Raw genomic sequence first — 254709 nt, 5'->3', positions numbered from 1 at the left:
ATGTCTCAAGAGTCTGAATAAGAGGCAAGAGGCACTCTTCTAATTATCTAAATAACCTAAATTCTCTACTTTATGTCTAATAAAGTAAATACAAAAGCACTTTGAGAAATTAAAAAGTTATATACCACCTTTCATTCCCTACCAAAAAATAAATAAAAGAAAGCCTAGGGCAGAAGCTCTGAGGGTTTGAATCTCAATTCCATCATTTAATACTTAATGACTTTTGACTATGCTTCAGTTTCCTCATTATTAATAATAGTACCTATTTTGTAAGGTTATAAGGATGATTAAATTGTAGTATTTAATAAATGTTACCTATTATTATCCATATAATTTTTAAAATATCTGACCCTTTCAGAAACTGTAAGTACTTTGGTAAGTAATTGTTTGTGGGCCCATGTGAATATAACTACCACAGTTGGAAGGCGTTGACATATTATTGTCAAAGGATAATAATTGTTTCTTTTTTCATATGTGAGGAATACTAGAAATATATTTTTCTTAGCAATTTCATCAGAGATACAAAAGATAGCTTTCTCATAGACCATATCATTAAAACTTTTAAAACAATTTAATGTACCAGCCAGTGTGCCTCACTGGTTGAGCATCAACCTATAAACCAGGAGTTCACGATTCAATTCCTGGTTAGGACACATGCTCAGGTTGGGGACTTGATCCCCAGTAGGGGGCGTGCAGGAGGCAGTCGATCAATGATTCATCATTGTTTCTATCTCTCCCTCTTCCTTCCTCTCTGAATAAATAAAAATATATTTTCAAAAAACAATTTAATATTTTAAAAAATGAAGAGTGTTAATGAAAGTAAACTATTAAAGACCAAAAACTGAGTATGAAGTGTAAGTTACTCTGGCAAGCAGAAAACCCAGTCCAGAGAAGAGGTTTGAAAGAGGAGAAATGGGCTAAATCTTTTAAACAAAAAGACCATCTTTATGTCTATCCCACATTTAAAAAGCAAAGTCTAGCCTGGCCAGTGTTGAGCATCGCACTTATGAACTGGATGTCACGATTCAATTCCTGGTCAGGGCATATACCTGGGTTGCAAACTCAATCCCCAGTTAGGAGGTGTGCAGAAAGCAGCAGATCAATGATTCTCTCTCATCACTGATGTTTCTATTTCTCTCTCCCTCTCCCTTCCTCTCTAAAATCAATTATATAGCAGGGACCGGTTTGGCTCAGTGGATAGAGCGTCGGACTGCGGACTGAAAGGTCCTCGGTTCAATTCCGGGCAAGGGCATGTACCTTGGTTGCAGGCACATCTCCAGTAGGGGGTGTGTATGAGGCAGCTGATCTATGATTCTCTCTCATCGATGTTTCTAACTCTCTATTCCTCTCTCTTCCTCTCTGTGAAAAATCAATAAAATATATTTTTAAATAAATAAATAAATAAATAAATAAATAAATAAATAAATAAAATCAATTATATATATCAAAGTCTATGAGTCTTATTGATTGGCTGGGGTTATTGCTTAAGTACCGTAAGCTCTGGACTGACTGTGTACTTGAGGACTTCATCTCAAGGTTATGACATATACTTGCCCCTCCCTTCCTTATCTATGGCAGTTGGGCTCGTATCACCCAGTCAGGTCTGCATCAACACTAGCAATCAAGGTGGCCAGGCCAGGGATTATGAATTAGGATCTGGTTCAGCTACAAATAACAGAAAAATAAACTAAAACAACAAGATAGAAAGTTTGTCTTTCCTAAGTCCACGGTTGGTATGGTGCTCCATGGTGTTAGGAATCCAGTCTCCTGTCTTCTTGCTTTACCATATCAGCATTCCATTCTCAAGATTACCTCATTGTCCAAGATAACTCCTAGAGCTCCAACTACATTCCAGTCAGCAGGCAGGAGGACAGAAAAAAGGGTACAGCCCCACATTTTAAGAACATTTCCTAAATGTTTCGTACAGCAATTCTGCTTACATCCAGAGTGTCATCCTATGACCACACACAGCTGCAAAAGAAGTTGGGAGCTTAGTCTTTATTCTTGGTGGTCATGGTCCAGTAAAAATTCAGGGTTTGTAAAGGGATGAAAAGATGTTGAGGGTGCCTAGACCGGTTTGGCTCAGTGGTGGAGCGTCGGTCTGCGGACTGAAGGGTCCCAGGTTTGATTCCGGTCAGGGGCATGTATGTTGGTTGCGGGCACATCCCAGGTAGGGGTGTGCAGGAGGCAGCTGGTCGATGTTTCTCTCTCATCGACGTTTCTAGCTCTCTATCTCTCTCCCTTCATCTCTGTAAAAAATCGATAAAGTATATTAAAAAAAAATGTTGAGGGACAACTAATAGATTGCTACATATAACAAAAATAAAAACTAATATTAATTTTGAAAACCTACAATTTTGAAGGGTTTCCAAAAATAAATATTAAGAATGTGAATAGCCCCCAGCTGGTGTGGCTCAGTGGTTGAGTGTCAACCCATGAGCCAAGTGGTCATCACTTCAATTCCTGATCAGCCCATGCCTGAGTTTCAGGCTCAATCCCAAGTAAGGAGTGTACAGGAGGAAGCTGATTGATGATGTTTCTCTCTCATTGATGTTTCTATCTCTCTTCTTCCTTCCTCTCTCTCTAAAAACCAATAAAAACCTATATTAAAAATTTTATTTTAAAAAAATGTGAATAGATAGTACTTTCACAGTAATGCATAAGAGCAATTTTCAGCACAAGAAGATATAATATCACTGTACATTGTATCATGCCTTTTGGAACCTTTCCTACAATATATATCCTACAATATCAGCTCTACTAAGATTGAAAGTCTGACCATAATCAAATCATTTTATTGCTCTGTTTTCTTCTTTATAATACAACTAGAGACGTGGTGCATGGATTCGTGCACTGGTGGGGTCCCTCGACCTGGCCTGCAGGGATGGGGCCAAAACTGGCTCTCTGACATCCCCCAGGGGTCCTGGATTGTGAGAGGGTGGTTCCCAGGTGACACACCCCAGAATTGGGCTCCCTCCTCTCTGGTTCCAGGTGTGTCACCCAAGAACCGCAGCTGCCAAGTCATTTGGCAGTCCCTACATTGAACATCTGCCCCCGGGTGGTCACTGTGTGTCATAGCTACCGGTCAGATGGTTGGCCAGTGGACCAGTTGCTTAGGCTTTTATATGTAAAGATAAGTGTGGATTAGATTATCCCAAAAGTACTGTTTTAATGGAAGATACTGAAAGGTAATAATTAATAGGCATTAAGTGTTATGTGTTTTATTTATTTATTTATTTATTTATTTATTTAAATATATCTTATTGATTTTTCACAGAGAGGAAGAGAGAGAGATAGATAGCTAGAAACATTGATGAGAGAGAATCATAGACCAGCTGCCTCCTGCACACCCCCCACTGGGGATGTGCCCACAACCAATGTACATGCCCTTAACCAGAATCGAACCTGGGACCTTTCAGTCCACAGACTGACGCTCTATCCACTGAGCCAAATTGGCTTCAGCAAGTGTATGTGTTTTAGTTAGTAAACCAAATTGGTAAGATAAGATAACCTTTGACTACCATTTCTATGTTTGAGGATTCTCATCATATTATGAGTTTATCCTTAAGGAAGAAGTGAAAAACTCAGCTTCTTAGGTTCCATATAGCTAGGTATATACTGGTACTCCAGTTCCACAACTGAATGAGATTTCAATCTATTCGGGGTGGGTGGGGGGGGGGGACATTACAAAAATAAGCCCTAGTCAGTTTGGTTCAGTGGATAGAGCATTGGCCTGCAAACTGAAGGGTCCTGGGTTCAATTCCAGTCAAGGATACATGCCTGAGTTGTGGGCTTGATCCCTAGTGTGGGGACATGCAGGAGGCAGCTAATCAATGATTCTTTCTCATCATTAATGTTTTTTTCTCTTTCTCCCTTCCTGCCTGAAATCAATAAAAGTATATTTTTACAAAATAAATTAATTAAAACAACAACAACAATAACAACCACCAACAAAGCACCAGCTTCCAAAGGCAGTGGGACTAGAGGTACTAGTGATCATGTTCTTGTTTGGTGTCCAATGTCAGTAGTGAGAGTGCAAGTTCACTTTTCCACAGTGGAGTTAACAGTAGGATCTCCACTACAGCAGCAGAACAGAATAATTGGGCTGTTTCCAGATCTTAGCTATTATAAATTGTGCTGCTATGAATATAAGGGTGCATACATTCTTTCTGATTGGTGTTTCAGATGTCTTGGGATATATTCCTTGAAGTAGGATCACTGGGTCAAATGGCAGTTCCATAGTTTGTTTTTTTTTTAGGAGACTCCATACTGTTTTCTACGGTGGTTGCACCAGTCTGCATTCCCACCAGTAGTGTACTAGGGTTCCCTCCACATCCTCACCAGCACACTTATCATTTGTTGATTTGTTGATGATAACCATTCTGACCTGTGTGAGGTGATACCTCACTGTCATTTTAATTTGCATCTCCTAATGATCAGTGACATTGAGCATTTTTTTCATGTCTCTTGGCCATCTGTATATCTGCTTTAGAGAAGCATCTATTTAGGTGCTTTGCCTATTTCTTAATCGGATTGTTTGTCTTTCTTTTGTTAAGTTACATGAGTTCCTTACCTATTTTGGAGATCATTCCTTTATTGGATATTAACTCCCATGTAGGGGGATTCTCTTGTTATTTTGTTGATGGTTTCTTTTGCTGTGCAGCAGCTTTTTATTTTTATGTTATCCCATTTGCTTATTTTCTCCTTAGTTTCCTTTGCCCTAGGACCGTAGTCTGCAAATATGCGGCTCTTTGGCCCCTTGAGTGTGACTCTTGCACAAAATACTACGGCCTGGGTGAGTCTATTTTGAAGAAGTGGCATTAGAATAAGTTTAAGTTTTATTTATTTTATTTTAAATATTTTTTTAATATCCTCGCTTTTTGAGTGAGGATTTTTAAAAAAATATATTTTATTGATTTTCCACAGAGAGGAAAGGAGAGGGATAGAGAGCTAGAAACATTGATGAGAGAGAAACATTGACCAGCTGCCTCTTGCACACCCCTTACTGAGGATGTGCCTGCAACCAATATACATGCCCTTGACCGGAATCGGACCTGGGACCTTTCAGTCCGCAGACTGACGCTCTATCCACTGAGCCAAACCGGTTTCGGCAGAAGTTTAAGTTTTAAAAATTTGGCTCTCAAAAGAAATTTCAATCATTGTACTGTTGATATTTGGCTCTGTTGACTAATGAATTTGCTGATCACTGCCCTATGAGATGTATCTGTAAAATATTGCCACAAGAAATGTCTAAGATGTTGCTTTCTACCGTTCCTTCTAGGATTTTTATGGTTTCCCAACTTACATTTAAGTATTTTATCCATTTTGAGTTTATTCTTGTGTACAATGTAAGTTGGTGGTCTAGTTTCCTTTTTTTTTTTTTTTTTTTTTTTTTCTTTTTTCGCATGTATCTGTCCAGTATTCGCAACAGCATTTATTGACTCCATTGTATGTTCTTGCCTCATTTGTCATATATTAATTGAGTGTAATGGCTTGGGTAGATTTCTGGGGCCCCTGTTCTGTTCCATTGATCTATATATGCCTGTTCTTGTGCCAGTACCAGGCTGTGTTGATTAAGGTGACTGGGTAGTATAACTTGTTATTTGGTATTGTAATTCCTACAATATTGTTCTTCTTTCTCAAGATTCCTGCAGCTATTTGGGGTCTTTTTGGATTCTATATAAATTTTTGAAGTATTTGTTTTAGATCTATGAAATATGCTGTGGTATTTTAATAGGGATTATTTGTTTTTTTCTCTCCCCATTTTGGCTGGCTGTTTGGGTTTGTGTCTATGTAGTGCAGAACAATGTCAGGCGCTGCTTTTGACTAGCCCTGAGTAAGCTGTTTGGAGCTAACAACAATCCACAGCTTGTGGCTCTCTATGCCTTTGGAAAGAACCAAGATATGCACCAGGGTCTGGTTTGCCTAGCCCCAGGCTCAGAAGTAGATCAGGCAAAGACTCAAAGCCTCCAGAAATCCACCTCTGCTTGCAGTCCAATTAACACTCAGTATTGATTTGCCTCAGGGTATCAACCACAAAGTGGGGTAATAGGTCTTCTGACAGGGTGGGACAACTGCCTTCCTGGGCAACAATTGCCTAAATAGCAAAGGTTTGAGAAGAAAGATGTCCTCTGCAGCATGAGGGAATGACTCAGCACAGGAAACTGGGATGGCTGCCCTCTAAGCTCTAATCCTGGAACCCCAAACCCTTGCATTCTCCTCACACAGCTCTAGTGCACTCTGCCAGAGTCCAAAGTGAGTGGCTGCACATGAAATTTTGTGTGTTGACCCTTTAAGAGGGTGCCTGTGTTTCCAGCTCTCTGTTCCTGTCAGACAGCCACCCCGATGCTTTTCACAGCCAGATGTTATGTTGGTACCTTTCTCTGTTCTGATGTTCTGAGCTGGGGAGCCCAGCTTGGGGTTTAGACTCTAGAGTTCTCAGGCCCCCCCCCCAAAAGCTGCGATATCCCTCTGGATTTTAAAATATATATCTTTATTGATTTCAGAGAAGAAGGGAGAGGGAAAGAGAGATAGAAACATCAATGATGAGAGAGAATAATTGATTGGCTGCCTCCTGTCCCCTACTGGGGATCAAGCCTGCAACCTGGTACCCTTCAGTCTGCAGGCTGACACTCTATCCATTGAGCCAAACCAGCTAGGGCTCCCTCTGGATCTTAAACTGTTATCTGTGGAAACCCATGCAAGCATTTTGCATATCCACGCTTCCTAACAGTCTCTGTGTTTTCCACTTTTCCATCCTTGGCTATCTGGGTTCTCTTCAACTTATCTTCATTGCTATGGTCATCAATGAGGAATGCATGAGGCCAAAGGGGTAAGGAATTATAAATTTATTAGTTCATCTGTATACGAGATGGAATGAGCCCCCAAATGGCGCCAGCCTCTAGAGATGGGAGTCAGATATTTTAAAAGGCTTCTAGGCTTTTTCTGGGTAGAGAATTCTTTGGGCAGGTCTGGATCCTGGGAAAGTCCTGAGGGGAGAGATAATGGTCTTAGCAAGTGGAATGAGGTCTTAGCAAATGGAATGTGGTCTAAATTAAAAGGAATGTCCCTTGTGAAGTGGCCTAACGTCAGATAATTCAATTATCTGATCAAACCTAACCTTCAGTTGATTGTTCAGGATGGTTTTTCTGTGTTTTAGTTGTAATTCCAGTTTGGTCCTGGGAGAGTGTCAGTGTAGCTTCCACTTACTAGTACTCCACTGTCCTTTTGGAATGCTAATAAATTAATTTTAGATCTAAAGAAGTACTTATTCAATTTTCATGAGCCACTTCTTGTTACTTGTACTAGACATAGCCTAAGAAGTCTAAGGTTTTTTCCCAGTGATTAACTTCTTTCATATAGCATTAGTTATGCATTTTTAACTGACAATATATTAGAATTAGATAATTTTTCTTTCCTAATTGGAATCAAATTGGAGTTTCTATATTACTCTTTTCAACCCTCTGCTAGTCTTATTCTCTAAACATGGTGACCTTGCTGTTTTTCAACCCTGGTTGTACTTGATAATCTATATATATAAAAGCCTAAGTGACCAAAAAACAGAAAGACCGAATGACCGGTTGACTGGTCACTATGACACGCACTGATCACCAGAGGGCAGATGCTCAATGCAGAAGCTGCCTCCTGGTGGTCAGTGCACTCCCATAGCCAAACCCTGAGGCCAGTCAATCTCCCGTGGTCTCTCCTCCTGGCCAGCCAGCCGCTATGGCCCCGATTGGGATTGGTTGGGATGGCCCCGATGGTCCCGATCGCTGGCCAGGCTGAAGGACCCCCACCCATGCACAAATTCGTGCCTCAGGCCTCTAATCTTCTATAAAAATATAGGTGCCTCCCCAGCTGGTGTGGCTTAATGGTTGAGCATTGACCCTTGCACCAATAGGTCACTAGTTCGATTCCCAGTCAGGTCACATGCCTGGGTTGCAGGCTTGATCTCCAACAAGGGGTGTGCAGGAGGCAGCCCATTAATGTTGATGCATTGATGTCTCTATCACTCCCTCTCTTTTCCTCTCTCAAATCAATGAAAACTTATTACACACACACACACACACACACACACACACACACACATATGTATGTATGGAACCCACTGTTTTCTCTACTAGACCAAAATCTCCAGAGTTCTAAACTGGGAAATAATTAGTCATCCAGAAGATCCATAGCTTTAGATGAATATTTTTCTTGGGGAAAGAGGGCTGGATTGAAAAAGAAGCTTGTAGCATACATTTAAGATAGGAAAGAAATTACTTTGGGAGATCAGTTTTATGATCAAATGCCAATGCTAACAATAAGGAGCAATAACTAGTCTATTTACAACATTTCATCAGTAAAATATATAAAATCAAAATGAGATAAACTTTATTTATTTTGGCCTGAAAATATTCATCAGTTTAGTGGGGTTTTTTTTAAAAAAAATCTAATTTAATTTAATTTTAACTTTGAAAAAAGAAAGAGGATCCAAGCTGGTTTGACTCAGTGGATAGAGCATCAGCCTGCAGACTGAAGGGCCCCAGGTTTGATTCCAGTCCAGGGCACATACCCAGGTGTGGGCTCAATCCCCAATAGGGAAGGTGCAGGAGGCAGCTGATCAATGATTCTCTCTCATCATTGATTTTTCTCTCTCTCTCTCTTCCTCTCTGAAATCAATAAAAAAATATTTTTTCAAAAAAAGAAAAGGGGCCAAGACCGGTTTGGCTCAATGGATAGAGCATCGGCTTGGAGACTGAAAGGTCCCAGGTTCGATTCCGGTCAAGGGCATGCACCTTGGTTGCGGGCATATCCCCAGTGGGGGGTGTGCAAGAGGCAGCTGATCGATGACTCTCTCTCATCCTCATCGATGTTTCTAACTCTCTATCTCTCTCCCTTCCTCTCTGTACAAAATCAATAAAATATATTAAAAAAAAAAAAAAAAAGGGAAAGATTTAAAAAAAAAAAAAAAGAAAGAAAAAAAAGAAAAGGGTTTTTATTCAACTGCTGATTACTTGCTGAGATGGAGGACTCTTTATCACAAAGTCCATATCAGCACCTCAGTATAGACAGAGGATTCTATAAGGAGGGAGAAGCAAAGCAGAACAAAGAGAGCAAGGGGAGTTCTCTACGTGCAGTCCAGCACAGTCCATTCCGATAAGGATCTTAAAATTGGTCTAGTGTTTGTCATCATAGTCCTTTGTTAACCTGGTTTCAGGGTTGAAGGTAAGCAATTCCCCTAGAGCTATGGTGACTGAAGGTCAGAGTCTGTATTTTCTCAAGTTACTTTCTAGGATTCTTATACAAACATGCTGTTATCTACAAGCTACATATTAGTCAGAGTCTGCATTTTACAGAAATAACATCAAAAAAGAATGGTGGGGTCGGGTACAATTTTCCATTGGTACACAGACGTCGGTGAATTCCTGAATTCTTGAGGTTCCCAAAAAACCTTGAGTTCCTTCCTTGCCATCTCTCAGCAACCTTCGTTCCTTACCTGAAAACATAGCCATATAAAGTCTTGTACACAGATGCTCATAGTAGCTTTATTAGAAATAGCAAAAAACAAAACAAAACAAAAACAAAAACAAAAACAAACAAAAAACAACTGGAAGTGACACAAATATTCATCAAAAGGCAATAAATAAACAAATTGTGGTATAACCATAAAATGACATACTATTCAGCAATCCATAGACTAGAAATACACAACAACGTGGGTGAACCTCAGTAATTATGCTGAGTGAAAGAAGCCTGGCTAAAAAAAAAGGGCACATTAAAGAGTACATACCATGCAATCCAGTTATTTAAAATCCTAGAAAATGCAAACCATAGTGCGGGCAAGGGCCAGATGAGAGAGGAATTCTAAAGGGGTCTCGGGAAACAGCTGGGGGATGATAGGTGTGTTCATTATCTTGATTGTGGTGATGGTTTGTCCACTTATGTCCAAACTGTTCAAATTTTACAGTTTCAATGTGTCCCATCCATCATATGTAATTCTACATCAAGAAAGCTGTAAAAAAAAAAAAAGATTCAAAGTATAAGAAAAAAATTTTTTAAATAGAGAAGATTCCCTAAGTAGTATTTATGTTAATTGGATTATATTTATTGAGTTCCCAGTTATTGAGGGCATATAGCACAGAATTTAGTATCTGTTACTTTATAGGAATTTAAGGAATGATCACTTTCTGTGTTATTTTTTTTTTGTATTAGAAAGCAAATAAAACAAGAAAAGTACTGTACTAGTTATTGTAAAGGGAGGAATAAAAAGGGCCATGTGAATTAGCTGGTTATTTCATTTTACAATTGTTCTCTCCAGCAGTCTTAACCCTTCAAGGTGAAAATGTTTCTTTTTATATTTGCTTGCAAACTGGCTAAATGGCTTAAAACAAAACAAAATAATTTAATGCAAAAAGGAACCATATATGTATTTTTAAATCACCAATGAGGGTGAAAAACTATTACAAAAAGTTTTAAGTAAAAGCCTTGGAATATTTATTTTTTTATAACTGGAGATTATAGCGCATCATAGATAAAGTTTTGTTGTTGTTTTTTTCAGAAACTTGCTAAGATTTTTCCTTCTCTAAAATGATACAATTCTATATTTTTATGAAGAGAAAGGTGGAATTCTTTGCTGTTAGTGAGCTCTCAGGTAGGTTGCTATGGAAAGAGACTGGGGCTGGTGAGGCTCAAGACCTAGATCCTGTCAAACCTTTGCTACTAACTTATAGTGTAAACCCAACCGTTGGTGGCAACCAACATCTTCTATAAAACAGAGATCACACTGGATCATATTACTTAATTAACGTGCCTCGAGATATTGTTTATAGGATCTGGTCAGAAGGAGAAGAAAGAGATTTACTCACTTGACAAATATTTATTGTCTATATGTGGTTCTCAGAGCCAGTGATGAAATGGGGAGCAAGATAGATGAGATCCCTCTCTTCCAACAGGGGATCAGAGAATAAATAAGTAAATAAATAAATAAGATAATGAAAGAAGAAAATAAAATAGCAACGTGACAGAGTGATTAGAGGAACAATGTAGAAAGGGTGAGTAAGTGACTTTGGGGCAGAGTCCTAATGACAAGCGGCAGGCAGGCAAAGGGTTAAGCAAAGGGTTGAGTAAACAGGAAATCCAAGGGATCTGAGGTGAGAACAAGCTAGAGTGTTGAGAAGGAGGAAAAAAGGTCAGAGGCCAGCATCTGGTGAGGAGGGAAAAGCAGGATGAGGTGAGGGATGGAGGAGGCACAGCTGGAAAGTTTTGAAACTTTTGATAAGGGTTTTGAAGATGGATTCACTGGGGAATTCACTGTGGAAACACAGTACATTAATGTTTGTTTGAAGTTTTTTTTTTTTTTTTTTAAAGAAATCAGATTTTTAAATGTGTTTTTATTGATTTCAGAGAAGAAAGGAGAGGGAGAGAGAGAAACATCAGTGATGAAAGAGAATCACTGATCGGCTGCCTCCTGCACACCCCACACTGGGGATGGAGCCCAAAATCTGGGCATATGCCCTGATCAGGAATCAAACTGTGACCTCATGGTTCGAAGGTTAATGCTCAACCACTGAGCAACACTAGCCAGGCCTAATGTTTGTTTTTTTTAAGACCCTCTAACTGCTGTATGGAGAATGGGTTATCAAGAGGGCAGCAGGAAAGTGGAGGGCTGATTAGGATTATATAATTGGGAAATAGAACTTAAAGCCAAGCCCAACTCTTATGGTTGCAGGGTCTAAGGCAAGAGAACAAATGGAATCCCAAATTCAAATGCATATATATATATATATATATATATATATATATATAATATATAAAATAAATTAAGTTGGAGACCATTAAATACAATATGTTCTATCCTCCTACCTTGAAAAATATACTTTCATAAGAATGTGGAAGTACAGATTGAAATGTAGATTTCTCAGCTTCCTTAGAATGCTATAATGGAACTAGGGGAGAGCTCTATCTGTTCCTTCCTCTGTCTGTTCCCCTTCTCTTCCCACTCTGCAAGCACCTTCACCCACAGGTGTGTGGAAATCCAGCTCACCAGGCAAGCCTTGTCCACACACTCTTCAAATAGGTGCTTGGTCACTTCTCTGGGCTAACGGAGTCTATGCCTAAGCGCAGTCTGTCACTTTGTCCTCAGGAGGATGGGCTGGGGAAATGGCCCCTGCAGGCCCTGGGAGCCAGTTCTGGAGTCTCAGGTGACCAGAGAATGGTCTAGAAGGAAGAGCACAGGCTCTGTGCAGACATGACCTCTTGCTCCTGTGGGCTTATCACAATGTGGGGAAGGGTGTGGCCAGACAAGGACCAGAATAGAATCTCAGAAACCACACCCCAGAACAGGGCCTCAGGTTGGATGTGGATGGCGCTGGATAGAGAGGAATCAAGGTGGTGACAGTGGGTAAAGGAGTGAAATCAATTGCTCCGGTTTGAATGTTTTGAGTTTGAGATGCCCATTGATATAACCAAGTAGCAATTCCAAGGAGGCAGTTGGCTTTGTGTGTCTGAAACTTAGGAGTAGAGGTCTAGCCAGAAGTAATAAATTGGGAGCTCATTGACATAGAGATGGTACAGTCACCTAAGCAGAGAGTGTAGACAAAAAAGGGACCCAGTCTCACAACTAATAAATATTCACCAACAATATCTAGAAAATACTAAAAACACAAAATAAACTAGCCTTATTTGCACTTTCACCTTCTAGGAATACTGTAAACATTTGAGATATTACCTTTGTCTTCTCTCTCTCAATCCATTTTATATATATACTAGAGGCCTGAAGCACGAAATTCGTGCCAGAGTAGGCCTTCCTTCCCAGCACCGGCTTCCAGAGGGACCGAGACCAGGGCTTCTCTCACAGCTCCAGCTTTATCTGGAAGGTCATTTGGAAATAAGTCAGTCTAATTAGGGATCGGGCCTAAACCGGCAGTCGGACATCCCTCTCACAATCTGGGACCACTAGCTCCTAACTGCTCACCTGCCTGCCTGCCTGCCTGATTGCCCCAACTGCCCCCCCCCCGTCAGCCTAGTTACCCCTTACTGCCCTCCATGCTGGCCTGGTTGTCCCCAACTGCCCCCCCACCGGCCTAGTCACCTCTCACTGCCCCACTCTGCTAGCCTGGTCATCCCCAAATGCCCCCCCTGCGGGCCTGGTCGCCCCACGCAGCCTGCTGTTTGGTTGCCCCTCACTAACCCCCCTGCAGGCCTGGTTGCCCCACGCAGCCTGTTCAGTCGTCTGTGTCCATTGGCCATGCTACTGTCTGTGTCCATTGGCCATGCTCATATGGTTGATCTCTTACCTCCCGCCACTTCCTTCTTAGGTTGGACAGTCTGTTTGATGCTTCTATGTCTCTGGTTCTTTTTTTTTTTTTTTTTTTTTAAATCAGTTTATGTTGTTCATTATATTTCAAAAATGAGTGAGATCATGTGATATTTATCTTTCTCTGACTGGCTTATTTCGCTTAGCATAAGGCTTTCCAGTTCCATCCATGCTGTTGCAAATGGTAAGAATTCCTTCTTTTATTATAGCAACATAGTATTCCATTGTATAAATGTACCACAGTTCCCTAATCTACTCACCTGCTGATGGGCACTTAGGCTATTTCCAAATCTTAGCTATTGTCATTGTGCTGCTGTGAACATAGGGGTGCATATATCCTTCTGATTGGTATTTCTGTTTTCTTGGGATATATTCCTAGAAGTGGGATTACTGGGTCAAATGGAAGTTCCATTTTTAATTTTTTTGAGGAAACTCCGTACTGTTTTCCACGGTGGCTGCACCAGTCTGCATTCCCACCATCAGTGCAAGAGGCCTCCTTTTACCCTGCATCCTCGCCAACACTTGTCATTTGTTGATGATACAAACTTTTTATAAAGAAGTATAGATAATATCTTAAAGTATAATACCCAGAACTATGTGTCATTTGCAGTTCATTGTTGGAGCTGAAACTCTTTCAGGCAAATTCTCAGCTCTCTATAAGTTGACCTGGCCTCTGAGCAAGAGTGAGAATGATAAAAAAATAAATAAATAAAATAAATAAATAAAGAAAGAAAGAAAGAAAGAATCAACAGATTTAAGATGGCTCTGCATGTATATGTCCCATATTCTCTTATCACAGCTCCCAAACCACTATAGTTCAAATGGTCATTCTCATTTTGAATTTCCTGCTTGTAATCTTTGCAGAGCACTTGGCAGGATAAGTACAGGGGTTTTCCATTGATTAGAAAAAAAATTTAAAAAGACCAATGATGCCAAGCATTCAAGGAAACTTCTGGAAAAGAGATTTGTTTAATCTCACACTAGTTATGAGAATAAGGATATCCGGGATCCTGGACTGTGATTCAAAAGGAAGTCAAGACTTCCTTCTCCACAGCTGCTGTCTAGGAAGCTGGTATGTCCAAGTACATATCTCTTCTTTCAAGGGTCAAATCGAAGTACCACATCTCCTCTCTGGAATGCTGAGCCAGGGCACGGTCCCTATCCTTACCCCCCTCCAAAAAAGGTGCCCTGTTTGACATCCTGTTGGTTGAAGCCACATCCTTAGAGAGCCACTGAAATGGCAACATTCTCTCCTTGTTGAGGCATCTTTTACTGTAAATGAAGGGCAAGTGAACATTAAAAGTGGCTCCCAAAATAGCCCAGTGGTGTCACTGCATTCGGAATGTCTGACATCCAGAACCAAGGAAGCGGATGCACCTCCCTGAAGGAGGAAAGGGGTAGTGTTACCCTTCACACAGTTACTCAATAGAGACAGCTGCCAAACTCACAGGAGCTTAAAAATCTAGATAAGGGATTCCTTTGTTATTTATTTAAGTATTTAAAAAATTGGCCCTACCCTGAACAGAATGAATTACAGGCAAAGGGAGTTAATGCACCTCCTAGTATAAAACATTTAATTTTAAAAAAATCAGAGTTCTTTCATTACTAGAGATTTGGAAAATATGGTATTAGAATGAGAAAAATGTAAGTGGAATTTCTTCATGTGAAATTACTTCTATTTACAATGACTAGACACTTTTTATTTCCAATATTCCAACTGAATTTTTCATAATAAGAAAACAAAATGCCTTAATTTGTAAGGGACAGATATAAATTTGCCTATACAATAAAGTTCATAAATTGATAATATCATAAAATCAACTGATCCTGTACTATCAACAGTGTGTATGCCTTATATTAATATCAGACTCCATAAGGTAAACAGAAGTTATCACTGAGTAGTGTATCAAGAATGGTTTTTATGATCTTTTTTCTACTTTTTCCCCACATAATAAGTTGATATTTACATATATAAAAGCCTAAATGACTGTCCGACCATTCGACTGTCTGACTGGAAGTTATGACATGCACTGACCACTAGGTGACTTGGTAGCTGTAGTTCTCGGGTGCTGTACCCAGAACCGGAGCGGAGGAAACCCGACTCTGGAGTGTGTTACTGAAGAACCACCCTCAGGTAATCCAGGACCCCTTGGGGAATGTCAGAGAGTTGGTTTTGGCCTGATCCCTGCAGGCCAGGCCAAGGGACCCCACCAGTGCACAAATCCGTGCACCTGGCCTCTTGTTAGTTATATATATGTTTAAAAACCCACAAAATTCTAAACAAAAACATAATGCTCAGAAAATGCAAATGTTTTAATGTAAGAAATACCTATATTATTCTTTCACTTTAAAAAGAAAAGCAGGCCGAAACTGGTTTGGCTCAGTGGATAGAGCGTTGGCCTGTGGACTGAAGGGTCCCGGGTTCCATTTCGGTCAAGGGCATGTGCCTTGGTTGCGGGCACATCCCCTGTGGAGGGTGTGCAGGAGGCAGCTGATTGATGATTCTCTCTCATCAATGTTTCTGGCTCTCTAGCCCTCTCTCTTCCTCTCTGTAAAAAATCAATAAAATATATTTAAAAATAAAAATAAAAATAAAATAAAATAAAATAAGAAAAAGAAAAGCAGAACAAATAAAAATACATTTTGGTCATTCTGTCCTGTTTTCTGAGGGGAAAAAAATCTTAGCATAAATTTCTTCTTCTTTTCTATAATAATTATTTTATTGAAAGGATAATACATATCCAGAAAATTTCATAAATCATAAATGGAAAATACACCTGTATTTTTAAAAATCCTCACCTGAGGATATACTTTCATTGATTTTAGAGAGAGAGGAAGGGAGAAAAAGAGAAAGAGAGAGAGAGAGAGAGAGAGAAACATCTATCAGTTGTCTCCTGTATGTGTCCCAACTGGGGATTGAACCTGCAACCTTGGTATGTACCCTGACCAGGAATCAAACCTGCAAGGCAACCTTTCGGTGTATGGGACAATGCTCCAGCCAACTGAACTACCTGGCCAGGGCAACACACCTGTATTTTATTGTATATAGAATTATAAGTTGTTTTACTTTCTCGCTTGTAGTTTCTTCTACTCAAGAGTACACTTGGCTCAGTGGATAGAGCGTCAGCCTGTGGACTGAAAGGTCCCAGGTTCGATTCCCGTCAAGGGCATGTACCTTGGTTGCAGGCACATCCCCAGTAGGGGGTGTGCAAGAGGCAGCTGATCAATGATTCTCTCTCATCGATGTTTCTAACTCTCTCTCTCTCTCTCTTCCTCTCTGTAAAAAAATCAATAAAATATATTTAAAAAAAAAGAGTACATTTGTGAGATTTAATCATATTATTGGAAGTAGTTACTAAGTATTTTGCCATTTTATGAATTCACAAAAATTTATGTATCTATTTACTATTGATGGACATTTGTTTTTTAGTGGCAGTAAGTACTCACATTGTAGTTCTAATTTGCATTTCCCTGATAAGAAGTTCAGCATCTTTTTAAGATTATTGACTCTTTGGATATCTTCTTTTATGAAATGCCTGTTCAAGCCTTTTGCCCATTTTCCTATTGGATTGTCTGTGTTGTTGTTTTTTCTTGTTAATATGTAGTAGTTCTTTATACATTTTATTTGTGATTTCCCCTTCAATATATACATTGCAAATGTCTTTTCTCTTTTTACCTTTTTTTTTTTTTTTATAATTTTTTTTAAATTAAATTATTATCTGTGTGCCGGGACCGGTTTGGCTCGATGGATAGAGCATCAGCTTGGGGACTTAGGGGTCCCGGGTTCGATTCCGGTCAAGGGCATGTACCTTGGTTGCTGGCATATCCCCAGTGGGGGGTGTGCAAGAGGCAGCTGATCGATGACTCTCTCTCTCATTGATGTTTCTAACTCTCTATCTCTCTCTTCCTCTCTGTACAAAATCAATAAAATATATATATAAAAAATTATTATCTGTGTACATATTTTAACATTGCCCCCCCCCCCATATCTTTTTACCTTTTTTTAAGGTCAGAAGTAATTAACCTTAATGTACTCCAATTTATAACTTTTTTCTTTTATTATTTGTTTGCTTTGTGTCTTTTAAAGAAATCTTTGCCTACCTTAATGCCATGAAGATATTCAATATTTTCTTCTAAAAGTTTTACTTAGTTCCATAACCCATCTATTGTTGATTTGTTTTGTATGGTAAGAGGTAGGGTACAATAATGATTTTCTTCCTTATGGATATTTAATTGACCCAGCACCATTTATATAAAAGACCTTTCTTCCACTGTACTGTATTTTCATCTTTGTCATAAATTGGGTGATAAAATACATATGGGTTTGTTTCCAGACTCTCGATTCTATTCCATTGCTCTGTTTGTGCTTGTGGGACTGCCATATCACCTTAAGTACTCAATCTTTAGATGGATTTTAATATCTGGTAATGTAAGTACTTCAGCTTTGTTCTTCAACTCTGTCATGGCTATTCTATTTTCCCCCTTAATTCCCTTGTTCATGTGTTGTTGTTTTAATAACAGCTTAATTAACAGACAATTCACATACCATACAATTCACCCATTTAAAGTGTAAAATTCAATAGTTTTTGTTGAAAAAAAGTGGCTCTTTTTATTTTTAAAAAAGATTTTAATTGATTTTTTTTTTTTTTTTTTTTTTTTTGAGAGAGAGAGAGAGAGGACGGGAGAGGGAGAAAGAGAAACATTAATATGAGAGTGGAACATTGATCGATCGCCTCCTACATGGGATCAAGCTCACAACCTGGGCCTGTGCCCTGACTGGGAACTGAACTGTGAGCTCCTGGATTGTGAGTTGGTACTCAACCACTGAACCACACCAGCCGGTTTTTAATAGTTTTAATGAATTCACAGAGCTGTCCAGTTATCACCACAGTCATTTTCATCACATCAAAGGAACTTCATACCCTTTAGCTATCAACCTTCTATCCCTCCTTCACCTGCCCCAAGCCCTAAGCAACCATTAAGCTGCTTTTGGTCTCTATAGGTTTGCCCATTTTGAACATTTCATGTAAATATAATCATATACTGTAGTCTTTTGTGACAAGCTTCTTTCACTTAGTAAAACATTTTCAAGGTTCATCCATGCTGTAGCATGGGTCAGCACTTTATTTCTTTTCATGGCCTAGTAATATTCCATTGTATAGATATGCCACATTTTGTGTATCCATTCATCAGCTGATGGACATCTGGGTTATTTCCACTTTTTGGCTCTTCTGAGTATGATGCTATATACATTTACGTACAGATATTTGTATGGATGTACATTTTCATTTCTCAAGTATATTGTTAGGAGTGGAATTGCCAGGATATATGTTAACTGTATATTTAACAGTTTGAGAACTGCCAGAGTGTTTTCAAAGTGTCAGCACTATTTTACATTCCCATGTTATTGTTTTGTTATTAAAATTTTTTTTTTTTTTATTGTTTTCAGAGAGGAAGGGAGAGGCAGAGAGAGATAGAAACAGCAATGATGAGAGAAAATCATTGATTGGCTGCCTCATGCATACCCCCAACTGGGGATTGAACACGTAACCCGGGTATGTAACCTGACCGGGAATTGAACTGTGACCTCCTGGTTTATAGACTGATGCTCAATCATTGAGCCACGCTGGCTGGACTTAATATTTTCTTTAAAATTTTTATTTTTATAAAAATTCTCACCTGAGAATATTTTTCCATTGATTTTCAGAGAGAATGGAAGATAGAGGGAAGACAGAGAGACATATTGATATGAAAGAAACATATTGATTGGCTGCCTTGTGTATGCATCTTGCCCAGGGCCCACACCAGGGAGGAGACTGCTATGGAGGCATGAGGTACGTGCCCTTGACTACGATCAAACCTGGGACTCTTCAGTCTGCAGGTCGATGCTCTAGCCACTGAACCAAACCAGCTAGGGCGAAAATTTTAATGTTTTTAATTGAATAGGTTATATGTATAATAAAGAATTCTAACAATACTAAAGGCTACAAAATGAAAACTTACTCTATCTCCAGACTTCTCAGGGCTCCTCCCAAAAGGCAAGCATTTTTTAACAGTTTCTCTGTCTTTCCAAAAACTTTCTATTACATATAAGCATATATGTAGCTATATCAATTTTCCTATAACAAATAAGACCATTTTACACTGTTCTGCTCTGGTGTGTGTGTGTTTAACATAATATATTTTAGAACTCTTTCTGTAACAGCATGGATAAGTTTACCTAATTCTTTTAAAAGACTGTATAATACTTCTTTGTATTTCCTTTTGATAGATCGTTGCCTTGATAACAATTTTTAAAATTATTTTAAATACTAGAGGCCCAGTGCACAAAATTCATGCAAGGGGCTCAGCCCTCACAGCACTGGCTGCCTTGTAGCCTCAAGGCCCTACCCACTGGTCATTCTGGAAAGTTGTTCCAATGTCCAGTCTAATTAGCTTATTATCTCTTTATTATATAGGATTGCTGGAGTGAACATTCCTTTAAAGATTTTTTTTGTATAAGTGTCTAAATAAATTTGTAGGAAAAATTCCTAACAATGGCATTTCTGGGTCAGAGAAGGATGGATCTATATATATATATATATATATATATATATATATATATATATATATATATATATTTCTTGTTCTACTTATTTATATACTAGAGGCCCAGTTCATGAAATTTATGCATGGCGGGGGGGGGGGGGGGCGGGTTCCCTCAGCCCAGCCTGCACCCTTTCCAATCTGGGACCCCTTGGGGGATGTCCGACTGCCGGTTTAGGCCCCATCTGCAGGGATGCAAGATATCCCTCTTACAATCCAGGACTGCTGGCTCCTAACCACTTAGGCAAGTGGTTGCCATTTAACCTACCAGCTTGATTGCCATTTAACCACTCCCCTGCCAGTCTGATGGCCCCCAACTGCCCTTCCCTGCTGGCCTGATGGCCCCTAACTGCCTCTGCCTCAGCCCCCACCACAGTGGCTTTGTCTGAAAGGAAGTTGGAAGGTAGGAGGATGTCCAGTCTCCCAGTTTAATTAGCATATTACCCTTTTATTAGAATGAATTCCTTGGTTGATTCTTGTATGTACCTTGATAGAGGACCAAAGCCACAACCTTAGTGTGTCTAAGGCATTCTAACCAACTGAGCTATCCAGCCAGGGCCTGAATTAATTTTCTTTTCAGTTCTCACCCAAAGATATGTTTTGGTTTTTTTAAATTAACTTTAGAGAGATAGGAAGAGAGAGAGAGAGAGAGAGAGAGAGAGAGAGAGAGAGAGAGAGAGAGAGAGAGAGAGAAACAGGGATGTGAGTGAAACATGCCAGAAGCCAATTCCAGCATGTCAGCAGGGTTGAATCATCTGGGAATGGCTAAAGTCATTTCTCCAAACCTGACAAAGATGCATAAATTGATTGCTTGCTGCCAGACAGCTCAGGGCATCTCAATCTACATGTTATTGTCTCCAACTTACCAAACACTTGAACAGCTGTAGGCAAATTTTTCCAATCTGATAATGGATTTGTGTACTAAACCCTGACCTTTGAAGTGTATATCTACCTCACCTTAGGACAATTTGTGTTAATAAAAAGCAAGGGGTCCTGAGATGAGGAGAACTTAGTTCCTTTAGCTAAGTCTTCTATGACTTCCCAATATGTCTTTCAAAATTATGTTTCATCTCTGGACTCTTATTTAATTTATGTACAGTGCCTTCTCCAGGTCCCTGAATCCTTCTAGATGCTGGATCAAGACTACCGGTGTTAGAAACATCCATCAGTTGTTTTTCGTACACACCCCAATAGGGATTGTAACTGAAACTTAGGTATGTGCCTTGACTAAAATCAAACCTGTAACCTTTTGGTGTATGGGATGATGTTGCAACCAACTGAGCCACCCGGCCAGGGCCTCAATTTTTAATGTTTATTATTGTATACTGATATGAAGAGTTTGCATGTCTTACCTGCATAAATGCAGGATCACACCTACCCACACACATTCACACATCCTTTCCTATATTTTGAAAACAATGAGTTTGCATCAATAACTCCAATTCCCGCCGAGACTGGTTTGGCTCAATGGATAGAGCGTCGGCTTGGGGACCGAAAGGTCCCGAGTTCAATTCCGGTCAAGGGCATGTGCCTTGGTTGCGGGCATATCCCCAGTGGGGGGTGTGCAAGAGGCAGCTGATCGATGACTCTCTCTCATCGATGTTTCTAGCTCTCTATCTCTCTCCCTTCCTCTCTGTACAAAATCAATAAAATGTATTTAAAAAAAAAAAAAATAACTCCAATTCCAATATAATGTCACAGGATTTTCTTCATTTCCCTTTCCTTCCTTTCTTGATTTGAAACTTCTTTTTACCACAGTGAGAAACATGGCTCTTATTGTCCTTAATTATACATAGGCTCCCATCTAAGCTGCCATGCTTCTCTCTCTGAGATGCTTTGCCCTTTCCATTTGGCTCTAGGGCTACAAGATCCAGTGTAGGGCTGTTCCTGGGTGGGCAAGCCCTCTTCACCCTCTGGGGTTTCTACAGCCTTCTTCCCTGCCCCTGACACTCTGCTCTGCATTGCCAGGTGCAGATGCTTACCTTGCCTTTCTGACAGAATAGTTGAAGAAGGGCAAAGGGGGTGAGGAAAACTGAAATCAATACATATATATTGATTTGAAAGAGGAAGGGAGAGAAAGAGAGAGAGAGAGAAACATCAATGATGAGAGAGAATCATTGATTGGCTGCTTCCTGAACACCCCACACTGGGGATGAAACCTGCAACCTGCACATATGCCCTCACCAGAATCGAACCATTATCTCCTGGTTCATAGGTCGAAGCTCAGCCACTGAGCCATGCTGGTCAGGCTGAATGTGCATTTTGAACAGGCATTGTGCCTCTTTTATTTTACTAAACTCCTTATTTACTAATACTTCCAAGTTTCATAAGAGCTGGAATTATTGGATGAAATTTTTTTAAGGCTTTAAAAATATTACTAATCTACTCTCAAAAAAAGTTTACCTCAATTTACAATCTCATCGTGAGCACTATCATTCTCTCTGTCCCCTCCTCAGTCAATAGATCAGTAGTATTACCATTATAGGCAAGGAGTCTCTAAACAAGTTTTCTACTCCCCTACGCTGTTCTTCCTTTGGACAAGAGAAGGGGCCCTCTTCCTTATTTATTTTGTTATTTCATCTCCGGAGGCACTCCCGTCACCACAGAGTGGGAGGCATCATGGTACCAGACCTAGACAAACTCTGAGCGCGCTGTGGCAACTAGGATGTACCACCTCCTCTCTCCCGGTCCACCTCGGTGCCTCCGGCCAGTAGAGGGCGCTGTGGAGCCCTCGCCGCCGGACTCCGCCCCCAAGGCAGCGCGCCGCCCCGCCCCCGTGACGTGTTTCCGCGTCATCTGCCGCGGAGGCTTGCTCGCATTGGCTGTCGGCGAGGCAAGTGGGCGGAGCCGAGTGGGCGTGTGGAGAAGGCAGCGGCCCCGGGGAGGGAGCGCGACACCCCCCCCCTCCCCCGCCCCTCCCCCGCCCTGCAGTCCCGCCCGGGGACCGCTGCGCGGAGCGACTGGGAGCGAGCGCGGCGACCGAGGCGGCTGCACTTTCTCGGGCGGCGGCGGCGGGAGCGCGGTTCTATTTCGCGCGCTGCGGAGCCTCCAGCCCGAGGCACCGGCTGGCCGAGGGAGAGGGCGGGGGTCCCGGGCTGCCGATTTGCGTCTGCCGGGGAACTCTTGGGCTCCCTGCGCGCGGAGCCCACCCAGCCCCGGGCGAGTAGGGCGGGGGGTCCCACGAGACCTCCACCGCCCCGAGGCGCTAACGGGACCTCGCGGGGCGCGTCGTCCTCCTCGGAAGGCGGTCCCCGGCCCGCGGCCCCCCAGCCGGCCCCGCGCGGCGGGCTCGGGACGCAGCGGAGGGAGGAAGCAGAGGGGCCGCTTTCCCCTCGGAGTTGGGAGCGCCTCTCCCAGGTTCAAAATGCCCAAGAAGAAGCCGACGCCCATCCAGCTGAACCCGGCCCCGGACGGCTCCGCGGTTAACGGGACCAGCGCGGCGGAGTAAGTATAGTGGGCGGCGGGCGCGGGCCGGGGCGGGGAGGCCCCCGCGGGGGCGCCGGAGCCGAGTCGGGCGTGCGCCGCGCGCCGGGCTCCGCCGAGTTCGTCACGTACGTGTCTCGGGCGGGCGGGCGGGCGGGCGGGCGGGAGCGGAGAACTCCCGGCCGCCGAGATATCGGTGACTAAGCACTGATTGTGCTCCTGACTCAGACCCGTCCGTGGACCCAGCGAGTCTGGGTTTTTACCCCCTTCCCGACCCTTTCGGTCATTCCAGGCCACAAGGAAAAAAAAAAAAAGCCGCAAAAAAACTGGTTCTTCCACCGCCCCTCCCCAGGGATGCTGGCCTGAAGGGACACATGTCATGGAAAAAATTAAGATCGCATCTACTTGAGACCGCCTCGACAGATAGCGTGGAGTTGGCATCCACCAGCAGCATCCTCACCTTGTGCCTGACACCTGTGGGCCAGGAGTGCCTGGCTGCGGCTCGCTGCCTGGCCCGCGGGGGCGTGTGTACACTGGCTCTTCCATTGCCGACTTTGGGGGCTCCTTGTCCTCGCCCTTCTTCCTGGAAACTGTCGAGTCTTATAGGAGGGGCTTTCCTCTTCATCTGACTCCATCCATCCATCCATCCACCCACCCACCCACCCATCCACCCATCCATCTACCCACCCACACATCCATCCATCCATCCATCCATCCAATCTGATGAAATTGTTTCATGGGGGTTTCTGAGTTCTCACAATTCTTTCGGGTTTTGGGTAGGGGGCAAAAGGAGGGAGAGAGACCCTCCGAAGAAATAACCGGAAAAGATTTGACTTTTTTTAAAAAATATATATATATATTATTGATTTTATTTTACAGAGAGGAAGGGAGAGGGAAAGAGAGTTAGAAACATCGATCAGCTGCCTCCTGCACCCCCCTCACCCCCCACTGGGGATGTGCTTGCAACCAAGGTACATGCTCTTGACTGGAATCGAACCTGGAACCCTTCAGTCTGCAGGCCGACGCTCTATCCACTGAGCCAAACCGGCCAGGGCAAAGATTTGACTTAATCTTTTACCTGAACACTGAAGACTTTAGGATAGTAACTAGCTGATGACATGAATAGAATAGGCCTGGACCTCCTGTGCTTTGGTGATTTCTATAACCTTCTTCTCTCCGGATTTTAATATTTCAGGGACCTGTTGGCTTGGTGACTGCTCCCCTCTGTAATGATCATAAGGCCATTGCTGGACCTGTAGTGTGAGCTCAGACAGGTTCCTCACACCTGTTCCCAACAAACCCTCTTCACTATTGACTTGTATTGTACATTCCTTCAGTTTTAGTTGACAGAATTTTGTCCCCTTAAAATAGACTGAAAACCCCCAGAGGAGGAGATTCCATGGTAACAACACTGTTTTCAGGGCACATTTTTGACCTTTTGACCACAGTGGATTCTGGCTGAATGTTGTGGCCTGGTCATCCTGCTCCTGTTTGATTTGGAGGAAGGTACTAAGTGGAATTACCTGTGGAATTAATTACCTGTGTAACACCACAGCTGTATTCTTGTAAAGGGAGGACATTTCATTAACAGCCAACAGTACAGGAGGGAAAAGAAGAAAGTACTCGAGTTGATGGCAGAAAAATTTGGGTGGGACTGGGAGATTCTAAATACTGGTTAAGAGGTTGGACTCTGAAGTCAGGCTAAGTTTGAAGCTTGGTTCTGTTACTTGTGGTTTTTGTGACTTGGGACAAATCTTTTAATCTCTCTAGGGCTTAGACTTAGTTGTGCCTTTTTTTTTTTTTTTCCATCTGCAAAAATGGGGCTAATGATAGAACTGACTTAGGATAGTTATGAAGATTAAGATAAGTTAATACAGGGGTCCTCAAACTTTTTAAAGTGGGGGCCAGATCACAGTCCCTCAGAGAGCTGGAGGGCCAGACTATATGAACTACTAATTCCTACTGTAACACCTCGGCTGCGCTCACTGCCCAAAAAACCTGGCGGGCAGGATCAGACTCCTGCGGGCCGCATGTGGCCCGCAGGCCGTAGTTTGAAGACCCCTGAGTTAATACATAGTAAGTCTCCCAAAGATGTTAGCTCTTGGTGCCTTTGTTACTGGGTAAATGTTGAAAAGGCTGAAGGAAACTGGAAGGTAATTTTCATTCCTGGTGGATAGGTATTAAGGGACCTTTGCTTCTAGGTAAATGAATCTCCCTTGCTTGGTAATTTTTTGTGTGCCATATGCATCTTCCTCCGTACCACATTGCTGTGTTACAATAGGAGGCATCTTTATGTAGGCTGCCTGAGACAAACAGGGATGCAAACAGGAGGAAAGCTGTATGCATCTTCATCTTTCACCTTTGAGAGTGTTTCTCAAGCAAAGCTACAGTTCTCACCCGGCTGGCGTGGTTCAGTGGTTGAGCATCAACCTGTGAACCAGGAGGTCAGGTTTGATTTCTGGTCAGGGCACATGCTGGGGTTGTGGGCCTGATCCCCAGGGGTGGGAGGCATGCAGGAGGCAGCTGGTCAGTGATTTTCTCTCATCATTGATGTTTCTACCCTCTCCCTTCTCTGAAATCAATAAAGATATATTAAAAAAACCAAAAAGCTACTGTTCTTTTTTTTTTTTTTTTTTTTAAATATATATTTTTATTGATTTTGTACAGAGAGGAAGGGAGAGAGATAGTTAGAAACATCGATGAGAGAGAGTCATCGATCAGCTGCCTCTTGCACACTCCCTACTGGGGATGTGCCCGCAACCAAGGTACATGCCCTTGACCGGAATCGAACCCGGGACCTTTCAGTCCCCAAGCCGACTCTCCATCCATTGAGCCAAACCGGTTTCGGCCAAAAAGCTACTGTTCTTCTGATTTCTGTGATTAGACCAGGTTTAGTTCTGAACATTATCCTACAACAAGCATGTCAAACTTGAGGCCTGCAAGCCACATGTGGCCCACAATGAATATTTTTGCAGCCCAGCCAATATAATGGTATGTAAGAAACATTTTGATAAAAATTTTATTCTATTATATATAATTATTAACAAATTACAACGTTCGCTATTGACTGGTTACTATAATCATGTTGCATTCATTTCTCTTACGTGCCTTACTCGCAGGCGCACCATTTCTCTCCACTAATACTAGCAGCGAATATTTTAGCAGCCGATGGCCATGTCATTAGTCTTGTACTGACTTGTTTGGTGTGTGCAACAGGAAATATTTCGCTTTCGGAGAACAAGAAAAATAGGTTTATTTGCATTACACTTATTAACTTGTGCAATTATTTAGTGTCTGGTAAGTTAATGCTCAAGAAAAAAATATTAATTTTTATTAAAATGTTCTATTTTATGCTAACAGTTACTCATTTATTTCAGCTCTTTGTATTCAGCATGTCTCTATCGAAATAAACCTACATTTCTATGAAAATTGAAGCTTTTTTTGTGTGTGTGTGTTGCCCACATAAACTTAAACCTTGTTTATTTGGCCTGTGTTAGCCTTTGAGTTTGACATGCTTGTCATACAATGTAAATAAGAAGAAAAAGCCACATTGAGAGCAAAGAACTTTTGGTACTAAATTGGCAAGGTTGATTCTCCTCTGTGGCTCCCTGGCACCTTGAGATTTACCTCTAATGTAGCACTTAAGCTCATTCAGATGGAGCTGGGTTATATGGGACCTGATGTTATGCAAGTTCTGGGATGTCCTTGAAGAAAATAAGTGCAAAAACACTCTGCAAGTTTTGCAGAAACATGGTCATATTGCAAGGATGCTAAGTGTTAGAATGAAATACATTGGAAATAAGGTCATATTCCCTTGGTTTAAAATGCTTTTCTTTTCATGGTCCTATTGCAGTTAGAATAAAATACAAACTTCTTATATTGGGCTATGAGATTAGGAGTGATCCATCTACTGTGCCCCCACCCCCATCTCTTTAATCACATTTCCTGCCGCTTCCCCCCCTTCATACTAGCTCTCTTTCACTTCCTCCACAGGATGGTCTGTACTCCCTGCAGGCCCTTGCACATGCTGTTCCTTTTCCTGGACTGAATCACCCCTTCCTCTTCCCAAGCTAGGAAGGAAGCAACCTTCACCTCTCTTAAATCTTTCCATAGAGATGCTCACCGACCATATAATTTAAAGTAGATTCATCTTTCTTGTGATACTTTTTTAAAAAAATCCTCACCCAAGGTTATTTTAAAAATCCTCCCCCAAGGTTATTGATTTTGAGAGAGAGTGGAAGAGAGGAAAGACAGAGAGAAATACTGATGTGGGAGAAATACATCGATTGGTTGCCTTCTGCATATGCAATGGAGGTTTGTGCCCTTGATCCGAATTGAACCCGGGACCCTTCAGTCCTCAGGCCGATGCTCTATCCACTGAGGCAAACTGGCTAGGGCTTACCTCATTTTTAGATGATACTCATTCACTTTCTATAATTTTTTACTAGGTATTTAAAATATCTCTCCTGTACACCATAAACTATAAGCATAGCACTGCCATTTTTTTATTTACTGCTCTGTAAGTAGTACCTAGAATACAGTATCTGGCAATAATAACTGCACCAGTGTTTATTGAGTGAATCAGTGAGTGAATGAAGTTCCTAATATTTGTAAAATGTGTTTAACAAACCTCTTCATTATTTTCCCTTTTACTCTCATTTACTCATCCCCATCTTCTTTCACAAGCACCATTCACCCATTCTAGGGTATTTAATATATGGTCTTATAATTCCACCCATTATGTATATACTAGAGGCCTGGTGCATGAAACTCATGCATGGGTGGGGTCCTAGGCCTGGCTGGAGACCAGGGCTGATCAGGTTCCCCGTCTCCTCCTTCCCTCACCACACACATCCGCTGCCTCCCACCCCCAGTTCCCTATCTAAGCCCAGGCCCTGATTGAGGATTGGTACCTGCTGACCAGGTGGGGGGAGAGGGGCGGGGGGGGGGGGGCAACCACCACTATGGTGGGCAAATGGCAGGCTGATTGGGGCCTGTTGGCCAGGGGGAAGATAGGGGGGAGGTACCCAAGAAGTTGGCTGCTGGCCCCAAGGAGGGGGCTAGTCCTTGGCCCCCCTGGGAAAGGGACTGCATCCCTGGTTCCTTGTCCCAGCCTAAAGATTTGGCCCTGATCAGGCTATTGGGGCCTGCTGGCCGGAGGGCTGGGGGGGGAGGGGGGTGCGTGGGCTGGGAGATTGTCTGGCAGGCCCCATTGGCAATCAGGGCCTGCAGGCTGGGGGCAGTTCCTGCATTGAGTGTCTGCCTCCTGTTGGTTAGTGCATGTCATAGTGACCAGTTCTACCTTGTTTCCCCGAAAATGAGACATTCTCCGAAAATAAGACCTACGTACAAGTTTCCTTCTGAGTGAAATATAAGGCATCCCCCCGAAAATAAGGCCCCCCCCCCAGGCTAAATATGAGAGATTTGGTCCACTGATTCTGAAAGAAATGGAGTCACAAGAAATTCACCAGGAAATTTCAGGAATTGGATTGTTATGATGATGTTCCAGAAGATGATGACATGATTGTCATTGAATAAATGAGTAAATTCTTGATACTGTAGGATTCACAGTTTGTCTGGTTTGTGTTGACAACTACCGTACTACCGTACCGTATACAGGTAATAAATTTCCTTTATTTTCATTTAACAGTAAATGTGTACCGTATTCTTCTTCATGGAAAAATAAGACATCCCCTGAAAATAAGACCTAGTGCATCTTTGGGAGCAAAAATTAATATAAGACACTGTCTTATTTTCTGGGAAACAATAGTTCTGTTGTAACTCGCTTAGGCTTTTATATATATATAGATGTACTGTTGGGAGGTAGATATGTGTTTTTATGCTTAGAGTATAGCTGAATGCTATTGTGCTACTATTGTACTATTCAGTCTTAAAAAGAAGAAAGTCCTGTTATTTGCAACAATGTGGATAACCTGGAGGATATTATGCTAGCGAAATAAGCCAGACATAGAAAGAAAAATACTGCATGTTATCACTTACATATGGAATCTAAACAAGTGGAATGCACAGATGTAGAGAGTAGAAAAGTGGTTATCAGGGTTGGAGAGGTGGGGGAAATGGAGAGATGTTGGTCAAAGGGTACACAGTTGCAGTTATGTGAAATAAATAAGTCTAGAGATCTAATGTACAGCATGATGACTATAGTTATTGCCTGACTGGTGGGTCTCAGTGGTTGAGTGTTGACCATGAACCAGGAGGTCATGGTTCGATTCTGGGTCAGGGTACATGCCTGGGTTGCCGACTCCATCTCCAGTATGGGGTGTGCAGGAGACAGCTGATCCATGATTCTCTTTCATCATTGATGTTTCTCCCTCTCCCTTCCTTTCTCTGAAATCAATAAAACCCTTTTTTTAAAAAAATGTAACTGTGAGGAGATGGATATGTTAATTAACTTGATTGTGGTAATTATTTCACTTTATGTGCATATATCAAATCATATATGTTGTACACTTTAAATATTCATTTTTTAATATAATGCTTTTATTTTTTAAAATATATTTTTATTGATTTCAGAGAGGAAAGAAGAGGGAGAGAGAGAAACACCAATGATGAGAGAGAGTCATGGATCAGCTGCCTCTTGCAAGTCCTCCATTGGGGATTGAGCCTACAACCCAGGCATGTGCCCTTGACTGGAATCGAACCTGGGACCTTTCAGTTTGCAGGCTAAATATATTCATTTTTATTGTACTGTAACTATGCATTAGATGGGATAGACTAGGTTATATTGAAGTAACACCACAAAAGTCTTAACTAATTTAACACACTTGCAGTTCAATGGGAAGCTCTGTTGATCAGATTTCTTCAGGGTCTAGACTGATATGCTTATGTGAGAAGGGAATTTTGTGAACCACATTTTGGCTCTTAAGTTTCTGCCCACAAGTGATACATGTCACTTTTGCCACCATTTCATTGGTCAAAGCATATCACATGGCCACACTGATCTTCAGGTGGGGGCCTTGGAAGAGAACAAGAATATGTGAGCAGACCAGATTTTTGAGTGCCTTATTATTATTATTATTATTATTATTATTATTATTTTATATATATATTTTAACCTTTATTGTTCAGATTATTACAATTGTTTCTCTTTTTTCCCCATAGCTCCCCTCCACCCGGTTCCCACCCCACCCTCTGTTCTTACCCTCAACCTCACTGTCCTCATCCATAGGTGTACGATTTTTGTCCAGTCTCTTCCTGCACCCCCCACATCCCTTTCCCCCTGGGGAATTGTCAGTCTACTCCCTTTCTATGCCCCTGATTCTATTATATTAACTAGTTTATTCTGTTCATCAGATTTTTGATTCACTTGTTGATATGTATTTGTTGTTCACAATTTTTATCTTTATCTTTTTCTTCTACCTCCTCTTCTTAAAGAAATACCTTTCAGCATTTCATATAATACTGGTTTGGCTTTTTCTTATCTGTGAAGCTCTTTATCTGACCTTCAATTCTGGATTCTCTTGTCTTCTTGCTTCTGCAGAGGAGTGTCTTCTGGCTCTTTATGTTCCAAATCTTTGACTTGATTCTTGCGATCTTCCATTCTGTTTTTAGGACTCTGTATAATATTTTTTATTTCAGACAATGTATTCTTTATTTCTAGTTGATCCCTTTTCATATCCTCATAGGTCTCGTTTATTTTATCGGCCTTTTCTAGGAAATTCTTGAAAAACTTTATAAGCATGGTTTTGAACTCTATATCCAGTTGCTTTTTGTCCTCCATTTTTTTCATTTGTGATGTTTCCTTTTCTCGGCATTTTCGCAGATTCCCTGAGTTGGTAGCCTTAAAAGTCTTGTGTTCAGTTTGGATGGGGTGGAGTTTCAGGGTGGAGCCTACAGCCTTGGCTTCCGTCACCCCTGCCCTATGAGGTTCCTGAGTCTCAGTGTTCCTCAGTGTCCTTCGGTACTCACTGCAAGAACCTCTGAGAGAAAGGTGCCCTCGAGTTTCATCCGCTACCAAACAATATAAGCTCTCCCCCAATGAGCCCGGAACTGGGGTTCAGTTCAATTGGAAGTGGGGTTCAGAGCAGTCTGGAGCTTTTGTCTCCTTCCTGCTAGGGCAATCCAGCAGCACAGTCAACCGTCCGTTCTCTGCGCGTAACCTGGGTGCTCTGCCTTTTGCCGTTCCCCTGAGTTTCCGCCTTATAACCCAGGCTCCCTCCATATGAGCCTGGGTCCCCAGGGTCTGGGGTAGAATTGGGGTTCAGTGCAGTCGGAACTGGGGCTCAGCTCAGTCCGGAGATTTTGTCTCCTTCCCGCTAGGGCAATCGAGCAGCAGAGTCAACAGTCCATCCTCTGGGTGTAATGTGTGCGCCTCCGGAACTGCCTTTCGCCGCTCCCCTGATTTTCCACCTTACAGCCCAGACTCCCTCCTTATGTGTCTGGGTCCCCAGGGTCTCGCCCAGAACTGGGGTTCAGCACAGTCCGGAGCTTTTATCTCCTTCCCGCTAGGGAATGCCAGCCAGGCACTCAGCCTCCCCCTCCTCTCCGGCTCCTTCCTCTCTGCGCGCGCACCATGTCTACGTACCTTAGGCTTTTACAGCTCCTCTGATTTTCCTTCTGGTTTTCTCTTTCCTTCTAGTTGTAGAATTTCCAGTTAGTCGGCTTTCCTGTAGTTCTGGGTAATGTCCATTTTGTATTTTAGTTGTATTTTATTGAAGTTGTTGTGTGACGCTGCAGTTAGGTGTTTACCTATGCCGCCATCTTGGTTTCTCCCTGACCTTCAATTCTGAATGATAGCTTTGCTGGGTAATCTTGGCTGTAGGTTCTTGCTATTCATCACTTTGAATATTTCTTGCCACTCCCGTCTGGCCTGCATAGTTTCTGTTGAAAAATCAGCTGACAGTTGTATGGGTGCTCCCTTGTAGGTAACTAACTGTGTTTCTCTTGCTGCTTTTAATATTCTCTCTTTGTCTTTTGCCCTTAGCATTTTAATTATGATGTGTCTTGGTGTAATCCTCTTTGGATTCCCTTTGTTTGGGGTTCTCTGCACTTCCTGGACTTGTAAGTCTATTTCTTTCACCAGGTGGGGGAAGTTTTCCGTCATTATTTCTTCAAATAGGTTTTCAGTGTCTTATTCTCTCTCTTCTTCATAATTCAGATGTTGGTATGTTTGAAGTTGTCCCAGAGGCTCCTTACACTAGGGGTGTCGAACTCAATCAGAGAAGGGGCCAAAATCTAAAATCCAGCCTAAATCGCGGGCCGAATGGTTTACTGAACAGTCATAAACTGACAATGTCATAAACTGACAGCGGAGTGCAGTGATGACAGCGCGGTGCGGGCCACATTGCAAGGCCTGGCGGGCTGGATTTGGCCCGCGGGCCTTGTGTTTGACACATGTGCCTTACACTGTCTTCATATTTTGGATTCTTTTTTCTTTTTGCTCCTCTGGTTGTGTGTTTCTTGCTTCCTCATATTTCAAATCTTTGACTTGATTCTTGGGATCCTCTAGTCTACTGTTGAATCTCTGTATATTATTCTTTATTTCAGTCAGTGTATGGTTAATTTCTGAGTGGTCCTTTTCCATTTTGTTGGCATTCTCACTAAAATCCTTGAAGGTCTCACTAAGTTCCTTGGAGATTTCTAGAAGATTCTTGAGTAACCTTAGAGCTGTGGTTTTGAACTCTATATTTAGTAACTTGCTTTCTTCCATTTCTCTCATTTGTGACACGTTTCTTTGTCTCCGCATTTTTGCTGCTTCCCAGTGTTTGTTTCTATGTATTGAGTAGCTGCTAAGTCTCCTTGAGTTGAAAGTGGCCTTGTGTAGTAGGTGTCCTATAGGGCCCAGTGGCTCAGCCTCCCCAATCACCTGCGGTGGACACTCTAGGTGCACCCATGTGTGGTCTGTGTGCAGTTGTAGTTGAGCCTTGATTGCTGTTGGTATCACTGGGAGGAATTGACCTCCAGGCCAATTGGCTGTGAGGACCAACTGTGTCTACAATGGAAGAGCTGCTGTGCAGGAGACACCCCTATGGGGCAGGACTTGCTTCATTGGGGCTTTGGTGCTCACTGAGCCTGCCCCCTTGAGTGTGTCACATATGAATGTGATAGTTATAATCTGGTATGGTCTCACACTGACCCCTGGGTACATCTGGCTCTTGGATCTCCAAGGAGGTGCAAAGTCAGCCACTGCTTGGGGCCACCCACCAGGAGCTACAGAGAGATCTGCAGATTCCTCTTTATATATGGTTTGAAAGTGCCCAGATGAGGCCCAGGTGTGAGGCAAGGCAGGCTGGTGCTGGTGAAGCCTTGGGCCTTCTTTTGATAGGTTTGGGGCTCCCTGACCCATCTGTAGTTTTTTTTGGACAGGTTTTAGGCTGAGAAAGAATAGGCCATTCATATGCAAAAGCCTCTGTGCACAGCTTGGGTGGGGTTGTAAATTTGGTGGGACGGGGTCTCAGGGAATCTCCAGGGCAGAGCAAACAGCAATGGCTGCCATTCAGCCCTGCACTGGGAATGTCCCAGCACAGGAACAATGACAGTTGTGAGCACCTCCTTCTGGAAGAAAGCTGCCCCTGTGTTCCTGCCCCGATGCCAAATAGTCCAGTTTCTCCCCGTATGTGTCTGGGTCCCCCAGAGTCTTGCCCGGCACTGGAGCTCAGAGCAAGAGGGAGCTTGTATCTCCCTTCCGATTAAACAAGTGACACACCCGGGGGCCAGCCTGTTCCACCACTCCACACCTACTACCGGTCTCAGTGTGCTTTCTTCTTTACTTCTATAGTTGTAGAACTTCCACTCAGCCAGCTTTCCCGCAGTTCTGGTTCTGTATTTCTGTAGTTGTAATTTTGATAATGGTTGTGGAAGGCAGCAAGTACAGGTATTTATCTGTGCTACCTACTTGGATCTCTTTATTATATTTTTAATCCTCTCCTGAGGACATGCTTAGAGGAAAAGAGAGAGAGAAACATTGATGTAAGAAACATTGATTGGTTGCTTTCTGTATGTTCCCTGAGTGGGAACTGAACCTGCAACCAGGTATGTGCCCTGCTTGGGAATCAAATCAGCAACCTTTCCATGCACAGGATGGTACTCAACCAACTGAGCCACTCTGGCCAAAGCATCCTTTGTTCTTAATACCAAATTGCAAATGTTGATAAATCATGCAGATTTTGACATTTAACATGTTATCCATCCTTTAAAATCTAACCCAGTCCTGCATCTAAACAAGCATTGAGACCTGACTTCCTATTTTCAGCAAATACAGGAATAGAGGAACAAGTTAAATGACACCAAGAGGAAACAATCAGACAAATCCACGATGTAGAACATTCTCCAAGACAACTGATCAGTCTATTTAAAAAGTCAATTTCATAGGAAAAAAGGGGTAGGTGCGGGATGGCTAGAGGTGCTGTTCTGGAATAAGAGACTAAGGAACATGCCAACTAAATGGAATGCATGAATCTCAGTTGGGTACTGAATCAAAAAAATGAAACAGCTATAAAATGCATTCTTAGGTCAATTGAGGAAATGTGAATAGTTATTGTGTTGGTTTTTTTTTTAGACATAATTGTAGTAGTATGATTATGTAGCAGAGTGTTGTGACTCATAGATGATGCATGAAACTCATTTTGAAATGGTTCAGCAAAAAATACACATACACATGTAGTGGAAAAAGCAAATGGGGCAAATGTTCACAATTGTTTAGTTGGTTAATTTATGAGTTTTGGTGTTTTTGCCTTTCTATTTTTATGTATGTTTGGAAAAATTCATAATACTTATTTTTAAAGTACCCAAAGAACAAAATTCACCCTAAGTCTTATGCTCTTTGTATTTTTATTAACAACAACAACAAAAATTTTTTTTAAATTGATTTCAGAGAAGAAAGGAGAGAGAGAAAGAGAGAGAGAGAGAAACATGTCCCCTTCTGGTGATCATGCCCACAACCTGGGCATTTGCCCTGATGGAGCCGCGACCTTCCAGTCTATAGGTTGATACTCAAACCACTTGAGCCACTGTGGCTTGGACTTTATGCCCCTTTTAATGTTAATTCGCATTTTTCTCCTTTTGAACTATTTGTGAATATCACATTAAATATCATTTAATCATAACGCTTTTTTGATTAATAGGGACCATACCATTTTGGACCCCTGAATCTTATAACACTGTTGATACCAATGAAAATCTTGGTTGAGTGGACAAAATCAAAATAATGTTTAAGCAAACAAACACAAACCTTCTTCCTAGCTTTAGTCTATAGGAATTGATAGTTATTTCCAGCATATCCACAGGTAGCACAGGTCAAGCAATAGTGAATCTTTCTGACACGTTGAGAAAACAAATGCAGAGAACCAACAGGCTGAGAAGAGGTGAGCCTAACAAGAAAACTTAGGGTTTTGTTTCTGTTGTTTCCTTGCAGAAGCTGCCAATTTTGAAAAATCGTCCTTGATTCTGACTGACACTTGATTGTGGTTTTACTTTATGTCCTGTGTCCTGGTTTAGTTGCCTGAAAGCCCAGGAGTCTGTTTGGAGGCTAACAATCCTGTTTGCAAAGTTAACACCTCCCACAGTGAATGGCGTTTTGTTTTCAAGTAGCAGGTATTTTCTAAATTCTGGTGCAAGGCCGACTGCTAAAAATGCTGGTTCTGCCTCCAATTTCTTTGGTGTAGATCCCAGGGGCATCGTGCTTTGATGTCAGCAAGGGAGTCAGTTTAAGAAGAGATTACATGGGAGTTGAACAAAAAAGTGTATAAGGATAGAGTGACCTCTTTCCCCCTTACTCCTTCTTTGAACGTTTGGCTGCTTAAGAACAACTTTCAAAAAACTTGAATGTATAAATACCTTTTAAAGAAAGAACCTACAGACATTAAGTTTTCCGGTTTACTCAGCTTAACTTGGTTTTTCCATTATATACATATTTATTTTATTAAAAAATACATTTTTTATTGATTTTTTTACAGAGTATGGGAGAGGGATAGAGAGTTAGAAACATTGATGAGAGAGAAACATCGATCAGCTGCCTCCTGAACACCTGCAACTGGGAATGTGCCTGCAACCAAGGTACATGCCCTTGACCAGAATCGAACCTGGGACCTTCCAGTCCGCAGGCGATGCTCTATCCACTGAGCCAAACTGGTTAGGGCCATTATATACATATTTAGATAGTTGTGATCAGTTGATACAGGAACATAATCCTCATACTTGTTTAATTTTGGCTGAAGAATAGTATTCAATAGGGTCTGGCTTCGCAAATAACATTTTGTTAATTATTAGGTGGCTTTCAGATTTTATTAATATCAATATTGTTTATTGATATTCTTCTAAATGTTCTGAACCAATTTCTTTTGTTCTGCTTTAGTTTACTTCATACACAGAATCAGAGGTAATGAACCAAGTTACCGCTGTTGTTACACATTAATAGAATATGTTCCAAAAAAAGATAGAACCAAAATTGACAATGTAATTTCAACTGTTTCCTCAGATTCAGGAAGTGTTTTGTGTGTGTTTTTTTTTTAAGTTTAGTGGTTTTTGATAGTTTAATAGGCAGTCCAAGGACTCCTTTAAAGGTCAGTCTGCTTTACATTCTTTGCTAGCCAGACTATTTTTAAATGGGATTATTTTTCTGTATTTTATCAATTCATTTTCATATGTTTTGACAGGTTACTGAATGTAATTCACTAAGCTGGAAACTGTAGGTAGGTGAGTAAGGCTGTCTTTGCCTCCAAAGATCTTAAAATCTCATCTAGGAGGAAGAGGTTGCCAGGGGCACAAGAAGGAAACAAGTGGCTGCAGAGGAAGAAAAGTGCCCTCAGAGAAGAGGCACAAAGAAAGCACTGTAGGAGCTTACTGAGAGGAGGAAGATCACATCCAGTGGAAGAGATTAGGAGAGCCTTGGAGGAGATGACATTTGAGCGGGGTCTTGAAGGATGGGTAGGATTTCCATGGGGATGGGGGTGGGGGAAGCAGGAAGAGAGAGGAGGATGAGCCACTTCACACAAGTGGGGAAGCTTGGGATGGGTGGAGGAGCCGGCAAGGAGTTCAGTGTGACTGGTGCATCAGTGCAGGTCACAGGAGATGAAGCTGGAGAGGTAGGTGGGACAGATTTTTGGTGTTAGCTGGACATTTTCAAAAGTCATGTGCAAACTTTTCTTCCCCTCTGCTTTTTAAAATGTGTCTGAATAGTTTTTATATGCTTTGTATTTTATTTATTTTTTTCTTAGTTCATATCTTTTATTAACCCATACACAATTGCTTATCTTCTGACTTTGAAGCAATAGGTCAGTGTGCTTTGTATTTTAAAGTTTTATAAATTATGTGGTTACTACAGTGCCCTGTTATAATATTTTCTTTTTATGTTGTATTGCTTCAGAAAAAAAAAATTTTTTTCTCTTCAAAAGCATTCCTTTTTTATGGTATAGCTTCCTTTTATTTATTTAGGCATCTGTTATATCTTCATAACTAGCAGGAGTATGTGGCTTCATTTTCTTCCAGCTTTTTCTTTCCCTTAAATGGTTAACTTTTTGTCCCATGTGGAATTAATGAATTAATGTATTTGACGTGAGGTATGGGGTCTAAGTTAATTTTTCTCCACAGTGAGTTCTAGTATCATACTGGAGTTGATGAAATATGATTTATTTATCCATCTGTTACATTTTCAGTTTACCTTTATTTGTTTTTTGTGGTAATTTGTTCTATTTGTAAAATTTCCTCTTAACTCACTCTTACAGTTTTGAGAGTGTTTTTTATACTTTTTTAATTTGGTAAGGTTAAAGAAAACTTTAAGTTTTCATGGTATACTTTTCATTTAATAATGTTTCCTGTGATGGTGTTATAATTTATTCTGAAATATTCTCTTGTGTCCTGTGTTAATATATTTCAGATACTTAACATTTTGATAATGTTGTGATTGAACCTTTTAAAATTTGTATTTCCATCTTAACTATGGTTTGATTTGTATGAATTATCTTGTGGCTTTGTTAAATGTACTTATTATATCTAGTAATATTTTGATTGAATATATGTGCATTTCTAGATTTACTAGTGTCTTCTGCAAAACATAAATTTTCCCTCTCAACACCTTTTATATTTTATAGCCATCTCATCTTTCATTGCTCTCACTAGCAGTTCTTATGTAACACTAGTACTAAGTATGATGAAGCTTCCCAAGAACCTTCTGGCCCGGGGACTTTTCTACTCTTTCCAAGGAGCCATGACAATAGGAGGCCGCGGCCCAGCTTCAGAGAGGTAGAGCCCGTTAGGACTGGGTGGGACCTTATAGGCTCTCTAGCCCAGCGTCTACGTTTGTGAGACTAGGAATCCCTTCTCACAGCCGGGAGGAACTTCCAGGCAGGTCACACAGCTGGAGTGGAAAGAGGTGGCTGAGTTTTCATTCCCACTCATTTTCTTATGGTGTATATATTATTGCATGTTTTCATTTGGTTTAAAAATTTTTCAAGTTTTTCCTTAACCCTGAATTTTGATAACTTTATCCAATATTCTAAAAAGTTTTTAAAAACCTCTTTTCAAATAATAATCTGAAGCTTTGGAGAAGATACCTCTCTATATTTTCACTCCCCTAGGTGTTTGAGGGAAAAGGGGAAATAAGGAAATGGGGGAAGGAAAGGGTATTTTAGCCCAAGATCTTTAGTAAGAGGCCCTATTTTTAAGCTTCATAATGTCAGTTTTAAAAGCAGTGGTTTTCAAAATAACCACAGACAAAAGTCCCTTAAAATGAATGCCTTTCTGGAATTGACCTATTTTGAGTTTAACTGTTACCAGGAAAGATTCAGGATCTTTTGAATGCTCTTAAGTGCATTAACTTTTAGACAAAGTGGAACAATTGAGTTGAGTGAATGAGCACTTGGGTTCTAGATTCAGGTTAAATCTTAAAATTTTGGATGATGTAAGAAGGCATGACTAGCCAGTCATATTGCTGTACTCACAGGTTTGTCTGGATCCAGGTTATGGTTCCTTAAAACAGGTTAGTTTTAAATAATTAAATGAGACCTTCATTATATTTGAGAGTCCAGAGTCAAAATTATTTGTCTTATTTGATTTCATATCATACCTTCACTAACTGATCCTTCAAGAATGGCTTTATTGGTGGAGGCCTTAGAAGTTAGCATGAATCCAAGCTAACTGTAAACCTCTGTCTACTGGCTTACTCAAATGGAATCCAATTAAAATGCCAGCCTGTGTTTCAGCGCACCTCTCCCCTGCCCCTTCTTCTCCAGCCCCTCTCCTCCAGTCTGAGGAATAGGGGGAAACAAGAGAGCAGCTTAACATTCTAACAGTTATTAATAGTAGACAATGATCCTGCTTACCTTAGTCATTTGTGTTCATTTGTGTAAATTTGGTCATTTAAATCATGTGAAAGTTCCATTTACTAAAGGATGGACCAGTGGGATATTTGGAACTGGCCCTTTACACATTATATTAATTTAGCTGGGGATTTGCAACACTTTTATTATTTTACTGGAACACTCTTTCTAAAACAGTTTCCTTTACCTTGTTTTATTTTGGTAACTAAATTAATGCTGGATTAGACATAAATGTAGTTTGCAGCATTTCTATTTTTGAGTATACTGAACAATTGCAAAAAAAAAAAGATAGTCATAAGCTTTTGTAAATTCTAAAAAGGCCATAAAATATTTATTAGGGGAAGTCAAGGAGAGAGTTGGTGAGGAAAGTACCGGAAACCAGCAACAGGTGCTTTAGTTACAATGAACAAAGTTTCAGCTTGATATGCAATCACAGGGAGGAGTTCTGTGAATTCCTGTATGCTGGTGTGAGCTGGAGGGGGCACAGGATGAGCGGAAATCAGCAGTTCCGGAGGCGCAGAGGATTTGAGTTACAGAGAGCTGGCCCATAGCTGAGGACCTGGAATAATTCCTGAGCAAGCTGCATTCTTGAAAGACAATGGCTGCATCTGTAGGACCACAGCCTTTAATATGTAGGTTAGGCCTGGCCAGTGTGGCTCAGTGGTTGAGCATTGACCCATGAACCAGAAGTCACGGTTCGATTCCTTGGGTTGTAAGCTCAGTCCCCAATGGTGGGGAGGAGGGGGGCGTGCAGGAGGTAGCCAGATCCATGATTTTCATCATTGATGTTTCCCTCTCTCTCTCCTTCTCCTTTCCTCTCTGAAATCAATAAAACATGTAAAAAAATATGTAGGGTAATAATTAAGTATGGGTCCTAGCTCAGGAAGGAACAGTAGTATGAAGTCAGAAGACACGAAACTTTTATCCTTGAAGGATATCGTAACTGGAAAAATAACTATACTCTTTAGGGTTTACCTGGTCTGTTTACATCTATTATCTTGAATTCGCTCTAAAATTCTGCAAGAAAGGTCATACTATCTATTGTACAAAGAAGGAAAATGAAGTTAAGTATCTGTACAAGGTTATACAAGTAGTAAGTGGTGGAACTAAGTTTAGAACCCGGGTCTGTCCTACTCTAACACCCACGCTTTCCCCACACACCCTCCAAAGATTGCACAAAATGCTAGAGGTGTTCTTAGAGCTTCACTCTCCCAAACTGGAGCCACTAGCCATATGTAGCTATTTAAGTTTAAATTAATTAAAATTAAAGTTTAAAAATCAGTTCCTAAATTGCACTAGGTAATCCCATGTGACTAGTAGCTACTGTATTGAAGAGCACAGATTAGAATATTTCCATCATTGCAGAAAATTCTGTTAGTGCTTAGAGGTTATACAATTTTACCCTTTTATTAATTTATTTGATTTTTGTTTCTTTATTTTGTGAATAAATGGCAAATGATGGACAAAGAAAATGATGGACAAAGGCAGGAAGTAACTTGTTCATTGTCATATATTGAATTAATCCGGGCCTTTGCACTGGTGGCTTTTCCATTGCTCCATACTCTCCCTTAAAGAAAAAATTACAAAATGGAGATAATGCAAAAGGAGTGACTCCCTGCTCTCACAGCTTTGCCTGGCCTTCAAACTAGGTTCTTCCCGAAGAACAGCTCTGTGTTTTTCTAAGTTCAAAGGGCATGCCTAGATTGGGCTTCCCTGCGGAAATGAAAGATGTTTGTTGGAAAGAAATTCCATGCTTAATATGTGAAACAACACATTGATTGCTCTGGTTCTTTTTCTGCCTTCCTACCAAGCACTTGGTAATTGAACTTGCAGCTGCTAACCATTTGTCTTCCAAACAAGAAGACAACTTCAAAACAGGTCAAATGACAGAGGTATGTATACTTTGAATGCAAGCAGCTGCTTGTTATTGGCATTTGTGTTGAGGTCAGATAGATTAAGAATATGACTAAAATTACAATAGATGTCTAACGTGTGTTAAGAGGATAAAGATGTATTAACCTTGATTTAACTGATATTTAGTATATACCTTATATATTCCAGGCACTGGGCTGAGAGATGGGAAAAAAGGACTTCTGCTGAAAATTGAAAAAGATGCCAATGTTAATGGGTGAATTGAATGCATTTTAAAATCTTGTCTGAATTTTGTTAGCATTTGCCATCCACATATTTTCCTATTTAGTAAAAGCTGCAGTTTTCATCCTAGCTTTGAAGTAAAGTGAAGAACCATGTGCAAATGTCCTTTGAGTGGATGCTATTAAAGACATTTAAATTATACACTCCAGTGTCTAAATGACAGCCTAAAGTATATGTGTGCGCATTTGGGTGATGGGCATGTGGGAACAAAAAGACATTATGCCGGGGTAATATTTTTAGGAAGACTAAATGTAATGTTTGATTTCATTATAATAGACTCATGGTTTAGAAAGTTGTCTTTCAGAAACTGAGTAATTAAAGTTTCGGTCCCCCCCCCCCCCCCAAAGAAATGTTAAAGTCACATGCATGAATATGCCCAGAGAGATTAAAAACAGGGAAATTAGAAAGATGGCAGGGTGTCCAGAAAAGTGCTCCTGCTCCCTGCGAGCACAAAGGCAGGGGTGGAGAGGACTTCAAAGATGGTGGGGACAGCTGGAAGGGATCTGGAAGGGATCTGACCTCTATCTGGTCTTTCTGACTGAGATTCTGTAGTGGTGGGGTGGGGCTGAGCACCCAGATGAATCCATGTGCTGTTTTGTAGAGTAGGGTCTAATTTCTAGGAAGTTGGATATAGGCTATGAGAGTTTGGGGATAAACAGGCCAAAGGCAGGATTATCGGAGGACGTACTGTTCACGTCTCAGAGTGGTACTTGTTTCGGGTACTAACAGTGTGGTGAAGAGCCCAGCTTCCTGATCAGATTTTGAATGAATGTTTTTGCCTCCCCAAGTGTTTCATTTGAATCCAAAGACTATCCTCTCTTCCAGAGGGATCTGAGAGTCTGCAGGCTTCAGAATTTTCGAGCTGCAGAGCGTTTGAATAACAGTGCTTTGTGTAGAGGAAAAGTGAGCGATCTGAGCTGCTTCCCTGGTGCAACTGTTCACTCACCACATGGCTACTCTGTGCCTGCTGCTTCTCTGCAAAGCGGTGGTAACAGCAATACCTTGCTACCATCTGAGTTTATACAGTGAACTCCACATGATCATATAGGTCACACTGGGCACACATTCAAGCTCCAAGATATTAAGTAAATTAAATTTTGTTGTTGAAAGGGATCTTGGAGATCTTTGTTGCTGTCCTATCTTTTGGCAGAGAAAAGAACCCAGGGCTACAAAGAAGGGTTAGTTAGGGGAAGTTGGCCTCATTACACAGCAGGCTCTATTTGGAATCGTGAGTGTGACTTTTGAGAAAACAGCCCAGACAGTGTGGCATAGCGGAAAGGCTGTGGAGTCAGCAGACTTGGGTTTTTTCTCCACCCTTCCTCTCACGGTCTGAGTTATCAGTGCAGATTCTTTCAGATCCTTGGGTCTATTTCCACATTTATAAAATGGGCATAATAACACCTGCCCCGTAGAAAGGGTTCATAGACCCTGTGTAAACTGCTTTTTTAAGATTAAAAGGACTAATAGTAAGGGCCAGGACCAGATTCCCAGCCCAGAGTGGCTTATTCTCTATCAGGTAAGAAGAAGAGAAAATTCTCACTTCCCAAAGAACTTCCAATGATGGGGCTTTTCACCTGTTCTTTATCTGCACAGACTTCGAATGAAGACAATGCCAGTCATACTTGCAATTTTGGGGGATGTGCAGGAAGCAAAAGAATTATTTTCTGTGAACAGGAGGCTGCAAATTCAGATTTCTCCGAGTTTAAAGAGGATTTCCTGGGTGGTGTGTGTGTGTGTGTGTGTGTGTGTGTGTGTGTGTTTGTAGGAAGGAATAGGGAGGGGTGGTCACTGACATAAAAGGAAGATAACAACATACTCTATTCTTGTGGCTCTAGCCAGATGTTGGAAGTCAGGTCTAGGTAGATCTTGGATTCAACTTCTCCATGGTTCATCCACACCTCTTTCCCAATGGGCTCTGGCCTCTGCTGAGACTGTTTTGTCCTGGGATTCCCTCCTCCATTCTCAGTGCATGTTGAAAACTTACATCAGAACTCAACTTGTAAGTCACCACTTCTGTAAATCATCACATACCTCTCCTCCCCATTCCAGGCAGTGATCATCCATTCCGCCTTTAAGAGCTCTCTGTACATATCCTACTTAAGTTGTTTGTGCGACTCTGTCTAGTTGGGCTGGACTTGGAAAAGTCTGGGGCTGAGTCTTATGCATCATTATCTCCAGTGCATAGCATGTTCCTTGGTATCTAGTTAGGTAAAATTTTGTTGAACGACTAACCAAGCCTTGAGATGGCAGTAAAGGCAGAGGGCAGAAGATGCTCGGCTCCCAAGATCAAGACTCTGCTAATCCCTGCAAAGGCTTTGACTTTATTGATGGTTGATTATTTTCAGTTTATAGTATCTTGGCACAAGAGGGTCACAGTGTTGGCGGTAATCATAGTATTTGTTTTGCAAGGCCCTGTACACTGTTCATTTGTTTTTGCATCCATTTTCTCCTAATTCAGCAACATGAGGCATGCGGGATATGTGTTATTTCTACTCCATAGATAGGAAACTGATTATGGTTAAGGGCCTTATGCTAAGAGTGCCTGTAGACCTCTATACTGCCCTTCCAGCCAACAGCTCCTACTAGTGCGGAGGAGAAACCGGCAGTGGCATTCTGTGGTGTTCCCTCAGCCCCATGCCTGGCACGAAGAAGGCTCAGGGAATGTTTGGAGCCGGAAGGATTGATGAGCCTTTTTTGCATGCCGAGCTGAATACTTATCCTCAACAAATGCTGGGCTCCTTGATAGATATGTGACATCGTGGCTGAATATACATGGCACCTGTGGCTTTTCACACTTTCCCCCCACGCCTCTCCAGGGACTTGATAGGACAGATGGCCAGAGACATAGGATTCTCAGCTCTGCATCCTTTCTGCAAATCACATTTGGGGAAAAGTTAAGTTTGTGCAGTAACACAATTTCAGTAACATGGTTTCATAGTGCTGGTAGTTGTTTAACACTCTGGATAAATCACACTTCAGCAGAACTCATTTGGGAACAGTTTAATTTTACTGTAGGTGGCTGTGATTCTCACCCACCAGTCCTCCTATAACCCTCCCTCTTCCCAATAAATCTAGGCTGATAAGGTGAATGTAGCACTAAGCCAGGCTATTGGACCCAGGATAGCATTACAATATGTTAATCATTTTCACCACCAACATCTTTCATTATTTCTGCCCTGAGTATCCTTCAATGCTAGGGATAGATCTTGATAGTTCAATCTGCTGAAGTAGGAGGAGATTAAGACCCAGAGAGGCTAGGCATTTTACTCAGTGTTAAATGGCTGCTGAAGGCCTGGATTGAGGTCCAGGGCTCTGGCTTTCTAGCGAGGCTCCTGTTTTCTGCCCTGCCCTACTGCCTGCTTTTTGATCTGTCTTACCAAAAAGGTAGAATTTAATGTGTGCAGTTTAAAATGAATAAAGGTGACCAGTTCTTTGTTTTATTCAGTTGTTCATTGTCAGAGGCCACCAGCAGCTTTTATGTTAACCCTCCCTCACAGCCTCTTTTTGATATATCAATAATAATAAAAGCATGGATGGGGGCTTCGGCAGAAGTGGCAGAGCCTCTCCTCCCCCCGCCCCCCCCCCACCTCATCCCCGGCGGGCAGGGGGCCGGTGCCAAGGCCCTTGCACAAATTTCATGCATCAGGCCTCTAGTCTTGAATAAGGGCCATTAAAGTCTTGACATGCTTCTATTCAGTCAGCTGCAGCCTAGGGGTAACCTGGTGTGAATTTGATAAGATTAACTCCTAGGTAAAAAAGAAATGGAAGTATAATAAGTATATGTACAGGGAGAGAACAGTATTGTTAAGTTTTTTCTTAACAGTATACCTTTGGATATAAAAATCATCAGATTTTGATGTTTCAAATAAGGCAGGTGTCCAGACTGCTATGGATTATTAAAATGTAACAATAGGTCCAAGTTTGAAGTTTGAAAAAAACAATACTTCTCATTTGTCTTAGAAATTTCAGTGTTCTATGTTCTCTAGCTAATGGACTTGGGGAGGCTTGGGAACTAAGCAACTGGGTGCCACTAGTGGCCTCTGGCTCTCTCCTGTTGGGGGTGGGCGTACTCTTCAGTTCAGGTGTGAGCTTTTGGGAGGGACACACATCAGCCAGCCAGAAGGGGCATGATTAACTCTGTAACAAGAAGTCTAGTTGTAACACAGCAGATGATAATTCTTTGCACAGGATCTCACAGATAATAGGTGGTCAGTGTTTACTGACTTCGTGAATTAAAAAAAAACCCAAAAACCTTCCTTTCTTGACTACAAAGATTTCAAGTCTCTTTAATTAAGGGGGAAAAAAGAAGCTAATTATGCCCTGCTCCTCTTCTAGTACCATGACTAATTCCCCCACAGATACAAACTCTGTTCTGGATCTTAGTGTTACAGGAATGGTCTTTCGAGGCAAACAAACTGTGTCAATAGGGCTGGTTATTTAACTTCTCTCACACCTAGCTTCCTCATTAGTAAATTAGAGGGTGATAATACCTAACTTGTAGGGTGTTTTGAGAATTAAAGGTCTTTCAAATAACACCTAAATCACTCACGCAAGTTCCCACCTGACCGAAGAATACGCCCACCCCCAATGGGAGAGAGCCGGAGATCACTCATGGCACCCCAGTAAGCATTCAATAGAATGTTACCTACGACTATTTATGTTGCATTTGGGGTTTCTCCTTCAAGTTTGTTGACAATATTTGGGAGTGTAGTTCTTCTTCTTCTTTTTTTTTTACTGATTAAGCAAAAGCTGGACTCCTTGCAGCCCCAGATGGCACTAAGAGATGTGGCTTCAATCTGACTCTGTTGTAGGTAAATTGCTTAATTCAGTGCGTGGCATGAAGGCTGTTGGGAGTATTATCTGGTCAAGTAGAAAGAGTCTAGTTGCTAGAATGAGTAAGTATGGTGGGTAGGGTGTCATAAATATACTAATGGTCCAGGGTAGTGCTTTTCAACTTTTTTCTTTTTAATCTCATGGCACACATAAACGAATTACTAAAATTCTGTGGCACGCCAAAATATATATATTTTTGCTAATCTGACCCAAAATAAAAAAGTGTGTGTGGGGGGTATGCTCCAAAGTGACTTTTAAAAAAAAATCAGGTTCTGCCCTGCCTGGCATAGCTCAGTGGTTAGAGTGTTGGCCTGCAAATCCAAGCGTCACGGGTTTGATTCCCAGTCAAAGGCACGCACCTGAGTTATCCCTAGTCCCAGTTGGGACTGGTGCAAGAGGCAACCAATCGATGTCTCTCTCACTTTGCTGTTTCTCTCTCTTTCTCCCCCTCCCTTCCACTCTCTCTAAAAATCAGTGGGAAAAATATCCTTATGTGAGGATTAACAAAACAAGAAAATCTGATGCCTATACTTGTATATAAGGATTTTTGGTACCAAAAATTAACAAATCAGATGTAACCTTATTTAACATGATCAGTAAGATACAACTCTAAAAATATGGCCTATATATTTATGGTTCACAACAGGGCATTCACATTAGATGGCTATTGTGTTGGCTGTTTGTTTGTTGTTATTGTTTTTTGACAAAAGGGAAAGGAAGTTAGTGGCCTTAAGTAGTCAGATATTGAATGTTTTAAAAATTCTTGCAACACACCAGCTGAAAATCGCTGGTCCAGGGGCATGAAGGTGTTAAAGCTTCTCAGAATAGCCTAAGCAGCTCCTAGGAAATAGCTTCAGAGGCAGGATGTGGCAAACCAGTGTGAAAATGAGAGCCCTTCTCTTTTGGAAGAAGAGGAAGTGGGTGGGGAGAAATGAAGAGGAAGAGCTTGGTGGACAGATCTTTTTATCTGCTGCTGTAAGAACATGCATTCCTTTTGAATGCCAGGCAGAGCATGTAGAATTTTGACCCAAAGTGACCAAGGTCCAATGGATGCGTAATAATGCTGGTTTTGCAGGTTTCTTGTTTTTTTCTCTAAAGCTCAAGTTTAATAAACTCATTTAATATGCAGTGGAATAGTGTTTGTAATCTTGATCATTAGTATATTCTTTAAGGCTGTTTGAGGACTCACAGTTAATGTGGTTGTCATCCACAATCACACCCTTTTGTAACCAAGAATAGGTTAGAAGAAAGGCTTTTTTTTTTTTTAAGAAAAGTGTCTCCTCTTCAGTGTGTGTATCTGTTTTATCTGTTTTCCTGTTTTAGAACATATTCTCACCCATTCTCTGACCAGGTGTTCATAACAGCCCTTTGTGATACAGGACAAGACTCTGCTTCTGTTTATTTATTTTCCCAGTATTTCAAAGAGAGTTTTTGCTTTATTTATTCCTCTTCCCCTGCTTTTGTGAGATGATCTCAACAAATTTCAGAAGAATCAAGAAGACAAATTTCTACATCATCTGGAGTAATTAATTCCAGTGGTTAGAGTTAATCATGATGAGGTAATTTATGAAATACACAGAAGAAAAAAAACCAATTGATGAGACTTCATCTGCAGTGGGATTCTTTTAGAGGCATTCTTCTGGTAATGCCTTTCAAAGTTAAATGTGGGCTTTAATAGTGGGAAAAATTGTTTGGGAGGTTACCAGGTATGGTTTCAATAATGTGCAAGTGGCCTCATATATATTTTTGCAGATAGGAGAAAGGCTTAATAGGTGTATAACATGGGAGACTTAATGACTGTATCAGACCTCAACTCCATCTTTTTTTTAATGCATAAACTATCATCTATTTACAAAAATCCATTAGTAAAATAGCATAATATTATGGAAAATTAATAACATTATAAAAAATTAACAGGAACTTATTGAATATAAAAATGAAAATTGGGGAAGAAATGCACTTCTGTTTAATGCACTTCTTGATTTAACTGATGAGGGATGTTCAAGGTAAGATGGTCAGTTATCAGCAGAATTTCTGACTTCAGGTTCAGGGCTATTTCTTTGCACCAGGTAATAAGAGATTAATTATCTAAAAGATTCCTGGACTTCCAAAGATCTGGAAAGCTGAGCTCAGCAGTTTTTATACTTTAGATTTCTATACACTCTTTGTCTCAAGGAAGGCAGTATTTCCTGAGTTGTACACCTCTTAACTCCATCCCTATGAAGGTTCCACGTTGAAATTTGTTCACTTATCCCAATGTCTGCATTGCATAAGCACATTTTAGGTGATTTGACCCCAACAGTGCATGCTTACATTGCAGCCCAGTCAAATGGTGATGTCTTGCATGTATTTTAGATGTTTAAATATAGGGGTGGGGAAAAGTAGCTTTGTAGTTGTGAGCATGTGAAATGAGTTTATTCTTGTATTATTTATTATTGTATTATTTTCCATATGAACAATTATAAACCTATTTTTGGCCACCCGTATATTAAAACAAGTATTTAAAAAAATATATATTTTATTGATTTTTTACAGAGAGGAGGAGAGAGGGATAGAGAGCTAGAAACGTCGATAAGAGAGAAACATCGACCAGCTGCCTCTTGCACACCCCCTACCGGGGATGTGCCCGCAACCAATGTATATGCCCTTGACCGGAATCGAACCTGGGACCTTTCAGTCCGCAGACCGATGCTCTACCACTGAGCCAAACCGGTTTCGGCAAAACAAGTATTTTTATGGCATTTTTTAAGAAGCTAAGATGACAGGCTGCTTTTCACTGAGCCTTAATCCTCCTGAACACCACTGGCCTGAGCTGATTTGACACATTTATGTATTGCACTAGTATTCTACCATAGCATTAGCTAACACATCTATCATGTTGCATAATTATCCTTTTTCTTTTGTGGCGAGAACATTTAAGACTTAGTCGCTTAGCAACTTCAAAGTATATAATTCGGTATCGTTGACTATAATCGCTATGCTGTGCATTAGATCTCCAGAGCCTATCAATATTCTAACTGCAAGTTTGTACCTAGGCTGGTGTGCTGTGGCCATCTTTTGTTTGTTTGTTTATTTGTTTTACTTAAGATTTTAATTTATTTTTTATTAAGATATAATTGACATATAACACTATGTGAGTTCAAGGGGTACAATGTGTTGATTTGACACTTTTTTCTGTTAATCCTCACATGAGGATATTTTTTCCCATTGCTTTTCAGAGAGAGTAGAAAGGAGGGAAGGGGAGAGAAGAAAGAGAAACATCAATGTGAGAGAAGCACATCAACTGGTTGCCTTCTGCATGCACCTTGACATGGGGGCAGGGAGCAAACTCAAAATCCAAGTACATGCCCTTGACTGGGAATCGAATCCTTGACCCTTCGGTGTACCCACTGATGCTCTGACCACTGAACACCACTGGCCTGAGCTGATTTGACACATTTATGTATTGCACTAGTATTCTACCATAGCATTAGCTAACACATCTATCATGTTGCATAATTATCCTTTTTCTTTTGTGGCGAGAACATTTAAGACTTAGTCGCTTAGCAACTTCAAAGTATATAATTCGGTATCGTTGACTATAATCGCTATGCTGTGCATTAGATCTCCAGAGCCTATCAATATTCTAACTGCAAGTTTGTACCCTTTGATCAACATCTCATCAAAACCTAATTTCTTGGCATGGTGTACTGTGTCCTTCATAGTGTACACCAGCTTACCCACCAGCCTCAACTGGACTCTTTTTTTGGATGCATCTACTCTCTGGCCACTTCGAACAGCTTGCAACTTTCAGTACCTTTTTGTTTATGGTGAGGCCCAGGCCGGGGTGCTTTTTTCTCTGCTGCAAAAACTGATATCCTTCAGGTCTAAACTTGGGCATTACATATTCTGACTTTTACATTCCCTTCCTCATCTTAGATGGAATTGGAGTCTTTTTTTCTGTTCTCATAGCTCACTGTGCCAACGTCTCTTTCAGCGTTATGATCTATCTTACTCTGCAGTTGTGGCTGTATTTGATAGTATCCTTCCCAGTTTTTCTCTTTCTCATCTGTCTGTCTCCCTATCTATTATACACACATAAACCGAGATTGCCTGGTGAGGGCAGGGACCTCATCTTTCTCATCTGCACCCTCCTAGTCTCTAGCATAGATAGTGCCCCTCACACAGTGGATGCTCCATCATAAATCTGCATTGCATTTCCACAGCTTAGGCATAAATGGGTGTAAGCCAGATGTCTGCTCAAGTTCCCTATCTCTTGTCCTCTTCTAGTTTGGAGCAGTTTTAGAAGTTTACATTCTCATGGTTACTTCTGCTTCTGTGGGACTCACATTTCCCTTTCTGGGTTTTTTTCTTCTTTTTTGCTCTGTGTTGAACCAGCTTGGGATTTGGCCCCCTTTTCCTGGTTTCCACAAAACAACAGTAAGAACAAAATATACACAAAGCTATATGTGTGCATGGCAGATTGGATTTAAATTCTGGGGTGGTGAGAATTATTATAGTAATAAAGACAACTTAAAGTCTAGTGCTAGATATTTTGGTCTTAAATGACCTTTGCCACTCTGCCATGCTTCAGCCTTTTCTTCCTCTCTTGCTACCTCATAGCTACTTCTAAAACAAGCTTCTCCCATTTTATTCTGCAGCTCTAACTCTACGTGCTGCTGCTCAGGCCAAGATCGGGGGCAAGCTCTTCTTAACTATGGACAAGAGTTCTGGTCCTTCTGTAGCCTCTGCTATGAGGTGGTTGGTTAGAACAGACATTCTCTACCTGTACCTTCTTTCAGAAGACAGAAGTAAGCACTATCAGTTTTGGTTTTAATTAAATTTTGTTTTTCTCTGGTTTATGATATTACTTCTGTTAGGTAGGTTTTGACTCTACCCAGCCAACTGCTGTTAATTTGAGGGCCTGACCAGTAGTTTTCCACGCACTAGATTAAGGAGGTCAGTTGCCTAGGTGAGCACTTGCATGGATTTCTAGCCCTGATCCTGAGAACAGGACTTCCTGACGATTGCTCAAGAGTGATCTAGGGAGTAGGATTCCCCCTAGAGATGACGTTTGTTCACCTGTGAGTACTTTGGGCAAGGGGAAGGGCCAAACATCTTGTTTTTGTATTTAATGGAGGAAACAGTCCTGGGGAATTAAGATTCCTCAATACAGACTGGAATCGGATAGGTTTTGAGTGTTGCGATTCTTCTGACTATCTTCCTGCCCTTAGCTGTGCTTCTGGGTATTGATCTTTTTGCCCTAGGGACTTGACTTTTCTCCTGGTTTTGGATTATGAGGTCTAAGATTACGGTCACATTGGGTCCTCTACCTCCTCCATCTTCATCTTTGATTCACAGAGCAGATTGGGCCATAATTACATAAGTCTTTCTAAAAGCTCGGGTTCTCAAGAACCGGGAGTGGGTGGGATCAGGTACATCTTATTCCTCAGGCCACAGTCAACCTGCTTGTTCTTCCAGGAGTGGCCAGCCATGCTCATTCTGCGGCTCCCACCAGACTCAAGGCTCCCTTTGTTTTTCTGATGGTGGCACATATTTATTTTATTTTATATCTAGGTTTTCATTGGTGCTTTCTTCCTTTCAACACTCCCTGCCCTTCCTCTCTATCATTCCCTCCCTCAGTAGTGTCCTGTTTTTTATGGCCACCAGAATTTTCATTGCTTTTACAAGTGCTTTTACCTGGGCAATGTCCTGTCTCTTCCCTTTCTACCCCAATCAAAATATGTCAGCCTTGGATGTTCCTCTAAAGGGAGTTCTTCTTTGAGTAGATTTAATTTGCTATCCTTACAGGAACTTTGACCTTTTAGTAGAACACAGTCCTTGACCTCAAAGTCTATAATGGGTAATACCTGGGTTTAGGAATGAGCTGGCTGCTGATTTGAAGGACATGAACTCCTCAGCAAGGTATAGAGAAAGGATCAAAATTTGGAGTTCCAGCCTTCACCTTGGGTAAATTACTTAATTGCTTCTGGCCTTCATTGCCATATTTATAAAATGGAAACAACATACCTATTTTTTTAAAATATATTTTTATTTTTTACAGAGAGGAAGGGAGAGAGATAGAGAGCTAGAAACATCGATGAGAGAGAATCATTGATCAGTTGCCTCCTGCACACCCCCTACCGGGGATGTGCCACAACCAACGTACATACCCTTGACCGGAATCGAACCTGGGACCTTTCAGTCCGCAGACAAACACTCTATCCACTGAGCCAAACCGGTTTCGACCATACCTATTTATTTATTTATTTTAAATCAATCTTTATTGTTCATATTATTATTACAAAGGTTCCTCATTTCTTCCCCCCTCCACCAGGTTCCCACCCCACCCTCTGCCCCCTCCCTACCCCCCCATTGTCCTCATCCATAGGTGCACAGTTTATGTTCAATCTCTTCCTCACTCCACCACTCCCCGTTTCCCCGAGAACAGTCAGTCCACTCCCCTCCCATATCGCTGACTCTACTACAATGAACAGCTATTATTGTTCATCAGGTTTTTCAATTTCCTTTTTTTTTTTTTAAATTAATAAACTTTTACACTTCTAAGAATAAATTTTAAAATCTAATAATTTTAAACCTTGTTTTTTTTCTGCCTTGGGAATTGAGAAGCAAACTTGTTTACATGTAAACTTGCCCTTAGGCTATCAAAAGGTGTAGCCATTCAAGTGTAAATGGACACATTGTTTAAAGATTGCTGCTGGTTGGAATTGGATTACCTGTTCTGGGTGGGAAGGGCTTGTCTTCCCCTTTCTCCATTAAAATTAAGGTGTTAGCTTTAAAACCTCTTTTTGGCAAGAGACCTTAAACTTTCAGAACTTTAAATTTTTCAGATAGTAAATCAGTTACTTAGCATTTTCTCAAATCAATAATATCTCCACATGCCCAAGGATACACTTCACACAAAAGACATTTCCAAATAGATCAACCAACCTCATCCAGGCCCCACACAAGGCACTCACAGATCAACACCCCAGCGCTATACTAACTCAACACATCCAGATCTAAGCCTTCATCACTTGATTCAGCAGACACTCAAGTTCCCCCAAAAGTTTCCAGCCATGTCTGAGAGGCAGCCTTGGGGCGGAGGCAGGCAAGGAGCGAGCTATTACGGGCCTGGATGCTCCGGGCCTGGCCTCTGTTGCTCTGGTCCATTCCACAACCAGCTGCTCCAGGTCTGGCCACTGCTGCTCCCGGCCTGGCTGCTGCTGCTCCGGGCCTGGCCGCTTCCGACCTGGCTGCTCCAGGCTTGGTTGCTGCTGCTCTGGGCCTGGCTGCTCCCGACCCGGCTGCTCTGGACCCGACTGCTCCAGGCCCGGCCGCTCCCGGCCTGGCTGCTGCTGCTCCGGGCCTGGCCGCACCCGACCCGGCTGCTCCAGGCCTGGCCGCTCCCGACCTGGCTGCTCCAAGCATGGTTGCTGCTGCTCTGGGCCTGGCTGCTCCCGACCCGGCTGCTCTGGGCCCGGCCACTCCGGGCCTGGGTGCTCCTGGACTGGCCACCCTGGGCTTGGCCACCTCCGCCTCAAGCCTGGCTGCCACTGCCCCAGGTCTGGCTGCTCCAGGCATACCTATTTAAAAAAATATATATTTTAAATTGATTTTTAGAGCAGGAGGAAAGAGGGAGGGACAATGGGAAGGGGGAAAGGTAAAGAAAAAGAGATAAAAGGAGAAAGAGAAAGAAATGTTGATGTGAGAGTGACATATCAATCGACTGTCTCCTGCACAACCCCTAGCTGGGATAGAGCCCACAACCCGGACATGTGCCCTGACCAGGAATCAAACCGACAACCTTTCAGTGCACAGGACAACAAACAGCCACACTGGCCAACGTACAACATACCTATTTTTTAATGTTGTGAGGTTTAAACAAGTTAAGTTCACCTCTTAACTATATCTCAATTTCATTACCAGACTGTTATGTCTCTCCTTATCCCTGTTAGGTCTGATCAAATAATTGAGTGGACACTTCCTCCCCTGGGAACTGACCTTTAGACCACTTCACAACTGACATTCCCTTTTGCTTAGACCACATTTCACTTGCTAAGACCACATTCCATTTGCTAAGACTATTATCTTTCCCTTCAGGTCCTCCCCAGAGAATTCTCCGCCCAGAAAAAGCCCACCTAGAGAGTCCTTTAAAATATGATTCCTTCTCTCTGGGTGCTGGTGCCATTTGGGGCTCAGCCTATCTGGTTTTCCAGATGACCTAATAAATTCATAATTCTTTACCCCTTTTGGCCTCAGGTGTTCCTCCAGCAACCATAACAGTCCCTAGCAAGTATATGAGACATTCCATTTTATCCTCTAGCTTATTATCTTTAACTCCCTCTCCCTCCAAACTTCATTACTTTTCCTTGTTTTATTTCTAGGAAGACTGATCCTTTAGGAATTAATTCATAGGTGGCTAATGAGAAACAAATTATGACCACTGGGAAAAGAAACCATAGGCTGTTGGTTCTTTGAAGTTACAATACAACACCCCCTCTCTGATTCAGGTTGTTATTCAATATTTAAGAGAAGTCTATGTGAGTGGGTAGTCCTGTCATTCCAGAAGTTCCCTTGTGTGTGTGTGTATGGGTGCATTTTTCAGTGAGTCTTTCTGTGGAAACCTGCTGTGGGAAGGTAATTTATTTGATTTCAGAAGCCTGTTTGATACCCAGGGGTAAGTTGATTTTTATTTTTAAGGCTATTTTATTAGTCTCTTTTTAAATAAACTGATTTTCTTGACTTTTGACTTGTTTATTGTTTGGAAGCCACTTGATCTAAAGTGAAATTAAAGATAATCATCTCTCTTAAATTCTCATTTTTTTACTTTATTTTTGTTTTATTTCTCTAACACTTACTCTTTGCTTATAATATTTTTAATCCCAGTTGTATACCATTGTCTACAGAGTGGACCTTACTAGAATGCCCTTTTTCCTTTCTGTATTGAAAAATTTTTATTTTTTAAAAATATATTTTATTGATTTTATACAGAGAGGAAGAGAGAGGGATAGAGAGTTAGAAACATCGATGAGAGAGAATCATCAATCAGCTGCCTCCCGCACACCCCCTACTGGGGATGTGCCCGCAACCAAGGTACATGCCCTTGACCGGAATCGAACCCAGGACCCTTCAGTCCCCAAGCCAAAGTTCTATCCACTGAGCCAAACCGGTCTCGGCTGTATTGAAAAATTTTGAAATTTTAAATTAAACTTACTGGGGTAACTGGTTAATAACATTATATAATTTTCAGCTGTACAAGATTATAACTCAACATCTATCTAAATTTTATGTATTGTCCTACACTAATTCAGGTTTAATTTCCAAACAAAACTTACCCTGATTACTTTAACACAGTGCTTCCCAAACTTCTCTCATGATGAGAATCACCTGGTGGAGTTGTTAAAACACAGATTTCTGAATCCCAACTAAGAAGTGCTAAACTAGAATTTTTGGGAACATATAGGTAAAATTGTATACTTAACTAGTGCTCTAAGACAGATTTTATATACAGAGCACTAAGTTAGGTATGCAATTTTACCTATATGTTCTCAAAAATTCTAGTTTAGCACTTCTAAGTTGGGATTCAGGAATCTGTGTTTTAACAACTCCACCAGGTGATTCTCATCATGAGAGAAGGTTGGGAAACACTGCTCTAACATATCCTGAATTACAGAGCCATCTGTGTCCCAGGCACTTTGTGAGAATTAGTGGACCTCTGGGACAATCTTTGTTCCATAGTCTTTTTGGGTGGTGGTGGTGAACCCAATTAAAGGCAATAAAAGGAGTATTTAACAAAATAGTACATTTTTTCAAATACTTATTTATTGAATGAAAATGAAAATGTAGGAATTTCATCAGTAAAATGGGGCTAATGGTGGTACTCACATCATGTGAGTTCCTGGTTTGATTCCTGGTCAGGGCACATGTCTGGTTCGTGGTTTTAAAAGATTAAAGGAGCTCATCCACCTTTAACAGAATACCTGGCACAGAGCAGGTATTTTATTAACATTTGATTTAACTGTCAAATGTTATTCTTAACTAATAATTAGGTGACAATAGAATAACTATTAAATATTTGTTTAGCACTTTAAATTATTCTTTTTTTTTTTACATTATAATCTCAATGTCCACTTTTTATTGATCATCACATCATTGTCTTAACCTGTATTCCTTTCCCTTCACTGAGGGCCATCTAGTGTCAAAATGCATGCATTCTCAGAGAAGATCTGGGAAGATGAAACAATCGATTTGGTCTCAAAGAAAAAGGTAATGAAGATGAGATAATGGTCACTGGGGTTTACGTATGGTCAAGAAGTAATGACCAGGCCTCCAACCGTACAACATGAGAAGCTGACTATTGGATTTGCAGAAATGTATGGTGCTTAGCTGCAGATTTCTAGCTTTGAAATATTACAGGAGGAATCTGATATTAGGACTAGAGAATTTTAGCCCTGAAGAGGACTATAAAGACCACTTGGTTGTTTTTTTTTGTTTTGTTTTGTTTTTAAATATATTTTATTGATTTTTTACAGAGAGGAAAACAGAGAGATAGAGAGTTAGAAACATCGATGAGAGAGAATCATCGATCAGCAGCCTCTTGCACCCCCCCCACTGGGGATGTGCCCGCAACCAAGGCACACGCCCTTGACCGGAATCGAACCTGGGACCCTTCAGTCCACAGTCCGACGCTCTATCCATTGAGCCAAACCGGTTTTGGCAAGACCACTTGGTTTAATTCCTCAGTTTTACCTATGAGAAAAATTGAGGGGAAGTGACTTCTACAAGTTAAGAGAGCAAGTAATTATCAAAGTTAATCCAGGTCTTCTGACTCCCCACTCCTTCACACCTATTTCCCAAGTACAGAGTATCTGGCAGCCTCGTGCATGTTTTTCTACTTTCTAGTAGTTTCATGCACCATTGTGAAACACCAGCTCGGTGCTGACCCAGAAGCAGCTGATTTCCTGTATGTCTCTGGCCCTGGAAGTGGGTCTGGGGGCTGCTTTCAAGAACAATGGCTATGAGCCTTTTCTCACCTACACATCTGTCGGGGCAGGGAAGAGTAGGCGGCCAACATGTGAGCAACCTGCATCAAGGAAAAGGAAAAAAATATGTCTGCTAAATTCAGTGAAGTACATTATGAACCATGCAAGAGAATGGCTGCACTGCAGCATGGCTTCCCACAGCTGCTTAAGAATCTAAGACCAGCCGAAGCCGGTTTGGCTCAGTGGTAGAGCGTCGGTCTGCGGACTGAAAGGTCCCGGGTTCGATTCCGGTCAAGGGCATGTACCTTGGTTGCTGGCACATCTCCGGTGGGGGATGTGCAGGAGACAGCTGGTCGATGTTTCTCTCTCATCGACGTTTCTAGCTCTCTATCTCTCTCCCTTCCTCTCTGTAAAATATCAATAAATTAAAAAAAAAAAGAATCTAAGACCAAAGGTGGGCTCAGCACCAATAAGCAGAGGCCTACAAAGGTCTACTATTGTTGGAAGAGGTATAGGAAACTTTCTCCTGCCTAAGAATTGTCACAGATACAAGTTAGAGTTTGGCTGCTGTGGAGAGAAAGGAAGTCCATGCTCACAGGGCCTGCTTAAGACTAAGTCTGGATCAGCACAAGAGAGACCCTACTTCCCTCTACCTATTCCTACCACAAGACTAGCACCAAATAAAAGTAATTTCAGTTTACACCTGGAGGAGGGGCAAGAGCAAGGAGAAAGACCCCACTCTGACAAGGCATTAAGGAATAGTTTAAAGCTGAGGTAATAGTAGGAACACTGAGAAAAAAAACCGGTGTGCTAAGGCTTCACTTCATTGTTGGAGAAATTTACAGCCTGTGGTATGTCAACATTAACCAGAAAACTCAAACCCAGCTCAGCTCCTGACTAATACTTACTAATAGCATGACAGAAGATTGTGCCCATTACCAAGCATAAAGATTATTTACTTCAGTCTCTGTTCTAATAATATCAAGCATTCAGTCAAAAATTGCAAGGCACAAAAAACAAGCGGAAGGAAAAAAGCTAGCTTATTATCAAGAGATAAGGCAATCAACAGAGCAGAGCCAGACCCAGGAATTACTCAGATGCTGGAATTACCAGATAGGGGTTTAAAATAACCATGATTAATATGTTAAAGGTGGATAACATTCATGAACAAATGAGGAATTTTAGAAGAGATGCAAACTAAACATAGATTCAAGTGGAAATTCTAGAAATTAAAAACAAAACACACACACATAACATCAAAGGTCAACAGGTTCATCATCAGTCTGAAGAGAACTGAGAAAAGAATCAGTGACCCAGAATGTAGGCCAACAGAAATTATCCAAACTGAAATACATAAAGGGTGGGGGGAATAAAAAGATATCAGAACATCATGTCTAAAATCTATCTCCATCCACCCATTCATAGAGAGAGAGAGAGAGAGAGAGAGAGAGAGAGAGAGAGAGAGAGAGAGATTGAAAGAGATACTAAGTCCAAAATCTCCAGGGTAGGCTGTACTAGAATCCGGGACCCTTCAGTCTGCAGGTCGACGCTCTGTCCACTGAGTCAATCCAACTAGGGTCCCCAAGTACATTTAAAGAATATATATATTTTATTGGTTTTTTACAGAGAGGAAGAGAGAGGGTTAGAGAGCTAGAAACATTGATGAGAAACATCGATCCGCTGCCTCTTGCACACCCCCCAGTGGGGATGTGCCCGCAACCAAGGTACATGCCCTTGACTGGAATCGAACCTAGGACCTTTCAGTCCGCAGGCCGACGCTCTATCCACTGAGCCAAACTGGTTTCGGCCCCAAGTACGTTTTTAATGGGTGTGGAAATAGGACCAGAAAGGGAGGTAACTTGCCCAAGATCTCTCAAATGGGGAGTGGTATAAGGTGTAGATCAAGAGGTTGCAGCCTTAGTCTCTGAGTGCTGTCACCTCTTAATCTTCTGGTCTTCCCTCTGTGCTTTGTCCTGGCAGAGAAGGGGTCTGCCAGGCTAGAGCAAGGTTGGTGACAGGTGGCTTGTGTTTGGCATGCAATTATGGCCCATTCCTGTTTAGAGTTTGGCAGTTTGAGGACCCCATTTCTTTGTCTGACACCACCTCTCTGCCCCTTCAGTCATTTCTTTGACTGTCAGTGACTGTCAGGGTTGGAGGTGGCAGTGTGGGGCCTTGAAAGGAGTCTGTTCTAGGAGTTGGAAGACCTATCACCATTAAGCTGTGTGACCTTGTCCTCGCTGGGCCTCAGTTTTCTTTCCTGTAAAATGTGTTAAATCAGGTTGTCTTTAATAAAGGTCCCTGCTGATGCTACTGAGTTTTTATTTAAACCACTGAACCACAAATAAAGGATTCCAGCTGTGGTAGAGTAATTAGGCTTAGCAGATGGGCAAGATGAGAGGGAAGGAGATACTCTTGCCCATAGGATTATCTTTTCCCCACCCACTTCCTTGTGCTTCCCTGGTGTTTTCAGAACATAAATGACAACCCTTGTTTTTTTGCATGTGCTTTCTTTTATTCTGTGTTCCCATTTTAGACCTATAATCTCCTTGTATCTCGATGAACTTGTGTAAGACAGCCATGGTGCAGATTTCACGTTTCAGTGTGTGGTTTTCTCTCTGCTGTGGTGAACTTGATGGGGCAGCTGGTCCCTGGGAAGGGCTGTGTGTGTGTGTGTGTCAGAGATTTATTGTGCTGGGCTCCAGTTTCCTTTCTCAATCCCTAGTTCTGATTTTGCTGTTTTTCACTTAAAACCAAAAATTATGAAGGAGGCTGGTTCTTGCCCTCTGAGTTTTGGAGATTTGTGGTGTAGTTGAGGGGATAGGGGCCCCTCTCTTTCTGTGTCCTTTGCTTGAGACATTCACCCTGGAACAGCAGAAATAAGCCGTGTTGAACATCATCAACTCCCTGTGCCAGAGGAAGCAATACTGAATATTGTTGAATTGTTGAGTGATTTCTTTATAATAAGTACTGAAAGCCATTTTGATTTCAGAATTTTCCTTTCACCTTCAGAAAACTTGTCTTTCACTCTATGAAACAGTTTTTGAAGACTTCTAGAGGGTTTTAAGAATTATTAAGGAAAGCAGTATTTCTGGATCCTGCTATTGCTTCCTTGGTTCCTGCTCCTTATCCTCCAACCTACCCCCACCTATCCTAACATTGGTGTAGAAATGTGTTAAAACTCCAGTGTTTCTTCCCATTAGTTTTCTGTTTGATGCTCTGCTGCTGATGTCAGCATAGAGTTGTTCCTCTATTTTATAGGATTCCAGATTACTAATGACTTGTTTATCTGGCAGCACTATCCCACCCCTGGCCATTACAATACAGTCTTTGCGTGTCTCTCCCGTGCTTCACCTTCTGAAAGCACAAAGCAGGAGTCAGCTCCTTATTGGAAGGATAGGTGGTTAGACAGTTCAGCATAGGAGGTAGGAGAGGGAGGAAGGTGGCACAATGCCCAGATTTAGTTTTCTTTTCCTGAAGGTGCGAGAATTACTTATTTCTACAGAGAATTGGATAAATGAACCGTCAGCCTTCTCCCCCCTCCCCCCTCACACACCTTCTTTTAAAACTGCATGGGTGATGTTCCACAGTGGGACAAAGGTATAATGACCACTGTAATGAGAAGGTATCTTAAGATTGACAAAACAAGCAGGCAACTCCATAGAATGTGACAGAATTTATGATAGGGTAATTTACTTACAGGAAGCTTGGGTCAGAGTGCAGATTATTCTCCCCTAACAGACCCTAGTTACAATACTTTTTTTTTTGGGGGGGGGCAGTTTTATAACTTCATTGGATAATCGGCAGTTAGTTCTCATCCACATTAACTGTCTGTAGGTTTTTGAAAGTAATGACAGGCACGTAGGTGACCAATGTATAGAGCGTGTTTGGTGAATCTTCATCTTCATTACAATTTCTCGATAAACGTACCCAGATACGATATGGGACATTCCTTATTCCTTTGGCCCAGACAGCTTTGTTCAGTGCAGTATCAATCCTCATGTCTGGAGTTCCCATCTCTTCGTGGCAAATTTCAGGGTCTCCTTGAGTGCCTGAAGGGCATACTTCTTCAAGCCCACGCAGTGGATGCACTTGTGGGTGTTGATGGTATGCTCCCTGGTCACCACCTCGTTGATGGTGGAGCAGCCCTTCTTCTAGCCACCCTTCTTTGCAGGAGCCATCGTGCCGAGCAAGGTGGAAAGAAAGAGCTACAATAGTTTTTTGATAGCATAACTCTGATGATTGACAAGACAAAGGGACAAAGAATGTGGTAATACCAGGGGCCATCCCTCCTGGTGGGGTTATGATAGATGATTGTTTATAATTGACTGGAGGCCTGATGCGCAAAAATTTGTGCAAGAGTAGTCCTTTCTTCCTCTGGCAGGCACCCGGGACCTGGGCTGGCTTCCCTTTGGCCCCGGCTTGCTCAGGAAGGACTTCCAGAATGACACCCAGAAGACATCTGGTCTAATTAGCATCATATTACCCTTTTATTAGAAGATACTATTGTCAGTTTTGATATTTATCCCAGGTGTCATGCTGTAACTGGGCAAACAATGAGTCTGTGCTGCCAATTAAGCAGAGAGAGGGTTGAATAATATCTGAGCGTTTATTCCAATATTCCCGGCAGCATGGGAAAGCAGCAGGTTATCCACAAAAATCTGCTCTGCAGCCCACCATAAGTCAGCTGCTTATATAGGCATAAGTACAAAGGAAAATGCACAAAAGGACAGTTTACAGATATGCAAAAGGTTAGAGGTCTTCAAAGGGCTTAGTGATATGCAAGGGCTGGAGTTACAAGGGTAAAGAGCCAAAAGGAGTGCCACATAGGCAATTAACAGGTGAGCAGGCTGGAGATTTGCAAAGGCCTGCAGGTATGTAAAAAGGGCTGGGGATCTTCAAAGGGCTGGCAATTCTGGTTCTGTAATAAATCTTTGCTAATTTTTATTTTTATAATAGGCAGCTTCAAATGGGGAGAAAGGATTGCATCTCCAGGTCAGGTCCAGCCAGGGTGGAATGTGCCTTCTTTAATCAGAATAAAGCAATCATTAACAGCATGATTAATATTTCTTACAATACTAGCTGGTTCCCCAACATTCTATTTTTGCCCCATTTCAATGCCACTCTGGCTCTTACTAATGAAAATATTTATGGCTACATCTTAAGGAATACAGATAATCAATCTTTGACATGCTTTACTAAGGACAGTGAGGTTGGTCAAAGGTCACATGAAACAAAAATATGAAATTGAATCCAGGACACAGAGATGGAGTTAGTTTTGTTCACAACTACATCCATACAGGTGGAAATTCCTGTGGCCAGCGTTACTTGCAAGGCAGTGTTCGGATTGATGTGCAGGGGAAACAGGATTGCATCTGGAGCAATGGGTTCTTCATGTAGGGAAACCATCTTCATATCTAATTGAGCCTGTGTCACATGCCTACACTAGGAACTTACCTATGTTTGAAGTTGCCTCACTTGAAAGTATATTGACTATTTTGAAGACGTTATACAGCATCATGGTTAAGGTTAGAGATTCTTTCTGCCCAGGTTTGAATCCTGGCTCTGCCCCTTACTCTCTTTGTGATTTTGGACAAGTTACTTCACCTGCCTGTGCTTGAGTGTGCTATATGTTGTAATGTTAGGGCTGTGGATTAAATGCATGGATGCATATAAAACAGAAGAATACACAGCCCTCCTCCCCTCTCTCCCCCATATCCATTCAGTGGATGTGTGTTTGACAATACCTTTTGGAATTGCATTTCTTTTGGTTGAGGCCTCTGGGAAACTGTAACTGCAACTAAGTTTTAGGTGTGGTGTCAGCATTTGACACGTGTTTCTAGATGTTGTCATCAATGGGCTCCTTTGTGGAGAGACCTGAAAGAAAGGAAAGCAGAGGGTGTGCACAGTGCAGTCCAGTCACATTGTCCCAAATCCTACCTGAGGGCCTGGGGGCAACTGAGACTTGGTTGAGCCTTTTAGTAGGATGAGAATATTGATCAGCTGTCCTTGCCTGCTTGGGCTTCATAATAAAATACTATAGACTGGGTGGCTTAAACAACAAATTTATTTCCTTACAGTTCTGGAGGCTTGAATTCTAAGATAAGAGTGCCAATGTGTGCAAGAGTGTAAGGCCACCAATTCTGTCTGATTATGACTCCACTTAATAGCATATAACCTTATTTAATCTTAATTACCTCCTAAAAGTCCCATCTCTAAACATAGTTATATTCAGCGATTAGGGTTTCAACATATGAATTGGAGGAGGGACATAATTCAGTCATTAGCTTTCCTCTCCCCAGAGTTTCCCAATGAGGAAAATTGGTAAATTCAGCCTGTGTCCTCTTTGGCTCCATGTGCTGTTATTTGTAAGGCCGTGTTGGATCTTCCCGTACACTGGGGAGGCAGTAGGTCTCCATCTTCCTCCCTTCTTGAGGATTGGAATAGAGTGTGAATAAAGAAAGGAAATGATGCTTGCTTCTATCCTCCAAGCTCAGAAGTGGTGTGTCTCTGAGTGTGAGTGTGTGTGTGTGTGTGTGTGTGTGGGGGGGGGTGGGCACACAAACATTCTGGTGTGTGATGATGGCCTGTCTTGTCACCTATGATGTTTGTTTAGACTAGGACTGAAATAAAATGAAACAGTGGAAGCTCTCTTTACCACCCTCCTCACCACCCTTTTATCGAACTCCCAGGAGTAATGAACATTTTTCAGTTCTCTCTGTAAAACAGTGATGCCCACAGCATGCTGATTGCACAGCTAGCAGGCTGCTCTCTGCCTTGCCCACTCATTTCAGCACCCACTGGTTGAATTATATGCTTACCAAAAGTCAGTTTGTTCCCAAAGCCATTTGTACAGTGTTAGCTGATATTTATAATTAAGTAATATATTTAAATATTGGAAAAACTGATGAAATGTGGCTGCAAAGGAGATGGTTTTCTTTCTTTTTCTCCCTCCTGTGAACACTAGTTAAAAGCTATGGAAAGACTTAAGTTCAAGTCACTAAAAATATTACTACTCTCCAATTAGATGAGCATTAAGATTGGGAAAATCATAAAACTTGGAATTTTATTCTGATATTACTCTGGGTCTGCATTTTTATTCCATTTTAAAGAACCAGGAATTGGAAATGATAGACATTGTTCTGCTTCAGTGAGTAAGATGAGGTCAGACTTTTACTCAAAGAGAGGGCCTTGTCCTATGTTAAAAGATATGTGAATGGCCAGTACTGGTTTGGCTCAGTGGATAGAGCATCAGCCTGTGGACTGAAGGATCCCAGGTTTGATTCCCATCAAGAGCATGTACCTTGGTTGCAGGCACATCCCCAGTAGGTGGTGTGCAGGATGTAGCTGATCAATGTTTCTAACTCTCTATCCCTCTCCCTTCCTCTCTGTAAAAAATTAATAAAAAATATTTTTAAAAAAGATGTGTGAATAAATGTATATTTATATATATTATGCAAAAATAACAAATTTTAGGTATATCTTTTTATGATTTCTTGCTTTATTTTGATTAATCTGGTTTCTGACTTGATCCCATTGGAAAAGAGAATGTCTACTGTTTTGGTTAAGTTTAGAGCCTCTTTTTGATGATTTGGTTTGATTTCAGTTTAGTGATTTTAGGAAATAGATTTTACTTTGTACATGGTGTCAATTTAATACAACCAACACTAGTAGGGCTTTTGAAATTGGGCTTATGAAGCAAATTAAGATGGCTCATTCTGGAGTCACCTTCAGTTTAATAGTTTCCTTGGTTCCTCTTGCAGACTCACAGCATATTGAAAGAGACCTAATTCTCTTGTTTACAAATGAGGAAACTGAGGCCTTGTCAGTGGTAAATTGTGTAGGGTGGCAGAGTGAAGAGGGCAGAGGCACAGTGATGGAACCTTCCCCCCAACCTCTTCCATTGGGTGGACTTACTTCTCTGGTGACAGTATTGACCTGTGCTCTTCCCTTTGTGACAGGACCAACCTGGAGGCTTTGCAGAAGAAGCTGGAGGAGCTGGAGCTCGATGAGCAGCAGCGGAAGCGCCTTGAGGCTTTTCTTACCCAGAAGCAGAAGGTGGGGGAACTGAAGGATGATGACTTTGAGAAGATCAGTGAGCTGGGTGCTGGCAATGGTGGTGTGGTGTTCAAGGTCTCCCACCAGCCGTCCGGTCTGGTTATGGCCAGAAAGGTGAGGCTGCCTTTAAAAAAAGAAATGACTGAGTCAAGTTTGCTAGGTAAACATGTAATTGATTTTTCTCTTAGAAGACCTGAGGACCTGAAGACCTGGGCCCTGGGCCCTGAGGCAAGGGTAGAAGGAAGACTGACCTTTCACTCAGTACTTTTTGTGCTATTTGAATTATAGGTAAACCATGAATGATGTGTTAGTGTATCCCATCCCAAACTGGGAAATAATAGCAAGGGGTCCTTTGTGTTTGCTATTTATCAAGTGCAGGAGAAGCTGCTTTCACTTACCCAGTCCCAGTGATGTACAAAGCACTCACTTTAAGTTGTTTCTCCTTTCTTCAGCTCATTTCCTTTCAGTGTAGCATCTCTGCTCCCCACCATATGGCATGCAGCCTTCCCTTCCTGTCTACCTTGGGTCCTTCTCTTTCTGAACACAGCCCCTTGCTCCAGTGCAGTTGGCCCCTTTATGTTTTTAGCACGTGGTCCTTCCTGTCCATATATGTTTGCTTGTGCTATTCATCATTTCAAAAAGTCTGCATCTTCAAGGTCCACCTCTTGTTTAGCTTACACTAGCTGCTGCACCTCACTGATAACCACTGCTTCCATGTCCTCTGGCACTCCTTGTCTGTGGCTCTTTTTAGAAGTTCAGCCTTATTCGGAAACCATTTCATGTTTCTGTCTCCCTGGCTGAAACGGGACAAATTAGGGGGATGTAAGGTGGCACCTGAGGACTTGATTAAAGCTCACCCACATTGGGCTCCTGAGGTCAAAGAGGAATCTCTTGGGCAGCTTAGGTCACATACCCAGTTTCTCATTTCTTTCTACTTCTACAACCCGTGAGAATCAACCAAGTTCTCAAGGCCATTTTCCTTTCATCTCTTAGCTTCACAGGTCATTTTTGGGGAAACCTGTCCTTCAACTTTGTTCTTGGGAGGGTGAGTCCTTCTTTCTCAGTTTTGGCTCCTAGGAGCAGAGGCACAGCTGGCCCTCCCCTGGTTACAGGTCCTCAAGTGCTAACATCTGCCTTGATAGGTTGGTACTCTGCTTTGGTTGGGAGGAAACTTTTTTGTTAAAACTTGCCTGTTTCCTCTTATCCTACCTTGAAGAGCTTAAGCATTAAAGAAAGTTGCATCCACCCATTCATTCATTTGTATATTTTTAAACCCTCTCTTCCGCTCACCTTTCTTTCCCTAGCTAATTCACCTGGAGATCAAACCTGCAATCCGGAACCAGATAATAAGGGAGCTGCAGGTTCTACATGAGTGTAACTCCCCATACATTGTGGGCTTCTATGGTGCATTCTACAGCGATGGAGAGATCAGCATCTGCATGGAGCACATGGTATGTGACCACCCGTTGGCCTCTGAAGCCTGGGAGTTGGGTAGCTTTGGTCTAATATTTAGTCTGAGAGGTTCTGGGGTTATGAAGATGAGTGAAATAGTCCCTGCTCTCAGAGAGATTATAATCTGCTTTAATGGCAGCCTGAAGGGGTCTTTGGACATGTAGAGAGGTAATCCCACCTGATACACGACAGAGCATGTGAGAAGGCGTTTATGAGCTAATCAGATGTTTGTGTACTGCCAGTTTTTCTTACCACTAGCAGCCTGGACCTTTTTCTCTTCCCACTGACTAACAAAAACAATAATAGTGTTAGCAACACTAATGATAAACTAATTTTTATTGGGTATGCTATATCAAGCAGTACCCTAAGAAAATTAATATTTTATTACATTTTCACAACAATCTTATTGTGTGCATGTTACAAACGAGGAAACAAGCTCAGAGAAATGGAATAATTTACCTAAGGTCATGCAGCTAGTAAGTGCTACTGGTAGAATTTAAACCGATACAGTCTGACCTCAGGGCCTGTGCGTTGAGGAATCTACTGGAAAGTGATTGGAGCTCTGTTTCCTTCTTGCTGCTTAGAACTTCAAAGAGAGGCGGGTTTCATGGTTGCTATTTTCTTCTGTCCCCAGTAGTCAGGATGGCACAAGAGACTTCAACACAATAATCCAAATAGACAGTTTGTTTTGTTTTCCACTGTGTCTCTAAAGCCCAGAGTAGTCCTGGCACACAGCAGGGGCTCAGCAATTATTTGTTTACTGGTTGTCACTGTCTCATCATGACCCTTGGCCAAATTTCTTTATCTTTTTGATTCTCAGTTTTTTCATCTGTAAAATGGCCATTATTACCCCATACTAACATTCTGTGTTTCTATGGTTTTTGGCACTTACAGCCTGTAAAGGATTTACATTAGTTAATTAACATAGGTTCAGCCTCACAATTATTATCATGCCAGTTATGAGCAAGGTGCCACATGAGCTGAGAGGTAGAGACATTGAGAGTAGCATCTCTGCCTCTGGAGCTGCCCCACACTGATACTCCTCGCTGATGCTCACGTGAGGCGTGTCAGTGTGGACATGGGGCTTTTTGAGCACCAGGTATGTGTCATTTTATGCCTGCTGTTTTCTGATCCATCAGAAATTCTTTCCTCCAAATCTTCCACCCAGAATTCTCCCTTTAATAGGGACAACAGGAGGCTATTTGTGGAGTGAGCATGGTTGAACTTCAGGGTGCTTGCTTTAGAGGTTAGGATTAGGTTCAAGTATTGATAGGCAGTGGCCTATCCATTTATTCAGACCTTGCTGGAACTTCTTGTAATAGCTTTACATGGTCTCTCGCCATGTAGAGGACAATCTGTTCAATTTACCTTAAATTGACCTGCTTTGAGGCTTCCTCATTCTGGAATCTTTCATTTTAAAGCCCTTGGCCAGGGTCTGCCTTTCCTAGAGATAAGCTGTGTGGGCACTGCCCCGTCTGAATTCTGATACCCCAGGGGTAAATGAGTGCTCCTTTATCAAAATGGGAATGCTCTTGTCTTTGGGGAAGTAGATTTCTGCTCTGCAGGTAGCTGGGCAACCAGAGGACTGGGGACTCAGGGTTGATGGTTCTCATGCAATAGCAAAGCTTTTGTGCCCCTCCCCTCCAATAAATCATTTATCTCTTCTATAGAAAAGCTTCACAAAAGCACCATTGGCTTGGTTAATAATCAGCTTCTAAAAATAAGCACAGTTTCCGCAGCTTTAGTCAGTGAAGGCAAGTCCTTGGCAACAGTGAAGCAGAATTAAAAGGTTGTGAGGTGAGTTGCAGGCAATTCTGGGTAATCCTGACTGTGGTTAAATCTTGCTAATTCCATTGTTCACACTATAACTCTGCTTATAGCTCAGACGGAGGTGAAAGGCAGTATTTCCTTTTTATTAGAAATATTTACCACAACTCCCAGGGAAAGTGTAAAGCAAGACAGTTAGCTACCCTCTATGCTAGGTTGTAGAACCTGAGCACCACAGGGTTAGCTTTTTTACTTTGTTGTTTTTTCTTTCTTTTTTTTTTTTTTTTTTATTTCAGAAGGGAAGAGAGAGAGAGAGAGAGAGAGAGAGAGAGAGAGAGAGAGAGAGAGAGGGAAACATCAATGATGAGAGGGAATCATTGATTGGCTGCCTCCCGCAAGTCCCCTACTAGGGATTGAATCCGTAACCCAGGCATGTACCCTGACCGGAATTGAACCTGGGACCTTTCGGTCCACAGGCCGACACTCTATTCACTGAGCCAAACTGGCCAGGGCTAGCTTTTCTCCTTTTTTCAAGTCAGATTTTGACAGAGCTGTCTTGTGACTTTCTTTTAAGTCTTCCCTGAGAATTAGGCAGAGCCATTCAAACAGAGGATCTGAAACCACATTCAGTGGAAACAAAATAGAAATGGCTGGGAAACTTTCTGCACTGAAATTCCTCTTCCCATCAGTAAAGGAAATCTGTGGTGCCTGCTGACTTGGGAGTGGTTACTTGGGCTATTTGTGTTGTCTTGATTTGGACACCAGGAGCCTGTGGCATTACGAAGGCAGCCAGGCTCACAGAATGACTCCCACCTCGCCCTGAGTAGGGCTCTTCTAAGCATGTTTACCAGGGAGTTCTGTTTGGTCCTAGATTCGTAATTCCATTCTTGTATCTGTGTGGAGATTATGGCATGTTTGATGTTTTAGGTTGAATTTCACAATCTTCTATCATGCTCTTTGGTGGACTGACCCGATCCACTATTAGGTAGTTGTGCTAGGGAGTTCATTATGACTAGAAGTGAAATATATTCAGAGTGGTTAGTGTGCTTTTGAGAATCTACACCTGTACTATTTTCTTCCTTTTTTATCCTCACCCAAGGAGTGAAGATATTTTCCCCATGGATTTTTAGAGAGAGTGGAAGGGAGTGGGGAAAGAGATGCAGTTCTTTCCATCTTAAAATACTTTGGTGGGATTCCCATCCTTCTGCCTCCATAAAGCCAACTCTTGGTTCCTTGGTGGGGCTCTGTGATCTGGCCACAGCTGGCCATTTCCATCCTGATCCATCACTACATTTCTTTATGGATCCACAGTGAAATGAACCATTTGTCATTCTATGTAATTTAATACTTTTGTGCTTTTGGTTTTAATGAAATACATTGTTCTTTTCTCCCCTTGCTCCTCTCCTGTCCAGGTGTGAAAATCATATTCATTCTTTGAGTAAGATTTCAGCTCAAATACCATTTTTAAGTCAGAATTAAAAAATATATATATTATTGATATTTTACAGAGAGGAGGAAGGGAGAGAGATAGAGAGCTAGAAACGTCGATGAGAGAGAAACATCGACCAGCTGCCTCTTGCACACGCCCTACCGGGGATGTGCCCGCAACCAATGTGCATGCCCTTGACCGGAATCGAACCTGGGACCTTTCAGTCCACAGACCGACGCTCTACCACTGAGCCAAACCGGTTTCAGCAGAATTACTTTTCCCTTCTTCTGCACATCCACAATACTTTTCTATACATTTATTTTTTTTATATTTTATTAAGAGATGTATATTTTCCATGTTAGTTTGTAAAGTTATTGAGGGCAGAAACTAGGTTCTGCCATAGAACCTGACATAGCCCATAGCACTTGATAGGATTTGTGGAATGAATGTATTGATTTCTGACATTTTAAACATTTTTTTTTTTTAAATCAATCTTTATTATTCATATTATTACAAAGGTTCCTCATTTCTTCCCCCCTCCACCAGGTTCCCACCCCACCCTCTGCCCCCTCCCCATCCCCCATTGTCCTCATCCATAGGTGCACAGTTTATGTTCAGTCTCTTCCTCCTTCCCTTTCCCCGATAGTAAATCCCTTTTCAGATAGTAAATCTGTTACTTAGCATTTTCTCATATCAATAATACCTCCACATGCCCAATGATACACTTCACACAAAAGACATTTTCAAATAGGTCAACCAGCCTCATCCAGGCCCCACCCAAGGCACTCACAGATCAACACCCCAGCGCTATACTAACTCAACACATCCAGATCTAAGCCTTCATCACTTGATTCAGCAGACCCTCAAGTTCCCGCAAAAGTTTCCAGCCATGTCTGAGAGGCAGCCGTGGGCAGGTACAAGCGAGGAGCGAGCTGTTTCGGGCCTGGCTGCTCCGGGCCTGGCCTCTGTTGCTCTGGTTCGTTCCACAACCAGCTGCTCCGGGTCTGGTCACTGCCGCTCCCGACCTAGTTGCTCTGGACTTGGCTGTTGCTGCTACAGGCCTGGCCGCACCCGACCCGGCTGCTCTGGGCCCGGTTGCTCCGGTCCCGGCCACTCCGGGCCTGGCCGCTCCCAGCCTGTCAGCCGCTGCTCCGGGCCTGGCCACACCAGACCCGGCTGCTCCGGGCCTGGCCGCTCCCAGCCTGGCAGCTGCTGCTCCGGGCCTGGCCGCTCCTAGCATGGCAGCCGCTGCTCCGGGCCTGGCTGCACCCAACCCGGCTGCTCCGGGTCTGGCCGCTCCCAGCCTGGCAGCCGCTGCTCCAGGCCTGGCCGCACCAGACCCGGCTGCTCCGGGCCTGGCCGCTCCCAGCCTGGCAGTCGCTGCTCCTGGCCTGGCCGCACCAGACCCGGCTGCTCCGGGCCTGGCCGCTCCCAGCCTGGCAGCCGCTGCTCCGGGCCTGGCCGCACCAGACCCGGCTGCTCCGGGCCTGGCCGCTCCCAGCCTGGCAGCCGCTTCTCCAGGCCTGGCCACTCCCAGCCTGGCAGCCACTGCTCCGGGCCTGGCCGTACCAGACCCGGCTGCTCCGGGCCTGGCCGCTCCCAGCCTGGCAGCCGCTGCTCCGGGCCTGGCCGCTCCCAGCCTGGCAGCCACTGCTCCTGGCCTGGCCGCACCAGACCCGGCTGCTCCGGGCCTGGCCGCTCCCAGCCTGGCAGCTGCTGCTCCGGGCCTGGTCTCTCCCAGCCTGGCAGCCACTGCTCCGGGCCTGGCCGCACCAGACCCGGCTGCTCCGGGCCTGGCCGCTCCCAGCCTGGCAGCCGCTGCTCCGGGCCTGGCCGCTCCCAGCCTGGCAGCTGTTGCTCTGGGCCTGGCCGCACCAGACCCGGCTGCTCTGGGCCTGGCCGCTCCCAGCCTACCAGCCGCTGCTCCGGGCCTGGCCGCACCAGACCCGGCTGCTCCGGGCCTGGCCGCTCCCAGCCTGGCAGCCGCTGCTCCGGGCCTGGCCGCACCAGACCCGGCTGCTCCGGGCCTGGCCGCTCCCAGCCTGGCAGCCGCTGCTCCGGGCCTGGCCGCACCAGACCCGGCTGCTCCGGGCCTGGCCGCTCCCAGCCTGGCAGCCGCTGCTCCGGGCCTGGCCGCACCAGACCCGGCTGCTCCGGGCCTGGCCGCTCCCAGCCTGGCAGCCGCTGCTCCGGGCCTGGCCGCACCAGACCCGGCTGCTCCGGGCCTGGCCGCTCCAAGCCTGGCAGCCGCTTCTCCAGGCCTGGCCACTCCCAGCCTAGCAGCCACTGCTCCGGGCCTGGCCACACCCAGCCTGGCAGCCGCTGCTCCTGGCCTGGCCGCTCCCAGCCTGGCAGCCACTGCTCCTGGCCTGGCCGCACCAGACCCGGCTGCTCCGGGCCTGGCCGCTCCCAGCCTGGCAGCTGCTGCTCCGGGCCTGGTCTCTCCCAGCCTGGCAGCCGCTGCTCCTGGCCTGGCCGCTCCCAGCCTGGCAGCCGCTGCTCCGGGCCTGGCCGCTCCCAGCCTGGCAGCCACTGCTCCTGGCCTGGCCGCACCAGACCCGGCTGCTCCGGGCCTGGCCGCTCCCAGCCTGGCAGCTGCTGCTCCGGGCCTGGTCTCTCCCAGCCTGGCAGCCGCTGCTCCTGGCCTGGCCGCACCAGACCCGGCTGCTCCGGGCCTGGCCGCTCCCAGCCTGGCAGCCACTGCTCCGGGCCTGGCCGCACCAGACCCGGCTGCTCCGGGCCTGGCCGCTCCCAGCCTGGCAGCTGTTGCTCTGGGCCTGGCCGCACCAGACCCGGCTGCTCTGGGCCTGGCCGCTCCCAGCCTGGCAGCCGCTGCTCCGGGCCTGGCCGCACCAGACCCGGCTGCTCCGGGCCTGGCTGCTCCCAGCCTGGCAGCTGCTGCTCCGGGCCTGGCCACACCAGACCCAGCTGCTCCGGGCCTGGCCGCTCCCAGCCTGGCAGCCGCTGCTCCGGGCCTGGCCGCTCCCAGCCTGGATGCTCCGTGCTTGGCTACTGCTGTTCTGGGCCTGGCTGCTCCCAACCCGGCTGCTCTGGGCCCGGCTTCTCCGGGCCCAGCCACTCCGTGTCTGGGTGTTCCTGGACTGGCCACCCTGGGCTTGGCCGCCTCTGCCTCAGGCCTGGCTGCCACTGCCCCAGGTCTGGCTGCTCCAGTGCTGGCCGTTGATGCTCTTGTTCTGGCTGCTGCTGTTCTGGGGCCTGGCCACTGCTGCTCCGGGCCCAGCTGCCACTGCCTTGTGCCTGGCCACTCTAGGCCTGGTCGCCGCTGTTCCAACATTCTGTCCCTTTTATCTCTTTTTTTTTTTCTCTTTTTTTTTTTAAAAAAAACAAACACATTTATGTTGCAATGTTGGCTGGTGCGTTGAGTTCTGACTTAGTCTTTGATTTTTCAAGATCCTCTTTGTATTCTTTCTTAAGTAATTTTACTATCATTTGCTCTCACTTGATTTCTTCACATTGAGAACTTCTTTGGTTTCTTCCTCCTTGTCCTGGGAGCTCAGCAGGTTGGCCTGTGGCACCCCTTTGTTCTCCGCGGGCTCCCGCGCTGCTCCATCCTGTTGCCGGGGTCGGCGCCGCCCAGGAAGCAGCCCCCGTCCTTGGCTCCGTTGCCCGCGCTCAGCAGTCGAAGGCTCAGGGGCACCCCCCCAACTCCCCACTGGGGGCCCCGTCGCCCGGCTCCTTGCTGGCGCGCGGCTGGCCGGTGTCCGGCAGGGGCTCCTGCTCCTCGTCGCGTTCCTCCAGTCTGGAGCTTTCTTTCTCCCTCCCACTAGGGGAGTCCAGGATCAGAGTCAACAGACTGTCCTCTGTGCGCAGTGTGCGCGACTCCGGGGGCTCGGCCTTTCGCCGTGTTCCCAGGACTCCACCTCACAGCTCCGTCTCCCCCTGCCCGAGCCTGGGTCCCCAGGGACTGGCCCAGACCTGGAGTTCGGGGAGGTCTGGACTGAGGCTCAGAGCTGCCGCCGGAGGCTTTGTTTCTTCCGGCTAGGGTAATCCAGCATCAGAGTCAACATTCAGTCCTCTGCGCGCCATGTGCGCGCGACTCCGGGGGCCCCGCCTTTCGCCGTCCCCCGGGATTGTCTCCCCCTGCCGGAGCCTGGGTCCCCAGGGTCTGGCCCATAACTTGGGGCTCAGCGCTGCCGGTTCGGGGGTTCAACCCAGGCTGGGGGGTTCTATTTCCTTCCTGCTAGGGAACGCCAGGCAGCACCCAGCCCTCTCCTCCTCTCCGGCTGTGACCTCTCCGCGCGCGTACGTGCGAGCGCGCAGCATGTCTCCGTACCTTAGGCTTTTTTTCAGCTCCTCTGATTTTCCTTCTGGTTTTCTCCCTCCTTCCTATTGTAGAGTTTTCAGTCAGTCGACCACCTATAGCTCTGGGCAATGTCCACTCTACATTTTAGTTGTATTCCCTTGAAATTGTTGTGAGCTGCTGCGGCTAGGTGTATACCCGAGCAGCCATCTTGGGTCCTCCCATTTTAAACATTTTCATTAATTATGATTTGTTAGGATAACACCAAATACAAGTTGTAACTTATATGATGGTGATAAAATGACTAACATTGAGCACTTACTGTGTGCTAGACATTTTTGTTCATGCTTTCTATGATTAGCTTCTTTAATACTTATAATAGCTCTATGATTATTATAATAGCCTTATAATTATGATTACCCCATTTGATAAATTGCTTAACTTGGTGGTCAAAGTCTCCTAGATAGTAAGCAGCAGAGTTGGGATTCAGATTTAGACAATTTGCCTTTAGAGATTGCACTATAGTGTCAGTACAGTGCAAACCAAGTCATTTTTTTTTTTTTGACTACTGAATTAGTAATTTAACAATTACTCACAGATCTGAGTAGCTTTATTTGATAACCCCAATGTTTTGCATTCATATAATATTTGATATCTGGAACAAACCAAAGGGTATCTTTCTAGGAAGATTTGCCATGTATATGATTCATTTTCCTGATGAAGTTTAACACTTGAATGAATAGTCAGAAATATTACCACTAAATGTGTTGGTATTCTTTTTCTTAGGATGGGGGTTCCTTGGATCAAGTCCTGAAGAAAGCTGGAAGAATTCCTGAACAAATTTTAGGAAAAGTTAGCATTGCTGTGAGTATATTGTGAACTATTTCTTCCAAGTCCCCTCATTGATAAATTAATGACTTGGTAGGAAATAGACAAGGGAGGAAGCTAGGAAGTCAACAAGGTAAAGTTTGTAAGAAAATGGGGTTTACTCATTGGAATATTCCCTATGCAGTTCTCTCTTTCAAATTAAATTAGAAAAGTGACTCTTGTGATAAAAATCTGTATCTTGGAAAATACGATAAGGTATCCAAAAGAATTCTCATTTGTGGCATCAGAAAGCCTCTTTTTCATTGTCGATTTAGAAAGAAATGAATTTAAATAAAGTGATTTTTAAAAATAAATATATTTTTGCCAAAACCGGTTTGGCTCAGTGGATAGAGCATCGGTCTGGGGACTGAAAGGTCCCAGGTTTGATTCGGTCAAGGGCATGTACATTGATTGCGGGCACATCCCTGGTAGGGGGTGTGCAGGAGGCAGCTGGTCGATGTTTCTCTCTTATCTTCGTTTCTAGCTCTCTATCCCTCTCCCTTCCTCTCTGTGGAAAATCAATAAAATATATTTTAAAAATAAAAATAAAAATATATATTTTTTATTGATTTTAGAGAGGAAGGGAGAGGGAGGGAGAGACAGAAACATCAGTGATGAGAGAGAATCATTGATCAACTGCTTTCTGCATGTCCCCCACTGGGGATTGAACCCACAACTTAGTTGTGTGCCCTGACCAGAATGGAACTGTGACCTTCTGGTTCATAGGTGGATGCTTAACCACTGAACAACACTGGCTGGGCCAAGTAAAGTGGTTTTTAATGTTTAAACTTGCAATAATCAATTTTACTTAAAAATAATACTCTATATGCCATGTAAAAAGATAGTTTCTTGATAAGGCAGGTTGAAAAAAATGAAAGAATAAAAAATAAGAGGAGGCAAGTTTGAGATGTTAGATAAAATATTTTCTCGGTCATTTTAAAATCGAGATATTGAGTATTTTCTAAACACCACAATTTCCTATTTTTTCACATTCTCTTTTCTCTAGGTAATAAAAGGCCTGACATACCTGAGGGAGAAACACAAGATTATGCATAGAGGTAAGAACTTACTTGCTAGTTGTTATTTTTAAAATTTTAGCTGAAATCTAAAAGTTGTTGCATCCTCTTTTGTGTTTTGATGTGGTAAAGGCCATTTAATAATATTTTTAATTTTTATTACAAGTCTTTGGCTCTTTAGCTTGATTGCTGGGACAGCCAGTTTCACACTCTCCTTGGTCTGTTGTACATCTGTTACCTGAAGCTGTAACGGCATACAGGGCAGCATGCTCATCACAGAGACTCTGCTAGAATTTAGTTACCCAGCCCCCAGTGTCATTGACTGCCTGCTGGATTAGATTGTGTATAGGCCCAAAGCCACGACTAGGTCTGAGTTTGACTGCAATGAGATTGTGGTTTTAATTACATTTCAAAACACTTAGATTCTAAAGACACTGATGACTATATGTTATTGAGGATGTGGAGTAGTTGGAAATCTCAGATACTGCTGGGTAGGAATGTAAAATGGTACAGTTATGTTGGAAAACAGCTTATCAGTTTCATAAATGTTAAGCATGTACCTACTATACATTCGGCTATCTCATTCCCAGGATTTACCCTAAAGAAGTGAAAGTAGTTTAGCTGGTGTGGCTCAGTGGTTGAGCATTGACCTATGATCCAAGAGGTCACGGTTTGATTCCCAGTCAGGGCACATGCCTCGATTTCAGGCTTGTGCCCTGGGAGGTGTGCAGGAGGCAGGTGATCAATGATTCTCTCTCATCATTTCTATCTCTTCTTCTCCCTTCCTCCCTCTGAAATCAATAAAAATTTATTTTAAAACAAACAAACAAAAGTGTATGTTCAATCAAGGACTTGTACATGAATATTCATATTAGTTTTATTTGTAAAAGCCAAAAACTAGAAACAACCCAAATGTTTATCAGTGGTTGAATAGATAAATGAATTGTGTTATATCCATAAAGAGGATACTACTTAGCAATAAAAAGAATAAACCATTGGTACATGAAACAATATGGATGAATCTTAAAAGAATGATGCCTAGTGAAAGAGACAAAAAACATATACTATGTGACATCCCTTGAGGGGTCCCAGATTGGAGAGTTTCCCAGATTGAAAGCTGGGCTGATTGATACCCTCCCATCTACCCCACCGACCGCCACACAAATTTTGTGCACTGGGCTTCTAGTTTGAAATAATGCCTACAAAGTACTTCAAGTAGTGCTTGACACATAGTAGACACTTAATAAACATTAGCTGCTGTTTAACAGATGAATTGGTATAGCTTTTTATGATTACCAGCAACAGAAACCAGCCTATCTTGGTTTAAGCTTCTCAAAACTTATTCATTGGAACGATCTTGGGAAAGCTCAGAGAAACCTTTGAAAAGCTGAACCGTAGACTTTGGTAGGACAGGGACCAGGGCTACAGGTTGGGAAGGTGGGTCACTCAAACAGAACAGCAGCTGCCCCCAGTCCACACCTACTGCTGGGCCTCCTAGGTGTGTGTGTGGGGGGGGGGGGGGGGAGGGGAATGTGGGCTCAGGCACCTCCCAGAGGGGTCAGGGGTCAGCGCCTGTGAAGCATGCACTCCCAACAATCACACAGATATCAAGGGAACCACCCCTCCTGTTGAGTGTTGGAGGCAGTTTGCACCCTATTACCTAATCTAGCATGCAGAGACAACACTCAGGATTTTAAATTATTAGGTTGAAAGTGATTTCTTTAGTGTGCCCTGCTCTAAGTAAAACTAATGTACAAAAATAACTTACAGCATAAGTTGCTCCAGGGGCAATTCTTTACTTTTTTTAAAAAAACATTCAGTACAGCCAAAACCGGTTTGGCTCAGTGGATAGAGCGTCGGCCTGCGGACTGAAACGTCCCGGGTTCGATTCCGGTCAAGGGCACGTACCTTGGTTGCGGGCACATTCCCCAGTGGGGGGTGAGCAAGAGGCAGCTGATCAATGTATCACTCTCATTGACGTTTCTAACTCTCTATCCCTCTCAATTCCTCTCTGTAAAAATTAATAAAATATATTTTTTAAAAAATAAAGCATTCAGTACAGGATCTTTCAACTGTAAATTTTCAAAGAATCTTCACAAAGGCAAGCAAATCACAATTTGACTAGAACATTTATTTTTAGGAATGTGTTAGTGATACAAAAGTAGGCATGCCTTTACTTACAGATTACTTTTTAAGTGAGAAGAGGTAAATAATGTTATTTGGGGGGAAGACCAACTGTTTTAGGTACTATATATTGTATATATTTATATAGTGTTTTATATATTTTTTCAATTAGGTGAGTGTGTCTTAGGCCTAATGAGGATTACCACCTTGGGTGTGCTCATGCTAATTTTCCTACCTTTCAAATGTCTTTATGCTTGGATGAGAATTTGAAAAAAGAGCCCTCGCCCTCCCATCATACAGATGAGTGCTTGACCACTGATTGGCTCTGACTGGAGTGCCTGCCACTCATGGGCCAATCATTGTGTCAGGGGACTAGAGTAGTTTGGCTGGCTGTCCTAGGTTATAAACCCACCTCATTGGCCGAATAGATGGAGCCTAGTTGACATTCTAACTGAAACACTTGCTGTTGGGGAGGGGCATAACTCAAATGAAAAAGAGGACTTCTCCTACTAGAAGATGGGGAGGAGGAATGGATGCTGAAAACAGGCAAATTTGAAAAAAAGTTTTCCACTATAAATACTATTAAGCATTGGGTCAGGAAGACAGAAAACTACTTAACATAAATCAAAACAATATTGAGCCTTTTAGGCAAGAGTGGACAAACTGTCAGCCTGCAGGCCAAATGTGGCCCGCTGCCTATTTTTATATGGTTGCAAGCTAAGAATTGTTTTTCAGAATTTTGTGACTTGATGATTGTGTGAAATTCACATTTCGATGTTAGTAAATTAAGTTTTATTGGGACACAGGCATGTTTATTTGTATAAGTGTTGTCTATGGCTGCTTTTGTGCTAATGAGAAAGTTTGTGAAAGAAACCATGTGGCCCTCAAAGCCTAAAATATTTGCTCTCTGATTGTTTACAGAAAAAGCTTCCTGACCACTAAGTTAAGGGGAAGAAGAATCCTCTGACTGAGGAAACTGGGATTGAATCACAAATTTAGATTTAAGTTTATCAGCTTTAAGTTCTTAATGAGCCCTAGCTCGTTTTGCTCAGATAGAGTGTCAACCTTCGGACTAAAGGATCCCAGGTTCGATTCCGGACAAGGGCACATGCCTGAGTTGCGGGCTCCATCCCCAGTGGGGAGCATGCAGGAGGCAGCCAGTGATTCTCTCTTATCATGGATGTTTCTATCTCTCTCTCTTTCTTCCTTCCTTCCTGAAATTAGTAAAAATGTTTTAAAAAAAGAAAAAATAAGTTCTTAATGAAAACATGATGGATGACATAGGTAGGAAAGGGTTTTCCCCCCCTGACCCTGGAGCTCTGAAATGAATTAGCTACAAAGGTTTCTGTGCAGACTTTTCTCTTACTATGGCAGGAGGTCGAAGGTCCACTTTATCCAAAGCTGACCCCCAGGTGGCTAGGTTAAACTGTGTGTGTGGGGGAAGAGACTAGGACACGGCTCTGTTTCCTACCATTTATTTTTTTTTTTTTTTTTTTTTTTTTTTTTTGTCTTCCAATAAACTTTATTTGCAAACACGGGGTCCAGTTTAACCTGTTGAACACAGGTTGCTGATCTTGCACTACACTGTGGTAAGTTCAAGGTCTATAACATTTTTTTTTTATTTTTTTTAATTTTTTATTTTTTTTTTTTATTTATTTTTTTAAATCAATCTTTATTGTTCATATTATTACAAAGGTTCCTCATTTCTTCCCCCCTCCACCAGGTTCCCACCCCACCCTCCGCCCCCTCCCCATCCCCCATTGTCCTCATCCATAGGTGCACAGTTTATGTTCAGTCTCTTCCTCCCTCCCTTTCCCCGATAGTAAATCCCTTTTCAGATAGTAAATCTGTTACTTAGCATTATCTCATATCAATAATACCTCCACATGCCCAATGATACACTTCACACAAAAGACATTTCCAAATAGGTCAACCAGCCTCATCCAGGCCCCACCCAAGGCACTTACAGATCAACACCCCAGCGCTATACTAACTCAACACATCCAGATCTAAGCCTTCATCACTTGATTCAGCAGACCCTCAAGTTCCCGCAAAAGTTTCCAGCCATGTCTGAGAGGCAGCCGTGGGCAGGTACAGGCGAGGAGCGAGCTGTTTCGGGCCTGGCTGCTCCGGGCCTGGCCTCTGTTGCTCTGGTTCGTTCCACAACCAGCTGCTCCGGGTCTGGTCACTGCCGCTCCCGACCTAGTTGCTCTGGACTTGGCTGTTGCTGCTACAGGCCTGGCCGCACCCGACCCGGCTGCTCTGGGACCGGTTGCTCCGGTCCCGGCCGCTCCGGGCCTGGCCGCTCCCAGCCTGACAGCCGCTGCTCCGGGCCTGGCTGCTCCCAGCCTGGCAGCCGCTGCTCCTGGCCTGGCCGCACCAGACCCGGCTGCTCCGGGCCTGGCCGCTCCCAGCCTGGCAGCCGCTGCTCCTGGCCTGGCCGCACCAGACCCGGCTGCTCCGGGCCTGGCCGCTCCCATCCTGGCAGCCGCTGCTCCTGGCCTGGCCGCACCAGACCCGGCTGCTCCGGGCCTGGCCGCTCCCAGCCTGGCAGCCGCTGCTCCGGGCCTGGCCGCACAAGACCTGGCTGCTCCGGGCCTGGCCGCTCCCAGCCTGGCAGTCGCTGCTCCTGGCCTGGCCGCACCAGACCCGGCTGCTCCGGGCCTGGCCGCTCCCAGCCTGGCAGCCGCTTCTCCAGGCCTGGCCACTCCCAGCCTGGCAGCCACTGCTCCGGGCCTGGCCGCACCAGACCCGGCTGCTCCAGGCCTGGCCGCTCCCAGCCTGGCAGCCGCTGCTCCGGGCCTGGCCGCACCAGACCCGGCTGCTCCGGGCCTGGCCGCTCCCAGCCTGGCAGCCACTGCTCCTGGCCTGGCCGCACCAGACCCGGCTGCTCCGGGCCTGGCCGCTCCCAGCCTGGCAGCCACTGCTCCTGGCCTGGCCGCACCAGACCCGGCTGCTCCGGGCCTGGCCGCTCCCAGCCTGGCAGCTGCTGCTCCGGGCCTGGCCGCTCCCAGCCTGGCAGCCGCTGCTCCGGGCCTGGCCGCACCAGACCCGGCTGCTCCGGGCCTGGCCGCTCCCAGCCTGGCAGCCGCTGCTCCGGGCCTGGCCGCACCAGACCCGGCTGCTCCGGGCCTGGCCGCTCCCAGCCTGGCAGCCGCTGCTCCGGGCCTGGCCGCACCAGACCCGGCTGCTCCGGGCCTGGCCGCTCCCAGCCTGGCAGCCGCTGCTCCGGGCCTGGCCGCACCAGACCCGGCTGCTCCGGGCCTGGCCGCTCCCAGCCTGGCAGCCGCTGCTCCGGGCCTGGCCGCACCAGACCCGGCTGCTCCGGGCCTGGCCGCTCCCAGCCTGGCAGCCGCTGCTCCGGGCCTGGCCGCACCAGACCCGGCTGCTCCGGGCCTGGCCGCTCCCAGCCTGGCAGCTGCTGCTCCGGGCCTGGCCGCTCCCAGCCTGGCAGCCGCTGCTCCGGGCCTGGCCACACCAGACCCGGCTGCTCCGGACCTGGCTGCTCCCAGCCTGGCAGCTGCTGCTCCGGGCCTGGCCGCTCCTAGCCTGGCAGCCGCTGCTCCAGGCCTGGCCACACCAGACCCAGCTGCTCCGGGCCTGGCCGCTCCCAGCCTGGCCGCCGCTGCTCCGGGCCTGGCCGCACCCGACCCGGCTGCTCCGAGCCTGGCCGCTCCCAGCCTGGATTCTTCGTGGTTGTCTACTGCTGTTCTGGGCCTGGCTGCTCCCAACCCGGCTGCTCTGGGCCGGGCTTCTCCGGGCCCAGCCACTCCGTGTCTGGGTGTTCCTGGATTGGCCACCCTGGGCTTGGCCGCCTCTGCCTCAGGCCTGGCTGCCACTGCCCCAGGTCTGGCTGCTCCAGTGCTGGCCGTTGATGCTCTTGTTCTGGCTGCTGCTGTTCTGGGGCCTGGCCACTGCTGCTCCGGGCCCAGCTGCCACTGCCTTGTGCCTGGCCACTCTAGGCCTGGTCGCCGCTGTTCCAACATTCTGTCCCTTTTTTCTCTTCTTTTCTTTTTCTTTTTTTAAAAAAAACAACAAAACGCATTTATGTTGCAATGTTGGCTGGTGCGTTGAGTTCTGACTTAGTCTTTGATTTTTCAAGATCCTCTTTGTATTCTTTCTTAAGTAATTTTACTATCATTTGCTCTCACTTGATTTCTTCACATTGAGAACTTCTTTGGTTTCTTCCTCCTTGTCCTGGGAGCTCAGCAGGTTGGCCTGTGGCACCCCTTTGTTCTCCGCGGGCTCCCGCGCTGCTCCATCCTGTTGCCGGGGTCGGCGCCGCCCAGGAAGCAGCCCCCGTCCTTGGCTCCGTTGCCCGCGCTCAGCAGTCGAAGGCTCAGGGGCACCCCCCCAACTCCCCACTGGGGGCCCCGTCGCCCGGCTCCTTGCTGGCGCGCGGCTGGCCGGTGTCCGGCAGGGGCTCCTGCTCCTCGTCGCGTTCCTCCAGTCTGGAGCTTTCTTTCTCCCTCCCACTAGGGGAGTCCAGGATCAGAGTCAACAGACTGTCCTCTGTGCGCAGTGTGCGCGACTCCGGGGGCTCGGCCTTTCGCCGTGTTCCCAGGACTCCACCTCACAGCTCCGTCTCCCCCTGCCCGAGCCTGGGTCCCCAGGGACTGGCCCAGACCTGGAGTTCGGGGAGGTCTGGACTGAGGCTCAGAGCTGCCGCCGGAGGCTTTGTTTCTTCCGGCTAGGGTAATCCAGCATCAGAGTCAACATTCAGTCCTCTGCGCGCCATGTGCGCGCGACTCCGGGGGCCCCGCCTTTCGCCGTCCCCCGGGATTGTCTCCCCCTGCCGGAGCCTGGGTCCCCAGGGTCTGGCCCATAACTTGGGGCTCAGCGCTGCCGGTTCGGGGGTTCAACCCAGGCTGGGGGGTTCTATTTCCTTCCTGCTAGGGAACGCCAGGCAGCACCCAGCCCTCTCCTCCTCTCCGGCTGTGACCTCTCCGCGCGCGTACGTGCGAGCGCGCAGCATGTCTCCGTACCTTAGGCTTTTTTTCAGCTCCTCTGATTTTCCTTCTGGTTTTCTCCCTCCTTCCTATTGTAGAGTTTTCAGTCAGTCGACCACCTATAGCTCTGGGCAATGTCCACTCTACATTTTAGTTGTATTCCTTTGAAATTGTTGTGAGCTGCTGCGGCTAGGTGTATACCCGAGCAGCCATCTTGGATCCTCCTCTATCTCTGTTTCCTACCATTTAAAGTAGTGATTTGCATTGTGGCCTGCCATTCTTCTGAGCCCACTCTCATTACCAAGGTCTTATTTTGTTCAAGACCCTGAAGAACCATTACATGATTTAATCAATACGGAGTTCATACAACTTAGCTCATAAATTATTTCTGCCTTGGAGTTGCTGGCTGATGATCAATAAATGGTCAAGAACAGTGTTAAATTATGCCTCAACTTGTTTTTCTTTCCCTTCTATCAGATGAAACAATGTGTAACCTGTCTGATCTTTATGCCCAGTATTGGATTAGTGGCCCGAGCCTGCCACATACTGGAAAGCCAGCCTAGATTTTTGAGCCAGACTGTAATTGGAACAAACCAGATGACTCTTTAGAACTAGAGTGGTTTTTACTTTGAGCCATCCTGCTTGCAGTCCATTCCAAAAGAGTTCCTCATTGGTCAGGGTAAAGTTTTATAAAAACAGAAATGTCTTAAGTCAGAATGAAATTTAAAGTTTCTTTGGAGACTATTAAGAGTTTTTTGGGACAGATGGGTATCCAAAGCACCTCATGGGTATCCCAGCTGCAGCTTCCAGATGAACTGGGTCCTCAGCCTCAGCCAGGATTTCAGCTTCTGAATCTTCCTCTCACTTCAGTTAGACTTGCTGTTAGCAGTGATAGGCAAGATCTGTAGGGGCCTGAGATTTTCTATGTTTTGTTATTGTTTTGTTTTTGGTTATCAGATTCACATGTAATAAATTTCTATGACCTTTGCAAGTTATTCCCCTGCCTGCCAGGCTTTTTCTGAATGTTGCCAGGCTTAACTGAGCAGAAACTCAGGGTTGCCCCTGAGGCTGCACATAGGATTCTGTCCTGAGTACAATCCTTGTGTGTGAGTGTGCATGTGTGTGTATGTTTGCCTGTGCTCACGCGTGTAGATATTGTCTGTGTCTTGATTCATAAGTTGGTCCATGTGTCCAGGAGGCGGTCCTGGCTGCACCTCTTCTTCCTTTCCCCAGCTGTTTCACCCCCCGGCCATGTGGTGACAGCCTTAAGGTGGCAGTGAATCTATAGGGATACCAATTTCTCTGGACCCTGTCTACACTACCCCACCTTACACATGGAGAGAAACAGTGGCTAATTTGAAGCTGGCATCCAGTATGCTGGTCCCTTACTTAGAAATGAGAGTCACATTCTCTCTAGAATTATCTCAGATGCTAGACCCACAGCGATGATTATGGCTCCAGATGAGTTTGTCTTTCTCGTTCCTCAGGTGAGGCGATGGGAAGCTGGAGGAGGGAGAGTGCTTCCTCAGGCCTTTTAGGAGAGCGTCATGGAGGAGGTGGTCAGTTTCCACCTGAAGCATTGGCTAGAGTGAGGAGGGAGCACCTCTTCCAAAGAAATGTGGTGGGGGGAGAGGATTTTCTCAGTAGACTAGACCGGGACCAGTTACTTTTTTGCTTACATTTGTCCTTAAATAGGCAAACACACTCTTCCAGTGCTTTTCTTTAGGGGCTTGTCCCAAGGTAGACATTTCTGTGTCCGCTCCAGAGCTGTGAATGACTGTTGAGTAGCCTCTTGACCTCCTTTCCAGACTTCTTTGTTGAATCATGTTAGCTGTGACCCAGGCACAAAGGGGGCAATGCCTTTTTTGGTGGAGCTTGGGTTTTCATAAATGCAGTGATGTTACTAGGAATTTTCTTCTGCTCCATTTAAAAATGAACAAATCTTCAGCCTGCCTCTACCTTTTCTATTCCATTGTCTTTATTTTCCTTCTCCTCCTGCTGAGCAAAGTAAGTAGGTCTTTAGCAGGTCAAACAGGTTTTTAGCTAATTTTTCTTTTTTGAATGGCAGATGAGTATTCAAGATAGCCAACACTGTATTCCTGTCCACTGAGGTTGATTGGCTTTCTGATAGATTCGTGATTTGTGTGTGTGTGTGCGCGCGTGTGCGCGCGTGTGTATACACTGAGTGGCCAGATTATTATGATATCTGAATGCATAATAATCTGGCCACTCAGATTATTATGCATTCAGTGTATATCCTATATAATAAAAGGTTAATGTGCAAATGTCCCCTCAACCAGGAGTTCGACCAGCAGGCAGGCAGGCCAACCACCCACGTTCCCTCCCCCCTGGCCAGGCTGGCCGGACCCCACCCATACACGAATTCATGCACCAGGCCTCTAATATATATATATACTGAGTGGCTAGGTTATTATGCGCTCAGAGATCATAATAATCTGGCCACTAAGTATATATATGTATATAATTGATTTCAGAGAAGAAGGGAGAGGGAGAGAGAAATAGAAACATCAATGATGAGAGAGAATAATTGATCAGCTGCCTCCTGTATGCCCCACCCTGGGGATCGAGCCCACAACCCAGGCATGTGCTTTGTCCAGGAACCAAACTGTGACCCCCTGGTTCATACATAGGTTGGCACTCAACCATTGAACCACATCAACTGGGTGGAAATACACTACTTTAAGGCATGTTCTTTTAATGGAGAGGTTGTTTTATGATCTTTGGCAAGAAACTTCATTTGACCCTTAATTTCCATATCTGTAAAATGGGGATGCTCTGCAAAATATTATTATGGGGTATTAGAAATGAGAGGTCAGGGAATCTAGGACCCATAAACATTTTTCTTCACTGTCCCTCTTTCTTTCCTTTTCTTCCCCCTTTTCCTTTTCTTCTCCTCTTTCTGTTTCTCTCTTTAGTGTAACCCCTATTTGTTTTGGTCTGGTTTTTATTACATCCTACTTTAAAAATGTGCACAGTTTCTTAGAATGGTGTGTTAGTGAAAGCAAAGTTCTGACTCTTGCAGTATCCTCTCTTGTTTGTCAGAGTTTGTGTGCTTTTGGGTCGGAAATGAGTAGTGAATTTGCAGAGGGGGATGCACAAAGTCGAGAATAAAAAAAAGCATTTCAAAATTAATGCATCTTGGGAGGGAAGAAAGAAATTTTAACACAGATACTGGACTTGGTTGCAAAACTCTTGAAAGTGATGAGAGAGAAAAACAGCTGCTGGTTAGGACCTGGAATGCATGCTTCGAAGGCTCCCTGTTGAACTCAGTTGTTAATCAGAAGGAGGTGGGAAGCATCCTCGAGTTCCTGCTGTTTCTTGCAGTTAGGCTTGTCAAGGCGGATAAGGAGCTGGAGCTCAGAAGGAAGCATGCACTTGCTAAGCCAGAGCAGAGAATTATTTTCTCTCACAGCTAGATTTCAACCTACCCCAGGTCAGATCCTATTCTCAGATAAAGCTTGTTATGTGAGTGACCCTTTCCCAAACCACAACTTTTAAAAATTGAGATTTTTTTGGTGTACAACATAATGATTTGTTTATATATTGTGGAATGATTACCACAATAAGTTTAGTTATTATCTATCACCATATGTAGTTGTTTTTTTTGTGTGTGTTTGTGTGTTTTTTCTTTTTGTGTGTGTGTGTGATGAGAACTTTTAAGATCTATTCTCTTAGCAACTCTCAAGTAGACAATACAGTATTTGTTAACTATAGCACTGTTAGATCTCTAGGACTTACATATCTGATACCTGGAAATTTCTACCTTTTGACCACCTTCACGCATAACTTAGTCATGGCTTTTCTGAAACTTGGGAGTACAACTCACTAGGATTTGCCATGTGATCTGTTGTCTAGAACCAGATTACCTAGGCTCTGGACAATCAATCAAGAGTCTAGCCTCTGCCATTAGTTCACTGTGTAATTGTCAGGTAACTCCTGGACTCTGGACCTCAGTGTTTCTCATCTCCACAAAGGGTTTTTAATGCTTACTTCACAGCATTGTTGTGAGAATTAAAGGAGACTCTATATTTAAAAGGCCTAGGCAAGGGGGTGGGGGGAGCAGGAGGTGGCGGGAAGGGGGCTTGGGGGGGAGGGGGGAAGGCCTGGCATTGTAGGTGCTCTTTGACCCAGAGCTGTTGTGGAATTTTCCCGTGTCTGCTAGGCTTGCTGGCCTCCCATCCTCTCACCCTAGTCTTTAAGCTCTATTCATTTTCCTTAGCCTCGGGGGAGGCAGTGAGGGGGAGAAGGCTGGAGCTAATTTTTAATGCTCTTGGGGGAGGGTTAAGTGGGAAAAAGAGGTTATAGGTCATGGCTAATTGAAGGGTTTAGAATTTTCTCTGAATTTTAATTAACTTTGCTGCTTAATTAGCTCCCTGAGGCCATGGATAACTGGAGGTGGCTCAGTGGAGACTGTTACTTGACTTATCAGGGTCAGCTACCTTTCCCTTCTCTTTCTTCATCTTTAGAGAAGGGTTATTAAGGGTCTGCCAGGGTTGCTAAGAAGAGGTCATTTTAAGCCATGAGTCATTATTTTAAAATCTCATTTGCCTTTTTTCTTTAACCTTTAACTCTCACTTACCCAAGATTATCTTACTTTTGGATTCAGCCATCGTCACAGATGAGCCAGAGTCTAGAGTCCAACTGTCTTCAGATTGCTTCTCTGGAGCCCCCATTCTTCCCTCCATGTCTTCTCTTTTGTTTCTCTTCCACTCCCCCTTGCCTGCCCTGTTCCTCTGCCCTTCCGTTCCTCCATGTTCTGCCTTCTTCCATCTTGCCCCCCCCCCCGCCCCGCCCCCAATGGGTATTGCATCTTGTGATATCAGCCTAAAGCAAACATAATGAGGTTACTCAAACATAGCACCCTATGGGGGCTGACACTCACCTGCTTTACCTGCCTGAGGGGGCTTTGCTACCTTGGCATCGGCCCTGGCTGGTTAGAAGGATTTAGATAGCTGAGTCCATAGTGCCCTGGCCATTGCTCTTACTGTCACACACGTGTGCATGCATTCTGGATGTTTGTTTGATTCTGCTTCTAGTGGCAGTGGCCTTAAGACAGGGACAGGGACTGTGTCCTTTTTACAGCTCAGTGCAAGTATTCTATAGGTAGGTGTTTCCCAAAGTGTGGTACGCATACCCCCAGGGGTATGGGAAGAGTTTGGTGGGGGTATGCACTACACCGTGCTTAGTTGTGCCTAATTCTACGTTCTCATGAGTATGAGGGGTACTCAGCGTTACGAAAATTATAGAAGGGGTACACATATGTCAAAAGTTTGGGAAACACTGCATAGGTGTTTATAGAATTAAAAAATGAACTGCAAACTTACTTAATTCAAATCTCTTGTTGTAAAGGGGTAGAAAATGCTTAGAAATTCATATTTTCTTCCTCTTGGTTTTCCTCCTTGTTTGTTTTTGGAAAACGGATGATTACCCATCCTCATTGTTGCAGAATCTGAACAGGTCGAGAATATCAAACTTTAGCATCTTGTGGGTTTCTGAGGAAGGCTTTTCAGCCTGGGAGCCTAGTGGGGTGGTGGATGCTTCCTTCAGAATGCAAACTAGCCCACCAGGTGCTGAGGCTTCTCTTAGCCTCACTCCCTTTTTAAAAATCACTATTATTTTATTGAGGAAGGAAGAGGGAGAGAGAGATAGAAACATCAATGATGAGAGAGAATCATTGATTGGCTGCCTCCTTCTGGGGATCGAGCCTGCAACCCGAGAATGTTCTATTGACTGGAATAGAACCTGGGACCCTTTAGTATGCAGGCCAATGCTCTATCCACTGAGCCAAACCAGCTAGGGCCCTAACCTCACTCTCTTGAAGGGTCAAAAAGAGAACCCAAGGCCAAGTAGGGAGGGACTGGACCTATGATTTGAACAATATTTAAGTTGCTGCTAGGAAAGACATGGGAGGAAGCCAATTAAACCCTGTGCTCCAGGAGCAGGGAAGTATTCCACATTGGGAAGGGACTCAGAAGAACTAGGCATCTAGAAGTAGAAGTGAGAAGGGTGGGTGGTAGAGGAAGATGCTTTAGATGTGTTATATTGTAAATCAGCGAGCTGACTTGAGATGCCTTAATAAGCCAAATTTTGGAGTCCTTTATTACACCAGTGGGCTTAGAGGACTATTGTATTCAAAGTCTAAGCAAAACACGGAGGAAACTCTATTTATACTTTCTTTAGTCCTTTGCCTTCCAAATTTGGAATGAGACTTCTGGACCTTCTGAGAAAGAAGCACTGCATGCTGGGAAGGAGCCATGAGACCATATGGTCTGGTGCCAGCACCAATAACTCCGTCTGGGACATAGTTCATTGCCTCTCTGGAATGGGAGTAGTATTATTTTCCCTATTATTTAAGCAAGCCAGTGTTTACAGAAGCCAAAATAGCAGGGTTAAAATTTCAAATAGCAGTTTTTATACAAGATGGAGGTTACTATGCTTCAGATACAGGTGCCAGTAAAAAACAGCACAGTTAGAGAGGCAGGCAAGCCTGAGCCCAGAGGAGATGGACATGAGATGTGGAGAAGTAAGAGGGATAATGGAAGGCTTGAAAGGGCAGGCCAAAGGGCTTGGACTGTACTCTAAGGCAGACAGGAGAATCTGCAGGGCTGTCCTGCTGGAGGGGGAGGATACGAGGAGCAAATGTGGATGGTGACAGTTGGAGGGAACTCTCTCTCTGTGATCTTGTCTGATATGTACCTCTTTTGTGCCTTCAGAGAAGAGCCCCATTTGGCTGGGGCTGCCAGGGAGTAGTTTGCTCCAGCTTGGATGCTCCAGCCACATGCTCTGGAGTTGAGGGATTTAGTGTGCCCAGGTCTCCATGCACCTTCTTGTCAGGCTTCCGGGTCACCAGGAGGGGCCAGATGTGCAGCTGGCTCCTAGGACAGATGTGGTCCAAGCAGGAAAACGCCCCTCAGGACTTCCCTCTGCTCCTTTCTGACTCTACCCTCATCAGGGTTCTTTGCAGCCTCCCAAGCAGTGCTGTTCCCTGGGGCAGGTGGGGGAAAGTGTTGTTGACAGCCAGGGATAGAGGAAAATGTGTTACATAAGTTTGAAAAAAAAAAGGAGGCTTGCTTGCCATGTGAATAGAAATCAGACAGAAGGCCAGCTTCAGCTACAGTGGCAGTGCAGTCACTCCTAAGCAGCAGCGACAGCCTGGAGGGAAGTGTCTGAGCCAGCAGAGGAAGGAGTCCTGGGTCCTGGGGGATGGGAGCAGTCTGGGGCTGTCTTGTCTCGGAGGGCAACCTGTGAAAGAATCATTCTTTGTGTTCCTGTAGCATTTTAAATGCCCACACCTCGTTAGGTTGGTCCTGGTCTCCATCTGGTGAGGTGGCAAGAGCTGCGATTGCACTTTATTGATGGGCAAATCACAGACTAGAGAAGTGAATGAAGTGACTTGCTCAAGTTCGCATGTATGCTAGGTGGCAGGGACAGGCTTTGCATACAGGTGTCTTGTCTCCTTAGCCACTGCTGCTCTTATGCTTTAAAACAAGGCCTAATAGGCCATGGAGTATTTGGAAGGTGAGGGAGCTGAGGGTGGGTCCAGATCAAGGGCTGTGGCACTCAGTGGGAGTGGAGAGAGAGGCCCGTATTGGCATGCTTCCCACGTGCTCTCCCCGCAGGGCCTCAGCAAGTATCTCACATGCCTTGCTCCTCCAGCTCTGTCTAGATACCCAGCGCCACTCTCCACACACTGAACACTGACTTCTAGGAGTCAGTCATCATCCTCTGTGTTAACATAAAAACATTCAAACCTGTAAAGAATTTTTGTGAGTTTATTTGAGCCAAACTGTCAACATATGCTGGGAAGCAGAACCTCAACGAATTGAGATAATGCTCTGGAGATTGGCGGATTACATCTATATCTATACACTAAAGGCCTGGTGCATGAAATTTGTGCACCCGGAGTCGGGGGTTCCTCAGTCCGGCCTGCGCCCTCTCACAGTTTGGGAGCCCCCTGGGGAGCAGGCCTAACCCGTCAGTCAGACATCCTTAGCGCTGCCACAGAGGCGAGAGAGGCTCCACCACCACCACTGCGCTCACCAGCCGTGAGCCCGGCTTCTGGCTGAGCAGCTCTTCCCCCGTGACCACCAGGGGGCAGCTTCTTGTTGAGCAGCTTCCCCCTTGGTGATCAGTGGGTGTCATAGTGACCGGTAGTTCCGCTGTTCAGTCGATTTGCATATCAGCCTTGTATTATATAGGATTGCAATCAAAGGAAGGGACGTAGGTGGGTTACATGAAATCCATTTGTGATAGACCAGAGAGGTGAGATAAAGCAAAGTGGGGAAGCCCCTGGGATTGGATAACAGTAAAATGATAGACACATACTTAGGGGGTGCAAGAACAATTAATATAACAATGAAAGGATTTGTGGTATCTGTCCTGGTGTGCCCAGGCATGTTGGGTTGTACCCCAAGAGGTCCAGAAAAAGGGAAGTAACAAGTTACCCAGACATTTTAAGGGTATGTTATTATAGATACAAAAAGACAGATAGGCTCAGTTAAGGTAAAGGTTGACCTTGTCAGTGAAGATACCATCCTAGGATGTAATTATCCATCATAACTGCTTTTAGTTAAAGTTTAATTTCAGGCCATCCTTTGTGGTCACTTTAGGTCTCTGAGTTTGTAAGACCAGACCGCCATGCAGGCCTTCCCTGAGCTTGTTAGGTTAGCATGTGGCCCCTTTCGTCCATATCTGTTTGAGAAGGGCGACAGTACTATGGAGGGGAGGACCTCCTCGGTTGTAAGCATTTGTCTGGGCTTGTCCTAAAGTTAGACCTGGGGGAAAAAACACACAAAAGAAAAGTTATTCCCTGACCTCCTAAAGTTTATAACCTCCCCTTGTGCTTGAAGTAATTCCCCAGGAGGTCACACAAGCCCCTCACTTCATCCAGGTTGTTGTCCAGGATTATCTCCACAGCGAGACTTGCCCTCATTGCCCTGCACAATAGCACCCCACTTCCGTTGTCTGCTTCTTCATGTTTTTGTTATTTTTCTTTTCTTCAATGTACCTGGCGTTACATTGGTTTGTCAGTTTGTTTCTTCAAGTTTACGCTGTAATGTATACTTCATTTTACACTAGACGTGATCAGTTTGCTTGCTATTGACTTCCTGATACATGCATGGCGTCTGGCGTGTAGTGGGTGCTCAGTGAATGTAGGTGAATAAGTGGAACAGTTGAGTAATGTGGCTGCAAGGTAGGTGGGAAGAGGACAGGTCTGGGTATCAGGTTTGGGTTATGATTCCAAATTCATTCAGTTTTTAACTGTGTGGCCTCAGCCAAGCCCCTGGACTCCTTTGGGCCTTGGACATTTCATCGCCACCATGAAGGGGAGGAGCCAGGTGCTCTCTAAGGCCACTCTGATGCTTACATTCTGAAAGTGTATATGGAGGAGCCACAGGGTTGCAGAGGAGTTTGGAAAGGTCTTGTGTCCTGTGACATTATAAAGGCTGGGTCTTAGAAAATCTGCTCAGATGGCTTGGAGTGTGTGCGTTGGTACACTGAGATTTTAGATATTCCATTCACTGTGTTTTGGAGCACCTGGTGTGAGTCAGGGTCTTGTCCTGACTCTGGGGTTACAGTGGTGAGGCAGACGGCCAGTATTCCTCTCTCTCGGAGCTGATGATGATAGGTGGAGAGGGGCTAGTGTTGGCTAGGTGCAGGTTATGACCCCACCTGAGCTGAAGATGATGGGGGTGGGGTTGAGGAAGGATTTACTGGGATATGAAAGGGTGATCTTTTCCCCCCCAATTTATTCTTTGAAAAATACTTAAATAGAGCTGTTAGAATCTGTTTAAAAATAAATACAGTCATATGAGAGTGTTAAAGGGAAAAATAAAGTATTAATAGCAGTTCGGGTAGGTTGGAATTACGGGGATTTGGTTTTTAACCTGATTTCTCTGATGTTCTATATAGTGTCTGTATTACTTCAGACAAAGATTCCCTGTCATGGTTTATGACTTTGTCCCTGGGTGTGGCCTGCTTGATGTTTGCTGACGTCTGCCCGTAAAGTCCTAGCCGAGGGACATTTACGAACCTCCAGCCTCAGTTTTCCTACCTGTAAATGAGGGTAATACTTGGCCCTGGCCTGCCCGCTTTACAGGCCAGCTGTTTGAATTGGAGGAGATGGTGGAGGAAACATTTGGAAGTTCACTCTCTGCAAAGGGAAGGGCCCGTGCACTAGCAGTGGGGCCCGGGGCAGTGAGGGCAGAAGTGGGAAGGTCTGTGTGCAGAGAAGAGGGATGGGGTTGGTCCCGGGGGCACTGCCTTGACCACAGTGAGGAGCAGTTTTCCAGGCCATTGTAGTTCCCCAGCTCTCCTTAACTAGCAGGTAGACACCACTGTGTAAGCTGTTAGGGTAGGGGTGTCGAACTCAATCAGAGAAGGGGCCAAAATCTAAAATCCAGCCTAAATCGCGGGCCGAATGGTTTACTGAACAGTCATAAACTGACAATGTCATAAACTGACAGCGGAGTGCAGTGATGACAGCGCGGTGCGGGCCACATTGCAAGGCCTGGCGGGCTGGATTTGGCCCGCGGGCCTTGTGTTTGACACATGTGTGTTAGGGAAATGACTTTAGCGAAAGAATCATGACAGCTCCTAACCACTGCTGCACATATTCCTAAAACCCACATGCTCTGCTAAAAGGGACATTTGAAGCAACAGACTTTGAAATCTTGATTATTCATGGTGACTGACTTCTTTCTTGTGGGTCATCTGGTCAAGTTTGGATTCTCAAAGAGTTGAAATTTATTGGCTTTCTGTCCTGCTTCTATAGCAGCTTGTCCTCTCCTGACAGTCTTTCCTCGAGTCCTGAACAAAGGGGAATAGAAGGTCTTGGTATCAGGTGTTTGTAGTCTGAAGGCTGACTCAGGGATGGGGGCAGGGGTATGTTCTGAGACTCACCATCAGGGCTGGTCCGTCTATGGAATGCTGCCTCTTCTCCTCCCCATCTAGCTGTATCAATTCCCTACTTTTCTACTTTAAAAAATATATATGTTTTTTATTTTAGAGAAGAGAAGAAGGGAGAGAGAGAGAGAATCATCAATGTGAGAAATATTGATGGGTTGTCTCCTGTGTGCACCCGGACAGGGGACTGAACCTGCATCTTGAGCATGTGCCCTGACTGGGAATTGAACTGGTGATCTTTTGGTGTACAGGATGACACTCAACCTACTGAACCACACTGGTCAGGGCAGTTGCCTACTTTTCCATTTTCTCTTCCCTGCAGATGTCAAGCCTTCTAACATCCTGGTGAACTCCCGTGGGGAGATCAAGCTCTGTGACTTTGGAGTCAGCGGGCAGCTCATCGACTCCATGGCCAACTCCTTTGTAGGCACAAGGTCCTACATGTCGGTATGAGCAATGGGTTCCATTTCTTGAGCTTCTGGTCTGGTCAGGGATAGGAACTAAGTGGGTGCCTTCCTGTGGAGCCAGAACCTGGTGATGGAGGTTTTGGGGGGAAATGAGTGGTGAAGCAGTGTGGTCCCTTCCTGAGGAGATTTCAGTCTGACAGGGAGATAGATGGTCTTAGGCTTTCATACGCCTTGAGCATAATTGGGGTAGTGGGCCTGGTCATGAAGGTCTTCCCTTCTGTTTCCAACTCCACAGTCCCCACTGCCACCGGAGCTCTGGGTCAGGCTGTGCCCACGACCATGGCAGCACCAGCTGTTCTCCTCCCTCCTCCATACAGCAAGCTCTTGGGCAGGGATAAGACTGTAGGTGTCTGTGTTGTCCCCAGGCTCTGGCTCAGGGTGGGTGCTGAGGGGATGGTTGGTGAGTGGGTGAATGTTTGGTTGACTGAATGGGTGGGAAGTGGCTAACACGCTCCTTAGGATGATTCAGAGAGGGGGAAGCTTGCCTGGATGAGTGCTGAGTGGAGCAGAGTAGAGGAGCATTAGAGTGAGTGGTAGGTGAACATGAGTGCAGGGCTGGGTTGGAGGGGCCAGGCACAGATTCAGGCATCTTTGAACAGAGAGTGTTCAATGAGTTATCTTTCAAGCACTTTCACAACTTTGAGTGATCTCATTTGATCCATGTGATTCTTCCCATTTTAGAGATGAGGAAATATAGACTGAGGGAGGTTAAGTGACCTGCCTGCTTTACCTTGCCGACCCAGGATTGAAAGCTAGATCTCTTTCTTGCCAGACAGTCTCCCTTTGCACCCATTCCCTCACTTGCATCTTAGGTAGGATTTTTAAGCTGCTCCTGGCCTCCCTGTGTGGAAGTTCATGTTCACATCTTCATTTCTTCTCGCCTGCCCCCTTCCCCACCACAACTCCAGTCATTGCCGACATCACTCAACCAGTGCTGGCCCACACCTCCACCCTCCGCTCCAGTGACCCACAGTCTTAAACAGGAAACCCAAGGGCCCTTCAGAACTGTCTTTCCCTGCCATCCCCTCATTGCTTAGTCCTTACATGTCTGAAAACTGGGCCACTCAACTGCCAGCTCTCAAGTTCAAAATTAATTAGCAGGTCCTGGGACTTGCTGATCCAGGGGTTTGTTTAGTGGTTTGGGTTTTTGTGGCTATGTGGTCAGTTCCAAAATAGTCCAGTGTTAGAGTTAGAGAAAAATTCTACGGGAGAAGTTAATTTATTGTCTAAATAAATGTATGATGGCTTTGGCTGGTGTGGCTCAGTTGGTTGGGCGTCGTCCAGTGCACTGAAAGGTTGCCTGTCAAATTCCCAGTCAGGGCACCGACTTGATCCCCGAAAGGGGGCATGCAGGAGGAAGCCGATCGATGCTCCACTCTCACATCAATGTTTTTTTTCCTCTCTGTTTCTCTAAAAATCAATTTTAAAAATCTTTAAAAAAAAAGTATGATGGTCAGAATAAGGATTTTTATATAGTTTTTGAAATACCTGTGCTATTTCAAATAATGCTTTTATATAGCACTATATTCTTTTTCTTTGCTTCTTCCCACTAGTAACAACTCATACAACATTTTGCAACATACATGTATTTTCGTTTGCCTTTGAACTCCCTGATCACCCTAGTAAGTTGAGCGCATATTTTATATTACTGTTGTTACCATCATCGCCAGCCCCCATTTTATAGATGTGGAAATGGAGGCTCAGGATCATGTAGCTTAGAAGTCCCAGAGTGGGATTTGAACCCACGTCTTCTGAACAGAGATCGTTTTGCTTTTCTGCCATTCCAAAAGCAATGAGTCATTAGTAGAGCTGGGCTTCGAACTTCTTTCTACTCAATGCACCATCTCATTCATGACCCAGGTTCCAGAAGCTTCATGTTTCAGACTCAGGTAGCAAGGTGAGCCTCTCATGCTGGACAGAGTGCCCACCCATGCAAGACAGCGGCCAGGCTGGGCGGCGCTGGAACCACAGCTGGGCTGGATGCGGTTCTGGGCAGGTTACAGGGGAGACAGAGAATTGAGGAGGGGTCAGAGCCATGAGAGCTGGCTAGGACTTGGTGAGCACGGTATTTGGGGACAGGCAGAAGGCCAAAGTGAGTAGGTCAGTGGAGGTATTAACATGGCATGTGACCTCTGGAGACGAAAGGGCAAAAGAAAATGAAATGTATCAGCAGCCCCAGGGGGAAGCCCACTCTCCTGCAGTGCAGGCAGGTCTCACAGGGGCAGGAAGTCCTGAGGCTTCGGTTGAGGGACCCACCTCTCTTCTGCGTGGGCCCAGGCTGGCTCACTGGTGTTTGTAACGGTTTCTGTCTCCCCTGCAGCCGGAGAGACTCCAGGGGACTCATTACTCGGTGCAGTCGGACATCTGGAGCATGGGGCTCTCTCTGGTGGAGATGGCGGTTGGGCGGTATCCCATCCCTCCTCCAGATGCCAAGGAGCTGGAGCTGATGTTCGGGTGCCAGGTGGAGGGCGATGCGGCTGAGACCCCACCCCGGCCACGGACCCCGGGGAGGCCCCTTAGCTGTGAGTGTCACAGTGTGCTCCAGCTTGGAGTGTGGGGTTCCTTACTGTTGGGCATTTCTGGAGGGCCAAGTCCCTGTCTCAGGATGCCAGGCTGGGGCGTGGGAAGCAGGGCAGTAGTCTCCAGGTTAGTGTAGGAAATGACTGTTATAACCAGCAACTTCTTACCATTTATTGAGTTCTGCTATGTTCCCAGCACTGCACTTTTAATTTTTAAAAATCCTGACATGATTATTTTGCTGAGATAAAATTCATATAACATAAAACACACATTTTACAGTGTTCAGTTCAGTGGTATTTAGTATATTCCTCTATGTAGTGCCATTATTTCCACTGTGTAATTCTAGGACATTTCTGTCACTACAAAAAGAAATCTCATCTCCATTAGCATTCACTCCCAACTCCCCCCACCTCATCCCCAGCAATCTATTTTCTGTCTCCATGGATTTACCTACCATTGTCTAACTTTAATAACAGTTGTGTGTGAGCACTAAATAATCTCTATTTTAGATATAAGGAAACTGAGGCACAGAGCGCTTGACTTGCAAAGGCCACACACACTTGGGATTGGCCAGTTCTGACTCCGAGGTGGTGAGCTCTGTGCAGCACTGCCTGCCTCTTTGAACCGGAATAGTGTGAAGTAAAGCTGGCCCACCCATCTTCCAATATAGGTCCTGCTAGGACTTCCTGTCTGACCAGGGAGACCTGGTCTTTATCCTCATAAGGTCCACATGGGAGAGGGCATGCATGAAGAAGGGAGAAGCATTGAGAGGCTGGTAGCTGCCGCCACTTAGGCTGGTCTTTGACTCAGGAATATAAAAGAAAAAAAAATTTTTCAGGGAGAATTAAAACTAAGTTTTTTAGTTGTTTAGTATTATCTCATTTGCTCCTCTCTCAATATGAGGAAGGGCAGACATAAATATTATTCAAAATTCAAAACAAAGCTTAGTGACAATTGATTTGCCCAAAGTAAAAAACCTTTGATGTGGCAGAGCCCAGACTCATACCATGTCTGGCCTGGCTCTGTGACCTTTGCTGGTCCCTGTGTGTTCAGGCCTGAGCTGTGGCTGTTGTCTCTTTACCATCCACTACCCTGTTCTGGTCCCCGGGTTCCAAGACCAACACCTATCCTCTTACTGGCATATAACCTCCCTTCTGTTTCTGAGAAGCGTTTTCTTCTTTCTTTTATAAAATCTGTAGCTTATGGAATGGACAGCCGACCGCCCATGGCAATTTTTGAGTTATTGGATTACATAGTCAATGAGGTAAGTACTGCATAGTTTCCGTGACCCTGGAATCTACTTGGTCCTCTTAAGAAAAACTCACAGTTGAATTGACTGGGAAACCCGTGAGTCATTCCCACAATATGGGCTGCTTGGGACCCAGGATTCCTGGGTTCTGCTTTGTGCATCATGCTTTTGGAATCGAGTTGCTGGTTTAGAGGCTGCAGGAATCCCTTCCCCAGGGAACATCTTCAGGTAAGTTTGAGTCCATCCTCTTTTCTCAGATTCAGGAGCCTCCACCTTACCCATTTACGTTCTCACTTCTTCATTTCTTGTGCACTTTCTGTGTGCTAAGGACTGTGGGGTGGCAGGGATGTGGCGTAGATCTGAAGATGGGAAAACCCAAAGTCCCTCGTCTTAAAGACTGTTATTAGATTGTCTAGGGCCGTGGTCGGCAAACTCATTAGTCATTGGAGCCAAATATCAACAGTACAACAATTGAAATTTCTTTTGAGAGCTAAATTTTTTAAACTTCTTCTAACGCCACTTCTTCAAAATAGACTCACCCAGGCCATGGTATTTTGTGGAAGAGCCATATTCAAGGGGCCAAAGAGTCACATGTGGCTCGTGAGCCGCAGTTTGCCAACCACGGGTCTAGGGGAAGCAAACAATGCATTTATAATTGCAATATTAGGTTTTGTCTTGTACCATTTAACGGCAATGAACAGTCTGCGAGAGTGGCTCAGTTGGTTGAGCCTGTCCCATGCACTAAAAGGTTGTCTGTTCGATTCCCAATCAGACACAGACCTGAATTGCTGGTTCTATCCCTAGTCCAGGAGCATATGGGAGACAACTGATCAATGTTTCTATTTTTTTCTTTCAATGTTTCTTTCTAACATGGCTATTACTCTCTCCCCCAACTTCCCTCCTTTCTCCCCTCTCTCTCTTTCTTTGCCTTCCTTCCTCTCAATCTCCGTCCCTTTTCCTCTCCCCTCTTCCTCTCTCTAAGCATGTTCTGAATGAGATTAAAACAATAAAATAAAATAAATTAAGAAATGAACATAAAAAATTATAGCGTTGAAATATGGAAAATATTTACTATAAATTGTTGCATTCAAAAAAGCAGATTATAAAATAGTATGTATATTATATATAATCACTCTCTCCTTTCCTCTCTCTAAAAATCAAATTTAAAAAAAGTATATATGGCCGGGACCGGTTTGGCTCAGTTGATAGAGCGTCGGCCTGCGGATTGAAAGGTCCTGGGTTCGATTCCGGTCAGGGCATGTACCTTGGTTTCGGGCACGTCTCCAGTAGGGGATGTACAAGAGGCAGCTGATCGATAATTCTCTCTCATCGATGTTCCTAACTCTCTATCCCTCTCTCTTCCTCTCTGAAAAATCAATAAAATATATTTTAAAAAAATAGTATATATGCATATATGTGCATATAAAGTCTGGAAAAGCAATACAATACAGATAGAATTACAGATGATTAAAGGTTGTGTTTTTCTTTGCTTATCACTGTTAGCTGACTTTAATATAAGGAATACATATTATTTGTAAATATGTATACCAGTATGTTTAAATGAAAAAAAATGATAGCTCTGGCTATGTACCTCAGTTGGTTAGAATTTTGTCCCAAAACGCCAGGTTGTGGGTTTGATCCCCAGTCAGGACACATACAATAATCAGCCAGTGAATGCATAAATATGTGGAACAAATCGATGTTTCTCTCTTCCTTTAAAAATCAATAATTTTTTTAAATGGTTAAAAAAGAAAAGAAAGGATCAAGGAAGGAAGAGATTGATAAGCATTCATCAAATTTGGGTGGGCTTGGATGGGAAGCTATGGACTAGCACCATGGTTGCTTAAGGGGGTGGGCAGGGCTGGAGGACTGGGCTGCGGCTCAGGACAGGATTTCTGAGGATAGGCCAGCACTCTTGGCCTCAGGAGCAGCATGGATAGTGGACAACATGGATAAGCTCTGGTGTGTTTGGAAGGTAGTTGAAGGCCCCCATTCAGCTGGGGGTGTAGGAAAGGGTATCATCCTGTTTTCTTCTTCCTCAAGAGACCAGTGGAATAACTTTTCTTACTTTCTTACTGCTCTCTGAAACCAGATCCCAAAAGGCTCATAAATGTCCCCTTATCTATTACAAATTCAACAGCGAAGATCCTGGCACACCCCAGCAGTTAAGAAATCACTGTCTCAGGTTAACTGACCCCTCTTTCCTGACTGCCCAGTGTTAAGCTCAGCACCATGGGACATAGAAAAGAAGTCCAGGATCTGATCTTGGCTGCTTAAGGACGCAGAAAAGGCCGTGTGCTGTGCATTTGTGGTAGTCAGGAAAGCCATCCTCTGCTGCTGCTGGGACCGTAGCTAAGAGTGGTGCTTGGTGGGAGCCACAGTAAGGGAAGAGAGCGCCTGAGGTTATAATGAGCTGCCAGTTGCCTAGTATGCACCGCTTTCTTCCATATTTCCACATTTTCCTAATCATTCTCCGAGCACTGCTTGGGTGGGTCCAATAGGTTTTGTTGTCTTTTCATATAGATGAGGCTCCAGGATGAAAGTGGTTCAGATTCTTCCCACCTAGTGCTATTCCTCCCTTAACACCTTCTTTTCCCAACCCTCAGACCTCAGAACTTTCCCGGAGGCTGGGCTGCATGGTGACAGGTGCATGCACCTGCTCTGGTGCACATTCCCTCCCTTACCTGGCCCCTCCTACTCAGCACAGCCTGGCCTCTGGAGGCCAAGCTCTGGTTTCACCCATGAATGCTCCCTTCATATTTCCCTCAGCAGCAGAGACAGTCTGCAGGGTGGGCCTAAGAGCTGGGTTTTAGTCCTAGACCTCAGATTAGGCTTTTTCACCGGATGTTCTTATAAGGCATTCAGGGGAAGAGGGATAGGCTAGAATTTTTTGGTAGTGTTATTATTTAACTTTTAGCCTTGAGCCACCTGTTTATTTGGGCAACCCAACAGAACAATGGCATCCTGGGTTGGGTCTGGGTGTCAGCTCACGAGGAAGGTCGCATGGGGGGTGGGGGGAGGGTCATGTTTTCTGAGCTGTGGTGCATAGGAGCCGGGCGCTGCAGGGCCTCGTCCTGTGTAGCCCTGAGTGATGTCCACCATGCACCCTTGGAAAATGAGCTGTGGCCATGTTCTTGCTCTGGTGACTGCAAACAGCTTCATTCCAGAAGTGAGCCTGCAGCTAACATTCTCCCAGCCCCAGCCCTCTGCCAGTTAATGTTTTATTAACCTTTCTCTGTTGCTCCAGGCTTAGAAGGGGGATACACATTTTGTTGAGCTCGTTAGCCTTCCCTGACTTTCACAGGTGCTGCCAGAGCTGGAGTGTATCTAGTGGTTGCATATACCCCTAGCTGCTGCTGTTAATTCCTGCTATTTCCATGCCACATTCCAAGGCTTACTGTCATAGTGTGAGGTGGAAAGGGTCATGAGGCCCTCCTCATTTTATAGAAGGGTAAACTGAAACTCAAGAGGAACAGTGATTTGTCAGTAACTAAAAAAGTGAGTGGTTCTAACCGGTTTGAGACCAGTGGTTCCACCACAGTGACCCAGCAGCCAGCCATTGGCCCCGACCCTTGACCTTTCCTTGACTGGATAAGGGCAGCACTGCCCAGAGACAGGGTTGGGGAGGAAAGATGCCTGGCGCAGGAAGCCAAACATTTGCTTTCTTAAAAATTTGTCTTGATTTATTTATTCCTCACCTGAGGATATGCTATTCGTTTTGAGAGAGGAAGGGAGAAAGAAACATTGATTGGTTGCCTCCTATATGCACTCCTACCAGGGATTGAACCCAAAACCCGGGTATATGCCCTGACTGGGAATTGAACCCGCCTCCTTTCGGTGTATGGGATGACACTCCAAGCAACTAAGCCACACTGGCCAGGGCAGGAGGCCTGACATTTCTTATGTGTTGACATGTATTTGCAGCCCCCTCCAAAACTGCCCAGTGGAGTATTCAGTCTGGAATTTCAAGATTTTGTGAATAAATGGTAAGTTGGCTCCCTGTTATCTGGAAGAGTACCCCATTTTTGTAAGACTCCCCACCCCATCTGACAATGGCAGTCGGTAAAATAGCCACTACTTTTGGCACCTGCTTTACATGGATTGGCATACTGCCTTTTGACCTTAGTTCAGCCAGCATTTATCCGTGCACTGTGGGCATGGCATTGTGCTATGAACAGGAAGGTGAACAAGGCTCAGGCACTCCTCAGAGCCTCTGGGGTGTGGGGACAGGCAAACTTAAGTAATTGGAGTTAGAAGCAGCTCCAGGCAGCAGCTCTCATGTTATCTTTCTTCTTTTAAGCTTAATAAAAAACCCTGCAGAGAGAGCAGATTTGAAGCAACTCATGGTAAGTCCATTTATTTCAGATTCTTACACTACCTGTTTATTCATGTTCTCCTCTGTCAGCCATCCACCCAGTACTTCCTGAGTCCACTCTCTGCTCTGCCTTGCTCACGGCAGTGCACTGGCCCTGCTGCAGGACACCAGAGATCAGTCCCCTCCGTCCTCCCTCCCATCGGTTTGAAGGGGAAACTGGGCTGGCCCTGCAGACCCGGGAGCCCAGGAGTCACGGGGACAGGGCCGTTTTCTTCCACTGCCGGTCTCATCTCCTACCGTATTCAGCACTGCCCCGTGCTGCTCTCCATCTCCTTGCCGCCTCCTGTTTGGTGGTGGTGGGAGCCGGAGGAGTTGGGAAGTACTAATACGAATATGAGCTTACATGGCTTGTAGAGCCCGTACAGTGTAATACCCACTTTCAAGTCCATCAGTTCCTTCTGACAATGGAATGAGACACTGAAGGCAGAGCTACTGTCCCTATTTCAGAGCCCGAGAGAGCAGGCTCAGGAAGTGAGCACATTGCCCCAGGCCTCACAGCTGGTGTGATGCGCAGAACCAGGCAGAGCTGGACTTTTGTTCTTCAGCTGGTCCTGCTTTTCTGGCCCCCACTGTTACTCAAGGGCAGGCTCCAGGAGCTCCTTCCAGATGGCACAAGCTCTAGACCTACTAAGACTCTTGAATTTTCCTTGTTGGTGTTTTTTTAACATCACTTCCTCTTTCCTCACATGCAGGTTCATGCTTTTATCAAGAGGTCTGATGCTGAGGAAGTGGATTTTGCAGGTTGGCTCTGCTCCACCATCGGCCTTAACCAGCCCAGCACACCCACTCATGCGGCTGGTGTCTAAGCATTTGGGAAACAGCAAAGAGCGAGTCCCTGCCAGTGGCATGTCATGTTGCTCTCGGGCCTTTCCCGTGCCTCTGTTCAGATTGCATTTCACATATGACAAAGGATGAAGAACTCAGCATGTGCCAAAATTCTGTGTGTGTCATTTTTAATATTACCATCCTTATTCTTACTATTGTTATTCCCTAAGTGGATTGGCTTTGTGCTTGGGGCTATTTTGTGTGTGTCGATGATCAAAACGTGCAACATTGAATTACAGTGAAACCTTGGCAACTGTGAGTAGTCTTTCTTACTGAATATTGCACTGCTCTCCCCTCACCATGATTGGCTGGCCACCTGTATTTTGGGGGATTCTTTTGACACTTGGTGGTACTTCATTCTTGCTGGGCATACCTTCTTTCTACTTGAGGAAGGAGCCTTGTGAGAGCCTTCACAGGCAGTGCATGTGAAGCATGCTTTGCTGCTATGAAAATAAGCATCAGAACGTGTATGTCATGATATTTTATTGTTTTTTGCTTTTGGTATAGAATTAAACAATTTCCATCAAAATCTAGTCAGAGCCCTTCACTGCCATGATAATTGGGGCTTCACCAGTCTGTCTACTCTGATGATTTATAGACTTCTGGTTGTATTTCTATATTTATTTTTAAATATACTATGTGGATACTTAGTAGTATACGTCTCTCTAAGTTTGGATTAGTGTTTCTAAAATGGTGGAGTTACTTTGAATATTACAAGTGTATCAAGGCATTAAAATGTATGCGATTCACCTTTCCCCAAATCCAAGTAATGATGCTATTGTAAACAACAGTGTGTATAGTGCCTAAAAATTGTACGAAAATCCTTTTAACCATTTTAATGCAAATGTTTAACAAATCTAATCTCTTATTCTAATAAATATACTATCAAGTTAAAAGGCTGAAAGATTTATTTCTACTTTTGTGTCAGAATATTCAGCGTCTCTAATACGTAAGAAATCAGGTGATTTAGCCAAGCGTTATTTGTGAGGGGAAAGATAAAAGATAGGAGGAAGGGGGTCTGAAAGGCGAAAATGCCACCCTGAGGACATCACTGCTTTGGACTACTAATGGGGCTTCCTGAAATTCCAATCTTTGGATTTTGTCCAACTCTTCTCAGCAAACACCCTAACCTGTGAATCTTCCAACCACCTTTCCTGTGGACCTGTGAATAGATCCCATCTGCTCCTTCTGTCTCTCTCTCTAAGGGAAAAGCAGTGGGGGGTGGGCTGGTAGGGTTGCCAGCATGCTCGAAGAAGCGCCTTGCTGGTGGTGAACAGGGCCTGACGGGCATTGGAGCCTCCACTGGGATGGTCTGTCCATGCTGCTTGCTCCATCGAGCAATGGTTTCCCTCTTTCACTGGTTATCCTCTACACCAGTGTTTCCCAAACTTTTGACATATGTGTACTCCTTCTATAATTTTCGTAACGCTGAGTACCCCTCGTACTCATGAGAACGTGAATTAGGCGCAGCTAAGCACGGTGCAGTGCATATCCCCACCAAACCCCGGTGCAACGCGTACCCCCACCAAACTCTTCCCGTGCCCCTGGGGGTACACATACCACACTTTGGGAAACACTGCTCTACACCTTTCTGGAGAGGAGGAACATCTGGCTTTGGTTTTGCTATGTCTGTGAGGTGGCAGTGAGGTCACAAATAAAGCTTATATTTGAGCTGGCCACTGGTCCCCGTTCCTTCTTTGAAAAGTGACTTTTGAATCTTGAGGTCCAGGTGAGGCTGCCTGGTCAGCACCTCTTCAGACCTCATTTTCTTTTTGTCAGGGCAGGTTATAGAAAGCCAAAGAAAATACACAGATGGGCAAAAGAAGGGTCACAGTTGTGAATACGCCAAAGTTTATTCTGATGTTATTTATTCATTGTTTTTACATACAAATGACTGTAAACCTACTTTTGCCACACCCTGTATATTTAAAAACAAAAAGCCTATTTTCAAATTAAAAACAGAATTTGGATAAATCTCCTGAGCAGATAGATAGTGCCACTCGGATCTATCAGAGCTTTGGAATTCAGCCAGGATTTAAAAAACTGGTGAGGGTTGTACACTGCTGCCTCAGCTAGTCAATATTTTTTTTCTTGCTATGAGGCTAATATCTTTTGTAAGCAGGCTAACTTATACATTTTTGGCATATAAATATTCAGGCTGAGGTTTAAGATTCACACCTTCATACTGCCTTTTGCTAATAGGTAAAATGCAACCGCTACTGAGAATGTCTCATTAAAACGGGAAAATTCTATCTGAGACGGAAAGAGTGATGTAATCTGTATCTTTTGAGGAATGTTTTTAAATTCTCTATTCACATCCAAAGGTATTATTACATTTTGAGAGGCAAAAGATTTTTTTCCAGTAATTATTAAGATCTCATTCTCAAGAATGATGCTCCTTGCATCAGTCTTGCTGTGTTTTGAGTTCTACATGCCAAATTCCTTCCTCAAACTTCTTACTGAAACACCAACAATAGTTGGGTTTTTCAGTATCTTATTAGCATCTCACAGGAACCTGTAAAAATCATGAGAACAGGTACAGATATCCTCATTTAACAGATGGGAAAATGAGAGTTGCAAAGATGTGAGAGGGCAAGCGATCAGATTTTCTAGCTCTTAAAAACGGATGCTCATATTTTAAGTTAGATGCCCAAAATGTATGCCTTGAGGCTTTTCATTGAAAAACCATCTTCACATTGTTTTCTAAGAAGCATCATTTAAACTTCCTGCTACCTTCTATAAGAGTAGCTCAAAATAACTAATGAAATGTTGACTAACAAACATATCCATGCTCTGAGTTCTTCTGGAACAGTTACATAAGATGTTCTGCTTGAGGTTCTTTCTGTTTTGTTTGGCTTTTCTGTTGCATGGACAGGGCAAATCCTATATAATAAAGGAGTAATATGCAAATGGACCATCATTCCAACATACAAGATGGCCACCACCAGATGGCTGGCAGAGGAGGGCAATTGTGGGCGATCAAGCCAGTAGGGGAGGGCAGTTAGGGGTGACTGGGCCAGAAGAGGGCAGTTGGAGGTGACCAGGCCTACAGGGGAGGGCAGTTAGGGGTGACTGGGCAGGCAGAAGAGGGCAGTTGGGGTCCACCAGGCCTGCAGGGGAAGACAGTTGCGGGGGAGACCAGGCTTTCAGGGGAAGACAGTTGCGGGGGAGACCAGGCTTTCCGGGGAGGGCAGTTGGGAGGACCAGGCCAGCAGGGGAGGGCAGTTGGGAGGGACAAGACCTGCAGGGGAGGTCAGTTGGGGGGACCAGGCCAGCAGGGGAGGACAGTTAGGAACAATTGGGCCAGCAGGGGGTGGGGGGGGAAGGGAGGGTAGTTGGGGGTGACCAGGCCTGCAGGGGAGGGCTGTTAGGGTCAATCAGGCTGGAAGGGGAGCAGTTAGACGTTGATCAGGCTGGCAGGGGAGAGGTTAGGGGGTGATCAGGTTGGCAGGCAGAAGCAGTTAGGGGCAATCAGGCAGGCAGGCGAGTGGTTAGGAGCTAGCAGTCCTGGATTGTGAGAGGGATCCCAGATTGGAAAGGGTGCAGGCTGGGCTGAGGGACACTCCCCACCCCCAGTGCACGAATTTCGTGCACCAGGTCTCTAGAAACTTTCATAAAGTAACTACTTAACTGTACTTTCAATGGGAAAAGGACAGTATGCAGAAATAAATCTCAACTTCAAACACTAAGTTTTAACACTTATTCTGTATCATCTCTTTATTATAAAAAATCCAATCTCCCAAGCATAGTGATTCCTTCTTTAATGGCACATTTTTTTGTAAGTTCAGAAATGGGCTGTACTGTTTTCCCCAGAGGGACTGAAATGCTTCTCTTGTTGCTATCTGGAAACCAGCTAGCTGCATGTTGGCTACTCATCTACAATTTATTTCTATGCACATTTTATCACTGTGATGTCTCAACCTAGAAGTGATTACAGCCACACAAAACAGTCCGAAGTGGGCAGTGTGTTGCGATGTCACTGAGAGGTGGCAGCAGCTGGTGCTCTCAAGTGGTGTTTTGTCCTCATCTTTCTCTCCTAGACTTTGGCTATGTTTACAGGGTTCAATGGTATGCAAACAGCCTTTAATTGGTTTGCTTAAAAGAGGCATTGTTGATTGAAAAGGCTGCCTTGTACTTACACTCTGCCCTTTTGGCAAATGCCAGACTTGCTCAATAGCATTTCAGAGGAAATCTTCTGTTTTGAACACAACTACTGGATCTGACCAGAATACAGACACAGCACCACCCATATTGCTCAATGCTAAGACACTGCATCTTTGCCTTTCTATATGTCACTAATTTTTGTTAAATATTCTGAAATTTGAATTATTGTCAACATCCTCCTAAAGTTCTTCCTTTTAAAGCAGGCCATTGGGCCTAAGGCAAGAATACTTTAGAGAGAAAGTTTCTGCGACTTAGAAATTTAATTTGTGTAACTAACCCTGGCTCTTTCCCCACTTCACGAATCTGATTCCTCTTCCTCCTCCTCCTCCTCCTCCTCTTCTGGTGCACGGCTCCTTGTGCTCAACTCCAGTGCAGTTTGGTTGATTGAAGCTTCATTGTCTACATGCACCACCATCTGCTTTTAGCCAAGGACATTATGAATTAGTAGGAGAACACTAGTCTCAAAACAGCAAATTCTTAAAAATGGTTTAAAACCAAATCTCAATTGTATATTCATTCCCAGTATTTACCATTAAGAGGTATGGCCACTTTCTTGCTTCTCCAAAGCCGTAGGTGTGACAGAATGTTACCTGATTTACAACAATGGTTCTTACATAAGAATTATGCTGCTTTCGAATGGGTTTAAGTGGCTTCACACACAACTGAGAGAGCTGTTAAACTATGGTATATTTAGAAAGTTGATTTTACTGATTAAATGAGGGCATTTGGTAAGAGGAGGATACAATGAAGATCAGAACTCACTTTTTAGCACTATGCTTTGTAGTTGAAGCTACACTATTTTTGAACACAAACTTATTTGTGGAGCAGCAAGAGGTGTGACATATCCTGCAAAGATCTCTACTCTCCCTGTGTTCATTAGAGTAATGAGAGGATGGATGACTAGGATGTGGAGGCAATAGAAGTACCTAATAAATAAGTCAATATTAAATCAATTAAGGTGTAACCAGCAAGGCTGTTCCTTGACTAAAACAGTAATATTGAATAGCCAGCTTATCAAACTAGAATATTCTTATCAGTGCTTCCCAGTCCTTTTGGCTTGATAATGTAATTTACAACAATGACAGCAGAATGGACTTGGCATTTGCCCCCTAGGCCCACACTTGATTAAGCTTACATCATGTGACTGTTCCTGTGCAGCTGGAGAAGACGGCATCTTATCCTCTCTTCCAGAACTAATCATTGATTGAAGGGCCAATTCTTCAACCTAGAAAAGAAGAATTAGAACATTTTCCTTACTATTCCACTGATGTGGGAAAATTTACTGTCCATGCTGTAAAAGGTTGGCATCACAAGTGAAAACAGTGTAATCTCCCTGCAGCTCCCAGGAGAAGGGTGGGGCTCTTAAGCTTTCCCTGCCTTTTAAGAAAATGAGCAAAGAAAGCCTCCGGCCCCGTTCCTCTGAGGTGCACAGGTGTTCTGACCGAGCCAAGATCCACTAGCCCAGACCAAGCGGTTCGGGGAAGAAAACACAAGTGAGCCCTTTAAAAAGCCAAATGTCAAATTCTGATTCCACTGAGGGCAGATTCCTTAGGCTTGAGCTTCTCTAACTAGTACTGAGAAACTGAAGGCAGGAAAAATGGAAGTGTTTCCAGGAGCATAAAGAAACTTAGGCTTCGGAGGTAATTATCAACACACACACACACATTAGGTGCCTTTGCGGCCCTGTGGTGCTTTGAGAACGTAAGTAACTGTAGGCTACCACAACTGTCCTGAGGAAAAGTGCATATTATTTTGATACATATCACAGTTGTGTGCAATCCTTTTCAATTTACAAAGGGCTTTCATTTGGAGTAGGAGTTATCAGGACCATTGTACTGGGGGTGAATTACGCAAAGATCTGGGGAGAGGTACTGATGGGCCTAAATTTCTACTCGCAGTCAAAGCCGTGTATTCAGTCATCACTCCAGGAAGAAAAGCTATTGGGAACTCGGAGACAAGTCTTTTCTCTCGGGCCTCGTTGTCTTTTTTCGCACAATGGGAGAATGTGACAGTCTCTTTAGCTTTGCAGTACTAGAGCTGTTTCAAGCGGCAATACAAGCGGGGAAATAGCGGCTAGTAAATGCCACGCGAGCTCCGGAGGAAGAGGCCGGTGGGCGGGGAGCATCCACACGAGCCTCCGGGAGGTGGCGCTTCCCGAAGCTCCCGCATTTCAGGAATGTCGGGTGTGGGGATGAACTCGCCAAATGTGCAGACTGCTGAGCCTCAACCTACACCTACATGATCAAGGGCCTTAATTTTAAAAACAAGCTTATCAGGGGCTGGTAAGCCACCAGATCAGCGCCCCAACCGCCTGGTGAGAGCGGGATCGCCAGCAACACGGGGCCGCTTCCGGCACCAGGGGCTCGCGCAGAGCCGGGCTGGCGTGGCGGCAGGGGGCCGCGGGTCACCTTAAGCCGGTTCAATTGGTCGTGCAGTGCCGTCTGCAACCGGAGCAGCGTCTCCTCTTCCTTGCGCAGCTCCTGGAGCCGGCTCAGCATCGCGTCTCCACACGCCCCGGTGGCTGGGCGCTCAGTGATGACGTCACAGCGCCCGCGTCACCGGAAACGGAACAGCTGGCCGGCTGCACGTGGGCTGGAGCGCTTCCTGCCCGCTCCACCCAGCAATGAAGGGGCTTTTAAGGTTATAAAACCTGACCTGGAGTAATGACCAGGATTCCGAAAGCACAGGCCGTTGGAACCGTAAAGAATATGAAGGTAAAAATGCTCAAGAATCGCCTAGCCAGTTTGGTTCAGTGGATAGGGTGCCGCCTGCAGACCAAAGGGTCCCGGGTCTGAATCTTGGTTGCAGGTTCCTCCCTGATCTCACCTGTGTCTTCCCTCCCTAAAAATCAATGGAAAAATATCCTCCGTGAGGATTAAAACTCAAGTACCGTGTTTCCCCAAAAATAATACATCCTCTGAAAATAAGACCTACTTACAGGTTTCCGAGTGAAATATAAGGCATCCCCCCAAAATAAGGCGCCCCTAGGCTGAACATGAGATATTTGGTCCACTGATTCTGAAAGAAATGGAGTCACAAGAAATTCACCAGGAAATTCAGGAATTGGATTGTTATGATGTTCCAGAAGATATGATTGTCATTGAATAAATGAATAAATTCTTGATACTGTAGGATTCAGTTTGTATGGTTTGTGTTGACAACTACCTGTACTACCGTACTACCGTACCATATACAGGTAATAAATTTCCTTTATTTTCATTTAACAATAAATGTGTACTGTATTCTTCTTCATGGAAAAACAAGACATCCCCTGAAAAGAAGATCTAGCGCATCTTTGGGAGCAAAAATTACTATAAGACAGTCTTATTTTCAGGGAAACAGGGTAGCATTCTTGACCTAGTGGTTTCTGTCGGTTGAAGCGTTGACCAATACACCAAAAGGCCTTGGGTTCCACTCAGGTCAGGACATACCTAGGTTGTGTTTGATTGCCCATTGGGTGCTTATGGGAGGCAACCCATCCGTTTCTCAAATTGATAAACATCGTCAGGTAATAATAAAGCTCACATGTCCAGTTGCAAATGCTTCAAGGGCACAGTACTCCCACTCCCAATGTGATGTTACAATTTAGTGGTTAATGAAAATGCAAATCCTACAATGCATCTTTTAAGGGACTAACATTAGCAGTTTTTAGTACAGGCACAGGTGCCCTAGAGCTTTTGTAGATTCCTGGTTAAATGTTTCCCAGTGTGTCAGTACAAGTTAGACCATGAACATAAAGCAGCTAACAATTTGGGGGGGCAGTATCTTGAAATACTAGGGAACTACCTCTTTAATATGCAATTTGTAGTATTATACATCAACCTTACTATGGATCTTAACACTCCAATGGGAGAAAAGATCCAGATGTGAGTAAACTCTAGAGAGTCAAGACATTCAGTGAGTTTAGAAAAAAACAGGCTTGTGCATAATTTTCCTGCACCATGCTTACGAATGTATTCATTCCTTAGTAAAACTGAATACACAAGTGGTTCTGAAAGATACTCCTGTCACTCTCCCAAGAGCCAAATACTGAGTGGCAAACACCCTCTAACAGTGCTATATTGTAATAAGAACACTTGCTGCACCTCAAAACATGTTCTGATTGTGCCCTCTTGTGGTTACTGAAAACATTCTATTTAATTTTCCCAAGTGGAAAAGGTTTTTTTTGGTAGCATGTGTGGAGGGGTGGCTAAATTTTAAAAGTCTATATATTTAAGACAAGTCTTTCAGCCATTGCTTTCTCAAGACATTGCTTACGAAATGGACTCTACATTTTAATTTATGGAGCATCCCTTTTCATTAAACAGCGTGGACTCTGTATAAATCCAATGCTTTGTTTTAGACCGGACTAACAAATGTAAGGTTGAAATTATGGAGAACAAAATGGCAATTAAAAAACATTGTAACCAAGAATCACAAAACAAATGCAAAAAGTTATGTTTCTCATTGCCTTTGATCATATTTTTATTCAAAATTAGCTGTCCGAAGTAAAGTGACTTGACCGTTGTGGAATAAACAATCTAAGTTTATGCCACGGGCTTCTTCTCTTCTGTGGTGGGTTTCTTTTCTGCGGGCTTCTTCTCAGCTGCTGGCTTCTTGGCAGCTGCAGCCTTTTTCCCCACCACAGGCTTCTTCTGCTTCTTAGGGCCCACGGCCTTCTTTGCTTTCTTACCCACCACAGGCTTCTTGCCTGGAACCCCCTTCTCATCTGACTTGGCTTCCAGTGCTGCTGCTGCTTTATCCAGCCGAAGCTTGTGCTGCAACAAATTAAGGAAAATCTAAGAATCAAATTATCTCAAATGCTATCCTATATGCAAAAGCCAAATCATCGCTTACGTTCTTGGCCTGACGAAGAATGGTGTTCCGGCGCATGGTCTTTGCGTATGGGTTTAGCTTCAACATGATTCTCAGATTTTTCAGTGGATTCTTCTTCAGGACTCTGCGGTGAATCTTCTTGCTATAAAAAGGTAGACACTATATTAACATTTTATTTACATTAAAAATAACCAAGTATAATGAGACTGAGGCAAGAGTTACATAAATATCACAACGTTACCGTGGTGCACGCAGGGCTCTTTGAATCTCTGGGCTTTTCAAGATTCTGCTCAGGTCTGTATTGAGCATCTTGTGCATGGGAAGGCTGAAAGAAAAACCAAGAAAATGCTGAAAATAGATGTCCAACCTTATTTCTCATATGATTAACATGAACCTCAACAGAAGATGAAGTTTTAACCACTTAAAAGCTCTCCAAGATTCAAGTGAAATTTCCAACTACACTACCACTTCACAAGAGTATCTTATTACCATTTCAGCATATTACATCTGTATAAGGGGAAATAACAACAAAGCAATCCACTATTTAGGATACCAATTCTGAATGTAAATACCTATAATATAAAAATCTATGTTCAGTTTATGAACATAAGTACACTCACTTGTAGTTACTCTTGAGGGAGGCAGATCTACGCCAGGTGCCATAAAGCTCATCTAACTTGCGGAAAGCACCTTCAGTCCAAATGCAGAAGCGGCCCACATGCCCTCCAGGTGCAAGTTTCAAAATGTTCAGTTTGCTTACATTAAGCAGAGTAATTCCTTTTAGAGGGAAAGAAGAATTAGGGAACATATATTTAAAAAGAAACATAAATCATCCTGATGGCTTATGTGATAGATAAGATACCTTAGAACTATCATCAACTATGAAGTTTCAACCATTAATTGTATACATTCACTCATTCAGCCAAGAATCAGACACTCCACAAAATCATGTGTTTCAGAAACACGGACCATTGAGTGGAATCTCATCATAATAAAAGCTGAGTAAGCATGCATAGCATGGGCAATCAAAACATGTAGGCAATACAATTACCAGGGATGTTCCTGAAGGCTTTGATGATACCGTTGTCCTCATTATAGATGATACAAGGTCCCCTGCGCTGGATACGACGGCGGTTTCTCATTTTGCCCTTGCCAGCCCTCATTCGCTGAGAGGCATAGACCTACAAAGTAAGAAGCTTTAGTATTCTGGTTAAGATGATCTCAGTAAGATTTTGTTACAAAACACCATTTTATAAATAAAACTGAGATAAAAATGACTTCTGTAACACTAAAACACAGCTACAAATGGCAGAATCCAAACCCAAGGACTGTTTACCCATTGCCTAACCACATTTCCGTCAATGATAGACCCATACAGGCAATTGTACACTACATTGCCTAAGTGTGTAATAAGCAGGCTACATACCATATAATAGCCACATAAGATCACCTAACAATGCATTTCTCAAACTGTATTCTTGCTAAGAGTACACAATATGGTTCCAGAGTTCTTGTTCTCACATCTAAAATTTGTTGTTAATACCATCCTTCAGCAATCTTTTCAAAAAAATTCTGACAAGTTTATGAGGACTACCAGCACCTGTAAATGTGTTCATTAAACCTACCTTTTTTATATCATTCCAGGCCTTAAGTTTCTTAAGAAGCAAAACAGCCTCCTTGGTTTTCTTGTAGCCTTCAACTTTATCTTCAACCACCAAAGGAAGTTCAGGAACTTCCTCAATACGGTGACCTGACAAAGCCAATTAACAATGACCTGGTTACCCTGAACCTTTTGAAAAGTTGAGCATTTTATATAACCCACAAGAGCAAAACAGTATACAAATTGCCAAATCAGAACTTCCACAAATATCATGTGTTTCAGAAACACGGACCAATGAAGTGGAATATCATCATTTTGACAGTTAAGTAGAATAGGCCAGTGTTTCCCAACCTTCTCTCATGATGAGAATCACCTGGTGGAGTTGTTAAAACACAGATTCCTGAATCCCAACTAAGAAGTGCTAAACTAGAATTTTTGAGAACATATAGGTAAAATTGTATATTTAACTAGTGCTCTAAGACAGATTTTATATACAGAGCACTAAGTTAGGTATGCAATTTTACCTATATGTTCTCAAAAATTCTAGTTTAGCACTTCTTAGTTGGGATTCAGGAATTGTGTTTTAACAACTCCACCAGGTGATTCTCATCATGAGATAAGGTTGGGAAACACTGGAATAGGCAACATGATGACGTTTCAATGGCAAGTTTCTACCGTGTTTCCCCAAAAATAAGACATCCTCCGAAAATAAGACCTAGCACATGGAAAGATAAGACATCCCCTGAAAAGAAGACCTAGCGCAGCTTTGGGAGAAAAAATTAATATAAGAAACTGTCTTATTTTCGGGGAAACAGAGTAATATGCTAAATCATTGTATTTAAAGCACTTTGCCAATGACTGATTTGTTAGATTGAAATGGTCAGAATTAACATGTAATAAGAAGGAATTTAGGCACTCTGGGATGAAGTTTACATATTAACATAATAGGTACAGGCAAAGGAAGGAAAAAACACTTCTACAATAAAAAATATCACAAACCTTTAGACATGACCAGCGCTGGTAAGGCTGAGGCGGCGAGGGCGGAGCAGATGGCATATCGTTTCTGCGTTGTGTTTACTCTGCGGTGCCAACGGCGCCACGTTTTGGTTGGTGCAAACATGCGGCCCCCACGACACATCTATTTTTCCCAGTTAAGAATCACATTTCTCAAATATTAGAGGGAAAAGACTGTCATGCTCAGTAAGAATTTTCGTCACCCTTCTGAACCAGCTGACTGACAGCAGGCAACTGTCGCTGAGAACAGAGTAGGACGCAAATTACGACATCATTGCAAGCAAAAATTTCTAATGTCCAGCACTTATACTGTGTTTAGTATTTATCAGAAAATCTTCCAGATTCCAAATCTGTCTAGAGTTATCTGGATGCTATTAGTATTTTGGACAAAAATATCTTCAAACTAACATGAATAAACCAGGTCTAGCTAGCCTGCTGAATGGCTGACCAGCCAGACTCTGTAGTGACAACAAAAGATACATTTCCAAAAGCACCCTGGCCAGAACGATGAGTTCCACCACCTCGGACTCTGGGAATTCGAGCCACAGCTCTGCCAGTACCCCAGGACTCGGCACTGGTTTGATGACCTGAAATTGGGAAAGAAATAGAAGTTTTAGCTACCCAACCATACCACTGAGACTATTACGCATAGCAGCAAACAGCATCAGAACATCCAGGAAAATCATCTGATTCAGAAACACGGACCAATGGAGTGGAATTTCATCACTACTGTTCAAGCAGCTCTTAAAGTATCAACTGATAAAAGATCTAAATTCATACCTGCCAATTCACTGACAGCATAGGGTTGTCTATTGTTTTTGCGCAAGTTGGTGTGAACGAAGTTCACAATATCTGGTCGAATGGGAGCCTTGAACACAGCAGGCAAAGTGACATTTTTGCCAGATGTTTCCCCCTTTTCAGAGTACACGGATATCAGTGGACGAGCACACGCCTGGGAAAAAGGAAAATATATTTATTCCAACAAGCAGTGTCAGAAGCACTCCTCTTATGTGCCAATAATTCCATTAATTGCTCAGTTACAAAAAACTAGTTTGGTGGGGTAGGCACCGATTACAGCTAAAACAAAGTCTATTAACTCAGATTGTCTTGCTCAGGAAGAATTTTCGTCACCCTTCTGAACCAGCCGACTGACAGCAGGCAACTGTCGCTGGGAACAGAGTAGGACGCAAATTACGACATCATTGCAAGTAAAACTCTTTAAGCTGAAAGGAAACTCAGAATCAAGTTCTGCCAAGTGTAAGAGAATAGTTTATCATTAAACTTTCCAAGCAAGGTCTACAAAGAAAAACGTCCAAAAGCGTATTTTAAGGTTTGGAAATGTGAAAGCCACTAAACTCTTTTACCCCAGATGTTAACAAGTCTTGTCTACCGCAAGTCTACTCTCCCCACTGTTTCATCCTTGTCCCCTCCATCCCATTCTAAACACATCTTCCAAAATTTCCTAGAGTGAAAACTCTGGTTGTTACTTTTTACTCCACCTTCTCCAAAGATTTATCACCTGAAAATAAAACTTTAAGGTAGACCTAGACAATATGCTCAGCCTCATCTCCCATCTTCTCTTCAGAGTAATTATCACTCTCCTATCCGAGTCTTCTCCCTAAAGATGCCCTTAGCATGCTTTCTCACCTCTAAAGGTGGCCCCACCTTCCTCGGATCACTGATTAAGGCCCAACTCCTGCCTCCTTCCCAATTCCTCATGTGTCCACAGCACTCACGACCACCAATCGTTACTGTGTATTTTACACCTAATTCAATCACGATGCAAACATCATACAGATAGGTTTTCGTTGTGTTTTGCTTTTGCCTATTTTGTTAACTGAACTCCCCAATGGCCCAGAACACTACATAGTATAAAAACTCAACTCTCTTAAAAATCTCATAAGACGGAATGTTCCTTACTCATCAGCACCTGGAGATATAGGGCCTAACGCTGACTCTCTCACCACCATCAGTCTTAGCAACCAACAACTTCCGAGTCTTCCGCAGAGCCCGTGCTACCTAAGGACAAGGAAAGCCAGAACGCCTAAAGTCCTCTGCGTCCGAGAACCCCGCGCCGGAGGCCCACGTTGCCTCTAAGATGGCTGCCCTGGAGCCACACTACCCAGCTGCCCGCCACACACGGACGCATTTGGTCCTCAACCTCCTTTCCCTTGCATTCCCTCCTGAAACCTTATGCTCAGAACCCCAACCCATTCCTGCCAGGCCCGACAGCACGGAAAAACCCGACGGAGAGAAGTCCCACTCACCATGGCGGAGAGAGGAGAGGGCCACGCTCCTCTCTACCCGGCGGCTCCCACAGGAAAAGGAAGTGCCTAGCACTCCCTCGTTCTATATGTCACCGTCAACGCATTCCCCACCCGGCCCCGCCTCAGGGCCAACCCAAACACATAAATACCTCTCTGCCACTCCGAAAAAAATAAAAATAGCATGCTATTTGTTAATCTTAGTCAAACGACGATATCTATTGGCTTCTAGAGTCAACAATTGCATTTAGAAAGGAGGGACTCCTTTCGGCGGAGTAATCCGAAGCAGGCGTGGCCAAATCTCGCGAGATGAGGTTTCTTCCTTTCAACTACTTGTAACGTATTTTAACTTTTTCTTAGGGAAATGAAAAGTTATTGAGGAAACTAAATATAAAAAAGCTATTGGGAAGGAGAAAACCGCTGTGAGCTTGACAGCAAGACTTTAACTTGTGAACCAACGGGACCGGCGGGGGAAGTAGTCCCGGCGGGGGCGGGGCCGGGCGCCGGGCTCCGGCCTCCCGCGCGAAGTTTGTTTGGAGGCCTTGGATCTGCCGCTGGGCTGAGGCGGGATGTGGTCCCGAATAAACCGGGCTGCCGAGGAGTTTTACACGCGTCTCCTGCAGTGAGTTGTAGCTCCTGCTCTTGGCTGGGTTGCGAGGACAGCTTTACTCCCTCGGGGTCTCTCTGTATCCCCCCACCAACCTCTTGCCGCAGCCATGGGGATTGGCGCCTATGTTTTCCTGGGCTCCGGGGGTTGTCTGCCCCGGTGTGGCCCTGAAGTGTGGTTTAGGAGAAAATACCTGAACGTTATGGATGGCGGTGGGAAGGGACACATTTTCCAAGAGGCACCTTGTTCACCCTGAGAGTGCACACACCTCGCAGCATGGGGGAGGCACTTTCCCGTGGATGGAAAACTGGAGGTTGGCATCCTTCCCCTGTGTGCAGCCTCGCTGGTGTGAACCTTACTCCTATGTAGCCTATTCAAGATAGTTATACGAGCCACAGTTATGATAACGTATTGGTGTGTTGGCTTTCTAAAGTACCTTTATTTCACTGTGCTCTAAGATTGCATTTTATCCTTTTTAAAAAATACGTTTTCATTTATTTTAGAGAGGATCATTGATCGGTTGCCTCCTCCACACCCCCTACTGGGGACTGAGCCTGTAACCTGGGCTTGTACCCTGACAGGGGAATTGAACTCTGACCTCCTGGTTTATAGGTCAGCGCTCAACCACTGAGCCACACTGGCCGGGGGCATTTTATCCTAATAAAGTAACAGAACCAAAGGGGATTCCGTCTAGTCCTGCATCCGACCTAGAAACAGTGCATCAGAATCACCTGGAGGGTTGTCAAAGCAGATTGCTGGGCCCCACCTCCAGGGTTTCTTATTTTGTAGGTCTGGGTGGGGCCAAAGAATTTGCCTTTCTAACAAAATAAAGCAGATGCTGCTGGCTGGCACACTTTGAGAACCACTGGTATAATCTCACCCCTTGTTTTCTAAATTCTATAAATTTTCATTGTTTATTGCTTTCTTCTGCTTACAAAAGTGGTTATTCTTGTCAACTTTTTTAAAAATATATTTTTATTGATTTTTTTTTTTTTTATATAGAGAGGAAGAGAGAGGGATAGAGAGTTAGAAACATCGATGAGAGAGAGAGTCATCGATCAGCTGCCTTTTGCACACCCCCTACTGGGGATATGCTCGCAACCAAGGTACATGCCCTTGACCGGAATTGAACCCAGGACCTTTCAGTCCACAGGCCAATGCTGTATCCACTGAACCAAACCGGTTTCAGCATTCTTGTCAACTTTTAAAATATATATATATTTTATTGATTTTTTATGGAGAGGAAGGGAGAGGGATAGAGAGTTAGAAACATCGACGAGAGAGAAACATCGATAGCTGCCTCCTGCACACCTCCTACTGGGGATGTGCCTGCATCCAAGATACATGCCCTTGACCGGAATGGAACCCGAGACCTTTCAGTCCACAGGCCCGACGCCCTATCCACTGAGCCAAACTGGTTTCGGCTCTTGTCAATTTTTTTTTTTTATCATTATAGAAAGAACACTAGCTTTTTAAAATAACAATGTCTTGGATAGCTTCCAGTATGAGCACCTGTAGATCTCTTTGTTTTTATTAATGGCTATATAATATTTCATTCTGTGTTGAGAAATGTACACATGCTTGAGAAATTATTGCTGAATGAGTGATTGTCATTTCTGAGTTGTACATTAAAGACAAACATCTTTAAGTCACAGTCTTGTCCAAATGGCAAAAGTGAATCAGTCTCAAGCTTATATTTTCTGTTTTGTTTCAGTAAATCATAGGGTAGATCAAATAATACATGGTATGCTGAAACAATTCCATTGGATTCCTTTAGGATACACAATTCTTTCCTCACTCTGGCCAGTATGACTCGGTTGGTTGAGTGAGTGTCCTGTGCACTCTATTGTTGCCAGTTTGATTCCTGGTCTGGCTGGGCACATACATGCCCAGGTTTAGGGCTCGTTTGCCGCTGGGGGGATACAGGAGGCAGCCGAGGATCCATGTCTTGCTCTCAAATTGATGTTTCTCTCTCTTCCCCCCCCCCCCCCCCTTTTCTCAGTTTGATTCCCCAGCCCTGGTTGGGGTGCATGAGGGAGGCAACCAATCGATGTATCTCTCACATCAATGTCTGTGGGTCTGCCTGTCTCTTTTCCCCCTTCCTCTCTCCAAATATCAGGGGACAAAATATCCTCTGGTGAAGAATAACAAAACAAAAAAAGTTAAATTCTCTTGACTGGAATGATTGGGCCTACATTATTTTATTATTATTATTTTGTTAATCCAAAAATTCCCATTGATTTTTAGAGAAAGGGAGAGGGAGAGAGAAACATTAATGTGAGAGAGACACAGTGATTGGTTGCCTCCCATATGTGATCAGACCTGGCGGGGGATCTAGCCTGCAATTGAGCTATATACCCTAGACTAGAATTGAACCTGAGACCCTTCAGTCTGCAGGCCGATGCTCTAATCATTGAGCAACCAGCTAGAGCTAATGTGATCAAATTTACTAAATTTTTTTGTAACAGCTCATAAAATTAGAGGGAGGATTAGATATTTCCATTTTAGCTGTAGAAATCTAAGGCTTGGGTCCCTTAAAATAACTTTTCTATGTTCGCCCACTGATTCATTTGCAGATCAAAATCCAGTCATTTTTACTTCCCAAAAGTCGTGGTAAAATTACATTTTAATAGTAATTAGTTATGTATTTTCAAAAAAGAGTAGAGCTGCCTCTTAAAAGCAGTTGTGCCCAATTATGGGCAGCAGTCTATTAATCTCTACTATATCTCTTTTTTCTTTTTCTTCTTAACCTAATACTCTTCTGCTTTTCCCCCTCTTCCCAACTGTGCCTTAAGGCTGCCATGACTACTTTGCATTTTGCTGTTCTCACTGTTGTCGTACACGATGACTAACTCTTGAGTTGAAATGACAGAATTCTGTAACTCTATTTTTCACATGTGGTTCTGCCTCACAGGGAATTTGATGAAGAAAAGAAAGGAATCTGTAAAGACCCATTTATCTATGAGGTATGAAAAATTTATTTGGTTTTTAAACACAACTCAATAATCCTAAAATTGTGTTTTAAAAGTTTATTGTGGTTAATTTAAATGGAGTAAATTTCATCCTTGTACAGTTCTAGGAGTTTTTAAAATGCATTCAGTCATATAACCACCCCATCAAGATATAGAGCATTTCTGTCACCTCCAAAAATTTCCTCACGTCCCTTTACAGTCAACCCTCTCTCCTGTTCCCAGTGCCTGGCAACCACTAATCTGTTTTCTATCTCATTTTCTGTCTTCTCTTTTGCCTTTTCCGTAATTTCATGTAAATAAAATCACACAATATGTAGCCTTTTGGGTTTGACTTCTACCAATGAGTATAATGCATTTTGGATTCATCTTTGTAATTGTGTGTATTAGTCCATTCCTTTATATTGGTTATATAAATCCATTGTGTGGATGCGCTACAGTTTGGTTATCCATTTACCACTTGGATTGTGTCTAGTTTTTGATAGGTATGAGTGAAGCTGATATAAACATGTATTGATTTATTAAGCATCTAATATATGTAAACTCCCCATAGTAACGAGTAAACTAAGGTAATTACGTACTAAAAGACAAATTAGCTGGGGAGAGATAGAAGTGATAAGGGTTAATATCCATATATAAAAAATATATTTAAACCTCTCTAAAATCAATTAAGAAAAGAGACAACTATAATAGAAGGACACAAATAAGTAATGACAGGGGGAAAAAATGCCAATATAGGTATCTTACACTATCTGAATCCTCACTAACCAAACTCAGAAATTCAATATATCCAGGTAAATGTATTAATCCATCCCTGAATTCTTGCCACTTGATACTTATATTAGTTTCCTAGGGCTGCTGTAACAAATTACCACAGATTGATTTGCTTAAAACATCAGGAATGTATTCTCTTACAGTTCTGGCGACTAGGAGTGTGAAATCAAAGTGCCTACAGGGCCATGTTTCCACTGAAGGCTCTGGGGAAGGCTCTTTCCTTGCCTTCTCCTATTTTTTGATTTCCAACAAATCCTTGGCTCTCTGAACTTGGTATCTAAATGCTTCAATAGCTAAAATAAGAAATTAAGCAGATTTAAATAATGAGAGATACTTGTTAATTATAAGCATATTAGAGACTGTTCATCTTCATTAGTGATGAAATAAATGAAAATTAGGACAATAACAAGATACTATTTTCTTTTTTAAATTTATCTTTATTGATTTCACAGAGGAAAGGAGTGGGAGAGAGAGATAGAAACATCAGTGATGAGAGAGAATCATTAATCACCTGCTTCCTACATGCCTCCCACTGGGGATGGAGCTTGTAAACCGGGCATGACCAGGAATTGAACTGGGACCTCTTGATTCATAGGTCAGCGCTCAACCACTGAGCCATGCCAGCTGGACAGGATACTATATTCGTGCTATGAGACAGTAAAAATAATGAAATGCTCAGAAAATACTGTGTTGAAATAAGTGACAGGAATACAAATGTGTGGGTATGGTATATTTGAATGGCAATTTGACAATATTGATATGATTTTATATATTCATCTTAAAGTAATTAAACTGTTCTTTTAATAGGGAATAACTTGAAACTATCTAAATGTCAAACAATGTGAAATTATTTATATAATGGTAGAGCCATGATGCTAGACAAAGAACATATAATGGCATGGAATTTCATGGTATAAAAACTATTAGAATATCTTATTTTTATTAAGCAAAATTTTATCTATATCTAAATAATAGATACATTTTAATTTAAATATATTTATTTATATGCCTGGAAAAAGAGCTGTCAAAATACGTACCAATAAGGCTAATAACAGTAATGATTACCCTGGCTAGGAGAATTATAGCTGAGTTTTTTAAAATCTCTTCCAGTTATCTTATTTTTAAACTTTTCTACAATAAACATGTATTGTGACAAGAATGAAAGACTATGCATTTCCTATAAACTAATAAAGTTCTAAATTCCATAATTCTATCAAAAGAAAGGATAGCATTTTGTAAAGGGTTAATTTTATGGTACTTAATGAATAGAATGTGAGTAGAGAGAAAGGTTGTCAGCGTGATCCTAATTAAAAGGCAGGGTGTATTTTAGGTGGGCCTTGAAGTATGTGTAGATATAGATGTGAACTACATTTTCTAAACAGGAAAAGTAACATGGGCAAAGAGTAAATGAAATCTTTTAAAACATTAGTCTGTTCAAATTCTCCTTTCTAGTCACTTGCAGGGAACTGGTCTTTATGTGATTAAATATTGTACAAATAATCACATAAAACATTGCTTGACATTATCTGTTTTTAATAGGCTGATGTCCAAGTGCAGTTGATTGGCAAAGGCCAACTAAATCCTTTGAAAAATATTCTAAATGAAAATGATGATGTATTCATCTTGGAAAAAGTGGTAAGTAGTGCTTGGGCTTTGTGGTGGTCTATTCTTGATAGCCAAATTTGGTTTAATGGGAATAATCTCAAGTGTATTCATTTTTTTTTATCAGCATTTTTTTGTTAATCCTCACCTGAGGATATTTTTTCCACTGACCTCTAGAGAGTGTAGAAGAGACTGAGTAGGGGTGGGGAGAGACAGAGAGAGAAACATTGACTTGACATCAATTGGTTGCCTCTCACATATGCCCCTAGTGAGGCTTGGGAACCTGCAACTGAGGCATATGCTCTTGACTGGGAATCGAACCTGCAACCCTTTGGTCAGTGGGTCGGCACTCTAACCAGTTAGCCAAACCAGCCAGGGCAACATATTTTAAAAAGTGGATTCTAATTCTTTTAGGAATAAGTAAGTACAGTGTTGTCCAATAAAAATATAATGTGAACCACATATATAATTTAAATTTTCTGGTAACCTCATTAAAATATAAATGAGTAAAATTATCATACAGTAAAATTTACTTTTAAGAATGTTATTAATAGAAAAAAAAAGAATGTTATGAATAGAATCATACAGTATGTCTTCTTTCACTCAGTTCAATGCTTTTGAAATTCTTCCAAATTGTGTGTGTATCAATGATTAATTTCTCTTAATTGTTGAGTGGTGTTTCCTGGTATGGATATATCACAGCTTATTTACCCATTCACCCGTTGAAGTAAATTTTTGTGTGCACATAACTTCTTTTGTTATGTTTTCAATAATCATGAAAAGAGCTACTATTATCATTTTTGTACAAATTTTTGTGTGTACATAACTTTTTAAAAAATTATTAATATATTTTTATTACTTTCAGAGAGGAAAAGAGAGGGAGAGAGATAGAAACATCAGTGATGAGAGGGAATCATTGATTGGCTCCCTCCTTCACATCAACCCCAGCCTGTGCCCTGACCAAGAATTGAACTGTGACCTCCTGGTTCATAGGTCATCGCTGAACGACTGAGCCACGCCAGCTGTGCTGCACATAACTTTTCTTTATAGTAAATACCCAGGAGTGGGATTGCTGGGTCTGAAATTAGGTGTAGTAATTTTAAAAAATTTAATCTAATATATCTGAAATTATAATTTCAAAACCTAGTTAATATAGAAATCATTAATCAGATATCTTAAGTTCTTTTTTCCATACTGCGTCTTTAAAATGTGGTGTGTATTTTACACTTACATCACAATTTGGTTTGGCCACATTTCAAGTGCTCAATAGTCACATGTGGCTAATGGCATAACTAGCTATGACACATGGAAGTTTTAATTTTGTTAGCTGTAACAAGAGGGAACTTCTTATTTTTTTGTATCACTTTATAATTACAACCTTAATCCTTTTTGTTTTATTATGGTCACTGTTTTGGCAGTTGAGGTTTTTATTGAGTGCTGTTAATGGTTGCTTGGAGCAACCATTCCTTTGCTTACATCGTTTCCTGAAGCAGATGGGAACAGGCTCTGAAAGGGAAAGTGGACGTTTCTTTAGAAGGAACGCCTCTGTCTGCTTTAGGCCCCTCATGCTGATTGGATAGACATTGTGGTGAATGAAGTAGGAGCTCTTTATTTTAAATGCACACACAAGAAAACTCCCTTCTGAGGAGGGGAACTTCTTTGTCTTTTAAGTTAACTAGCAAATGGGTGTTATTAGTGCTTATCTATAATGGACAAATGCTTGGAAAACAATTATAGATGAATTATGTGGTTGAATTTAGACTTTTATGGGGTGAATGGGAAATGTATGTATGTAGGAGCAAAGCTGAAAAAGTTACAATAAATTATCTTGGAAATGGTAAAGATGAACAGAGGGCATTTGTGGAAATCTGGGTTAGGATTCTAGGGAGAATGCAGCTTTGAGTTATAAAGAGTTATCTGTAATTCAGTGAGGCTCAGGCATTTTTGGACGAAGAACAATTAAAATGGCCTTTGTTTCTGCAAAGATCAGTAGAGCTTAATACATGACTGTTGAAAAGTAGAGTAGAGGAAAAAATGGTATTTCTTGGTACCTCTAGTTTAAGGAACTTTTTGGAAAGCCTGCAAGGGAATGAAATCGGAAATCTTGCAAAAGAAATTCAAAGTTGAGGAAACATCTAGGTCTGATACCTATTAACTCTGCAGAGGATTTACTGCTAGAAGAGGCTGCCTAGATTCAAATGTTGGCTTTGCATCAGCAGCTGTGTTATTATCCTAGGCAAGTTATTTCTCAATTCTTCCATCTTTAAAACAGAGTTAACAATAGTATCAGTCTCAAGGTTTTTATGAAGAATAAAAGAAAACTTAGAACAGTAACAGGGACCTAGTAATGCTCAGAAAATGTTATCTCATAATTATTGTTATTATTGGCAATTCTGAGCTAGTTAAGTTGTTAAACACATAGATATTAGGATCCTGTAACCCAAAGAGAGTTGGTAGCCCTAAGAGGAATAACTTTAAGGAATCTTCACATTTGGGAAATGAAGAATCTGCCAAAATCAGGAAGTCTCCGATGTTTTTCCCCCCCTTGGCATCTTGTCTTTAGCATTTTGTGCATGTTGGAACACTTTTTTTCTCTAATGACATCAGATACTTCCTTTATTAGTAGGAACTTAGAGCAATATATTTTGATAGGACAGTGGAAATGCTTCTGATGGCAAAATGAGTTGGTACCAAACTGGTTTGTAGCTATGATTCTTACCATAGCCGTTATTTATGCTCAAAGTTTAGGAATCAGTGCAGTATGTTTTAGCATAGTGAACAGTTGACTGTTATCTTTCATTTTTTTTACCTGGTTAAATAATGTAAAAAATTTTAAAGCCTTTGGAAAAGGAAGAAACAAATCATGTTGAAGAGCTACAATCTGAAGAAACTGCTATTTCTGATTTCTCGACTGGTGAGAATGTTGGACCACTTGCTTTACCAGTTGAGAGGGCAAGGTAAGTTTTTCTTAGTATTGGGATAGGAAAGGGGGTGGAGGGGAGGAATTTAAAGTATTCTTATAAACATTGGAAAACAGGTACCTGTATGTATTTAGCGCAGCTCTCCCTCGTTTCCTCCTGTCCCTACATTTGTATAGCCAACTCTCTACTGAACGTCCCACTGATACCTCAGATGTGACCAAGAAGGTTGTTGTGATTGTCCTTTTCTCCAGTCTCCTATACTGTTTGTTGTTGCTTCTTAAATGTTTTCCTTGTGTCAAATCTGGTTCCCCTCCAATCTTTCCTCCTCACAGCTGCCAAGAAAGTCTGATCGAGTTTCTTCCCTGCTTATAAATCCCTCGGCAGTTCTCATTGCCTCATGATAACATCCAAATTCCTTTTGAGTGATACATAGGAGCCTTCCTTGTCTGGTCCAGTGGTCTTCTACCCAGGGTACCATGCCCAGTGGGCATTTGGAAATTGCAGGGGTACTTCTTGCCATCATTGAGACTTCGGGGAGCTATGGACCTTATGGGCCTGGTCCATGGATTGTAAACGTCTTGTAATGCATAGGGCTCTTCAGCCCAATGAGGAATGATCCCACCCTATTAGAAACCCTACTGCCTCTCTCTGCCTTGCCAGTTTCACTGCCTGCTTCATCCCTATGTACCCTGTTTCCCCGAAAATAAGACAGTGTCTTATATTAATTTTTTCTCCCAAAGTTGCGCTAGGTCTTATTTTCAGGGGATGTCTTATCTTTCCATGCACTAGGTCTTATTTTCAGAGGATGTCTTATTTTCGGGGAAACACGGTAGCTACATGTAGTTCCCTCTGCCTGGCCTCCCCCACCTCCCCAGGATTAAATGTTATTGTTTATATTGTGTTCTCCAGCCAGTGTTTGTTGGGATTTACCCATATGCTTATCATTTCTTTGCTCTCCATTTCTTCTTGCATTTCAGACCTTCCTTCTGGGATTATTGTATTTCCTTTTTGAAGTACAGTCCCTTAGAAATTCCTTTCCTGAACATCTGTTGGTAATAAATTCAGTTTTCATCTCTTTAAAAAAAACTTAAGCCACATTTTTGGTAACTTAATTTTGATATGCTTTCAAATTTCAGAACAGTTACAAGAATAATAGAGGAACTTCTGTGTGTCCTTAACCCAGATTCAACTATTGTTTACATTTTGTTCTATCTGCTTTGTCATTCTTTCTTTTAATCCTTCTCTTCCTTTTCTTCCTCCTCCTCTCCCACTGCCACCATCTATATAATGTACACATATCACACACACAAATTTTTTTAATGTTGGAGACATTGTACTCCTTTACCACTAAGTACTTTACTATATATTTCCTGAGAACAAGTACATTATCTTGTATAACCCAGAACAATGATCAGAATCTGGAAATTTAACATTGTTAAAATACTGTTATCTAGTTCACACTCCATATTCTAATTTATTTTAAGTGGCCCATTGACTATTAACTTCAAGCATCTTTTCATGTGGTTGTTGGCTCCTACTTTCTTCCTTCCACGCCCAGCTTTATTGAGATATAGTTGATATTTCCTTAGCCTGAATTCACACCCTATTTCCATTCTCACTGAACCTTTACCCTCACTGTATTGCATTCCCTGCTTGTAGTAGCTCTCGAACCTGTCATTGTCATTTTCTGGAGTCTTGATCTGCCTTGTGTGGTCTCTCTCACTTCTACATTGGGTGAAATATTTATGTGCATTTTTCAGAATTTTGTTTCTGGGAGACACTTTATGATATCTTTGGAAAAGAAAATTCTTAACTATATGGCAATGTCTAACCATAATTTATTCTTTCTATTTTTATTTTCAAGACAGTTAATTGGACTTTACACCATGGCTCACAATCCTAATATGACCCATATGAAGATTAATCGGCCTGTTACTCCCCTCCCTCCCCTTTGGGTAAGATGTGACAGTTCAGATCCTGAAGGGACTTGTTGGCTAGGAGCCGAGCTTATCACAACAAATAACAGCATTACAGGAATTGTCTTATATGCGGTCACTTGTAAAGGTGAGAGCTGGCTCTTACTATTTTTATGGGTGTGTGTATATATGTTTATTTATTTGATAGTTACTGTTTTGTGGTTTTACTGAAAGTTGATACTGTTAAGAGGGAAGTGCACACAATGGAATTCATGTTAGCCACCAGGAATCTAGTCTAGTGATTAACTTGCAGCATGTAGGTGATATTCCAGAAGCACCAGAAACAGATCTCCAAAAGTCTGGACTGGAGCTTATAGCTGTTTTGTTTGGGTTTCATTTTATTTGTATGGGTATATTTTTTGGAATTTTCATTAGAGGATCAAAAATTGAATATAGCCAAGCTAGTTTGGCTCAGTGGTAGAGCGTCGGTCTGCGGACTGAAAGGTCCCAGGTTCGATTCCGGTCAAGGGCATGTACATTGGTTGTGGGCACATCCCCGGTAGGGGTTGTGCAAGAGGCAGCTGGCCGATGTTTCTCTCTCATCGACGTTTCTAGCTCTCTATCTTTCTCCCTTCCTCTCTGTTAAAAATCAATAAAATATATATTTTTTAAAATCTCATAAAACTAATTTTAAAAAATTGAATATAATGTCAATATAATTCCAGTTTCATAGTAGGCATACAGTTATATTTTTGATGGTAGTATTGAGCTTTGTTTCACTTCCATTCTTTTATAAACATTCCATTCAACTGTGATTTAAAACTTGATTTCAACTATTATTAGTGTTAAACTATGGTACTCAGAATTTGAATTTTCTAGCATTAAGATGTAATTTTGAATTGTATATTTAAATGTTTTTCTTTCATGTCCCATAGCTGATAAAAATTATTCTATAAATCTTGAAGACTTAAAAAATTTACATAAGAAAAGACATCAATTGTCTGCTGTAAGTATTTCTCTTCTCATATTTTCTTCAAAGTATATTGACCTGCCTTTCACTCCTAATATGACTACAACCTATTTTTCTGTAGTATCAAAATGTTTGTATTTATTTTCCTCTCAGCTAATGACTAACATTAAAATATATGCCTTCTTGTCAGTCTGCGGACTGAAAGGTCCCAGGTTTGATTCCGGTCAAGGGCATGTACATTGGTTGCGGGCACATCCCCGTTAGGGGGTGTGCAAGAGGCAGCTGGTCAATGTTTCTCTCTCATCGACGTTTCTAGCTCTCTGTCTCCCTTCCTCTCTGTAAAAAATCAATAAAAATATATTAAAATAAAATAAAAAATAAAATATATGCCTTCTTGCCTTTTAGCTAATCTTTGTGATTAAGAATATCTTATTTTTCCACTTGGGATAAAGTATACTACTTTTTTTTCTTTTGGGGAAAGAATCGAAGTAGTTTTGAAAATGGCCTTTGGTCATGTGACAGCTGGTGTGCTGGATGCTCTCTTTTCAGGTGACAGCCAGGGGCTTTGCCCAGTATGAGCTCCTGAAGTCCACTGCCTTGGATGATACAGTCCCCGCATCACAGACTGCGATCACTTTGGATATTTCCTGGAGTCCTGTGGATGAGATTCTTCAAACCCCTCCACTCTCTTCAACTGCAACTCTGGTAGGAGTGAGCCCTGTTTTCTGTTGCGTTTACTCAGTGTGGGTTTACTTTTAACTTGCTTGTTGCTGGGCCTGCATGCCTCCTGTCCCAGTCTCTGCCCCAGCCTTTCCTAAGCTCGGACAGCTTCCCCCGGAAGTAGCCAGAGAAGCCAGTGGAGGTTTTGCAGGTGAATTGCCATAGCACTGGAAGTAAATAACTTAAGAATTTTCCAGTGATTAATAGTCTCTTGAGTTAGGACTTAAGTGAAATTATCAAAGTGACATCATCTCTGCTGTTCTTTTTATAGTTGTTTTTTTTTTTTTTAAAATTATAGCTGCCATTTAAATTACATTAATTTCAGGTGTACAGTATAGTGGTTAGCCATTTATATAACTTACGAAGTGATCCCCTGGTAAGTCTAATACTCACTTGGCACTATACACAATTATTGCAATATTATTGACTGTGTTCCCTAAGCTGTCATCTGTGCTATTCTTAAAATAGAGAGTGCATGTATTGGCGATAGATCAAGAATTATTATACTACTAAGCCTTTCACCCTTAAACATTTCTATGAATCTGTCTTAAGACGTTAATTAGAATTGCTAACAAAATATATGTACAAAGCTATTTGCAGTAATATAGCTATGTTTCCAAACTATTCAAAACAAATAGGATAATCACTAAAATAGATTTCCATGATGAAATATTGCACATTCTTTAAAAATCTTTAGTGTCTTTAATAATAATAGGAAATGCTTATTACTAAGCAGGCAAAAGCAGAAAGTACAAAATTGAACATTTAGTAGAATCTTAACCATGTTTTTAAAAAAATGTGTACGCAGAAGCCTGGGTAGGGTTAATAGTGGTTACGTACGGTGGTGGGATTATGGATAATCATATTCTTAATGCTTTTCCTTCAATAGGAATTTACATACAACAGAATTTTTTTACTCCCCCCCCCACCCAACCTTAAAATAATATCTTGGAGTTGTAAAACTTTACCTCCAGGTAGGACAGCATACTGTTGGTTTAGTTAAAATGTGTCTAAGGGGCATATTTATTGGGGAGGCTGGGTTATCTTTGGTGTGTGGTAATGCTAAGTTTATCATTGAGTTTTGAGCTGTACTTATATTTCTCCTACTTGTCCTTTGGAAATTCAGTAAGCAAGAACAAGAGAACGTTTAAGAACAGTTAGTTGTTCCATGTAGGTACATTTGTAGGTGTAGAAATGAAGTTTGATGGCCTGAATTTAAGTTACTATATCAGGACTAGAGGACCAGTGCATGAAATTTGTGCATAGAGTGGGGAAGGGGGGGGAAGCTCCTCAGCCTGGCCTGCACCCTCTCCAATCTGGGACCCCTCGGGGGATGTCTGACTGCCGGTTTAGGCCCAATCCCTGTGGACATCCCTCTCATGATCCAGGACGACTGGCTCCTAACCACTCGCCTGCCTGCCTGCCTGCCTGCCTGCCTGCCTGCCTGCTTGATCTCCCCTAATCACTCTGCCTGCCGGCCTAATTGCCCCTACCTTGCCCCCCTACCTGCCTGATCACCCCTAACCTCTCTGCTTGTCTGCCTGATCACCCCTAACTGCCCTCCCCTGATCTCGCCCCCCAACTGCCCTCCCCTGCCAGTCTGATCACCCCTAACTGCCTCTGCCCTCACCACCATGACTTTGTCCAGAAGGAAGTAGGATATCTGAAAGATGGCTGGTCGACCCAGTCTAATTAGCATATTACCCTTTTATTAGTATAGATAGGCAGGATCTGTGGTATCTCTGAGATGTTCTAAATGAAGTTTTGCCTTTTTCAATATATCAGTGCTTTATAAAATATATTTTTTAATGTGTGGGTAGTTTGAAATGCAAGTAACTCTGACCCTTATGTCAAGAAGATGGGATTACCAGTGAAACTGACTTTGAGAACTTTTTAGAATATTAAAGTGGAATCAGGAGATCCCAGAAGTCCTTTGAATCATCTTCACAGAGAACTGAAATTTCTCCTTGTAAGTATCCTTCTGGAATTTGTTACTTGCATTAAGTCTCATGTTTTCATAAAAATATTTGTTAATATCATTGTTATTTAGTAGTTTTGTGTTCTTCAAAAATTGTTCCAAATGTTATATATGCATTGGATTCTCTTGGCAATTTGGGCAGCTTAATTTTACTATGTGGCAGTGGTCTTTACATTTAAAGGGAGCATTAGTTAGAAAATAATAGCTACCATTCTTCTGCCTTTTTTTACTGGGAGTGTTTGGTTTTTATTTATATGATGGATACCTCTCTTTCCACGTAGGTTAAATGCCAATTTATTTCAGATGCATATGTAATCTGCTGGTTAATAACTTGGGTTTTGAATGATGCTAAAGATTAATGAGCATGTGTTTCAAGAATTTTATATTTCAGTAATTTTGGCTCTACTCTACAAATTGAATCCCAAGGGGGTGCCTCATTTTAATGTAGTAGGAATTCCAAGTCTCTTAGCCTAGCATACAAAGTCAGTTATATCCAATCACTGCCTACCTTTTTCTCTTTTCTTTTTCTTAGCAGCTTTATTGAGATATAAGTTACATTTCATAAAATTCACTTGTTTAGTGGTTTTTAATATACTTACAGAGTTGTACAGCCATGACCATCTTTAATTTTAGATCATTTTCATCACTCCCAATATGCATTTAGCAGTCACTTCTCACCCCCATCAGCCCCTAGCAACCACCAATATACTTTCTGTAATACTTTGTTCCTTTTTATTGCTGAATAGCATTCCACTGTATAGATAGGCCACATTTTGTTTATCCATTTATCAGCTGATGAATATTTTAGTTGTTTCTATTTTTTGGTTCCCAATTATTTCATCTATATTACTAAACCTTAACCAAAATTACAAGCATCTTCAGGGCAGGCTTATCAGTCTTGAATCCTGTAGCATCTAAACACATGGCATCATAGTTCAGAACACCATCTTTGGGTGTATGTCCTGGCACTGTCAGTTATCTTAGCCTCTTCCTAGTAAAATGAAGGTAGATATTAATATCTTCCTCGTAGAGATTTTGTGAGGATTAAATAACATACTATATATGAAACACTAGGACAGTCCTGGCATGTGATTAAATACTCAATAAATAATAATATTAAATATATTCTTATTGATTAAACTGTGCTTTCTGCTAACACGCTTTTGTTATTATTTTTAATCTATAGGTTTTGGCTATTGGTTTGAGGACTGGTGTAACCGAATGGCCTGCACCCCTGGAAGCAAAATCTGCTGTTGAACTTGTGCAGGAGTTTCTAAATGGTGTTTGTTTACCTAACCCATGCTTCTACATTGTTTATTTTTCTTAATTGGGAATTTATACTTGCTATTTTAAATGAAGTTGTCTTTTTAGGCTTGGTATTCTTTTTGGTTGGGATATATAAACTATGAAGTCTGTTATGTTCAGAGGATGGTTTTCATTCTGAATTGGTAATGGTAACAGCCTAAGAAATTTTAAGAATAAGATTTAATTTAAAATTAACATACCATAACCATATTTGAGATTGTAGTAGAAAAAAGGTGCAACAGTAACCCTGAGCACCTACCAGATGCCCAGCATTATGTGTCAGGGCTTTCAATGTATCTCAGTTCATCCTCTCACCCCTGCCCAAGGGTTATCTATTATGACTTCCATTGGAGAGTTAAGTAATTTGCTAAAATCCTCAGTTATACTTTTACTCTCCTCATTTGTCATTTGAAAAAAGGATTAGGATGAAAATAATTTTGAAAGCAGAAAAATAAAATACAGAATTAATATGCTTTTGCCACTTTCTAGACTTAAATAAGCTGGATGGATTTGGTGATTCTACAAAAAAAGACACAGAGGTAAGTGATTGTAAGCATTTACATTCTACACTCACTGAAATCTAAATATTTTTTAAAAAACACTTTCCACAAAGATAGTCCTTTGTCATTATATTATTTACTCATATGTTTGTACATTTTGTATGTTAATTTATTGATGGTATTTTTCAGCAAAAAATACATATTCAAGAACAAAAAAAGAAATGTACACTAAAATAGCTTTTAAATGTGGTTGTATTATCTTTCATGCTGTACCATCCTTGTCAAATGGATCTGGTACATACAACATAGGCAGTGTTTTGAGGGTAGTCTTGTCTTGGTCTTTAATGTCAGCACTGGTGATTGTTTTCCTAAAGGGCTGATAAATAGCTTTAAATAGAACTAATACATCTGTATTATTAATTCTCAACTGTAGAAAAGTAGAAGTGAATATGTTAATATACCATAACATGGTATAACTTTAGTATATTAATATAAAACAGCATGTTAATATGCCAGAGGTGATATTATTAAATTAAGCTAATTGTGTTGTCATTTGACAAACAGGAAGATGGAGACAACAGTAATTTAAAATTTTTTACATAAAGGAAAGTCAGTGCTTGTTTTTAGGCATCACATTTTTAAAAAAATATATTTTATTTATTTTTTTACAGAGAGGAAGAGAGAGGGATAGAGAGAAACATCAATGAGAGAGAATCATCGATCAGTTGCCTCTTGCACACCCCACACTGGGGATGTGCCCGCAACCAAGCCACATGCCCCTGACCGAATCGAACCTGGGACCTTTCAGTCCGCAGGCTGACGCTCTATCCATTGAGCCAGACCGGTTTTGGCCTAGGCATCACATTTTAAAAACAATTTTAAGGGTTCGGTTTTTCACTATTGATTTGTATCTTCATTAGTGAATGAAGTTATAGAAAATTCATTCACATCTTTCTTTGTGTGTGTTCATGGGTCTATATTTTCTCAGAGCCGCATTTGAAAGCTTATTGGCCTTAAACTACTTCATTGTTGAAAAAAACAAAAACAACTGAGCTTTGCCAGCATGGCTCAGTAGTTGAGCTTCGACCTATGGCCTCATGATTTGATTCCTGGTCAGGGCACGTGCCTGGGTTGCAGGCTTTATTCCCAGTGTGGGGTGTGCAGGAGGCGGTCAATCAATGATTCTCTCTTTCCATCTCTCTCCCCGTCCCTCCCTCTCTTTTTCTCTCTCTCCCTCTCTCCCTTTCTCCCTCTCCCTCTCCCTCTTCCTCTCCTCCCTCTTCCATCCTTTCTGAATCAATAAAAATATATTAAATATAAAATAAATAAAAAAACTAAACTGAGTATTCTCTGGCACTTCTTTTTCAGACAGTGAAGACCGACAGTACTGCATTAGATCGCTCCATCGACTGTCTTTTCACAGTTCGGGGAGATCTGGATTTTGCTGAGCAGCTGTGGTGCAAAATGAGTAGTAGTAGGTGTTCATTGTGATTGTACAATAAAACTGTTTCCTGTTACTTCTTAGGCTTACCTTTAATTAAGTCTTCTGGAAATAACACATTGTGTTCTACTAGTTTTGTGTGTAAGTTTAGTTCCTGTTTTACAAGTTAATTTCTAGTAACGCACTGGCATATTCTACTCCAGAATTGTACTAATAATGTAAGGCAGTTCATAGAATATTCTTTTCTTCTGCTAAGACTTAGATGGTATTTAAGTTGTGTTTACATGAATCAAAGCATACATCTTAGTGAAATTATAATTATTAGAGAAAGGAAAAGATATTCCTTAATATTTTACTAAGTGTGTTATTTTGTGGCAGTTTAATTTCTTTCTTTAGAAATACATTGTCTTTTGCCTTTTTCTTTCCCCTTCCTCCATCCATAAAATACAGATTCTTGTCTTCCTCTTTGTGTGTTCTTAAGATTAATGAGAGATATATCATCTGCAGAAATGCCATGAACATAATGTTAGACTGACTTGTTTTTCAAGGTGTGATTTCATATCAAGACTTGGTGAAGTGTTTCACATTGATCATCCAGAGTCTACAACGTGGTGACATACAGCCATGGGTAGGTTTAGTAGTGTGTGTTGAATGTTTTCTCAACATGGTGTTTAAAGACATCGGCTCTGGAGCATACTGCCTGAGCTTGAATTCTAGCCCTGTGACTCACTAGCTGTGTAAACTTGGGCAGATTCCTTTATTTCTCTGTGTTCCAGTTTCCTCATCTCTAAAGCAGGAGTAGGAATGATACTTACCTCATAGTGTTGTTTTAGAATTAAGTAATTTAATTCATGTAAAGCTCTTAGCACCTAGCTCATAGGTAAGTGCTTAGTATTTGTAAGCGACTAATATTGTCATTGTTACTATTGATGTGGATGATAATTCTCATATACTACTGATGAGAGTACAATTTGGAACACTCTTGAAATCAATTTTCATAATGATTCTGCAAATGTGTCATGCCCGTTAAATCAATAGTTATTTTGTTAAGATTCATCCTAAGCTCATACATAAATGTGTATCAAGATTTTATGTATTAGAATAGTCATTAGATATTCATTTATGGTAGAAAAAAATGTAAGTAACCTAAATTTCCACTATAAATGAAATGAGTAAGTAAATAATAATGTAACCACATAATGGCACATGTAATAGTTGCTAAAAATGATGCTGACAGATGTGGAGAAATTCTTATAATGTTCAGTAAAAATACAGGAATATACACTATTGTATTAAAGAATGTAAATTTTGGAGAGGAAAATGTAGAAGCAAATAAATGTTTTGGTATTAGGGTTACAAGTGAGTTTTTCTAACTGCATTATACATTTCTATACTTTATGAATTTTCCATAATGAATTTGTGTTTTTACAATTAAGGAATCCTTATTTAATAGGAATTATTTTAAAGAATGTTACAGCTAAATTCATGCCTATAAAGCTTTGAAACTTTCAAAGATGTGAACAAAGGTACACTCCAGAGCAAAGACATGCAAACTCTAATTAATTGGGCTGATTCTAGACATTGTAGTCTTGGCCATTGGATTTTTTCCTTGAGAATTTTTGTGTGAAGTGTTTACCAGTATATCCCTGCCAGGTGCAATGAGTACAAACAAAGTGAAAGTAGTTTAAAAAAAGAAAATGTAAAAGATTGTGATTAAAATTAGAGATCATAGGAAGACAGTAGTGAGAAAAAATATTTTAGATATTTTTAAAATTGTTTAACATTTGGAACATATGTTAGATCTGTAAGGTTGCTGCTCTTTTTAATTTGCAAGTGATCAAGTAAGTATCGATATATTGGATATCGTAGTCAATAAGGAGTTCCTTATGGCATGTGCATGGACCATTGAGAGAGTTTTCTGCTACAGTAGATTTTCAGTGTAGTTGAAAATGTTTGATTTGGGCAAAGATGCTCAAATAGCTCTTAGCCAGGAGAAGAGAATTCCTACTAGTTATAAAGCTTCAAAGGACCAGCTCTGCCTTCTCTTTGGTGGAATTGCATCTGGGAGTAATAAGTTTAAGCCCTTCTTAATTGCTTTGTTCTTGAACAAATAAGGCAGGAAAGGCATCTTAGAAAGTAACTTGGGGGCTTTTATTCAAACAATTTATAGTACCAGGAGATTAAAGATGCAAGTTTATAATTTTTAGCTTGTAGCTAATGCAGTTTGCTTCTCTTTTGCTTATTGGATTAATTTATGGCTTTATAAAATGTTCTGGATTTCTAGCTCCATAGTGGAAGTAACAGTTTACTAAGTAAGCTCATTCATCAGTCTTACCATGGAGCCATGGACACAGTTTCTCTCAGTGGGACTCTTCCAGTTCAGATGCTTTTGGAAGTTGGTTTGGACAAACTAAAGAAAGATTATATCAGTTTTTTCATAGGTAAGTACCTTCCTCGCTCAAAAAATTAAAAAGTACATCATAGTTATCAGCCCATAGGAATTCTCAGATTTTATCTTTCTACTTGTCCCTAGTCATTTGTAGTTCTGGCTTTGCCCCTGGTTCACTGTGAGACAAACACTTCCCTTCTCTGGCCCTTTGGTTTTTCTCTCAAAAAAGGTATTAAATTAAAGATACTTAGAGTGCTTGCTTGATTGTTTTTAGTTGAGATTCTATTCATTTAGAAATTCTATGAGTATAATGTAATTAATAAAAATGATTTTATGAGATGCTGTTTTAATATCCAACACTTCATTGTGTTTATTAGAGCAAACTGATCATTTTTAGAAAAAGTAATAGTATGTCTTTATGGTGTAATGTGCCAGAAAATTTGACTATTTTTGAGAAACTATTTAGCTTGAGCATCTTTTTTATATATGAACTATGAAAATTTTTTCTTAGGTTCTTTAACATGCAACAGATAATACCTAAAGTTTATTTGCATGTATGTTTTTTTCATAATAATAGGTCAAGAACTTGCATCTTTGAATCATTTGGTGAGTTTATTTTTTTAATCAAAATGTGGTTTTTCTTTTATTTATTCACTCTATATATAATTATTAAGTGCCTAATCAGTGTCCCTCTATCCTCGGTCCAGGAAACAAATAAATGGGACAGTCAATACCCTTAATTACTACTGTCTTGTAACTAAAAAAATAAGCCCTTTTAGTATCATTTATCATTTCTTTACATTTATCTTACTGACACATACTTGTCTCCTGCTGAAGCCTGTGTAATCTCACAACTCCCATTTGTCTAAAATGGTAAGGGCCCGGCTGGTATTGTTCAGTGGTTCAGCATTGACCCATTAACCAAGAGGTCACCAGTTTGATTCCTGGTCAGGGCACATGCCTGGGTTGCAGGGTTGATCCACAGTAAGGGGACACGCAGAAGGCAGCCAGACAATGTTTCTCTCTCATTGATGTTTCTATCTCTCTATCCTTCTCCCTTCTTCTCTCTTTAAAATCAATAAAAACATTTTAAAAAACATATAAAAGTAAAATGATTAGGGAATGCCTTCCTTTATAGGCCCTATAAAGGAATTTTTGCTTTATATTCCCTTGACCCATTTCTATTATACACAAATTCCAAAAAATTTGTGATGTTCTTTATTAATTCAAAAGAGACTTTTGGGTTTCAGGGTCATGATTACAAACTTTTGTATTTTTCTAGTGTCTATATGTAGGAAGTTTATGAAATTGAACAGCATCTATTCTGACCCTTGACATTCTATGGAAGATCCTTTTAAATATGTTTTTATTGACTTCAGAGAGAGGAAGGGAGAGAGAGAAAGAGAGAAAGGGATAGAAACATCAATAATGAGAGAGAATCATTGATCAGCTGCCTCCCACACACCCCCTACTGGGGATCGAGCCGCAAACCCTGGCATGAGCCCTGACTGGGAATTGAACTGTGACCTCCTGCTTCCTAGGTAAATGCTCAACCATCAAACCACACCAGTGGGGCTTAGAAATGAATCTATAGTACCAACTCATTTGTCATATGTCTCAGAAAAATACAAGATAGAAAACTCTAGCTGTGTCTGTTGTGCAAAGTAAGATTCAACTGGCTTCTTCAGAGGTTTAATTTTTGCTTTTCAAATTTCCATCTAGAGAGCTTGGTGGGTAGCATAGCCACCCTCTTGGGCCTCCTCGGTGGAGCAGTTCTGTGATTTGCCTTCACCAGAGAATATGTAAGATGGTTTGCTTAGAGCATCCTCAGTGAAGACTTCACTTAGATTAATTAGAGAAATTGTATTGAAAGGTGTTATATCCTATCTAGCTGCCTCCTGTCTCCCCCCTCCTCCTCCCCCATGAATTAAGCATCCAGACTTAGGTTTAGCAGGCATACACATATTCTTTCTAAAGATTTCCCTTAACTAACTTCCTATTTTGCTTACACTTTTTTTATATTCTAGGAATATTTCATTTCTCCATCAGTAGATATACAAGAACAAGTTTGTCGTGTTCAAAAACTCCACCATATTCTAGAAATAATAGTCAGTTGCAAGCTTTTCATTAAACCTCAACATGAGCTCCTCTTTTCTTTAACACTGTAAGTATTTCTCTGTTTGTTTGTTTGTTTTTTTTACTAACATAACATTCTCTTCTGAAATAGTTGCAGCCAAAATATGTACCTTTTTATTATCAGTTAGGATAGAATCTGCGCATCCTGTCTTCACAGTAGCAGAATGGTTCTAAGTCACTGTCATAGGAAGGAAAGTCTTTGAGTTCAGAAGGAATAAGTTTAATATTCGGTTCTAGCACTTCTTCATTTCCAGAGGAAGTTTCTCATCTTGTTTTCTCATCTATAAAAGGATCTAATAACCTCGTATGTTTATTGTCAGGATTAAGTGATATAATGTGTATAAAGTATCTGCCACTTAATAGGTGCTTAATGAATATTAGTTTCTTGTCTTTTTTTTTTTTTTTTTCCACATTTTTATACATTTGGGCCAAACTAATTGCTAGCCATTTATATGGTAACTAAATGGAATTAAATATTACCAGACCTCTGTCAACAGCACTATTGTAATTTAGAGATTTCTGCCCATCAGTTTGACTAAAATTTGTTTGGAATAATTCTCATACTTGGATTGCTGATATCTTATGTGTATTGGAGGTCTCAAACTGGAAATAAGTGAACCATCTAGTGGCAGAACTGAGTTTCTTTTTATCTGTGAAAGGAAATGTATCTCTGCCTTTTCCAAAATTAGAATTTGCCTCAGTTATAAAGGGAAAAGTACTAGAAATTGTTACTATTTTTTTTCCATTAAAGATAAGTAGTATAAATAAGTTAATTCTTTAATTCCTCAGACTCTGAAGACCAAGGAAGCTGTATTGTATCTTTTGCCTCTTTGTTTTTTTCTTTCTTCCCACACACACACATAAATAAGCCTTTATTTGGGTTCAATTTAATGTGTTTTATATTTATGAGAAATATGTCTACTACTAATTTTTTAAAAGCAAATGATATTTCCATCAAAAGGCAAATAACCAATGTTTTGTTGGGAGTAGGGCTATAGTATTTTGTTTTTTACTTTTGTGTCCCTGAAATTATTCTGTTGTTGATGTTATGGTTAGTAGCATTCAATAAAATGGTTCCCTTATGAATTTTAGACTACCTTTATCTCCACGTGGCATTTTTTTTTCCAAAATAGGGTCTTTTTTTTACTTTTATAGATCCTGCATAAAATATTATAAACAAAATCCGCTTGATGAGCAACATATTTTTCAGCTGCCAGTCAGACCAACTGCTGTAAAAAATTTATATCAAAGGTAAGCAATTTAATAATTAAATTATACTTTAAGTCCGGTCATGGTTCCAGGCAGTTTTGATGTCTGTTCCCCAGAACCCAGAGCTGCTTCTCCTCTGAAACTTTCATCATCTTACCCCTCTCTGCTCATAGTCTGATAGTGCCCTTCTGCCCGGCCTTCTCCCAGACCTTTTGTCTACTCTCTTTCGATCAATTTGTAATTTCTTTGCTGAACAGGGTAGAAAGTATAACCAGAAAGGAAATGACAGTGGAAAAAGAGTGATCAGGGTAATGATAAAGTCAAAGGAATGGCAGTGGGAGTGAGAGAAGAGTATGGGATTGAGGAGGTAGAGAACTGTGAGGCTAAGAAGACAGATTAGCCATCCATGTGAACACTTGAGTTGGCCTCAAATGATGGTCTCCCCTCAGCATATAATATACTTGAACTTTCTCTTATACTAAAGTCACTCTTATTTATACCCTACCTCTATTTAGTTCCCTCTTATTGAAACCCCAGCACTCCCATGAAACTGCTCTGGCAGAGGCCATCAGTGGCTTTCTTTTTTCTTTTAAGATTTTTTATTTTATTTAGTTTTTAGGAGGAGATAGAGAAAGGGAGAGAGAGAAACATCAGTTTATTGTTCCATCTATTTATGCATTCATTAGTTGATTCTTGTATGTGCCCTGCAACCTATATATCAGGGCAGTGCTCTAACCAGCTGAGCTACCCAGCCAGGGCTTATTAGTGTCTTTCTAATTACCATATCCAGTGGACACTTTCCAATACAATAATATTTTTCAGCTCCTTGTGCAATTAGCTAGCCCACCAATTCTTTCTCCCTCAGTAAGCACTACAGGCAGGTTAACACAATTGCTTTCTTGAACCTTTCCCTTCCTCTGTTTCTATGACATTGCATTCTGTCTGTCTTAATTTTAATTCTAAGTCTAGTCCACCTTCTAGGCTGAGAATAGTTCCCTATCAATTTCTCCTTCCTCTGTCTGCTTTTTATATGTAAGTTTTTACCAGAACTCTATATTCTCTGACTTCTTTTCTTCTTACTTTCTATCTTCCCTTGGTGATAGAAAGTTTCAGTTCCTCTGGGCTAATAATTCATAACCCATATCTCCAGCATCTCCTTAGCTTCAGACCCATGTTTCTAAATTCCTTTTAGAAGTGAACCCCCAACTTCAGCAACCTCTAAAATCTGAAATTCAGAATTCTGACCTGTTTGTCTCTTCTTTCTTAGTGCTTATCACATAAGGATTTCACTAATGACTGTAGAAGGAAAAAAGAAAGGAAATAACTACCTTTTCCTTTTGGTGTTTATTTTCTTAGTGAGAAGCCACAGAAATGGAGAGTGGAAATAAATAGTGGCCAAAAAAAAGTGAAAACAGTTTGGCAACTGAGTGACAGTCTACCTGTAGACCATCTGAATTGTCACAAATCTGGTAAATATGGTTTGTAATCTATTTAGAGAAATTGAAAATGAAAATGAAATTTTACTGATAGAGATTATTTTATAGGTCTTTTGCTCAATTTTAATGTTTTTAAATGTTTTTGTTGATTTTAGAGAGAAGAAGGAAGAGGGAGAGAGATAAAAACATCGATGAGAGAGAATCATTGATCGGCTGCCTCCTGTATACCCCCTACTAGGGATCAAGCCCGCAACCCCAGCATGCACTCTAACCAGGAATTGAACCATGACCTCCTGGTATATGGGTCGATGCTCAACCACGAAGCCACTCCTGCTGAGCTCTTGTGCCCAATTTTAAATGATTTTCCTAAACTCTACATATAAACATTTATTCTGGGGGAAAAAAAAAATCATAAAAGAGTGATTTTTTGTTATTTTAGATAGAGGAGTGATTCTCATCTTTGGCTGAACGTTAGAATCATCTGGGGAATTTTTAATGTTTAAAGTTCTTATACCCAGATCAAGTAAATTGAAATCTCTGGAAGTAGAGCCTGGAAATCATTAATATTTAAAGTTCTCCAGGTAATTTCCTTGTGCAACTTAAGGTTGAGAACCACCAACTTAAATATTTTACTTTATCTACATATGTTGTTTCTAGTGTGTGTGTGTTTTTAAGATATATTACTTTTATGATTAAAAATTAATTTTTTTTTCATTTTTTATTAAGATATTATATGTGTACATACCTTACCAATCAAAAAGTTAAGTTTTAAACACATATGTGATGTATTTTTGAAAATGCCGTTTAAAAATTTTAAAGATTAAATCACCTCTGTCATGAGGAAATTCATGCAACATTAAACACTTTTTTCCAATGATGGTGAATAAGCGAAGTATACTCCACGTATCTTTCAGTCTTTTTGATGCAGTTCGCTTCAAAAAAAGTGAAAGTGATTTTTTAATGTTAGAGTTAAAACAATTTGCTAATGCATTGGTGTAATGAGTCGTATGGAAATTAAAATTTTTCAAGAAATTGTATATAAATAAATGAAATTGTGTGCTTAGAAACACACTCAAACTTCATTTTGTCTTGGATAATATAACCTCTTCATATTCTTTTTTTCTTATTTTTTAAAAAATATTTTATTGACTTTTTACAGAGAGGAAGAGAGAGAGAGCTAGAGAGCTAGAAACATCCATGAGAGAATCATCAATCAGCTGCCTTTTGCACACCCCCTCCTGGGGGTGTGCCCGCATCCAAGGTACGTACCCTTGACCGGAATCGAACCTGGGACCTTTCAGTCCGCAGATCGACGCTCTATCCACTGAGCCAAACCGGTTTCAGCATCATATATTCTTGATGTGTTTGTCTAGAAATGATTCAGTGACCTTTGGCCCAAAACAGGACCCACTATTGAAGGAGGACCTCATTTACATTCAAACAAAGCCTTGATTATAAATATTAAAGCCCAGTAATGATTTGTTTTTTCTAAAGGTCACATGTAATTAAGAAGTTAGACTTTCTATTTCATTGGACTGAACACTTTGGTTGAATACTAGTTTTTCAAGATATCTAGTGGTATGATACTCTTGAGTAGAACAGTTGATATCAAAAGCAGGAAGACATAAGAGAGAAAAATGTACCTTTATCTGCCATGGGAAGAGAGAATAATGATTTGGAGCTAATGGGGGAAAAAGACAGTGTCCAGTAGAGTGCTGCTCACCCAGAGGATATTTAGGAAATGATTGTTGATAATGGTGAGAATATGGAAACCAAAATGTTGACCCATAAGAAAGTGCACATAATCTCATCTAAATGTTAATTGTACATTTATTTTGAAATACAACAGACTTCAGGAGGAAAAAACAGATATGTGTCTAACCCTAAGACTACAAATACTAGGTAGAATATTTTTTTCTGAGATACATGTTTAAGATGGGGAAAAATTATTTAACTGTAGTGGATAAGGCACAAATAAACCAAATTAAAAATGTATAATTTAAAAAAAATCTGCTTTATGTTTTAATTTGTTTAGTCATGTGTTCAATACACCCAGAGTGTTTACTACTTAAAGGAATTGTTCTTGCTGCTTTTTGTCTAACAAATTATCTTAAAGTAGAAGACACATCATTCAGGCTATACCTCTATTATTGTAAAATTCAGCAGTATACATGGTAGAAAAGTCAGCAGGGTGTAAACAATTCTGACCTCACTATCTTTCTAGTTTCAGATTTTTCTGAATCAATATTAAACAGCAGCCTGGAAGAAAGGATCTCCTTTACTACCGCGGTTACCTGCAGCCAGGTGCATTTCAAATGAAGTGTGCTGGTGGGCACCTCTATCAGGTAGTATGTTCACTTTTTGTTCTCTCTGAATACTTTGTAATGTGTTAAATACCTTATGTTTTTTCCCCTACAACATAAATGCTGACTTAATACATTAGGAATATAGATTACTTACCAGTAATCATATAAAAGACTTACCAAATGTTACTGAACAGTGTAAGTCTTTAATTTCCTGTCTACTTTCTGTAGTCAACCTACTAGGTCAGTTTAATTCTAAAACCAGGGAAACAAAAACAGGGGTTTTTTTTTAGTGGAAATATTGTTGTACCTTAAAGCTGGATATAGAGTAGAAAGAGAGTTTGATTTCAAAAATATTAATGGAAGAGAAAAACACTGGACAGATACATCAGTTTGACATTGAAAACAAAAATTGTTAAAAGCAATTTTATCCCAGCCCAATTGAATGTTTAATTTGAGAAAGTATTAACCAACCAAAAGAATTTATGGGGCAGGGGTCAATGGGAGGGAAAAAGGGAGACATATGAACTACTATTTGTTATACCTTAAACAATAAATTGAAAAGAAAAAAAAAGAATTAATGGACTAGCATTCCTACTATCTTTTGTGTTCCAGAAACAACATTAAATAATGAGTAATCAGATAATTAGTAAAATGCCTGATATTATGCCTTCTTTAAGCCATGTTTTGTCCTCAGATAAATGGAGATTAATTTTAGCATAGTTAAGAATAAAATTAATCCTAATTTTAAAAAGTAAAATAACTAGTTAAAGAAAAGATATATAAATTAATTATATTTCTTTGAGATATTAAAATTAGGAAAGTTTATGTGCTCATTTGCTTGGTACCCACCTAAGCTTTCCCTGGTTGCCTTATAGCAGGGGTCCTCAAACTTTTTAAAGTGGGGGCCAGATCACGGTCCCTCAGAGAGCTGGAGGGCCGGACTATATGAACTACTAATTCCTACTGTAACACCTCAGCTGCGCTCACTGCCCAAAAAACCTGGCGGGCCGGATCAGACTCCTCTGCGGGCCGCATGTGGCCCGCGGGCCGTAGTTTGAAGACCCCTGCGGCTTATAGAATTTATAAACTGAAAGGATTGTTACCTATAGATGATTGACTATCCATTATGTGTAAGACAGTGCTTAGATGGCATTCATTTCTACATTAAAGTTATGTTTCTGGACAGGCTTAAAAATAAAATCAAGTTATAAAACAGTTTGTACACTGTGATCTCTTTTTTCAAAATGAAAATAGGTTCCAAGAAAAACAAAATAGGTGCATATTAAACAGCAAAATACTAACTTTAATTTTGAGAAGGGTAAGATGACAGGTGATTTTTATTTATTAAATGCTTTTTTTTTTTTTTTTTTAATTCTTAAATCTCAGCATAAGCCCAAAAAAGCAAAAAGAAAAAAATTACTACAGAGCCTGAAATAGAGATAATGTAAATTTTTGAAGCAGAAAATGGAGGAAGAGCCGGAAGATTACTGAAAGATGAAGCTGCAAAACGAGTAACCCTGGCTCAGCTCTGACTCCGCAGGAGGAACATGAGGAGAACTGCAGCGATTAGCACACAGAGGGTGCAGACTGTGGGTACCACGATCTCCGTCACCATCTGCATGTGGCTTAGCAAAGGCTCTGCAATGGAACACCACCACAAATGGGAATGTGATCATTTTAGCAAGTACAGTTTCATCCTGAATTTATCTATACTTGAAAAACTTGGAAAATGGCTTCACACTTTCTAATTATTCTCACTTGCTATTAAAGAATTAAATGTTATAAAAGATTATGTGAGGTATTTGGAAAATATTTCAGAAAACAGGATAAAGAATGCCTAAATTTTATTCTTCCATAGGTATTGTTATAAAGTCTTAAATGTGTATTAGTACTTGTGCTCACCATAATTAATCTCAGAATATTAGCAGCTATAGCTCATGGTTTTATAATTTTCACTGGGGGAATTTGTGAAAGAAAAATCCTTAGGAAACATTTCCAGCCTTTCAAAGATGTTACCATATATCTTAAAAGGTATAGGAGTTTCTTTATTGTGATATAGTTAATATAGTTACTCTGAAGAGTTAAATGTTAAGCATATTTCATGTATGTGAATATAGTAGTGGACATTGATATTATACCTGCCTTTAGGTTTTATGCAGTCACCTGGTTACCTAGGTGAATAAGGCACAGGCTCTGCTCTTAAAGAGCTTATAAGCGCAACAAATTCTCTATCATGTCTGTACATGATAAAAGTTTATTTTAGTTTAATGGAATATGCATCCTTAATATTGCCTGGTTATTTAGATGTGGGAAAGGGGATGGGCACAATGGTATATTGGCCTACAAAAATAGCTGAATTGGTAGGGTTTTGTCAAGCACTTTCCACCTCTGATACCACATTAAAGATGTATTCATTAAAACACATCTTTAGCCTGGCTAGTGTGGATCAGTGGTTGAGCATTGACCTATGAACCAGGATGTCACGGTTCAATTCCCGATGAGGGCATATGCCTGAGTGGCTCAATCCCCAGGGTGGGGTGTGCAGGAGGCAGCCAGTCAATGATTTTCTCTCATCATTAATGTTTTTATCTCTCTCTCTTCTTCGTCTCTAAAATCAATAAAAAAAAATTAATTAATTAAAAAATATATTTTCCCCCCCAAAAAACCCAGAAAGTGTATTTCTCTGCCCTTGTAAGAGATGACAAAATTCAAAGAAAAAAAAAATGTGTTGGCATTTCTTATTATTCTACCTCTCTGAGCTTTTAAAATAAGAAATTATGCCTTCTGCCCTGCCAGTGTGGTTCAGTGGTTGAGCGTCAACCCATGAACCAAGAGGTCACAGTTCAATTCCCTGTGAGGGCACATTCCTAGGTTGCAGGCTCGTTTCCCAGTAGGAGGCTTGCAGGAGGCAGCTGATCAATGATTCTTTCTCATTGATGTTTCTATCTCCCTCTCCCTTCCACTCTATGAAGTCAATAAAAACATAAAGACAAAAAAGAAAAAAAGCCTTTTATAAGGCCAGGGACCTTTTTTTGTTCATTGCTGTATCCTCAGAGGTTAAAACACCCCCTTCCTAAAAGTGAGTACTTTCTGAATGAGTGAATAAAATATATAGTGTTCTTTGACTTTTCTTTAATTCATTTGGTTTAATGGTTGAATTTTCCCCTCTTTCCACAAAGCTTACTATAACAAAAGTTATAGATTTATAAGTTTACAATATGATTCAGGGAGAAGAAAAATAAAGTGAATAGATTTCTCTTTCTGGTAAGTTTTTAAAATATGATTTTAGATGCTTATAAAATAGACATTTGTAATTGTCTCAAAATAAATTATTTTTTAATTATGTGGTTTGGAAGATTGACATAGGGTAGGTCCACATTTTGAGATTTTGGCAATGTCATTATCTATATAATTATGTAGTTTAATTCTCAAAGGAAAGAGTTAAAATATACTTACCTGCAGCAAGCATTTGATTGTTGATAGAGCAAGTTTCCAAGGCTTTGAAGTACCAACTTTCCACCTAATAAAAAGCCAATTGGTAATTAATGTCATTTTTAGTCTGCTTGTAGATTAAGTTAGTTAACATTAATTAAATACCTATGTGTGTCATTGTGAGGGGTCAAAACGCAGTCGTCATTCTTTTCTTATTTTTTATTTTTTACAGAGAGGAAGGGAGAGGGATAGAGAGCTAGAAACATGGATGAAAGAGAAATATCAACCAGTTGCCTCCTGCACACTCCCTACCGGGGATGTGCCCGTAACCAAGGTACATGCCCTTGGCCGGAATGGAACCTGGGACCTTTCAGTCCTCGGACTGATGCTCTATCCACTGAGCCAAACCGGTTTCGGCTGCAGTCGTTATTCTTAAGGAATTTATAATCTAGTGCTTTCCTAGTGATGCAAAACTAGAGAGTGCCTGATAGCTATCCGTCACTGCTTCCACATCTTCCTGAAGTCACCCTAAAAGAAAGTAACTAAGTGAAATTTGTAAAAATTACTTTTATTAAGACATTCTAAATTATGTTTTCTATTCCCTGTCAGATATAGCAACATAAAGAGCTGATAGAAAAAATTATATGTTATTGAAAATGTTTTAAAGGATTATTACATTTAATTCTTTTTAATCTCATTTTGGAACCAGTGCATCTCTATGACTGCCATTTGGTGGGAAAAGAAATGAACATATGACTTACTTGACTTTTTTATGTCTCTTAAAGAATTCGCAATATTTATTAACATTTAGAAGAACATTTGACTTAAAGTCTTTATTGACTAATACAACCTAAAGCAAACAAGACTCCTACATTATCATAGTCTGCCCTTAATGTTCTGCACGTTAGGATTGATTTTAATGTATGTTCTAAGCAAATGAGCAAAGAGGTTGTGGGAGGTAGGGTCGGAGGCGAGAGGCCATGCCCCACACGCCCCTGTTCTTTTTCATGGAGGAAAGGGGGGACGTGCTTGCCAAGCTGTGCCCAGCTGCCCAGTTCTTCTAAAACCCAGAATGAGTGACGTGGGTTAGTCCTACCTCTCTCGGATTGGGAAAGCCATTGGCAGTGACAATCTTCTTGTAATATTGAACTGAAGCTTTTGGGTACCGAGGCTTATTTCTGTTGTTAAATTCGACATAGTAGAATCCATATCTATTTGAATAGCCTTTCTCCCATTCAAACTGATCCAACAGAGACCAGGAAGTATACCCTTTTATGTTAGCACCATCTTTTATAGCTGCAAAGACATTTTATTCCATATTTAATGTATTACACTTGGAAAAGTAATATGAAGATAATCTTTGATCTTTTCACTTATGAGATTTAGAAACAAATTTTAGTCAATCATGTGTATTATCAAATTTTGTTCAAGTTAAGTAGAAAAATATGTGAAGACAGTCTTGGTTTGTATCTCACCTTTTAACATTTCATTTATATATCCTTTAAGGTATTTAATCCTCCACTTGTCACATAATGGAGTACTGTGTAATTTTTGCGATGCTCCATTTTCCATCACATATATGGGAGGATCACCATATTGAGTCTGAAAGTGAGTCATAGTAACAAATATCTTTAAAAGTCCAACTTACAGATGGGTTTCTGAGTGTGAGGTACCTATTGACACACATGTTCAAGCCTGCCATATTTTACTCAAGTGTGTTTAGTAAATGCCAGTTCGCACATTTATTTATAATGCAGGCAGGAGGCAAGTTCATGTGAAAGAATATGTTTCTCGATAAATCATTGTAGAAAGAATATATTCACATCTTATTCTTTCCACATATTCCATTGCAGGTGAGAAGGGCAGCAAAATAACTAAATGTGGGATAAGACTTTTCACTACAGTTATATACATTGAAATGCTTATTTATAGTAGGCATGAGTCTGTAAGGTCTATTATTATTAGCCTCTGAAGTATGAGTAACTGCATTTGGTTTGTGTTGTTAATTTTAAATGTAAGCACCTGTGCTTAAGGTCTAAGACCATGAATTCGGGTCGAAAATGCCTTTTACCAGTAAATAGCTTAACGTTATAATCACCTGAGCAAAGTTGAGGAGCCTCCTTAATCCCCACGGCACAGAACGTAGCCCCTGAGACCCCAGGTCAGGCCAGTTGGGGTCAGCCAGTTCCATTAAGTCACGATCGTTCTGGTAGCTGGGCCCCCGGCGGGAGGGGTAGTTCCTTTCTGTGATGTACCGAGTCGTAAAGTGACCCAATCCTAAGAAATCCGATGTGCCTTTAATGTAGCCCTTTTCCTGGAGTGAGAACACAGGTAACCTTGACACATCCAGGCCCTGCTCTGCACTCTTCCTTCCTGTTGAGAGAAAGAAATTAACAATGATTCTCACAAACGTTTTTTTTTTTTGTACCATAATGATACTGGCATGCTGACATAAAACCTTTTATCCAGATCCTGGGCTTTGGGATTCATTTGTGTGGAAAAATGTAATCTTAGCTTTTCAAACTGGAATTTTTGACATTTGGATACGATCCAAAAAATTTAAAAGTTTGTATTGCTTAAAAGTAATACTTCCATAGGTTATTCAGTAAGTGCTATGTTGACAAGTGTGTAGCCATCTGGAAAATAGTAGTGTTGGATTCCTATATTATGCCTTACATCAAATATTGGTAATTTAATTGCGCCTGGGAAGGGAACAGGAAGGCCAGTGGGAGTTGGGGGTATTGCTGTTGGGTAAGCTGGTACATCTCTATGTTAGAAATTTTTGTAATTGATTTTTTTTTTTTGAGAGAAAGAGATACATTGGTTTGTTGTTCCACTTATTTATGCATTTTGGTCTCTTATATATGTCCTGACTGGGAATGGAACCCACAACCTTGGCATATCAGGACATTGTTCTAATCAACTGAGCTACCTGGCCAGGGCTGGAAATTTTGTCATAGCTTTCATAATTTTAAAGGTTTATGTCCTTTCACTGATCAATTATAAATCTGTTTATCCTACATTTTATTCACACTTGTAAAAAGATATATGTACATGGATCTTCATTGTGATTGAGTAGCAAAAGGTTTAAAACAATCTAAATGTCTATCAGGAGAGAATGGTTAAATAAACGGTGGGGTATCAGTACAGCTGCAGCCATTAGAATGAATGAGGCAGTACTTTGTATACCAATATGGAAAGAATGTTCATATACATGTTTAAATGAAACAAAGATGTAGACATTGCCTATGATAGCAAGTACCATCTAGCAGTAGTGTTTGCTCACACATGTACAATCCATGCCTGGAAGTGTGCTTCCTTCTGGGGAGGATGGGAGTGGTGGCGAGGGGGAGCGACAGAAGCTTAACTTTTCACTTTGTACTATCTTGTTCTTAGAAAAATTTGAAACACCCTGGCCTGGTAGCCCAGTTGGTTAGAACGTTGTCCCTATATGCCAAGGTTGTGGGTTCGATATCTGGACAGGACACATACATTGATTTTTTTTTTTCTTTTTAAGAGAGAGTAGGCCCTGACCGGTTTGGCTCAGTGGATAGAGTGTTGGCCTGTGGACTGAAAGGTCCAGGTTCAATTCCGGTCAAGGGCATGTACCTTGGTTGCAGGCACATCCCCAGTGGGAGGTATGCGGGAGGCAGCTGATCCATTTGTTTCTAACCCTCCCTCTCTGTAAAAAATCAATTAAAATATATTTTTAAAAGAGAGGAGAGAGAGAGAGAGAGAGAGAGAGAGAGAGAGAGAGAGAGAGAGAGAGAGGGAGGGAGGGAGGAGGGGGGAAGGGAGGGAGAGGGGGGGAGAGAGAGAAAGAAACATCCATGTGAGAGAGACACATGGATTGGTTGCCTCCCCCCTGCACCCTGACTGGGGCTGGAATTGAACCTGTAACCCAAGTACATGCCCTTGACTGGGAATTGAATCTGCAACCCTTTGGTTCACAGGCCGATGCTACTGAGCAACACTGGCCAGGTTGTGACTGCATCTTTAATTCAGTCACGCTGAAGGACTGAACTTCTAATTTTAGTGGACAAATGGCTATAGGCTGTCATTGGATAGCATAGATATACATTATATGTGTGTGTGTGTGTGCGTGTGTGTGAGTGTAATGTGTATCTATATATCATATATCTGTGTGTAAATATATATACATTATTCATAACATTTCTGTCATCACCAAAAGTTCTATTGGTCAGCACTGGTATAGAATTACTTTGTTCATATGTTTAGTGTGAATAAAAAGGTGTTTGAGAAGCCTGGAAGTAATTTGTGAATAAGATTTCAAGCAGATGCTTTCACTACTAAAGAAAATGCTTAGAGGACCCTTCCTTCCACAGAAAACTTCAGCCCAGTTCTACCTATCACAAAGATGGAGTTGGTAGGGTCTGGGATGTTTGGCCTTAAGCCCAAGAAAGCTGCTCTATGACAAATAACCAATTTGGCTTTCGGCGCAATCCTGTGTGGCTCCTGCAATGCCCTCGGGGTCACGAGAGAGTGAGTGGCTGTGGATGTGGATGTGCCGCAGGAACATGGGCACTGTGGTCATGAGTGCTTTTTCCTTGTGCATCTTTTTTTTTTTTTTTAATATATTTCATTGATTTTTTACAGAGAGGAAGAGAGAGGGATAGAAAGTTAGAAACATTGATGAGAGAGAATCATCGATCAGCTGCCTCTTGCACCCCCCCCCACTGGGGATGTGCCCACAACCAAGGTATATGCCCTTGACTGGAATCGAACCCGGGACCTTTCAGTCCATAGGCCGATGCTCTATCCACTGAGCCAAACTGGTTTTGGCTTCTTGTGCATCTTGACGGGATCATTCCCAAGCTTTTGCATGTGTGTGTGTGTGTGTGTGTGTGTGTGTGTGTGTGTGTAGGTGTGTCACAAGATTGTTATCACCAAGAGACTTTTAGAGACTATTTTGCTGATCCTTCATTTCATGATAAAACTGACACCCAAAGAAGCAAAGCACCTTGTCCAGTTGCTGGTTAGTGGCAGAGTTGGAATCAGATGAGCCTTATGAAAGGGGCTTTAGAAAGGGAACGTTTTGACATGTTGGCAGTTCTCAAACATCCAGGATAGCCTTGTTACGAGAGATTGTAACCTGTTTCAATGCCATCCTTGTCTCTTTTTTTGTAGTGGAGTGTGGGCTGATACCTCTAAAGCACAGAGATAATACTTTTACAATCCTATGGCCAGAGGCTGCGGGTGCCTGCCCTGGAGTCCCAGGCCTGTCTTCCTTGCCCTCTCCCCAGGCGCCATGTCCTTTACGGTCCCTCCTCAGTCTCTGAGTTCCTACCTCTGGTGGCCTAGGGCACTTTAAGGCATGAAGTGAGGGCAGCTTTGGGTGAAAGCTGTTTCCTGGGAAGATTCTTGTTCTTAAAACAGATATGACAGAGCTATTTCCTTTTTTCTGCCCCTGCTTGTTGACGGGTAGAGATGTGATGCCAGGAGCTCTCGTCTGTGGCTCAGGGAGTAGTAGGTGGCGCCGAGGGGAAAGGTGGAATGAGCTGCATCCTCAGAGACGTCCCGAGGGCTGGCTTAGCCTCGCCCTGGGTCATCCTTCTCTAGCCTCAGGCGATGATAAATCCCCCACTTCCAGAGTGACTTTAGTTGGAGTTTTCTGTTATGTGGCACCTAAAAGCATCCAAACTGATAAGGCCCTGTGCGCTGTTCCTATCTTTATTCTCTCTGACACTGGAAACCAGAGCTTGGAAAGTATTTCTCAAGTGACAGAACTGGCAATAGAACTGACACCGCCCATGACTGTGTCTTTGATTTCTCTCTTCTACTTCACTGCAGTTAAAACGGAGTGTAATGGGGAGGAAAAGGCAGGACAGCAGGACAGAAAAGAGAGCAGCCTGGAGAACTGCTACATTTTCCTCCTGGGTTCTGAACTTCTTGGGATTTGTTTGGGTGCCTCCTCCCATACACACACACATGCTGCTGTAATTCTAATAACCAATTCTCATTTCTTGAAGGCCTCACCCAAGCCCAGGGTGCTCCCCCCCCCCTCCCTGCCTTTTGCTCATTTCGCCTGAGCTCAGTACCGCCGCTGTGACATCTGCAGTTTTAAAATGGGTCTTGGCTCACCGATACGCTCCTTCATGACTTGGGGGTAGTCACCAGAATAAATGGGGTTGGCAAACCAGCCCAGGCAGAACTGGAGATATCTCTCGGCAGCTTCTATGTCCTTGGGGTTATCGGGGTCCATTGGTTCCCCCCAGTCGCAGTTTAATGAAATCCCCACCAGCCCTTAAAGGAAAAGAGAGAAGGGGTGGCAGTCAGGAATGACCAGCACCTCTCCGGGCACTTGGCTCTCGGCACGCGTGGCGGTGCAGCTCACCTTGCTGCCGGCTGCGCCATGTGCGGTTGTACAAATGCCAGGCTTGGGCATGGGCCTAAAGGAGGAAGGACTTCATCAGAGGGGTCTGACCCATCCATTTCTATCCTCCCTTTCCTTCCGAACTCTGGCGATCCAGGTGGAGTCCATCATTTTCATGAGTCTAGCCTTGGTGATCCCAACCCATAGTCTCCCATCCTCTGCCCTCCAGAGGCACTTTCTTTGTGCGATACAGGAAACTTGGTCTAAATCTGGCATAAACACATAAACCACCACTATGTGTCTTTATTTCTAAGGTTTTTGCTAAGGCTTCTCATGTTCCAGGTTGTCCGCTGGGGTAAAAGGCAGTATTTTTCTCATACCAAGCCCAGGAAACTAAGAAAATACCACCTGGAACAATCTTGAGAAATGGGAATAAATTTGTGCCAGCCTACCTCCTGACTATACTCTCTCTCCCAGGGACCCACTGATGTCTCCAGAGCTCTGCCCTTTCAATGTTCACAGTTGCTCTTTATTGCTGCTTTCTAAGCCATCTCTCCTTCCTCCTTCAAAAACCCTAGGTCTTGCCAGGCCGGGCTGGCTCAGTGGTTGAGCGTTGACCTATGAACCAGGAGGTCATGGTTCGATTCCGGGTTGGGGCATATGCCCAGGTTGTAGGCTGGACCTCCAGTGGGGGGCATGCAAGAGGCAGCTGATTGATGATCCTCTCCCATCATTGATTTTTCTATATCTCCCTCTCCCTTCCTCTCTGGAATCAGTAAATATATATTTAAGAAAAAAACAAAAGCCTAGGCTTTTTGAAATCCATGCCATCAGGGGAGTACTCTTAACTTACTAGTGTCCTTCACCAACTGTCCTCCAGGCACTTCTGCTCACTCATTGAAGTTTTTAGCTTCTCGTTCACTGTCATTCCCCCACTCCTGTCATCACCCCACACAAGACAGTTTAGACCTACAGGGGACAAATGTTCCCAGGCACGCACTCCATCCCTTGGCTGGATTGTAAGCCCTAGCGAGCAGCCAGTACCCACCATCCCAGCCTCAGTGTCCCGCAGAGCACTGGATGACAGGACACCCCGGTCAGTCCTCACGGAAGGAAAGTGGACGGTGAGAAAGTGCTATGGAAGATGCTGGCTCCGAGGTGGGGCCACAGAAAACTGAGCTCAGGCTCGGACCCCGGGGCGTGCAGAGCTGACCCTGGGGCTTGTCCCCCCACCCTGAACCCAGACTTCCTTCCCAGAAAGACCCGCCTCACCTTAATGATGTGGTGCGCCGCCTTGTACAAGCCTGTGCCGTGGAGCTTCAGGCCTGGTGCGTGGTGGCCCGTCTCATAGCCCTTTTCTGCCATTGTCTACAGGGAGGGCAAGGGGGGACCGGAGGGGCCTGTGAGAGTGGCAGGGAGCGCTCTGGCCCGGGAGGTGGGTCTTCTCACCGGGAGAGGGGCCCTGCTTACCCGCGGATCACTGAACGTGACCCAGTGCTTCACCCGGTCCCCGAAGGCCTCGAAGCACAGGTTGGCGTAATCGCTGAAGTAGCTGGTCATGCTCGCGTTCTGCCACCCGCCGTACTTGACCTGGAGCAGCTGCGAACAGAGGGGTGCAGAGAGGAGCCGGTGCCCCAAAGGTCTGTCTTCAGAAAAGACTTGGAGCTGATTGGCCAAGTGTGTGGGAGAAGCAGCAATTGCAGCTACAGGGGATGTTCGGAGGAGAGGGCAGCAACGATGCAGGGTGTTGAGCATTTAAGACTTGAAGATGGCCCTAACCAGTTTGGCTCAGTGGATAGAGCATCTGCCTGCAGACTCAGGGGTCCCAGGTTTGATTCCAGTCAGAGGCGTGTAATTTGGTTTCGGGCACATCCCCAGTAAGGGGTGTGCAGGAGGCAGCTGATTGATGTTTCTAACCCTCCCTCTCCTTTCCTCTCTGTAAAAAAATCAATAAAATGTATTAAAAAAAAAAAAAAAAAGACTTGAAGATGATAGCAGTGATGGGCCATGAAACGTAGATGTGGAGATGAACTGTGTTACGTACCTTGGGAGCAGGGAAGGTTTGAGATTCATGCTTCAAAGGAACTTGATAGAGTGAATATTTAAGAAAATTTGCCAAAGGAAAAGAAGTCTGGTCATGGGGAAATAATCTTAAACACAAATTCTGAAGAAACAGCCGAAACCGGTTTGGCTCAGTGGATAGAGCGTCGGCCTGCGGACTGAAAGGTCCCGGGTTCGATTCCGGTCAAGGGCATGTACCTTGGTTGTGGGCACATCCCCGGTAGGAGGTGTGCAAGAGGCAGCTGGTTGATGTTTCTCTCTCATCGACGTTTCTAGCTCTCTATCTCTCTCCCTTTCTTTCTGTAAAAAATCAATAAAAAATATATTAAAAAAAATTCTGAAGAAATAGGTTCTGGGCATGAAAGCTCTGCTTGGGATTCTGAGGGCCGTGCGCGGTCAGAACCTCAGAGGAGCCTGTTATGCGAGAGGGCTCCGCTTCCTTCAGCCAAGGGCTCTCTCCCCGCCAGAGGGTCTGCGGGAGGGCAGGCTGTCCCAGCGTCCGGCCTGCCATCAGTGCCGCCTAGCAGCTCTCCCTGGTGGGGTGAGGTGATGCTAACGGGTAGGTAACCAACCAAGGACGGGGCTGGGGATGGTTTCTAGCTCATCTGCCTAAAGGCCGCTCTCTGCGCCCAGCCCAGCTTAGAGACTTCCCCTCCCACGGAACCAACCCAGTCGCCTCCGCTCGGCAGCTGGGGCCTTGCAAGTTGCCCCTCCCATCTCTATCCTGCCCCCTCCAGCCTGCTCCCCAAACTCTAACCCGTCACTTGCCCAGCTGCTCCTCCCAGCTCCTTGCTGGGCCCCTCTAGCCAGAACACCCCTCCTCCCACCCACTTCATGCCCCAGCTTTGCAAAGCACTGATCACACTCCTCCTTCCCCCAGCACCTCCCTGAGGCCATGTCTCTCTCTATCCTCCGACTTCCCACCACCCTGTGTCACAGGGTCACATACATGGCCCCTCCCCTGGCTGGGCTGTCATCTCTGGGTGGCCCTGTTGAGTGAACAGTGATGTCTAACAGTGATGTTTGTAAGCGTGTTCAGACTCGGTTGGGGCTTCATATGTGAGCACATATGGCGCTGGCTCAAACAAACCGGGGAAAAAGGCTAAACAAACTTGTTCATTACCGCATGTCATCAGATCTTACTCAAAAAGATGTTTTTTCCCTTTATAGTTTGATTTGTTGTTTTCAGGACCAATGTTCTGGAAAACCTCAAAACCCACAGTTAATCACTTACTACAAACATCGGTGAAGCCAGCGACCTCCCAGCCACGGCGCGTCAGAGAGATTTCTTCTCTCCTTCCCATCTTTCTGTCTGAGCCCCAGGCTGTGCCCCCGCCTTGCCTCCCTGGGTCCCAGATCAGGCTCCCTGCTGCCGCGCTGAGCTGCCTCTGGGCCTGCGCAGCCCTCACCTGCGGGAGGTCCCAGTGGTGCAGGGTCACGACCGGGGCGATGTTGCCCTTCAGAAGGGCATCGATGAGGTCGCTGTAGAATTTGATTCCCTTCTCGTTCACCCGGTCAGCTGGAGGGGAGACAAAAGGGGGCTTCACAAGAAAGGACCGTGGCCTTGGCCTTCTGAAGTGCAGCATTCGTAGGGCCGAAGGCACCGCAGGCCACCAGCACTGGAACCTCAAAGGGGTTAGACTCCTGGGAGCCCAGCTACCTGCAGCTGTGAGAGCTGCTGCCAGGAGACACCGTGTCCGTGGTCTCCCTCCCCAGACCCCCCTCTCCACGGCCTAAGGGGCCACGCCTGGGCCGGGAAGGCGCTGCCCAGCTTACCTCGGACACCGGTGGGCAGGAGCCTGGGCCAAGACAGGGAGAACCGGTAGTGGTTCACGTGCAGCTCCCTCAGCAGCATGACGTCCTCCTGTGCAGACAGGGCGGGAGGCAGGGCAGGGTGGCCTGGGGCCCTGGGGTGGGCAGGTAGGGGCCACCCTGAGGGGCCTCAGGCCAAGGCTTTCTCTGTCCAGACTCCTGGTGGGTGAGGAAGCAGCTGCTTCCTTATCCATACCATAGGTGTGGTACCTGCCACCTGCCCCTGCTTCCTCCTGGGGATGGAGTCAAATAAATGGCAGGGTATGGGGCACTTTAGAGGGCCATAGGGTTTTCCTAATGAACTGGGGGGATGGGTTCCCCCCCAAAAGTCAATCCAGAGAAGAGGAGTGGGTGCTGAGCAGAGGGATTGAGGATGAGCTGGTCCCGCTCCCTCCACAGGGGCTGATGCTCATGCAGGGATCAGGGATTCAGGCCACTGTGGCCTGTGGGCCCTGGGCCATCACATCTGCCCTTCGGCTCCCCCTCACTCAGCTACCACACCGAGGCCCTGACTCAGGTGGGGCCCTGCTTTCCTTTCCTCCTACATGTGCCTTCCTCATCCTGCCCACACACCCAGTCCCCAGTCCCCACTCGCCCCATCCCCCTTGGTGGGAGTGTTTAGCAGAGCACCGGGTTGTATTGTCACCTGGGCTCCTTCAGTACATCCCTTCCCACCTCTCAGCTAGCTGTGTGCTCTGGCACACACACACACACACACACACACACACACACACACCCTTCCCTCACCTGGACCCTGTAGTAGCCATTACAGGCCGCATCTGCTGTCTCCTGCCCGAGCACCTTCCCCTTCCCGCTGTGCGTGAAGGCATCCCAGATGCTGGGCCCCTTCCCAGCCTGGTCCCAGGCGCCCTCCGTCTGGAAGGCGGAGCTGCCCACACCCCAGGAGAAGCCTGCAAGTAGAGACCCCAGGCCGGGCTCAGGGGGCTCCCACTCCCTGTCCAGCTTGGGACAAGGGGTTGTGCTCCCAGCTGCAGGGCCGCCCCTCCCCCTCTCTAGGAGAGGGAGTGGGTGGGTGGGTGGTAGGTGGGGGGAGACCGAATGCATTAAACACTTCCTTGCACAATGTTAGCTCTCATAGCATGCTGTCTGCATAGTCACTCTAAACAAATCAGTTAGGAACTTCTTTTACTTGAGGACACTGCATGGAGTTATTTTCCACATTCTACTTGTCAGGAAGCTAAAACACCAAACCCTTTGGCAAGCCAGCCAAGGTGGACAAGCCGACAGACAGACAGACAGACAGACAGACCAGCAGAGGGATAGACATACCAGGGGGGAAGGTTCCGTAGTAGAAGGAGGCCTCTTCCGGGGATCCCTTCCTGGTGGCCCCCAGCCCGGACACCAGAAGCGGCACCCACCAAAGGGTGACAGATGGCACTGGCTTCATGGCTCCCGGCCCTCCCCCATTCCTGGAAAAGCACACCTGGCAGGTGTAGGCCCACACAGCCAGGGATGGGGGCCAGGCCCCAGCGTGGGGCAAAGGCCAGGAGGGGAGGAGGCTGTGAGGGAGGGCGCTTTATCCAGAGCAGCGCCGGCTCAGCTGGGGCCCAGCAGCGGAGGCTGAGGCTGGCCACCAGCTGTAATTCCTGAAGGTGCGAAGCACTCAGGAGGAGATGGATGCTGGGCTCGGGGAGCTCTGGCTCGGATGGGGAAGGCCCCCAATGAGCCCCACTCCCTGCGTGATAGGGGGGGCCCAGCCCACACCCTGTGAGAGACCGGGGCTAAGGGGAAACCATCTTTCTTTAGAGAAATGTGATGGGGCAGGCAGCACAACCAGAGAGCCACTGCATCACCCCCAACTGCACACTGTGCACACAGAGGGATGGACCCCCCCACCCCCACCCCCACCCCCGCCCTTCTCAAGCCGGGGATCTTGAGCAGGGTCACCTCCGTGGGACCTTCCGTTCTGAGGGTCAGGGCAATTCCCTCCCACTGGGACCCCCTCTCTGATGCCTGGCCAGCTTACCAGAGCAGCACCTGGTGGCCACAGGGCTCTCAGACTGGCCCCTCACAGCAGAGCCCACAGCCCTGCCGAAGGCTCTGGTTGGGGGCGTGGTCAGCGGCCTGTCCCCGTACAAAGAGCTTCAATAACCCCATTCAGCGGGGCGGGCAGGAATGCTGAGCTGGCCAGTGCGGCCTGAGTCAGCAGCTGGGCAGCTTGGCCCTGGGTCCAGGGGAATCCAGGCGGCCCCCTGCCAGGGCAGAGGGACAGTGACCCGGTCCCACTGACCCTTTCTGAGCCTGATGTGCCACACGTTAGCCTGCTAAGCTTAAGGCGGAGGTATCGAGTGGGAATCTGTGTGGGGGGGCATATGTCCCTGTGTCTACCCTTCCCTGCCACCAGAGAGAGCTCACTGTTGAAGGTAAAGTTGGTTTTTCCAGCTTGCCTTCCTCTCTTTGGACATTTATTACTTCGCTCGCTCATTTACCGGGCCTGCCTGCTCCCTTCACCTCACTCAGCCCACATTCTTCTTGCCTTTAGCCAAACGCTCACGGTGGCTCTCCCAGCTGGGAGGGCTTTTCCTCTTTACAGTTGACTCATTTCTTCCTACTCATCCTTCAGCTCCTCTATGGGCAGCAGCACCTCCTCCCCCAGGAAGCCTTCCCTGACCCCTCCCCCCTCCCCCAGGTCAGGTAGGTGCTGAGGGTTTACCTCCAGCCCTGCACTTCCATGTCTGCTGTGTGTGTACCTGTGCCCCTGCCCCTTGCAGCCTGCTGGGAGCTGAGGGCATGCTGGCCTTGCTCACCCAGCATTCCCAGCGCCAGCACTTACTTGATGCTCAGTCATGTGAGTGCAATCTAAATAACACAATAATTATTCTGGAAACACTTCCTGGGTGCTTCCTGCAGCCCAGGTCTCTTCACATGGTGGTCATTTCATCCTCCCAGCACCCCGGCAAACAGCAGCAGCCTCAGCCTTGACCCGGAGGCGGGTGAGGGGGAGGGTATGGATTTCCTGGCCCCCGGCAAGGGCAGGATAGTTGCCTGACGCTGGTCTGGAGGTGACTCCGCTCTGAGGCTGGTACCACACTGGACCCATTCTGAACTCCTCCACCACTTCCCGCCTGAGCTCCAGGCCTTGCCGCCCTGGCAGTTTTCCAGAGATTTGCTGAGGGAGGCCTGGGGACAGGTGCCTGGACACAGGCAGGGGCTACTTACAACCCCCACCCCCTCTTCTCCCCACCCCCACCCCAGGGGCCCAGCTAGGGCTGGAGCGGGCTCCCTTGGGCTTCCACTGCCAAAGGGGATGGAGGCTTTCTCCTCCCGGACCCTGAGGCGCCCCGGGCATAGTCATGGGGCGGAAACAGCTTCTCGGAGTGGATGCCAGGGCTGGCCCCTCAGCAAACATGCAATGACGGGATGGGGGCTGCTGAGTAACCCCACCACCTCCATCCTTTCTCTCTCACTTCCCGAGTCCCCACCAAATGCTAAGAGAGGCCCCAGACCAGAGCGAAATGGCGAGGCCTGTGCCCTCAGGGGCTCTGGTCTGCTGGGGAGGGGCGGGGGTAGAGAGTAAGGGCGGTGGTTGTAAACATGGTTCAGAGTGATCAGGCCTCTGATGGGAGGACAGACAGGACGCTGTGGGGGCTGGGAGGTGGGGGGCTGGCTTCGCAGGGGAGGGAACACCGGACCTGCTACCAGAAGGATGGGGGGCTTTTGCTAGAGGGCAGAGTAGGTGACAGAGAGCATGAGCAAAGACCCCAGGGCGTGCCTGCGACCTGGGAGACCTCTCTGGCGTCTGTCCTGGGAGGCAGGCTGTGTCCTCGGGGCGCAGGCTGGGGGACAGGCTGTCCTGGCCGTGGGGCTGCTCAGGTGCCCGGGGCCAGGGATGTGCTGTTTGCTATGGAGCTGCTGCCTGCCGTGCCAGGCTCCCGGGCTCTGGGGACTGCGCTCTGGGCTGAGCAGGCAGGAAACATAAAACTTTAAGAGCTGATGTCACCTCTGAAAAATGCCCCCTTCTCGCAGAGCCAGAGCCGGGGGCCCAGTGTTTGTGTTGGAGGGTCTGCTGGTTGGCCTGGCATGGCCGGGGCTGTCTGTGGACTCAGCCTCCACTGTCTGATCCTGTTCTTCCATGACTCTGAGCCTGGCTCTGGCTGGAAGGACGTGGACCTCACAGTTGGGTGACTCCCCCTAGACTCCCTCCCCCACGGATACACATTCTGGGGGCTGCTTGGGCCCTGAGGCCTGAGCAAGCAGGGCAGGCCTCCTCTCTTGGGTGGGGTCTGATGTCCCTGGGCCAGGCCTGGCTGAGGAGCAAGTGTGTTGCTGGAGGGGGCGCTCTTGAGCCCCTGTAACTTCTTCCTCTTCCCTCCCTGCCAGGAGCTGCAGAACTGCGGGCCCTTCTGCCAACAGTCCCTGTGGGGCCCAGACCTGTGAGTTTTCTGAAGGATCTGGTAAGAGCCAAAGGTCTGGTCTTGGGTCCCGGGGAGCACTAATGGGTCCCAGGCATGCAAGTGTGGACACAGGGGAGGTGCAGGTCAGGGACTCACCGCGCCACCCGAACATGCTCTGTGCCTCAGGATCCCTCCGAGGGAATCTAGGGGCAAAGTGGGAAGGACACTGGGGATTCAGGAAAATGAATTCCTACTTCCATGTGGCCAGGAAGGGACTGTAGGATCCAAGGACAGGCACTTCCTCTCTGGAATGGAATCTCCCATCTATTCCCATCTATAAAATGAAAGTTGCTCTTTCAGCCGAAACCAGTTTGGCTCAGTGGACAGAGCGTCGGTCTGCGGACTGAAAGGTCCCGGGTTCGATTCCAGTCAGGGGCATGTATGTTGGTTACGAGCACATCCCCGGTAGGGGGTGTGCAAGAGGCAGCTGGTCGGTATTTCTCTCTCATTGACGTTTCTAGCTCTCTATCTCTCTCCCTTCCTCTCTGTAAAAAAATCAATAAAAATATATTTTAAAAAAAAAAAGTTGCTCTTTCAGGGACCTCCTGGCCGACACTGTGGAGCCAGTAATGCTCTTCCCTGGCCCTAGGAGCTAGTCTTGCTCTTTCCAGGGGGGTTTCTAGGCCCCATCTACTACCTCCCTTCACCCTAAGCGCCTCCCCCACCCCCTAACAGCCCTGCAGCTCAACTCAGCCCTGACCAGCCCAGAGCTAAGGGGACAAAAGCCAGGAGACAAAGCTCAGTCCTGGCATGCTGTGTGACATCAGGCCCACCACTGCCCCCCTCTGGGCTTCCTGTGTCTCCTCTGCAAAAACGAAGGAGCCTGGCTGTCAGCTGAAGTCTTCCTCAGCTCTGGGATTCCATTAAAGAGGGGACAGGCTATTTTCAAATGTCTAGGTTTTGACTTTGTGGTTGCAGGAAAGCTGGTCAGGGCAGCTTCCTGGGGAACAAAGGTTCATGGGCAGGAGGGGTGTTTGGTTTATAAGGAGCACGCTGCCTTTCCTGCTGAGGCCAGAGCAGAGACAAATCTGCGGCAGGCCGCTGGGGGTGGGGGTGGGGGCGAAGATAGGAAAGAAAGGGGAAGGGGTGGGCAGCAGCTTGTGGAGCAGAAGAGGGCAGATGGAAGCCTCTGGAGTCAAATAGAACTTTGAATCCCAGCTCAGCACTTGCCAGCTGAGTGTTATATCCAAGTTACTGAACTTTTCCTAAGTCCTTTTTCACATATAAATGGGAATGACAATGGTACCTGTGTCCTAGGGTCACTTAAACATTAAATGACATGTAAATACCTAACGCAGTGCGAGCAGAGAGACAAGCCCCATCGTCTACGCCACCCTACTGTCAAGGCTAAAATCCAACTCCGCCCTTTATAAGGGCGCTCTGGCGAGGCACAGGCCTCCAAGGGGAGCTGCTCCTTGACGCCTGACAAGAAGTTTCCATGACCGGAGTGCGCTGTCTGGGAGATGACAGAATCCCGCCATGCGGCGGGCTGTGCAGGAGCCAGGCCTCTCTGTCCCTGCTGAGGCCAGAGCTCTGCACCCGAGAGCCCCAGCTGTGCCCACGGCCCCCGTGCCCAGGGCTCAGCTGGCTCTGTCTCTGGGAACAAAACTCAGGTGTTGAGGTGTTGATGGTAACTTCCAAAGTCCCCTTCAGTTTTTCCTCATCACCATTTACCCTCCTCTATGCTCTCCCCGACCTCCACCTATCCCACAATCACCACTAGGAGTCTGCTTCATTTCTTAGAGCCTCCAACCTTTTATTAAGAAAATACTCAATGCCAAAACCGGTTTGGCTCTACGGACTGAAGGGTCCCAAGTTCGATTCCGGTCAAGGGCATGTACATTGGTTGCGGGTACATTCCCAGTAGGGGGTGTGCAGGAGGCAGCTGGTCGATGTTTCTCTCACATCAATGTTTCTAACACTCTATCCCTCTCCCTTCCTCTCTGTAAAAACTCAATAAAATATATTTAAAAAAAAAAAGAAAATACTCAAACACAGAAAGTTGAGAGAATTGTACAGCCCACACTTCATGCCCACCACTGTTTTACTACATGTGCTTCATTGCATGTCAGTCCCTCTAGTCTTCCTTCCTACCTGGCAATTCATGACTTTTTTTTTTTTTAAATATATATTTTATTGATTTTTTTTACAGAGAGGAGGAGAGAGGGACAGAGAGCTAGAAACATTGATGAGAGAGAAACATCGATCAGCTGCCTCCTGCACACCCCCCACTGGCGATGTGCCCACAACCAAGGTACATGCCCATGACTGGAATTGAACCTGGGACCCTTCAGTCCACAGGCAGATGCTCTACCCACTGAGCCAAACCGGTTTCGGCTCATGACTTTTTTTTGATGCATTTCAAAGTAAGCTGTGATATCCGTATCCCTAAACACTTCAGCAGGCATATTTGCTTATAATTCTTTTCTTTTTGAGGTAAAGTTTGCTGAGTAAAATGCACAAATCTTAAGTGCACTCTTCGGTGAGTTTAGACAAATGCAGTCATTTGTGTAACCAAACCACTAGTGAGACATGGAACATGCATTTATTTGTTCCTTTCTAACTCTGAGTCACGCTGCATCTTTCTGAGGACTTTTGGGGGAAATTCCTGCAGGTCTCCAGGGCAGGCATCCCCGCTGTCTTATCTCCCTCTTAGCTCTGGCTGCTTGGAAGTTCCGAGATCTGTTGCAGCCTGCTTCCAGCACGCACTTGGGACTTGAGAAAAGCATTTCTGTGCGTCATCTAACTCTCTCTTCTCCCCAGTTCCCATGTCTGTTATTTTTAAGTCCTCTAAACTATATACAACTCTGCAAGCTGGTTCTCAAATCTTTTTTTTTTTTTTTTAAACAAAACTGAAGGAGTGCTGCATAAATAATCATATTAGAATTTTCAGGATGTTTCAATGTTTGTGGTGCCCAAATATGTGAAAATGGAAGCTGTCCCAGTAAATCTGGAATGAATTGACACCCTATGCACAGAGTACGGACCTGTGTGTATAGTACGCAGTGTACACACACATGAATTCTTTTCTCAGTCCAGACACTGGCATTGGCAGAGACACCATCCATTCCAAACTGAAAAACCCACTCAGCAGGGGCCTTGCTGGGGAGGGGATGGTTTGAGCAAAGGCCTTGGACGGCCTCAGGGTGGCGCCTGTGCACGGAGATGATGATGGTGGCTGGTCTGGAACCAGCCTGCCATGTTGGACAGCACAACCCCACCAGGCTCTTTGGTCTGAGTTCAGTTGCTGTGATTTCCTGGGTCCTGACTTACATTCCCTTCCCCTGTCTCTCCCCTTGCACCCCCCATCTCCACTCGTCACCACTGCTTTTCCTTCGTAATTTAAAGGGAAACTTGCACAATGACTCGAGCCCTTGAGGTCGTGAAAACAAAGTAGGAGGATGTCCTCACGTTTCTTGCAAAAGGAACTCACTTAGGTGGCACCAACTTTTTTTTTTTTTTAAATATATTTTATTGATTTTTTTTTTCACAGAGAGGAAGAGAGAGGGATAGAGAGTTAGAAACATCGACCAGCTGCCTCTTGCACACCCCCTACTGGGGATGTGCCCGCAACCAAGGTACATGCCCTTGTCCGGAATCGAACCTGGGACCTTTCAGTCCGCAGACCGACGCTCTATCCACTGAGCCACACCGGTTTCGGAGGTGGCACCAACCTTGACTTTCAAACAGAACAATTCATCCACAAGAGGAAAGCCGAAATTAAAGGAAAATTTGCATCAAAGACCTGAGGAGAACCCGGGAGAAGCTTCGACCGGAGGCTCTGCCATTGCTGCCACGGAAAACCGCTGGCGCCAGTGCCCTGTCCTGCGGCCATGCCGGCCAGCAGCCAGCGGCCCTGCTAACGCCCGCTGCGGCCCTGGAGCCGCTCCTATTGCTGGAGGCCTCGCCCCTGCACGGCGCCCTAACCAGCTCCAGGCGGCCTTCCGGGAGACGCTATGGCCAGCCTCTCACCGAGGCGTCTTAGGATAACCTGCCCGCCATCGCTCTGTGTAACACACACCCTCCTCTGTGCTTGCGGCCTCGGCCATCCGCACGCAACAGGGAATCACTCTGGACTGCGCGGCGGGCCCGGGCCAGGAGGCTCCGCGCACGCGCGCCCCCATCTCCCGTGAGCACCCGCGGAGCCTCCTGGGCCAGGTCCGGCCTCCGCTTCCACAGAGGACGGGCAGGCCGCTGCTGAGGGCTGTGGCTGAGGGCGCATTTCGGGGTGAATGGACCTCTCCAGCCCCCAAGTTTACTGCTGCTGGACCCGAGGCGCCCCCGGGTCGGGTCTGGAGGCACAAAGGTCCGCGTGCCTGTTCCGCTGTGCCCGCCTGAGTCCCCACTGCGCAGGCGCGGGACTGGGAGGAAGCCCACGGTGTGGCCTGAGGCCGTTAAATGAACACGAGGTTGACAGAAAGGAAACAATTTCTTAAAAAAAAAAAAAAAAAAAAAAAAAAAAAAAAAGGGAGGGGAGAGGTGAAGTGGGGAGGGAGGAAGAAAGCAAGAAAGGAAAGAAATGGCAACCGTTCCTGAAGTATATGGAGTTCCCAAGGGTAAGGCCCTTCTTGTCCCCGGTCACCGTCCCTTCCCCAGGTGCCCCTCTGACAGCTGGCCGTATCCCTCCCGAAGGTCCTCAGTATTTTCATACAAGTCAGGTAATATACATACATGTAGTTTGGTTTGCCTTTCTACATTGGTGGAGATAGATAGGTAATGCTTCATGTTGTGTATTAGAGATCTTTCTGGATCAGTTGGCCCAGCGCTGCCTCATTCATGGTAATGGCTTCACAGCATTTTATTGTATGACTGTCCCGTAATTGGCCTAACTAGTCCCCTGTGGAGGGACATTTTTTTTTTTTTTCCTTTTCAATGCCTTGCTCTCACAAAGAACGCTGCAATGATGTGATTTCATACCCGTGTGTGTGTGTAGATCTATTCTTTTTTAAAAAGTGTAATTGCTGAGTCAATTCTGATTTTAGTGGATGTTGCCAAATCATCTTTCATTAGTGGTAACTTCATTCTTTTTAACCGAAGAATATTCAACGCCAACATTTAACCAAGATAATCAGTTAAATATGATAATGGAACTGGCTCAGGATATGGGAGCAAAAAGGGCTCCTGCTGGTGGCTGGGGAAGGGCTTGACTCCTGCTGGGAGCTCATTAGTAAGAGGGAGTTATATTTGCTCTAGTTAATCCCAGGAGAAATCGCTACTGGTCCAGAGCATTATAGTGTACAGAGTTTATCTAGTTCACTTAACCCTATTGAACTTCTGAGGAAGGCAGTATTACTTATTTTCATCCCATTCTATGGATGAGGAAACTGAGCTTTGAATGAGTCCCACACTCAAGTGACTGGCAGGCCCAGACCTCAACTTTCAGCTGCTTTCCCCTTTCTGGGTAACTTCCTCTGTCTCCCCATTCCTTGCCACATCCTCTACAACCAGATCCTCCCCAAACAATGCTTTCCTCAGAATCAACCCCAAAGCCCACTCCTCAGGCTCCACTGAACCCAGGAATATGCAGTGAGAATTAGAGGTGGCTAGGATTTGCTGGAGCACATCCCCTGTGGCTGCCCCAGTAGGAGAATTTGTAGCTTCCTATTGCTCCGCAGGCTCAAGAACCGAAGGTGGGACTGGACTCCTTCCTACACGGCCCCTTAGCACCCAGGGCCAGAAAAGGAGTTAATTTTGGAGAACAAATCATTGTGTGTGTGTGTGTGTGGGGGGCAGTAGGAGAAGAGATGTATAAATGAGTACATGTGTGGAAAGCAGAAGACCCAATGTATAAAGGTGCTCTATCACCCAGACCCCATTTGATTTTGGTTTCTGGGAGGGTCTTGGAACCAGTCCCCCCACAGATAGACACCAAGGGACGACAGTACAGCAAAAATGAGGGGAGGTGGCTTCCAGGATCAGGTTACAGAAGGATGGAGTGCTTGCGGATGGCTCACTTGCCCTGAGGGAAGCCAGCTGCCATGTTGTGGCTGCTCTCCCGAGGAGCCCACAGGATGAGAAACTGACTCAAGAGCCAACGAGGACCAGAGGCTGCCAAGAGTCATGTGAGTGAACTTGGAAGTGGATTTCCCCCCCCCATCCCCCCCCCCCCCCCCCCAGTAAAATTTTGAGATGTCTGCAGCCCCTGCCCACACCCAGATTGCAGCCTCCAGAGAGACTTTCAGCCAGAGGCACCCAGCCAGGCTATACCTGGCTTCCTGGTCCACAGAAACTGGGGGATAATGATAAGTGCTTTTAAGCCACTAAGTTTGAGGGTAACTTGTTCCTCAGAAATAGGTAGCTAAAACACATTCTGTGGTTTACATTTTCCCATCGCTGAATGTCTGGGCTGTGTTTAACTTTTCGCTAATACAAAATTATTTCGTGAACCTCTTCCTGTCCAACAAGCCTTTTCTGAATGTAAGATCATTTCCTGAGGGTGACCCCAACAGGGAGATGACTGAAGCCAAGGTTCAAGCATGCAAGATATTTCATAAACATCTCCAAAGTTCTGTCCTCCAAGGATGGGTGTGGCCAAGTCGAGTCACCAGGAGTGTCCAGGCCCTCATTTTCACATACCCTTGGCCAGCATTTTTCTTAGTCTTCCAGATTATTAATGTCTCCAACAGCAATCAGGTAATTCTAGTACTTCCCTTGCCTACCTCTCAGGGTTACTGTTGGACTTGAAATCAAAATCATGTAAATGAAAAGTCCCCTAGAGGCTGTGCTGTGTTCTGTAAGGCTGGGAGAGGTTGTGCTTTTTCTTAGAATCACAGGGCTTCTCAGTGCTCAGCTTATCCCAGTGCCTCCCTATCTCATAGGAGAGGAAGCAGGGGCTCAGAGATGACAGGGCTTACTCAGGGTTGCACGATAATTCATGGCAGGGCTTGGATAAGGTAACCAGGATCCTTTGCCCCCAGTGTAGAGCTCCTCCTGACCCGCATAGCCTCCCAGCTTGAAGCTTTGCCTCAACCAAATATCCAGGTGGAACTGCAGACTCTCCTTCAACCCGAGAACTCAGAAAATCCCTACACTTAAAAAAAAGCTGGCCCCAGATCCTCCCTTCCTTTACTCACCTGGCCACCCAACAAATAACCCTTGTCTCCACCAATCAGGCCAGTAAACCACCCTGTGTGACCTTGCCTAGCTCACTTCTCCTGCATCTCAGGGCAGGCTGGCCCCACTGCTCAGCCTCCTTCTCTCTCCAGGGCCCCTCTCTTAGGCCATGAACCCAAGGCCGTGCTGTTTCCATCCCCCTGTCACTGTGGCCAAGAAAACAGGAAGCATCTGAGTCACCCATTGTCCCCTGGGCCTTGGCTGTCTGGACCCGAGTTTTGGAGTCAAAGAAGGACAAGGAAGGCAGAGGTTGGCCTCATAGAAGCCAGGACTTGTGTAGAGCCCACTTTCCTAACCCTGCCTTCCAGCTTGTGGGACTTCAAACAGCCAATGGTGCAGGAATCTCCCAAATTCTTCTTGGGATAAAGGAAGAGCACTGTCTTGAGATTTGGAATTCAAGAATTGGCTCTGCTTCCCATTGGCCGTGGGCCCTGAGCTTGTCTGATGGTCCTCAGGGGTGCTTAAATATTAGAATTGCCTGGAGAGCTTTAAAAGATACTGACATCTGGGCTCTACCCCAAGTGATTCTGACTTAATTTTTAAAAGCTCCCAGGTGATTCCAAAGTACATCCAGGCTTGAGAACCACTGGGCTAGTCATCCCCAAGCCTCAGTCGCTTGCCTGTCAAATGGGGTTAATGATGCCTATTCTCCACAGCTGCTGAGAAACAACTGGGGCCCTGGGTTTATTCAGGCTCCTTGAAAACGTAGCACTAGTGTAGTAAGTCTTTATATGTCCATCTATGGTCTGGCTGGGGTGGAAGTGAGATACCCTGAGGGCCTTTAGAACCATGGCCAAGATGACAGTGGTAGACATTAACAGGTTATTGATGAGCATGTTGAACAAGCATGTCTACTGCCTCCCTGTGGCCATCCTCGAAAGTGCCGAGCCCTGAGCAGAGTAAGTACGTACAAGGTGAGAGCACCAAGGGTATTCCAGACTCATGCCTCAAAGAGCTCTTGGTCTAGTGGGGAGAGGGGCAGGAGTACTGCAGCTCAAACTACAAGGCAGAAGGATAAAAGGGTGCCAGATTGGAGGGCGTAGGGAAGACTTCTTGTAGGAAATGGCATTCATCCAGGGGGCTCCAATAGGACTTGGGAACCCCTAGAACAAAGCCATAAAGGCAGGAATGAAAGAAAGTTCAATCAAGACTTCCCAGGGTGTAAGTTGTGAATGGAGATGGGAGAGGCAGGAGGCCGAAGTGCAGGAGGCCAGCATTCCCTTCCAGCCCTTTCCTCTTGGGAACATATGTATATATGAGGACATAGTGGATGATGCCGTTTATGAAAAATTACAAACACATTTGCTTTATAGCATGGATTTATTTTTGACATTTGTTGTTTCAGCCAACCCTTGTTATGCTGTCTTGTTGCCTGTATGCCTGGTTGTCTTTGATTGTAAAATAGACATTCGTTTGAAACATTACCTTCAGAAATACTAGAGACCTAAAATGATGTTATCTTCCTTCAGTTAGGAGTTTAACTAGCTTCTGCCAGGCATCTGGGGTACTACCCTGTTTCCCCGAAAATAAGTCAGTGTCTTATATTAATTTTTGCTCCCAAAGATGCACTAGGTCTTATTTTCAGGGGATATCTTATTTTTCCATGAAGAAGAATACAGTACACATTTATTGTTAAATGGAAATAAAGGAAATTTATTACCTGTATACGGTACGGTAGTACAGTAGTTGTCAACACAAACCAGACAAACTGTGAATCCTACAGTATCAAGAATTTACTCCTTTATTCAATGACAATCATGTCATCATCTTCTGGAACATCATCATAACAATCCAATTCCTGAATTTCCTGGTGAATTTCTTGTGACTCCATTTCTTTCAGAATCAGTGGACCAAATCTCTCATGTTTAGCAATAGCATTCTGAGACAGAGCCTGGGGGGAGCCTTATTTTCGGGGGATGCCTTATATTTCACTCAGAAGGAAACCTGTAAGTAGGTTTTATTTTCGGGAAAATATGGTAGTTCTGGATCACCTTGGGCCAATTTCAAGGCTTATGGCTTACCCAGATTATCCAAAGCCAGAGCATAGTAGACTTTGTAGGAGCCAGTTTGCTTCTGGTTCACCTTTACTCTTAGAATGCAGCCCCTTGGATTTCCCTCTCCTGAGTGGGACAATTACACAGTTCTGTGCCCTAAATTCTGTCCTTAACCCCCTCAAAGCTCTCAGAGGTTCTGCTCAGCTTCTCAGCTTCTTCACCCTGATTGGCCAACTCCACTGCAGAAGTGGCTCCCAATACTAGGCTTGCTGGCCAGGCAATTTCTTTGTATCTTGTTAGTTTTTTGATGCTTTTAAGATTATTAAAATATTATGGCCAGTTTTTTAAAGTTGCCTTCAGTAGTAAGGTTGGTCTGAGTCATTTAAGTCTGTCTTTACTGAAAGTAGAGGTCCTCTACAATTTTTTTTTTTACTTTTTTTAAATTAAATTATTATCTGTGTACATATTTTAACATTGCCCCCCCCCCAAATATACCCTCCCTCCCCAGAGTTTTGTGTCCATTGGTTGTACTTATATGCATGTATACAAGTCCTTCGGTTGATCTATTATTTCCCCCAGATCTCCCTACCCTACCTGCTGTAATTTGACAGTTTGCTTGTTGCTTTACTGTCTCTATATCTATCTTTTGGTTCATCAGTTTATAATGTTCTTTATTATCCATAAATGAGTGAGCTCATGTGGTGTTTTTCTTGCATTGACTGGCTTATTTCACTCAGCATGATGTTCTCCAATTCCATCCAGGTTGCTGCAAATGATGAGAATTCCTTCTTTTTTATGGCAGCATATTATTCCATTGTGTAGATGTACCATAGTTTTTTAATTCAATCATCTGCTGATGGGCACTTAGGCTGTTTCCAAATTCTAGCTATTGTAGATTGTGCTGCTATGAACATAGGGGTGCATATATCCTTTCTGATTGGTGTTTCTAGTTTCTTGAGATATATTCCTAGGAGTGGGATTACTGGGTCAAATGGGAGTTCCATTTTCAGTTTTTTGAGGAAACTCCACACTGTTCTCCACAGTGGTTGCACCAGTCTGCATTCCCACCAGCAGTGCACGAGGGTTCCTTTTTCTCCGCAACCTCGCCAACACTTGTCATTTGTTGATTTGTTGATGTTGGCCATTCTGACAGGTGTGAGATGGTACCGCATTGTTGTTTTGATTTGCATCTCTCGGATAATTAGGGACTTTGAGCATGTTTTCATGTGCCTTTTGGCTTTCCTTCTGTCTCGTTTTGAAAATATTCTATTTAGGTCCATTGCTCATTTTTTAATTGGATCATTCATCTTCCTTTTATTTAGTTGTATAAGCTGTCTGTAGATGTTGGAGATTAAACCTTTATCAGTGGTAACATTTGCAAATATGTTCTCCCACACAGTGGGCTTTCTTGTTGTTTTGTTGATGGTTTCTTTTGCTGTAAAAAAGCTTTTAATTTTGATGTAGTCCCATTTGTTTATTTTCTCTTTAGCTTCCATTGCCCTAGGGGCAGTATCAGTGAAGAAGTTCTTTTGGCATATGTCTGAGATTCTGCTGCCTGTGGATGCTTCTAGTATTTTTATGGTTTCCCGTCTGATGTTTAAGTCCTGTATCCATTTTGAGTTTATTTTTTGTGCATTGTGTAAGTTGGTGATCTAGTTTCATTCTTTTGCATGTATCTGTCCAATTCTCCCAACACCATTTATTGAAGAGACTGACTTGACTCCATTGTATATTAGTGCCTCCTTTGTCAAATATTAATTGAGCATAGTGATTTGGGTTGATATCTGGGTTCTCGATTCGATTCCATTGATCTATATGTCTCTTCTTGTGCCAGTACTAGGCTGTTTTGAGAACAGTGGCTTTGTAATACAGCTTGAAGTCTGGTATTGAGATCCCTCCTACTTTACTCTTCTTTCTCAGGATTGCTGTGGCTATTCGGGGTCTTTTATTGTTCCAAATGAACTTTGGAGAGTTCTTTCTAGGTCAGTGAAATATGTCGTTGGTATTTTAATGGGAAGTGCATTGAACCTATAGATTGCTTTAGGAAGTATGGACATTTTGATGATGTTGATTCTACCAATCCAAGAACATGGTATGTTCTTCCATCTGTTTACATCTTTCTCTATCTCTTTTTTCAGTGTCGTGTAGTTTTCCACATATAGGTCCTTTACTTCCTTATTTAAATTTATTCCTACGTATCTTAATTTTTTTGGTGTGATGGTAAATGGAATTGCTTTTTTAGTCTCTGTTTCTGTAATTTCACTGTTGGTGTATAGAAATGCCATGGATTTCTTGGCATTAATTTTGTATCCTGCTACATTGCCAAATTCATTTATTAAGTCAATTAGTTTTTTAATGGAGTCTTTTGTTTGTTTTTTTTATGTACAATATCATGTCATTTGCAAATAAGGATAACTTTACTTCTTCTTTTCCAATTTTGATGCCTTTTATATCCTCTTCTTGTCTAATTGCAATGGCTAGTACTTCCAGTACTATGTCAAACAGGAGTGGCGAGAGTGGGCATCCCTGTCTTGTTCCTGTTCTTAGAGGGAATGGTTTTAGTTTCTGCCCATTGAGTATAATGTTGGCTGTGGGTTTATCATATATAGCTTTTATGGTCCTCTACAATTTGATTCTAACATGATAGTGTTCTTACTTAATGTTTTTTTCCCCTCACCCAATGATATGCTTTTTATTGATTTTAGAGGAAGAGAGAGAGAGAAAGAGAAAGAGAAATATTAATCTGTTCCCCCGTACCTGCCCCAACCAGAGATAGAGCCTGAAAGCTGGCTATGTGACCTTACCAGGAATCAAACCCATTACCCATGGGTACACAAGATGATGCTCCAACCAACTGAGCCACACTGGCCAGGGCTTAGTTTTTTATCTTAAAATGATTACCCTTTTTCTTTTAAATTGAATATCTATCTATCTATCTATCTATATATATATATATTAAAAAAAATAAGTACTTATTTATTTCTTCTGACAACACACACAAAAAAATTCGAAACAACAATACCAATAAGAACAATAAAACCCCCTGCATCCATCTAGATGGAATTTGTCCTGAGTCTGTGCAGTTCTGTGGGATCTCACTCCAGCTTTTCCTCAGGGCAACACCTTTCCTCTCTAGGCTAACGCTTCCAAGGGAAGTAAAACTGGGGGTTCCTTTCCAGACTTTAAATTCAGTTTGAAAATCTTACTATTCTATTTATGTGCCACAAATTTTAACAATCTCCTTTGACAACTCCTTGAATAATGTTTGATCAGTTTATAAGCTTAGTTAATCAAATATCTTAAAATATTTTTAACTTCGTTTAATAGTTAGGTGTCCTGCCCTGGCCACTGTGGCTCAGCTGTTTGAAGTGTTGTCCTGTGTATTGAAAGATAGGTTAGATTGCCAGTCAGGGCACATACTCAGGTTGTGAGTTCAATGCCCAGTGCGGGTGCATGTGGGAGGCAAACTGATACGATGTTTCACATCAATTTTTCTCTTTCTCTCCCTCTCCTCTCTCTCTCTCAAATCAATAAAAGCATGTCCTTGGATGAGGATTGAAAAATAGTGAAAATTAAAATATGCTGAATTTAAAGTTCTCTTATGTGTTCTAATATTGTGTATACTAGTAAATTCAGTAAGAGTTCAATTTAAAAATTCTCAGTTTAAATTATTTAATTATGCACTTTCAATGATTAGTTAAAAAGCCATCACTCTAAAAGACCAAATTATCTTATATATTACAAGCATTATAGAGTACCAAATATATAAAAATTGTCTCTTAATGCAAAAATATCAGGGTCACACAATACAATATGCGAATGATGTATTATTATAGAACTAGTGGCCTAGTACACAGATTTGTGCACATTGAAAGAAAATTAATTAGAAGAAATATTTTAATATTGCTATTTGCCCTTTCTCTATAATAGAAGTGTCAACCAAATTCACAACTGACAATGACAGATTGAAATACTTGCATGTGATTTGTACCAGTGAGAGCTTTATATGTATCGTACATGTGCGAGTCAACTTAGCCTTTTATAGAATAAACTTACTTGATTAGACCTGTTTTCTGATTTAGCTAAACTTTTTCCAGCCCAGTGAAGCACCCCAACTTTTCTTTCAGGTAATTGTCAGCAACACAGCAGTAAATATCAACACAAAGCAGAGTATTATTATAGATCACACAGGGAGAACAAAGGGTAAAATACTTAACTGCAGCAGTGTTTGACTATATTCTGTGCAGTGAGAATACCTGAAGTCATTTTAAAAAAATATATATTTTATTGATTTTTTTACAGAGAGAAAGAGAGAGGGACAGAGAGTTAGAAACATCAATGAGAGAGAATCATCGATCAGCTGCCTCTTGCACACCCCCACTGAGGATGTGCCCACAACCAAGGTACATGCCCTTGACCGGAATCGAACCGGGACCCTTCAGTTCGCAGGCTGAAGCTCTATCCACTGAGCCAAACTGGTTTCAGCCTGAAGTCATTTTTAAGGTCCACCATTTCTTACTTTTTTGCTGTCAAGTCAAGTTTCTAAACTAGCTAAATCTCTGTTTTCTGGCTAATGAAAAGAAAATAGGATTCTACCAAGACTCCTATCTACCTACTCCAGGACTTCTCTGAGAATCAAATGAGATGAGGCACAGGAAAATGCTTCACAGACATTTGGTTAAAGTGTAAAATGTTTGTTGATTTTTTAAAAAAATATATTTTATTATTTATTTATTTATTTATTTTTACAAAGAGGAAGGGAGAGAGAGAGAGCTAGAAACGTTGATGAGAGAGAAACATCATCGACTAGCTGCCTCTTGCACACCCCCTACCGGGGATGTGCCCGCAACCAATGTACATGCCCTTGGCCAGAATCGAACCTGGGACCGATGCTCTACCACTGAGCCAAACTGGTTTCAGCTAAAGTGTAAAATGTTTGCACCTGGCTATAAAGTTGTGTTTCTAGGCTGAAGAAAATCCAAGGAGCCTAGTTGCTAGGGAGAGGAAGCCAGGCATTGCTATGTGATGTCATTACTCAGCACCCACAGCCACTGTTTCTGGGTTGGGCTGGCCTGTGGGCCATATTTTGTGCCATAGGGTCTTGGCAGCATTGGCTGTAATTTGGTGGGCTGTTGCTCAGGGGTGGTGGTGGGGCCTGTGTCCCACTTGTGGGAAACCCAGTGTTGTTTTGTCGGTGCCAGATCCACGGTACTGTTGCTTTGTAAATGGCCAGTGTGTGTCACGGCAGTTCCTGCATTGAGTGTCTGCTCCCTGGTGGTCAGTGCTCGTCATAGTGACTGGTTGGATGATTGGAGGGACACTTAGCATATTAGCCATATATATATATATATATATATATATATATATATATATATATATATACACACACACACACACACACACACACACACACTAGAGGCCCAGTGCACTCAGAGTGGGTACCCTCTAGCAGTCCAAGAGCGCTTGGGGGATGCCTGACTGACGGCTTAGGCCAGCTCCCCACCAAGCTGGCAAGTGGACATCCCTAGCACTGCTGTGGAGGTGGGAGAAGCTCCTGCCACCACTGCTGTGCTTGTCAGCCTGTGAGCCCTGCTTCTGGCTGAGTGGCACTCCCCCTCTGGGAACACACTGACCACCAGGGGGCAATTCCTGCATTGATCGTCTGCCCCCTGGTGGTCATTGAGCATCATAGTGACTGGTCGTTCTGCCATTAAGTCGATTTGCATATTGCTCTTTTATTATATCTATATCTATATATCTATATCTATATCTATATCTATATCTATATCTATATCTATATGACATCTGAAACCTATATATAACACCCTTTTATTATATGTGATATATGCTTTTACTAACCCATTTCACCCCAATAAATTCAATAAATAAATATAAAAAATATAGCATGGCCAATGTGGCTCAGTGGTTGAGCATTGACCTATGAATCAGGATGTCATGATTAGATTCCCAGTCACAGCACATGCTCAGATTGCAGGTTCGATCCCCAGTGTGAAGGGTGCAGGAGGCAGCCAATCAATGATTCTCTCCCATCATTGATGTTTCTATCTTTCTTTCCCTCTCTGAAATCAGTAATATGTTTAAAATAAAAAATCCCTGAAAAATAAAATCAAGTTCAAGTAGCCTACTTCCTTGGTGTCAAATTTTCTGCATACTTCCCAGTTCTTCTGGTGCAGCTCCCTCTCAGGCTGATAACCTGATTGGATTTTGAATCTTAAACTAGGTGTTGATAACCTCCCACCCCCTTAAAGATATCCACATCCGAATTCCTGTGAATGTGTTTGTTATTTTACATGGCAAAAGGGATTTTGCAGGTGTGACTGAGTTAAGGGTCTGAAAATGGAGAGAAGAGCCTGCATTATCCAGATGGCCAATGTAATCACAGGGTCCTATGAGGGAGGGGGAGGCAGGAGAGTCACAGAGAGAGATGTGGTAGCAGAAGCAGAGGTTGGAGTGCTGGGATTGCTGACTGAAAGGGAGCAACGAGCCAAGAAATGAGAGCAGCTTTATTTAGAAGCTGGAGAAGGTAAGGAAACTGATTCCCCCCTGGAGCCACTAGCAGGAGTTCAGTCCTGCTCACACCTTGATTTTTGCCAAGTGAGGGCCATTTGGGACTTTGGTTCTCCAGGACTGTAAGATAACGAATATGTGTTGTTTTAGGCTCTTAAATTTGTGGTACTTCGTTACAGCTGGAGTAGGAAATTAATAAACTATATAAACACAATTTTTAGGACTTCTGAATTGCATGTGATCCTAAGATGTGTAAATCTCCATTCCATTGAACTTTAAGGACTTTTGAATGACCGCAACAATAGAATTAATGGGAGCTCCGTGTTTTGTACACAGTGTGTTTGCCCAGCACACTGCACTGAAGACATGGGGCTATATATTCGTCACAATTCCTCCTCTGTGGCTATGTAGGCACTTGCTGATGGGAGTGTTTGGGTTCATTTCAAATCAGTCAGTGTTCACTTTCCACAGCTGACAGTCCTGGGTTCTTGGATGGTGGTGTCTGAAGCTTCTGGGCTCCCTGATAATATTCTGGTAACTGAGGACAGTTGTAAAAGTCAGCTTTGTAGGTTACTTATGAAACAGCTGCCCCATTCATTCTCCAAGCACTCCCAGAACACCAGGGAGAGGGACATAGCAGCGAATGAGAATGGTCTGCACCCTCAAAGCACTCACCTGTAGGGGGAGCCACAGATAATCATGATATGATGCAGTAAGAGCAGGGACAGCAGAGAGGAGGAGGGTAGGGAGGATAATGTGGTCAGGAACTTGAAATGCATGGGCTGAGAAGGGACAGCACACAGACTGTGTGAAATCGGACCTGGCCATGTTGGAAAATATGAATGAATGGTTGCCAGGCCTGAAGGTGGGGAAGGAGATCTGGGCTGGTGCTGGCTAGTAGGCACCCTCGGGAACCTGGTCCTACTGTCAGCCTGGGCTCAGGCAGCCTGGGTTCCAGTCCCAGCCCTGTCTTGTGACTTCAGTATCTTCATCTGAACAATGTCATTTATACTAGAACCTTCCTCTCCACAGGGAGGCAGGAGACGGAGAGCAGGGAGGATGGACTATATTAAGGAAGTTGGACTGCTGATGTCAGAAGGTAAGCTGGGCTCCACTGGTGGTCTGAGCACACTCACTTTCGAGGAAGTCCCCTGGGTGCTCCCATTCCTTTAAGCCCAAATCTAGGCCTTAAATTGCACTAATGACATAATGGTCAACCAACCCAGTAAAGGTTATGTGAGAAACAGGGGCCAGGCTCCAGCCTAGACCAAATAAACCAGAATCCGAGTATATGTGTGTGGAGAGGTAGTTCTGGGAATCTGAATCCTAGGGGAACCTGGAGCCCTGCTGGGATTGAGAACTGCTGGGTTAGAAGCCCAGGACTCAAGGCTGGGTCCACATGGGAACACCCCCCTTTCCTTAACAGGTGCACACCTCAGGCCTGGCATTCACTGTAATATCATTCTCTAAGTCCACCTTCCCATGTGCCTTTGGGCTTTGTAAGCAGCACCTTCCCTCCCGTACACACAGTATCCCCATACTCACTCACACTGACAGTGTTGGGTCACACACAGAACATGTAGACATGATTCCTGAGTAGGGCTACAGAGTTAGCAAATAAAAATACAGAAAGCCCAGTTAGATTCCAATTTCAGATGAGCAACTTATACTTGTTTAGTATATTATAAGTATGTTCCAAGGATTGCATGGGACATACTTATATGAAAACTAGAGGCCTGACGCATGAGATTCATGCACTTGGGGGAAGGGGGGTGTCCCTCTGCTCAGCCTGTGCCCTCTAGCAATCCAGGACCCCTTGGGGGATGCCAAGGGGATTGGGCCTAAGCAGCAGTCAGACATCCCTCGTAGTCTGGGACCCCTCGCTCCTTACCCCCTGCCTGTAGTGGAGGTGGGAGAGGCTCCCGCCACCCCTACTGTGCTCGCCAGCCATGAGCCTGGCTTCTGGCTAAGTGGCATTCCCCCTGTGGGAGCACACTACATCATAGTGATCTGTCATTCTGCTGTTCGGTTGATTTGTATATTACACTTGTATTATATAGGATTATTATTTGTTGTTTATCTGAAATCCAATGAACTGGGCATCCTGTATTTTACCTGGTAACCTTACTTCTTAGTCCCGAGGCACCTTCCTGGGGAAGCCTTGAGGAGTAAAAGGAAATGAAGCCTGGAAGGTGCCCCCATTAAGAGGCTGGGCCTGAAGGTGCCCTCCCTCCACGGGTTCAAAGCCCATCTGCCCGGTGTTGATGGTGGTGTACTGGAGATCGGTTAGGCCCAGAAGGAAGACACCTATCTAGGTCAGAGAACCTGTGAGACCTATCACGTTCCTTCTAATGTAAAATATTGTGGATGCCCCTTTTACTCTCCTGAAATAAAATTCACAGATATTACCACCAATCAAGAGACAGAATGAAAAAACAAATATAGTACCTTAATTGTAATATGGGTGAAATAAAAAGAAAGCAGTTGAGGATGAAATACAATGTACTTCAGCTGTAAATGTTTAAGCATTGCTATACTAGGAAATCCTTGTAATTTTTCACTACCCCTGGCTTTTAGCTATAAATAGAAGCACTGAGCATGTGACTGGTGAAATGCAGGTGGATACAAGGGTGTTGTTCTTGTGAATCAAATACCTGACATGATTTTCTGAAAAAGGAATGTTTCTTGATAAAATGCCAAACTAAACAAAGAACATATCTTTCTTTGATTTACAGAGTGGTTGAATTCCAGTGTATGCTTTAAAAGTCGTATAACAAAATACTTGTGTTTATATATAAAATAGTTAGGTTCTAGACTTGGACAATTTTCTTGCCTCCAGTGATGCCCTATCCCCCATCACTGTGACAACTAACACACATACCCACAAACTATAAAATGTGTCCTGGGGCAGCATCTGCTCTCTGAGGATCAGCGTTGAGAGGCCACACAGGAGTTTCTGGCTTCCTGCTTGGCCCCAATTCATAATACCTTCGGAACTTGGCTAGCACCAGGGGTTTTTACTAAAGATGACAGCCTTGTAGATTGAGGTGGGAGGAGGGAGGCAAAGGACAAAGAATTGATTCAGCCTCTAGCCCAGTTGGCAGTGTGGCTCAGTGGTTGAGCATCGACCTATGAACCAGGAGGCCATGGTTTAATTTCTTATCAGGACACATGCCTGGGTTACAGACTGGACTCCCAGTGTGGAGCGTGCAGGAGGCAGGTGATCAGAGATTGTCTCTCATCATTGATATTTTTATCTCTCTCTCCCTCTCCCCTCCTCTCTGAAATAAAAATATATATATTAAAAAAATAAAAAAAAATAATTGTCTCAGCTTCAAGATTCGCTCCCTCCAGGGACTTTGGAGCAGGTGGGGGAAGTGACAGCCACAGGACAAAATGTGGTGGACAGGGAGGTATAGGAAGGACTAGGAAGGATTTGCTGCCCCAGCTTTGGGGCATGCTGTCAGCACTTCAGGGATGGCCCCAGCGACTAAGAGTTGCTTCACTCTAGCATGTGTGAGATCTTATAGCCATGTGTGATGTGGCATTTGTGTGCTAATGATGTACCTTTGTGGTAGGTTATACCCCTTCCCCAGGTGGCCTGTAATCGCTGACTTACTGAGGCAGGAATATAAAGGCCTGGTCATCTCAGTCCTACTCAAGACACCCCTGAAGGGCACATGTGCTCCAGAGCTCCCATGGGGTTGGACCTGCACCACAGCTCAACGTCTCTCTCTCTCTGCCCACTCCTGCTTCTTTCCCTCCCTCCCACAGATGTTGATCCCAAGGGCCTCCATAATAAGCACCCTAAACTCCATCTTAGAATCTTCTCGGAGAACCCAACCTATGATAAATGGGCAGTGCTGGTGGATTGTGTGACCCAAGTGCTGGAAAGAGAGAATCAAGACTGCTGGGAGCACTTGGGAGAGCCCTGTGTGAGTCAGCATTCTTCAGAGAAAAGGCAATGTATATTTTTATAGAAAAAGATTTATTATGAGGGATTGGCTCATGCAAGTAGGGAGACTGAGAGCTCCCATGATCTGTCATCTGCAAGCTGGAGGCCTAGGGAAGCCATTAATGTAGTAGTTCTAGTCCACACCTCAAGGCCTGAGAACTGAGGGAAGCAATGGTGTCAGTCCCAGTTTAAGTCTGAAGGATTAAGAACCAGGAGCTCTGATGTCCAAGGGAAGGGAAAGATGGATGTTCAGCTCAAACAGAACAAATTGGCCCCTCCTCTGCCTTTTTATCTGCTCAGACCCAGTAGATTGGCTGAGGCCCATCCTTATTGGTAAGGACAGTCTTCTTCACTCAGTCTCCTGATTCAAATGCTAATCTCTTTTGGACACTCCCTAATACACACACCCTGAAATAATGTTTTACCAGTTATCTGGGCCCTCTTAAGCCTAATCAAGTTGACACAAAATTAATCATCACAGGCCCCCTAGAGATGTCTCCTGGGTCATTGTGAAGGACAGGGAGGTATTTCACAATCTGAGATTGGGAGGAGGAGAAGGTCATTTCAGCTAATCTCTATCATTATCATTACTAATAATGTGCCTTTGTGGTAGGGACTTTATTTACAAACCGTGTTTCCCCGAAAATAAGACATCCTCCGAAAATAAGACCTACTTACAGGTTTCCTTCTGAGTGAAATATAAGGCATCCCCTGAAAATAAGGCCCCCCTACGCTGAACATGAGAAATTTGGTCCACTGATTCTGAAAGAAATGGAGTCACAAGAAATTCACCAGGAAATTTAGGAATTGGATTGTTATGATGATGTTACAGAAGATGATGACATGATTGTCATTGAATAAATGAGTAAATTCTTGATACTGTAGGATTCACAGTTTGTCTGGTTTGTGTTGACAACTTCAGCACTACCATACAGTATACAGGTAATAAATTTCCTTTATTTTAATTTAACAATAAATGTGTACCGTATTCTTCTTCATGGAAAAATAAGACATCCCCTGAAAATAAGACCTAGCGCATCTTTGGGAGCAAAAATTAATATAAGACACTGTCTTATTTTCGGGTACTTCACATGAGCACTGAGACCAATGAGCGAAATGGTGAGATGTGGGCCACCTTTGAGGTTCTGACATCTTCCTGTTGCTGGGAGGACATAGTTGCTTCTCTGAGCTCAGGAATGCAAAGTAATGGCAGCATAATCTCCACCATTAGCTCCATTCAGGGATTCAGAGAATTTGTCTCCTGGGACATTTCAAGAAATTAAGAAAAATATTTATTGACTGCTCACTATATGCTGGGTCTATTTCCTCCAGGAAGTTTTTCCTTACTGCCTGCACCAGGGCATGATCCTTTGGGCATCCACAGTCTGACCTACCCCTGTCTTGCAGCACTTTGTTTCCTTACCCCCAACCCATCTGTGCCAGATCTGTTTGCTGAAAACTAAAAAATAATGAAAGAATCAAAGAAGACCTAAACAAATGGAAAGATATACTATGTCCATGGATTGGTGGGTGGACTCAAGGTTGGCAAGATGTCAGATTTTTCTAAACTGGTCTATTGATTAAATACAATTCCAATTAAAATTCTGATGGGATATTTTCAGTAGAAATTACAAGCTGATTCTAAAATTTATAGAGAAAATCAAGAAAATTAGAAAATCCAGAACAATTGAAATCACATTGAGTAAGCTTTGGGAACCTAAGACATAATTAGGAGAACTTGGCAGGGGATTGTTCAGGTGGCCTTGGCAGGTGGGGACCACAGCCTGTGAAATGGATGGGTTATACACAGATTTGAGCTTTGAATGACATGATGTCACCAACACTGGCCTCCTTTCTCTGGGGAACAGGGGCTGCTGCTTCTCCCTGTTCATGGATCCTGCAAGGTCCAGCTAAGCATATAGGCCATAGTGGACACTCCTGGTTACAGATAAAGGAGATACATGCACATGCATACTATGTATGTATGCTGATCATTGCTTTTCCTTCGGCCTACATAGTAAAGAGCTGGCCCAGCTAAATGGACCACTGAGTGTAGATTCTCAGTGACTGCTCAGAGTGAGAGGCTGCTGACTTCAGGGAGAAGGAATGCAGGCTGCCTGAAAGCACAGTGATGATGGATGAAAGGGAAAAGGCTGCATTCTTTCCTAGCAGAGAGCTGCCAGGCATGAGCACATACGTGTGTGTGTGTGTGTGTGTGTGTGTGTGTGTGTATGCGCGTGTTAGGAACCCAGGAAATGACATTTCAATGGCCGAGTTCCAAGTCAAATCCCAATAAATTTTTAAATTAAAAGACACGGTCTTGCTTCCTGCTGTATCCCTGCTAGCTGGCTGGCTGGTGGGCTGGAGCTCAGGTACTGAGGCAGGGTGGACAGTGCTGCTGGTACATCAGCCAGGACTCCTGCCTGGAGTGTCCCTGTCAGGTGCCCTGCCCTTTGCCCAGAGGCCTCCCGATGCTCCTTCTGGTTTGTGGCTCTGTTATCCTCAAAGCAAAGCCTCCATCTTGAGGTCCAAGTTGACTGTTCATCAAGTCCCAGCAGTGGGGAGGGTCGAGGGGGATGGAAAGTATGCCTTTCCTCTTTATGGGCAGATGGAAGCCCTGTCTGTCATAGTGCTCATACCAGGAAGCCAGAGCTAGTCACATGGTCCCACCTAGCTATCAGGCAGGCTGGGAATGGTGCCTAGCCAAAACACAGGGGTTCTGTTAATAAGAGGAGGCTGGGTATTAGAGAACAGTTAGCAGTTTTGTCCATAAAGCAAGAGATGTGGAGAGTGGATTGGAAAGCCTGCCTCCTGCGTGGAGGCAGGAAGACCAGGTGAGAGGCTATTAGAATCCAAGTTAGAAATGAAGATGGTCTGGACTGGGAAGGGTCAGCTGGGATGAGACAAGAGGAAGGATTCAAGAACTATTTAAGAGGTAGAACCAATATGATTTGGTATTAGTTAAATATTGAGGGGGTGGAGAAGGAGGAAAGAGGGACAACTTCCAGATAACTGGATTAAAAATTGGGGTCATTGCTGAAACCGGTTTGGCTCAGTGGTAGAGCGTCGGTCTGCAGACTGAAAGGTCCCAGGTTCGATTCCGGTCAAGGGCATGTACATTGGTTGTGGGCACATCCCCGGTAGGGGGTGTGCAAGAGGCAGCTGGTCGATGTTTCTCTCTCATCGACGTTTCTAGCTCTCTATCCCTCTCTCTTCCTCTCCGTAAAAAATCAATAAAATATATTTTTTAAAAATTGGGGTCATTTATTCAGCAAACATTTAGTGAATACATCCCACATGGCAGGCATCTTGTCTGAAGATGTGTGCTCTACCTCTGTCCTCCAGGACTCAAGAAGAGAGCTGTTAGAGGCATGGAAATCAGGACTGACTGGTGGCCAGAGTTTCAGGGGACGTAGAGTTCACCTTCAGGCTGGGGGGTGTTTGGTAGGACTGAGCGCTCCTGGAGGAGGAGCCTGATATTCCAGGTGAGTAAGCAGGAGGACCCAAGACTTGGAGGTGGCCTGTTATCGAGATAAACTTTCTTGTGATGGCATTGATGGTCATGGTGTAGCAGAACAAGCACTGGCTTTGGAACCAGTTGGACCTGAATTCAAATCCTGACTCTGAGCTCACCTGTTGCTGAAGGAATTGTAAATTAGGTCAATCTCTATTGCAGGTTATTTGGCATTATCTATCAAAACTACAAACACATTTTTCTTAAGTCAACAATTCAACTTCTAGGAATTTATCCTACAGATATACTCATACATATATGAAGCAACAAATATATAAGGCTATTCATTACAGCATTACTTTGTTTTGAAATATTATATATTTAAAAAATATATATATTATTGATTTTTTACAGAGAGGAAGGGAGAGGGATAGAGAGTTAGAAACAACAATGAAAGAGAATCATCGATCAGCTGCCTCCTGCACTCTCCCTACTGGGGATCAAGCTCAAAACTCAGGCATGTGCCCTGATTGGAATCAAATCAGTGACCTCTTGGTTCCTGGATCAATCAATACTCAACTGCTGATCCATACCAGCTGGGCTGCAGCATTACTTTTGTAATTGCAAAAGATTGGAAACAACCCAACAGTCCATCATTATAGGATTAGGTAAATAAACTGACATATTTATGCAATGGAATCCTATGTGAAACAGAATGAAATTACTCTCCATGTATTAATATGAAAAGATCTCTAAGATACATTGTAGATATTAAAGCAATACATTGATCAGTGACAGTAAAAATGGAGAGGGAAGGATATCTATATTTATCTAAATATGTATGTATATATTTTTTAAATATCTGCTTGTATATGAGAATATTTTTGGAAGGACACACGAGGCCAGTTGCTTCCTGAACAGAGAACCTGGTGGCTGGGAGTAAGGATTGGGGGTCAGTCTTTTTACTGTATTCTTTTCTACATTTGGAATTTCAAATTATGTGAATGTTTTACACACACACACACACACACACACACACACCCCAGTCTTGCCATTTTGTGTGATTTTAGGTAAGTTGCGTGGCTTCTCTGAGCCTTAGTTTCCTTTTCTGTAAAATGGTGTTAACACCATTGGCCTTGTAAGGATGATCAAGGTTGCCTAGCACAAGGCAATGCCATATACATCCCTCAAGTCTTATCTCTTCTTTCTTTCATCATCTAGCTGCCAAGCCTGTCTGTTTCACCTGCTTGCAGTTGTAAGCTGCCCACCCCAGATTTGCTGGTGTTGGGAGTCATCAGGGGCACTTGACAACTATCCCCACGATTCCCAGCATCAGCCAAAATGGGAGATGATGATGAGGAGAAGAGGAGAGCAGGCTTGGGGGCCCAGAGTGTCAGTCCCACAGAACTCAATATCTGGGATGGCAATGGATATTTTAGGGCCTTCAGATACTTCCAGTTAAAATGAATCATAATTTTTAAATAATATAATATTTGCTAACAAATATTGAGCATGGACATGCACTATCTCACTTAAACTTCTCAGCTACCCTTCAAGGTTGACTTATTATCTGACTAGAACCTGGGACTCAGGTTTACAGCAGATCCTCAAAAATCAGTAACTTTTGGGTTGGCAACTGTTTTCTATAAAGGGCCAGAAAGTAAATTGTGAGCAACTGTTTTCTATAAAGGGCCTATATTTTAGACTGTGCAGGCCTCACATTGTCATAACTGCTCAAATCTGTGATTGTATTGTGAAAGTAGCCATTGACAACCCATAAATGAATGAGCGTGCCTGTGCCTCAATAAAACTTTATTTAGGGACACTGAAATTTGAATTTGATATAATTTTTATGTCATGAAATATTATTCATCTTATGTCCCTTCCCCCCCCCCCCCCACTATTAAAATACATAAAACGATTCTTAGCTCATAGTCACACAAACACCTCTCTAAGTCCTCTGATAACCAGACAGGTACCACTGGCACCAATGCCTTCTTCCGTCTGGGTTTTTCCTCCCAGAGGCCAGTGGCCATGATACTACTACCTGCCCCTTTGTTGGGATGCTTGTCTCCAGAATAGAGAGTAAGGGGCATATGGCGCTGGCCTTATGAGAACCTCTTCCAAGACTCAGTGCTGAGAAGGCAACTCCAGACCCATAGGCCTGGCTTTCAAGGCCTTTCATGATCTGTTCATGATCTGAGCCCTGTTCCCTAAGTTCAAGTCCTTTGAAGACCCAACTCCTTCTTAAACAAGTCTTCTCAAGGACCTGGCCCTGCCACATCTGACATCTGTCTTGGGGCAGGAAGCAGGGGCAAAAGTTGACCTCAAAGCTGCTTCTCTTTTGCCCTGTTCTCCGGTTCCAAGCCTGCCTTTGGGCCAGTGTGGGACAGGGCCAGCTCAGGTGGTGTCAGGGGGCTGCAGGCTCAGAGAGGGGTGGAGAGAAATATGGCCAGGGCTGTTGGGGGAGGTCACGGGCGTTACCTGGGGCTCTCTGGGAAATGGGCGGTTGGGAAATTTTCTTTGAAAACCTACCTCATAATGTGGAGGGCTCAGATGAGCAGGACTGGACTGCCTTCCCCTTGAGAAATAGCTACTCTTATCTGTTCTCTACTGTTGGCTGTCTCCTCTTCCCGCCCTCTTTTCTCTTCCCCTCTTGACCTCTGTCTGTTCCCTTCTCTCTGGCTCCTTCCAGCATGACCTTACTCTGCTGCCTGTGAGCCTTTGTTCAGACAGCTGCTTCCTGGAAGTCCTGTCTCCCTTTCCTCTCTTTGCAGATACCACTTCCTTCTCTCCTTAGTGGGGCAGGGTTTGGGGCTGGGAGTCTACCTTCCTGGTATATGGCACTGGTCTTATGAGAACCTCTTCCAAGACCCAGTGCTGAGACCCCTAGGCCTGGCTTTTAGGCCTTTAATGATCTATCTCAGGCTTTGTCCCTCCCACCCCCCACCCCGTGCTGTCCTCACTGTCCTCCCAGCTCTCAGAGAACTCAGTATTAAAGGGATGAAATATTCAACCCAATGCCATCCAATAGAAATGTAATCGTGTAATTTAATTGTTTTAGTAGCCATATTAAAAAAGTAAAAAGAAACAGGTAGAGCCAATTTTTGTACCCATTATATCCAAAATGTTATCATCTCTATATAAACATTATTAATGAAATTTTTATATTCTTTTTTTTTTCTTTCTACTTAGTCTTCGAGATCTCATGTGCATTTTACACTAACAGCACATCTCAACTTAGACTGGCCAGTTCAGGTTCACACGAGACAGGCCTCCATATTGAACAGCTCAGGCCTAACCCAAACCCCCAACTGTTAGCCCTAAAAAACTGCATATGTAACTATGAAGCAAGTGTAATAGAAGGTCCTGTTGGAGAATAAACTTGTGGATTTTCTTTTTTTAAATATATTTTATTGATTTTTTACAGAGAGGAAGAGAGAGGGATAGAGAGTTAGAAACATCGATGAGAGAGAATTATCGATCAGCTGCCTCTTGCACACCCCTTACGGAGGATGTGCCCGTAACCAAGGTACATGCCCTTGACCGGAATCTAATCTGGGACCTTTCAGTCCGCAGACCGATGCTCTATCCACTGAGCCAAACCGGTTTCGGCTACTTGTGGATTTTCTTTTTTCTTTTCTTTTCTCTCAGTGAAGAGGTAAGTGGTGCCTATTGGAAGCTTTGTGTGCATCTCAAAGTTGTGGGTTCCCTAAGGGACAGCCAATTCTTGTCCAGGAAGTGGGGAATGGCAGCCCTTTGTGTGGGAAGGTAGAAAAGGAGAAGCTAGCCTGCCAGTGTGGCTCAGTGGCTGGCTAGCTTCTCCTTTGACCTATGAACCAGGAGGTCATGGTTTGATTCCTGGTGAGGGCACATGCTCAGATTTCGGGCTTCATCTCCAGCAGCAGGTTTGCAGGAGGCAACCAATTAATGATTCTCTCTCATCATTGATGTTTCTCTCTTTCTCTCTCTCCCTCTCCCTTCTTCTCTGAAATCGATAAAAATATATATTCAAAAAGAAAAAAGGAGAAGCTGTGATGTGGGTCCCTAGAAGAGAACCAGGTGGCTGCGCTGGGGTGGGGTTGGCATTGTTAGGGCAGCTCATTTACCCAGGAGAAAGGGCAGTGGGCTCTTGTCAGTCCCAAACTCTGGATCCCTATGGAGTTCTGGCCGGGGCAGCCATCTGAGCTGGATCTCTTCCCTTCTCCTTTCAGTACCTCCCTCTGCTCTTTTCTCTCATGTCCCCTTCCTCTCCTTGCACCAGAATTAATGAGGTGGGTGAAAAGGCTGTATTCGCCTGTTCCTTCTCTAAACGCTGAAGCTCTGTTGGCTCTAGAGGAGCATGCTGGGAGAAGAGACTGGCAGATGCTAGATTCGGCCCACCTGGAGGCCGAACCGCACCTGTGGGTAGCCCCGCCCCCATCTGTGCATTGTGATTGGGAAGGCAGCCCAGCCCACCTGTCTGTGGCTTCAAACACTAGCCCTTCCATTCAGAATCACTCATGAAGTGAATGTGAGTGTGTGAAGGAGGACTCCCAGACAGAGGGGGCTGTCTGGGGCGCAGGTTTGATTGCTGGGGTCCGTAGGACAGCTCTCGTATAAAGGGTCATTCATTCCTGACAGGTGTGTGCTCCGTGCTGGGCCTGACCAGGGCCAACCAGAGCTTTCAGCAGGATTTAATCAGGGCTGAGGTGCCCCTCCCTCCTGAAAGCTGGAGCTGTGCTCTGGCAAAGGTCTCTATTTCATGCTGGAACCCTCTGTGGGTCACAGAAAGCCAGTCTGAGCCAACTGACCCTAGAGCCAGAGGCCACCCACCTGGGAGACCAGCTAGTGCAGCCTGCTCATGGTACAGGTGGGCAAAGGCCCCAGGTAGAAGGAGGAAATGAATACCGAATCAGGGTCACTCTATGGGAATTAGCTTGTTTATAAGTCCCTGACATGGAGCTTGTTATCCCCGTTTTATAGATGGGAAAATTGAGGTTCAGAAGCTTTATGAGCTTGGCAGAGACTCGTGGCTGGTAAGTGGCAGAGCAGGTATTTGAACCCCAGTATAATTGGTGCATCTGTGCCTCCTGCTGGGGTTCATCTTTCCCTTTGTTCCTCTATCCTATCCTTAGGTTTGAGGAGGGGGGAACAGGGAGGGAGGATTTCAGGGTGTGAACTAGGCGATGTAACAGGAATAAGTCTCAGGCCAGTGATTCAGGTGAGCAAGAAATAGAAAAGAAGTTGTTCCATTATTCCACTTACTGTTACTTTAAGCCCCTTTTGAGGAGGGGAAGCAGAGGGGGAAGTGGTGCAAAGTTCTTCAGCTGTTTGGGTTCTTCCTCTTTTTCTCAAAGGCAGCTCTCTCCTGACAGTGCCACTATTGTGGACCTGGGAATCCTCAGGCCTTTCTGAGGCCTCGCCGGGACCCAGAAACTTCTGTGATGTGCTCACAGTGCTGTCTGTCTAGACATGCTCCCCCTCGAGATTCCCCTTCTAAGCGAGGCTTCCTTGGTGCCTGGACCCTCAAATGTACCTTGAGCTCAGCTACTTCTCAAGATTCCGTCATCTACCTACCCTGCAACCCAGAGGCTGGGGGCTGGGTGAGCAGCAAAGGGAGGTGTCCTCTGGGCCCCTGGAGACTGACCGCTAGTGTGGACAGAGCACCCACCCTGCCTCTGGCTGCTCTGCTGATGGGAGTAAAGAAGCAGTGCTCTGAGGGTTCCTGAGGGTCAGGGTGGCCTTCCACTCTCTTTTTTGGGGAGCAGGGAACATACTACTCTGACATCACTAATCAACCAGAGTTCCCAGGGCCATGCGGTCCGTGGCCCAGCTGGGCTCTGAAAGCCCTCTGGGCTTCATGTCCCTGATCAAGCCGAGGGCGGAGGTGTGGGCTGGTTTCCCTGAAGCGGAGAGAGTGGTTCTGTTTTGTCTGTTCCTGGTTTGCAGCTCCTGGGACTGAGAGAACTGGGAGTCTTAGGTAAATTGAGTCGAGCTATCACCCTATCTTCTTTCCTCTCTCACTTCCCTTTTCTCAGCCTGATTTGGCTGGCCAGCGGGGAGAGGAGAACAGGGTCCAGCCTCCTTCACTTCTATGTTTTATGCTTGGGCAGGATGCCACATCAACTTAGAAATTGATTGTGTGTGTGTGTGTGTGTGTGTGTGTGTGAGAGAGAGAGAGAGAGAGAGAGAGATACTGCTTGGTGAGACCAACTGCAGCCCTCCCGACCCCCAATAAAGGATTGTTTTTGGTTCTCTGTGCCTCCATGCTAGGCCGCTGCCAAGCTGGCCTCCTATGGAAGGTTGTCCCAGGGCTTATGAATCATTAGGATCCGGAAGCAGAGCCATTGGGCCCATCGAGTCACACTCTGTGACTTCGGGCAGGCCACTGGATTTCTCTCGGACCCCAGTCTCCTTGGCTGTGAAATGGAGGGTTGGATTTAGAGGTTTGACTGAGCCCTCTCCAGCACTCACAACTTACTTGAGCCCACACAGATGAGAACCTGGATACCTCTTCCCATATTTAGCCCTGGAAAATACGGCAGGAGGCCAAGCTTGAGCTATTAGGCTTTGAGGAGCACAGACCAAGAACATTGCCCCACGGGCTGGACAAAGAGATAAACTAGTCCCGTGGCTAGAGTCAGGACTCTACTAGGACTTGAAGTCATCCAGTGAGTTCAACTCTCCTCCCTGCTGGAAGCAAACAGGCCCAGGGAGGGAGCGTGAATTATCCAAGGTAACACAGCAAGTGGGTGACCCGGTGGCTGTTAGATGCCTAGTCCGGGCTCCTCACCAGGGCTGTCTCAGACCCTTCTCAGGATCATGAGTATTACTAAGTGCTCTTCACACAGAGTGTCTCTTCCTCCTTGTCCTCATTTTGCCCAGCACGTCCTACCCCTCAGCTTCCTGGACCTGTAGCACCTAGATCTGGACCCATAAACATGGGGCCATGGTTTGCCTCTGAGCTGCTGGAGGAGCTGTGTTAGAACTGGTGCCCTGATAGAATGGGGGAGCTGGGAAGTGGGGAGCAGCTGGGGGAAAAAAGGGGTGCCCTTCTGTTTAGCAGGAGCGTGGCTCCAGCAGAGGTTCTTAGACTTTAGCACCTAAGAACTTTAAAAATAATAACAAAAGTAGTAAAGTAATAGAAGACTCCATTTACCGGGAGTTACTAGTAGCTCTGCTCTGTTCTTAGTGCTTTACCTGCATTTAACCCTCACAGCAGCCCTGTGGGAGTGGGAGTATTACTATGACTTAAAAAAAATCTTCTCCAGAGGATATTTTCCCATTGATTTTTAGAGAGAGTGGAAGAGACAGAGAAGGACACATCGAGGTGAGAGAGAAACATCGATTGGTTGTCTCCTGTATGTGGCCCAACCAAAGCTGGGGATTGAGCCTGCAACTGAAGTACATGCCCTTGACCAGGAATCGAACCCAGGACTCTTCAGTCCAAGGGCCGATGCTCTGTCCACTGAGCCAAACCATTTTAAAGATGAAAAAATTTGGCAGAAAGAGGTAGATACTATTACATGGTCACACCACTAAAGACAGGGGAAGGCAACTGAAGTACCATGTTTCCCTGAAAATAAGACATCCTCCAAAAATAAGACCTAGCGCATGGAAAGATAAGACATCCCCTGAAAATAAGACCTAGCGCAACTTTGGGAGAAAAAAATTAATATAAGACACTGTCTTATTTTCGGGGAAACATGGTAGGTTGATAGGTTTTGTCCTACATTTAAAGCAGAGTTTGCCTTCTAACACCTCCTGTGACAATTTTAATTTAAAAACAGTGTTTTAATGACAACTTTTATTGACCAAATCTTGGCATAAAATTAAACACTAGTAGGGAAGTGTGTGGCTTCATATTTCCTGGGACACTTGGATGAGCTGCCCCTAGGGGGCACTCACGCCCCATCTGGCTAGAGATACCTCTCATAATGACTGCAGGCCCCTCAATTAATGATGCTCTGGAAGGATAGGAGATGGAGGGATGTTGAACTTTCAATTCCAGGATATGATTTGTTTCCATTAGGAGAGCTCAACTGAGGGTCCACCTTGCCCAGAGTGGTGCAAGGATGAGGCCTGAGGGAATTTGTGTGCAAAATGATGTGAGGGATATATATAGAATATTCCAGGGAGAGGGCCCCTGGTACTCTCATGGCTAGGAACTCTGCTCTGGCTGCCAGAGTCCCAGGACAGGGATGCTACCTCCTGAACCATGGCCAGTCACTTTGGTATGCCCCAGGCAGGGCAGGCAACTCGAACTTTTCTGAGCACACTGAGAAAATGCCAACAGAGCCCCCTTCTCTCCTCTCCAAAAGTGGGAGCCTGAGAAAACTCGGTCTGTTACCCATGTAGAGCTGGGCCCTGGGGGGCCTTTGGAGCCACTCCTGGATGATGATCCTTTTTCTGTAGGGACAAGGACCTCTGTCCTACAGAAAGAGATGTGGGCAGAGCATTTTTTTTGCTGACCAGGGCTTCCCGCTGCACAATCCCAAAAAGGTAACAGGTAAGTAGTGTAATTAAGCTAGCATGTATGCTCCGTGAGGGTAGGAATTTTGTTTGTTTTGTTCACTACTGTGTCCTAAGGCCTGGAACAGTCTCTGGCACAGAGCAGGTGCTTAGTAAGAATTTGCTCAGTAACAGATGGAGCCATGGAAAAGGGCAGCCAAGCATATCCAGGAGAGCATAGGAAGGGGCTGTGAAGTTCTCACTCAGCAGCCCAGTTTCAGCTCTGCCACCAACTTTCTGGATGACCTTGGGCAAGTCTCAGCTCCTCCCTGGGGCTTGTTTTCCCATCTATAAAAGGAGGGAATTGTCCCAAGGGATCCCCATGCCCCATCCAGTTCTAACACCTTCTGCATTTGTGGGAAGCGTGACCCCTGCCCCTGAGTGGTGGGCATGAGAAGTCCAGGGGATCTGAGAGAGACAGCAAGGAGCTGCCATGTTGTGGGGACATGGCAGGTGGGCATTTATTCTAAGGAGAGACCCAGACCCAGGCCCAGACCTTGGCAGCTGTGGACTGTGGACAACTTTCTGCTGCCCTCCACAAGGGGCAGCCTTCCTATCTCACTCCTCCCCTTGCCTCAGCCCTTCACCTGCTTGGCAAAAGGAGCTGCAGGCACCTGCTAATCCTCAGTTTGCAAATTAGGCAAACACCAAGATTCTGCCTTGCTCCGAACCCTGGGGGAAAGAGGTTTGGTCTCTATCTGGGACCTTGCTCCCCATCTGGGCCCTTCATATCCCCCGTGACCCTGGAGAGATGGGGTTGACACAGTGGAGTTTTCATTTAGCTTTGTGCTATCATAAGCCATGAAATGCTAATGCCCACCATCACTCCCCTTTTTCTGTATTCTCTCCCTGAACTACTACTTCTAGTGAGCTGATAATTACTTTTTATCCTATAGTCTGATATAAAGACATATCCAGGCATATAAATTAGACATATTGTATCATTTAATTTAAACAATGGACCAATGACTAGGTTTCCATGTGTCCTGAGAAAGTTCTATTATGTTGCCGCCACCTCAAACCAGCACTATCTCCAGCAATCACTGAACTGGTACTAAGTATAACCCAATTGCATTAAAAATTATAACAAAAATAGTATGCTCTTTGGGTGAACATTGCAGAATTATGAGATTTTTTTTAAAAAGTGAAAACTCCCCTCCCCCTCCAGTTCATTTGTTTAATATTAACAGTTTAGTATATCAATCCAGACTATGCATTGCATAGTGCAATGCATATATGCACTATGCAAATATTAATGTTTTTTTGTACAAACAAAATCATAATCTACATGCTGTTCTGTAACATATATACCCTTCCAAGTTGGAACACATGAGTCTCCTTCATTTGTTTGAATGACCACATTAATGGGGATTTGGGTCATTTCCAATTTTCTGTTATTGCAGACAAGGCTGATATGACGCTTTGTATGTAATCTTTGTGCATGTGTATGAATTTAACTGCAAGATAGCCCTCTAGAAGGGGAATTACTGAGTCAAAGAATATACAAGTTTAAAACATACATAGATGTTACCACACTGCAAAAATCAAATTTTGTACATTTAAATGTTCACAAACCGTGTGTGTAATTGCCTATTTCTCCATGCCATTTCCAAGTCATTTCCTTAAACTCTTTATTTACCTGATGGGTGAGGATTGTATCTCAGTGTTTTAATTTGCATTTCTTCAACTGTAAGTGAAATTGAATGCCTCTTCTTATATTTTTGGGCCTTTTATAACCTTTCTGATATCCGTTACTCACTTTTTAAAAATATGTATTTTTATTGATTTCAGAGAAGAAAGAAGAGGTGAAGAGAGAGAGAGAAACATCAATGATGAGAGAGAATCATTGATTGCCTGCCTCCTGAATGCCCCACACTGGGGATTGAACCCACAACCCAGGCATATGCCCTGCTGGGAATCAAACTGATCTCCTGGTTCATGGTCGATGCTCTACCACTGAGCTATGCCACCCAGGCACACTTCTGAGTTCTGTTTATTATTGATTGTAAAGTGCTTTACATATGAAGGACATCATTAAATTACACTTTAGCTTGTCATAATTATTGGCAAATATTTTTCTTAATATTTTTGTTTATTCCTTAAATCTCTGTAATACCGATTATCAGTATTCTCTTAATGGAGTTCTGATTTCTTGCCATGTTATATTTTCTTTTTTTGTTAGTCCTCACCTGAGGTTATTTTTCCACTGATTTTTAGAGAGAATGGAAAGGAGAGGGAGAAGCAGAGAGAGAGAAATATTGATGTGAGAGAGATACACTGTCGAGTCTGTAAAAAGCAGTTAGCCAGGCACATGGTAGGTACCGAAGTTGATCCAAATCAGCCCTTGGTGGGGCTTACAATGAGACAGATTATGTCCCTGGCCAGAGTGGCTCAGTGGTAGAGTGTCTGCCTGCACACTGAAGGGTCTCTGGTTTGATTCCTAGTCAAGGGCACATACCAAAGTTGTAGGTTTGTTCCCAGGCCCCAGCTGGAGCACTTGTGGAAGGCAAGAAATCAATGTGTCTCTCTCACGTTGATGTTTCTCTTCCTCCTACTCCCTCCCTCCCACTCTCTCTCAAAATCAATGGGAAAAATATCCCTGGATAAACAAAAACAACAACAAAAAGAAGCTTTAGCTCGACTGTGGTGGGTCAATGGATTGAGCATTGTCCTATGGACCAAGAGGTCCTGGGTTCAATTCCCAGTCAGGACACATGTCTGGGTTTCGGGCTTGATCCTAGTGGGGGGGATTCAGGGGGTAGCTAAGAAATGAGTCTCTCTCATTATTGATATTTCTATCTCTCCCTCTCCCTTTCTGAAATAAGTTTTATATATATTTTATTTATTTGCTTGTTTATTTATTTATTTATTTTTATTTTAAGAAGCTTAAAAAAAGAAAAGAAAGAAACAGGTTATGGCCAGGTCTTTGCCCAGAAGGGTCAGGCAGACCTGGTTGCTCCTCATTAGCAGTGGGACCATAGATGAGTCATTTTATCCTTGCACCTCCGTTTGCTTGTCTGTTCAATGCAAATAGTAAAAACCACTTTGGCAGGGTTGTCATAGGATTAAATGAGGTCATGCGTGTGAAAAATGGAGGCCTGTGCCAGGCCCAGAGCCGGCGACTCTGAGTTCAGGCTGTGGGTAGCTGTCTCCCTTCCATCCTGGGGGAGTCCTGGCTTCAGAGAACAGAGTCCCCTTTGACTCTGCCGGCCACCGAGGTCATTATACCACAATCACTGAGCCCTGGACAGCAAATATCCCCTGTCAGGCCCAGCCTTTTTCTTGGCTCCAGCCGCCCCAGCCAGCCAGGTTTGGGTTTGGCAGGGTGAGTGGCTGGGCTTTGATGTGAGCGGTGCGGAGGCTGGGAGATGGAGCTGTGGGCTCGCAGCCTGCCTTGGTGGCTCAGGGCCAGCTCTTACTTTTAAACCCCAGAACCTGGTAGGTACCGGCTGCCTTGGGCCAGGGCAGAGGGGCTACTTGGCACAGTAGGTCCTCACACCATCCCCTGAAGGCAAGATTGCTATTCCCATCTTATAGATGGGGAAACGGAGGAAATTGCTCTCCAATTCTGATGACCACCAGAGCATATGGGAAGGCAGAAGTGCCTCCTGATTTGGTCCTGCTGTGGGTCTGAAGGTCCCATCCACTCCCTGGCAGGGCTAATGATGTCCACACAGGCTTATTGGGCATCTGGCTTTTGCCTGGCAGAGCTCATACCCAGGGAACAGGAAGGATGAGTCAGACACAGCCCCTGCAGGCACAGGTTCAAACCCCAGGTCTGCCACTGACTACTATAGGAGCAGCTCCTCTGAGGGGCCTCGGTTTCTCCATTTGTAAAACAGAGTGTAGAAAAAATGAAAAAAGTATTGTATGTGAAAGTGATTTTTAAAACTGTACCGGTGTGTGCAAGTAAGGGATTGCTAACACTGCTGAGCTGTACCCAAGTCTGTCACTGAAGCAGAAAAAGCACAGGAGAGGATGGCCGAGGGTCCTTGGTGAGTTACACAAGAGGGGGGACTAGAGGGCTTGCTGGGGGAGAGAGAATGTACTTCTAGTCAGAAGGCTGGAAGGGACAGAAGGCTGGCTTATCCAGCCCTTCCTGCTCATTTCTCAAAGGAGGAAGAAGAGGCCCAGAGAGGAGGATTTTGCTCAAAGGCTGTGGAGAAGCAGGAGCCAGTCCTGATGCCTGGCAGGAGTTCCCTCTTAACTTCTGGGCAGTCCTGGAAAACTGTCTTAACCTCTCTGGTTAAGTTTCACCCTCTGTTAGCCACAGTGAGAGCTGCTATGCTTCTGAAGCACCTGGGCATCATTTGCATAACGTGGGCCCTTGTCTTATGGGATAACACAAGGGTCCATTGAGGTGTTGCCCCAGGGCTAGGTTTAGGCTGTACGGGGTCAATTTGGGGACCCTCTCCCAGTGGGGTCCCAGGGCCTCTAAGGAAGGAGGTGGCCCTGTAGAGGACAGCAGCTTTGTCTCCTCTGACCCAGTGGTGGTCCTGGGATCTTAGGAGGGATGAGGGAGGAGGTAAGGATCTCAGTTGACTCACAGGCATTCCAATCTCAGGGTGGGACTTGAGGCTAGGAGAGAAGCCAGTTTGGGGCCAGGTCCGGGGGCCAGTGGGAGGAGGAGGAAGAGATAGGGGACTGTTGCCAGTCAGGAAATGTCTGCCGGCTGGCATCAGGCGTTCTTGAGCTAGCATGCTTCCTGTAAGCAGTGCACACAAGCCAGTGACCTCACCACTCAGACATTCCAGGACAGCCCCCCATTCGAAATAGGCCATCCCATTGTCCCTGGAACAGCGAATGGGTGGTGGTGCCGACCTTCGGCATCCAAACATCCATCCATTCATGCAGCGGTGTTTACCGAGCGCCCACTCTGTGTGGGCACTGTGCCAGGCATCCCCAGCCCGGAGAGGAACTTTGGAGCTCAGCAGCTAATGACTATGTTTCCCAGCCAAGCCCCTCCACCTGGAGTTGGTGCAAACCTCCTTACTGGTCTCTGGTTGGGACACTGAGGTCATCCTTGACAAGGAAGAGTTCCCCAGAGAACTCCAGGGGCGGGAGTGGGGGTGGAAGTGGGGGGATGGCCCACAAACACTAATTTGGCCCCATGTGGGCCAAGTGCTCCATTGGAGCACCTGCACCTCTTGTGTCACTTAAATTTCTTCACAACCAATAGGGTGTCCTCGCCCTATTTACAGACAGTCTTAGGGGAGTGAACTTGTTCCAGGCCACACAGTTCATAACAGTCGGGGTCAGGATTGAGACCCAAGCCTTTCCTACTCACCAAGGCTCAAATACTGCAACTAGTACAACTGAGCCCCTGTGCTGTTTGAAACCACCTACTAGCCTAGTGACTCTGGGCAAGTCCCTTAGCCTCTCTGAGCCTTGTTTTTCCTCTTCTGTAAAATGGGGCTCATGGTGTCCAATCAGGAGGGTTGCTGTGAAGTTAAGTGGGACAATGGATGTGAAAGCCCTGCTCATTGGCTGAGGCAAGTGGCTTTAGGAGAGCTTGCTCAGTGGGCCTTCAGCTCTCAGACAGGCCCTGGAGAAGTCCTGAGCCCATTCCTACACCTCCAGGTCTAATCGCTCTGGTCACCAGTAAGAGTTGGTGGGGTACATACCATTTTGCTTGGTATAACGGGCAAGAACAGAGGGGGAGAGTCAAGAGGAGGGGAAGGTACAGATAAAGAGGACACAGCATCCCTCTCCCCCTTCCTGTCCTCCTTCAGGTACTTTAGGAGGTTGTGTGAAATAATGAGGTCACCATCTCGTTGTGATGCTTTGCTTTATGAAGACATGTCTTAACTCATTTCATCCCAAAGACAGCTTTGTGAATGGCCAATATTATCCCCATTTTTCAGGTGAAGAGACAAGGAAACTGACCCTTGAATAGATTTACCAGAGGCCCCTGAGCTAGTAAGTGAGTGGGATTTAAGCCTTGGAGGTAAACCCATCTCCTCTGGGCGAGGCTTCCGGAGCCACGCACGGCCGGGAGTAGGTTCCCACTGAGAAAAGGAGAAGGCCTTGCTCTTTGCAGCTGTGCAGGCCTCCTGCCAAAGCTTTGAGGCAGGTAAAACAGCAGCCACTGTAATAAAAACCCTTCAGATGTTTGCCGATCCCCCACACTCTCCATCACAAAGCTCTGCCTCACATCTACCCTAAAGGTCATTCTGCCCAGGGCCCTGGCCATCAGGCTGACCTTTCCATGGAATTGCACCAACCCCAGGATGTGCTGGGGGCCTGGTAAGGGTCCTGGCTGCCATCATCAGCTTGATGACTTTGAGCCCATCCAAACTTCTCCAAGCCTCAATTTGGCCCTCTGTTAAATGGGGATATCGATAAATGGAGTGATGAGAAGACTGCACTGGGCATAGCCTGGAACAGTTGGCATAGCAAGCTTTTGGACTTGACTTTCATTCTTCCTTCCACCTAAGGAGATGTAGTTTCCCCCCTTTCCTCCTGCTTGCAGATGGCATCAGATAAAGGGGAGGTAGGTTGACTCTGTGAAGAATCCCTGGCATTGGCTCTAGAGACCTGAGCTCAAAACCTGACAATCCTTGCATCAGCCTCGATAAGTATGCCAGTTTTCCAAGCCACAGTTTTCTTATCTGTAAAATGGGGATACAGTGCCAACAACCCAGAGTGAACTGCCTTCATTCACCCAGAGGTGCTACCCACCGAGGAGAGATTTACCATTAGATTGACGACTCTCTGGAGAGAGGGCAGTGCTCAACTCAGAAAATGCCTCAATGTTGGTGACATCTTGGAACAGTGGGGATCTTTCAGGGTGAGGTGAGGGTTTCTAGCACTTCCTCAAATCAAATCACCTACATGATTATTTATTCAGATAGAAACTTGGTTCAGATCTTTATAAAGGGGCCCTGGCCGGTTTGACTCAGTTGGTTGAGTGTTGTCCCGTACACGGAGAGGTCACCATTCAATTCCAGGGTTTCGGGCTTGATCCTCGGGGGCATGCAGGAGGCAGCTGATCTCTGTCTCTCTCACTTTCTCTTTCTCCTTTTGTCTCTCCCTAAAACAAATAAAAACATATTTAAAGCAAGATAGTCATAAAGGGAAACCAAGTTGCTCCAAGAAGGAATAGGTAACAGAATGCCAAGTGGCCCTGAAAGAGGAGCAGGCTGGGCTCCTTCTGGTTTGCCTGTCCTGGTTTAATCCAGGTCAATGCAACTTTTCAAGCTTCTACTGTGTGTGAGGACCATGCTGGGCACTTTGTAGGATCAGATGAATCATGAATCAAAATTTACTCTGCCCTTCACAATTTACAATAGCTAAGATCTGGAAATAGCCCAAGTGCCCATCAGTTGATGAGGGGATTAAAAAAAGCTGCGTTACATTTATACCACAGAATACTATGCAGTAACAAAAAAAGAAGAATCTCTTACCCTTTGAGACAGCATGGAGGGACTTGGAGCATATCATGCTATGTGAAATAAGTCAGTCAGAGAAAGACAAGTATCACATGATCACACTCATGTAGAATCTAAGTAACAAACTGATGAACGAAGTGGATCCAGAAACAGGGAAGCATGGAACAGAGTGCAGAATCTCAGAGGGAAGACAGGAGAGATTGGGTGGGTGGGAGGTAATCAACCAAAGACCTTGTGAACATGTAAACATAACCTCTGGATACAGACAATAGGGTGCTGAAGGCCTGGGGTGGGGCAGAGGGGGAGGAGGTGGGCTGGAGAGGATCAGTGGGGGGAAAAGAGGGACATATGTAATACTTTCAACATAAAGAATTATTTTTCAAAAATATGATAAAAAAGATTAACTCTGCCCTTAAGAAGACAGTTGAGTGAAAAGAATTAATGATGATATGAATAAGATATCTCCATGCCTTTCTGCCTCATAGACACCTTACTCAGAGTCTGTACATAATAGGTGCTCACAGTTTAGTTACATTCAGTGTCACTGAATGTAACCAAACTGTGAACTACAATAGGGAGCAGATCTGGGGGTGGGGGGTTCTCAGAAGTCATTTATATTGGGCTTTGATGGTGACTTAAGAGTCCTCTGCTCCTCCATTTGTCTATTGACCTTCATCAAGGCTGATGAAGACCACAGAGGGCAAAACCCCAGCTTCTCCTTGTTCCTACCCAAGAGCCCTCATCTGAACTCTGAGGAGTCTCCGGATGTGAGGAGGAAGTGGCTGGGCTGCGGAAGGCAGGCTCATTTCCAGTGTGGGGCCGGGCCGCCATCCGTGGGTCCTGTTTACACAGCAAGGCGGACAGGCCGACAGGACTTCTGCCTCTGAGAACAGAGGGGCTGGCAGAGTCTGGCCAGGCCCGGCGCGGGAGGCCTGTGCCAAAGGGAAAGTCGAATGTAAAGAGTGTTTCCTCCTGGCCCGGCGGCCCCAGACTTTTGTCTCCAGTCTTCAGGCAGTTCCTCCAGTGATTCATAATCAGCGGGAACTTATAAATAAACCCCACCTCAGCCTTGCACCACAGCCTGGCTGGGACCTGGGCGGGAGTGAGGTGGGGGGCTGGGAAACAGGAGGCTGGGAGAGGCCCTGAGGAAGCTTGGCTGCCCGGCAGGGCGCCTCTGGCTTTCCACCGAGGGATTGCAGGGCTGTTGCCAGCAGTCACGCTTTCCACTGGACGATTGGGGAACTGGGCCACTGGTTTGGAGCAAAGAACTCAGTGAGGCCTGGGTTCATCTGCTCCCCAGGAGTGTGAGGAGGAAACTAGGTAGAGTTTTGAAACAGCAGGGCTTTAAAACATTTTTTGAGGTAATTTTAAATTTATGAAAAAGTTACAAAACGAAAGCAGAGCACTCCTCTATAACCTGTATAACCAGATTCATCAATTGTCTACATTCTGCCCCATTTTGCTTCATTATTCTCATTTGCCCAATATATATCCTATATAATAAAAGGCTAATGTGCAAATTGCCCCCTCGAACAGGAGTTCAAACAGCAGGCAGGCCGGCCAATGGCCCATGTCCCCTCCCATTCAGAGATCATCATAATCTGGCCACTCAGTGTATTATCTATGTGTCTGCAACCAAAGACTGGACTTTCTAGCGCCTCAGTCTCCCCATCATGCTGTGGTACAGGGCTCTCGGGGGTGGGATGCGAGATGTTTCCACAGCAGCTTGGCACTCTGGATCCCTGGAGACCAGGTAGGAAGAAGCCCTTCCTGTGTCAGAGACAGAGTGGAAGCTGTTCCAGCAGCCAAATTGGCTTCCTCTGAATTCCGGCTGCATCATGATCGGGGCTAAAAATTCTTTCAGATTGTTTCTGGAAACTCTGGGAAATCAAACTAGGAAACTCTGAGCCTCCCAGCTTGCAGTGATGAGGCCTGGCCACCAGATGGCCCCACACAGGCCATTGCACTTAAGGAAGAGGAGCTGGTTTCATCTTATATTTTCTTTTCTTTAAAAAAAAAAAAATATTTTATTGATTTTTTACAGAGAGGAAGGGAGAGAGATAGAGAGCTAGAAACGTCCATGAGAGAGAAACATCGACCAGCTGCCTCTTGCACACCCCCTACCGGGGATGTGCCCGCAACCAATGCACATGCCCTTGACCGGAATTGAACCTGGGACCTTTCAGTCCGCAGACCAATGCTCTACCACTGAGCCAAACCGGTTTTGGCTCATCTTATATTTTCATGTGGCCTCTCTCCTCTAGTGTGTGGACACAACCTTCCCATTAGCCAAGGGTGGCAGCCAGGGAAACTGAGTCATGGTCACTCAACTTGTACTTTGTGCTTCCCAAGGCCCTGGGACTGTGACAGAGTTGGATTTCTCTAGACCAGAGATTTTCAATATTTTTAATTTCATGGCATACATAAACTAATCACTGAAATTCTATGGCACATAAAACAATATAATTTTTGCCCATCTGACTCCCCAAAAAGATATAATTTTGATTCATTCACACCAGACACTATTGTGTTGGCTGTTGTCATTTTTTAATTTGATAATCTAAGGAAAAAGAGGTCAGTGCCTCTAATTAGATAGTCTGGTATGGCATGCTTTAAAAATTCTTGCGGCACACTGGTTGAAACTCATTGCTCTAGACCTCAATTTTCAAATTTTCAGAAAGGTATGATTCACTTCTGCTTGGCTTTCTTCGCAGAGCCTGGTGGTCAGCGCTGAGCCTCAGTTTCCATGTCTGTGGCATTGGTAGGAAGGCAGAGGCTGTTTTGTGTTGCCATATCTGCCTATATGTCAGAGTCCGGCCACCCACAGGTGAGCTCTGGGTCTGCCTTCAGCTCCCAGAACAGCCTCTGAACTGCAGCCCAGGGCTTTAGTGCGGGAAGAGACCCCAAAGCTCATCTCACCTGCCTTTCCATCCCTCAGATGGAGAAAAGTCCAGAGAGAGCATTGATCTGACCTCACCTTTGGGCCCACTAGATGTGGAGACCGCTGTGACTAACTCTTCTCTCACCTCTGCCCAGAGCCCAGCAAAGAAACCCATGTGGGGAGAGGCTGGCACAGCTGGGCAGGAAGGAGCACACAGAGGCCTATGGGCTGGAGCCATGCTGCAAAGGGTCCAGCTCAGAGCCCACGGAAGTCCCTTCTCCTAAGCGACAGCCACTCCCCTCCCCCCCTCTGCCCCCCAAGGTCTTTCATGGAAAAACCCCTCAGGGCTCACCTACCCAGACCCTTGGGGGAATATTTTTAAAAGTTTAAACACTCTACAGGGAACATTCTTCATTTCGACGCATACAGTGTATCTATGTTTTTATTTATGAAATAAAAAGGCTTCTGTTCTCTGTTAATTAGTGCGCTCATATAAGCCCTCTTTCCCAGCTCAGGATGTGGAGGGAGGGCAGTGTGTGTGTGGGGGAAACCAATAAAAATATAAAAATATGGAATTCCAGATGCACTGGGCAGGACCAGCCTTCCTGCCTGGGGAGAGGGAGGGGCCTACTACCCCAAATTCGTCACTGTCCGGAATCCCAGGCTGATGACATGCGTCTTTTGGGAAGAGCTTCCTAGTAACTGGATTCATACCTGACTGCCTGTAACGGATGAGTAGCTTAACCTTGAGCACGTTTGAATGGGGAGGAGAGGGCGAGCAGGGCCCTGAGAGTCTGGGGGAGGAGAGGAGGGAGGAATGGGACCACGCACAGAGAATGGAAGCCAAGGGCCCAGAGACTGATGGTATTGTATTACCCATGTGCCAGAAGGAAACGGGAGGCTTGTCTCCAGGAGAGGCCTGCCTGGGCTGCAGGGGACACAGATAACTCAGTTTCCATGAGTCAGTGCTTATAACCTAGGGGGGAGGGGCATGCCTATAAACCAGATTTCTCCAGGAGAAGGGGCTGGCCTGTGGGCCCAGCCCCACATCCTTCTCTGCAGAGCCCACAACTGCCCTGGAAGGAGGCACTCATCGCCACTTCTCTCCCCGGAGACTGAGGCCCAGAGAAAAGGGAGGGACCTGTCCAAGAGGAGTCACACCGAGCTAGTGCCAGAATACCGAGCAGAACAAAGGTCTCCCAGTCAGGTGCCTTTTACTCATGTTCTGCCTGAATCTGGAGTTAGGCCAACCCAATTCCTGGCTCCGTGTCCCTGGACAAGTTAATGAACCAGTTTTCCTTACTTGTCAATGGGAGTGATATCACCTGTCTCCTGGGTTGTTGACAAGATTTGATAGTGCATGAAAAGGCCCGGCACACAGTAGGCACGCCATCAACCATAGCTGTGTTACAGAGGATATTTTTCCATTAATTTTTAGGGGGAGAGTGGAAGAGAAGAGGGAAAGACAGAAACATTGATGTGAGAGAAATCCGATTGATTGCCTTCGGCACCAGCTCTGACCGGGGCCGGGGCCGGGGAGGAGTCTGCAACCAAGGTGCCTGCCCTTGACCAGAATCAAACCTGGGACCCTTCGGTCCACAGGCCTGTGATCTATCCACTGAGCCAAACTGGCTAGGGTCAGACAGTATGGTTCTTAAGGCAGTTTAATAATGCAAACAAAACAAAAAACTTGAAAATCCCTTAGGAAGGTACCACGAAGAGCTAAACCCTTTAGGATTGCCAAGAAACCAAGAGGGCGAGCGAGCGAGACATTGCAGCGGGCAAATTGTGTGCGCTATGGAGGCCTGGCAGGCACAGGAGGCTCAGTGGCAGGATGGGCAGGGCCTTGGATGCCAGGCAGAGAAGTCAGGGTGGTTTGCTGTTGTCTCCAGACATTTGGTTTTGGCAGTGGGGTGATTAAAGGGAGGCTGTGTGTGTGTGTGTGTGTGTGAGTGAATTTCTACCCACCCCCAAAGTTGTCTCTATGCAGAGGACTGGGGCCAGTTTATGGCTCCTGGCTGCCCCTGTGCGCCTCTCCCTACCCTCCTCCTCCCTGGCTGTCTGGCAGCCAGCTGAGTTTTATGTTGGGAATTTGAGGAATTTGGAGAGGCAGAATGCAAATGCTACTGTTAGAGATTTCCCATCGGCTTGACGGGGGAGAAGCCCCTCGTTGCGGGGCTGTGGAAGAGAAGGGCAGTCTGGGCTCTGGACCCTGTGGGGACCTAACCCCGTCTGTGGGAGGGGTCACGTCACCAGCACCTCTGGAACCCTGGAGGGCCACGCTGGGTGACAGAGAGGGCCCTTCACACTCAAAGCGCCCACCCAGCGCCCTGCATGGAGCGGTCATTGAGGACTGTTGTCCCAGGAGGAAACTTTTGTCGGGGCCACCGGGCGGACCTGCGGGGCCGGGATCCCCACGGACGGGCAGGCGGTGGTCGGCGGAGGGCGGAGGGCGGCGGCCCTGCACGTGCGCGTCCGGGATGGAGTCTCCGGCCCTGGGCGCGCCCGCCGCCCCGGGCCTGCCGGGTTCGGGCCCCGGAGCCCCGCCCGGGCCCCGGCGACTCTATCTCCCCGGGCCGTGGCGTCTCTGAGTCTCGGCGCGTTATCTCCTCCCGCCCGGCCGGGCCCCTTCCCGCCTTCCCGCCGGCCTGGCCGCCGCGGTGACGGGCCGCTCCCCGCTTATCGGCCGCCCCGCCAGGGCGCCGGGATGGGGCAGAGCCGGGCCCATGCCCTGCCCCCACCCCCTTTCCCCATCCGGCCTACCCACCCTGCGCTGGCCCTTCCCCGGCTTCCCCCAACTTCCCCCATTCGGGCCCAGCTGATGGAGCGCTTTCCACATCAGTAAAGGGTTTTTTGGGTCAGGTTTGCCCTTTCTTTAAAAGATAGGCTTTCCCACCAGATCGCTGCAAATGCTTATGCTAGGGGCTCAATGAGTTAAACGTGGCACCTTCTTGGAAGCTCAGTTTGAGTCTGTGGGACATAGAGCTGGTGGCCGAGAAGGGGGGCAGTCCTTTGTGATAACAGTTTGGCAGTATAGACGGAAAGCCCTTCAAATATTCATACTCTTTGACTGGCTCTGGGAACGTATCCCAAGGAAATAGTCCAGCAGTAGCAAAAGGAAAAACACAGCTATGGGTTCATCCATGTGTTGTTTGTGAGGCTGGTGGACATCTTTCTAAGGGAACAGTTGGAAAACCCGAGTAGCAGTTGGAAGTGGGCTTGCACCCACCATAGCCACCTACAGAGCTTGGGCGAGTGGCTAACTTCGCTGAGTGTCCGTTTTAAAGTGGCCAACCCATCACCTAAAGGACTTTTGTGAGAACTCCAGGAGACAACCTGTGAAAGTCTCTACTATAGAGTTTGGGGTAGAGGAAGAACATAAGAAATGTTTGTTTCCCCCTTTCTCTGTCCTTACAGAAACCAAAATATGGGATATTTCAGGTCATATTTGTAAATACTAGTGTAAGTGCATATGGTGGTTAAGAATGGGATTTTCACCTTGGATTGGATCAGAATCCTGGATTTGCCGCTTATTTCTCAACTGTGTGATCTTGACAAGATGTATTCCCTCATTTATAAAAAGAGATAGTAGAACCTACCCCACACTTGATGTGAGGGTTAAATAAACTAATAAGTTCAATCAATGTCTGTGCTGCTGTGTATAAGCACTCAAAAATTGTAGCTGTTATTAAAGAGTACTTATTGTAAAACCAGAAATAACTTCAATATCTAAAAATACCCCAAATTAAATAAGTTAGTGTATCTTTCAGTGGAATAGAATGCAGTATTTAAGAAGAGCAAGATATGCCGAAACCGGTTTGGCTCAGTGGTAGAGCGTTGGTCTGCGGACTGAAAGGTCCCGGGTTTGATTCCGGTCAAGGGCATGTACATTGGTTGAGGGCACATCCCCGGTAGGGAGTGTGCAAGAGGCAGCTGGTCGATGTTTCTCTCTCATCGACGTTTCTAGCTCACTATCTCTCTCCCTTCCTCTCTGTAAAAATTCAATAAAATATATTAAAAAAGAAAAAAAAAAGAGCAAGATAATCAGTGTAAGCTAATTAAAAATGTTGTCTATGATAAGTAAAGATAGAAAGTTGTATCATTCTGGGTAAATTAACTAAATATGAAAAATTAGAAGTATAATGCATGGTAAATATTTAGGAAAACTCTTGTATAATCTTGGGGGTAGGAAGGATTTTCTCAAGCAAGCCAGGAAACCAGGACCATAAAGGAAAAGGCAGATTAGATCATATAAGATTTTAAAATGTCAACTTGGTGAGAGACTCCACAAACAAGTCTCAAGATAATAATAGATGGGGAGGAATATTTATTGTGCATAGAACAGATAGTATTCATGCCTCATATCCCTCATAATTCGTCATACAGAATTCCTACAGATTAATTAGAAAAAACCAAACAAAAGAAAAATGGACAAAGCATGAAACAGAAGAGAAAATGCAAACATGAGAAAAACACATGACCACCCAATTGTTGGGGAGATGCAAATAAAAGTATAAACAAAATACCATTTTCCACTAAGCACTATTAAAATAGAAATGAGGCCCAGCCAGTGTGGCTCAGCGGTTGAGCATTAACCCATCACTGGTTTGACTCCTGGTCGGGGCACATGCTTCGATTGCGGGCTTGGTCCCCAGTAGGGGACATGCAGGAGGCAGCTGATCAATGATTCTCATCATTGATGTTTCTCTCTCGCTCTCCATTCATCTCTCTAAAATAGACAAAAACATACTAAAAAAAGAAAAAAGAAAGAAGAAATGGGCATGCCCTTTGCCCCACCAATCCCACTTTTAGAACTTTATCCGTAAAAAGATTCTTTCAATTGTGATGTTCTTCAGAGTGTCCATCTTAGTGTCCACCTCTAGGGATATGGGTGGATACATTTGGTTACATCTGTACTGGGGAATATTGTGGGCCACTAGGAATGAGCTGATAGGTTCTTTGAATCTACATGCAGTGACGTTTGAGGTTGTCTGTGATATTCTGTTACACAATAAAAGTGGTTGTGCAGTGGTGTGTAAAGTATGATTCAATTTTGTGTGAAGAAAAGTGCATGCGTGTGTGTGTGTGTGTGTGTGTGTGTGTGAGAAAGAGAGAGAGAGAGAGAGAGAGAGAGAGAGAGAGAGAGAGAAAGAGAGAGAGAGAGAGAGACAGAAGGAAGCTTCCAAGCCTTTCCCAGGGTAAATATGTTAGTTATGCTTGTAGGAGCCTAAAGAAAAGCGGATGCATATGTTGAAAAAAAAGTGGCAAGTGATTTTTCCATTTTTATTTTTTATTTTTATTGAGATATAATTGACATATAACATTGTATAAGTTTCAAGTATACAACATAATTTGATATATGTATATATTATGAAGTGTTTACCACAATAAATTTAGTTAATGTCTATCATCCCATATAGTTACAATTTTTTTTTCTATAATGAGAATGTTTTAGATGTACTATCTTAGCAACCTTCAAATATGCAATACAGTATTATCAACTACAGTCACCATGTTCTACATTACATCTCCAAGACTTCTTCCCCCCCCCCAATATGTTTTCATTGATTTGAGAGAGAAAGGAAGAGGGGGAGAAAGAGAGAAAAACATCAATAATGAGAGAGAATCTGTAATCGGCTGCCTCTTGCATGCCTCCTACTGGGGATCAAGCCCGAAACCCAGGCATGTGCCTTGACTAGGAATCAACTGTAACCTCCTGGTTCACAGGTTGGCACTCAACCATTGAGCCATCCAGCTGGACCCCAGGACTTACAATGGAAGTTTATACCTTTGGACCTTCTTCACCCATTCTCCCACTGCCTCTGGTAACCACCAATTTGCTCATTTTTGATAGCTTGACTTTTTCCATTTTATTTGTAGGAATTTCACATATGAGGGAAGTGAAACCTTTCTTTCCTGCATATGAACCTGAGGAAAGGTGTCTACCAGCCTGTTCTCAATAGTTGCTGGTTTTGGGAAGAGAGAGGCATGGCATTTTTCCTGTTCCCATCTCTGTGACTTTTGTCTTGTTCCAGCGCATGCATTGTTGTAGTTTGGAGAATTGCAGTTAAGTAAAATTGATCACATACAACAAAAGAAGAAAAGTTGTTGCTGGCTGGGGTGTGCTCAATGGTTGAGTATCAACCTATAAATCAGATGGTCATGGTTTGATTCCTGGTTAGGGCACATGACTCAGTAGGGGGTGTGCAGGAGGCAGCTGATCAATGAATCTCATCATTGATGTTTCTATCTCTCTCCCTCGCCCTTCCTCTCCGAAAACCATAAAAATATATTTAAACAAAAGAGGGCATTAACTAAACCCTGTGCGTCCATGTGTGAGAAGAAAAGAGCCTGTGTTTGTAAGTGTGTAAAAGAAGGCTGGGAAAGGACATGGCTACTAAGGGAAGTCACTTTGAGCTGTAGGGTGTGCTCAGTGGGTTTTTATTTTTACATGTCACTATTGTTTGCATTTTTCACAATGAACATTATTACTTTTGCAGTGAAAAGACAATAGATTATCCCCCCCCGAACTATACAGTGGTGTTTGTGTACTGTGTCTGCAAGGAGGAAATATGGACAAGAACCAGAAATTGAGGTAGAATAGTGGCACTCTCTCCCCAGTGTGTGTGTGTGTGTGTGTGTGTGTGTGTGTGTGTGTGTAATTTGTGCTTTTTGTGATAAGAAACACATAACATAAAATTACCATCCTAATGACTGTTAAATGCACAGAACCTAGTGTTAGCTCTATGCACAGTGTGCAGCAGACCTCTAGAACTTTTTCATCTTATATGACTGAAACTCTGTGCCCATTGAACAATTCCCCAGCTCCCCTTCCTCTCAGCCCCTGGAAACCATATTCTACTTTCTGTTCTTATGAATTTGACTATTTTAGAGACCTCATATAAAAGGAATCAGGAAGTGATTGTATTTTTGTGATGGACATTTCACTTCACTTAATGTTCTCAGGGTTCACCCATGTTATAACATGACAAATTTCCTTCTTTTTTAAAGGTGGAATGACATTCCACTGCCTGTGTATACTACATTTTATTGCTCCTTCGGCGGACATTTAGGCTGCTCTCACCTCTCGGTGATTGTGACTAATTCTGCAATGAACATGGATGTGAAAATATAGCTTTGAGAGCTTGTTTTCAGTTCTTTTGACTACATACTGCTATGGATTGAATACTTGTATCTTCAAATTCAGATGTTTGAAACCCTAATCTTAATGTGATTCTACTTGGAGGTTGGGCCTTTGGGTGGTGATGAGTGTGGAGCCCAAATCAATGTTATTAGTGCCCTCGTTAGAAGAGATCAAAGCACTAGCTAGTGCTCTGCTTCCCAGTGGGTCAGGATATATTGAGAAGTCAATGGCCTACAAACCAGAGCCTGGTTATGCTGGCACCCTGGTCTAAGACTCCCAGCCTGTGAGAAATAAACTTCTATCGTTTATAAGCTACTCAGTCTAGACCTGTGGTCGGCAAATTGTGGCTCTCGAGCCACATGTGGCTCTTTGGCCCTTTGAGTGTAGCTCTTCCACAAAATACCACGGCCTGGGCGAGTCTATTTTGAAGAAGTGGTATTAGAAGAAGTTTAAATTTAAAAAATTTGGCTCTCAAAAGAAATTTCAATCGTTGTACTGTTGACATTTGGCTCTGCTGACTAATGAGTTTGCCGACCACTGGTCTAGACTACTTCCCTATGAAGCCCGTATATGGACAAAGATACAAGAAGTGGAATTGCTGGATCTTACATTACTTAATTTTATTTTGAATTTTTATGAGTTTATTTGAGTCCAAACTGATAAAAATTGCTGGGAAGCAAGATTTGAAACACTCTTGCTATTTTATTGTTTTAACTCCATCCCATTATTGTAAACCTTTAGTTTTAGAAAATGCTCCCTTCAGTTGAACTGAAATCTGTATTTATGTAGTTTCCCCACTCCCTTATTAATCTTGATTATATCCACTGGCTGTGATTTTATTTTTTATTTTTAAGGATCCGCCATACTGCTTTTCCAGTGGCTACACTCTTTTACATCCCCCCCCCCACCCCCCAGCAGTGCACACGGGTTCCGGGTTTCTCCACATCCTCACCAGCACTTGTTGTTTTCTGTTTCTCTGATAGCGACCATCCTAACAGGTGTGAGGTGACATCTCATTGTGGTTTCGACTTGCCGTTCTCTGATGATTAGTGATGTTGAGTGTCTTTCCATATGCTCCTTGGCCATGTGTATGTCTTCTTTGGAGAAATGTCTATTCAAGTCCTTTGCCCATTTTAAAATTGGGTTATTTGTTTTATGTGTGTGTGTGCTATTGAGTTATAGGAGTTCTTTATATATTTGGATATTAACCCCTTACTCGATATATGGTTTGCATTCTGTAGGTTGCCTCTTCACTCTGTTGATTATTTTCTTTGCTGTGTGAAAGTTTTCAAATTTGATGTAGTCCCCTTTGTTATATTTGCTCTTGCTGCCTGTGTCATATCCAAGAAATCATTGCCAAATTCAATGTTAAGAAGTCTCTTCCCTATGTTTTATACTATAATAGTAGTTTTGTATTTTCAGGTCTTACGTGGGTCATCAATCCATTTTGATTTGGTTTTTGTATAAGGTGAAAGGTAAGGATCTTTATTCTTTTGCATGTGGTCACCTATTTTCCCAGCACCATTTGTTGAAGTCATTATCCTTTTCCCATTATGCAGCCTTGGCGTCTTTGCCCAAGATCATCTGACCATCTATGGGAAGGTTTGCTTTGCTGTATGTCTGTCTTTAGCTGGTACCATATTGTTTTGATTAGTGTAGATTTGTAATATATTTTGAAATCAGGAAGTGTGAGGCATCCAATTTTGTTCCTTTCACATGCGCCCCCCCCCCCCCCCCCCATATTTTAATGTGGCAGATTTCTGTCAGGTAAATTTTGAACTGGTATCCCTGCATGGCTGGCTGGGGAGATGTTGGGGAAGAAAATGGAGTTTGATTCCCATTTTGGGAAGCTCATGTTAGTACAGATTGAACAGATAACAATGTTTGTTCAATAGCCCTCCTTGTGTCTCTTGGTCTGCTGGGCCTGCACCGGCCCTGTGTTGGCTGACTGATGGGGGTGATGTTGCTTTCTGGTTTTCTTCATTATCTTCTTTTCTTCCCTTCTCTCTCCCATTCCTTCCTTCTCTCCTTCCTCCCTTCCATCCTTCTTTCTTTCCCCCTTACCTCCCTCCACCTCTTCCTCTTTTCCCCACTCCCTTATTTCTTTCCCTCTCTCCTTCCTCTCCCCTTCCAGCCCAGCTGAGCTGGGTGACTTGCCTAAAGCAGCTTAGGAGTGAACATAACCCAGTCCTCCTACTTGTGTCTTTCGCCTCAGGGAGGAGAGGAAGGAAGGAAGCACCTTGTCTGCAACATCTACCATTGTCCTGGTGCCCTGGTGGGTACTTTGCTCTCAGCCATGGCTTATTACCTCCATGTCTTCCTTAGCAGCTCTGTCGGTGAGGAAACTGATGCTTAGAGGGCTAGTGTCTTTCTAAATATACACAGGTGCACATATCATGGCCATTCGTGGTCCTGAGGAAGTGCCCCTCGTGGATTACCGAAATGCATCTTCCTCATAGCGCTGTGAGGACGGGGCTTGTTACCCCGTTTTCCAGACGAAGAACAGGAGTCTCTGCGCGCAGTCACACCCTTACCTAATAAAGGAGCTGGATCCAGCCCCTGATCATGGCAACTCCTATTCAGCACACCCTGCCCCACGCTCTGCTCTGCTCCCCTTCCCCACTCACCCCCCAAATCTCCAGACAGAAGCCACTCAGTCAGGTCTCCACAATCCTGGGATTGCGTTTGTGATGGCCCGTTTAATGTAACTGTTTAGGTTAAAGGTCTGATTGTGTTACTTGTTGTTTTTTGTTTTTCTTCTTTACGAGAAGTGATAGATGAGTCAGTAGCTTGCAAGGTGCAGAGTGTTCCCTGATCGCAGACACACAGGGGCAGGTGTGAGTCACAGGGGCGGGAGAGTCTTGAAGAGCATTGGATTTCACCATATTGCGAGGAGGGCATTTTAGGAAGATAGCACAGCATAAAAATGAAACAGCAGCTGTCATGAATCTTCTAAGGACTTTATATATATTACATTCATTGAATCCACAAACACTTTTATGAAGTAGGTATTATTATTCTCACTTGACAGATGAGGAAAGAGACTCAGAGAGGTTCAGAAACCTGCCCAAGGACACACAGACACACAGCGAAAGTAGAAAGAAAGCTGAGCCCTCACCGGTTTGGCTCAGTGGATAGAGTGTCAGCCTGTAGACTGAAGGCTCCTGGGTTTGATTCCGGTCAAGGGCATGTATCTTGATTGCAGGCTCTTCCCCAGCCCCAGCTTTGGTCAGGGCGCATGCAGGAGGCAACCAATCAATGTGTTTCCCTCATCGATATTTCTCTCTGTCTTTCCCTCTTCCATTCTCTCTAAAAATCAATGGGAAAATATCCTCAGGTGAGGATTAAAAAAAGAAAAAGAAAGCTGAGCCAGGACTGAGGCCTTAGGATTCCATGTTGAAGAGGAGGCTCCTTCCTCCCTCCCTCCTTTCCTCCCTCCTTCCCGTCCTCCCTCTCTCCATTCCCCTCCCTTTTCTTCTCCTTCTCTTCATTCTCCCTTTCCTGCTCCTTCTCCTCCTCCTTCATCAGCAAAGGGGTCTTTCGTTGAAGGGGCAGCTTTGCAGAGCTCCTAGGCCTTTAGAAACCAGGTAATGAACCCTCTGTAGGCATGCCTATAAAATGGGACGATGATTGTTGACCCCTAATTTCCCTTGCTGAGCCTGCCCCCACTGCTATCAGCTGAGAGAATTCTCAACTTTGTAGCAAAGCTCTGGGGCATCAGGGGTGAAGACCAGCAGCGCAGGTCTGAAGCTCGGTTTCTCCTCTGGCCCCAGCCAGTGTTCCCTGGAAATCCTGCACACTGCAGGGGGTGGGAGCTGGGGCTTCTTCCTCTGCAGGAGCCCCTGCCTCAGCCTGGGTGACCCCGAGTGGCCTCAGTAAAGACCCTGAATCTTCACTCTACTCCTCACTCACGGTGTGACCTTGGGCAAATGCCTTAGCCTCCTGGAGCCTTTTTTACTTCCCCGGGTGGCTGTGAAGACTATATGAGTTTATGCGTTCAGGATACTCAGAACAGTGCCCAGCGTAGAATTAATTGCTACTCAAGTGGGGCTGTTCTTTTTATGATGCAACAAATACTTATGGCGCCTGTAGGTTCTGGAGAGACTGGGACGGATAAGGCAGAGTCCTTCCTGGCTCTTACGAAGCTTCGGTCCTCATTTGTCAGAGCCCGAGGGCTTTCCTACATTGTGGTCTTATCAATCCCCAAACTGGAAACATCTATAGTAAACTGGGACATGTTGGCCACCCTACTGTGAGAGTGCAAATAGTTAAGCAATCTATTCCTGATAGGCGTGGTAAAAAATGTTTGGGGTGTCATGGAAGTCCCCTGTAGGGGAGGACTAAAGCCTGGGAATCAGGGAGGGCTTCCAGAGGGAGGGCATTTAAACTGATTAAGGATGAGGAAGAAAAACTGAGCAGCACAATTTACAATAGCTAAGATCTGGAAACAGCCCAAGTGCCCGTCAGTAGATGAGTGGATTAAAAAACTGGTACATTCATACCATGGAATACTATGCATCGGTAAAAAAGAAGAATCTCTTACCCTTTGGAATATCATGGAGGAATTTGGAGCATATCATGCTACGTGAAATAAGCCAGTCAGAGAAAGACAAGTATCACATGATCTCACTCATATGTGGAATCTAAGTATCAAAATAAACTGGTGAACGGAGTGGATCCAGAGACACAGGGTGCAGAATCTCAGAGTGAAGGCTGCAGAGGGTGGGTGGGTGGAAGGCAATCAGCCAAGGACCTTGTATGCATATATGCATGGCCTATGGTCACAGACAATCAGGTGGTGAGGGCTTAGGGTGGGAGGGTAGGCTGAGGGGGTCAATTGGAAAATGGGATATATGTAATACTTTCAACAATTAAGAATTATTAAAAAAAAAATAAGCAGAGAAAAGAAGGAAAAGAGGGGTGTAGGGAGTGAGAATTAAGGGGGGACGAGAGGAAATTGTGCCAGGCAGAGGAATGGCATGTGAGTAGAGCTGGTGCCAGTCAGAATGTGGCACATGGGACCAGAGCTTGTCCAGAAACACGGCACATGCACCCAGAACACCTTATGTAAGGGTTGGGGGGAAGATGCTCAGGACAGCAAGGCAGGGATATACGCATATATTTAGTTGATTGTCCATCTTTAAGTCTTACCACAATGGTGGCCTCTGGAGAGAGCACGTCGGGGAGGGGGGCGTACAGGGGTGGAGGTGCTGGAAATAAGGGAGGGAAACCATATGGAGCTTTTTGAATTCAGAGAATGTAATACACCAAAAGATAAAATAATCTAAACCAACAGCCATGCATGCCTCTGCTCACCCCTACACCTTGCTCATTCTAGTCAGGGGCCTGGCAAGGGCTGCTCCAGCCTGGGGGAAGGGGGGGAGGGGGGCACCAAACTGGCCCAGGAAGGGGAAGAGGCCACAGCCACACTGTCTGCCGCCTGGGCCTCCCCGCAGGCCTGCGACAGACAGAACTAAACAGGCCTTATCAGCTGTCGCCACTGTGTCCCACCCGGCTGAGCTGGGCTCAGTGCTGGGAAAGTGGCCCCCAGCCCTTTGCCAGGGACAGCATTGGCCCGGGCTGGGGAACTAAGGGGGTGTTTTCCGGGGGTCAGGCTGGGGGTGAGGGGTGTCTGGTGAGAGTGTAGAGCCAGGCCTGGTGCTCAGGAGTTGCTCTGCTGCAGACTTGCTATGGGATTTTAAGAATGAATTTTGGTGTTATTTTAAAATTATAAAAGTGATCCAAAAATGCATTCTCCTTATAAATAATCAGCATGTGAATTACAAGTTCCCCCTCTCTGGACACAGACCTGTTGAGTGCGGGTTTGAGTTATACTTTGTAACCTCCAGGCCCTCATTCAGCTCTCATGGCCCCTGGGGAGGTGGGCACCTGGTGCTCATTTTCTTGAGCAGATTGACGCCCAGGTGGGTTCAGGTGGGTTCTAGACCTCAGGGCAGGGCAGTGGCAGAACTGGCTCCAAGACAACTTCCTAGTCTCTTCTGGGAGCTCCATGGGGCTCCCCATTGAGAGGTGGGACACAGAGGCCAGAGGGGAAGGTGATCAGAAAAACATCATCAGCCCAACTGGTGTGGCTCAGTGTTTGAGCATCAATCAATGGACCAGGAAGTAATGGTTTGATTCCTGGTCAGGGCACATGCCCAGGTTGTGGGCTCAGTCCCAGGGGGTGGGGGTGGGGTGGGGGTGGGCATGCAGGAGGCAGCCAATCAATGATACTCTCTCATCATTGATCTCTCTCTCTCTCTCACTGAAATGAATAAAAATATATTAACAAGAAAATAAATAAAGCATCATCGGGCCTCTCTGGGTCCCCGTGTCCTCATTTCAGCAGCAGGGTCAGACATTCGGCCCTGCTCTCAGGGTCGGTGTGAGGATGGGCAGGGCTCTGTGTGTCTGTGGGCTGAGGGAGGAAGGGGTAGAGGCTCCTCCTCTGTTCACCTCTCTTCCGGGGTTCCCAGCTGGGGCTGATGGGGGTTTGCCTCGGTCACACAAGGTGTGTCATTCCCCATTGGGTTTGGTGCCCAGGCACAGCACGCCTGGCATCCCCCGGCTTATTGCACAGGAAGACCATCCTTCGGCCTAACTGTCCTGGCTGGGCCAAACCCATATCTGCAGGGGGGAGGGGGAGAGAGGGAAGCTGTGGGATATTTTGGACTGAGTCTGATGGAGCCTGGAGGTAGGAGGTGGGGTTTGGGGTCAGGAAAGTAGAGTCAGGGCAGAGGGGAGGACTGGGGCTGGGCCTCACTACTTCAAGGTCTCCCACAGGCACCCCCATGAGGCTGGTCCACACCATAGTAATCACCTCTCCAGACCGCCCAGCTCTTGTGGAGGTGCACCCTCCATTGGACCCAGACTAGAATCTGGGGGTCCTGCTGGCCCCTGCCCCCCAGAAACAGTTGATCACCAAGTCCTGTGACTCTGCCTCCCTAATATCTCCTCAGCCTGGGCCTGCTCTCCCTTCCTCAGGGGCTCAGCCTCTTCCTCCTATGAGGGCCCAGTTCCTGAATAAGCCCCCAGCCTTGCCCACCCCCCACTCATGCATACTTCTTTCCAGAATTTCCCACGTTCCAGCTCCATAATGCACATCTGACTCCTTTACCCTCCTGTTGTAAACCCCTTAACAGTTCTCAATTGCCTAGCAGTGGTCGGCAAACTCATTAGTCAACAGAGCCAAATATCAACAGTACAACAATTGAAATTTCTTTTGAGAGCCAAATTTTTAAACTTAAACTATAGAGGTAGGTATATTGTTATTAACTTAATTAGGATACTCCTAAGCTGGACTTGGCTAAAAACTCAAGGGGCCAAAGAGCCACATGTGGCTCAGGAGCCACAGTTTGCCGACCACTGGCCTAGAGGGACTGTCTAAGCTCCTTAGCATGGTCTTTGAGGAACCCCTGCCCGCCCACTCAGCTACTTTATCAGCTTCCCCTCCCCACCCTGACTGCTTTGGTCTGGCCAAGTTCTCTAACCGGGGGTGGGAGAGGCTATTTCAGGCCCCCGTGCCTTAGCCCCTGCTGTTTCTCCCCGGGGACCCTCATTGCCCTGCTCTTGACCCTCTCCCCAGGCTCTGCTTGCCCCTCTAACTCCTGCACAGTCTGGGCCCCGCATATGGGCACACATGGCCAGGCGGTGTGAGAGGCTCTGGTCTATGTGTCTGTCTCCTCTGTGGGCAGAGCTGGTCTCTGAGCTCAGTATTCCCAGCACCCGGCATGTGCTCAGACAACGGCCTGTCTTCCTCACAAAGTGGGTTTGGGGACAGGTTCTGTCCTGGGGTCAGAAGAACTGGGGCCGTGGCCTCCCTTCTCTCTGGCTTCCCGGTGAGGAAGGGCCTGGGTCACACCTCTGTTCCCATGATTTCTGTTGCAGGTTCTGAGCCTAGTCCTAGGCCACCAAGCCCTGCCTCTCTCCCACTTGTAGGAGGCTGGCCTTCAATTCTGGGGCCTGGGCTCTGACCCCTAGAGGGCTTTTTTTTTTTTTTTTTTTTTTAAAATATATTTTATTGATTTTGTACAGAGAAGAAGGGAGAGAGATAGAGAGTTAGAAACATCGATGAGAGAGAGCCATCGATCACCTGCCTCTTGCACACCCCCCACTGGGGATATGTCCGCAACCAAGGTACATGCCCTTGACCAGAATCGAACCCGGGACCCGTCAGTCCCCAAGCCGACGCTCTATCCATTGAGCCAAACCGGTCTCGGCTGGAGGGCTTTTTTTTGTGTGATTTTGGAAAGGACAAAGAGCCCCTTTTGTCAATAGGGTAGAAATTATATGGTGGGTATTCCTGGCATGCACACTGGAGTGTGATGTTGGCTTTAGGTCTGGTGTGGGCACCACTGAGCCACAGAAATGTGCTTCTAATTATAGCATGGATGTGGCTGGCTGGACCCAAGCATTTTATAGGCTCCTAGTGGAAGGAATACTAACCAGTTCCTCTATGGTGGTCGGTCAGGGGGTGGACTGGCAGATGCTGACAGCCAGATTGGAAAGGAAGGCAGGGAAGAAGTGAGGTGGTGATGTGTGTAATGAGGAAGAGATGGGGGAGGGTGGAAGGAGCAGTCTCAGGGAGAGAGCCCTGATTGGGGCCTGAAACATGAGTTTGAACCCAGACTGGGTGAATTTCCCCTCTTAGTGACCTTGGGCAGGTCACTTGCCCTTGTAGCTGCTCAGTGTCTCAGCTCCTCCACTGAAAAATGGAGATGAGATCCCTGAGGACTATAGATAATGTGTGTAAAGTGTATAGCATTGAGCCTTTACACTGGAGATGTGAAAATAAGAAAACCTTTATGTTCTGGGGCAAGGATCAAAACGTGAAGTTCTGCTAATTTTATAATTTTGAAAAAAATTATTTTTTCTTACTATAAAGCAATATAAGATCATTGCCAAAATATTAGTATATAGAAATAAGGGGAAAGCCACTGGAGTTCCTTTGCCAATTATTAATTATTGTTATTTATTATTATTAAGTGTTAGTGGTGGGATTTAAGGCACTGGAAGTGGCTGATGGAATAAATATTATCAGAGTACCTCAAATTATCTTGTTTAGGCTGAATGTATAAGCTTCCACCCTTCTCCAAAGGAGGGCAGCCTGCGGGGTGGCTGATCCTGACTCGGTGATGTTGGAAGCTGGCTCTGCCCCAGGAGGAAGGACCCCCAGCGTCAGCCTGCAGGAGTGGCCTGCCCAGGACCACCTCCCAGCAGCATTACAATGAAGTGGGATGGAAAGGATCAAAGTACTAAGGGTTTGGTCCTGGTCGGTGTAGTTAAGTGGTTAGAGCATTGGCCTGTGCACTGAAGGGTCATGGGTTCAATTCCTGGTCAAGGACATGTACTTGGGTTGCAGTTTCGATCCCCAGCCTCAGTCAGGAATTGTGCTGGAGGTAACCAATTGATGCCTCTCTCACATCAATGTTTCTCTCTCACCCCACCCTCCCTCCCTTCTACTCTCTCTAAAAATCAGTGGAAAAAATATCCTCAGGTGAGGATTAACAAACAAAAAATAATTAAGGGTTGGAGCCCCACAGACCTGGGTTCCAATCTGGCTTTCGCCCTAAGATGCTTTAATAAAACTTTAAAAAAATTATTTTGACACACATGATGTAAGTGATTGTAAAATATATTTTTAAGTACAAGGAAGTATAAATAGAGACCTACAAACCCCACCACCTAGAGGTAACCACTGCTATCTCATGGGAGAGCATCCTTCCTGTCATGTGTCTATGCAGACAGAGGCATGCATTTATTCAATTTCACATGAACAGGGGCAAATGATAGATGCTGTCTGAGTGATATGTCATGTCACTCACCTAATTCAGTTTCACAAAGTCACCTGGAGGCATGTTAACAATAAGATGCTGGTTTTATATTCCTAATGTGTCCCTCTCTATTGTGTCCCAGTCATGGGCTGGGAAGTTCTTCCTGTGTGTGTGTGTGTGTGTGTGTGTGTGTGTGTGTTGGGGGGTTGGGGGGAGGAGACAGGAGCAGCAGGAAAGCTTGCAGCTGAGACGGGACCATTCTCCTGGAAGCCAGTGAAACACGGTGGTTAAAGAGAACCATGTGGGGGCCAGGCTGCCTGGGTTCAAATCCCAGCTCTGCTGCTTGCTAGCTGCCTCACCTTGGGCATGCTGCTTGATCTCCCTGGGCTTTAGTTTCCTCATTTGCAAACCAGGGGATGCTAATAGAACCTCTCTCAGAGGGCTGCCTGAGGTTTAAATGCGTTAATTCCTGGCACAGGTGAGTGATTTGTAAGTGTTGGTTGTTGTTGATGCAGCTGCTGTTATTCTGTGGTCGCGTTGCTCAGTCTGTGGAGCTAGAGGGCAGCTCCAGGGCCACAGGGGCCACACTGGTCTGGGGCCAGGAGCTCTAGACTCCCACCTGGCTCCGCGCCTCCCTCCTTGAAACGTGCCCTCTCTGGCTCTGTTCACCAGAAGCACCCACTCTCTGGCAAGCCTGGGGAGGCAGTGATCGCGTTGGGTATTTGGGAATCCAGTATAACCTACACAGTCCCGGGCCCCTAAGCCCGCTGTTATTCTTGGCTGCCTCTGGCTTTCCATCTCCCAGGCCCGAAGCAGAGCCAGAAAAACTGTTGTTCTTGTGGTGGTTGTTTTTAAAAAAAATTGGCTGTTCTGGGCCCTTTCAACTGACCTCCCATTTCACATAGAGGAAACCCGAGGCCTGGCGGAGAAACGTCACCCACTGCTAAGCGGAAAGTGCAGGCTGAGAGCACTTTTCCAGACCCTGGGCGGTGATCTGCCAGGAGACTCCTCTCTGGGTCCGTAATTCTTTTATCGTAGCTCTGTGCGCAGTGAATGCTTGTTCGGCAAGGACCGTAGAAGTGCAGCTTTCACTCTCCTGGAACAGAGACCCGGAGAGGAAGGCTGGCTGACTGGTTTGGAGCTCATGATAAGCCAGGACTGGGCTGGGGCCACAGAGCCTAGAGCCTGGGCCAGTGCTGTGCCCATTTTCCCTTCCTGCCTTTCTGTCAGCCAGTGCACTTGCTGAGCACCTCCATGAGGGAGCCAGGGCCCTGTGAGGAGAACGTGGGAGCCAAGAAGAGAGCAGGGAAGGATGGCTCTTGGGGCCAGGCCTGAGCATAAAATAGAGAACAAGATGTGGCTCAGCCTCAGATAATATTCCAGGTGGGGGTCCCTCCAGCTACCTTAGGATGGAGAGGCCAACATTGCTCTTTTGCAGTTGAGGAAACTGAGGCAGAAAACTTCAGAGCAAGTTAGTGATTCATATTCCTAGCCAAGCATATCAAACTCAAAGGCTAACACAAGCCAAATAAACGAGGCATGCGGCCCACAGGCTGTGAGTTTGACATGCTTGTTCTAAGCAATCTCCTCTCCACATTTTTCTCCTCTTAAGTAATTCACACCCATGTCTCCAATCACTACCCCTATGCTGTTGCTGAGTCCCAAATAGGGATCTCTGGCTCAGAGTAACAAACCCGTATGTCCATCTGAACGTTGGACATTTGGACATAGTTTACAAGAACTTCAAACTCAATGTGTATAAAATAGAATTCCTCTTATTCTTTGTCTAGCTCAGTGAATCACACCACCATCTAGCTAGTTTCTCAAGCCAGAAACCTGAATGTCAACCGTGATATGACCTTTTTCTGGGCTGTCAGATCATTCACGTATCTGCACTATCACCACAACGACCTCATTTCATACCACCTTCATCTTTCACCTCATGTGAAGCAAATACTGCTACCTGTTCTCCATGCCGCCAATCAACTGTTCACCTCGGACAGAGTGAGCTTTCTAAAGTCAAAGCTGGCCATGCAGCTCCCAGCTAGTGCTTTCCCACCAGCCTTTGGATAAAATCCAAACTCCTTAATGTGATTTAATTTTCCTATCTGTCTAGTTTTTGCTTAATTTTGCAGTCCTTGTCATTCCTTTCAGTGTCACCACACTCAACACATTTCTTTGCTTATATTCTTTAAAAAATATTTTTGTTGATTTTATAGAGAGGAAGGGAGAGGGAGAGAGATATAGAAACATCAATGATGAGAGAAAATCATTGATTGGCTGCCCCCTACTGGAGATCGAGTCCGCAGCCAAAGTACATGCACTTGACCTGAATGGATATTTTCTTTGTGTGTCACCTGGGATGGTCACTTGCCCTTTCTTGAAAAACAAGAATTGGACTTCACGATGGTTATAGCTAATTCCAATGCTGACACAGAGGATTCTGGGATGGAGCCTGGAGAAGGGCAACTTAACAGATGGAGACGTGGTGAGTGTTATGGACTGAATTGTATCCTTACCAAAATTCGTATGATGGAGTCCTGACCCCCAGTACCTTAGAATGTACCTGAGGATACAGGATCTTTAAAGAGGTAACAGCTAAAATGAGGTCATTAGGATGGGCCCTGCTGTCCTAATGAGGAGACAGGAGAGAAATACAGAGGAAAGACCAAGTGAAGACACAGCGAAAAGACCCATCTATAAGCCAAGGGGAAAGGCTTCAAAATAAACCAGCCCTGTTAATACATACCTTGATCTTGGAACTGTAGCCTCCAGAATTGTGAGAAAATAAATTTGTGTGTTTTTAAATATATATATATATATTTTATTGATTTTTTACAGAGAGGAAGGGAGAGAGATAGAGAGCTAGAAACGTCAATGAGAGAGAAACATCGATCAGCTGCCTCCTGCACACATCCTACTAGGGATGTGCCCTCAACCAATGTACATGCCCTTGACCGAAATCAAACCTGGGACCTTTCAGTCCGCAGACCAACGCTCTACCACTGAGCCAAACCGGTTTCCGCTAAATTCGTGTTTTTTAAGCCAACAGCTGTGGCTCTTTGTTATGGCAGCCTTAGCAGCTATGGGTTAGATGTTGTCTGCCTGGTCGTAGAAGGACTGTCTTTGATACCAGGCTGCCAGGACCTGTCGGAGGCAAGAACCATGTGCCTGCCCCCACCCCCACCCCCCCACCCCCCCTCGCCGCCGCCCCCAGTGCTTCCAGAAGAGCAGAGAGGCCTTACTTGTTGGACCTGTGGGCCCTAGGGTCTGCAGGATAATAAAAATAATCCCTTCTGTGTGCCCACCCCTGGCCATTCCTGTTTCCCTTAGTTCTCTCTACACTTCGAGGCCAGTATTCCTATCACATTTTTCAGAGAGGGAAACAGGCTCATAAGTCACCTGCCCACGGACCCAGCCTGGGGCACCAGGCTCTTTCCTGCACCCTGTGCCCCTCTAAGCAGCCTTCCATCATGCCGTGGGTGAGCCTGCGCCCCTGCCACGGCATGGCTGCTGGCACCTCAGCACCCCTGCACCCTGGGTACAAGGGAGACCTGGGAAGGTTCCAGGCTCCAGGCAGGAACCCTCCCCTTTCTGCTCCCCCCCCCCGTCCCTCCCCAGCTTTCTCATTTTTTATTTTTTATTTTTATTCTGTTGTTTCTTTGCTCAGCCGGGCCCTGTTATCTTCCTCTGACTCTGACGCCTAGTTCTTCCTGTTTAAAATTCAGACTCTAGACTTTTCCTCTGGGGGCGGCTATGAGTTTGTTTTGTGTGTTGGATTGCCCCCCAGCCCCTATCTCTGGCAGTTTAGGTCACCCTTGCAGGCTCAGCACCAACCCCATTTTCAGAACCGCCGTGCCTGAGTGAGTGAGGGGCTCTCTCTGGCCTGTGTGCTGGCTGGGACACCTGGGTAGCAGGGGAGGGAGGAGTCTGTCACTCTTTCCCTGGCTGTGATATCCAGGGTCCCTTAGTCCTTCCCTGCTGCCCTCTCTCCACCCCAGCCCAAGCTGAGGTTCTCTGCTCCCTTCAGCACTCTGCTGTGAGCCCCGCACACCTAGGAAGGAGATTCAGCCACAGAAGAGCATGAGTGTGAGTCACCCTAACGAGCTCTACCCCTGAGAGTGGAGACAGGACCCTAGAGAACCTCGCCTGGGCTACCTGCACAGGAGAGAGCCCTGAACCGGGAGTCAGGAGACCTGGGCTCCCATCAGGCTTTCCATCCCAGGCTGTGTGAGCTCGGGTCTATCACGTCCCTCTCTGGGCCTCAGTTTTGTCGCAGGAAGGTGGCTGAGGAATAGAGTCAACTGGCCCTCGAGAGCCTTCCAGCCTGATAAGCTGTGATTTGGGGTGTTGGTGAGAGGCTCTTGGGGACCCCCGGTGGGGTGATGTGGGATGGCATAGGGGACAGAGAATAGGCAGGGGGCGAGCAGTGGTTGGCGTCCAAGTGCAGACCCAGTGCCACCTCCTCCAGGCAGCCTTTTCCCTCCAGTACTTCCTGCCCCACCAGAAACACTAGGAAGGCTTCAGGCTTGGGGTGAGGCCTTGGGAAGGTCCTTAACCTCTCAGAGCCAGTGTGCTCTTCTGTCAAATGGAAATAGCTGTCCTGTAGGCTGCCTGGAGGAGGCGGCACATAGGAGGTGCTGAGTGAATGGTGAGTCTGGTTGTCATTATCTCCTGTGGGAGAATGTATGTGAGGCTCCTCATTGGCTGTAAGCTCCTGGAGGGGAGGTCAGGTCTGACCCTGGCCTGGGGACCACTGACTGAGAAGGGCTGTGCCTCACTGGATCCTGTGTCAGGTACCTCTCAGGCCCACTGTATGTAATCTCAGCTCATCTTTGCCTTTAAAAAAATAAATTTATCTGAGCTCAGCCTGTGTGGCTCAGTGGTTGAGCATCGACCTATGAACTAGGAAGCCCTGGTTTGATTCCTGGTCAGGGCACAAGCCCTGGTTGCAGGCTGGATCTCCAGTGGGGGGTATACAGGAGGCAGCCAATCAGTAACTCTCTCTCATCATTGATGTTTCTATCTCTCTCTCCCTCTCCCTTCCTCTCTGGAATCAATAAAAATATTTATTTTTTATTTTTTATTTTTTTAAAATATATATTTTATTGATTTTTAACAGAGAGGAAGAGAGAGGGATAGAGAGCTAGAAACATCGATGAGAGAGAATCATCGATCAGCTGCCTCTTGCACACCCCCTACTAGGGATGTGCCCGCAACCAAGGTACATGCCCTTGACTGGAATTGAACCTGGGACCTTTCAGTCCGCAGGCCGATGCTCTATCCACTGAGCCAAACCGGTTTTGGCAATAAAAATATTTTTTTTAAAATTTATTAGAGAGAGGAAGTGGGCAGGGAGAGAGAAAGGGAAAGAGAGATTTGTTGGTTCGCATGTTTTTGCATTCATGAGTTGCTCTGACCACAGATGGAAGATCTAACCTTTAACATTGGTATAACAGGACGATACTCTAACCTAGTGGTCGGCAAACCGTGGCTCATGAGCCACATGTGGCTCTTTGGCCTCTTGAGTGTGGCTCTTGCACAAAATACCATGTGTGGGTGTGCGTACAGTGCGATTGAAGGAGTACCCGATTAAGTTAATAACAATGTACCTACCTATATAGTTTAAGTTTAAAAGTTTTGGCTCTCAAAAGAAATTTCAATCATTGTACTGTTGATATTTGGCTCTGTTGACTAATGATTTTGCCGACCACTGCTCTAACCAACTGAGCTACTCGGCCAGGGCTTCAGCTCACCTTTGTATGCCAGCTCTTGCTAAGCAGCTACCTCTGTGCAGGTGCATACTGAGGCCTCTGGCCTTGCAGCCCAGCTTTGTGCTTGCTTTCTGCCCCAGGTGATGAGAACCAATGGGTAATGATCTCCAGTAGGGGACTGATTCCGAGGGCATTCTACACAGCTCCTCCCGGGCCCCAGCAGGATGGAGCCCCAGTTGTCCACAGGAGTGACTTGCTCGGTAATGCCCCATATTGGCTTTCCTTCCTCCCCTGTTCCACTCATACCAGTCCTCATTTTTGACTTTGCGGAGGCATCTGGGAGAGGCCAAAGTCTGCGAAAGATCCCCAGAGATCACGGTCAGTGTGAGATGTAGCAGCGTGCCTGAAAACCTCAGGTTGAGCCCAGTGGGCTGGACCTGGGGCCTGCAGGCCAAGCCAGCCCTGCAGAGCCTGTGCCTATACTCTCTGCTCCTCTGATCAGCCCAGGGAGCTAGGCATGCATGGCCCTAACAGCTGGAACAGCTGGCGGTAATGGCAGAGCTGGGCACTGAACCCTCACCTGCCAGTTCCCCGTGCACTCAGGCATCAGCCATCCCATCGGGACCTCAAGGCAGGGCCAGAGCCAAGCTAGGCTTCACCTCTCTTCTCAGTCTGTTTGCAAGTTTTAGAGTATATTTTCTGGGAAAATATTAGAAAAAGAAGTCTAGCTATTCTTCCCCATCTCTTAGCCCTCCCCTGCAGCCCACAGAGAAGGCCCTATAGCTCCGGGGCAGGGGCCTAAGAGGCGACCTTCCCCCTTCCCAGGCCCGGAGCCTCCCTCCCCTCCCGCCCCGGACAAGGGGAAACTGGCTGCTCTAAGAGGGCCTTGCCGAAGCCCAGCCATTAGGAACATGGGCTCAGATTCCAAGCTCAGTTCCCTGGGCATTTTACTTAACCTCTCTGGTCTCGGTTTCCTCACTGTGAAGTAGGAATAATCACATAGCCGACCTCACAGGGGCCTTGTGGAGATTAAGGCAATGCCTGGCACATTGTGAGCTGGGTCTATTCGATCTCTGTGTTCTGAGTAGTTCCCTGCCTCCTCAAACAAGAGAATCAGGTTTTGGCGAGGTCTGGGCTGGGCTAGATCCTGGAATCTGGAGCCAGAGACCCAGGTCCCAACCTGGCTTTGCCAACGACTGGCTGTGTGACTGTGGCCCCATCAGAGGCTCCAAGACACCCCTGTACCTGGAGAGAATTGTGGGGAGGCTCCAGGGAGACCCTGTGCTGGATGGAGCCAGTCTCAGTCCCCACCCTAGCCGGCTTGGGCACTAGCAGAGGCAGGCACAGTGATCCCGGGCAGCCGGCTCCCAGCATCCTGCCGCCAGCTCCCCAGGCCTCCCGTCTGCACGTCCTGCCCTGCCCAGCCCGCCAGGGTGGCTGAGGGCTTGGAGCCGATGGAATCAGTGTGCCCTTCCCTCCTTTGTCTGCTGGTGCTTCCTTCCCTTCACAGTGTGCTTTCTTTTTTCTGGTTTATCAGGCCCTGGGGAAAGCTGGGGCCAGCCAGGCTCCCAGCCGAGCACCCCTGGGAGGCCGCCAGCTCATGTCTTAGTCTCTGGGGCTGGCGGCTCAGTCCTCCCTCCCCTCCACCTGACCCCAAGAACTCCAGCCAGGCAGTCAGGCCCTCTCCCAGCATGCGGGAGGCCACCCAGGCAGCACTTAGGATACACTGGGGCCCCCTCCTCACTTTAAAAGAAAGGAAACTGAGGCCTGAAGCAGAAAGCTCCGGGAAGGTCCTGACTCCTAGCTTAGGACTCCTTCCCCAACCACTCACATGCCTGTGTCCCAGCCCTGTCACTAGCTGGGCAAGTTAACCAACACCCGTGCCTCAGTTTACAAATCTGTACAAAAGGGATAACGTGCCTACCTCACGGGCTGGTTTGAAGGCCGGAGGAAGATGTGAATAACTCTCTACCTTTGAAGAGGCATTCTTTTGGGGTGATATTGCCCCCCAAGGGGCAAAAATTAGTTCATGAAGAAGGCATGAAAAAAATCAAAAATCTTGGATATATATAGACAGATAGTGTACCTGGAGTATTAGAATTTTGTACTGGGAGTAGGAAAAAAAACTGTCTCTCTTGGGAGGGGCAATATATGACATTTAGACAAAAGGTTGGGAGTCAGGGCTCTTGAGTTGGAGCTCAGTTGCTTCACCCTCTTCCTCACTTCCCTGGAGTCAGGAATGAGGTTATGCTCACCGTGAATACTCCTGGGAATGAATGGTTTGTGGGATCACCTAGGTTTTTACACAGAAACATTCATTCATTGGACATTTGCCCCTTGTCACAGAACACTCCTCAGACCAGGGCACAAGGTGGAGAACGGAACCTTGGTCCCGGCTCTCAGCAAGTAGCCAGGACGAGCGGCAGGGAGATGTGACAAACCTGTGCTAGGGTGGGAGCAAAGCCCTGTGGGCAGACGAGGTGTCCGACTGCTGGCAATTGTGTCCAGCTCAGAGAGGAGCGGATCTTTGGGGTGGGTTTTGATGGCTGGAACTTTCTTAGGTGAAAAAGGCAGAAGGAAGTGCCAGGTAGAGGAAACCACCTGAACAAAGATACAAAAGTGTGTGTGAGGGCTGAGAGTGGGACAGGTGCCATGGTGAGGCGGTGGGAGGGTGAGAGGACCCTGTGCAGTGTCACAGGGCAGCCCTATTCACACTACCCTTTTGGTCGTATTGCCCCCTGTAATTTCTTTCTATATACAAGTCATGCGTATTTAAAAATATATATATATTTTATTGATTTTTCACAGAGAGGAAGAGAGAGGGACAGAGAGTTAGAAACATTGATGAGAGAGAATCATCGATCAGCTGCCTCTTGCACATCCCCTAATGGGGATGTGCCCGCAACCAAGGTACATACCCTTGACCGGAATCGAACCTGGGACCTTTCAGTCCGCAGGCCGATGCTCTATCTATTGAGCTAAACCGGTTTCGGCCATGCGTATTTTTTGTAAAAAGGTTAGGAAGCCTTGAGAAGTGAACAGAAGTCCCAGCCTTCCACTTTGCAGGGAATTTTTGAAGGAGTTTCTGTCTTTTTAATTTGTATCTCCTGCTCTCTCTGATGAGCCTGCCCTTCAGAAGGGAGGGAAGGACACGCACCGGTATCCTCACTCAGTATCCAGAGCTGTGCTTGCTGCTTTGCATGCATTAATTAATTTCTTGCCAAACGCTGTGGAAACTGAGGCCCAGAGCTGCTAAGAGACATTAAGTCACATATCTGGTGAGTGCTGAGTTCTTGGAACTCGGCCTGTCGGTCTTCCGAGCCTCCTCACCACTCCGGAGAGCACAGACAGGCTGCTGAAACTGCAGGCAGAATCTGGATAGATGGAGAGGTTTTGGGGACAGGTGGACAGTCGTTGCTAGACTCCTAAATGTGTCCATGCCTCAAATCTGTACCATGGTGGGCCCTATCAAGCCTTGAGAACTCAGGGCCCTTCTCATCGGAATCTCAGACACACAGCTTCCTCGGGGAACCAGGGTGAGCACCACTGTGGGCAGGAGAGAGAGCTCAAGCTGGAGAAACCTGGGTCCCATGGGCCTCTTCGCTGGCCTTAGTTCCTGTGCCCGATGTGGCCCACCTTTTGAATGTTCTTCCTCTTATCTACCTAAAATGTGCTTGCAGAAGCCGAAGCACATTTTATCCTGCTCTCTGTGCTACGTAAAGGTAGAAAAGAAAACCCAGGTTCTTGGCTGCTTATTATAATAGTAATGACAACTAATTAGATAAAGGTAGGGCATAGAAACAACTCTTTGCAGGTTCCTTGGGAAGAGACAGGCTTTGCCCGGGACACCTGTCTTCAGTTGCCCCTGAACCTCAAGCCTTCGGACAGCTAAGCCTAGTGACTCGTAACACTTGTAGCAAAGTTTCAGGTTTCTCCTCCTGCAAGGCAACGCTGGCTGCACGTGGGCTCTGCCCGGGCCACGGTCTCCCCACCTGTAACAGGTTGATCTCTTTGGCTTTTTCCAGCGCTCACTCTGTGATTTCCATAATCAACTCACCAATCACAGCTTTTGTTCTTGCTGTACCCTCTGCCAGGATGTCCTCTCTTTTCTGTATGGCCCACCCCTACTCACTCTTCGTCAAGGCCTGCTTCAAAGGCCACCGCTCTGGGAAGTCTTCCCTGATCTCGAGAACTAGAAGAGTTCATGCTTTATTCTGGATCTCACGTCCCAGTGCTTGTTATCTTGACAGCACCTTGGGGAATTGTGTCCTTGCCAGCCCAGGGCAAACTAAGATTGTTTTGCTCAGTCTAAATCCTCAGCACTAGCACAATGCATGACATTTAGACAATGCTCTGAATTTATTGAATGAATGAAACAGTGAATAAGTGAGTCAATGAGTAGATGAATCTCTATGTAACGCCTTCCACATCCCTAAGGTCAGCTGCCTCCTTCCACATCCCTGAGTCAGTGGCCTGGGACGCCTTCCCCATTGCCTGTGTCTCAGCGTCTTGGTGTAGTTGGCCTGTTGTTAGTACTTGATGTGGCTCAGCTGGGAAGGCTGGGTGAGGCACATGCACCTGTTTGTTGGGCTTGGTTGGCCTGTCACAGTACACAATGCTGCCTTAGTCTGGAGAAGCTCAAAGGGACCGTGGGGAAGTGGGACAGGGAAGGCTTGCCATGGTTTAGACTAGAGATTCTGACTGCACCAATCACCAGCCGCCTGGACCGGCCTCCTGGCCATCGGCACATCTTTAGGGACCAGGGCACACACAGAAGTGGTCCAGCCAGTGCTGGAGGCCACCAGGGCTGTCCAGTAGATTGAAATGACTCCTGAGAGTAACTGTTCCAGCCCTGAGCTTAGAATACAGACAAACTGAGGCCTGGAGGCAACAAAGGCCCCTGTCCCAGAGCCCATTGTCAATGTGATAGAATTATAGAGGCTGAATGGAGTGGAAACACAAAGAAAGATTATGTAATCCAATTCTGTGAATTGTTTTTCTCTACATTTGTCCTAAAAAATGGGTGTAGCCCTAGCTGGTTTGGTTCAGTGGATAGATCATCAGCCTGTGGACTGAAGGGTCCCGGATTCGATTTTGGCCAAGGGCACATACTCGGGTTGCGGGTTCGATCCCTAATGTGAGGCATATAGGAGGCAGCTAATCAAGGATTCTCTCTCATCATTGATGTTTCTGTCTCTCTCTTCCTCTCCCTTCCTCTCTGATATCAATAAGAATATATTTTAACAAATGGGTGTAGTTTCTGGAAGAACACACACCAAGTAACTGCCTTTTGTCTTGTGGCTGTTACATGTCAGACATAAGGCTAAGTGCTCCACTTCTAGAATAGTGTACATCTAATAAATGAGGAAACTGTGGCTCAGAGAAGTTAAGCAACCTGCTGAAGGTCACACAGCTGCTAAGCAGGACAATCAGGACTGGATTCACGTCCAGGTGCTCTTGTGCTTGCCTCTTAGTTGCTGAAGGTAGATTTGTGGATGAATTGCAGTTTTTGTTTATCTGTATTTTCTACAATGACTATGGAATATTTGTATAATTTGCTAAATGAAAATAGCAGTTGTGTATGAGTTTGTATGTATAAGTGTTTTAGTGATTTTAAACTAATCACAGACCATTTGTGCATCTCTAAGTGCCTCAACGCGTCTCTAAGCATCTCCCCCAAGCCAGCTGTGTCATCCCTTAAGCAGCAGTCCACCTCCAAAGCTTATTAAGAGAGGCTCCCCAGTCTCCCCTCCCATAGCCAACTGCAGAGTCACTGGTGCCTTTAGACAACAAGCTCCCATTAAACTGAGAATGTTTTCATGCCTCGGCGCCACGGCAACAGGGCGAGCACTGGCCTGGGAGTCTGGGATCTCGAGGTCTATTGCCCTGTCCTGTAGCCCTGAGAAAGCCCTTGCCCTGCTCTGGGCCTCATCTTCTCCATCTGTCCATGAGGGGTTGTGCCTGGTGAGCTCAGAGGGCCCCTCCTGCCCTCCTCGTCCTGTTTGTGAATGTTCTGTCGGCTGCAGGGCTGAGGCAGAGTTGAAGGCACCTTGAATTAGTTCGTGTCTCTGTAATGGGAGGAATTTCAAATGACTTTATGTGCCAAGCGATTGGCAGAGCAAAGCAGGCCACCCACTCTGGTAATCAGCCTTCTAGGTAATCCCTCCAATGTGTGTTGGTGAACACAGAGTTCATCAGGGTCTGCGCTTGTGTACACGGAGTGCTTAAACATAAGTACCCTCCTAGGACAGCCCTAGACTGCCTGCTGGCTTATCAGGTTTGGATGGTTGATCTCTAGAGGAGATCCTGCAAGAAGTGGCTGTTCAATGTATATAGTCCTTCCTGGAGCATTTGCAGTTGATCAGGGAAGATGGGAGGATACTGCTTATCAGAAAGGAGTAGAGATCTAAGGTCTTCCTGAGGCCTCCCACAGCGCCTTCATGTGAGTTAAGTCCAGTTGGTATGAAGGGTTCCGGGCCAATAGGATGTTCCCATGTTTAAACAGGCTCCCCCAATGATCATCCTGCTGGCCTAGCCTGGGGCTGGATTTCCTGTCCGTCCCTGATGTCCTGTCTCTGTGGCCATGACTTTGGAGTCAGGTCTGTTAGGCCAGACCTTTTCCCCAGGTAGTTTGGATCATATAGGAAGGGCAAAGTCTGTCTTTCTCACCCATCGCCAACACCAAGTGGAAGAAATACAGAGGGGGATGGGGGTGGGGGGGAGCAGAACCAGGGGCCAGGGAGGTCTCCTGGAGGAGAAGGCCTCTGAGCAGAGTCTGCAGATCACCAGGCAGAAGAAATAGCCTGTACAGAAGTGTGCGTAGAGAGTGGCAGTGTGGGGCCAGACAGCTGGCGGGACTTGAGACTGTAAATCTCATCTTGGGGGCCAGGGAAGCTGTGCCAGGAAACCTGGGCTTGTTCTGAAACTGATTGAGAACCAGAGTACTAGCATGGAGGAGAGCTGAGGACAGATCTGTATTTTAGAAAAGCACTTGATGGGAGAGGAGTGGATGCATTTGAGGTAGGAAGGGGGACAGTGGGGTCAGGAGTGTGAGAGTGGGCGTGGTCAGGAGGGCTCTATGTTTCTGGCTGGGGGCATACAGGGGGTCCTAAACATGTCCTTTTGGGACAGATTGCTTTCAGGGAGCCCAAGGGAAGCCAGGTGGGGTGTCCAGAGTGCAGTGAACAAAGGTGTGTGGAGTAGAAGGGAAGATATTGGAACGTCATCTGTGTCCAGGCAGTGGTTGAATCCGGGAGTATGGGTGAGCCTGTCTTCAGAGAGTGAGGACAGAAAGATGAGCCCGAAGCCAGTGTGTCCCGACATTAGGGGTGAGTGGAGGGAAAGAATTCTGTTCAGGGGCTGAGCAAGGAGTGGTTGGAAGGTTCAGGGGGAGGTACTGAAGAGCATGGGACCCAGGATGTCAGGACAGTGACAGTTTAGTGAGGGAGTAGCCACCTGGCTCAACAGCACAAAGGATCATGGGGATTTGGTCACATGCAGATCGCTGATGAACCTGTCAAATACAGGTCGCCAGATGAGGCCAACCCCTGACATCTCCTTCTCAAGCAGCTGCCACAGCCTCTTGGTGGTCTCCTGTTCGGCCCTCAACCTTAGAGTTCATTCACAATACAGTGGCTGAAGGGGGCTCTTAGAAACACACCCAGGTCATGGTGTGCCAGGTTTCCAACAGTCTCTTGCCTTCCACCACCATCCTTACCATGGACCACCACTCTCGATGCCTTCTGGCCTCTGCCCCATCTCCATTCATATTTTGCCCCCCCTCCCCCCCAACAAGGCCTCATGTCAAGCTTCTCTGAACCGCGGTGATCCCCTCTAACCTTAGTGCCTCCACATGGGATACCCCCATGGTCCATACCCTCATCCCCTTCACCTGGCCCTACCTCGCTGTCAGATCATGGACAAACTGCCTTCTAAAGGGAAGTCCCTGAAACCATCCCCACCCCACTCCAAAGTAGGTCAGTCCTCGTTTTGCACACACTGTACCTGATTAGGAATACTTTCCGCAGGAATAAGTTTTTAATTGTGCTTCTTATCTTTCTTTTTAGAATGCGAAGCACTGTGAGGGGTAGAGGCCGGTTCTGCTATGCCCTCCATAAATTGCAGCACCAGGTTTGGTGCCTGGCATGGAGGAAGGGCCTCGTGAATTTTAATGAATGAGTATTAATGAATGAAAACACAGATGCAAAAGGATTAAAGGACACGCATGGAGCAAGTGCAGACTATTGAGGAGTTTGAGTCAGAAGTTGTAAAAGGAGAGAGTATGATACTTGCAGGGGCAGGGGCCTTAGTCAAGCTGAGCCGGTCCCTCTCAGTCTTTCTGTTGTAAAGGATTCTAATGATAATTATTGTTCAGCACACAGTATGTGGTCAGGAAATTATGGTACTCAGACCTCACCCACTTCCGGTGGCGAATTAAAGCGCAGTCCCTGTTGGGCTAGGGGTTCGGTCCCAGCACCATCATCTCAGGATGGATGGTCCCCAGAACCGGAAGCGCCCACTCCTGACACCCACCCCAATGGGAAGGCTCTCTCCAGCCCCGCTGCGGGAAGCCGGCCGGCGGTGGGCTGGTAGGGCCTGTGGCTGCAGGATGCGCCATTCCCAAGTTCCTAGTCACCCGGCCTGCCTCAGCCCCCAAGGGTGAGAGAAGGGAGGGGAGCCCGTGGTCCTAACCCCCGGCCTCCTGGAGATGGGGTGGGGTGGAGTGGTGGCAGTGTCCTAACAGGGTAAAGCCACGCAGGGAATACCGTGCACTCTCTTTCTCCCTCCCTCTGCCCCTCCCGCCGCGCCTTCCCGCCCTGCCCCTCCTCTCTCCCAGCCGCCGGATGTTTGAGTTCGGGTTTTGTGACCCAGCGGGACGGGAGGGGCCGCCCCGGAGCCGCCGGCTTATCGCGCCTGTCTCCGCGCTGTCTCCTGCCGGCCGGCCTCCCAGGCGGGCGGCCTCTCCCCCCGTCCGGCTCCCGCTCGGCTCCACGCTGGCGGGCTGGTCCCTCCGGGCTCGTCCAGGGCAGAGCTGGGGTGGGGGTGTCCCGCAGAGCAGAGGAGGCCTGCCCCCAGTCCCTAGGGCCGGGGGAGGGGGTGGGAGAGAGGCGGGTGGAGACACCCCGGTAGGCCCTCACACCCCCTTGGCGGCTGATGGGGGAGGAAGGGCCAACGTGGAGCCAGGAGGACCTTTGTGGGAGAGTGCCCCCCATTTTATAGAAGAGACACTTGGGGCCCAGAGAAGGACCTACCTGGCCAAAGTCACCCCTCCCCCAACCTCCCATCAAGATTGCCCCATCCTGGGTCTAGAAGGCTTTTCTTTCCCAAAGCTTGGGTGCCAGGGGCCATCTGAGCCCCAGAATGTGCCCACCTCCAGTGAGGCCTGTGGGGGCCCAGGCCCTGGCCCAGCAAATGGCTGGGCTCCTCTGCAGTGGCCATTGTCTCATTCTAAGCCATGCTGGCCCTGGGCTCTGCTGCTCCTCCGTGCAGAGTGCCTGCTCTCTTCACCTCAGCTTATCGGATCCTGCGCTCTGAGGTGCCACCCAAAGACCACCTGCAGCCCCAGGTGATGGGGGGACTCGAACCTGAACATGAAAAAAGGACAAAAGCCACCTCGCCTCCCTCCAGCTGCAGGTGGTCTGAAGTAACCCAGGAGGTTACAGGTGAAGACACTTGACATGGGGTGGGGGTAGGGGGTCTAAGGGAGTCAGCCCTGCAGGGGATACCTGCAGGTGAGTCAGCCCAGATTTCATGCAGCCACCCAGCAGCTCCTCCCCCACCCTCCCCCACCCTCTGCCAGTGCCATGTGTCAGCTGGGGGCTGCTGAGCTGAGAGAGGGTGGGGAAGAGCTTGGGCAGGGAGGGAGCAGGCTTCGTGGAGTCCCGGGAGGGGGGAGAAGCCAGGAAACACCCAGGAGGAGTGATTGAGTTGTCCTGGGTGGTTAAACGGAAAAGGGCAGAGAGGCCAGAATGGGCAAAGGCCTGGGGCCCCCTGTGAGGATCTGGGGTGGATGGAGGAGGTGGAGATAAAAGGTAAGCTGGGGCCAGACTGAGAAGCTCTTACACCTTAAGGCAAGGACAGAAGAACAGGTTTCATATGACATGTTACTTCACCACATTAATAAGATGATAAATAATAATAATAATAGGTGTTCTACCCATCTTACAGTTGAGCAGACTGATGCTTGAGGAAATGCCCTGGCCAGGGCTACGTCAGTAACTGGGAGAACTGGAATTTGAGCCCAGATCATCCTGTTGCAGAAGCCCAGGCTACTGCCTTCCTGCCACAGCCCCCGGGGAGTGAGCTGTGGAGGGGCCTCTGGTGGCACTGCTCCACCCCCTCCCACCCTGTGTTTATGGGTGAAGACACCCAGGTCCCATGAGGGCCAGGCTTGACCTCGTTTTCCTTCTTTCTAATTGGACACCCTTGGTGTCTTCCCAATGTTCCCAGGCCAGGAACTGGTTAATAACAGATTTTCACCACCACCACCACCCCTTGCCCAATCTCTGGCCCTCCCACTTGGTGGGTCCCAGGCAGGGCCTGGGAATCTGTAGTTTTGCAAGCATTTTGGTGGTTCTGAGTCTACTGTTTGCCCTCAGTCATTTGGGGACCACAAACCTTTCCCTCAAGCCTCTCCCTGAGCCCCTTCCTGGCTGGCCTCCTCCCTCCCTCCCCCCTCAGCCTGTCCCCCAAGGGCACACACTCCCCCCACTCCCCTCCACTTGTATGTACCCCAGGCCCTTCCTCTTCAGGCTCCCCCTCTCAGAAAAGTGAAAACACATGGTTTCCTAGGCAACCCCATCCCTCCTCCCAGTTTGCCCCGAGACCTCCCAGCGTCTCTCAACCACTCAGAAGAATATTTCAAATACCAGCCTCACCAGGCGGGTGCTGACAAAGGCGGAGTTCCCCTCAAAGCCTTCTCTCTGAGGGGCAAGGGCCCTGCTCCCTGGAACCCGGAGGCCTGGAGTCTCAGGGGCAAGTTCCAGGCCATCACTCTGGTTACCTCCTGGGCCCACTCCCGCACCAGCCCTCAGCCAAGAAGCTTAACTGCGATTGGGCTTTAGAGGTCTCCTTAGATGGCTTCCCCGGCTCACATGCAAAACTGTGGCCGAGGAAGGGACCGAGGGAAAAGGAAGTGGGATTGGCTGAGTAACCGCCATCCCTGCTGGGCACAGTGCTGGATGGTCTGGAGATATTAACCTGCTCTCCCTCCCCACAATCCTGTGAGGTCAGTTTTATTCCCATTTTATAGCTCAGAAAATGGAGGCTCAGAGAGATGAAGTCATCCAGCATGTGAATGGCTGAGCCAGGTTTCAGGAAGCCTGAGCTCTCTCCCCAATAAGGTCAGGGTCTCTACACTTAGACTGTGCTGTTTTCAAGGCCAGGCAGAGGTCGGGGGAATTATGGAGCTCTATGGAAGCCTTCCTGATTATCATTTTTACATTTCCTTATGAGGAGATTGGACTGAAGTTCTTTGGAGGCTGGGCTCCAGATGAGTTCCTCTCTCTCACCTTCTCTCCCCCGGATTCCCTGGTCAATATTTCTCACTCCAAGACATCTTTAACTGGATGGGTAAAGATGGAGAGGTGCCATTTGTGCAATTCACGCCTTCCCTCTGTACCTCAGTTTCTCCACTGGTAATGCGAGGAGGGTTGGAATTGAAAATTTTGAAGATCCATCCTAGCTCAAATATCCTTGAATTCTCACATCAAGCATGTGTGTGATTGTGTGTGCAATTATAGACAATTAGGTGTGTGATTATGTAACTGTATGATTAGGTATGTGATTCTAAGTGGGGGATGGTGAGTATAGGGTATAATTACATGTGTGAGAGTATATGTGTGTGGATTATGTGTGAATAATTATATATGTGAATGTGTATGATTGCAGTGTATGTGATTATATTATACATGTGTATGGAGAAAGGTAATTGCATATATGTGTGTCTGGGGGTGAGTGTATGTGTGTAATTGTATGTGTGCATATACTAGTATGTGATTTGTGATATGTGGGTCTGTGGGCAATTTGGGCTGTCTGCAAATATGTTATTGTGAGAGATTATATGTGTGTTTGTGGACATGTGTATGTGTGTGTGTGTGTGTGTGTGTGTGTGTGTGTGTAATTATGCCTGGGTGCTTTGGAGTGACTGTGTGTATGTGTTGATTGGGACCAAGGTGGGCATGACCCCTCCTCCTTGACCCTTCATGGGTGCGGCCAGACCAGGCGCAGCTGCCCTGATGCCAGCAGGGCACTGGAGCATATTCCTCTGGTAATCAGCTCCAGACGCAGCTGCGTTGCCCCCCTCTGATGGCAGGATGCTAGAAATGCCTCTGGCCCAGCCAGGTCTCTTTGGGGGGAAAATTAAAGGGAGAGGGAAAAATCCCCGAAAGGCAGATCTTTATTGAAGCATTTCGTGACACGCACACCAACTAATTGATTTCCTTATTAGTAGCAGATTTTCTCCCGGCCTTTCCTCCTGCTTGAACTTATAAAAACGAAGGGTGGGGAGCCAGCTCAGTACATTCCCGGGGCCAAGTATTTCCCTGGATCCTCCCAGGGCCGGAGAGTCAGCAGAGCACAGGGTTTGTTTGCTTTGCTAGGTCTCACTGTAGGGAGAAGAGGCAGGATCACCTGTAGGATCAGGGTTCAAAGGCCTGGGGAAAGCCTCTCGCCATTCCTCAGTTTCCTCTTTTGCTCCATTGCGCTGACTGCTGCCTGAAACCCCATTAGTGAGCATGCTGTGGACGCTTAGAACCTCATCTGTTCAAAGAGAGGCTCCTGTTACTGATGTTACCGGGTGCTTACAACAGGGAGGTTAATTAAGATCAGGTGTGTGACTCCCATTACAATGACAGCGACTCTTTCATATGTAGTGCATATGTCAGTGCTTAACTCAAAGCCTGACCATTGTCAAGGAGGGATGGGCCTTGCATTTAGCAGCGTTAGGAGGGGTTGGGCAGCAGACAAGTTCAGGTGCGGTCTCTCAGGGGATGGTTATCCTTCCAACCAGAAAGTCAAAGCTACCCCTCTGTCTGGGCCTCTGACAGACAGTGGCTCCAGCTTCATCTGAGGGTTAGTGAAAAGAGAGGGAAGACACGCTGTCCAAATGTTCCAGATGACACTTGGTCATAGGAGGAAACTGAGGCACCGGGGGTTCACAGATATACCAAAGATGGCGTTACTATGAAAGGGAAAGCAGGCATTTGAATTCAGGCCTGACTGGTTCTGAATCTATATAATGACTTTTATTCATTTAATAATATATATATATATATATATATATATATATATATATATAGCCACTTCCAAGGAGACTGAGATGCAAAAGACAGCCTGGGCCCCTCTCCCCAGAATATCTCAAAGGACAGACAGATAAGGGAATACATATTGGGGATCATGGTGTGACAAGTAATATGACAGAGGGTAACCACAGCCCCTGGAAGGGCCCCTAATACTGGCTGGTGGGATCGGGCAGGGCTTCTGAAAGGGGTGACAACTAGTAGCTACACAGGGCTGAACCTGCAGGGCTGATCTGCAGCTGGCATACACGGGTTATGTGGTTAAGATATGAATGTACTTATATATGTGTCTTGTTTAATCCTCCCCGGAGGATATTTTTTCCATTGATTTTCAGAGAGACTGGAAGGGAGAGGGAGAGACAGAGAGAGAGACATCGATGTGAGAGAGACACATCGACTGGTTGCCTTCCACACATGCCCTGACCAGGGCTGGAGCCTGCAACAGAGGTACATGCCCTTGACCAGAAATGAACCCAGGACCCTTCAGTATGCAGGTGGATGCTCTATCCTCTGAGCCAAAGCGGCTAGGGCTATATATGTGTTTTAAATAACTGATGTCAATGCTCCCCTCCCCTCTCCAGTACTCAGACTGCCTGGCCCTTCCCATATCCAGAAACCTTAGTGGCACGTCCAGGACCCTGCTAGGATGGTGGGTGAACATTGTGACTATAAAAGGCACAGGGGGGGCCCCAAGGCTGGGCTGGTGTGTGTTATTCTGATCTGTTGCTGCCCTCTCTCAGGGGTGGGTGGGCGTGGAGGGGATGGGCTGTAAAGTGGCTGAGAGCTGAGTCCAGGCTGGGCAGACAGGCCTGCAGCTTGACACGTCCCCTTCCATTCCAGTGAACTTCCTGGAAATGGCCAGGGGCCTCTATGCAGTTCCTGTTCCCAGCAGCTCACAGTCGCCAGACCGAGGGAGACAAAACGTCCCTGATTGTGGTGGGGCAGGGAACAATATGGGGCGGGCGGAGGAGGGCCACAGGAAATGTGGTAGGGACAGCCAAGGAGCTGGTCCCCAGACTGGGGGTGACTCAGGGACTTGTGACTTGATAAGGTAAGATAACTGCAAAGGAAAACAGTAGAAGTCGGGGGTGGGGGTGGGGGTGAGGGGCACGCTGAAATGGCCCACAGGACGGGATTTCCGGCATCTCTTCAGACATTAGTTCTTGAGTCTTTACACGTCTCTGCTCAGCAAAGGACCTTAAACACTATTGAGCCAAACATGCTATAGTCACTGACCCTGTCGGGTAGTTATTAAAATCCCAGCTTCACAGAAGAAGGAACGGAGGCTCAGAGAGGCGAGGGAATGTGCTTGAGCTTGTGTGTTAAGCCAGGCTTCCCAGCAAGATTTCCCACTGTCCCCAGGGACGAAGCATACTGTATTTGAGCCCAGGGCCTCTTACTGGGTCTTCACCTCTTTGTGCACAAAGCCAGGGCTCCAGTCACATCTCCTGAAAAGAACTTTAACAAATAGGACCATTTTGACATTAGAACTTAGAGCTTAAGAAAATGTTTGAAACTGGGGGAAAGTACATGTTCTGGCTCCCAAATCCAACAAGTCCACTGCAATAAAATGAATAATCACAGTAAAAATCAAAGTAAAATTAAAAGTGTAATATGCTCCTTCCAGACAAGCTGGGGCTGCGAGGGAAGCCTGGGTGCCAGGTGCCAGAGGGAGGTCGATGCCGACAATGGGGGGGAAGGAAGGCCTACTTTTGCACGAATTTCGTGCATCGGCCCTCTAGCATTTGCTATAGGATCTGTGGATAGAGCGTTGGCCTGCGGAATGAAGGGTCCCAGGTTCGATTCTGGTCAAGGACATGTATCTTGGTTTCGGGCACATCCCCATTTGGCAGCTGATTGATGTTTCTCTCTCACTGATGTTTCTGATTCTCTATCCTCCCTTCCTCTCTGTAAAAATCAATAATAATAAAAAAAATAATAAAAAGGATCTGTGGGTTTAATATGCCTTATACAGAGTGGAGTGGTATTTCCAAAATAAGAATGCTCAGAGTGAGAAAAATCTTAAACCTGCCTTGCCAGCCTGGCTGGTGTGGCTCAGTGGTTGAGCGTCAACCTATGAACCTGGAGGTCAGGGTTTGATTCCTGGTCAGGGCACATGCCTGGGTTGCAAGCTGGATCCCCAGTGGGGGATGTGCAGGAGGCAGCTGATTGATGATTCTCTTTCATCATTGTTTCTATTTCCCTCTCCCTCTCCCTTCCTGTCTGAAATCAATAAAAATATATCTAAAAAGAAAACTAAAAACAAAACTGCCTTGCCAACCACTGGTCCTCTAGCTGTGTGGACTTTCCCAGGGGCGAGCTATGGCTGAGAGGCTCAGTCAGCGCTTGTCCTCGGATCAGTCATGGCACTTTTCTCAGCCCCCGTTTTTATGCCCCCCACCCTCCACATCCTCAGTTTATTAGTAAAATGGGGCCACGATAATAGCTCTTACTGGGGTGCTGGGAGGGTTAAATACAGTAATGTGCGCAGAGAGCCTGGCCCATAGCTGGGGCTCTACTATTGTTCTTGCCTCCTCAGGCTGCCCTGCCCAATTTCAGGAAGTCTTTTTTGGCTGGAAAGTTCTTAGGATGAAAGAATGTTGGAGAGAGAAGGCCATTTGAGATAAGGCAGAGCCAGCCTCTCATGTGGGAGGGTGACTTCAGGATCTCAGAAGGCTCGTGCCTTCAGCGCTGTTCTCAGCCTAGCTCGGTGCCCAGACTCCGCCCTTCCAGCCCCAGGCTCTGATTAGGTTATAATGCACAGCCCTCCCCGCCTTCTCCTCCAGGGTGCTGGAAGCAGAGTCCAGGTCACATTTATCTCTGTGTTTCTTTCTTTCATGTTCTAAAAACAGCTCTGTGAAATGTGGTTGACATACAATAAATTGTACATATTTACAATGTACAACATGATAAGTTTTGACATATGTTTATGCTCATGGAACCATCACCATAATCAAGAAAATGAACATGTCCATCACTGCCAAGTTTTTTTGTGCCGCTCCTTCTCTCTCTCCCTCACCTCAGTCCCTAGGCACCCACTGATCTGCTTTAGGTTACTATATATTACTTTGCATTTTCGAGAATTTCATATACCTAAATGGAGTCAGACAGAATGTATTCTTATGTATAAGGCTTTTTTTCACTCAGCACAATTATTTGAGACTAGAGGCCCAGTGCATGAAATTCATGCATAGGGGGGTCTCCTCAGCCCAGCCTGCACCCTCTCCAATCTGGGACATCCCTCTCACAATCCAGGCCTGATGGCTCCTAACTGCTCACCTGCCTGCCTGCCTGATTCCCCCTAACTGGCCCTCCTGCCAGCCTGATCACCCCAACCACTACAGCCTGCCGACCTGGTCGCCCTCAGTTGCCCCCCCACCATTGGCCTGGATGCCCCTAACTGCCCCCTGCCAGCATGGTCACTTCTTACTGCCCCCACCCCCGCCAGCCTGGTTGCCCCTAACTGCCCCCTGCTGCAGGCCTGGTTGCTCCCAACTGCCTCTCCTGCCAGCCTATTTGCCCCCAATTGGCCCCTGCTGGCCTGGTCACCCCCAACTGCCCCCTTGTAGGTCTGGTTACCCCCAACTGTCCCCCTACCAGCCTGGTCACCCCTCACTGCCCCCACCCCTGCTGGCCTGCTTGCCCCCAACAGCCCCCCTCTGTCAGCCTGGTCACTCCTAACTGCCTCCCCCCCTGCTGGCCTGGTCACCCCCAACTACCCCCTGCTGCTGGCCTGGTTGCCCCCAACTGCCACTCCCTCCCCCCCCCCCCCCGTCAGCCTGGTTGCCCCTCACTGGTCCCCCTGCCAGCCTAGTTGCCCTCAACTGCCCCCATGATGGTTTGGTCGCCCCAACTGCCCTCCCCTATCAACCTTGTAGCCTCTCACTGGTCCCCCCTGCTGGCCTGGTCGCCCCCAACAGCCCCCCTCTGTCAGCCTGGTCGCTCCTAACTGCTCCCCACCCCCGCTGGCCTGGACACCCCCAACTACCCCTTGCTGCTGGCCTGGCTGCCCCCAATTGCCCCACCGACAGCCTGGTTGCCCCCAACTGCCCTCCCCTATCAACCTTGTAGCCTCTCACTGGTCCCCCCTGCTGGCCTGGTCACCTCCAACTATCCCCCTCTGCTGGCCTGGTTGCCCCTCACTGCCCCCCTGCCGTTCTGGTTGCCCCACACAGCCTGCTGCTCAGTTGTTGGGTTGCCCCTTTCTAACCCCCCTGCCAGCCTGGTTGCCCCACGCAGCCTGGTGTTCAGTCATTTGATCCTGGGTTTGATTCCAATCAAGAGCACATGCCAGGGTTGTAAGCTTGATCCCCAGTAGGGGGCGTGCAGGAGGCAACCAATCAATGGTTCTCTCTCATCCTTGATGTTTCTCTCTTCCTCTCCCTTCCTCTGAAATCAATAAAAAAAAAAAAAAAAAAATTTAAGTAAAAAAACCTCCCAAAACCCCAGAGATGATCAAATTGGATAAAATAGCAAGACCCCTAAACTACTTTTAGCATCCAAACTATTTTCATTATGCAGTTTAAACATAATTTTTCACTGTTTAAAGGAAAAAAAACACACACACACACAGCAAGACCCCACCCTATGCTATCTACAAAACCCCCACTTTATTTATTTTTAAATTTTAATTGTTTTTTACTGGGCATGTGCCCTTGACTGGAATTGAACCTGGGACCCTCCAGTCCATAGGCCAGTGCTCTATCCACTGGGCCAAACCAGCTAGGGCTAAAATACCCACTTTAAATATAAGGAAAAAATAGGTTAAAAGTAAAAAGATAGAAAAAGGAATACCATACTAATACCAATCAAAAGCTTAAGTGGCTATGTTAATATTAGATAAAGTAGGTATCAGAGCAAAACAATATCAGTGATAAAGGAATTAATTTCATAATGATAAAGAGGTTAATTCCTCAGAGTAACGTAAGAATCTTAAATGTTTATATACCTACTAACCACACTTCAAAATACCAGAAGCAAAAAGTATTAAACTGCAAGGTGAAATAGACAAATCCACAATTGTAGACAGATGTTGACACTCTTCTCTTGATAATTTATATAATAAACAGAAAATCAGTGCTATGGAATGACAGAAGATTTCAAAAGCACTATCACCCAACTTGACCTAATTGACATTTCTAGAACACTAAATCCAATAACTACAGAATGCACATTGTTTTCAAGTGCATACAGGACATTTATCAGGACACATCACATTCTGAGCCATCAAAAAGTCTCAATGAATTTAAAATGATTCAAGTCATACCAAGTATGTTCTCTTATCACAATAAAAGTAATTAGAAATGAACAATAGAAAGATATCCTGAAACCCCCAAATATTTAGAGACTAAGCAACAGCCTTCTGAATAAACCATGGGCCAAAGAAGAAAACCAAGGTAAATGAAAAAGTATTTTGAACTGAATGTAAATGAAAACACAACATATCAAAATTTGTGGAATGCAGTTAAAGCAGTATGTAGAGGAAAAATAAATAAACTGCCTATATGAAAAAAAAAATTCCTTCAATCTATTACATCAGTATTACCTTAAAGAACTAAAAGAGAAGAGCAAATGAAACCCAATTAGGAGGAAAATAATAAAGATAAAAAACAGAAAAATAATAGATGAAAATCACTGTGAATGAGCATCTCTACATTTTCTAATGGTATTTAAAAAATAATAAGGGAATATTGTATACAAGATGTGCCAATACACTTGATGAAGTCAACAAATTCTTTGAAAGACACAAATTTCCAAAACTCACTCAACAAAAGAATAAAGAACCGGAATAGCCAATATCTATTAAAGACATTAAATTTGTAGTGAAAAGCTTTCCCACAAAGAACACTCTAAGCCCACAAGGCTTTACAGAAGAATTCTACCTGACATTTAAGGAAGAAAGCATACCATTACCCACCAAATCTTCTAGAAAATTGAAGATGAGGAGGACATACTTCCTAACCCAGTCATTAGGCTGGCATCTTGTCATACTAAAACCCGTCAAAGACATAAGAAAACTACAGACCAATATCCCTCATAAACATAGATACTAAAATTAATAGCAAAAGTTTAGCAAATTTAGCAATATATAGAAAGAATAATGCATTATACCAAGTGGGGTTTATCCCGGGAATGAATGAAATTCATTGTATTAACAGACTAAAAGTAAGTAACGATATAATCATTTCAGTAAGTGCAGAAAAAGCATTTGACAAAATCCAACAGTCATGCCTGATAAAAACTCTCAATAAGTAGGAATAGAAGGGAACTTAATAGAAGTCACTTATTAAGGGTGACTATGGAAAGTCCACAGCTACCATCTTAATGATGAAAGACTAAATGCTTTCTCCCTAACATCAGGGACAGAACAGGGCTATTCTTTTTCTATTCAACATTGTGCTAGAGCAGAGGTTCCCAAACTTGTTTGTGCCGTAGACCTCTTGCCATGTTTTTCGGTTTTGGGTAGACCCCCTACTTACCTGATATTGATTTTTTTTGTAAATTTCTAACTGTAGTGAAGTTTAGTGTTAAAATTTAATAAAAAATATTGTACCTACTTTTCTCCGGCATTCTCAAACAAAATAACACTGATTCACTATAATTTGTGTGATAAACTACCAGTTAATATTTTCTCAGCACTTTCCTATTCAAGATTCAGGAAACGAATGAACGTATTTTTCTCACATTCATATTTATAGAGTGACGAATTGAACAAGTCAGTGCAAGTTCGCGAAGCTTTGAGACAAAAATTGGCAAGAATGTTTACTGCGCGTATGCTTGTAACAAGATGATACTGGTATATCATTATGTGCAGGTTTTTATCCTACAACTTACACAATTTTATAAACATATATAATAAATTTTTTACTTCATAGGTACTTTTATAAATAATTTATATGTTTTTATATTATAAGATAATATGATGTAAGTAAATAGGTACTATCAGTGTATGTTGAGATCCACTATCGTGGACCCCCATTTTCATTTCATGGACCCCCAAAATTTTTTTTCGCTGACGTAGACCCCTTGCAGGTTGTCATAGACCCCTGGAGGTCGATATAGACCACTTTGGGAATCACTGTGCTAGAGGTTCTAGCTAGTGCCGTCAGGCAAGAAAAAGAAAGAAAAAGCATCCATATTGGAAAGGAAAAATGGAGTCAGCTGCAGCTGGACTACAGGCTTTTCTGGGCGTCTGGGGAGAGTGGCAGTGTGTGTGTGTGTGTGTGTGTGTGTACATGTGCACGTGGATGTTATGTGCCTGTAGTGTTGTGTCGGTGCCACGGCACCTTGCTTCTTTGAAATATCCCTTAAGATTATGGAGTTGAAAGATGTACTTCCAAGATTTACAGACATGACCCATGCAACTCCCCACAGTTTCTCTCCTAGGTCTCAGGCTTTTTCTTAAAATTCAAATGGCTTTTACATTTTACTTGTGCTATTTCAGTAAAAAAGGAATATTTTAGGTAGGGTAATGTTTATCTGAATTCCAGGTTCCTGGCCACCTGGATAATGCAAATTCTTCACTGTGAGAAGCAAGACCTTGAGAATGAGCACACGATTCAGAGCGTGTGCATGTAAGTAAGCTTCATGCGAGATGTTCCTCATTTCTCTGAGCCTCGCTTTCCTACACTTGGAAACAGGAATGAGAATCTCCTCTCGGCTGACTGCTCAGGATTAGTGAGATTGATCACAGGTGAAATGCTCTTAGGGGGCACTCTTCTCTTGCAGAGTGGTCGACTGCAAGTCCTTAGCCAGCTCCCTTATGTTCTCTTCCTTGCAGGTCGTGAGGGGCTTCTCCGAGGGAGGCCTGTGCCCTCTCCCTGCCCCAACCCTGGAGACCTTGAGGGAATTGGGGCCATATGTCCTGCTGAGCAAGTCTTTCGGCTGCTCCAATGGTTTCATGGATATTTAGGGCTGCAGAGGATTGAGGAACACACTGAGAAACATCTGTATAATAGAATCATCTCCTCCTCCCAGATGTCCACATCCTAATCCCCAGAACCTGCAAATTTGTGGTTTACATGGAATTGGAGAATTAAGATTGCAGCTGACCTTAGGTGGGAAGATTGTTCTCAATTATTTGGGTGGGGCCAGTGTCATCACATGAGTCCTTAAAAGTGGAAGAGGGAGGCAGAGAGATGACGAGGGAAGCTGAGTTAGTGTGGAGCAATGTGAGCAGGACTGGATCCGTGTTGCTAGCATTGAGTTGGAGGAAGAGCCCAGGAGCCCAGGAATGCAGGCTCCTCTAGAGAGCAGTGATTCGCAACCTTCATAATGCCTCGGCCCTTAAATACAGTTCCTCATGTTGTGGTGACCCCCATCCATAAAATTATTTTCCTTGCTACTTCATAACTCTCATTTTGCTACTGTTATGAAACGTAATGTAAACATCTGTGTTTTTTGGTGGTCTTAGGCGACCCTGCTAGCGGTTCTCAATCTGTGGGTCGTAAAATTACAGTTATGAAGTAGCAAAAAGCAGGAGGGAGTAATCCTTTCTCTTGGGATTGGGGGTTCAGGAAAGTATAGAGATCTAGTGAGGCTTGAGCTGAGTTGCACCAGCTCACCTCCAAGTTCCTGTTCCTTTAGTCGGTCATTCAACAAACGTTTATTGAGTCCCTAATGTTTAGCAGGCCCTGTGTGGTAAGGGATGGTGCAAGGAAGGCAAGGATATGGATGAGTTGAGGCAGCCTCCTGCCCCCACTGCATGGCCAGACCTCATCCGGGTTCGTTAGCCCTCCACTGCTCGGGAGCTTTGGATGGCCAGCCAGTGGTGCAGTGGTTGAGTGTCAACCTATGACTCAGGAGGTCATGGTTTGATCCCTGGTCAGGGCATATGCCCAGGTTTCAGGCTTGATCTCTGGCATGGGGCATGTTGGCGACAGCCAACCAATGATTCTCTTTCATCATTGATATTTCTATCTCTCTGCCTCTGTGAAATATATAGCTTTGGATGACAGGAGAAGGGCCAGGGCTTGATTCTATGACAGTACGGAGCCATGTATGATATTTTGGACACAAGAAAGATGACAGTTGTGCTTTAGGCTAGAATCAGGGAAATTACAGATTACAGCGGCGGTTCTCAAATTTGAGCATACATCATAATCACTTGGAGGGCTGGTTAAACCAGATTGCTGGACGCTGCCTCCAGAGTTCCTAATTCAGTGGGTCCGAGATGGGGCTCAAGAATTTGCATTTCTTTCTTTCTTTCTTTAATTTCTTTCTTTCTTTCTTTCTTTCTTTCTTTCTTTCTTTCTTTCTTTCTTTCTTTCTTTCTTTCTTTCTTTTCTTATTCCTCTCCCTCCTCCTCCTCCTCCTCCTCCTCCTCCTCCTCCTCCTCCTCCTCCTCCTCCTCCTCCTCCTCCTCCTTCTTCTTCTTCTTCTTCTTCTTCTTCTTCTTCTTCTTCTTCTTCTTCTATTGTTTGAAGTATTACAAATAGTAGTACATATGTCTCATTTATTTCCTCCTTTGACCTCCCCCCAGCCTCCCCTCCCAGCATATGCCTTCACCTCCCCCCCCTCCCCCCGTGTCTTGTATCCATTGGTTATGTTTATATGCATGCATACAGTTGATCTCTTACAGCACCCCTCCAACTTCCCTGCCTTCCCGCTGTAGTTTGACAGTCTGTTCAACGGTTCTTACCTCTATATCTATTCCCCCACCCCATTTTTTTTTCTTTAAAAAAATCTTGCAACTGCGGACTAGAAATAAACATATAACAAAAAAATGTTTGAGTCCCAATTTCAATGTCCAACAGTTCTGAGACCCAGTTTCAATGTCAAATAATTCCTTATATGTACATGTCAGCAATGATATCTGGATGATGGACAGATGGTGGCAATGCAGGTCCCACCCTCTCTGGTTTGGTCCCGGGCAACCTGCAGCAACACACAGCTGCTGACTGCTAGCGTGGCCAGGCGTCCTCAGCGTCTTCCATCTCTGGGCTGTTTCTCCTCTTGTCTTCGTGGTTGGAGCAGACCTGACAACTCCTCTCTTTTGCAGGAATCCCCATGGTCTTGGAGAGTTTTCTGAAAATATACAAACATATTCTCAACCAAAAGTTAATAAAGGAATCTTTTCTATAAAATGGAGTTGGGATCCTTTTTAGTTTTGCCCAAACGATTTTCCTTTGACTTATTTTGGCACTATGTGTGATTTTCATGGTGTCTTGCTGTTAGCGTTAGTTTTCAGAGGATCCTGCTAGTGCTGGTCTGCGTATTGGGAAACCACTGGAAGCTTTCTTTGCTAGAGGACAAGAGTGGGGGTGGGTAGACATCTCCCGAGGCCTCCCAGACACTAGCAGTAGAAAGAACTCCTCGTCCCAACTCTTGTAGGTCTCCCCCAATTTTCAAAGGACAGGACAGTGAAATCAGGCACAGCTCAAGGACAGCTGACCCCACCCCACTACAGGTCCCGCCTCCCCATACTGTGTTGGTTTCAGCTGGGTCACACGTGGTCTGGCTGAGTCAGGCTGTGGCTGCCGACATAGTGGCTGGGGACAGTTGGTAATGGAGACAGGGAGAGGATCGAGAGGGAGGAAGGATGCAGCGGTTGGGGAAGGAGCACTGAACCAGGAGCCTGCCAACCAGGCTTCCCTGGGTTCTAATCTTGAAGGGCTGTTTGGCCAAAGGGAACTTGCTGAACCTCTCAGGGCTTCATTCATCCAATGAAAACAGACTGTAGTCGTGGCTGTGCCAGGTGCAGGGGATGTGGTAGTGAACAGGACCCAAGTGGCAGTACAAGTCCTGAATCCCAGCCTTCCATCCTGCTGACCTGGGGAAGACACTGAACTTCTCTGTACTTTGGTGTCCTCACCTATAATTTGGAAGTAAAACACCAACCTCACAGGTTTGTGAGGATTAAATGAACGTGTACTTCTAAAGTCCTAGGAAGAGTGCCTATTAAGCACTATTATTAAGTGCATAATAAGCGTTGGTATTAGCTGTTATCATTGTTATCTTCACCCTCTTGGAGCTTATATTCACGAACATATCTTATTTAAAATTTCATTTCCATTATGAACTGATATAAAATAAATAAATAAACACTGTGTCTCCATCACCCTATTTAAGAAATCTTATATATTATAATAAAAGCCTAATATGCAAATCAACCAAATGGCCGAACAACCAGTCACTATGACACGCACTGACCTCCAGGGGGCAGACGCTCAATGCAGGAGCTGCCCCCAGCTCTCAGGCTCCAAATGGTGGCAGTGGTGGGGAGGGAGGGTGGTGCCTGGTGAGTGGGCAATGCCAGGCCAGCCAAGGTGGGTGCCAGCAGCCACCCACCCCACAGATTGGCCCTGATCACTGGCCAGGCCTAGGGATCCTACCCGTGCAGGAATTTCCTGCACCAGGCCTCTAGTAAGTATTATAAATACATTTCTCTTTGCTGGACTCTAGTCAGGCCTTGATACATGCCCTGGGAACCTCTAGAATCTCCTGCCTCTAACCCATCTCTACTGGGCTCACAGTCTGTGAGAGATCCAGATAAACACAAACTGGATCCTGCCATAACCCTGCTTGAAAATCTCCACCTAATGATCCTCCTTACCCCCATGACATCCCAGCCCTTCACTTCTGACCCCCACTGACTTTTCCTGTTTGGTCTCTGCCACCCAAGACCAAAGTTCCCTTTAACATTTCTTAAGCATCCCTGGCTCTTTGCATATGTCATCGCCTCTGCCTGGGTTTTCTGTATTTCTTGTTCTCTCTTCTTCACTCACTCCAGGAACCATCTTGGGTTCCCCCAGGCTCCCTGAGCACTGTCCCAGGGGTGTGTGTGTTTATGTGTGTCCCCTCCCCTAGACGGCAAGCTCCTGACAGCAGGCCCATGGCTGACTCATTTTCACCTGCTCCGAGGGAAGGAAAGGCTGGCGCTACTACCACACAGTCGCAGCTGAGTGTGCTTGGGGCACAGAGCTGGGTGTGGTGGGGTAGTCATCCGCTGACTCCAACACCGTCCTTTTCACGGAGAGTTCACAGTTCATTATCTGTAAAACTCATGTGTTGGGGAAGAACACCGCGGTCATCAAATGTGTTTCTCACCTTAAAGACACTCCAGCCCAGTGTGACTTCCTCCACAGTGCCCAGCCTACCCCTTGCAAGGCCCTCCCTGCCCCTACCCCTGCCTCTGCCCCTTCTCTTTTTCCTCATGAGGACTGAATCTTCCCCACGGACTGTGATGTGGGACATGCAGTGACCATGTCATGACTTCAAGAGGCTTGTGGTTTTGGGGAAACTAAGTGGATGCCAAGCCTGGCTCCAGACAGCCTCGCCTCTAGGAGCAAAGAGGAGGTGTTTCCAGAGTCAGGGCACCCAGCCTGTTTTCTTCCTGTCAGTTGTATATGCCAGGCAGATTCTCTTCACAGAGAGCGAGGAGCCCGAGTCTCCATTTAAGTAAATTGGAATAAACTGTGTGCTCAGATTCCAGGGACACAGCGGGTGCCTAGGGCAGGGGTCAGAGCCGGGGAAGAGGGACACTTTGAATTTTGTATATGCTCACATCTGACCTACATTTTTTTAAAAAAAAATGAAAACATATACTGGATGGTAATCAAAAGAATTGGGTTCCAGTATTGCAAATACCAATTACCAGCCCGCTCACCTTGGTCTCTCGGAGCCTCACTTTAATAACCACCCAGTTCTTGAGCTCAAAGAGTAGGCACAAGGGAGACCTTTGTAAACTAGACAGGCTGGGCGCACTTAATTATTATTTACTCTTCATTCAGTTCATCGCAGTAGACAATAACTGAGGCCTCTCTACTGGCCACAGTGTGTGGGTCTCTGTGCAAGTGTGGGTGTGTGTGTCTGGGCATGTGGGCCTGGGTGTGTGAGTGTCTGGACACATCAGGGTGGGTCTGGGGTGGCTGTGAAGCTGACCACCATAGGGTCCTTGCTCCCAGGAGCTCCGGATATAGCAGGACAGGCAGCAGGACACGTCCTCTCTCTCACTCTTCAGTTCCGCGAAGGGACACATGAAGGAATGGAAACTGTGGCCGCACAGAGGAGCGAACATGGGGCCTTTGCGTTGGCTGTTTCCTCGGCTTGGAATGCTCTTCCCTCAGGATCCCCAAGACCCACCCCTTGCCTCTTTCAGCTGTTTGAACAAATGTCACCTCTCACGCGGGCCTACGTGGCCACCCCATAATAATAAATAGCAGCTCTATCCGCAACCCCCAAGCCCATCCCGGCTTTAATTTTAGCCCAAACTCTTATTTTCAAATCATAGTATTTACCTATAATAAAACGAAATTAAAATGCTATGTATTTCGCTCATTTGTTTTGTCTTTCCCCCCCACCCCCCTCTCATTTCCTTCATTAGAATGAAAGCTCCAAGAGGGAAGGAACTATGCTTGCTGTGTTTACTGCTATGTCCCAGTGCCTAAACCATACCTGGCACAGAGTGTACACTCAGTAAGTATTGGTAAATACGGAGGCGTTGGGAGTCAGCATTGGTAAATACGGTGGGTGTTCAGGGGCGGATGGCAGCCAGGCCATGGCCACGCCTGGGGAGGTAGCCAGAGGGCCGCGGCTGCAGCGTGGACGGAGGGTGCACTCTGTGATGTGTTATCTGAAGGCGACGTGGAGGCAGGAACACGTCACTGGGCACAGGGAGGAAGACGTGGCCTAGAGAAACCCTCAGACATTTTGGGGGCTGCTCTACGTGAAATTCCAGCTCAGTGCCCATCCTTTCCCACTGGTACTCTGAGAAGCAGAGCCTGTGGATACGGGGGAGGGAGAGTCAGGGGCCCCATTGCTTTGTTGGATTAAGTGATGGTAGACCCATTCATGAGAACTAAAGGCCATTCATCAGAACTGGAGGTCTCTTGGCTAGGAGAGAGTGTCTAGTGTGTGTGTGTGTGTGTGTGTGTGTGTGTCTACTGCGCGTGCACATTTAGAAGGGAGGAGGTAACAGAAGTCCCTTTGATGACAGGCTGAGTAGAGATGTTGTGTGAGTCTAGGAGGACAGAGAGCAAGATCCAGGAACAGAGCACTCTCAGGACCAGGGGCCAGAGAAGAGGTGGAGCAGGCATTCAGGCCTGTCTGGGAAGGGCCTCGGAGAC

The 254709-nt window shown here is 44.9% G+C and overlaps 5 protein-coding genes and 1 pseudogene across 8 annotated transcripts; 2 read left to right on the top strand and 4 right to left on the bottom strand.

Moving 5' to 3' along the window:
* Nucleotides 1-22720: 22720 nt before the first annotated feature.
* On the top strand, nt 22721-104722 carry MAP2K1 (mitogen-activated protein kinase kinase 1). Its single transcript, XM_084887775.1, has 11 exons — nt 22721-23329; nt 65492-65702; nt 66893-67039; nt 75284-75361; nt 76371-76422; nt 94702-94826; nt 97167-97368; nt 98566-98630; nt 102540-102601; nt 102916-102961; nt 103683-104722. Exons 1-11 carry the CDS (start codon nt 23250-23252, stop codon nt 103794-103796), a joined length of 1182 nt encoding a protein of 393 aa, XP_084743901.1. The 5' UTR covers nt 22721-23249; the 3' UTR covers nt 103797-104722.
* Nucleotides 61338-61711, bottom strand: LOC311624730 (large ribosomal subunit protein eL31-like; annotated as a pseudogene). The gene has a single exon. The product of its transcript is annotated as a large ribosomal subunit protein eL31-like (transcript).
* Nucleotides 104723-107505: 2783 nt separating the features above from the next.
* Nucleotides 107506-110809, bottom strand: SNAPC5 (small nuclear RNA activating complex polypeptide 5). Of its 2 annotated transcripts, none has more exons than XM_084888365.1 (3): nt 110388-110809; nt 109115-109204; nt 107506-108397 (listed from the first exon to the last, which is right to left on the bottom strand). In XM_084888365.1, exons 1-3 carry the CDS (start codon nt 110475-110477, stop codon nt 108275-108277), a joined length of 303 nt encoding a protein of 100 aa, XP_084744491.1. In that variant the 5' UTR covers nt 110478-110809; the 3' UTR covers nt 107506-108274. The 2 variants fall into 2 exon arrangements, with proteins under 2 accessions (XP_084744491.1, XP_084744492.1); XM_084888366.1 differs by having other exon boundaries at nt 107506-108394; nt 110388-110543.
* Nucleotides 110810-112413: 1604 nt separating this feature from the next.
* Nucleotides 112414-117939, bottom strand: RPL4 (ribosomal protein L4). Its single transcript, XM_084887544.1, has 10 exons — nt 117676-117939; nt 116189-116360; nt 115889-115995; nt 115394-115532; nt 114420-114544; nt 113846-113975; nt 113415-113571; nt 113036-113119; nt 112816-112936; nt 112414-112736 (listed from the first exon to the last, which is right to left on the bottom strand). Exons 1-10 carry the CDS (start codon nt 117676-117678, stop codon nt 112506-112508), a joined length of 1269 nt encoding a protein of 422 aa, XP_084743670.1. The 5' UTR covers nt 117679-117939; the 3' UTR covers nt 112414-112505.
* Nucleotides 117940-118019: 80 nt separating this feature from the next.
* ZWILCH (zwilch kinetochore protein) lies at nt 118020-147976 on the top strand. 2 transcript variants are annotated; one of them, XM_084887142.1, is made up of 19 exons: nt 118020-118294; nt 121194-121245; nt 123562-123657; nt 126463-126581; nt 128410-128609; nt 129397-129467; nt 129981-130136; nt 132049-132120; nt 133316-133409; nt 133924-133973; nt 135303-135408; nt 135924-136003; nt 137660-137816; nt 138342-138370; nt 139792-139928; nt 141056-141151; nt 142466-142578; nt 144770-144890; nt 146238-147976. In XM_084887142.1, the coding sequence occupies exons 1-18, from the start codon at nt 118242-118244 to the stop codon at nt 144862-144864; spliced, it is 1776 nt and encodes a 591-aa protein (XP_084743268.1). In that variant the 5' UTR covers nt 118020-118241; the 3' UTR covers nt 144865-144890; nt 146238-147976. The 2 variants fall into 2 exon arrangements, with proteins under 2 accessions (XP_084743268.1, XP_084743269.1); XM_084887143.1 differs by having other exon boundaries at nt 144770-144897; nt 146244-146369.
* On the bottom strand, nt 146374-159925 carry LCTL (lactase like; the record flags this gene model as incomplete). Its single annotated transcript, XM_084888408.1, has 13 exons — nt 159781-159925; nt 159238-159401; nt 158455-158542; nt 158088-158197; nt 156088-156216; nt 155890-155985; nt 154639-154693; nt 154386-154547; nt 150382-150656; nt 149759-149885; nt 149380-149579; nt 148308-148371; nt 146374-146489 (listed from the first exon to the last, which is right to left on the bottom strand). Exons 1-13 carry the CDS (start codon nt 159896-159898, stop codon nt 146374-146376), a joined length of 1704 nt encoding a protein of 567 aa, XP_084744534.1. The 5' UTR covers nt 159899-159925.
* Between the last annotated feature and the right edge of the window lie 94784 nt (nt 159926-254709).

This window comes from Pipistrellus hanaki (genome assembly GCF_964339955.1).
Source record: "Pipistrellus hanaki genome assembly, chromosome: 1".
NCBI lineage: Eukaryota > Metazoa > Chordata > Mammalia > Chiroptera > Vespertilionidae > Pipistrellus > Pipistrellus hanaki.
This window is presented reverse-complemented; position numbering and strand designations above follow the sequence as displayed.

Coding starts and splice junctions, on each gene's coding strand:
- MAP2K1 (XM_084887775.1), top strand. CDS start 23,250: ATGCCCAAGAAGAAGCCGACGCCCATCCAGCTGAACCCGGCCCCGGAC. Junction 23,330..65,491: donor AACGGGACCAGCGCGGCGGA/GTAAGTATAGTG, acceptor CCTTTGTGACAG/GACCAACCTGGAGGCTTTGC. Junction 97,369..98,565: donor CCCGGGGAGGCCCCTTAGCT/GTGAGTGTCACA, acceptor TAAAATCTGTAG/CTTATGGAATGGACAGCCGA.
- ZWILCH (XM_084887142.1), top strand. CDS start 118,242: ATGTGGTCCCGAATAAACCGGGCTGCCGAGGAGTTTTACACGCGTCTC. Junction 132,121..133,315: donor GAGAACTGAAATTTCTCCTT/GTAAGTATCCTT, acceptor TTTAATCTATAG/GTTTTGGCTATTGGTTTGAG. Junction 137,817..138,341: donor TTATATCAGTTTTTTCATAG/GTAAGTACCTTC, acceptor TCATAATAATAG/GTCAAGAACTTGCATCTTTG.
- SNAPC5 (XM_084888365.1), bottom strand. CDS start 110,477: ATGCTGAGCCGGCTCCAGGAGCTGCGCAAGGAAGAGGAGACGCTGCTC. Junction 109,205..110,387: donor ACCAATTGAACCGGCTTAAG/GTGACCCGCGGC, acceptor CTTCTTTTCTAG/GTTGAAGAATTGGCCCTTCA. Junction 108,398..109,114: donor CACAGGAACAGTCACATGAT/GTAAGCTTAATC, acceptor CTTGGCTAAAAG/CAGATGGTGGTGCATGTAGA.
- RPL4 (XM_084887544.1), bottom strand. Junction 115,996..116,188: donor TGCTGTCAGTGAATTGGCAG/GTATGAATTTAG, acceptor TCCCAATTTCAG/GTCATCAAACCAGTGCCGAG. Junction 113,976..114,419: donor CCTGGAATGATATAAAAAAG/GTAGGTTTAATG, acceptor CTTACTTTGTAG/GTCTATGCCTCTCAGCGAAT.